At 46.5% G+C, this 284510-nt stretch overlaps 5 protein-coding genes across 31 annotated transcripts, besides 1 other annotated feature; 3 read left to right on the top strand and 2 right to left on the bottom strand.

Annotated features, from left to right (window-relative positions):
• Window positions 1-48421: 48421 nt before the first annotated feature.
• On the top strand, window positions 48422-149463 carry Stx18 (syntaxin 18). 6 transcript variants are annotated; one of them, NM_026959.3, is made up of 11 exons: window positions 50923-51192; window positions 104206-104273; window positions 116571-116686; window positions 118257-118334; window positions 118519-118585; window positions 127778-127890; window positions 132904-132992; window positions 138625-138683; window positions 139737-139806; window positions 146915-146995; window positions 147956-149463. In NM_026959.3, exons 1-11 carry the CDS (start codon window positions 51025-51027, stop codon window positions 148049-148051), a joined length of 1005 nt encoding a protein of 334 aa, NP_081235.2. In that variant the 5' UTR covers window positions 50923-51024; the 3' UTR covers window positions 148052-149463. The 6 variants fall into 6 exon arrangements, with proteins under 6 accessions (XP_030110667.1, NP_081235.2, NP_001276464.1 ...); NM_001289535.1 differs by having other exon boundaries at window positions 148048-149463; XM_006504112.4 differs by lacking the exon at window positions 50923-51192 and adding an exon at window positions 88220-88312 and having other exon boundaries at window positions 147956-148512.
• Window positions 97070-98363: an enhancer, noted in NCBI's record as "VISTA enhancer mm1165". NCBI's record gives its function as "enhancer in: branchial arch[5/7] | nose[6/7] | facial mesenchyme[6/7]" and the evidence as "EXISTENCE:transgenic organism evidence [ECO:0001131][PMID:17130149]".
• On the bottom strand, window positions 148886-171436 carry Nsg1 (neuron specific gene family member 1). 4 transcript variants are annotated; one of them, NM_010942.4, is made up of 5 exons: window positions 171084-171436; window positions 170570-170724; window positions 167301-167417; window positions 156402-156512; window positions 148886-150565 (listed from the first exon to the last, which is right to left on the bottom strand). In NM_010942.4, the coding sequence occupies exons 2-5, from the start codon at window positions 170696-170698 to the stop codon at window positions 150365-150367; spliced, it is 558 nt and encodes a 185-aa protein (NP_035072.2). In that variant the 5' UTR covers window positions 170699-170724; window positions 171084-171436; the 3' UTR covers window positions 148886-150364. The 4 variants fall into 4 exon arrangements, with proteins under 4 accessions (NP_035072.2, NP_001346021.1, NP_001346020.1 ...); NM_001359092.1 differs by having other exon boundaries at window positions 170992-171436; NM_001359091.1 differs by having other exon boundaries at window positions 170809-171436.
• A 29988-nt stretch (window positions 171437-201424) lies between these two features.
• Window positions 201425-232192, bottom strand: Zbtb49 (zinc finger and BTB domain containing 49). Of its 8 annotated transcripts, XM_030254864.1 has the most exons (9): window positions 232016-232125; window positions 228140-228306; window positions 225001-226076; window positions 223539-223781; window positions 222311-222357; window positions 217582-217655; window positions 215438-215520; window positions 215189-215350; window positions 211942-213006 (listed from the first exon to the last, which is right to left on the bottom strand). In XM_030254864.1, the coding sequence occupies exons 4-9, from the start codon at window positions 223588-223590 to the stop codon at window positions 212330-212332; spliced, it is 1095 nt and encodes a 364-aa protein (XP_030110724.1). In that variant the 5' UTR covers window positions 223591-223781; window positions 225001-226076; window positions 228140-228306; window positions 232016-232125; the 3' UTR covers window positions 211942-212329. The 8 variants fall into 8 exon arrangements, 7 of the variants coding, with proteins under 7 accessions (XP_006504226.1, NP_083438.1, NP_001346395.1 ...); XM_006504163.3 differs by lacking the exons at window positions 211942-213006; window positions 223539-223781 and adding an exon at window positions 201425-203830 and having other exon boundaries at window positions 232016-232192; NM_029162.3 differs by lacking the exon at window positions 223539-223781 and having other exon boundaries at window positions 211737-213006; window positions 232016-232147.
• Window positions 232164-245999, top strand: Lyar (Ly1 antibody reactive clone). Of its 11 annotated transcripts, none has more exons than XM_006503759.2 (11): window positions 232165-232328; window positions 234624-234747; window positions 234827-234924; window positions 236320-236490; window positions 237582-237696; window positions 239548-239655; window positions 239743-239826; window positions 242254-242683; window positions 242966-243052; window positions 244935-245020; window positions 245684-245999. In XM_006503759.2, exons 4-11 carry the CDS (start codon window positions 236369-236371, stop codon window positions 245816-245818), a joined length of 1167 nt encoding a protein of 388 aa, XP_006503822.1. In that variant the 5' UTR covers window positions 232165-232328; window positions 234624-234747; window positions 234827-234924; window positions 236320-236368; the 3' UTR covers window positions 245819-245999. The 11 variants fall into 11 exon arrangements, with proteins under 11 accessions (XP_006503829.1, XP_030110041.1, XP_030110042.1 ...); XM_006503761.2 differs by having other exon boundaries at window positions 234827-234920; XM_006503763.1 differs by lacking the exon at window positions 232165-232328 and adding an exon at window positions 232335-232482.
• A 25878-nt stretch (window positions 246000-271877) lies between these two features.
• Window positions 271878-281327, top strand: Tmem128 (transmembrane protein 128). Of its 2 annotated transcripts, none has more exons than NM_025480.4 (5): window positions 271878-272185; window positions 273690-273831; window positions 276505-276663; window positions 278872-278977; window positions 280752-281327. In NM_025480.4, the coding sequence occupies exons 1-4, from the start codon at window positions 272095-272097 to the stop codon at window positions 278969-278971; spliced, it is 492 nt and encodes a 163-aa protein (NP_079756.2). In that variant the 5' UTR covers window positions 271878-272094; the 3' UTR covers window positions 278972-278977; window positions 280752-281327. The 2 variants fall into 2 exon arrangements, with proteins under 2 accessions (NP_079756.2, NP_001343889.1); NM_001356960.1 differs by lacking the exon at window positions 280752-281327 and adding an exon at window positions 279391-279600.
• Window positions 281328-284510: the final 3183 nt, after the last annotated feature.

Raw genomic sequence — 284510 nt, forward strand, 5'->3', positions numbered from 1 at the left:
ATAAAAACAAAGGAGGAGGAGGAGGAAAAGAGGAGAAGGAGGAGGAGAAGATGAAGAAGAAGAAAAGAAGAGAGAAGAAAGAAGAAGTAATTAATACAAGAAAGAGTACTCCTCAGCGTGGCTACGAACTAGGAAAATGTAAATGGCTATTATCATTAAGACAGGTTGTTGAGGATGTAGAGAAGTGAGCTCGAATACACTCCTGCTAGGGTGTCTCCTTTGGGGCAGGTCCTTTGGGAAAGATTTGACATTTCTTCAAAGTTCAACATAACAGTAGTCACATGACCCACTACTCTTGGGTGTGGTGTGCACTGCCGGTTTTACTTGTGTAGTGTGCACTACACAAAACTGACAGCTTCGGGTCCTGCAAAAAGACATCTCTGTAAACACTCACTGCAGTGTCCTTCCTACTAGGTGTTGTGCTTTGGGTCTGACCTGTCCTCCACAGTCAATACCTGCTCCCAGCTGCTGGTTCTGTTTTGGGAGGCTGTGGAAATGCCAGGAAGTGATTTCTAGTAGGAAGCAATTGGGAATAGATGACTTTTGTGGGCATTTTGTCCATAGCTGCTTCCTGTCTCCTCCTTGGCTTCCTAAGCTACCAAAGTGTGAACAAGCACATCATGAGCTTCCACCACCATGGACAGAGCCATTCCAGCCACCATGCCTTCTCCCTCATGATGGGCCATACTACCTAAAACTGTGCTAGCAAAATAAAACCCCCTTCTTTATGGGAACATTTTTCAGATATTCTATCACAACAACAACAACAACAACAACAACAACAACAAAAGTAACTAATACACTTGACAAAGCATAGATGCAACTTAAATTCAATCAAAGGTAATAGAAGGACAGGGAAATACAGAATAGATGACAGGGAGATTCAGGAGAAGTGATGTATGTCTGACAGAGTAACAGACATAAAAAGGAATGGAATTCTAATACTTGTCCCTATTACATTAATTTTTTCAAAACCTACTTTTAATGGTGGTTCTTAAATATTTTAGCCTCCCTTTGATCCCACCACCCACCAGAGATAGTGGAAAAGAAAGGATATGGGGGAAGTGGACCTGTTTAGAAATGGTTCTCTGGAGCAACTCCCATCTGTGTTGTCTGAAAATCAGCAGTTCATTTCACAGGTTAGCAATGGCAGCTCGATGTACTTGCACAGAGTTCACAGATACATCAGTAGAGTTGGGATAGCAACCATGTAAGAATCAGCAGAGGTGGTACTACCTAGCAGAGACAGCCAGACCTCAGCCTCAGTACAAGTCAGCAGGAGGGACCAGGGCCAACAGGAACGCCAGGAAAAGTTCTCAGCTGTGGCTCTCAGCAAAGTGAAGGTCAGCGAAGATGCAAGACCATCGAATGTTTAGCTATGCAAGCAAGCCAAGCTCACCCTCCATTACTGTCAAGTCCTTTTTCATTCTCCCTTTAAACATCATGTATCCTCCACGGGTCTTGCCTCAGCACATGTCTTGTCTCAGCTTACATCACTCTGCCAATCAGCCTGAGTACGCAGAAGGAGCAAGAAACCACAGCACAGCACCAAAAGTTTTTTGTTACATTTCTCTTTATGGAATCCCAACAAATGTAGCTTAACTATGCAATGTAAGGTGGGAAAATGGCTAAATGTAGATGATACAGGGCCACTAACACCAATCACCAGGTCAGCTCTGTAAATGATTGTGCACTGTGCCTACAGGTATTGAAAGTTATATGAAGAATATGGGAAGATAGTTCCATAGTAGGAGAGCTTGCAGAGCAAGCATGAGGACCTGAATTCAAATCCCTAGCACCCATGTAAAAAGGCCAAGTATTAGGCATAGCTACACACATGCCTGTAACCCAGTATTAGCAGTTCAGGGTAACAAGAGCATTGCTAGGGCTTACTGGCTTGTAGTCCAGACCCACGTTCAATGAGAGATCCTGCCTCAAGCAAATAAGGTAGTTAGTGACACAGCAGGACACATGACATTCTCCTCTAGCCTACGTGTACACGGATGCACAGATCTGTACACATGTGCATAACACACACACACACACTCACACACACATCTTTTAAAATATTTTCCTTTAAAAAGTCAGGCTCAAACATTATTAGTAAGTTTTGGGTTAGCACCCCAGATAAATAAGACATAAAAATAAGTTTAAATTGTGTTTAAGGCTTTTAAAAATCCTTCTGTTTTGAGGAAGATTTAGAACACTCATAAACTGGTTCTACATAATGTAGCTATTATCCGTGCATAATTTTTAGACAAGCAAGCACGTGGCCTGCATACCACCTTGCTTTGTGGTGTAAACATCTTGTCGTGGGAGCCAACGGCAATGGGTGGAGGATGTATGGCAGATGAGCAGTCGGGGAGTCTAAGGTGCTGCTGAACGGCACATGGTCTGTGCTCACTGACTCCACCCTGATATTTCTCTCTGGACATCTGCATGCTTGCCAAGACTGTACATTCTACAGCCTCCTCTGCGGTGGCAGGTCACCATTTGACCCTTCTGAAGAGTGACCTACACACCTCCCCTTGTGTATACATTGCAGCAAGCAACTGAAACCAGGTGGCTCCGCAGAGCAGCCATTGCTCACGTCTGTTTACCATGGGAATGTGGGCAGGGGTGGTCTAGCCAGCTCTCCAGTAGCCCCTGAGGATATCTCAGAGGGAGCTAGCAACTCCACCTCCAGGATGATCCAGTTGCAGGCCAGAGGACTGGTGATGCACGTGATCTTCTGGCTTCCCATTCCTTTCTATGGGGAGACTCAGGCTTCCTCACCTTGGTGGATAAGTTCCAAGGACAAGAACCAAAAGACAGTAGAGGAAGCTGCCTCTTTCTTAAAGCTACAAGCCTCGGCTTGGTCCTAGGGTAGAGATATGGGAAGTTGCTGTGGGCTATTAAGAGGCAGAGCTAGGAGGAGGTCTTTGGGTCACTGGGCATATGCCTTCAAAGCAGGGCAGATCACATTATCTCTACCTCAGAGCTTCCTGGCTCTGAGCAGTTTGTTCCAATATATTCCCTGCCATTCCACCCAGAACCACACCCAATGCTTAATTCAATGTGGCTGCTTGATCTTAGGAAGCCTTTCTTCTTTATAAGTTAACTGCCTCTGGTGTTTTACTGCAGTAACATCAAGCCTACTTTAAGAACAGCACACACTTGGTTAAGGCTCTTGGGTGACATTTCTAATCAGTGCAGCCAGCCCGCATCTCCTAACTTCCCATCTGCACTCAAAATGCTCAAGATGGAAAGATTTCATGGAGGAGGGATGTTTGGGCTCAGTCATGAAAGAGGAGTGGTCAAAGTTCCCGCAGGGGGGGGGGGGGGGAGACTCTTCTCCCTGCCTGCCAGAGCACAGTCACCTGTCAGAGCACAGTTGCCTTCTAGAAACATAGTTTACACGTGTGAGAGTAAGAGCTGCTCTCAACACATCACATTCTGATACTCACACCTTGCCTGCCCCACTGTGCTGAGTCCTTGGCAGGGGCAGTGAGTATGTGTGAAGAAAGAACAGACATGCAAACAGAGAAGCCGGGACCAGGTCGGCCGTGCTGCTTTTGACGGAGCTGCACCAACTTTGCAACAGTCAGGAACTTCAACATGATTGTTATGTGTAGCCCAGGGGGAGGAGTTGGCTTATTTTGGCCGAGGGTCTTTGTAGGTGAGCATTTTCAGGTTGGAGTAGAAGAAGCCCTGAACATTGTTAATATTCACACTCAGGCCAGAGAGAGGCTTTGACATTCACCTCACCCTGCGGGTCAGGGGGATCTGGGAGGCTTTGCCATGATCGCGGGTCTGAGAAATTGGGTATTTGGCATGGCCTATGTCAACAATACACATTCCCTCAAGGCTTCCCCACTATTCTACACCACTGCTGCTGGGCCCTCCTCACTCTCTTCCTCAGCCCCCTCCTGACCTTTTTCACCCCAAGCTGATGTTAGCAGTGTATCCATGAGATAAAGCCTCAGGGATAGGGTATCTGGAGATGGGACTCAGGGAGTGACTTGGGCCAGCCTGGTCTACAGAGTGAGTTCCAGGACAGCCAGGGCTATACAGAGAAACCCTGTCTCGAAAAACCAAAAAAAAAAAAAAAAAAAAAAAAAAGAAAAAAGAGAAAAGCTCCCATAGCCTTAGGTCCCTATAAGAGGCCCCACCCTTCACTGCCTCACTCCTTCTGCCTTGTGTAAGACAAGGCTGTGAACCAGGAAGGAACCGCACTGAATCATTCTTCTGACTTCCTAGCCTCTAGCACAGCGAGAAATAACGGTTACTGTGTATTAGCTAGGCAGTCTGTGCAGTTTTTGTTACAGCAACCAGAATGTACTAAGACAGACACATTCGCAGAACCTGCCTGTGGGCTTCCTGTTTCACACTTGGGATTTGATTCTTAGAAGCACCCTGAGTGAGGCCTCTCAGCCAGGAGCAAGGAAACTGGAGGCTCAGCAATGTAACCCGGTCACACAATGGCCAGGGACAGAGCTTGGCATGGAAGACAAGCCTGCCTGCACCCTTGTAAGCATGCCTGGGTTCCAGCCCCCCACTGCTTCTTCCAGGAGCCTTGAGTTCAACTCCTGGCTCAGACACTCTGCTCTCTGTGTCTAATGAATCCATTTCACCTCCTTTTAACCACAATTTATAATCTCTAATATGGAGATTCTGACAGCCAAGTGGGAGCTTTCAAAGAAGGCTTCTCCCTTGCCTGCCTTTGGTGCCAGGCAAGTTCAGAGGGCATCAAGCCTTTTTTTAAAAAAAAAAAAAAAAAAAAAAAAAGACTAAAGTTCCAAGCAATGCAGGCTGGACCATGGCTGTAAAGCCACAGGATGTTAACTCCAAGTTGAATACTGTTCACAAGAATCTGGTTCAAACATCACTGGGTCGGAACAGTTGGAGCTTCCCAGTATTTACAAACACAGCTCACTCCATAAAGTCCCCTGTTCACGCCACACTGCATACACCCGGGAGGGCCCATTTTAAAACCATCCCATCTAATTTGATGTGGCTGAAGTGAGCTTTGCTGGAAATATGCTACTCATTTTGGACTTTTGTGTTTGGGAGGAAATGTGATTGAAGCTTAATCCAATTTTCTAACGCCCAAAAACAGCTACAAGGAAAACAGACAGGCATGAAGGAACAATGGCAGGAGTTGCCTCCCCCCAAAGGCTTGCCAGACTAGCTTGTCCTGCTGGAATGTTCCACTCCAATACAGCATTAGGCCTCAGGCACGAGAGAAAGTCCAGCCAGGACGGCTGCTCGTGGCCAGCCAGGGAATCCCAGACGCTGGACAGCTTAGCTTGTCTTGTGGGAAGACGGTTCCTCTCGGCCTGGCAGCCAGAGGCCTCTCAGTGCTTGTGAATGGGCACTTGCATTTAGTGCCAGGTAGCCATGATGGTAGCATGGGCCTGCAGTCTACAACTTCTTCCAAGGCTACTGCCACTCTGATCAACCCAGACCAGCCTCGAGAAGTCTAGTGTAAGTTTCCTAAGCAGTTAGCCTAAGAAAAAAAAATAGAAAACACACCCCGTTGTATACTTTCTTTAGGCAGTTCACACTTAGAGCAACTTTCAGTTGACAGCGTGATGGTGCAGAACACATTGATTCTTCGGCAGAAACTGTACAGGAATGGTGAACGCTGATCCTTTTCTACCAAGTAACACCTCTCAGGATACTTTCTTGAAGCACTGAGCAGATAATCACAAGTGTGAGCCTCAGTGTTATATACTGTACTATGCTGCTGCTGCTGCTGTGTTCAGCAGGTTTGTTTTTGTTTTGTTTTGTTTGGGGGTTTTGTTTGTTTTGGGTTGGTTTGTTTTTCAAAACAGGATTTCTCTGTGTAGCAGGCTGATCTCAAATTCATGGAGATCTACCTGTGTCTGCCTCCCCAGTGTGAGGATTATATATGTCCAGTTTTGACTTATATGGTTTCCACTTACTATGGCTTGATGGTTAGCTTTAACTGTCAACTTGACACAACCTAAAATCACTTAGGGAAAAAAGCTCAATAAGAGATTATCTACATTGAGTTGACCTATAAGAATGTTTATGGGGGCACTGTGTTAATTAAGTTAGTTGATTATTTAAGTTAATTGATGTTGGTAGACTCAGCCCACTATAGGAAGCATCATTCCCTAAGTTTAGTGAGTCTTAGACTTTACAGGAGTGGAGAACTTGGCTCAGCACAAGCAAGCAAGCAAGCACTCATGTGTTCACTTCTCTCTGCTCTTGACCCTGGATGTCATGTGACCAGCTGTCTCAGTTTCCTGCTGCTGTGACTTTCTGGCACTGATAGACTGTCACTGGACATGTGAGCTAAAACTTCTCTCTTAAGCTTCTTTTTTTTTTTTGTCAAAATAATCACAGTAATAGAGACAAAGCAGGATAATTAAGCTTATGAGAACTTGGCCTCATCATTTGTTGAGGTTCATCAAATACCTCAACAAATGTATGTAACTTTGACTTTGAATTTGGGTAGACTGGGTATATGGCAAAAGAATTCCTTAAAACTTCTGAAAGTGAGGTCATAAAAGAATACCTGGTTCTTTGGGAACACTCTGTATTAACACAGCCATCACACTGCAGAAAAGTTTACCTATCCCTCAGAACCTCAGAGAGATTCACACAGGAAGACCCAAGCCCTAGGCTCCCAGCTCTGGCCAAGCCCTGAGCCATGCGAATGAGTCATTTTGAAATGAGATTTTTTTTCCCCTAGCAGCTAGTTAACTCACCCATCTTATCATGGAGCAAAATAAACTTGTTTTGACTTATCCTTACCCAAAACATAGATTTACAAGCAAAATAAATGATAGTAGTGGTTACAAGTCACAGGATTTAAGGATGTCTTGTTATGGCTTGACAGCAGATACCCAGAACAACATGTGGTCTATTCTAATACAAAAAGCATGGGGAGAAGACTGACTGGGCCTCCACAGATTTTTTTTTCCTTTTCTTTCTCTTTAGAAGATGCACACAGAGAAAATTGTCGTCTGTCTGCCTTTGGACACAGACGTGAGAATCTGAGGCCTGGAGCTACAGTAGCCATTTCACAACTATGAGGACAGTTGGTCAGAGGAAGAGAAGGAAGCAAGACTGGAAGGCCTGAGCCTCTGTTGACAATGCTGAGCTTCTGGGTCAGCCAAACTCTACAGGTCTGTACCCTTCTTTTATGCCAGCTAACAATTGATCATGGCGGCCATGGAGAAGGAATATATTGTCCTTGTTGCCAAACACACCCTGATTCATTTGGCGGCTGCTATGCACCTATTTATTTGAAAAAACAACAACAATAACAACAACATTGAGAGATAATGGTACTTCTTTTTTTTTCTTCTTCCTTTTCTTTTTTTGAAGTGCTGGGGATTGAACCCAGGGCAAGTACCCTGTCACTGAACTACAGCCCCAGCCCCAATATCATAAAATTTTAACTGAAGGGGATGGGGGATGGAGTGGACCTAGTAAAGTTAAGCAAATTTCCAAGGTTATTTAGAAGTAGTGGGAGAAGCAGAATTCACCCCTAGGTCTGGCTCCAGTAATTCGCATCCTAAACACCACCCCTTGCCTCCTGGTCACCATGGAGGGAACCGCAAATTGACAGGGGAGTCAGGCCCCAGGGCTGACTTCAGACTGCTAGCTAATTCACTGTGTGACTTTGAAAAGTTACCTCGCCTCTGATTTTCAATCCTCTCAGGGTTCCTGGGAGCTCCCGGGCCCCTTTAATTTGCTCTAGCAGGAGTGATTTGGGGATATGTTATGCAGGCATGTTTTTTCTTGTGAGCCATCCTGCTTTCGAGCCCCAGAGCACAGGGGAACAAAAGAGCTTGACCTGGGAAGTCTTTGCCAGACAGGAAAGAGAGTTAAATAAAACTTACCAACTCTCCAAGGAGAGGGAGAAAGACCAGGCAAAGAGATGGCGTGAGCTCCCACCATGAGCCAGCACTAAGCCCGTGACCTTGTGGTGGAATTATCTAAGAATCTGGGGCCTGCAGAACATCAAGTTTATTATGATCTACTGTTATAGAAGATGCAGAGGAGGCCATGAGCCTCTAGGAGAAGATTGCACAGGGCATGTCCTATAGCATCCGATATGGGGCCTAGAAACACCAAGAAACATCTGGTGGGGAGAGAATCTTGCCTCTCAAATCATGGAGCAAACTCTTGGAATGGCTGTTTTTTGTTTTGGGTATGTGTACGTTTATGTATGTGCTAAAATGTATGTGCGTGTGTGTATGTATGCACAGGTCCATGTGTATACCTGCATATGGAGATCAAAGGTTAACAGATGTCATTCCTCAAGGACCATCCACCTTGTTTTCCAAGACGGGGTCTCTTCTAGGGATCTAGGGCTCACCAGTTAAGCTAGACCAGTTTGTAAGCAAGCTCTATGGCTCCTCCCATTTCTGACTCCTCAGTGATGCAATTATAAGCACATGCCACCAGATCTGGGTATTAAAAAAAAAAACAAAAAACAAAAAACAAAAAAACAAAAATAACATGGACAGTGAGGACTCAAACCCAGGTGCCTTAGACAATTTACCTACTAACCTGTCGCCCCAGCATCCATGGTTGCTGTTTTCTCTGTCAGAATAATTGCATCCTCCAAGGGACTCAGTTCATAAGCCAATCAGTTAAAGCAACTTTCAAATAAAGTCTCCAGGGCTAGAGAGGTGGCTCAGCGATTAAGAGCACTGACTGCTCTTCCAGAGGTCTTGAGTTCAATTCCCAGCAACCACATGGTGGCTCACAACCATCTGTAATGGGTTCTGATGCCCTCTTCTGTTGTGTCTAAAGACAGCTGCAGTGTACTCACATAGATAAAATAACTAAATCTTAAAAACAACAACAAAAAAGTCTCCAGTTTAAACAGACTCGGAGGTTTAGGCCTGAGATTCCAAGATACATGAGTCCAATAGATACATGTACTTACTTCCCTGGGATTCCACACTCATTAAATGTGGCTCTGATGAATAAAGCACATTGACAACTTTTCAACCCCTCTAAGTGATATAGCCAGGTCTTCTTTCCACCCCTCCCCCAAGACACAAACAAAAATACAGAGTGTGCACGTGCGTGCGCACACGCGCGCACACACACACACACACACACACACACACACACACAGATTCTCTTGTAAAAGGGAGGCACAAACTTTCATTATTGTCCAACTTGAGTAGCTGTATGCTTGTTTGTTTGTTCTATGTCAGGGTGTGTGTGTGCTCCGGATAATCACACAGAAAACTGGTTTGTAAAAGGCAGATAGATATTCTGTGAAGGCTCATGTAGCTCTCCCAGCCTTCCCTGCCTCTGCTGTTGTTCATATTGTTTCCAGGTTTCTTTTCACCACAAGCCTTGTCAGTAAACATCCTGTTTCTTCGTCCCTACCTTCTGGGGTTTTCACTTCCGAGGGATAGGTTCCCACAAGTGCAGCTTGCTGGATCAAAGACAATGTGTTTCTCTACATGTCAATAGAAACAGATTATATACCCAAGAGGCTGGGCAATCCAAATAGCCCCAGGGATTGAGTCTGGACCCCTCAAGCAAAACACAACCCGGAATAAGGCTCCTCTCCCCACCGTTCTCCAATCCAGGCTAGGCTGGCCTCAGGAGAGCATCCCTTCAGACAGCGTGGAAACAAGAAGATGAGGTTTGTGTCTCCAGTGAGGGTTGCAGGCAGGTCGCTTGACCTGGATCCTTCTCCATACAAGTACCGAAGTAGGTACAAGTCACTTCACTAACCCTTGGCTGGAGAAAACACAGAGACCAGATAAATGGCACTCCAAGTACTGGGGATGATTATCCTGTTTGGGAAATAAAACCTGGCCAGGATGCTGGGACATGGGGCAGGTCCAGTGCATCTGTCCTTAGCCTGAACTGTCACAATACATCCTGCCCTTTCCACAAGCCAGGTCTTCAGTCTTCCCAAAAACCATACCCTTTTCTTCTTTCTCCTCCCCCACTTCCCCATGCTATCCCTCCAAAGCCCGTGCTGGAGACCTGGGCACCACTATTTATCTCTTCCTTCTGGTGGCAGAGCTGGTGACCCAGCCTTAGGCTACCGAGATGATAGGAACAGTAGCCAGTGTCTGCCTGGCTGGGTCACCATCTGTGGTAGCCTGCCAGTGACCACTCACATCCCACTGCACAGGTAAGGAAGACAGCTTGGTAGCAGACACAGATTCCTTCAGTGCCTGTTCCTTTGTGAATGCCCTAAAGCCAAGTCTCTGTCCATGCAGGTGCCCTCAGGGAGAAGCTGGGTACACGCAGCCTGAGGGATGATGCCCTGGGTACGCATAGGGAAGCCATAGCAAGTTAAGGCCCAGAATTCTAAACAACTTTGGGGCTACCCTATCTGTCCATCCCTGCCTCCCAGGTTATTTCTCAGTGGTAGGTCTAGGCATTTAGTAAATCATCAGAAAAAAAAACCCACATGCTCTACCCATTTATTCCGCTCCTCTCTGGAGCCAACTGGGTGCTGGGTACTGGGTGCTGGGAAACAGCACTAAGCAGTGTCCACCTCAAAGACCATCTGGGAAGATGAGATACTGCCATGTGCCCAGCACTTCAGGTCAACCTTGGCCTATGCTGAGGCCCATGCTATATGAGGGAGGCAGTCTGAAGTCTCCTCTGGAGAAGACCTCATCTCAACAGCCATGCTCACAGTGTCAGGCACATTGCTGATGCCAAGAGATTTAAGAAATGTGCTTGATCCTCCCCAGGACCCTGGGCTCCCCACCCTGAGCTGAATTAGAATTATGGTCACGGCTGCATCTGACATCTGCCCAGACCAATTCGTTATCATTAGGAAATGAATCCCTAATGAATATCTGTAGCCATTAAGTCTGATTTACAGTAATGGTAATCACCCTTGGATGCATATGCTCTATCCCCTTAATTAATAAGCCTCACTTATCAGTTAGCTTAACAGTCAAGGCATTAAAAGCAGAAGGAAGTACCCCAGCACCAGCCTGGGCTCCCCACCTTATCTTGGGTGATGGTGAGAAGTGAATAGGATGTGTGGAGCAGAGTCAGGTCCCGGGCTGTCACGTGAGGACACTCATAAAGACACCTCTCCATGACACAGTCAAATCCAAACAGGCTGTTCTCTGCTGGTCTCTGCAGCAGTACAAGCTTGGTCTTTGGATAGAGCTCCAGCCATCTACACCCCATCCATCCCAAACTGCTCCTTCCTCTTTCCCTATCAGCATCCCTGCTCATCAGGTCTCCAAGTTCTCCCTGACATCAGCCTGGCAAGGTGCACAGCCTCTTATTATATAGACCTTCTGTTCTCCCTTTCCACGTTTATAGCCTTATCCAATCCTAGGCTGGAGCCCAAAGATATCTCTGCATCAGGCCAGCCAGCCAGCCATACAAACCCAAACAGGGAAGGGAAGGAGCCACTGTCATGTGTGAAGAACAGAGGAGACCAAGCAGGGAGCCAGACAAAGGGCCACCTGAGCTGTGGGCTGAAGTGAATATTTTATATTAATATGCAAATCCACCCAATACTCCCTTGATACCAGTCACACTTTCTAGAGAGTCTCACAGGAATTGTATATGCATGCTGAAAGCAGAGTCACATTACCGCCATTTTACAAGTGAGAAGATCTAGATGTGACAAAATTAAATAAGCTAATGACTTGGTCCTAAGGCAATGTCACACCTGTAGTAATCTAAAATCCATAGGTTTGACAAAGCCCTTTATTTTGAAGCAAAGCACTACAAGGCACTGCTTATGCCTTTTTCTCTCTCTCACACACAGCTGGTACCAAGTGGCTTACTGGGTCCCACCAAAGAGGCCCACGACATTAGCAATGTGGGTCTCTCTCTCTCTCTTTTTTTCCCCGGTTTTTTGAAACAGGGTTTCTCTGTGTAGCCCTGGCTGTCCTGGAACTCACTCTGTAGACCAGGCTGGCCTTGAACTCAGAATTCCACCTGCCTCTGCCTACCAAGTGTTGGAATTAAAGGCGTGCACCACCACTGCCCGGCAATGTGGGTCTCCACTGACCCTGACAGCTGCAGACACATCTATCTTAGTCTGCTTGCCCTTCCTGAACAGCCTGGGTGGCTAGAGCAGCAGAAACATTTCTCATGGTTCTGGAAGCCAGAAGTCCATAGTCAGAGGGTCAATGTGCTGAGGTCCTACTGGGTTTTCTTCCCACCTTGACAAATGGCCACCTTTATGCTGCATTTTCATATGGTGTAGAGAGAAAACAAACATGCTGTCTTCTTAAAGGGACATTAATCCCATCAAAAGGGACCCACCCTCTTCATGAATTCATTTAGCTTAATTGTCTCCCAGAGGCCCCAGCTGCAAATACCACCCCAGCGAAGGTGAAAATGTGGATTTGGGGGAATAGAGTTCCATCCATGGGACCCATGAAGACCACTGGTATGATGCCCCAAGATGATGTAGCTACCCTGGGAAGAGCAGAATAATGGTCGGGTGGGGTGTTAGGACCATTTATTAAATTCAAATCCTGGTAGATCAATTCCAGATCCACGATGCTGCTGGGGCGGGGCAGGGGGGGGACCTCTCTCTGACTTCAATTTTCCCTTCTGAAAATGGAGAGGCTTCTCATAGCAAAAGCTTGCCGTCTTACTCAGAGACTTGAAGAAGTTAACACAAAGAGCAGGGTAGCAAGGAGTGTATTCAAGAGCAATGTGAAAGCACAGCAGAGATAACTGCAAAAGAGCAACATGCTGAGACAGATTGCTCAAGAGTCCTGGGATTTCCTGAAGCTGGGTGATTGGGGTGAGCTATGGGTAGTTTTCTCGTTTTTGATTGACAAGCTTGAGTTCTGGAAGCCTTTGCTCTTTGAGCATGTCCTTTCCCATGATGCATTTTACTCTAATCATATCCACGTCCTGCTATGCAAAGGCATAAGATGGTAAACACAAGGTTTTCCTCAAAGCGCAGTCAGACGACACAGCCCACCCTTCTGCTCTTGCACTTAAACTCAGGCCAGGCTGCATCCATATATTGTCCCTAGCTCCAGGATATGCTCCAGTCTGTTTCCTCATGACAGATAGGATGCCAGGGGGTGCTAGGAGTTTGCAAAGAGGTGCTAGGGGTGTTTCTAAGAGTTGCTAGGGGATGGGAAGGGCTGCTGCAGGTTGCTAGGGAGCTTTTAGAACAATGACTAGTTGCTGTGTTGGAAGAGGGGTGTGGGTGCGTGCGTGCGTGCGTGTGCGTGTGTGTGTGTGTAAATTCATGTGTGGTTCCAGTTGCAGGCTACCTGTCTCAGAAAATGATTGAATGAGTTGATTGAGTTTAAATATGTAAACTCTACCCATAAGAGACATTCCAAAGTGTTTTTTTGTTTTTTTGTTTTTTGTTTTTTGTTTTTGATATACTAGCAAGAACATCTGCTCTCAGCCAAAACAAATAAACAAGCTATAAACAGAAGAGCTCAGGCCTTGGGATTGGAAGACGGAGAGACACTGTGCTTAATGAGAGGAAATGTCTTTTGAGATAATGATTGTGGGAAGGCAGAAGGATGTCTTTGGCTCAAAGCTTTGGAGACTGAAGTCTGTGGTTGGCTGGCTCCATCAGGCTTGTGGCGATGCAAGAACATCACGTATGGCAGAAGAAAGCTCTTCCCTCGAGGCAGTCAGGAAACAGGGAGACATACAGAAGAGTGCTTGGAGTGAGATGTATCTGCCCAGGGCAGATCCCCAATGGCATACCTCTGTCTAGGCTCACCTTCCACTCCCCGCCACCTCCCAAACACAGCATGTTAGGAATCCTTCAAGGGGCTTCTCCATTGGTGGAGGTAGAGCCCTCACCATCCAGTCATGGTCTGGAGACCAGTGCTTAACACATGAACTTTAGGGAGAGCTATACTTCATATCCAAAATAACAGAAGTCTGGTCTTTCTCCTCTCCCTTCCTTTCCTTTCCACATCTCTGCCAAGAAGCAGCGGGGAGCCTTCTTCCAACTACTTATGAGTATACTCCAGCTACAGCCATGAAACCAGCAGGCTCACATGCCACTTTAGTCCCCTGAGAATTCTGGGCTCTGGTGACTCCTGTGAGCAGTGTCTGTGTTGATGGGCCTCACTCCAGCGTCCTGCCTGCTTCTTTGGAGTCATCTCTCTACCCTCTTCTACCCATGCTACATAAATGCTGAACCAGGCGTGTACCCCTCAAGCCTGCACAAACGCCATGCTGTCCCAAAGCATGGCCGCATACTCACTCATTCCCTGTGTTACCTGTCCTGGTTACAACTCCCCCATGGAGTCACCCCACATCTGAAGCAACGATCTGTTTCTGGAACAGCTCTGCTGAGGCTGACTAGGATGCTGCAGAGGTCATGAACTCTGGACCCTGGCTGCTGGATTGGAACCTGGCTGTCTACTCTTTGGCTGCACAATGGTGGGTAGAGTTCTTTGACCTTTCTATGCCCCATCTGTAAATGGGGATGCAGACAGCAGGCTCCCTCCCCTGGGACCCCGTTAGGATTATACAGGTTCAAACATACAAAGGTTTTAGAACAGTGCTCAGCATGGGCCCATTCAAGAGCTCATTATTATTTACGAAGCTGTACCCCCCACCAATTCTTTCTTTATATCCCCACTCCCTAGTGTGGGCGATTGGGACTTAGTAGGCGCTCAATAAATATTTGTTGAGTTGAATTATCCCCAGAAAATGGAAACAAGACTTGGCTCACAAAGGGAGCGATCACTCATATTACATATTAGGCAGTTTTTCCAGAGTGCATCAGGCCAAATATTGTACATTCTTTATTGCAGCAAGGGTGGTGAGATTCATTAAAGGGTAGCACGGTTTCATTAGAAACCCTTATTTTCGGAATTTTATAACTCAGCCACAAAAATTCACTCCGGGCAAAATGCGAACCTATGTCTGGAAGTAAATGGGTTTATTTTATAAATTTTTATGCATTTTCCACACATAAACAAATGGCCAGATAAACCATCTTTAATGGAAGGACCGAGAGAGGAAAACTTGATATTGTGGCGTATGAGACATAAATACCCAGAAGTGGGGAGCAGGCTGGGGTGGGGTGGGGGGCTTGCTTGGCTGGGAGGTGTGTTTACTTTTTTTTCACACATAGTCTTTTCTCTGAGCCTTCTCTAAGGTCTCTAGTGTAAAAACCCGAGTGATCTGCACTCTTTTACAAAGTGTGAGTGTGGTTATGTGGGTGAACATGAGAGAGAAAGGCAGAGAAGGAAGAAAGGAGGGAAGGGGGAAAGAGAGAGGGAGGAACAGGGGGACAGAGGGAAAAGGCAGGAGGAAAAAAGAAAAGGAGGGAGGAAGGTGGGATGAAGAGAGGAAGGAGGGAGAGAAGTAAGTAAGGAGGAAAGAGGGAGGCAGGGAAGGAAGGGAGGGAGGAAGGGAGGGAGGAAGGGAGGGAGGAAGGGAGGAAGGGAGGGAGGAAGGGAGGGAGGGAGGGAGGGAGGGAGGGAGGGAGGAAGGGAGGGAGGGAGGGAGGGAGGAAGGAAGGAAAGAAGAATATCAGTTTAGATGTGGAGACACACAGAGGGAAGAAAGCCATAGGACACAGAGGCAGAAACTGTAGCGACACTGTGTGTGCCAAGGGAATTGAACGCCAGCAGTCAGATCTGGAAGAAGCAGGAATAACTCCTTTATGGAAGCCTCAAAGGGCCTGGCCTCTGCAGACCCTGTGACCTTCCTCCTCCAGAAACACAACCCTGTGTTGACTGTGTTAAGCTCAGTTTGAGCTCACCTGGGTCAGCAGCTGCATAGGAAACTGAGGCAAGCTGAGGCCTTATTCAGTGAGGTTGCTGAGCCCTGGGCATCTCCTGTCCTTATCTTTCCATTCCCATGGCTGGCTCTTCCTTTCCTCCACTCCCAGCCCGGCTTCCAGCTGCTCCTGTGGGTCTAACAGTTGGTTCTGCTCCCCTTGTGTGTGGCCCTGGGCCTTCCTAGTCAATTCCTATCTTTAGTTTCCTTCAACTTCAGGGTTGGTACTGAATGGCACCCTTTCTCACTTGGTAAGAATACACTGGGTTAATTCTCTATGACACACTCTAGCTCAGCCCAGTGTACCTTACGTGTGCTAGAGTCACTATTAGCCTAGAGATGCCCAAGTCACCTTTCACCATAATAGTCTTGACTGTTGCTGCAGATATCTGAATATATATACCAAAAGTGCTGGAGATACAAGACACTGGCGATCACTGGTTGTGTATTCTCTCTTACTGTGTGGTCAATAAGCTTGTCTGTCCAGCACTCAGAGAAAGGATACTGTGTGGTATCCCCAGTTCAGATAAAGATGCAAATCTAAAATTTAAAGTATGTTCTCTGTGCATCGGGAACCACTCTACACTTTCCTAAAGTGCGGACATTGTAAGGGGAGCCCCAGCAACTCGAGTGTTCTCCCATATATACTTCACAGCATGGCATGTGGGCTCACCAGAATCTGTACAGAGGGCGATGTGATCTCAGCTGCCCTCTCTGAGTCTTCACCATCTGGACCAGAAAGGTGGGTGCACACTCTCTTGAGGTTCCTTCAGCCCCAAATGTGAGCCTTTGTATTTCTTTTTATAAGGATGTATTTTTATATTTTACTTATTTGGTGTGTGTGTGTGTGTGTGTGTGTGTGTGTGTGTGTGTGTATGCTCTGTGCTTATATTCACACATGAGTGCCACAGAGCTTGGACTGAAGGTCATAGGACATCTTGCTGGAGTTAATTCTCACCTTCTACCACGTGGGTCTCAAGGATCGAACTCAAGCTGTCAGGCTCGGTGGCAACCATGGTACGCATGCCAGGCCATCTCCCCAGATGCCTTCTTAGATGTCTCCCCAAACATTTGCTTAACAACTCCTATGAGCTGTGGCCTTAGGCTGGGTGCGGGAGGAAGAAGAAAACTTCAGATCTTCTTCAGGCCGGATGAACACACCAAGGCCCAAGATTTTACAGTGTGGCACTTCTGACCCTTAAAGAGCTCCTCACTAATTCAACAAATAGTTCCACTGAGTCCAACTACCCAGTCCAGCACTGGTGCCCAGCCACAACATTTTTTAAAAAAAAACATCCTTTTAAAATGTATTACATCACACACACACACACACACACACACACACACACACACACACACACACACACATACACACACCCTCTTAAAGTGGGTGAGCCCAGCTTCTTTGCCATCTCAGTGGAGCTTCAAGGAATCCATCAGGAAGACTTTGTTCACTGATAGAAGTCAGACCTGGAAGGAAAGCAGGGCCTTTTGAAGAGCCTCAGACAAGAGTGACTTAGAATGCAAAGAGCCCCAAGGAAATAAAGCCCAGGCCCAAGCCAGCTCCCCTCCCTAGGAAACCCCTGGTTGCCGACCTTCAGAGTCCTGGATTTGGTCTAGTAAGACAGGAGGAGCAAACCTCCCAGAGGTTTGCAGGCTAAAAGTGACAGCAAAGTCCCACAAGGGGCAAGCTCAGTGAGCTAAAAGCAGAAAAAGTACTTCTACTGAGCAGAAACAGAGCCAGGGCTGGAGCCCTGGGGAGCCGTAGCAGGAAGGGAATCACTTTGAAAGTGAAACCAGGGAGAAGGTGAAGGAAAGCGGCTACAGAGAGCCATGTGAGGCACCAGGTCTGAAAGGCTAAGGGAAAGGGACATAAACCTGGGGCTAGGGAGAGACATCGATCCTTAAAGTGCTCATCTCTACAAGCACTAAGACCTGCACTCAACTCCAGAACACACACTAACAACCTGGATGTGGTGTCGCACACAAGTCCCAGCACTGCAAAGGCAACCCCCTGAGCTCATTGGCTGCCCAGCCTAGCCTAGTGGGTGTGTTCCAGGTATAAGTGAGAGACCCCACTTCAGAGAAACAGAAGAGATGGAGAACTGGAGAGATGAAAACAGGAGAGCTGGAGAGCTGGCTCAGCAGTTAGGAGTGCTTTCTGTTCCATCAGGAGACTGCTCTGTTCTGTTTCCAGCAGCCACATCAGGTGGCTGACAACTAGCTAAGTCTACTCTGGCCTCTGTAGACTTAGCCTCTCTCTCTCTCTCTCTCCCTCCCTCCCCCTCCCTTTTTCCCTCCCCCCCCACAGATAAATCTTTAAAAATAAGAAAAGGAGAAAGGAGAAAATAATTACACACTCTACATCATACATGTACCCATAGATATACATACAAATGTATACACAAGTGTGTGCCACTGAGTAGTGTACCAAACAGCCAAGAGGAAAGGAACTGGTTTGCTGGGGGAAAAAAAGGAACGTCTGAAAAACTAAGGAACAGAAAGACTAGCTCCACTCTCCCTGTTTACCCGTCTGGAACCACAATGCCCAGATGGCCACCACCAGCCGTCACGCAGCACACATCTCCCTGTCAGGAAGTCACGGCCATCTCCTCATCTGTCTCCTGTGTCCCAACAAGGCCCATGTCTAGATGTTACTGAATTTGAAGCCCCTGCAGAAAGATGGCTTCTGTCCTCAGCCTCATTTTCCCTTCCAAGCCTGATGCTGCCTTTTGTCTGTGCCACTTTGTCTGTGTGTGAACATTGAGTTCCCATTGAATGCTCCCCAAAGATGGACTGCACGGCGGATCGGCCCACTGTGCTGAGATGTCCCCAAGGAAATGCACAGTCATCCTGAGAGAGCAGAGGACAATGGGGAGGTGTCTTATTACATAACTGGAGAGACAATGTCTTTTATACTCTGTCTGGTTCACTTTTCACACTAAATTAATCTTAATAAGCATCTGCTTCGAGTAAAGGAAGTTTCGTGATAATTCAACCATGACCTCTGTCAAAACCCAGTGATTTCACTCAAGTCTCTCGGCCCCGGGTATCCAATTGAGACGGTCGTCTCTATTCCGTGGTCATCAGCATGTTAACATGAGCTGATTAATCCCATCAAGCTAACTACACAAATGGGACGCAGCCCAGGGCTATGACATCATTAGCTTTGGGACTCCAGCATGTAGGATCCCAGACTAGGCCAGTCAGCTGGTCCCATGGGCCATTTGATCGGTGTCCTTGTTTCTGACAATTAAAAGCAGACTGACTCTCCCCACCACCCCCAGCTTGTTGTCTGGCTAAAAGATCCAGGTTTAAAAAAAAAAATTGTTCCAACAGTGGTATCACTGGGACAATATGGTATGAAGTCCTGAGCCTGCACCCCTCCACAGGAGCCCCTGTGGCCTAGACGCTGCTCACTCCACCAGCACTTAGTACCCATCACCTCTTGGGACTACAGCCATCAGGGTCTCAGCCTTGTCAGCCTTCTCCTGGCCTTCTGTTAGCACTACTCCTCCTAGATGGAGTGTGCCTGTTTCCAGAGCAGAATTTCTAACTTCCTGGATACTGGTATCATTGGGCTGTCTGCAGCCCTTCTGTCCATCTCCCTCAGCTTGTGCATCCCAAAGCTGACTCAGCAGTGTTCTCTTCCTGTACAAACAGACAGGCAGACGAGCTATGGAAAAGCCAGTCGAGGAACTCTGCTTTATCTTAACTCAGTACTTCTTAAAATTAGGATTCCAGGGATTATTAAAAGGTTTACAAGCAACGGGAGTTCAAGTGCCCAGTACTGACATAAAAGCTGGAGGCAAGATGGCATAGAGAGTCAAAAGCACTGTGGCATAAGCCTGGCAAGCTGAGCTTGATCCCCAAAGGTCCACAGTGGAAGGAGAAGACTGACTCCCCAAAGTTGTCCTGTGGCTTTGTCACATGCGCTATGATGTGCACACACACTCCCATGTCATGTTACCACTACTACTAACTTCCCCGTGAAACAGATACAGCTTAAAAATTGGGCACAGCAGTGTGTAGTCCCAGTGATGGGAGGGGAAGACAGGCAGGTCCCTGGAGCTCTCTGGTCAGCTAGCTTAGCCAAATCCATGAGCTCTAGGTTCAGTGTCAGACAATGTCATAGATAGATAGATAGATAGATAGATAGATAGATAGATAGATAGATAGATAGATGATAGATAGGTAGGTAGATGAAAAAAATCAGATGGAAAGTGATTGGGAAATTGAGTACAGGTTGACCTCTGGCTTCTACCTGTACACAAACATGTCTATACACAAATACCATAGAGAAAGGGGGGGGGGGGAGGAGAGGGAGGGAGAGTGAAGGAGAGGGAGGGAGAGAAAGAGAGGAGGGGGGATTCCAGAGCAAGCATACGTACATCTGAATATTTAAGGAATGGGCTCAGGCCACTTGCTTCTCAGACCTTCTAGATTGACAGTCTTAACACAGGGCCCAGAAGCCTGTATTTGAATCTGCTTTCACTGATTTAAACCAAGCCCACTGCTGCTCATGGCCATGTTAACTAATATGTTCAGTAGCCACTGCAGCCTGAACAATAGTGACTCCCAAAGAGACTCCTATCCTCATCCCAGGAACGGGCAACAGGCAAGTACATTCAATCACACAAGAAGGCTTTGTAGATGTGGTGGTATGTAAGGGCCTGAGATCTCTCTCTCTCTCTCTCTCTCTCTCTCTCTCTCTCTCTCTCTCGTGTGTGTGTGTGCGTGTGTGTGTGTGTGCCTGTCGTTTGTACTCCACTTCCCAGCACATCCTCAGTGCTTGACAGAGAGGTCCAGAAGCAGGGAAAGAAGATTTGAGGAGAGAGGGGGAGAGTAGGTTAGAGAGGAGAGACTCTGTTAGCTTCAAAGATAGAGAAATGGAGCCATGGACCAAGAAGTGTGAGCAGCATCTGGTAGCTGGAGGGAGGAAGGAATGGCTTGTCACCCTGGTGCCTTTAGATGCCCATGCTTCTTCGATGATAGTTTGGGGGCCACTGTTAGCTTCTGCCCTTAGATTCTGTAAGATAAACATTGTAGGTAGGCTCTCTCTCTCTCTCTCTCTCTCTCTCTCTCTCTCTCTCTCTCTCTTCCTCCTCCCTCCCTTCTTTTCTGTTTTCTTCTTCCTTCCTTTAAAATTGTTTTGGATACGTTTTCATTATATTGCTCAATTTGGCTCTGAACTCCTAGACTCGAGCGATCTCTTGCCTCAGACTCCCTTGTAGCTGAGACTACAATGTAGGCCACAGGTCCAGCTCTGTGGCTTGAAGCCACTGGTTGTTTATAGGAGTATGCAGCCACAGCAAATTTATAGTCATACTCTCTGTCCTGGACTTCTGTCTCCAGAACAAGCGTGCATCTTTAAGGCAGGGTCTCATATAGCTCAGGCTAGCCTCAAACTCTCTCTAGAGCTGAGGATGAGCTTGAAGTCCTGACCCTCCTGTCTTTCCCAGCCAAGCACTGTAGTGAAAGGTGTGCACCAGCTTATGCTGTGCTGGGAAGCAAATCCAGTGCTTCACGCATGTGAGACAAGGGCTCCAATGACTCATTTATACAGAGCTGTGACCCCGTGACACATTGCTCTAAACTCTGTCCCCAAAACAAGTGCCTTCTTCTTAACATCTTCTTGTTTGTTTGTTTGCTTTTCCAGACAGGGTTTCCTCTGTGAGCCCTGGTTGTCTTGGAACTTGCTTTGTAGTCCACGCTGGCCTCAAACTCAGATATCAGCCTACCTCTGCCTCCCAAGTGCTGGAATTAAAGGCCTGTGCCACCACTGCCTGTCACATCTAAGAATATTGAAAAATATGTTACTTTCATGTTCACTTATGAAATGAAGGTGGGCTCATCGGGTCCTTATGGCATTGGGGAACTGTGATTGGAAAACTCGGTACTGGGGAACACACACGCACGCACACATCCGGGCACACACACATACACTATCACAAAATGAAGTTGGGTAGAAGGGATAGGGAAGTTGAGATGGCACAAAAACTCAGGTTTCCCAGTGTGAAGTCTGTCTAGTGGCCTCAGGACCATCACCTTCCCAGGCCTTTCAGATAGCTGTGAGCCCATTGCACAAGCTGGCTGGGATTTCTCGTCTCCATCCTGATACAGAGATTTAGACACAAATATCCTACAAAGGGTTAACCTGATACCCAGACTAGATCCTTACCTGGCTACAGCAAGCTGTGAGGGGAACCCAACCAGGAACCAGGGTGCCCAGGAGGTCACAGCGGACCATTTGTCTACCTGGGCCTCAGGAGTCCCAACTAAAGAAGGGAAATATATATATCACTAAGCAGGGACCCCAATAAGGAAACTCTCCAACATGCTCCCTGAGCACAAGCCCCAAAGCAGGTGGGTCAGTGGATCTTGTAATAAAGTCACCAAAACTATGAGCCACCGTCAACCTTTCCTCTTTTTAAGTTGACAGTCTCAGATATTTTGTTATAGTGAAGCTGACTAACACATTTTTAAATATAACAATACAGTTATCACATAAAATGCAACAGAGTTTTTACAGCATATACGATGGTAAGACAATGTTTATTAAGGGACCTATTTCATAATATTAAAACAACTTAATAAGATTATCTTTAACTGTCTAAATTCATATGCAGCTAAAAATGCAGCCTCAAAAATAAAACAACTGGGGCTGAAGAGATGGCTTAGCTGTTAAGAGCACTGGCTGCTCGTCTAGAGAACCCAGGTTCAGTTCCCAGCACCCACATGGCAGCTCACACCTGTCCATAACTCTAGTTCTGGGACTTCTGACCCCCTCATGCAGGCAACCTTCCAGCCAAAACACCGATACACATAAAATAAGATAAAATAAAATAAAATAAAATACAAAAAATTAAAGCAACCAGTGAAATCAAAGGGAAGCTCAGGGACCATGGGAGAGGAGTCAGGAAGATTGTAGACCCAGAGGTGGTAACATGAAGGTGACAGTGTGGTCACAACATGGCAGTTGCACATACAAGCTCACAGCAGCTGTGACAGCTTTCCCAGAGCCTGCATAAGCCCAGGCTAGACAAAATTCCAGCATATCCACCTAACTGAGGAGCTATTGGCCTTTGGTAGCTGCTGGAGGCAGGGAGGCAGCTTCCCTTACTGATGGGACCCCTGGTAAGTCCACCACACTCAGGGTAGGCCCCACTTCCCAGAGTGCTTCAGCAAGACTAAGTAGACCTCATGAGCACGAGAAGGGAGAAGAAAACTCAAAGTTGGGTGGGAAGGGGAGGGAGGGTGGAGAAGGTGGTCATGGGAAAAGATGGGGGAGGGGTAAACATGATCTGATACACTGTATGAAATTCTTTAAGAATAAATAAGACTCTTTTGTGGCAAGAGAGAGAGAAAGTGAGAAATAACAAAATCCCTGGTAATACTAGCAATTTAAGCATACCTCTTTGTTACTGGGAAAAAAAGAGAGAGAGAGAGAGACCAAACTTTGGCCAAGATACAGGATATTTGAGGATAATTAGTAAATTTGGACCAATAAAAACACACAAAGCACCAACTCCAGGATACATCTTCTTCCCAGGAGCACATGGACTGTTTACAGCGCTTGTGCCATAGAGGAGTCCTGACGTATGAGAAAGGGTTCTCATCTAGAGATGCATTCTGGCACTATGGTACCAGTAAGCTGAAAATAGTTAACACATAACCAGGAACCCTTGACTGTGTGGAGGTCCAGATGGAACCAGAATAATTTGTGAATTAAAAAAGAAGCCACAGTAGGCATTTAAAGATATTTTGAGTAAATAATAATAATAATAATAATAATAATAATAATAATAATACAACCATGACACAAAACAACTTGCTGAGTATAGGTGATGCGAGCTTACAGGAAAGCTTAGAACATAATTGTTTGAAGATTTACTTATTCTTAAATAGGTGCACTTGTGTGTTTATATGTGCACAGGAGTGCAGGTGCCCTCAGAGGCTAGAACAGGGCATTGGATCCCCTGGAGCTGGAAGTACAGGAGGTTGTGAGCTTCGTGATTTGAGTGGATCCCAGATTTGCTGTGAACAACCTGGATCCTCTGTGAGAGCAGCAGTGCTCTTAACTGCTGCTCCATCTCTCCAGTCCCACAATAACATACATTTAACTGTAAACATGAGAAGGGAAGAAAAGCTAAACATAAGCTATTTAAACCAGGAGGCAGCTAACGGCACCCGTCAGCCAAATCCAACCACCATCTGGTCTTATAAATAACCCTAAGTCGAGACAGAACCCCACCCATTCGTTTTCATGTTTATTGTCTGTCGGTAATTATACTGTAATACTTAAATTGGACAGGAGAAACAGATTATATAGTCTGAGAAAGAAAGTATTTACTGACTGACTCATTATTTGAGAAGTTTACCAAACTTTTATCAAAGTTTTCAGACCCCAAACTAGGAGTGGGGATGGGGATGGCAGAGTGCTGGCCTAGCAGGAGGGAGGCCTTCAGCTGGATCCTGGGGATAGCAGAACAAAGCAAACCAGCTAGGGGTTTTTGCTCTTGCTTTTGGTTTTCATGGAAATTGGCTAGTTCTAAACTTCCAAATAGAGACATAGACAGCCAATAACAGTGAGGACAACTTGAGAAATAAGTATAATATCTCACACCCACGGTACTAGGTAGCAAGCCTTTTTGATGAAACTAAAATTAGAATATCTTAGTAACTGTATGAAGATAGAAATAACAATGGAGGAAAAAATGAGAATTCAGAAAGAGACTCCTGTATATCGAATCTCTTGTTTTAAAACATAGTTCCCACACTGATTCAGTGGGGAAAGGAGATGCTTTCTCTAGCTGTCTTCGGCTTAACCAAAATGCCATACAGAAAGACCTGAGCTGTCTCACCCTTACCCTACACCATCCACAGAAATGGATTACAGAAAGATGGAGACCAAAATGAGAAAACTGAAACAGTGTTTCCTTCTAGAACTTTCTAGTTCTATGGATGACACTTTAGACCCATTGGAGAGTAACCCTCCAAAACAGACAGATATACATATCACCATCATCAGCCCCAAAGACCATTCTTCTTGCTGTTTTTCCAAGTTGACTGTAAATATTGCTTTTTTTTATAGACTACTCTGAGTTCAGTATGTATTGCCCATGTATTCATGGGTGTGGAGTCATCTACTGAGCATGGTCAACCTACCATGAGCCACACCCTTAAACAAGACTGATGCTCCCTCCCCCAGCACCCATCAGCTGTCAATCATTTTTTACTTAGGAATCAGGGCTCTTGGAATGATATTTTTTGAAGAGCAAGAAATGAATTTTAGGAACTAAGGGTAGGTGAGCATTTATCAATGGCCTCTTGAACATTTTTATCAGGAAAAATGAAAACTTCACACAACCACGAGTTTATGAATGTTTCTAGCATCACTATCCGCCATAAACAGCAATGAGAAATTCAGATGCCCTCTGTTGGATAGGATGTTATGTAATAGTATAATGGAGCTGTGATGCCTATTCTTGGTTGTCAACTTGACTATATTTGGAGCAAACTACATTCTAGAAGTGGAGGGCACACCTGTGAGAGATTTTCTGCTTGCTTTGAAGTGGACAAACCCACTTCTAGTTTGGATCTTTGAGTCAGAAAGAAAGACCCACACCTTTGATCTGGGTCTTATGGCTGAAAGATTTGGGGTTTTAACTTGGATCTTGAGGAGGGAAGGCACACTTTTAATATGGGCCATGCCTTCTGCTGGAAGTCTCTATAAGGACATAGAAGAAGGAAGTTTTTGTTCTTTGCCTGCTTGTCCCTGCCTTGATAGCACATCCATTCCTTCACAAGCCTTGGAGCCCTCTTCTTCGGGATGCCAACATACACAGAAGACCAGCAGAGACGTCTAGCCTTATAGGACTGAACAACTACTAGGTTCTTGGACTTTCTGTTCGCAGTTAGCCATTGTTGGATCTGCTGAACTGCAGCCTACAAGTTGTTCCAATAAATCCCCTTTTTATATTTAAGAGAATCGTTCCATAAGTTCTGTGACTCTAGAGAACCCTGACTAATACAGGAGCAAATGGTAGGCTCTTGGGATTAGTAAACTCACGGAATTTATGCTGAGTAAAAAAGTCACTCCCCAAAGCACACATACTTTTGCATGCTTCTGTTCATTGAACGTTCTTAAAATAACAAGATCATAGACATGTGGAATAGACATGTGGTTACAAGAAATGTGGAGGGAGAAGAGTAGATGGACAGGAAGGGCTGAGGGGTGACCCAGTTGCTCTGCATATTGACTAGAATTACATCAGTGTTACTTACAAACACTCATAGATACAGGCACACCTGTGGGAGCCTGAGTAAGAGAATGGGTTGTATCAGAAAACTGTTTCAGTTGCAATATTGAACTATAGCTTTTCAAGACGCCCTAATGAGCTAGGCATACATCTTTGATCCTAAAACTTGGGAGGCAGAGGCAGGCAAATCTCTGTGATTTTGAGGCCAGCCTGGTCTACAAAGCAAGTCCAGGACAGTCAGAGGTTGTTACACACACACATACACACACACACACACACACACACACACACACACACACACACACAAAACCAGCCCTGATGAGGAAAACTGGATGCATGGCATGAGCTTTCTGGGCTGCTTTTACAAGCGTGTAAACAGTGGGCTTTGGTGTGGGTCTACAGAGACCAGGTAGTGTCCTGACTCCAGCACCTACCCACAGGATGACCTTAGGCAGGCCATCACCCTAAAGCCACTCTCTTCATCACTGTTGAGCAGAGTTATGGGTCTTGCTCTGTAGGGTGGTGCCAAGGATGTTGTCACTGAGCACAATGCCCCAGAGAATGTAAAACTTCCACAAATGTCACCTCAGGCCAACTTGTCATCTTTACAAAAAAAGAAAAGATACAGTGACCCAAGCAGGTCACTCCAAACTGAGCCCAAATGCTGGTCCCTGAAGCCATCTTCTGTTTGGTCAGAGGAGTAAAGATCAAAAGTGAGAAACCTGGGGGTGGATACGCTGGCTTTTTCCTCCTGACCTGGTGTGTGTACTGGGGGAGGGTGGAGCCAAGAACAAGGAGGAGATATATTAGAGGACAAAAGAGAAGGAGTCAGGGGGCAGGCACCAAAAAAAAAAGAGTCTAAGGAAATCAAAGAGCCGCTAAGCAACAATGGTTCATGGGGCTATTGTACTCCAGCCTGGATCTTCTGATGGTACTGAATGGATTCTCAGCAATGTCCGTTTTACCCAGCAGGGTACCTGGAGGGGTCATCTGGGTTCAAGGATGTGACAGCTGCTCTGGACAGCAAAAATCTCTGCACACGCTTGTGACTGCTCACGCTGAATGCCAGGCTGGCTTGTAACTGGGGAGTCAAAGGAGCCCTCTGAAGCCTGGCCATATTTTGTTCATCTTACTTCCACTGGTCTAACCTGGGCAACTCTTGCTTTGTGCCTACAGCGCAGAGCCTAGCCCAGCTGCTCAAGCATGATCCAGAGAAGCAGGAAGAACTACCTCAGTTGGAACTTGCTACGACTGTGTGACTGCTGTCCCCAACAAGACCTCAGGAGCTACTGCATCTCATAAGATTGCCCCTGGATTTGCCCGAGGAACTTTGCTTTGGTTGTTTGTGTGGAGTCAGGATCTTCTGTAACCCAGGCTAACCCCCAATGTTCACAATATAGTGATGACCCCTCCTGGTTCTGCCTCTCAAGTGTTGTGATTATGGGTGTGCCACATGTTGGACTTTGCCACAAGACTCCATGCCCACTAGGCAAGCACTCTGCCCATAGAGCTAAACTTCCTAGCCTCAACCTTTGGGTTTCATAAGGAGAAAGCAAAGGCTTGGAGAGGGTGAGGGGCTGGCTTAGAGTCACCAGTCACATCTGCACCCCTAGCCAGAGCTAGCTCCCCATCTCCCAAACTCCCAGACTTCTGCCTTAATCCAGGGGCTTTGAGAAAATGGGTGAGAAGGGTGAGTCTGGATTTTCTAAGTCTTCAGTCTCCGTCCTCGAGAGTTCTGGCAAAACCACTAAAACAAAACAAAAAAAGATCCCAGCATCCCTGGGTTACCTACCACTGACAGCTCCTGGTTTGGCTGCAGGTAAGAAGATGGACATCCAACCCACAGACTGCAAATGTTCTCCTTGGGCCACCAAGATGGTTCCCTTGAGTTCATCTTGGGAATCCACATGGTGGAAGGACAGAACCAACACCTGAAAACTGTCTCTGAGCTCTACAACAAACTGCAGAATAGCTCCCAGTGAAATTAACAAGTTAATTCTATTTAGAAAATATAAATCTCTCCTCCTTGCTGTTCAGAACCTCACAGTATCTGGCTTCTGTTTGCAATGGGCCAGACCCCACCATGCCTCCATCTCCCTTCTGGAAAGGACATTCCCCACCTGATAATCATGCACTGAGTACCTACCTACCCTGGGCCAGGTGCTCTAGGATCACTTGGGTCTCAGTGGCTAAAGATTCAAGGGAAAGCAAAGGGGGTTGCTGAGACTTCAGCTGGAAAACCCACAATAACAAATTGCCTCTTCTGGGGTATCTTTTTGACCCATTTGCCAAAGCCTTTCGACATCCTTCCTTCTCAAAGTGCTCATCCCAAGAACCCACATCAGAGATCTGGTCCATCTTCAATATACTGAAGAGGAAGCTGAGGCCCAGGGATTTCCTCAAAGACTGCAGCATCAGAAGCACCACGATCATGTGGACTGAAGGTGTCTGCCTCCAAATTCCTATAGTCCTTTTAAATGTCTCCATGTGGTGGCATTTATAGGAGGGGCTTTTGAGGCAGTTAGGTTTCGATGTGTGTGTGGCATTCTGTGTCTAGGACCAGAGTCTTTACTAAAAGAACAGAGAAATGGCTCTCTCTCAGCAGGGTGAGGCCACAGCAAGAGAGCAGCTGAGGCAGGGTGACATGAGCCCTTCTAGATACAAGCCATTCCAAACACAGAATTGGCTGGGTCATTATTTCTATTCCTCAGCCTCCAGATCTATGAAACATGTCAGTTGCCACCAGGGAATAATATTTCATGTCAGCAGCCTGAGACAGGCATGCCAGGGCTCCATATCCTTTCTGGTGCATTTTGTGCCTAATCCCTCTACCCATGAGAAGGTACGCTGAACCTGTGCCAACCAGAATACTCACTCTGAGTCAGGCGAAGATCTAGTTAAGTTATGGTGTCTCTGGAGTGCTCAGCAGAGCAGTGCTAAGAAAGGAATTCAGATCACAGCTCAAGTTCAAGGACCAGAGGCACCTCACCCCATCCCCAGTGGGCCGGGATTGGCCATGGTGGGGAGTGGCCTGGATCCAGACAAAGTCTACCATTACCCAACAGCTAGCAGGGATCTCCAACAAAAATTTTGGAGAACTGGAAGAGTATTTTTTTTTTTTTTTGGTTCTACCAGGAGAAAAGAAATCTACAAAGTCAAACCTAATAAATGTTTAATTAAATGTCCACACAAGGTAGCACCATGCCAACATATTAAATTGTTCAACTAATTATGCCTAAAAACATATCATTACAGGTAAAAGATTTAGATTTTCTCACTCTGCAAGAATTTCCCAGTAAGCTCGTCACTCCTAAGAACTCACAGATATTGTAAATTAATGTACAGGCAAAATTACAGTATTTTTCTAAAAAATCTTTTCAGACATTTTGTAATGGAAAGGCTATCCATAATGTGGAGATGTTGCCATGTTTTTCAGGGCTTGTTGTGGCGGGTGGGGCTGGGGACTGGGCCCTCAAAACAAAGGTATCCAAGGCTGGCACCTATCAGCCTTCTGGATGTCTTCAGGCATGTTGCTCAGCATCTTTGAACTCTGGTTACGTCCCATCCTGAAATATGCAGGGGATCAATAACCTGACTGAGACAGCCACCCCACACTGTTTCATGTGTGTTTTGTACCTCAATCCTTTGCCTATGAAAAGGGGTGTTGAACCTGTGTCAAGAGCCCTTGCTCTACTAAGTCAGGCAAGGATCTGATTAAGATATTTGTTGGGGTTCAAAGCCAGGGAGGGAGATTTGAAAGTCAGGAGAGTCAGTGCAAGACTTAAGGGGGTACCAGTGACTGAAGAACCATTCAATTTTTAGTCACATAGCAACCAGTGTCTGTTCTGAGGAAGGCACTATTGGATGGTTTTGTCATAAGGACATCTTAGAACATACCCACAATCAACCTCAAGTTCTTCACTGGAGAGGATGCCTGCCCAGTGTAGAAATCAAGCCTAGCTGGCAATAGGACACAAGTATAAGCAAGCCAGGGTTCCTAGGCTACCATCAGAAAAGCAGACTGGATCAAGCCCAAGAGAAAATGAAGTTAATGAGAGATCATGAAAAAGGAGATGGGATTCATTGCTAATATAAAATGCAGCCCATTACAGAGAGCTCAGTTCTAAGAGAAGAAGGCTGTGAAATAACAGTAAGAAGTATATATAGTATTTCAGTTGGCTATGGGGCCATGGCTGGTATCATGTATGCCTAGGATGCAAAAGGCCATAGGGTTCGTGCCTAATTTATACAAGCTGGGCCTGGTGTAGTGCTCACCTATAATCCCAGTACTTGTGAGGTGGGGGCAGAAAGAATGAAGTTCAAAGTCGTCCACGATATGGAATTCAAGATCAGACTCAGGGGGACAGGGATATAGCAAGTTCATGATCAGCAAGGCTGCTTACTGCTCCCCAGTGTGCCGAAGGTCGGTCAGTGCACAGACTGGTTATGCATCCTTGCACAGGCTAGCTATGCATCTTGGGCAGCACAGACCTACTTACATCAGAATCCTACAAACAGTGGGTTTGGGACAGACACAGAAACGTCACTTGTTGTTGTGAATTTCTAGCTCCATTATACTTTAATGCAGTGTTTCTCAACCTGTGGGTTGTGACCCCTTTTGGGACCCGATGACCCTTTTACAGTGGTTGCATATCAGAGATCCTATATATCAGATATTTACATTACAATTCATACTAGTAGCAAAATTACAGTTATAAAGTAGCAATGAAAATAATTTTATGGTTGGGGGGGTCACCACAAGATGAGGAACTGTATTAAAGGGTCGCAGGATTAGGAAGGTTGAGAACCACTGTTCTACTGGAATCATCATACAAAATATCCTGAGTGGAGAAACCAGAATATTTTCTTACCCAGAAAAGTAAATGTTCAAAAATGGTGAGAACAAGGCAGAAAAGCAGATTAGCTATACCTGGACATTTCTGGGCAGTATAAACACACACAGAATGTTGTAAGTGATAAGTCATAGTATAAAATAGGAAACCAGGATGTGGGGTGATAAATAGCTGAAAAAATACAATCTGATGAGGAACAGAGTAGTTGCATAAAGATGATTATCAGTTTCAGACAGGAAGAGAGTAAAAAAACCTAACATACAGTGAATAACCTGGTGATCTATCCTGGCTCATCTGTGTAAGCATCGTTGTTAACAGGACACTGAAATAACATGCTGCCCAATTAGATACAAGGAGAGCAAACATTTCTGTGTGATATTTCTGCAACAGATGCATGCCCTAAATCCAACCAAGATGGAGTGGGAATGGCAGCCAGATGCAGATGGAAGGATGTATTAGTGCATTTTCTCATTGCTGTGACCAATACCTGACAAGAAGGAAACTTGAGGGAGCAAAGGGTTTCTGTGGCTCACAGTTTTCAAGGATACAGTCCATCAAAGTGGGAAACAGCATGGTGGAGGAACAGGAGACAGCTGGTTACATTGTATTTGCATAGCAGAAGCAGAGCAAGATGAACTCCAGTGCTCAGTACCCCATGCAGGATGCCTGTCCGTGGAATGGTGCCACCAACATTTATGGTGGGTCTTCTCTCCTCAATGAACCCAATCTAGAAACTCTCTTATAGAGGTGACCAGAGGTTTGCTTCTATGGTGATTCCAAATCCCGTGAGTTCTCATCAACTCCTGCAATTGCAAACCAGCCCACAAAGAGTCTCTTCTGGTTCCTCTCTTTCCATGTCACAGCTTGAATCTTTAACAGTGAGACACCTTTCTTCCCAGGGGAGAAAACTTAGGCCTCATCCCCCGCTCCCCCCAAGCCCTGTGTGACACTGGTACTCAAGGGATCCCATTCCCAGAGCCCATTATCCATCACAAGGGACACTATTTAAAGTGACATGCGATGGATGTTTTTAGAAAGGCCAAAGTCCTGAGCCACAAGGGCAGAGTGAGGAATTCCAGATCAAAGGACACTAGTGGGACCCGACTTGAAAGTCAAGGTGAGATTTCGAACAGGATCTTTCTATGACAAAGAACTTCACTAGGATATGTGAACATGTGATATGACATGATTTTGAGAGTTGATCTTTTATTTCTTAGATAAACATGCTAAATAAAGCATCTGGGGGCAGCAGGCAGCATGCTTAGCAAGTTACATTCAGGTAATTCAAGAAAAGAAAATTCTTTGCACAACATCTGCACTTTCTCTGTAGGTTTGAGATTATGTTGAGCACAGGTGCACATATGAATAGGTGCTTATTCCTCGGGGATTAGAACCACACTCCTCTGCCTTTGTTAGAGTAACCATGTCCAATACTGACTGGTCCATGAGAGCTGTGTGACCTGGTCCAGCTGCTTTGTACTTTCCTTTCTTGTAGCCGTTCTGGCATCCTGGATGTTTCTGCTTGTGCCCAGCCCTCTCCCACCTCTAAGTCAGTGGCTGCCCCTTTGCTTGGTGTACGGTACCTACATTTCTACCCATGGCTTTTCTCACTGCCTCGGGACTATCTCTGCCTTAATGTCCCCCATGAGACCTTCTAGGGCAGCTCCTCACCCAGGTCACGTGCTCAGCACCTGCTTTAACTTCCTTTCTTCATAGTTATGATCTAGGAAGCTAGTCCACTGATGTGACCAGTCCACAGGCTGCTGTTTCTACCCCTTGCGATTTTAATTCAGTTTCCCTCAGTGTGTGCTTCTTACAAGAATCTCAACTCCTATGGGCAAGGACTCTGCTTATTTTTTTCTTTCTGCTCCTAAGGTCTAAAACTCCTGTGAAAGGGTCATTCAACCTCGAAGGGGTCGAGACCCCTGGGTTGAGAAATACTGGTCTAGGGGTTCTGAGGTTCCCACAGCATTTTGTGCTAAGTGCTGTCCAGTGGACATTCAGAAGGATCAGAAGGTGTGAGGAGGCTCTGGGTATTTCCAGGTCACAGGGTGAGCTTACAGATCTCCTTCAGAGCTGGTTAAATGAGTCCATTCACAACAGGCCTCTGTGTATACCTAATACTGTCAATCACTAAGGAGTTTAAGAAGCGATCACCCTTGGGGCAGTTTAGGAGAGGGTAAACATACTCTATGATATGTTTGTCTGCCTCAATTTTCTTTGTGGTCTCTAGGTTTTGCTTGGCAATATTGGGTAAATGGTACAAAATGAATGAGTGTGTGTATGAATGAGCCCAGCTCATGAAGGAGCTAGTAATCCACTGGCAAGCTCTTTGGGGTGCATTCAAACACTCATGTATAACCTAATCTCCACTCCACTCCCCCTTCCTCCCTCCCTCAGCCCCTCCCTCTCTCCCTTGCCTCCCCCCTCCCCACAACTATCCCCGTCTCTGTTTCTTGTAGGGTATGTGGGACCTTGTAACAAGGCAGGCATGAGAAATGGAAGTCTGAGAAGTAAGACCAACAGGAGTGGAGCCATTCCCTGCCTGCCTCTATCTGCTCTGGAACATGTAACCAAGATGGATGCCCCACTGAGGACCTTGGGCACTGGGTCACATAGCATAAACCCCTGGAGTTCTCCATGTTAATGAGGCATCTAGATAGCATCCCTTCCTGGGCATCCCTTCCCACCAAAGGTATCTAATCCCTGGTTTACCGTATGGTATATGCATTCACATCCACCATCAGCCCCTCTGTACTCTTGGCACTCACTTAGATTTAGACTGGTTCTGCCCCTGTCTGGGGACTCAGCCTTCCCCTTCCTGCCTGAGTGTGGACGCATCAGGAACCCCTGTTCCCGACTCCCAGCAGTGGGCTGGTGGTTCCAGATACACAGGAGACTGGGAACCAAAGCACGCGTCCCAGACTCTGCTGTTTCCCACCTGGGAAAACACAGATTGAGGACTCCCCATTACAGACTGCATTCTGCCTCCCCCGATCTGCATGCCAGCTGTGGCCAGACATCCCAGCGGTGAGACTGGGCACAGTACAGCAGTTTCTGTCTTTGTCTATCACTTTCTCAGAGGAAAAATGAAGTTACTAGGCCTTCTTAAGCTATGTTAGCAAGAGTCAAAAGACCTGAGAGGCTAATATGGGCACTAATGTCATAGCTACTCCAACACAGTGCTCTGCCCGGTAGAATCTGGGGATGGGGGAGAACACCTTAAGAAACAAAGTTCTTGCCGGGCAGTGGTGGCACACACCTTTAATTTCAGTACTTGTGAGGCAGAGACAGGCGGATTTCTGAGTCTAAGGCCAGCCTGGTCTACAGAGTGAGTTCCAGGACAGCTAGGGCTACACAGAGAAACCCTGTCTTGAAAAACAAACAAGAAAGGAAGGAAGGAAGGAAGGAAGGGAGGGAGGGAGGGAGGGAGGGAGGGAGGGAGGGAAGGAAGGAAGGAAGGAAGGAAGGAAGGAAGGAAGGAAGGGAGGAAGGAAGGGAGGAAGGAAGAAAGGAAGAAAGAAAGGAAGAAAGGAAGAAAGAAAGTTAGTTTTTAGCCATGGTTCTTCCTTTCCCCCAAAACAATGTAAGAGGCTACGTATTGAACTAATAGCTTGAGGGCCTTGGGGTTCTGAGACCCAAGTGGCATTTTTTGAGCTGGTTAGCAAGGGCAGGTGATAGACTCTGAACATCATTGAAAGTTGTCCTACATGAGAGACAGAGAGAGGCGAGAATATGCTTGTTAAACAGATGTGTGAGAAGCCAGGTATAATGGCATCAGGTAGGCAGACTCATGCATCCCTTTAATCGTAGCACTCAGGAGGCAGAGGCAGAGGCAGAGGCAGAGGCAGAGGCAGAGGCAGAGGCAGAGGCAGAGGCAGAGGCAGAGGCAGAGGCAGAGGCAGAGGCAGAGGCAGAGGCAGAGGCAGAGGCAGAGGCAGAGGCAGAGGCAGAGGCAGAGGCAGAGGGAGAGGGAGAGGGAGAGGCAGAGGCAGAGGCAGAGGCAGAGGCAGAGGCAGAGGCAGAGGGAGAGGGAGAGGCAGAGGCAGAGGCAGAGGCAGAGGCAGAGGCAGAGGCAGAGGCAGAGGCAGAGGCAGAGGCAGAGGCAGAGGCAGAGGCAGAGGCAGAGGCAGAGGCAGAGGCAGAGGCAGAGGCAGAGGCAGAGGCAGAGGCAGAGGCAGAGGCAGAGGCAGAGGCAGAGGCAGAGGCAGAGGCAGAGGCAGAGGCAGAGGCAGAGGCAGAGGCAGAGGCAGAGGCAGGTGGATCTTTTGAGTTTGATGCCAGCCTGGTCTGCATAGCTAGTATTTCAGGACAGCAGGGCTACAGAGAAACCCTGTCTTGGGTGGGTTGGGGGAGCATGTGTGAAAGAATGGGAGGAGGATCTGTGGGTGTCCGCCCTGTGCCTCGCTCGGGAATGAGGCTGCCAAAACCATTAGCAGCTCCTGGAGCCTCATTACATGAACACAGTTCTTAATAACGGGCCCGCAGGGACAGGAGTCAGACCACACTTGAAGCCCGGGTTCAGCTCTGGAAAGACACGGTCCCCACCTGACTGGTGCTCCCACTGAGAACCGCTAGAGAAGAAAAGGCACAGCACAGAAACATGAGATGAGAGGTGGCCTCCAAGGAGAAGGGCCTCTGTCAGATTTGCCTGGGATTCATGATGTATGGATCTACTCACCACTATGTATAGGTTTGATGAGCCAAATAATTGGGGCATACAGATGTTTAAAAAGCTTTCTGTGAAGGAGTGAGTCCCTGCTAGGTCATGCCTATAATCCTAGCACCTGGCAAACTAAGGCAAGAAGGAAGATCTTGAGTTCTAGCCCAGCCAGGGGAAGTTTCCCATCTGTGGGTATTTAGATACCGCAGAAACTACCTCCTGCTCGTGTTCTAGAAGAAACCCTTGTGTCCAACTCGAGCTTGAGTTTTGTTCCATACTATCCTTTATTAGGTGTTTATTAGTTATTTCTAAAGGAAAAGGAGGCAAGAAGAATGAAAAGGAGAAAAGGAGGAGGAGGAGCAAAAGGTGAGGATGGTGCCAGGGCTCTTAGCCTTGAAGATGCTACCACCCTGCATCCCAAGTGAGAGGACCACTTCTTTAGGCATTCATTCATGACAGCATTCCTGGAGTCAAGTCTTCACCAGATGCTCGTCTTTTGCCATCTTGTTCCTAACACACAGCGTTTGCTGGACCTGTTAATGGGCAGTTGTTGAATAGACAGATGGGTGGGAGGGTGGATGGATAGATAGATAGCAGAAGGATGCTACCCTTTCTCAGGGTTTTTGTTTTTGTTGTTGTTGTTGTTGTTGTTTTGGTTTGGTTTGGTTTGGTTTTTGTTTTGTTGTTGCTTGGAGCCATGTTTTCCAGGCTGGCACATAGCTCATGAAATATTTTTTAGGTAGAGTTTGTGCATATAGTTTCATTGGAAAGCAGCCAGACAGTCAGGGAGGTAGAGCCACGCCGCAGAAGTGAAAAGCACCCTGTGGGTTTCACTGATGTCTGGGATCCTGTGCCTGGAGCTGAAACATCAGGTCACATTTACTTCTTTCTGTAAACAGCTTATGAGTTGCATACAAAATGAACCCTCCAAACAAGCACCGAAGCTTCTCTCTGTTTCTGTGTTGCCGCTTTCCGTGCTCAGGGTTGGGGTGTTGGGGGGGGGGGGAAGGGGCAATAAAATCATGTGAGTCCCTGTCCCTGAGATTCTGGCCTTCATGTATTTTCTTTTATTCAGTTTGACTCTCTACAGTTTAGACAAATTGTATAGTGCTCTTGTACCCACGTAAACGTCTTAGTGAAAGAAAGGGTTTTACTGATGCCAGACCCCTCCCTCCATTTTCTTCAAGCTTCTGCAGCCGGAACAGTGCCTACACATAGTAGGGGTTCAGAAACATCTTAGAATGAATGACATCTTGTCACGAGCATGTTGCTCAACCATTACTTGTCAATCCACCAACAACCCTGGCATCAAGTGTGATTCTGATCTCACAAAGAAGGAGCTAACCAGCAGTGACAACTAAATGAGCTGGAATTCAAACTCAGGGCTTAACCAGGACATGGCGCTGCGTGCGTAGGATCCCAGCACTTGGGAGGTGGAAGCAGAAGCTTCAGGAGTTTGACATCCTTCTTAGCTGCACAGGGAGTTCGAGCCTAGCCTGGTATAACGTGAGAGACTTTGTCTCAACAACAAAGAGACAAAAGCATTTGCTGCCTGACTCCGGAGCCAGGGCATGTTGGTCAGTGGCCTTTGGGCAGAGTCCTCTCACCCTGGACACATCCTGCTGTCAGCCAACCCTTTCTTCTCTTGGTCACTCTAGCTTTCAGACCTCTGACAACCTGCTTCCTCTGCCCCCCTAGGAACAAGGAATGGACAAGCAGCAAATAGATGGCTGGTAGATAACAGGGTACATAAAGGGCTGAGAATGATGTCCATCACAACTGATAGGGGACAATGATGGTTCACTCCTGCCCACACCCATACTCGCAGCCTGCCCACTTCTGTTTGCTACCACATTAAAAACCCAGATCAGGCCCAAGTTTTCTTCATCTGACTTGTCCCAGCCAGGATGGCAAGAGCCCTGAAGACTTGAATATGGTGCACATTCTGGGCTCCAGCCTCTGCCAGACCTCATTATTTCAGGAAGATGATACCCCAGTCAGTGGAAAGACACTGAGTGTGCAAAACTCCTTAATTGTGGGTTTCCTTTCCATGTCTGCTCCCTTAATAGGTTTGGAAACTATTTTATGCAAATTATATTCCTTGAGGGGGATGTTCCTAGAGCTGGGGAGGAAATAGGAAGGTCAGACCCAGGGAAGCCACTGCCTCTTGCTCAGGAGGCAGTCCTAGTACATACCTGATCAGTTTTCCTGTTCTGAATCAAATCCTAGGAGATCCCGGTGTGAGTGTGAGCGCCCAGGATGGTCCACAGGTGCACTATGGGAAGGAAGAAATCTTCCCACTGAAGGTAACTCTGGAGCAGGAAGTGTACACCAGGCCTGGAGGTGCCTGTGGGTGGAATAGGCGGTTTAATTAGGACATGAGAGAGAGGTATGACGGCAAGGGGGATCCTGACTGAGCAGCAAGTGTAGCTGGGCAAGCATCCTCCCTCACAGGGAGGTGTGTGCGCTCCAGTTGGGGGTTGTCTGGTTGGTCACATGGGAGTCTAGAGGAGAGATGTCAGAATCCCTCTAGCTCCTCTACATTTTTGCTGGGTGAGCTGCATGGACACTGTCTGTCCTGACATCTCCTCTCAAGGTGTCCTTTAGACCTTGGTACTGAGCTGCTCACTTTCTGTTTCTGATCTTTTACTTCCTAACTGTGTAACCTTAAGCAAGTATCTTAACCATCTACGTCTGAATTTCTCTAACCTATAAAATAGGAATGACAAGAAGGACTGCGTTACGGGGTTGGGCAATTTGCTTTCCCTCAAATGCTGAAGACTGTGTTTGTAACTTGGGAAGGGTTGCCTAAAGATTGGCTGCCATCCTCATTACCCTCTTTCAGCCCATTTTGCTGTAAGAAAAGAACTTTGTATTGTACCCTCTCCCTTCACTTCTTTAACTTCTCAAGACCAGGACAAGTAAATGACAAACTGGGAGGAAGGGAGCCCTGCTGTCACAGATGTAAAGGGATGGAGGCCCTGGCTGTGGCTGACTAGTGGCAGTTGGTAGTGGGACAGAGAAAAGTCCACTTGCATCCTTTCAGAAACCAAAGAAGTGGACAGGGATAACGAGGGAAGTTGGAGAGCCTCTAGGGGAGAGTAGACCAAGAAGAAGAGGTAGGAAGAAGGCTGCGGGAGGGCTCTCTCTGTAGGCTGACGTTCCTGCTGGCTTCTGAGTGCTGGAGGAGGTAGGTTTTAGGGCGTCTGCCCTTTGTTGGCCCAGTGCAGAAGTGATCCTAGAGAAGAGGAATGCTCTCACCTTTCCCTGACTGCTGGGTTTGAGAGCCATCACTTGCCAGTCACCCACCCCCACCCCCCAGGAACTATGGCGCACATTTGTGAGTGTGAGCATTTGAGAGGTGAGGGTAGGGGGTGGTCTACTGCTACCCAAACTCATCTGTGGTCAGCAAGTGTCCTGTGCATCTCCAGGAAACAACTGATGTGGGGAAATCTTTTAATGATGAAGGGGTGCTTCATAAATGCAATAATAAACAAGAGTCCTTGGGCAAAACAGCACAGGCACATTGGGAATGCAAATGCTATCAGCCAGCTCTTGGGCTCCTCCTTAAAAGCCTCCTTGGAGTGAAAGCTGTTCACTTTTAAACTGACTTTACAATAAACGCGCCCCCACCAAGACCTACTTGTTGGGTAGGTGGATAGAAAACCCTTCCTTAGAAAGCTCATAGCTACAGGAGTTGCCTGCCTTTTGGAAGAACAATTATGGAAATCAGTAGCTCACTTAAAAGAGTCCTAAATGAATGACTAGGAGAGGCCTGGGAGAAGCCCAGTAGGTAGGTGGTCAGGACCCGGTTGTCCAAAAACCTCTGTAGTCTCGCTGTGCTGACCTGCCCCGAGCTTACAAAGCAGAGTGAAGCCGAGCAATAACCCAGGCCTAAAAATATATCCACTAAATAAGTGTGTTGTGAGGAAATTCCAAGCTTTATTAAATGCACTTTTGGTGAAAGAGGCCCTACAGAGAATTTCTTAATAAATTTCAAAGAGAGATGTTGGTCACTGGAGGAGCCTACATAAGCAACCATGGCATCTATGGAATGCCAAGCTGGAGATAGCCTGAGGCAATGATCTGGCGCGCACCACAGTCAGTCTTCCTAGAGCCGATCAAGGCCTGGAATCATAGGGTTGACTCAAACAAGCACAAGCAGAGAGTTCTATGAGTATCTAGGATGCCCCAGTTTAAGAGGAGCATGAGAGCAAAGCCACCCCAAGGGCCCCCAGGCCGCAGCCAGAAGAAACACTGCCCTTATTTCAAACACCTTGCTAACTCATTCCAAAGCCCAACAACACCCACATTCAGGAAATTCTTCTTAATGTTTAGCCTAAATCCTTCATGCTTCGGCGTAAACTCATTACCTCTCATTGTGTTTAAAGCAGAAATGGGGAACAGCTGCTCTCTCCCACTGGCTCCAACACTCGAGCTCTTTCATTCCACCCATCCCCTGACTCTTCTGCTCTCCAGAATAACACTCCAAATCCCAGAACAGTCTCCATGGCTTATCCAGACCACAGAGGCTGAGCGTGTCCCAAGGGCTTCCTTTAACTCAAGACGTTGATCCAATGTGCCAGTCTTCTGTCTTGAGTGCCACCCTTTGGTTGGGGGACACGGAGGCCTGGAAGTAACACAAGCATCCTTCTGGAAATTGAAGGAGATGGCCACCACCAGTAGCTGGCCCCAGCAACACCCATCAAGCCTCTTCCATACACAGTTGCACAGTATCCTTTATTAGTAACTCTAGAGTAGAACCTGTGTTATCCTCTTTATATGTAGAGCATCTCATTTAACACAACAGCTCTATTGAATACTTTTGTGGGTTTTTGTTTGTTTGCTTGTTTGTTTTTGGGTTTTTTGGATTTTTTTGTTTTGTTTTTCAAGACAGGGCTTCTCTGTGCAGATTTTGCTGTCCTGAAATTCCCTCTGTAGACAAAGCTGGCCTTCAACTCTGCCTCCCAAGAGCTGGGATTAAAGGCATGCAACACCACGCTTGACAGTTTTATCTGGGTGAAGACATGGCTGAAAGAGTTCAGGACTAACAAATGAGTGACATTTGGATCTAGAGTCGTCTGACACAGAACTTCTGTGACTCAGAGCTCCTGCTCCAATAGGAGGCTAAGATCGGCTTCCCATGCTACCAAGTCCCACCAAGCCTGGGATGCCTGAGACAGCCGGAAAGAGACAGGGTGCCCTTTCCACAGTTCTACGGCAGGAGTGAAGCTTCTAAGGCCTGTGTATCTGCATGCACATGTATGTGTTCTTATGAGATCAGAGCATTGCCTCAGGGGTGTGTCTTACTGGAGACAGCTTATCTCTGCTGTTTATCCTGATTTATGCTGAAGTAGCTGGCCCTCAGTTTCCACGGATTCTCCTGTCCCCACCTCCCATCTTGCTGTAGGAACACTGGGATTATAAACACGGTACTACTCTGAGCTTTCCATGAGTTCTGGGGACTTAGACTCCACACTGAACTATCTTCCCGGCCCTCTTTCTAATTCCTTCTCACAGGTTTCCCCCCACCCCCTACGGAGCAGGCTAAGATTACAGAACTCTTAAATTTTTTTTCAATTTTAAGAGATGTCATTAAAAAACAACTCAAGCTGGGTATGGAGAGGTGCCCTTGTAATGCTAGCACTCTAAGGCATGATATCGGATGATTCTGACTTTGAGACAAACCTGGGGCACACGGACTGGGGGAGAGGGAAACAGAGTAAGTAGGGAGAGTGAGCTGCCTAAGATGGCAGCTTCTTGTAATCCAGGAGAACGTGTGGGCAGAGATGTGTAGAGGAAAGTGTCCCCCAGGGGCAGACAAACAGAGCCAAGGAGAAGGAGAAGATCCAGGGCTCTGGGGGCCACAGCCCACTTGGCAGACTCCCGGTTCTGGGGCCCTCCCTTCCTGAAGGGGAGGGCTGTTCTCTTGCTCCAGTCAAGCTGGTGCTTCATACGTACATCCTCTCCCTGCTCAGGTCTTCCTCCCTTCCTGACAGTCAGCTCTTCCCTCTATCGTAGAATAAACATGGCGAACCCCTAGACGAGCATCCAAAGACCTGCATCTCAAAACCAAAAAACAAAAACTCAAACAAGATTCAAAATATCCCAGTGAAAACCTATAGGCTTTGATCTTTCTCTCTCTCTCTTTTTCTTTCTGTCTTTCTGTCCTTCTTTTAAAGATTTATTTATTTATTATATGTAAGTACACTGTGGCTGTCTTCAGACACTCCAGAAGAGGGTGCCAAGTCTCATTATGGGTGGTTGTGAGCCACCATGTGGTTGCTGGGATTTGAACTCAGGACTTTCTGAAAAGCAGTCAGTGCTCTTAACTGCTGAGCCATCTCTCCAGCCTGGCTTTGATTTTTCGAAACTTACTTTTAATAAGGGTTTTTTTTTTTTTATGGGTTCAAGGATGGTGTTCTAGCCCATTTATTTTATTTTTATTTTTTTATTAGGTATTTTCCTCATTTACATTTCCAATGCTATCCCAAAAGTCCCCCATACTCTCCCCCACCCACTCCCCTACCCACCCACTCCTACCTTTTGGCCCTGGTGTTCCTAATAAGGGTTTTTAGATGCTTTAGCCTTCCTTCTAGCCCCCTGCCCCCACCAGGTATAGTGGAAAGGAAAGGTTAATAGAGCAAAGTAGGATGTAGACCTGTTTAGAAATAGTTCTTTGGAGCAAATCCAATCTGTATTGTCAGAATATCAGCAGTTCTGTTCACATGAATCATCATCAGCAGCAGCTCGATTCACAAATCAGCACGCATCAGCAATGGCTCATCAATCTAGAAGAAATAGAGAGGCTCTGCTCTATGCTGTTCAGAAGTAGTTCCTTGGGGTGATTCCAATCTCCATTTGTCAGGATACCAGCAATTCAGTTCAGCAGTCTTAGGAGAGCAAACACGAATCAGCAGCAGTAGCAGGATCCAGTAGAAACAACTAGGCCTCCATCGAATTTGCATGAGTTATCAGGAACAACCAAGACCAGCGGGGATACAAGAAGTTCTTTGCCATGCCTCTCTCAATGAAATGAAGATGAGCAAAGAGGAAGACATGAGACCAATGAAGCACTGCAAAAACTAGCTATGGAAGCACACACCACTCAAGAGTCCTATTTATACTCCCTCCAAATATCATGTGTCCTCCCATGGGTCTTGCCTCAGTGAAACACCACGTGAATCTGTCTTCTCAGACATATCCAAAAACTTCCACTTTGCCCTGCTAATCAGCCTCGGAAGCAACAAGAAGCTGCCAGAACACCAGAAGTTTTTGGTACATCTCTATGAAGTCACGGCAAATGATGACTATCAAAGAATGGTAAGGTATACCAATACCATCTAGCATCATCCACTGTCTGTCAGGTTTCATTTATTTCCTTCTAAACATCATCCATCCTTTCACCTGTGTGCCCCAGCAGAATACCATTTGACATGACTAACTTTCTGAAGAAACAAGAAGTTTCAATTTCAAAAAACAGTGTTAGATTTTAACATCCATTGTGAGGTATTAAGGAGTGGGAATAGGCATGGCCTTCAGGACAGGAGTGGGTCAGAAGGGCTCTGCTCTCATGCATGGGTTAGTTAGTCCATTACAGATTAATGGGTTACCTGTAGTAGGTGTGTTAAAAATGCCAGCAGAGCTTTTCCTTATACAAACTGTTCTCACAACTGACTCTGCACTGCCTCAGGATTCTGCGGACTCCTCTGCAGCAAGAAGACTATATCATCTAATGTGGCCCCTTGAACCTTGGACCTCCAAGCATCCAAAACTGTGAGAATTGTGATGGTTAGTTGTGTCCACTTGTTATAACCCAAAATCTCGAGGGCAAAGAATCTGAATGGGAATTACTTAGATCAAGCTGACCTATGGAGATTACCTTGATTGCTTTAATTGAGGTAGGAAGTGTCAGCCCATTGTAGGCAGTACCATTTCTAAGACTAGGCCTTGAACTGTATAAGAGTGAAAGGTGGCTAGCTGAACACATGCAGCAGGCAAGCAGGCACACGAGGACATTCTTTCCTCTCTTCTCTTGACTGTGAATGTGAAAATAGCTGCTGTTTTTGAGATCCTACCCTGAGTTCCCCTCAACAATGGATGGCGACCTAGAATTGAAAGCCAATCCTTCCCTCCCCAGAGTTGCTTTTTGTCAGGGTATTTTGTCACAGTGACAGAAATGAAACTGGGATAAGAACAAACCTTTATTCTTTATAAATTATTCAGTCTCAGACATTCTATTGTAGCAACAGAAAAAAAGGATCGAGAGATGCTACATGATCACATTTAATGGTAATTACCTTTGTATGCATTTTTCTGTTAGTTCTTGACCTGTTCTAATGCAGAAACTTAAGCTCTGTTTTATATTTTCTGGACTCTGTCGGGTGCTGTGTATTAGCTAGACAATGGAACCATATGAATGCATCACTAGCCAGATATAGGGGCAGACACACAACAAGCACACACACACACACACACACACAACACACACACACACACACACACACACACACACACACAAATCCACACTTACCAAGTATTCCAGTTCCCAAATTAAAAAGGTTTCGGAGATAAAAAGGTCTCTTTGTATAAAGGCTATGCTAGCCACCCCTTCCAGGTTATTCAATAGTCAGGCCACAAAGAATCACACTACCTTAATGTGTGACCTTGGACAAGTCACTTGTGTTCTCATCTGAGAAGGGAAGAGTGGTCTAGCTAATATTTAAGCCCTTTCCAGTCCCAAGTTTCCATAATTCTGTGGCTATCTATAGACTTATCTAAATAATCACAAAGACTACTTCATGCTAGAGAAACACAGTCATAATAAACTAAAGCAAAACCAAATGCCCTTCAGTATCCTGTTGTGAACTATAAAATGTCCCTAAAATCACATTTTCCCCTTGAAACAGGATGTAGGAAAAATATTTTCCTATTAAATCCTTTTAAAGTGCAAGGGAAAGCATTTATTCTGTGATTCGCCATCCAACTCAATAAAAACAAGAGGATTTGGCTGTCTTAATTACAGAAGACACCGTCAAAAGGCAGAGCGCAGAAACTCAAGCAGGAGACCCTGCTGCACACCGGCAGCACAGTTCTCGAGTTTTTCTGGGGGGACTCTTCAAGGGTGTCTTGAGCAGTTTACTCTGCTATTATGTCAGGGGAACCAGTAAATACGTCTTTATGAGGTGATTTATGAAGCTCCTGGGGTGGAGAAAGCAAGCATCGGAAAGAGGTCACATCAACTTCCAAGCTTGTGGGGGTAAGAAGAGGGGGACTTGAGTTTCAGTGACTTGATTACATCATCGTTGGGAGCTATGTCCTCTGACACGGAGGAAGCAAAGCAGGGTTAGCGTGTGAAATGAGGGAGAAAGGATCAGAAACTTCAGAATGCTCCTGTGTAGGTTAGGTATTTAAAGGTTTCTAGATTAAGCTTCTGGAGGACAGAGTTACTTATTTTTACCTTTCTGCAGACTCTAGAGTTTATGTACATTGGGGCTGGGTGGGGCAGATAGGGATGCTTTCAAATGATACTTTAAAGACACCATACTTCGCATTGTACAGAGGAAACAGCACAGGCATGTCTCAAAGGCTCAGCATGCACACACTTCCCAAGTTAGTTTGGTCTGGGTTAACCCCTTCCCAGCCCAGATGCCCCTAAAGGAGTGCAAGCCCAACATCAGCAGCAACGAACAGACTCAGCATTTCTGTCCATGCATGAGCCCAGACACCCACTGAGGCATGGGTGCAAGGGATCATAATGAGACTGAGACATAGAGATTATCAGTGTGGCTGATCATCCTACGGAAGGATGAGCCTGTGCTCTGGGGAGACTAGTGCCTTTGCCTCTTCCCAACTCTCCCTCATAACCTCCTAGCAGGGGATGAGAAGGGAAATGTTCGTAAGATGATAATCTACCAGCTCATTGCTGAATAAATATTTCTGTTGCAGCAGAGTAAGGTCACTTCCAAAAATGTCCTGAGCCCCAGTTTCCAACTATGTGTTGCATAACATTGAAGATACATATGGAATTAAGGCTGATGGTCAACAAGTATCTTAGCTTTCTGCGTCTATAACAAACATCTGATAAAATCATTTTGGAAAGAAATAAAAGGCTTATTTGGGTTCACATTTGGAAGTTTTAATCTATGATAAACTAGTATATAGTTTTGATGCTTTGTGCAAATGTATTTATTTGTGCAAATGTATTCATAGCAAAACTGTTCAACTCAACAGAGAGTAAAGAGAAAAAGAAGTGACTGGGGCTCCTTTTGAAGGCACATGCCCAATGACCTATACACTAGAACCTTTTGCTTAAAGATTCCATTACCTCCCAATAGTGCCAAAATGGAGGCTAAGCCCTTACTTTATGGGCCTCTAGAAGAAGTCTATAGAATGCACCCCTCTTAAGGCCAAGACAAAAAGCTCCAAGTTCAGTCGATTAGAAGTGGTAATCCAGATTCCACAGGTTTGAAAATAATAATCTGTATGTGTGGCCCAGCAACCAGATGACAGCTGCCAGAAAGAGTGAGGAACATTTAGGGGTGGTCCTTGCTCAGAGGAGTCACACTGGTAGGCATGTTCCTGGCTTTTCAGGGGGAGCTCAGAGAAATCTTTTGCCTGAAGTTAAACAGCTAATGACTCAGTAGGGATACAGATCTAAGTCTTTTTGTCTCTGATGTTTTGTGTGGCTTTCCTGGCATCCTCTGGCAATTGTTCCCTGGATGTCTGAAGTTGTTTAGATGTCCCAGAAAAGTTTGCTAGGTATTAAAATCCTTGAGGCTCTTGCTGTCCTGAAAGACAAAAAGCAAGCATGGAATTCTATGTCAGCTGGCTGGCTAAGCCTCGGTGTCTGGGTACCACAGACTCGGCAGAGGATACTAGCTACAGCAGTGCTTCTCTTGGGCTTTTCTGAAGCTTTTTTGTTCATCAGGATCCACACATGCATGACACCTAGAAATGGACTCCATCAGACATCGAGTGTTCAGCAGCCCTTGGACACTAGCTAGTGACCCCCCACTCAAGTTGTGACTCTCAGCATGAACATTTATTGACTCCAAGAACCAATTTGTCAGAACCACAGTGAAGACTTGTATAAGTACAAACTTCTGAGACGACTTCTGAAAGATGAACATCTTCAGGGCTGAATCAGGTTATGTGTGTGTACCACAACATCCTATCCTTGCTGGGTCTGTATTCCTGACACCTTACTTGTATAGGAGACTACAAGAGTCTTTCCCCAAGACCAATGCTGCCGAGTCTGTGGTACCCAGACACCGAGGCTTAGCCAGCCAGCTGACATAGAATTCCATGCTTGCTTTTTGTCTTTCAGGACAGCAAGAGCCTCAAGGATTTTAATACCTAGCAAACTTTTCTGGGACATCTAAACAACTTCAGACATCCAGGGAACAATTGCCAGAGGATGCCAGGAAAGCCACACAAAACATCAGAGACAGGAGCACCCTGCCAAGAACCAGTTAGTTGACCTGTGTCACCACATATATTCCTTATCTTCTTACGTGAAAATAATAGAGGACAAAGCTTAATTGGGGTAACTTTTCAGATAAGCCAAATCCCCATGGTGATTGCCTGAGATATGACTGGCAGAATTCAGATCACAATTAATGTCTATCACATTTACTGTTTGTAACTCTATCTTAAAACCTATCCACATAGCCCTGAGGTGACAAATGGAGTATGCCCAAGAACATAGATCCCCTTTTGTCCCTGTGATGAGACTCTTGTGGAGTGCTGCTCTGGTATTGGCTCACCTCCAATTCTGGGGAAAGCTTGTCACTGACTGACCTCTGGAGTGCTTGTGAATATGTAGCAAGCATTTCTTCTTTCTCTGAATGCTCATGGAACTTTTCAGAAGTGGAACACCTTTCCAGAGTGACAAGCCACACCCTAGATAATGCAGTCAGTTGAAGAACTTGTAAACATACCCTCCTCCATTCAAGAAATTCCTTAAAGGAGAAGCTGGGAGTGAGAGCTGTGACACATGTTGCCAGTAATACACAGGCCCTGTGCTGTTGGCCATTGGCTGTCCATTCACTGAGCACTGGATGAAAGGTGTCGTTGTTGGCACACTTTCTCACCAGATTAGGCTCATTCTTTCTCTATCCTCCCTTTGAGGATGGGAGTCATGGTCATCTGCAATTCACTGAGAATGGAGGATTGTAGGGAGATGAGAATTTAAAGTCAAGAAAGACACAGACCCAAGGCAGCTGGAGATGGGTTGTCTGCAGGAGATGTGAGCCTAAACAGGGACAGAGGAGTGAAAGAGTGTCTCAAACCAAGTGAGGCAGGCACAGGAGAGCCCAGAAAATGAAGTGGGGGATCAGGAGAAAGGTGGGAATTATGGTATGCATTTGTTTCCTGGAGTTGCAGTAAGAGGCAACAACAAATTTGGTGATTTAAGACAAGAGATATTTATCTCCCACAGTCTCGGAGGGAGATTAACTGTTTGAAGACGCACACATTCTTCTGAGGCTCTTAGGGAAGAATGAGTCCCTTGCTCTTCAGCTTCTAGGGACTGTCATCATTTCCAGGCATGTGGCTACATCTGCCTGTATCTTCCTATTCCCTTGTTGGCATATTAATATAGACACCACTACTGACTTTAGGTCCTATGTTGTCATCCACACATGTAACTGGAACTAGGATATATTTAAAGCTCTGCTTGCAAGTAAATTTTGGGTTCTAATAGCTACTAGATATAGGGTCTGAATATAAAGTCTAAGAAAAATCTAGATATGGACCTAGTTCTTGAACATATACCATTTAAGTCATTACAGGGTGGGAGAAATTCAAAAGAGAAGGAAATAAGCCATAAGGTGAGGGCAGGCGGCCTTTTCTTTGGAACTTGTCAAGTTCCATGTATTCATTTATTTGCCATTATTTGAGGCTGTACAACCATGGAGTTCACTTGGGTCTCATCTACACTGCAGCTTTCTCTGCATTTACAGATCTATACAGAAAACTTAGAGATTCATGCTCACCTTTCTACCCTCACCCAATTGCACTGAGTACATGGCTCACACAAGGCACCACCCACCACTACTGTATTTTATGGAGCTCAGCAATTCCTCCTACATAAAACCCTTTCCCACTTATCTACTTCCTAACTTCCTGGACCCCACCAAGGGTCTGGCTTGCTCTTTGTTTCCCTAATTCAACTCCTCCACTTTGTTATGCAAGGCAATTTAATTCTCCTTCCATTTACTCTGCCCCAGGCTTACCTTTGCATAGCCAAAGACTCATTAATGTCTGCATAAAACAAAATACAATTTATGCAAGATGCAAGTTAGAATTACTAGTATAGATTTTGTCCTCTTCTCTCTCTCTCTCTCTCTCTCTCTCTCTCTCTCTCTCTCTCTCTCTCTCTCCCTCTCCCTCTCTCTCCCTCTCCCTCTCCCTCTCTTCCTTCTCTACTCCAGTTGTATGGACTGTGTTCTTCAGGAATGATGAAATGTTATACTCTGGATGTCAAATCATTTACTTCTTTTCTGTTACATGAATATTTCCTTGACATGTATTTCTTTTAAATATGCCTTTAATACTGTGGTTCTCAAACATCAGAAAATTTTTACATTCCTACAAAATTATGTAGGTCCTTAAACAATTGTTGCTTGCTTGGATTTTATCTATTGATAGTTACTATATTAGAAATAAAATGAGAAGCTTAGAAATATTTATCTGCCTAAAGTAATCAGAGTACATCTATTAAATATTAACATAAACATCTTCATAGGGAAAATAGTTTTCAAAACAATAAAAGACTCGGTAAGAAGAACTGGCACTTGCATCTTTGCAATTCTCTTTTAAGTCTGGCTTAATGGAAGACAGCTGCTCTGCAATTAGCTTATTGTAAGATCAGTGTCTCTTGGAAAACTCAACCATACAGCTGATTAGAACATGCAAGTGTAAAGGCAAATGTGATCCTAGGATTATTATGAAACTAGCTTTTCATCTTGATGACTGTTAAAAGCCTAATTTTAGCACACATCTTAGTGTGCTTCCTTTTATAAGGAAAACAAAACCCAGAGAAATTGATATTGAACTAAAACTAAACCATGGGGGTCACACTCCTGGACAAGAAACTACAGGCAACTATGGCTGCTGAGAGAGGGAAGTTAGCCTATCCCATGGAAGAACCCTCTAATTGGTTGTCCAATACAACGTGATTATCCCTGAAGCCATAGACACATACACAATAACAACAGTTTCAGCAGATTGTGCTGGCATATCCATGGATACTTACACATATATGCAACAATAATAATTAAAGAAGAAGAAGCTATCAACTTGAGATTGAGTTGGGAGACATGGAAGAAATTGGAGGGAGAGGACTTGAGGAGGCTGGAGGGAGAAAAGGGAAGGAGAGAAAGTGGCATAATTGTATTTTTAATGAAAGGTGCACACAAAAATAAAATGAACCATGAACCAAGTGCTCAGAAAAATTTTACTAGCTGACTTTAGTCAAATTACGTAACTCTGTTCTCCATTTCATTCTTTCTCTTTGATAACTATGATTCAAGAGAGCGCTTTTCAAAAGTGCTTATTGAGGAGGAACCTAACATGATATCATGAAGTTCAGAATGCTTCACTTTCGTCTGGCTCTGATAAGTTCCTGCTCTCCACATCCCCGCTCAGGGATCTCTGCTCTAAGCCTCTTCTACATTATAAGTAAGAAGACTGAGGGCATGGTGGCGCGTGCCTTTAATCCCAGCACTTGGGAGGCAGGGGAAGGCGGATTTCTGAGTTTGAGGCCAGCCTGGTATACTGAGTGAGCTCCAGGACAGTCAAGGCTACACAGAGAAACCCTGTCTCGAAAAACAAAACAAAACAAAACAAAACAAAACAAAACGACTGAGGACAACCATATTATCAACAACGGCAACATCTACTAGCTGTATACTAAGAGTTAAACAGCACGAGGACGTTTTATACACACATTCTGTTTAATTCTCTGTGCATTCCAAGAAAGGCGCTGGCTTCACTTTACCGAACTGGCTGAAGGTTGAAGAAAAAAGGTCTCTGGCCCCTACCTCTGTACACGTACCCTTTCCTAGCTCCTGCAACTCAGATGGTCATAGTTCATTGTTACTCAAGGCGATCCCTTGATGACAAAAGTCAAAAGTGTGATACTCCCCACCTGTCAACCAAACCGCCCGCCCGTCTCCTAAAGAATCATAAGGGGAGCGATCTTTCTAGCTTCCCGATGCTTTCGTTCCTGAAGTCCAGACTGGGAAATCTCCGAGCGTCTGATCCCGCTGAGTTTTGCAGAGAGGAGAAAGGGGTGCCGATGCACTGCGGGTAGCTGTCTGGAACGGAGAATTCCGGCTCTGGGTTAAAGCCGGAACCTTTCTCCACTCTCCGCGTTACACGGGCGGAGTGCGGAACCTTTCTTCTATGCTCACAGTTCCCAGGCGGAGGAGTGCGAAATCGGAACGTCCCTCAGCAACCGAGTTCTTGCCGGGGTCGCTAGCTGCTGACGTGTGCCTGGCCGGCTTCAGGCCCTGGGTTGCGGGTCGCTATGGCGGTGGACATCACACTGCTCTTCCGGGCTAGCGTCAAGACAGTGAAGACGCGGAATAAGGCTCTGGGAGTGGCCGTGGGTGGCGGGGCCGATGGCAGCCGGGACGAGCTGTTCCGCAGAAGCCCTCGGCCCAAGGGAGACTTCTCCAGCCGGGCCCGTGAAGTGGTAAGCTGGTTGCTATGGGAACGGCGGGCGGGAGCTAGGGGCGCATACGCTCCGCGGCCCCTGGACCCCAAACTGGGCCTATCTCTTTAGCTCTCGGTGAAGACAGGGAGTCTCTAGCAAGACAGAGAGTCTGTCTCACCGACCTAACAGCTGGCTCAGGGTGGCGACAGGTTTATTCTCACGAAGGGACGCATATCTGGGCACTGAAGGAAGTAAGTTAGAGGTGCTTGGATATCCTTGAAATCAGGTTATAACCTTCTGAGGCAGTGAGTTCGCCAAGAGTTCCCACAGTCTGACACTTCCTGTCGCAAAGCTCACCACTATCTCCCCTCGCCCTTCCACGAATCTGTTTGGACCTCCTCTTGCTCGTAGGGTTTAATAAAATCCACGCTCAGCTGAACGCTCCTTGATCCTTGCCTCCAGGCATAGGTAGGACTCAGTACCTCCTGAGATTGGTTTAGGACATCACCAGTGTAGGGTAAAAGCTTTTCCCTTCAGAGCGGCAACACTTAAGCAACACTAGTGTTGTAACTGTCCTCTAAACTGCTTCCTGTTCTCTGGACACAACCGGCTTCTGTGTCCCCAACATAGAAATCTTTTCCATAAGGGTAGGAACATGTTGACAGTATTTCTGTATGTGCTACTGACAATATTGCTTAGTAAGTATTCTTTGAATGAATGAATGGTTGAACGAATGAACAATTATTGATTCCACTAAACAGGAAAAAAAAAGATTGTTTGCATTATATCCCTTTGTGTCTATGACACTAGGGTAAATGTTATTTTTGGAGTACCAGGGGGTCATATACAGTCTGCCTGTCTTTTTAAAGACACACACACACACACACACACAATGGCCCAAAGCATTGAAAGGTACAAATCTGGGGGATCTAAACTTTAAGTTTCATTGGTTTTCCAGTAAACTCACCTCTGCTTGGCACATAATCCATTGCTTGATATTTCTCTTTTTGAGGCAGGGTCTTTCCATGTAGACAAGGCTGGCCTTGATCTTACAGAAAGGTGACTGCTTCTGTCTCCCAAGTGCTGAGATTGAAGGCATGGGCCCTCAGACTAGATAATACTCAAATATTACACACACACACACACACACATATATATATGCACAAGTCAATGAATGGCTGTTTACAGATAATGTTGAAGCACAGGAGGTTGTATGAACCAGATAAATGCCCCTCCCTCCAACAGTAAACATCTACCTAGTACTTACTTTCTGACCAGCACTGTTTTAGAGTAATAGGGTTCCACTGTTGAGTTATAGTTACAGTGGTGGAGGAGATGCAAATATAAACAAACGCCCTGCCGTGAGCCGTGCTGGTGTTCTGTAGGGCACAAGGGAAACAGTGGTTAATCCCACCTGGGAGAAAGGCTTCATGGGACAATGATGTCAGAAACCCATTCTAAAAGAACAGTAGTTGGTTTCATTGCCAAGAAGGCTAGGAAGGGCATCACGTGCTGGCCGTGCTCCTGGGTGGCCACACAGTCAGGAGGACATGGACAGTGCAGTTAGACTTGATGGACTTTTAAAAAATGGGTGTGTGGTGGGGAGATGGGGACATGAAGGTAGGGGGGTATAGAGGTGAGAGTGGATTTGAAAGGAGTTAGAGGGGGACTGGATAAATATGATCCGAACACATATGCAATTCCCAATGAATTAAGAAAATATCTTTTTTGAAAAGAGACCAACATGCACAAAGGCATGAGATAGTAGCTTAAGTTGGGCTTGATTAAAATAAGAATGTGGGACACTCAGAAAAATAATGAGTGTTATGGTAGCCAGCGGGAAATCTAGAAGATCTTTGCAGATCACTCTGCAGCGTTTGAACCTTGCCTTCTAGACCAGTGGTTCTCAATTTTCCTAATGCTGTGGCCCTTTAATACAGTTCCTCATGCTGTGGTGACACACCCCCCCCCATCAATCATTATTTTCATTGAGACTGCATAAGTATAATTTTGCTACTGTTATGAATTATAATGTAAATATCTGATATTCGGGTTATCTGTGACCCATGTGAAAGGGTCATTTAACCTCCCCTCAAAGGGGTCACAATACACAGGTTGAGAACCACTGCTGTAGAAAGTCCAGTATTATGTAGACAGCGAAGAAGATCCAGGAGACCACAGTGTTGTCTTAACCATTTTAGCTATTAGCCAGACTCATGCTATTAGGCAGAACTTATTTACCTACAAAATGGTTCTTTTTATCCAAAACAGACTTTAAAACGCCAATGGATCCATCTTATATATCATATATAACATGTCTTATCATACAATTTATCATTTTTTTATGGTTTTAGAGCTTTATTGTAGAAAGGCAGAGAGAAAGAGAGAGGGTAAAAGAAAGGCCAGCCATGGCCACGTGGAGAGAAGCAGGGTGGGAGGGAGGGGAGAAGGAGAGCTAGAGATGAGAGTTAGAAAGTTGAGAGCTTAAGAGCACCATGTATCATGTTGAAGGAGGCATGTCTCAGGTTGAAGTAAGAGAATGGGAAAATAAGGTGTCATCATAGCTCTAGTCTGAGTCTGGCCAAGCTGTTGTCGCAGTGTGTGGACGGCACAGTTTTGGTGTGTGGAGGCTCTTCCTGGGTGGTTTATTAATGCTGCACAGATTATCAGTCCTCAGGGATAGGGGATTTGGGAACAGAAGAGTTAAGATGCACAATCCAGCTAGCAGCCCTGTGAGGAGAGAGCCCATGGTCAGTTGGACTGTTCCCTGAGTGCTGAAAATGCATTTTTGACAGTTTTCTTTTAATGGCCTCACAGATGAAGATCCTTGGAAGGTTCAGGCAGCCCCAGTAATGGAACGACAGTGGCACTTCTGAGTTCAAGGTGAAATATCATCAGTGGCAAACACGTGGGACCTGTTCTTCTCACATGCTGCCTCTGACCACAGAAGCCAGCACTCATTTCCCAGTGGATCCTGTAGCTCAGAACTCCTCAGCTCTGTCCCCTGAGAGCTATTACCAACTATTGGGCTTGACATTAAGTTGAAATCTGCTTGATAGTCTACTGGGCAATTGGTTCAAAATCAATTGTATACCTAAACAGAACCATAGACTTTTCAGGATGTACTTTTAAAGGTCCTGTAATTCATCTTATTCAGACTAATCATTTTAATAGATGGGAAGACTTAAAACTCAGACAAATGCAGTGACTGGCCCCATGTCTTTGCAGCTGAGGTCATGGGCTAGAGCCAGAGGCAGAAGTGTTTTTTATTTCTCTGTTATTGTTATCTTAAATATCCACCTAAATTTTTAAAAAGATTCCTTTTTATTTATGTATTTATGCCTGTGTGACTGTGTGCCGTGTATGTGGGGGTGCCCTCAGGAGGCCAGAAGAGGACATCAGATTCCCTGCACTAGTGTTCCAGGTGGCTGTAAGCTGACTGACATGGGTGCTGGGAACTGAACTCAGATGTCCAGTAACAGAAGAGCAGTAAGCACTTCTAATCACTGAGCCATTGCTCACTCCCACTCAATAATTTCTAACAAAGTTGTTGGACTTCCTGATGTTAAAGAGTTTTCTTCTTGAGTTCATAGTGCCTGGGACTTGGAGCAGAAAGGCTTGGGTTTGAACCTCTTTCTGGCTTTGTGAAGTCAGGAAGTTACTTAACCTCTGTTACCTTTATTTTCTAAGAACGATAGCCACTTTAAAATATCACATGACTGAGGAAATGAGAAATGGTGTGCAAGTGCCTTTGGTCTGAATTTTTTGGTTACAAGTAATAGTTATTTTTGAACCACCCACAACAAAATATGTGTAGTAGCTCACAAAATTAATGGCTTGATGTGTCTCTATGTAGCTCCCATCCATAAAACCCCAGGAATGGGCCTGATCCTTTTTGGACCTCAAAGCCTTTGTTGTGGTCTTAGGAATAAGGTTCTTTGGTTGGCTAGGTCACATGTCTGCTCCATTCTGTGGCCAGTGTGACCTTAGGAGGGGAGTGCTGTGTCCAGGAATTGGAGCAAAGGGTGATAGACAAATAATTTCTCATGGTTCCTGACATGCCTGATATCACCAAGCACGTTGAGTATCCATCCATTACTTATCAGAATAGATGCTTCCATCTTACCTGCTTGTTATCTTGAATGACTTTGAGAATGGGCTGGGCCTGGAGATGCCATATGGGGGCAGCTAGTCTTCCTTACTAATTTTTAGAGGTTTCAGAGACTAACAGAGCTACCACACAGGTCCCTGGAGCTCGGCTAGCAGCCGAGCTGCATGTCTAGAGCAGAAGGGGCTCCTGAGTAGCTTGGAACAGGAAACCAGGAAACCTTGACTAGTGCTAGGTCTGCCAGGAAGTCACTGCAACCTCTCAGGTCCAGTTACCACATTTACCAAGACTGAGAACTTCGACCAGATAGTCAGGGAACATAAATCACAGATGTTCTGATTCCACGTCAGGTTATAGTGATTCTGAGTTGGCAAACAATGATGGTTTGTTTTTTATTATCTTGATTTTGTGAAAGTTGAATTTATTTATTGGTAGTTCTTTTAAAAATATTTATTTTATTAAAAGTGTGTAGGGTGTGTGTGTGTGTATATCTATCTGTCTGTCTAAAGAGGCCAGACATTTGTGTCAGATCCCCAGCTCTGGAGTTAAAGGTGGTTGTGAGCTGTCTGATGTGGGTGCTGGGAACCAAACTCAGGTCCTCTGAAAGAACAGCAACAGCAAGTGCCTTTAACTGCAGAACCATCTCTTTGCCCCCTAAATTTCATAGAGTAGCCCTGTGCCAGGTGACAGCCCCACCTTTCTCTGTCCTCACTTCTCACATGTTCCCCTTGCACTCCTGGTGACATCCAGTTTTCACTGCTGTTCTCTCACATACCAGGCCCCTTCCTGCCTCTGCATCTTTGCATCTGTTGTTTCCTTTATGTGGAACACTTCTCCCAGAATCCACATGGGCTGATCTCTATTAACCTCATGTGGATCAGATGTTTTCTAAGTAAGGCCTTCCTTCCACAACTGTTTTGTATAATATAGCAACAACCTATTTCTCTTCCTTGTAACGTTTTGTTGTCATTGCTAATGAATTGTGTATAGTTCAGTTAGCGTCTCTACTTGACTTTGTGCTCCCTAGAAAAGAGATTGTGGTCTGTACTGAACCCATAGCATCTAGAACATTGCAGGCACATAGGTTCGCAGTGTCCATCTCTTGAATTAGTAAGTACTAATTGGCTGTATCTCTTTGCTTTCCCTTTTGGGCTATTCAGGCTTCCTTCTCATTCTAAAAATCTGAGTCCTAAAGGGACTCTTGACTGTTTCAGATGTTGATTTATACTTAGCCCAGCATCTGTTATAAATAGTAGCTTTAGTTTTATTAATGAAGTTCAGGCCTTCTCTTAAGGAGAAGCAGACACAGTGCTAGTTGGGGGTGACTGACAAGTGTAACTGCCCAGCATCAAATCCTCAGGTCCTCTTTGGTTTCCCTTTTAGGAGCTCTGATAGTACAGCCTAGTAAGTGAGTTGGAACCACCTGGATTATTATCTGGAGGGGCTGGAAATAGATTTTACCCGAAATTGGCTGTAATCCTAGTTGAACAGGATTTCAGTGAGGGAACACACTTCAGAAGCAGCATCTGGTAGCAGGTGCAAAGAGCCAGAGAGAAACGGAGGAGGCAGGAGATGGGGCCAGACTCCAGGAGCAGAGGAAAAACTGCAGCTTGTAGACAGCAGGAGCAGAGCAGGAGTGTGTTGAATCATACTGATGTAAAACATACAGGGCAGAAACTGTTTTGCAAACAAAGTGAGGAGTGGTTTGAGTAAAGCTGGGGTGGGAAGAGGCACAGGAAAGAGATAGTCATTAGCTAGGTTTCTTTTATGCCTTTCCCCCTTCTCCTTCAGAACCCCAAGGAACCAACAAGAGGGCCCAGGGACCCACTAACTGGCCTTTTAACTTCAGATTGCTGTGTCTTTGTGGTTTACAATAACTGATGTTTCCTGTATGTAGAACTCAGTGCCAGAGACATTCATGATGTCAGCTGTGAGCTCTTTCTGTGGATTACCCTTGTGGATTTTGCCCAGGACTTAGGAAGACTACAGCTTTTGAAGCTTTGTTTTTCAGTAATTGGTTTATTCCATTACCTGATTGAAATCTGATATGTGTCAGGCACTGTGTGGGCACAAAGGACAACAAAAACACAGATAAAGGATGCCTAAGTCTCCTGGGCCAAAATTAGTGGAAACCTCAGAGAGAAAGTAGTAATCTAATTGGGCCACCAAGGTTGAGAACCTTCATACCAAACTTAGGAAGGGAGACTATTGTGTGAGCTAAGACAGTGAGGCACAGAAGGGCCAGCAGAGCAGAAGCAAGACAGGGATGATAAGGGCCATGTACTGGGAGAGGCCTGAGTGATGGAATGAATGTCCCTAGACATGAGGATGTTCTGGATTGCATAGATGAGGGTACAGCCTTTGGTCTGTAGGCCAGACCCAGCCTGCTCTTTGTGGTTAGTGAAGTGATAGTGTTAATTTCGTTCACACAGGCTTAGAATGCCTTCATGCCACAGCAACAGCACTGTAGCCTGTGAAAGCCTGCAGAGCTGTGGGGCTGTGTTTGATGTCAGACCTTCCTGAGGAGTGTGCCTGCTCTAGCTCATACACAGGGCTTTTTAAGCCTGTAACTCTTTTCTTAAAATTGTGTATGTGTGTGTGCATGCACATGGACATACATACAGAGGCCAGAAGATGGTATAAGGTGTCTCTGTTATCATTGTCTGGTCCCTCGAGGCAGAGTGTCTCTCTCAACTTGGAGCTTACATTTTCTCAGCTAGTCTGAAAGGCAGAAAGGCCCAGGACCCTCTTCCCTCTGCCTTCCTTGGAGCCAGGGTTTTTTTTTTTTCCATTTTTTATTAGGTATTTAGCTCATTTACATTTCCAATGCTATACCAAAAGTCCCCCTTACCCACCCACCCCCACTCCCCTACCCACCCACTCCCCCCCTTTGGCCCTGGCGTTCCCCTGTACCGGGGCACACAAAGTCTGCGTGTCCAATGGGCCTCTCTTTCCAGTGATGGCCGACTAGGCCATCTTTTGATACATATGCAGCTAGAGTCAAGAGCTCAGGGGTACTGGTTAGTTCATAATGTTGTTCCACCTATAGGGTTGCAGATCCCTTTAGCTCCTTGGGTACTTTCTCTAGCTCCTCCATTGGGAGCCCTGTGATCCATCCATTAGCTGACTGTGAGCATCCACTTCTGTGTTTGCTAGGCCCCGGCATAGTCTCACAAGAGACAGCTACATCTGGGTCCTTTCGATAAAATCTTGCTAGTATATGCAATGGTGTCAGCGTTTGGATGCTGATTATGGGGTGGATCCCTGGATATGGCAGTCTCTACATGGTCCATCCTTTCATCTCAGCTCCAAACTTTGTTTCTGTAACTCCTTCCATGGGTGTTTTGTTCCCACTTCTAAGGAGGGGCATAGTGTCCACACTTCAGTCTTCATTTTTCTTGAGTTTCATGTGTTTAGGAAATTGTATCTTATATCGTGGGTATCCTAGGTTTTGGGCTAGTATCCACTTATCAGTGAGTACATATTGTGTGAGTTCCTTTGTGATTGTGTTACCTCACTCAGGATGATGCTCTCCAGGTCCATCCATTTGGCTAGGAATTTCATAAATTCATTCTTTTTAATAGCTGAGTAGTACTCCATTGTGTAGATGTACCACATTTTCTGTATCCATTCCTCTGTTGAGGGGCATCTGGGTTCTTTCCAGTTTCTGGGAGCCAGGGTTCTAGACATGCATTAGATACCGTGCTTGTTACAGAGGTGCTGTGATCCAAAGGTTGTTTCACAATTGTACAGCAAGTTTCTTAACCACTGAGCTACTTTTCTGCCCAGAAATCTCTACACAGCTTCAGGTATGTAGATTATAAATTAGACACACAAAGAAAATGTTCACTGATAATCATACATTTTGAAAAACAATTACTTGGAATACGTATAACTATCACTTACTGGGAATGAAAGCAAGTTTTCATACTAACATGAGTGTTTATTTTTGCATGAAGAGTGAACTCTTGGCTAAGTAATTGATACCGAAAGATCTTGAACATTTTCAGCATTTCTCAGAGTTAATTGATATTTTGAGTTTTAAATTGTCAATGCAGAAAATGCTGCTTTATATAAATATATAGTACAAAAATGGCAGAAAAAAGTATGCTTTGGACAATTTCAGAAATTGTTAGAAATTAAATTTTAACCTGAAGCCAAAATTCATTGAATGATTTTTTTTTAAATGAAACTTAATTTGGTAATTCAAACAGAATTTACCAAAAAAACCCAAACATTCTAACAAGATACACTAATCCAAAGATACACTAATCTAATATTTCCATGCTGAGCAGTGATGGTATTAGAAGTCTTTGTTTTCTGTATTAAAACCCTGGCTCCTGTAGAAGAAAAGTTTGTTCTGTAGAATCGCTGCAGTTCATAACATGCAGCAGTCTTGCCTCTTAGCCTAAAGGTGTTTCAGGCAGTGCTGGCTAGCATCAAGCGATGTGACAGCATACACAGTGCTGTGCCTTTAGAACCAAGGCTGCAGTGACATTACACACTGTTATGGGGTAGGGGTTGAATGCTGCCAGAGTACTTCATTATGGGTTAAAGTTTGAGTCCAGTTTTGTCCACTTTGCATTCAGAAACTGTTCATTGTTAGCACATTTTTGGTCTCCCCCGTTTCTAATGTGTTGATTAGGAATTGGTTTTTGTTTGGATGTGAAATGCTTCCTTCCTCCCAACAGTCTCATATTGGGGAAAACTTGGTCGACAGGTGGTGGTGCTCTTTGGAGATACTGCACAACCTTTAGGAAGTGAAGCTTAGTTGGAGGAAGTTGGCCACTGGAGGGCAGACCTTGTGGGTTTATCCCTGTCCTGTATGGCCTCAGTGTGTTGCTTCCTTATCCACCAAGATGTATGCAGACAGCTTTATGCTCCCACTGTCATAGACGGGAGCTGCCTTACCATCAAGCCTTCTTCACTGGTGGTCAGCAGCCTCTCAATCTATGAATTGAAATAAGCTTTTCTTCTCTAAGTTGCTGTTGTCAGTATTTTGTTCTCAGTGATAGGAATGTAATATAGGGGTACTCACCTGTGTTTAGTATGCTGTTGGATATCCCAGCACACTTTGTAATCAGTTCTCGAGAAAAGAAGGGAAGGAGACAGGGGAGGAGGTAAGGGAGAATGAGAGAATACCCTAGCTTTCTAGGTGGAAAATTAAGCAATGCTAGTTTACCTTAGCAATCCTTCAGATTTAAGAGAAGGTGCTGGTCACTCATGTCACAATTCCACACAGGAGAGAATAAATCCGAGACACGTGGTCTTTGGACTTAATTAAGACTACAAAGGATAGATGTCTCCTGATGGCAGTTTCCTGGTAAACCTTGATTGGACATTGCAGATGGGACCCAAAGGAGATCCTCCAACTTTGTTGTGCTCAGGTCTCAGAGACTAATGTGTACTAGACAGACAGATATTTCACACATCCAGCTAGCTGCACAGGTTAAGACCTGTCTTACAAATCCAGAACAAATACAAAAACAGAACTGGGCTGATCCTTATGGCCAATCAGCCTATCTGGGGTTAAAGCTTAGGAGCTCTGTTTGTCTCATTGTTTTGGTAGTGATGGTTGTGTTCCATGCTTCTATGGTCAGTGAGTTGATGAAACTCTTCAGCATGATAAGAACAGTGTGAGTGGAGACCCCTCTTTCCTCCTTTTTAGCTTGCAGAGTGCCAATAGTTCATCATGTCACCTACTAACTTAGACCTAAAATCTTTCCCTCCCCTATGACAATTTTAGTAAGATTTTTTTTTCCTGTCTAGCCTCTGGTTTCACCTTGAAGGATCAATAATCAGATTTGTTTGCACACTATAAATATAACCATGTCTTATGGAGCAGTTAATCAGCCAGCCTTGTGCCAAGTTGCTAAGTCAGAATACAGTTAGACTTCTACTTCGTGGGTTCTCGTACAGAAACTGTATTCATTCAACTGTGGATTGAAAATTTAAAAACTGCTTATGTACTAAACATGCACTGATATTTCTTCTTGTCACTCTTCTCTGAGCTATGCAACCTAACAGCTGTTTACTTAGCAGTGAGCTGTATTGTGTTATAAACATTGAAGTATGTAAAATGGCATATTTTGTGCCATGTAATGACTTAAACTTCTGTGAACTTTGTGTGCATAGGGACTCTAAAACCTGCCCCTTGTATCACTGAGAAGGTGACTGTGCCAGGTTGTTGATTTATTGCAAGCACTGTAACATACTTGGGAGAGCCCACATTTTCAAAAACTAGTCATTTTTGAGTGGCTTCTCTAGGCAGGAGGTCTTTGATTAATCTCAGTTAGTGTTTCACTTTTATGGGTTAGACCTATAATGCCAAATGTATAATGCTGATTATGTTGTGAATAATACAGTTTTAGGATTTGCGAACTTGATGCTTGAGGTTTCTTGTCATGTGGAAAATCCATATGGGCTCCCTCTGGTGGGTGAAAGATCAATGGGGTCTACAAATGTCTGTCATTCCTACATTAGGAACTCCTTTTAATTAAAACATAGATCAGGTGTGGTGGCACACATCTTTAATACCAGCCCTCAAATGGCAGAGGCAAGAGGATCTCTGAGGTCAAGGCCAGCCTGGTCTATATATTCTGTTCCAGGCCAGCCAGGACTTTGTAGTGAGACTCTGTCTCAAAAAACAAAACAGAATAATGAACAAACAACCTCCCGCCAAACCACAACATAAATAAGTAAAGTTATCCTAAAGAGAAACTCCTTGAAAAGTCCTCTTAGAGAGGTATAAACCCCAAGGGGTGAGAGGCAGACTTGTTGAATGAACCTTGCAACTTAACACACAGAAAACTTTCGAAATAGTTGACATGGTAAATGCTGAGAACTTTTTCTCTCCTGGCTTCTAGTTATCTAAGTCGGGAGATTCTTGCTTGTGTTTCTCCCTATATATTGTGGTCTAGCTTATGTCTGTTTGTCAAAATGTTCTCATCCTGGAACTGGCAACCCGGGCTCACCCAGTCAATTTTTCCTTCCCTTTTCAAGATGTTTCTACCTACTTAGAGTCAGTGATAAGAAGGCTACTAAAACAATCTGCTGCCTTTTAAGGGGCACTGTCTTCAGCTCTGATTTTGTAATCTAGGTAGAAGAGACAAGCAACAAGACATATGACTCATGAGAACTGAGAAAGGAATTAAAAGTGTATGTTTTGAGTTGGAAGTCCTTTTGGCCCTAGGCAGTAATTAGCTGTATGGTCCTGCAGACCCCTACTCTCTGTACTCATTGTTCTTAATGAGAGGTTGTGCGTACATGGTCCTTGGGAGCCTTTGCAGTAGGATAGTCCCATGGTTTGTTCAGTTTCTGACCTGAAATTCCTAGAGTATATTTTAACATTCTTCTGGATGGCAACTGTTCATTGCCTTGAGATATTTTCCCCAAGTCCCTCTATGCTTAGAAATTTTCATCCAGATTAAAAAAAAAAAAAAGATTATTTCAAACTTGGCATTTTGCAAGTTTTTTTTTAACAAATGAATTTAAATAATGGTATGTACTCTCACAATGAACTACTGTCATTAACATACATAATTGAAGCTGGTTGTTTTAAAATTTGATCATAAAGGTAGTATATGCTCATTAAGCAGAACGGACAAATAAGAATGGGCATTGTGTATAACTTTCTAGACTCTTTAACCTAAATGAACATAAGGCTTTCCTACAATACACCCCTGGTTTTGTTTTGCCTTTTCTGTACTCGTCTATTCCACTGTGTTGCCCATCATCTTTCTATGTCAGTATGCATTGCTATATTCCACTAGTTTATTTGGCTGCTTGCCTATTAGAAATGTCTCATAACTGATTGACCTGACTACCTGTTGAAATATTGAAACTAACTGCTTCCAGCTTGGCACTGTTTTAAACAAATGGAACATTTTTACTAAATTTGTTTCAGATTTATCTTAACTTCTTAAAATACAGCAACTAGAAATTTAGTTTGTTTTATGTTTAAGTTTTTTTCTCAAATAAAAAGTTTGTATGTCCTGATATTGATAAGAAGAAATCGATTACTGGATCATTTGATAGCATGAAGTTACATTAGAAGTTCCTGTGAGAGAATATGGAAAAGGTGGTAACTAGTAGGTAGGCCTGGTCACTCAAGCCCATAATTCCAACTCCTGGGCGGCTCTGGCAGGAGAACTGCCACAGGTTTGATGCTGCCTGGGCCATAGTAAGTTCTGTGGAGCCATAAAGAGCAAGTACAGGGGCAGGGGTGGAGGGAAGGGGGGTGGCCGGTATAACAGTGGGTGCTACCATGACAGGAAAGGACTCTGGCTCTCCTAGGCTTGAGGGCTCTTGTAGCCAGTGTTGTAAGGCAAGTAGGAGTGGGTGGGGTGAGGTTGATGGCCTGATCATAGAAGTGATCACACTGGAGGTGATCCTGAATCGATTTAACGGCCACTTAAAATAGAACAGAAGCATTTACAGTCATAGCAAAAAAGAACTTTTAGCAGTAACTTTGAAAAGAAATGTAAATGACCCAGTTCTGTAGTGAAATAGAAGACCTGGGTATATAGAAAGACACTGTGAACTTGGGAGGGAAAGCAAGTATTGTAGGGATTAGATAATCTAAATTAGCTTCTAAGTTTGAGTTCGTTCCCATCAGGATTCTAACAGAACTTTTCTGAGAAGAACATGGAAATAGTTGCAGAGTTCATCTAGGAAGGTAGCAGCGAGGACAGGTAACTGACCTTTTCAAAACAGCAGAAAGGTATGTGCTGGCAGAGCAGGGGTGCTGGCCTTCTCCTGCACAAAGCTTGCCACAGCTCTGCCTAACAGATACAAGCAGATGTGATGCATTCGTGAGGGTTTTAAGCCTGGGACTGTGTGCTTAAGAGTTATCATGATTTCAAAGGAGGCAGATAAATCATTCTTATATGTCTTAGTGTACATACAGTGTGAATGGACTAGAGATTTAGTTAGGAAAGGAAAATAGAAGAAAATGGGAAGCAAATGTTGGCAAAGCTTGCTTCTAGAGGGGGAGAGGTATTCTTGAGTCTGTGAGTTACCAGCACCTTAATGGCATTAATGATCCTGGTTCTGATGATAGAACGTAGGGGAATTATTAGTCAAACATGGCATACTAAAGAGTGTATTAGTGCCCAGGAAGAATTCTTTCATTGTCGGGTTAGGTTTAAAGGTCAGTGCCTAAAGTCCTACATTTAAAACTTTGGGGACAAAACTCCACACTTCAAGCATGGAGATACCCACTAGCTGGAGGAAACCATAGCAACTAGGCTGTTGCTACTTGGGTGATGAACTGTGTGTGACCTTGTTTCTGCTTCTGTCATTCAGAATTTCTTTAATGAACAAATACTACTTTTGTATTAAAAGCAGAACAGAAGTGAAGTGCCCAGAAGATGAGATTTTACTTGCAGTAGAGGAAGAATTAAAAGCTTTTGATTAGAAAAATGTTATGGTAAAAGAAATATGTATGTATGTATGTATGTATGTATGTATATATGTATGTATGTATATATTAAATATGCTGTGGGGGGCCTATTTAAAGGATGTCTGTGGTAAAGCCTTTTGTAAAGGGAGTAATTTTCCTGTAGCTCAGCTGCAGTTTCAGTTCAAATTCTCTTAACCTGCCCAAGAAAAATCACCCATAAATGTACTGACCTCTTAGCTTCCTGGCTGTCACTGTGAAAATAAGCCTTGATAATAGCCACTATACCTGAGTACCTACCCTATGTGGCCTTGTGTGGCAGCTGTCATTGACTGTCCTGAAAGCTAAGGGCCTATCCTGTGAAGAGGACGAGCTTTACCTCCCTGGCTCATGACTTAGCACTGGAGATGTGAAGGGTGGTGAGAGGGTACCTGTCCCTGGCTGGCCTGCTGTACCTGCAGGCCCTCGGGTATACATTTTCTCCTGAGGGAGCTGCACTCTATGGCCTCCCATGAGCTGGGTGAGCCTCTGGGCTCTGCTCCTTGATATATTGTCACATCATTTGTCCTTAGGAGCATAATTTGGCCCATAAATCACATAGATTTGAAAGTACTTGACTAGTTTGGGAGAAATAAAACTACTACTGCTGAACCAAGCTCTTTGGGGGTATCTTTAAATTCCTCCTTCCCTTTCCTGGTTCTGTTTTCCTTGCTGGCTCTTTTTTTGAAACAATTGTCTAGCAAGGGCTTATTTCTTGTAGATGATGTTGACAGTGATATATATGTGCTGGGAGAATAGGAAAAACGTTGCTAAGAGTATGTAGTAGTTGAGGCAAAGGATCCCTAGTCCTGAAGGCTCAGTTTCCACGCTAGCATTGTGTTCTAGGATAAGATTAAGAAAACCACCAATTTCCTGGCATCTGAAAGGAGACATTTATTTAGCTTATGATTGTGCCATGCTCGTTGAGAACATGCAAAGAGAAGAGTACCCAGCAAAGAGAAGAGGTGAATTCTCATGGACTTCTAGCCTAAGGGGAACTTAAAGTAAACAAATACCCACGAGACTCTGGCAGGAAATCAGAGTTGTCTCAGGTACTCCCAAGGCGCCTGTAAGTGATTAGGCAAAGTCACAGGGGGGAACTTTTGGGGTTCAGGGGACAAGAGATTACTTCTGGGTGAAATTGAAAGGCAATTTTGGGGAAGAGGTGATGAGTAGGTCTTAAAGGCTCATACATTCTCCATGTGTGCGAATGAAGAGAGGGGAGACCAGCTAGGAGTGAACAGCAGACTCCAAGGTGCACTCAGGATGGCAGTGCAGACTTAACTTAACCAGGACGAGGATGAGGAGGCTGTGGATGTGCTGTGTAGCCCATGGCCCCTGGGATCCACTCTGTCTGGGCCCCTTCCCTTTGTCCAGGATGCTTATTTTAATGGCTAGCATGCCAGCATACCCTTGCTTCTGTTGGGAGGCAACAGGAGGAAGTTCTATGGTAATGGTAGAAGGCTGAATGACAGGAGATGGCTTGGCACTTGGATACCAGCTTTGTGTTCACAGCACATGATTCCGTTTGGTATCTGCCAACCACCTAGAGCCTTTCTTATGTATATCAAACATCTTGTATATCAGGATGGGTTTAGCTAGTAGCGTGATAGCAGCCAGCCATGCTTAGGGCTGCATTACAGACCCATTCAAGGTGACCCTGGAAGACAGTGACAAGGGGGAAACCCCATGGTGACTAGCACTTTGGACAATTCATCTCTGTTTCTCTTTTTAAGGTGAGTTTTGTTTGATCTCTGTTTTGCTCCCTTCCTTTCTAACTCAGCATTGCAGAGGAAAAGTCAAGTCCTTTGAGCTTCAGTGTGCTTTTTCTCAGTGATAGGGCAGTTTATACTTTTCTTCCAAATCCGACCTGAAAGGTTAGAGGTGGTAAATGGCTCCATGGCACACTGACTATAAATCTGAGCTGAAGTGGAATCTGTAAGCCATTATCAGATTCCAAATCAAGCTCCTGTGGCCTTCTCCAGTTTTTGTTTCAGTGAAAGTGTGTTTTCATTCTGTCAGTGGACAGTTCACACACCTACTATTAAAGGAGCATTCACAGTGAATACTTGATGTGAAAGAGACTAGTTAAATACTTCAACTCCAAGGGATTTCATTAAAGTAATAAGGAAATTACATTTAATTTTGAATGGAAGAAAAAATTTTTAATGTCATTGCCATTAAGCATTTATCATCTACATGCCAGGTTGGTTTCTGTGAGTGAATTCCTGAAGCACAGTTGGTCTCTATATAGGTAGAAAGAAAATATTCCTGCCGAATGCATAGTTTGATGTCGCCTTCTTAACTGTGGAGAAAAGCATACTTCTTCAAAGAATAGAATGTGATGGTTGATTGGAAACTTTTGGAGCTGCAGTTTTTAGTTCTACCTCCTGAAATAAGAAAAAAAATATATAAATGAGTCCCCAGATGAAGGCGTGGTGGGGTACTTCACAACCCTAATTGACTCCAGACACAGGCCTCGATTTGTAAGCAAGCTGTGACAAGAGGAAGTAAAACTAAATTAAGAGTAGGAAGGGGAGAAAGATATGGAGGAGAGGTGATGAAGTTTTTGGAAGCTTCTAAATGAGTGTCTGTAAGTGATGGGAAGGCTGCAGCCATGTATCAGTTATGTCAGAAGGGGAAACCTGGAAACATCTCAGTCCAAAAACAGACCCTCTCTCTTGTTTAAGGATCTGTCTTGATGCCCATTGCTTGGTACGGTCTAGAGAGTTCAGGTGCTTGCTTCTGGACCATTTCACTGACTAGCAGCGTAGCATCATCTGTTGGGAAGCAGAGGACAAGGTATCTTGGAGGACAGCCTTTTCTGCTTACACTTTGACATTGTGACATTGTTGTAGATCATGTAAATGAATGTCCAGATGTCAGCTGTCCTCAGTGACCACAGCTGTCCTCAGTGACCCACATCTGTTGTTTTCTCAATTATTTTCCCCTTTCCTGGTCATCCCTGTTGGCTTAGTGACCTGAGCCCAGGGGACAGGCAGGCTCTTTGTCCCACTTCTGTTATAGCATAGAGCACATGGTTTGGTGTTTATCTAGAAGCAAAAGAAGTTAATGAGCTGCAGCTTTTCCCCCTCATGTCCATTTCACTGTGGCTATATGAGTTCAGGCCCTGGACCTACAGCTTGAGCTTGTGGGAAGCATCAGGCCTTTCATGTCTCTGTAGCCAGTCCACTGTGCAGAGAATGTAATCATCATCTTTCTTTTAACTCAAACCCCTCCATTATTGCCTATTTCCCACAGGACAAGCTCTCATTTACTTAGCTGGCATCTAGAAGGCTTTATAAAACTACCTATGTCCTTCCAGGGTGAGTTCCATGCTTCTCTGATGGTCCTATCAGCTTCAACCAAGCTTCCTGTTCATAATCCCATCTGCCTTCCTGTCTTCCTTCTTGACTGCTGCTCTTTCTCCTGTCTGGACCACTCCTCTCCTTTGCTTTCTCAAATTTGACTTACCTGTAAGACTAGTCATACTCTAGCCTACACTGAAGTGGAGCCCATTGTTGTCTGCTTTGTTTATTAAGTGAGGGACTCTTTCTGGCCTGTAACATCCTTTTTATTATTGCTATATGTAATTTGTTGATCACACAAAAGTTAACTTTCAAGATGAAACTGGACAAGTACTGTTGTATGAATTCTGCATGGCAGTTGTTACTCGGGGTAATGGAGATGCAAGGAGAAGTCAGGACTCTGCCTTCATGTTTCTCTTTCCTTTCAGAGGATGTAAACGTCGAATGGTCCTTATACCTCCTTGTACAGCCACAGCCTAGCAGAGTCTGGTCTATAGTATTGTCTCATTACATGATTATGATTATTGATGAATCAAAGGCTCTCCCTGGATATTTGTTTATTGTTTGACCAACAGGGATAAGCTCCCCTCTTCAAAGCCATGCAAGCCCCTTTTCATTTTGCCTTTCCATCCTCAGCAGTTCTTCCTGCAGCATGGCCCCATCGCCTGCCTTGGGTTCAGACTGAATTTTAAACCAGTTTTCTGTCCTCCTCCTCTCTGGGAGACTGTCGAGCAGCTCAGTCCTGTCCTCACTAGAAGCTCTCCAGCCTACCAGACTGCCTCCAGGAGGAGCTTCTCAGATTAAGTTAGCCCAAAGCCTCTCCTGGTCTTCATAAAACCATTTTGTTGTTGATAAAGAAGCAAGCATTTATGTTTGTTTTTAACTTCCTCTTCCAACTCTTCATAAAACTTAGTTCTTTTCATAATACCGCTAAAGGGTAACTCTACAGGGGGCTGATAGACACTGTCAGGAATGGAAGGCATTCTTTTGAAATCTCTTCTAGTATGCTATTAGCTGCCTGCCTCTAATCTTGTCAGGTGTAATAACCTGGGATCTACTCTCACCACTCAATGTTTGTTGTTATCCCCTCACCTCCCACTTCAGTGTAGGTTAGAATATGGCTGGCCTTACAGGTAAGTCAAATTTGAGAAAGCTGAGGAGAGGGAGTGGTCTAAGCAGGAGAAAGAGCAGCAGCCAAGCAGGGGGACAGGAAGGCAGGTAGATTATGATGTTCTTTAATATGTACCTTGATTCTTTTCTCACAAACTCGCTTACATTATCAGGAGTCCTATGGTTACATATTACAAAGATCTCAACACAAATCAAATTGGCTTAGGTGATCAAAAGATTTTATGAATTGATACTACCAGCTGGCTGGGTACAGTTGACCTAACAATGTCAGTACATGGTGAGTTTCCTTTGTTCCCTCTTGTCAGCCTTTCAGTGTTGATACTTCTCCATAACAGTTTTGTTTGTTTCTGTACTCCTTTTTCAGGTCACATGAGCCTTTTGTTTGTTTTGTGTTTTTTTGAGACGGGGTCTTTTTATGTAGTCCTAGTTGTTCTGGAACTCACTATGTAGACCAGTCTAGCTTTAAATTCACAGAGATCTGCCTCCTAGCACTAGGATTAAAGGCATACTCCATGCCTGGCACCATGGGTCTTTTTTATTCTACCATAAAAACACAAACGTTAGCTTTGGTACCCTCTTAAAGACCCCCCCCCCCATAAGCCCTTGCTTTGTGGTAGCCAAACAAGAGCCACTCTGTCCTTGTAGCACCCACACAGATGCTAGGGGCTCAGCTAGTTGAATCAAAAGCCTGTCTTAAAGTACAGGCCTCCCTAGGAAATGGATAATCTGTGCATGTGGGCCATTTAGCTCCCAGATCTTCACCTGTAGTCTGTCACTGCAGAGGAGATGGGGGGAACTCCTCAGAAGGAGCCGTGTGTGCATAATGGTGGCAAAAAAGCTGTGCTACATTCAAAGGTGTGCCTCCTCACTCCATGGCAGATACATTGTTAGTTCCTCTAAACTGAGAGTTAGCTCTGAGAACTAGGTCTTCCATTTCTCACTCCTGCACTCTTGTGTTTGAGCATCCACTCTGTCTAGCAGGCTAACACTAAGCAGTATCATTTCTGCTCTTGAGCATAGTCTAGTGAAGGGACAGACAGGGCATGAAGGTCTATAAGGAAAGCCTGTTGTGGTAAGTGCTGTCACACAGTGGCAGGCAGCAGAGGGGAAGGGAAGTACTCACACAGAGGAGCTGCCTTCTCAGCTGGACCTTACAGAGTACAAAGGGATTACCCTAACTGTGAAAGGAACAGCTTTCTCCTGAAGGCTCATGGGAACTATCAACCATTTCTGGCAGGGGACTGACACAGGCAGATATATAGTTGAGAGCTCATTCTGTTGCCTTTTGTGGGTCAGGTTACTGCAAGGTTGATGATCTGGTCAGCCACCACAGTAACAAATTTAGGTAAACCTCTTTTTTCAAGACAGGGTTTCTCTGTATAGCCCTGACTGTCCTGGAACTCACTTTGTAGACCAGGATGGCCTCGAACTCAGAAATCCGCCTGCTTCTGCCTCCCAAGTGCTGGGATTAAAGGTGTGCACCACCACACCTGGCTAGGTAAATCTCTTAAAGGCCTGAATTAAGTCAATAATTTTAGGGACAGAAGATTGAGTCAGGACATGTATGACAGGAAGTAAGCTCCGTTGGATAGAAGAGGTGACATTAAAGATGCCATTGAGGTTTGGTTGCAGTTGGAAGTGACTCAGTGGGTGCTATTACATTTTGTGCTATTATCTGAGGTACATGGCCAACAATCAGGTGACACATTGGTCAGGTAGCTGCCAAGACAAATGTGTACTTCAAGATTGGTTTCTATGCTGGGGACAAAGACCCAGGTGACATGAATAAAAATGGTGACTAGACTTTGGAGAGTGAAGAAGAAAGGGCTTGGGGTAAATTGTAGGGAAAGACATTTGAAAGGTCATCAGAGCATAGGATACCCACAGCATTGGCTCTGGAGTAGGAAGGCATGCCACACGCTCCAAATAACACACAAGTTAGTTCCTGATGAATGTGGTGTCACCTAAGGTGGCTTACAGCATGAGGATAATGGCAGGGACCCTGGAGTCCTCTGTTCCTGGAGAGTGATTTGTGGCCAAGTTACTTATTAGCCCTGCTTTCCTCCTTGGTGTAGGTGAAGAAAGTAGTTTTTAATTGAGGGAATTAAAATGAGTAAAGGTTTTGAAAGTGCTCAGCCTAGACAACAGATGTGTGGGCCACTCTGCATATGTAACTCCTGTCTCTGCATTGGACTACCAATCTAAGTATGGAAATAGCTTATTTGGATGTAAATGTATTTGTTGTTCTGAAAACTGGGTTTCCTGTGCAACTATGCATCTGGTACCTTGAAGTCTTCTCAGATCATGCATTGGTGTTTTTGTTTTTGTTTTTCCTGCTTGTTATCAGTTTGACCATGGATGTAGATGTGATCATCTTTTGTTTCTTCTACATTTTATGTATATTTTTATTGTTCCTAATGCTTCATAGTATACAGTTTCCTGTCTTTCCTTCCTGTCCTCCTTTCTCTCCCACCCTTTTCAATTTCTTTCCTTAGCATCTTTCCTAAAACTGGCATGCTCCATTAGTTGCCCACATTGGGCCATGTGTGGTGTATTACTTCAGTCAGGCTACTTTCCTCATCCATTTGTAGACATTGGCAATAGTTTTGAGTCTTCTCCATCAGGGAGAATCCAGAGTCTGAACTTGCCATCTTTTCTTCCTCTTCCGTTTCACAAGTCGATGTCTTAAACCATGTCTGGATCTGTGTGCCCATAATAACCTAAGCAGCATGAAACTGGAATCCAGTTTAAAGGAGAATATCGCACCAAGTCCATTAAGTTTTGGTCTTTTTTTGATCCTAGATTCAAATAGAATGGTATTCAGAGTGTGAATATGTTGCTGAATCCCTAATACTCATTGAGCCTGGCATCGTGTGTGTTCATTTTTCAGTAACTGGGTGGGTCACTTTTTTTTATTTATTATGAACACAAACACTGATGCTAACAGCTGACATGTGAAAGGAAAGAAGGCGCTGGTGATGAAAACCATTTAATGATTAGTGAGGAAACAAATATTGTTTAATGAAAATAAAAACCATGTCGAAAGGGCCTAATGCTGACTTTTGGAAATATAAGCATGTTGCGGTCTTTTGTGTACCCTCTGTCCTGTACAGTAGATATTGTTTAAAATTGCTTGGGAACTGGAGCTTGCAATTGTGAGCCTGGAATGTCCTGCAGATAATTAAGTTGTGGTCAGGCTTTGGAAAAATAAAAAGTTCTCGAACTATGATTTTATAAACATGCTACAATAACATTTCTTTATATTTAACAGTTTCTTATAGAAAGTTGATACTCTCATGAGGCATTGATTAAAGGTAAAACATCAAGAAAGAAAAAATATTAAATTAAAACTTCACTTAGGATGTTGACAGTTGGCTTGTAATATTAAACAGATGTGTATGTTCCTGGGGATAGTCTTCTTTCTGAACTGAATTGCTAAGTTGTACTTTTTTTAATGACAACTACAAATTTTTGATCAGTTAATAATTTTAAATACCCGTTCTACAATCTTCAGTATCTAACTTCATCTGTAGTTTGAGCCTCTCAATGATATAATGACTGGTGAGACCTTTGAGCCTCTTCTAAAGCCTTTCATTTTCTCCACCCCACCCCCAATCCTGAAGCTTAGCCCGGCTCTTCTGATTTCATGATGCAGTCTTGGAGATTGATTCCTTGAAATAATTTTAGGATCATTGGGTGGAATTCTACCCTGGCAGATTTATGTCTGTAGTTTCCTCCCATGTAAGCTTTGCTTTGGCATTTGAGCACACAAACTGACCTACATTGTGGTATTGTGTTTGTGTGGCCAATTGTAAAGGCTTCATAATATGTCTGTAGAGCCAGCCATGCAGATCAGCCCGTACCCCACACTGTGGGGCCAGAGAAATGCCAGTGAGGGGACCTAGAGGAAGGGGACCTAAAGGAGACCTGGCCAGGAGTATAAGAGTTGCAGTGACCTGGCTTAGGAGGGCTTTGCCCTTGTACTCTCTAAGGCCAGAGTCTAGTAAGGACAGTGGGCTTGGAAGGAAAAAATGTGGGTTACATGGGTGGGGGAGTCTCCTTCAATGGCATGAGGTGAAAATATACTTGGTGACATCACAGTCTTCAGATCTTTTTGTATGACTAGAAAAACTCTGTATTATTGTGTTTAGGCTAATGCAAAAATTTAAATGTATACATTTTTGTTGTGTAGTTTTTAATATGCAAGCATCTTAAGTTTTCTGAAAGGTGTCTGGTTACACTGGACAGAACTTTGGGGCCTTGGATACACTTATTTATCTTGGAACCATATATTGTTTGTATAGTCTTCTTTGGGGATCAGAGTTTTGTTGTTTTTCTCTATAGATTGCATTTGGACAGCTCTGATTTGGAGCCTTAAGTATATGGGAGACATTTTCAGTAAACAAAGGCTTGCTAGATTATCTAAAAAAAAAAATCTGTTTTATAATACAAAAGTGTATTTTGCTCCAAGAATAATGGATTCTCCTTAATAGCTTGCTTCTTCAGTGTGACTGTTCTTTGTTTATATGAGTGTGTATATGTATGTGATGTATGTGTTGTCTGTATGTGTGTATCCATGTATAAAAATACATATGTATATAAGTATGCATAAGGATATGTATGAAGAATGAATTTTGGTGTTTGTTCTTTTCACAATTCAATCTGCCAATTCTCCTCAAAGTAAGACTCGCTGGTTAGCTGCACCCTTTTGGAAAGATGTGGAACTTTGAGCTATGTACAAAAATAAATTCAGTATAATTCGTTGCTCTAGAATGAGCCACCCTGTATTAACTTAAGACTCTGAAAGGCAATAAAAGATATCATTAGGGAGTTGTATGTATTGGTTTTTTCCCTAGTCTTTATACTGCTGCATTCCAATTCTCTTCCAATGTTTTGCTATTAAGGACTAATGCAAATATTTTGGATAGTTCTCTCTAACCAGAATTCATAATTATTAACAGATTTAAGTAGAAAATTCTGTTTCACTTTGCTATTCTTACTGCATCACAAGATAACTCTGTAAATGATATTCACTTATAGATATTTTGGCTAGCTCACAGATCCTAATTCTAGTATTACGCTTGACTGAGCACAAGCTGCTGTGATCAGCTAAGGGAATTGTATTAGGCAGGCTTTATTTTCTGTCTATAGTTTGCAGTGTCTTCCATTCCACAGAGAAGCACAGCTTTAAGAGTTGGATTTTCTGTTTTCAAATTTAATAAGGGCAGGGGAAAGCAAGGAGTTTCTTGGAGCAGGTGATGACACTGTGAGATTCACACACTGCCATCCCTCAAACACCTCATTTGGTCCTCACTTTTCTTCCTATAGTATTTGCACTTAGCTGCTGTTCAGATAGTGAAGTCGGTATGTTAAGGAAAGGGGGATACAATGTTCCTTCCTCAGGATATGAGTTCTTGGGTCTCTTCACCTCTCAGTTACAACTTGAGAAGGTGTTTATTGGTCCCTAGTGGTCTGAAATGGAAATGCGTCTCTAGAATTTTTCCTTAGAACCCTCCAGGAGTTTGATTGGAAAGAACGATGTTAATAATAGTAGCCAGGTTATCTTATTTAAGAATGCTCTTTGGGACCCAGCATTGTTACTTTTCCTGCTCGGGCTTAGGTGCGATTCATCTGAGGGCATGGGTGCTAGCTTTGCACCTGTACTTTCAGCCACTTAGGACTCGGGGGTGGGGAGGGACGGCCTGAATATGCATGTGTGCTAAGAAGATAGAAGAGCTCTGTCTGGGACTTGCTTTTGTCATCTTTTTGTCAGGTTTATCTTACTTAATTTTCATGAAAATGATGTGTTTGTTACTGTGGTCACACTATGATTAAGCTTTGGCTGATGTAGGATATTTTATTGTCCCTGTCCTGGAAAATTATAGCAGTTTTTATGAGGAGTGGTTTGTGGGTTCACACAGCCCACTCGGAGTGCCACTTACTATAATTCTCTTCTAAAAGAACCATAAAACTCATGTAAATTGTTTAGAAAGGGAAAGGTCTTTTCTGAGAAAGACAAGACATCTTTCCAAGCTTCATGGCTTAGCGTTTATCTGGGGCAGGAGAGTTAGCACTCAGCTGAGGCCAGAGAGGCTGTGAGCTGCAGCTGCTTAGTTCTAAACTAGGCGTTGATGGAGTGTAAAGATCCGCATTCTGTGACTTTGGATGAAGTTAAGAAAAGGGGGAAAGCAGAAGTTAGAAAGGAATTAAAAACATTTATTTTACAAGTCCTCAGCACTCGTGTAAGGAAGCTGTGTGCTCATAATCTGTATTAAGACATGATTTTTGGTAGCCAGTCTTGTGAAGCTTGTATTGAAATTCACATGTAGACTGACCTAAAGAAGCTCTCTTCCCTTTGCAGTTTCTCCATGCCAGTTGGCTTGCTATGTTCAGTTTATGTGCAGCACATGAAGAAAACATAAAACGGCACAATCACAAGGCCAAAGTTCTGTCATGGTTTTGTACAAATGCCTTATTCTGATCCTATCTTGGTTTAAGCATGAGCCTTACAGAGAGCAAGGGCGGAAATTGGGAATGATTTTCTACAGCACTTACATGCTACTCTGCTTCTAGTCATTCAATACAGGTCAATCTTAAGCTGAGCAAATCGGTATAAGAAAATCTGTACACATGTGAAGTGGGAAATCGGGGTAGTTGTTCATTTTCCGTGAAGATATAACTTATGGAAGATTTAATTTTAGAGACACTTCCTGGGTCCTATAACTTAAAGTAGGCTTAATTTTAGAGCTACTTCTTGGGTCTGTGCAAGATCATTATACTTGCAGTGACTTCTTTTAGAGGCAGGAATGAGCCATCTGTAGTGACAGAAACAGTTGCTTCTGCAAAATGTGCCTCAGTTCAAATCAGTGCTGTTAAAACACACCATTATCTTTGTGCCTTAGAAACTGTCTGATTTTGTGACAAGAAGAGGTGATATTGATCATGTTTGTGTGTCTTACCAGGAGTGTTGGTGAAACTGCCAACTGTGACTGTGAAAACCTGTTTTAGGCCTACACACATGTGATTTCAAGAAGAACAGCAACTTAGGATTTATTCTGTGGCCATAAAATCCTCTTTGCTGTAAAACCCGAACACTCACAGCAGCTTCTGAAAATGGAACCTTGAGACTATTCTGTATCCTGTACTTTCTGTTTTCACTTTTCTGGAGTTAGGACATTTCTACTCTATCAGTATGGCAACAAAAGTGAGTTTAGGGAATAGAAAATGAAGCTTTAATTGGAATGGAGATTGAAAAAAAATGTTCCTAATGTCATGATGTGGGTGGGAAATCCACGAGGAATGCACAGACTGGCTACAAGGCAGCCCTCCATCTCAAGCTGTTTTCCCCAGGGTCGTCTGACAGGGTTGGGGCCTGAGAAGTGTCTGCCTGTGTATTCAGCACACCAAGCAAAGGCAATGGCGTTTCAGCCAGGGCTGGGAGTCCGTGCACAGGGATCTGGAGCCTATGCATCAGGGAGCGGGCTCTGGGGATTTATGTGGTGCTGTGTGGTGACTTCATGCTTGTCCTGCTGGATAAAGAGTGCTGTGTTTATAGTAGGGAGGGCCTCTTTTTTTTAGATTAGGAAGTAGTTTTGCTTGTTTTGTTTTAGCACAGACAAAATTCCTGGTCATTTGCAATTCTTAAAAAGCCATATGCAAGGGTTTAGTCAAGAATATGCTTTGCTTTATAAGTTACCCGGCTGGAAGATAACCATATCAATGTTGCTAACGACTTGTGTCCAGAAGAATGTTTGCTTTTTCTGTTTTTCACTTGAGCCCTTTAGGAAGTATTTTTCATGGACTTCAAGTGATACAAACTCATTCATCAAACAGTAACATTTATATGTGAAAATCTTCATCATAAGGCAGTTTCTGCTAGAAGAGAGGCAGGGTCTTTGAATTTCCCCCCAAAACTGCAACTTCAGAAAATATGTAAGAGATGTAGCAATTAACCTACATGCAGGTTTCTAATACTAGAAAATGGGCAGCTAGTTACATTCAAAGACAGGATCTGATGGGCCCAAATTGCTTAAAACAGCACAGTTACTGAAGATCTTCCCTAGGGAGCTTGAGAAACCATTTAACAGATGAAAGTACATTCTGAAAAGTCTGACCTTACAGGCAATCATAAAATGAATCAAAACAGTGCTTTTTCCCCCTGAAATGTACAGAGCCCATCTGTGTCTAATCCAGTAATTATAGACTGTGTTCAATTACCTTTTCAAACTTGGAGCAGACTGGAGACTAGGCAGTGAACAAACATAGGGTTTTGTCTAGACCTCAATTGACCACAGTCTAAAACGTGAATTTATATCTAATTTTATTTTTTGTTTGGTTTGATAGTTCTTAGAGGATTCATTTTTGCTACTTGGTATTTCAGCCTCTTGATCTCAGACACCGCCTTCTCTCATCACAAAAGCTTTTGTATCTGCTGTGGCTTAAGCTGTAACAAGAGGTTTAGTTTTGTGAGTAGTCACTGTTGCTTGCAAATCAATAATTTGTGCTAGAGAAAAGGCTACACTGGGCTGGGGGAGGGGGTTTCGCCAGTGAGTAGCATTTTTTAAAATAGCCCTTTAAATGTGTTGCTGCTGACTGTAACTCTTTGTTGTATGGTTAGGAAAAATAAATTATTTTCCTTAAATGTAAAAAACTCTTATAATTTTCAGTTGCTATGTTCATTTACCATTTTAAAAAATACTTGGAGATGGCCAAAAGAAATCTGTCTTTCCCTATTCTCTCAGTGGTACAGGTTCAGTGCACATTCATTTTTATTGTGTCTGCTGACTTTGTTATAAGATGTATTTTCAACCCTTAAATAAGTCAGTTTATGCTTTGATGAATCAGATTGTTATATTTTGTCCAAAAACCTTGTCAGTTCAAGTTTTTTTTGTTTTTTGTTTTCCAAATGCAAAACAGAAGATTACCATAACTTTGCAGTGGGATAGCCTTTTTGTTGTTGATGGAGTTTAGTACCACTTATCTCATGACAGCCGGGTTGCAAACACATGTTTTGGTGAAGTATCATTGCCTACCAGCCAAGAATTTTTCAGAAACTTTAGGACCATTTTTAGTATGTGATTTTTTTAGGTAGCTGTGTTCTTTAGATTGCTCTCCCCTTTGGAAGGCTTAAGACTGACACAAGGGATGGACTAATTATACTTGGTCATATAGATGCTTTTCTGGGAGTCACCTGAAGAAATGATACAACAGGTCATGTATACCTTCTCTGCAGAGTAGGGTGAGCTCTATGCTAAGAACATATGGCCCTGAGCTTCCTCTGTCTCCTTCATGGACCCCATTCTGTGACACTGTTGGCACAGTGTACTGTAGGCTTCCCTGTAGGAGCTGGAGAGACACTTTGGATCTTCTGCCACCTATCCCTCTTTGCTTAGAGAGCGGTTTCTCTGCCCATCTGTTTACTGGGGCAGCTCCTTCCTAGCTCCTGCTCACTGCCCAATGTGGGAACTCCTGTAGTTGTGTGGGTTTCATATTAGCTGATTAACCCCACTCACATATAAGTGCCTTCAGATCAAGGCTGGGTGGGTGTATGTTCTCCCATTGTATCCCAGCCTCAACACAATGCCTGGCTTGTGCAGGCAGTCTGCTCTTGTTGTCTGAGTAAGGAAAAAATGGATCTCCCATCGAATCTTTAGTATTGAAAGGTCAAAGGGAAGGATCCTTAAAGTGAATAGAAATTATATCTGAGTGATACTTAAGTACACACTCTTTCTATGTAGCTCTGTTTTACACTCTTAATTTTTAACTGATAGTCATAAAGTGAGTTTTGTCTGTGGAATCTCAGTTTCTCCTTGAAGCTTCCCTGCCTGTTGCTTTGCTGACTTTCTGATGGCTGATAGCAGGTTTTATGCAACTGCTTACCTCACCTGCAGTGAGAAAATTGAGAAACCATTCTCTGGTTTGCACATCTGCAGGTCTTCATGATTCCTATGGAAACTTTACAGGGATAATCACCTAATAGAATTGAGTACTTACTACTTGAAAGATGCTGCTAAATGTGGTGCATTTTGAAGTGTGAGACGAGTGGTGATGTCTCCTTTATGACTAGCTCACAGCTATCCCCCACCCTCGGTTCACAGTGTCCTGACACTTCTACTCTCAGGTTGAAAGGGAATGAAAGCATGTTCATATATAGGCAGTGATGTTTAGTTTAAACAGTTCACGGTTCTCCAGATAGATCTCAGACCACTCCTTTTCTCCATGCTTTTCTGTTTGGTATCAATTTAAAATATAGAGTGTGATTTTTTTTTTGGACCAACTTTGGAGTTTAGAGACGTACAGTGTGTGCCACATTTAAATAATCCATTTAAATATTGAAAATACTACTTTTTGTGATCTGCATACTGGTGAGAGTGGCCCCTAAAACCAACTAATACACCTTTAGACCCAAAGGTAGAGAGGACCATAATCATTAGATGGATGGGGAGAGGCAGGAAGGTGGGTCTGCAGATGACAAGGAAGGTTGGACTCTTCAGCTGGTGGCTTCCTGCTTTGAGCTTGACTCTCCTCTGACTAGAGGAAGAAGAGCTGTTTCTGTGATAAGGGGTTCTATTGAAAATTAGAGACTCAGCCTGCCTGGGGCAAAGCTGAGAGTAGCCTGCCCTTGGTCTAATCCACAGAACATAGTTCCCAGGTTTGTTGGTCAGAGTTTTGGATTTCCTGTCTCTCAGCTACAGCCTTTACAGAGTCTTAAGCTTTTTTTTTTTAAACTTTGCTTCTCTTAGCATTCTGAATTGGGTGCTCTCATGTTCATTTGATATGTATATTATCATATTCTTGAATTTTATTCTTGAACCAAATTGGAAAGTTTCAAGGCAAATATTTGGTTTTCTGTTAGCCCACAAATTGGGCCATGGTTGTTCAATGATGGCTTTTGTTAACTGAGGCAGTATCACATGTTAAGTGTATTTTGTTAGGAGGTCACAGAGCACACCAAATGTCAGCCTTTTGTCATGTCTGACTGTGAGCAATATTCACCAAGTTTTATCTTCAGGTACCTAATGTGTCATCTAGAAATGTAGAGTCTTGTTGAGAAGTCCTGAAACTGTAGCTGTAATATGCCCTGCTGGCCCCATGTCCCAGAGGTTTTCCAGTGGTCTTGAGTGCGCCTTACGGGACTCTACCTGTAAGCTTAGCTCAAATGTGGAAGCTGTTCTGAGTGTTGTGAGCTCTTGGAGTGCAGGCTGCTTGCTGTATGTGGTAAGTGTTGGTCAGTAGCAATGAGGAGATGTATGTGGTGGGTACTCGAGTCTCCTTGCTGTCAAAGCACCCTCTGCCAACCGCAGGGCTACCCTCCTTTTGGAAGCTCACTCTACCTTTGACCTTAGCCAGGAGCCTGCTGCAGATCTGCTCTGTTCCCAAGTGACTTGTGTGCCTATCAGGTCACAGACCCAAGGGTAGGAACCAGACTTGAATCAGGTTGTTTAGAAGCCTCCTTAGGATCTTGTTTTCTAATTGGAATTGGGAAAGACTGTTTTTTTTGTGTGTGTGTGTGTGTGTAAGTCTGCGTCTTACACACAGAGCTCAGGTGCTAGAGGATGAGTCTCACTGCAGCCCTGCGGTGAGAGACTGACAGCTGAAATGCAGAGAAAACATGGATTGGGAGTCGGCAGTTCTGGAGATTTTGGTATTTGGCTGCAGTTGCTTCAGAGGCCCAGGCGAATCGGCATCTTTCCTGTGGTTGGATCATGTAAGCCAGTGATGCTAACTGGAGAAAGGCTGCTTCCACAGAGCTTTTGCCAGTGTCTGGAGATGTCTCTGCTTGCCTTAAGGGCTGATACTGGATCTTGTAGGTAGCAGTCAGGGATGCTGTTAAATATATTCTGCTATGTAAATTTCTCCCATAAACACAACCTCCTCCCAACTCCAGGCAAATTATAATGAAACCCCAAATTTTAGCAGAAATGAGGTTGATAAACCTGATTATTAACCCACTCTTCATTTGTGACATTCATGGTGTATACTAATATCTTCCTCCGCTTTTCAGAAGCTAATTACAATTAATGTCTGTTCAGGGAACTTAGCTTAACCTAGGGATATACATAAACTTGTAAGTTGCTTAGTGAGTGGTACACACTCTAGTCTCAGATTTCTGATCTTCTAACGTTTAGCTACTGCTTTGGAAAGGTGGATTCCTATTCTCTCTGGGTCAAACTTGCAGGCTGTCTTAAAATCAAAAGCATTGGAGTGGTGCCTGTTCATAACTTGACACTAACACTGCTTCAGAGTTATGCCACTCACCCCAGATTTTCTCTGAGAGTGATAGTCAACCTACATAGGAAGGAGACACCCAACATTTAAAGAACAATTGTCATTTTAAAAAACCAAATATTGTACTACATGAAACAACAACAAAAATAACCCTCAGGGTCTGCTAAGTCTGGGCTGGCAGACAGTGGGCCTCCATGAGAGCACACAGCGCTTGTGATTCGCCTGGCAGCTCCCCTTCAGACATGGAGTGGGTTTCCCTAGTAGACTTGGTAAACTGAAAGCTTGTACATGATTGGAGGAGAACTGGGGCAGGAGCAAGGGGCTGCTATTCCTCACTTAGATGAAGAGATACCCCCAAATAACCACATCTTATAGAAAAAGCTTGAGGTTTTTTTTTTTTTTTTTTTAGATTTTTTTTTCCTAACAGTTTTTATTTTTAAACCAAAAATCTCTGATTTTTTTTCTCCCTTCTGTAATTCCCTCGTTTTTCTGAGTAATCTAGACTTAAACTATGGGATTTTGTGAGGATGCGTGAGGAGTCCTCTCCTCCTTGGCACAGTTGATATTTAGTACTCATCCCTTATTGGAACAGTGAACAGTGATTTCCTCCAACTCTGGAGATCTAAATATTGTCTCTAGCCCAGAAACTCTCAAGTTTGTAATTTTTTCTCAGACTCCTCTGATTAGAGGCATCTGTAGCTATCTATATATGTGGATGTCTGGAAAACAGTAGGTCTGCATGATGTCTGTCACACACACTAGGCACATGTCTGTCTCAAGGAGCATGCACTGGTTGTCCTTCTGCTTGGAATGCTTTCCCGAGGTGTCTACACAGAGACAGCATGTAGCCACATGCTCTGCTTCAAACCTGCCCTCATTCTCAGAGGTCCTCATGACCATGGTGTTTTACGTGTAACTCGGCTCTTCCTCCAGGCTCCCTCAGTCCCCCTGCCTTGCCTGGCACGTGCTCCCTCTGTGCCTGTCCTCATGCAGAACTTTATTGACCAGTTTCTTCATTGCTGTCATTCTGTTTCCCCAAGAATTGGGTAAATGTGACTGTAAAGTATGTAACTCTTTGAAACCATTCTACTTAGTCTGACTAAAGGAGTGTGCTTTTGGGAGTTACTCAGGGATGAACCTATGGGTGTTTCCTTCCTGCCTTATCACAGAACAGTCTCTTGTTCTATGGAGCTCTATAGTTACCCGTCACCTATGGAGTGGGCCACGTCTGCTTTTTGGCAATTTTGAATTGAGCTGCCATAAATATTTATGTGTAGGTGTTAGTGTCAGCATAAAGTTTTCATTTTTCTAGGGTAATAGGTAAATACTTAGAGTGGGCTTGTTAGTTCACATGGTATTTGTTAACTTTCTAGGAAACTGCCTATAAACAAACATCTAAAGCAACATCATTTATGGTGACAAAATATCCATGGTCCATTAGCACTGACTGCTTTGATTCAATTTTGGTTTTTAGACTGTGATGGGAGTTCTCTTTCCGTTTTTCCTTCCCATTCCCTCTCGTATTGCTCTGGTTAAACTAGGCTTAGAGGACTTTGGGAAGATACAAAGATACACAGTTACAATACATACATACATACATACATACATACATACATTATGTAGCAGTAGAAGGGAATGAAGAATTGATACCTGCTACACCCTGGCTGTACCTTGAAAACATGGCAAGTCCTAGATGTCAGTCACTAAGGACCACACAGCATGAGAATCCATCTATATGGACTGCCTAGAAGGGAAATACATAGGGAATCAGAAGTTAGAAAGATGTGTGGAGATCATGAACATGGGGCTTTGAATAAATTGTGTAAAATAAATCTCGATTTTGTAAAAGTTGACTTGCTTTTCAATATGACTGTCTCATTCTGTATTTCCATCAGCAGTGAATTTAAATTATGTTTGTGAAACATCACGTTGGCACTTGCTATTATTGTCAGTTCTTTTTTTTTTTAATTGTTAGAGCCGTGAGTAGCCTCTTATTAGAAATGGATAGATCCAATGGGTAGAAGTTCCAAACTGAAAAGGATTGAACTGAACATCACCACCAATCAACTTGATCTAGTTGAAGTTTACAGAATAGTTTAACTCAATGGCTTGTCTCCAATGGGTAAAGTCAATTCTCTGGCTTTCAAGATATTTTCAAGAGTTCGGGATATTCTTATGTTTGACTTGAGTTACTTTGTGATGATTGTCAGTTCTTTTTATCTGTTTGTCTGTCTGTCTGTCTAGCTCTGTGTTTAGGATTAAGCATATCAGGCTCCCCATGACTCTGTGTCAGTGGTCTGTTGGGAAGTAGGTGCCGTCTTTGGTAATAGCACTTCCACAGTTGCCAGTGATGCTGACACCTTTCACGTACCTCTTTGCCATCTTTGTAAGCAGTCTGTCCCAGTCTTTTGCTCACTTTTAAATCAAACTGTTTTCCTTGGCTTGAATGAAAGTCTTTCATATATTCTGAATATAGGCACCTTGTCATATATATGATATGACATACTTTCATAGTCTCAGAATGTGCTTGCCTTCTTGGCTCTTAAAGATACTTGTTGATCACCTTCAGGGTTCATCTGTTGACTGAATGCCTAAGTGGGGTGCCTGGTACAGAAAGGGAGAAGCTCGGTGTTTAGTGACTGGATGGATGGGCTCCTCCTTTTACCATGTAGCAGTAGATTTGTTTTGTTCCTGACAGGCAGTATGCTGGACAATTAGAAAAAGCGATTAGGTTATTTTCTGATTGCAATATTCCTTTCTTCTTACTACCTCAGAAGGATTAGCAATCTGGAGATTACAGAACTTGTGTGACGCTGGCTGACTTGGATTCTTCCTCTTCTGTCTCCTAATTTCCTGTTCTCCCTCTTAACCCACCTTCCCTAACCAACTGTCTTTGCTAGGCCAGCTTCATCTTAACTTCATGTTTTAGCTCAAGAATCAGATTTGTTCTGCATTTGTTCTGAATCTTGAGTATGCACGAAGAGGCAGCTGTGGTCCTAACCTCTTGAGCTTCGCATCAGTGCTACAAACTCTGTCCTCTTCCCCAAACCAAGTTGATGCCTCCATTTTATGTTCTTTTACCTGTGGTTTTGCTTCAGAGGATTTCATTTATTTGTAAATATCTTTAGTGATTTTTCTCTTTGCCTCACTGTAAGCCAGTGACTTTATTTTGTTCATATATTTCCCAAAAGAATTTTGAAACAACTAGGTAACCTCTCTCATTTGCAAAGGATATAATTTCCAACATGCTTTAAAACTTATATATATATATATATATATATATATATATATATATGTGTGTGTGTGTGTGTGTGTGTGTATATATATATATATATATATAGTTTGTTTTGTTTTTGTTTTTGTTTTTTGTTTTTTGAGACAGGGTTTCTCTGTGTAGCCTTGACTGTCCTGGAACTCACTCTGTAGACCAGGCTGGCCTCGAACTCAGAAATTCGCCTGCCTCTGCCTCCCAAGTGCTGAGAAACCCTGTCTCAAAACAAAAACAAAAACTTAATATATTATAATGCAAGTTACTCACCTGTCTTTAACGATGCACTTGGTCGCCTCTGCCTTGTATCAAGTCCAGCTTTGATAGCCTTTACCAGTTCCAGGGGCCACAGCCTTGCTTTTGCCTGATGAACTCAAACTTCTGCCTCATATCCCATTTGTGTTTGTGCCTGGTTTTGTATTGACCATGCTGTCAGGAGGTTCTGTCAAGCAAAGATGAACATGAGAGTTGAAATGAAAGTCTGACAGTCCATTTATTTGGTCAGTGTTGGGATCAAAACTAGCGCCCCGTCGATGCATGCTGGTGAATGTGAGATTTAAAGTGTTCCAGAGGTGACCAGCAGTCTTTCAGTGCTCTCTGTTGTTTCCTTTGTGGTTTTAATTGGCATATGGATTAGGAAAACGTGCAGGTTTCACTGGAGGGGCCTGTCAAGGTCTGGGATGGGCCCCTTTGTCTTTCTAAGTGTCTATGCACAAGCTATTGGCATGTCAGTGTTCAGGACCTGTTCATTCTTAGTTTCCATGACTTGTAGACAGGAAAAGAAGACAGTGGAACTTCATGGAATTAGGAACCCAAACTGTCATTAAAAAAAGAAAAAAATCTGTCAGATAACAACTCATTTTCCATTCATTTTGTTGGGGGGGGTGTCCCTAAATTGTGCAAGTGTGGTTGGTCAGTCATTAGGGCCATTTCTTCCTCAGCTTTAACCTGATGCTGGGTGTCTCTTAGATGATACCAATTTGATCCAGTGTTGTCTGAAACTGGTATGATCTGCCCTTGTCTCCATGGGAGACCAGCCAGTGTCCAGCCTGTGGGGATGGAGCCCAGTGGTGTGTTGGGAAGAGGGTAGAGGAAATGTGGGAACAACTGTGGATCCTGTGTCAAAAACATCCAGCAGCCACCGTCTCCTCCCAGGGATGCCCAGCCTCTCCCATGGGAAATGCAGCCAAAAGCCGTGCCAGGCGAAGCTGGGGACAGTTGGTTTTGCTTTGCTATGTTTTTATACCAGTTTCTACAACTGGTATAAAGGCATGGAGTAAGACCTTAGTTTAAAAAAAAATTGTTGATACTGAATATAGGGAAATTTTTGCTGTAAAATTGAATTTCAAAGTTACAATATTTTTAGTTTTCTTTGAAAATATTTAAAAGAGACAGTACTTTTATTCCTGAATAGTCTTTATGTTCTGAATTAATTTTGTGGAATAGAGGGACAGAAAAGAACTCCCTGAATTGTGCCAGTCTGGTTGGTCAGTCATTTGGGCCATTCCTTCCTCAGCTTTAACCTGCTGCTGGGTGTCTCTTAGATGGGAGAAAAATACTCCTTACAGCGGTTCTTTTATTGATGCGGTGGCTTCCGCCCACTAACTGTCTTAGTGTTGCTTCAGATAGCCTTTATTGCTTTTAAGTAACAAAACTCTTTGTAAATGCTCTGTTCTGACCACATTTAGGCATCTTTGATGCTAAAACATCAGTTTATACTAATATGGTATCCACACAATTAGTAATGTTGGCATTTCTTCTCTCACCTGTGGTGTTTTAGAGGCACCTGATAGATAAATCGTTTGTGGGTATTTCATACCATGAGGGCTCTCGGGGTGTACAGATTAAGTATATGGTACTATGGTAAGAAATCTGACTGCAGATGGCAGCTTCCCCTTCTGCAAATGTGTGGACTCTGGTGCTGAGTAATCTCCTGCATGTCTCTGTTTTGCTGCAGAAAATCTATCACAGATTTTTGATTGCCTTTTAAAACTATGCTTCTCAAGGAAACTTATCTTTACTTTGGCATCTGGTTTTCTGTGAAGTCATAATTTTGGATCAGAATTTCCAGCTGTGGCATCCAGTTTTATGGAGTCCGAACTGAGAATTAAAAACTACGCTATGTGTTTCAATATGTGAAATGAATGTTATCTCTGTGTGAAACAGTGTACGCTGTGTTTAAGGATTTTAGTTTGCAGTATTATGCTAAGAGAAGCAGCTTGCACAGCAGTGAACAGCTCAGAGGAATGGGCTGGGTTTGCCCTTCCTCCAGTGTCCCATGAGATAATATGATGTGCCCCTCACCTAAAGGGGGACAAGCGTAAGTCTGCCAGCAGCTAAGGTGACTGCCTCCCTTCCCAGATGAGGAAACTGAGATCTTCACGTTGCTGTCACTCTGCGTGAGTGAGACAATGCTCACTGATTGGAGGTGAAAAGAGTTAGGGTTAATCTTGTTAGGGGAAATCACATGGCCTGCTGTTTGACAATGCAGGGGTCCTTTGCAGAGAAAGAGCCCCCCTCCCATGGCAGTGTTGCTCAGAGGTTGCCTGTGCCTAGGACTAGCAGGGCTAGGAGGCTAGTGAAACAGGAGACAGGTTGGCAAAACTTTGCAGTATTCAAAATGTTTTCATTCTCTACTCTCTAAATCTGTTCTTCAATCCTTATCCAAATGAATTACAAAAATCAATGGTTTGGAATACAAGAATGCTTTCGTGTAGCAAATTGGTGCTTGTTATAGGAAGATTTGTCTTGCTGAATTAGACCCCTGGTTGTCCAGCTATGGAGACATGACTCCATCGTGATCAGTGTAGCAGATGGATGTTATGTTGCTATTAGAAGTTTTTGTGCCAAGTGAAATAAGTAGGCTATAGCATATGATTTCATTTGTGTGGAGGATGTAGATATACAAAGAACAGTATATAGTGTATTTGGTATATAGTGTATTTCAGAGTGCTGGCAGTGTGACTTGATTCTGCTTTCTAACTCTGCATAGTTCATAAACTGTCTATCATAAGCAGAAAATAAGGCCACAAGATTTTAATGCAACAAAATAGACAATTATTTTTATAATATAAAGTTATAAAGTTATAGAGTCTCACTGAAAGTAGGCTCGTAGATACAGCAAACATGAAGATGGTACTTGACTAAACTCTCACACAGCTGCCCTGTCTCTACGCCATGCTGTGGACCCCACTGGTAAGGGGATAGCACCCATCCAAAACAGAGGCAGTGAGGTGAGGCCCACAAGGAACAGTCTGTCAGAGAAGTCATTGTATTTGACCCAGAACAAAAGAGCACATACATTAGAAAAGCTATTCTCCTGTACTGAAAGAACATTGCTTTGTTCTTTGAGAGTGCCTTCCTACTAGTTAGCTCCACTGACTGGAAGGTGATATTCTGCCACTTGTAATGCTTTGGTTGGTGACTGGAAATTTTCACAAATCTGCTTCCCAGAACATTCTATTATATGGGTAACTTGACCCAATTCCTCTTCTTACCTGGTTCTGGTTTAATAATTAAATTGAGTTAGCCACTAAGTAACGAATGGTTGTGTAGAGGCCAGTAGTGAATAGCTGGGAGTCTGCAAACATCCCTTTCATCAGGCCAGGCAGAGTACTGTGTTCTCGGAGTGCAGCACTGGCCAAGCAGCTGTGCAAATGAAGCTGTTTTTCTGAAAGGTAAGCCTTCCCCGAGCGTACTATGCTTTTCTTTACTCTAAGAATTCTTTGAAGGAAAAAAAACCTAAAAATATTTTGAAGCCCTCAATTCCACTTTATAATTTTGAATTAATAACTTCTTACTACTGTAATTTCATACGTTTTATACTACCCCCAGGAAAAAAAGTATTTACTTACTTCACATTTCTTATATTGATTTCAGTTGGTCTCATTTTGCATTACAATTATGGCTTTCCATTCCATGAAGTATGGCTTAGAGTTGTGTTTCAAATTTGAAATGGCTCATGCATTAATAAAGCTACTGTTTTTAATTTGAAAGAAATGTTCTCTTAAGGAAAGTTGTTAGGCCCTGGGATGCAGTTTTAAAATGTTTGTCTTGTGATAGTCTTAAGTCATTATTACCCCAAGTGGCATCTTTAGCCCCTCACTTGCCTGTTAGGCCAACTACATTGATTTTTTTTTTCCAGTCTCCAAGGGGACACAGAACAAGAGAGACAGTGCTGTGTAGATGAGCCTTCTCTATAAGGCCTTGGGACAAAGGTGATATGTTACAGAGTAAAGGAACTTTCAAGTGGATCCAGTGCCCTAGCAGTCGCCTCGAGGTTTCCACAATCCCCCCCTCTGCATCTGATGGAAAACCTAGACGGTTCCTTAAAACTCAAGCTGCTTCTACTTGCCTAATTTGGGGCTTGTGAATGTATGCCCATGTGGATATAAACTGGTTTTATGGTACTTGTTAAACATCATGACTTCCTGTATTTGCTGATAATTTTGTTCTGACAGTGAATTGATTTTTTTTTTGGGGGGGGGGAGTTGTTTTGTTTTTCCTGACAAACAGAACTGTTTTTTTTTTTTTTAAACTTACAAAATCTTGTATTTTGAATCGGAGCAATAGTGTAGACAGTCCAAACTCATGCTTTATTATCTACTTAATGAATATTCATGAAACCAGTCTTCACTGGTGATTGAAGGTACAATGGAGACATTACCAATATTGGCCTAATGACACAGTACTCTTTTTGCAAGAAGTAAAACATCCAATATGGAAAATTTTGCTTCTTTTTGTTGGGAGTGCACCCCATGGGTGGTGGTGGGGAACAATAACAAACACTTTCAAATTTAGGAAAGACATAAATTAGTTACAAATTTCTGGTTACAGTATGTACCAAGAATTCTCCTTTATACAAAAGAATTAGTCTCTTTATTTCTTTATTAGTATTTGTGAGATTCATCTGAGCTTGTGTGTGTGTGTGTGTGTGTGTGTGTGTGTGTGTGTGTAAGCACATTTATGGGTAGTAATTAGTGATGTTCTCTTTGACAGAGCTGGCGACTTTCATATGTAAACACTTGCGAGTACATCCATCTGGCCCAAAGCCTGTCATCTTATGTTTTTATGCTTAGATGATAAAGTTGGTATTAGTAAAAAATAGCAGTACATACCTCATCCCAGGCACCCTTGATGCATCTCAAGACAAGGCAAAGGTGATGGAGGCCCTGTGAGCACACTTGAATTTTATTTGTTTGGGCTGGTGCAGCATGATAGGCAGTACCAGCAAAGTAGGGCAAAGGCTGTGCAGCCACATCAGCTCGATTTGAATCCAGTTCTGGGACTTAGTAGCTGAGTGCATCAAATTGCACTGTGCTTTCTTAAGCCTCGGTTTCCTGTGTGTGAACAGGGATAATGAATCTCCTTGTGTGCAATAACAATATCTAAGGTCACTAATCAGGATCAAGATGAAACTGCACCCAGTTTACAATGTTCTATGAGTGTGAGGGATATATTTGCTATTAATCATAGAATATTAAAGTCGTTGTTATGCCTATCTTCTAGGCTTGGTCAGTCAATGCCAATTAAGTTGAATGATTATTTTTTTTCTCCTAGTTCTCCCCACCCCCAGAGGCATGTTATAAATACATTAGCAACTGGAATATGTTTTTCCCTCTTGGTGGGTTTACAGTGTTCCTAGGAATTTAGCATGAGCTCCGAGAAGGAAACTGGGTCCAAATGGGCAGAGTGGAGGTGTTCATTATCTCTGCATGCCTAGCTCTGAGTCAGGCCATGTCCTCTCTAATGCCAATCCAGTACCTACATTCCAAACCTTTGTCCCCAGAAACTGCTCTAATTGAGATGCTGACTCTGTGGAATTTGATTCTGTGAAAAACATAAAGGAGCCTGTGATCTTGTGCCGGGTACACTGGGGGAGTCCTACCTAGTACAGGTTATTTGGCAGTCTGAAGAGTTCTGCTTCCTCAATGGCTGCAAAATCACTCTTAATCCAGCTACTTGAGACATTTATGCTTTTCTGCATCTTAAGTTCTTACGACTTTGGCCTCTTTACATGACACTGTAGCAAAATATGACTGTTAGTAATTTCTGTTAGACCTGCACCCAGGCTCTAGTGCAGTGTTCGTTAGCAAGGGCAGAGTTGGGGATAACCTGTATCTTTCTACCCACAGGTAAGTAGGCAACCTTCTGAGTCAGCTTGAGAAGGGTATGCAAAAGCCATTGGTTTAAAACGTGTTAACCTAAGTATCCTAGACCTCACCTCTCCTTTTCTAACAGGAAGGTCTGAGCAAGCCACTGGGACTGGAGGAGTGTGGACATTGTCCTGGAAGGGGAGTGACAGATGAGACTGGAGAGTCTCTTAGGCAGGGGCACAAGTAAGGATCAGAGCCTGAGGCTAGCAAATGAGCCAGGAAGATGATGGAGGAACTGTAGAACTGAGTGAGCAACTGGCTGTCGCTGTTCAGGAGGAGACAGTGATCAGCTATGAGGCCTAAACCTGAGCAGGCAGCAATAACTTCACAGCCTCACAAGCTGACATGGGAACTCTAGAGGCAAGGTTGCCCTGGATGCAAGATAGAGATGAAGATGTGAGAGTCCAGAGAGATGGGGATGAAGGATGAGGATGGAGGGTCCCAGCAAGATGTCTGGATGGGGCAGGCAGGAGACCCCGGGTAGTTGGGTGAGGGCTGATTTTGCATGTGTACCTTTTCCCTCTCTTGCCTCATTTGCTACTCATGTTGCTGCTTAAGTCAGAGCATTTTTATGTTCATGGGGCAACTCTCTGGCTCGTAGTGTTTTCCAGTTTCAGTGGAAGGTAATAGACTGTTCTACCTTTCTCTAAGGAATGTAGAGAAAAGGTGAAGGGGAAAACAATCCTGATTTTGCAATTGTATATAGTTAAAAACTTTAGAGGAAGGTTCCTTGTGTAAGAAATGCGATATGGCCCCAAGAGCCTTGTTCTGTGCTATCTAATCATCAGTTGCTCTTGTTCATGGTCCCAGCACACTGCATGCACAGTGCGTGTAGTGCAAACCCTGGCTGGAGACGGAGCACCACAGGGCTCTGCTGTCCACCTTGAAGTCTCATGTGCACTTTGACTTGTACTTCTTTGTGAGAGTCATGTGACACTCTTAGAGAGAAAATAATATCCTTGCATTATTCCCAAGTTTCACTATACTTACCTTGTGCCAGGCACTTTTCTAGTTCCTTTGCATCTCACCCTCTGAAGTACATGCTGATATTGCTCCATTATACAAATGAGGAAACTGAGGCAAAAGTAGGCTAAGTATTTTGGAATAGCCACGTACTTTATGAGTATAAGCACCATCTTAGAGGCAGTATCTGGCCCCAAACTATTCCTCAGCCTTGTTCTTGTGCCACCTGTGGTTCTCAGCTCTGGTGAAGCCATTACCCAGGAGCTTGTGGGCACCAGCCATCTTCCTTCTCCTGCTTCAAGGTCAGTGCCTCCTTATTTACTAGTCCACTAGTATGGCTTCTTCCTCTGATCTTATGGCACATGTGAGGCTCCTAATGGCTTTTTGCAATTCAGGACCTAGTGGCTTTAGCCCTGTAAGATAGGCACTGTGGACACAGGAACATGCCTCCTACCTACACACCCAGCATGGTGTGTGCTTGTTGGCATCTCTGAAGGATTCCATGTGTTGCTGTTAGTTTGCATTTTTGATGCTTCCAGAGGTCTGAAGTAGTATGGAGGGTTAATTGGTTGGGTCTCTGTTTGAATACCAGCTCTAGTCTCTCTGAGCCAGCAGTAGGCACTGTGGATAATGTTCACTGAAAAGGTTATGTGCTCCATGGTGGACAGGCATGAGGGCTGGGTCCTTCACCTGTAAACAGGCATCGTACTCATTAGAATGGCTGTGAAGAACCACCTGAAGATGCTGTAATTTTCAGTCAAATGAAAAAGCTGTGGGCTCTTTGGAGCTGGGCTAGACCTTAGGAATCAGGGAGTGTAATCCCTGAGTTCATGGCTCTTTGTTGCCTCTGCCTGTGAGCTTTAGAATTGAGCAAGTTGATTTAAGCTCAGCAGTGATATGTCTAGATGTATTCCGTAAAGTATTTACTCTGTACCATATGCAAATAGGAAGTTAACTACTTTCTTAACTAGCACCAGCCTATAGTCCCAGAACTTGAAGCTGAGGCAGGAGGCTTGTTTGAGACTAGCATAGACCTGTCTCAAAAACCAAAAACAAGCAAAAGACCATCCTTGCTCCTGCACTGATAGCTGCTTTTGCCTACATGGTGTTGGTCACCCAGGGCATATTCTCTGTGTTGTGATCCTCAGAAGAACCTCCCCTGAGCCACGTATAAAGTTTTACTGCTTTGTAACAGTGGCCACTATGTTTGATAGGGGCTTAGGAGAGGCTAGGGAGGAAGCATATAGACCCTACTGTCTGCATGAGAGGAAGAAATAAAAACACATTAGGGTCAAAGCCAAGGAAGCTCTCCTATTCTTGTTTCCCATGGAAATGGGGGCATTGGCTCTTTGCTGCCTCGCTGCCTGTGAAGGTTAGGAGTGGTGGGCAAGTTGAACAGCACCAGCTCTGCTGCCACGACACTGACACTGGGCTGTACTGAACTTATACTGGGAAACTATAATGTGCATTAGGCTTAGAGATGATTTCTAGATTGTTAAAGTGCTATTTTTATCAACATTCAATAGTAGATTTTTACATTACTACCATTTGTAACTATTACAATTTGTATGAAAAGTGAAATCTCATTGGCACACAGTGAGCATTGTTTATCTGGAGAGCATCTGCTGTGGAAGGCTCAGACTGCAGTGGAGATGGGAGGAAGCAGCCCTTCCGAGAACCTCACTGCTGTCTCCCCATTCCAGTTAAAAAGATCCTTTCTCTTTTTACTACCACAGAGGATTAACGTTTATCACAGCAGCGGTGAGCATGGTGTGGTGTTGGCTGAATCCCAGGGGGACTGCCTGCTCTTAGTATTTAGAATGCCTCAGTATATTCTGTCTCTTGTTATACAGATCAACTCATTACAGACACATAGTGGACTTTTCTCCCCTTGCAGGATTCGAGGAGCGGGAAGCAAATGCCCTCTGCCTGCAGTGAGGCTGCTTACAAAAGCAGTTCACAGGCTTAAGCAAAGAAACATCTTTCTGACTTCCTCAATTTTCATGATGGAAAAGCTCAAGGATTGGTAGCCTGCAGGTTCTGGTGTTTACACTCTACTGTGTGGCCACTTCACATATATTTAATATCTAATTTATGACACGATCAGCAATATCTTTGTTTCCAAATGGCAAGTTTAAAAGTAGTAATGAGAATCAGAATGTGGCTGACTTTCAAAATTATGCATTATACAGAGAAAAACTTGAAACTACAAATTTTAAATCTCATAAAAGCTAATCAAATTTAGTAGTATACATACTCCCTCTGCATCTGAGTTTCATAAGCCCTAGGAGCGCTGACAGTGCCCGAGGAGTCTGTTTCCCACCCTCAAGCAGACATTCCTTCACCCACTCGGGAAGAGACTTCCAGAGGAGCCTAGAGATTGACCCAGACATACATCCCCAGCTTCCCAGTCAATAACCTGCTTGTCTTACTCTCAGGTGACCGAAGAGTCCACAGCATGTCTCATTGTCCTGTGTGTGAAATAGAAATGGCAGAGTGAAAGCTGACTGGTAACACGTGGATGGGCCTTGTGTTAAGAAAAAGTGAATGGTGTTTTCCCAAGAGAAACAAAGTGACCTACTCCAGGAGGGATAGATACCCTTCCCCCACACCCCATCCCATTAGTGCTGAGTTAGCTTGAGTTACTTCTTCTGTCTCTGTTTCTTTTCCTGCTGCCTATTCTCAAGGGTTTTTTGGATGTTACGTGTTTCACTTTCTCTTCTGCAGCCATGGTCCCGTCCTGGTCCCTGGCAGAGCCTTCCAACACAGTTTGACTCATGGTGCACACAAGTTCAAGAGTTAATGAAATGTGTTTGATTAATTTATTACAGAGCGCTGCCTCAAGTTAAAACAGTTTGCTCTGTGGAAAATTCTTTCTGTTCAAAAGAAGGTCCTTATTTCTAAGAGCAGAGCTCTGATTTTAATTAAATAAAGAGCATTTTCTGCAATTTTTTTCTAAAAGCTTAAGACTAATTTCTATGGTTACTAGGGATATAAATCTCTAGATTGCTTTAAAACAAAGATTTGTGTTCAGGAGAGAGTTGACAGCTCCCTTTAAGAGAAGCTATTACTTAATTTTACTTTCCTAAGTTTAAACACATAAAAATATTTGTAATGATACCCCAAAGGCATCATAAAAATGTAAAATAATTGTACTCTAAAATATCTAAAATTACAGGAAATAGACCTCATTTTAAAAAATGAACTAGAATTCATGGCTAGGGAGCTAGGGTGTGACACACTTCAAAATCAGAGTCTCTTGTTAGAAGGCTTTTTAAAAAATATTAAAAATATTTTGTTAATTGTACAGACTTTAAAATATGTCCGTTCAGTTAGGGAATAATTCTTTTTAGTTTTGTTACTTTTAATTTGTTGTACTGTGTGGATGCCTCAGTCTTCTGTGAGAGAAGTCATCTGTGTGTAGAATTATGTAGGAGCCCTGGGCTTGTGTCTGACTCCGAATTAGCCTATTCTAAGTATTGTTCACAAAGAGCCCATGCTACAGGGCACCAACGCTGTTGCCGCCTTACTCTTCCAAGGCGTCCTTTCTCTCTCAGTGCATAGTGGGAGCTGGTAAATGTTTCAGCTTAGAGTGTGTTATATTTTAATAAGCACACTATGAAATGTTTGGTAGAAAGACTGCAAAAGCATTTTCCACTTTTTAATAAATAAGGCTAATCCTTCCCTCCTTCCCATGTGATATTGTGGGTTTTCTTTTGCTGTTTTTGTTTACCAAAATGTTAGCTGGGCCATATATAATAAAACACTCCCAGTTCATGAAGACAGCAACATATGACTTGTACAGTGCTTATGCTAAAGACCGGATATTCTATGCAGGACACTCGTGGGCCGGGAGTGCTCTGCATTAGTTCCCATTTATATTTTCACAGCAAAATGGGGGAGAGAAACGCCGTACCCTCTTTTTTTTTTTTTTTTTTAAAGAGACAAGAAAGTGCAGTTGGCTGTGGGTATTGAAATGCTGTGAGCTGCGTATTTGAACCAATGTAAACATTGATCTTTGCAAATGTACAGGAATCAGCTTTTATCTTTCAAGCAAAGCATTTCCCATAATTTTTGTGGGTTTTTATTTAAGTTGGGAAAACTTTGGAAGTTTGTGTGAAAGTATAAATAAATTTAGGAAAGTCATGATTAGAGTTTGATAGTAAACACTCAGCAGCAAATTGGGAAAGTCTATTAAAGTCAGATGTAGCTTTTAATAATGTTTGCTTAAAAACTTACTCTAAATAAGAGAGAAACAGTGACTTATGTGGGTTTGGAACAAAGGCTTGGCCATGATTCAGAATAAAAGCTGAATTGGAATTTTCTACATGAGGTTTCTGTGACACAATCATTAAGAGCCTTAGTGATTGTTACAGGATCTCCACAATGCCCTTTCTTAGTAAGTGCAGAAGTCGCTTGTATATCCATATGTGTGTGTGTTCCAATTTAAAGGCAAAACAATTTCCAATAAAATTTAACATTTTTTTCCTTGAAATAAACCTATGTGGAGATTCACAATTCTGCAATGAGAGAAGAAAGTAACTTTGTTTTGCTTAGTTATTGAAATATACTAAAATACAGATATATAGATATAGATAAAAATAAAATTTAAAACTTCAAATCTGTTTCAAATTCCAGATTTGTTGTGAGTTTGACCTGGAAGGCAGTCCATGCTTCAGCCCCTCTGTTCTCTCGGGCTAGGGAAGCTGCTGCAGCCCCCGAGGCTAATTCCAAAAGAGCGGAGGCTGCAGCTCGCCAGCTGTTACCCGGGGCTTGGAATAGTGATGGGGCTAGCATCTGACTGAGCCGGCTGAAGGCTCCTAAAAACCGTTTGACTCTTCTTTCTCCAAAACAGGCCTCCGTGGTCCTTAAAGTGGGTGTGCTTATTGTTGGGGCACTGTGCTACATTTTGATAAGTATCATTGCTGACAAATTGAGACATGATTTTAAAGTAAAATTCTTTGTTATGATAAGAACAGAAATGTTTATATTTGTATTTTTAAACATTTTAGTCATCTGAAAAAAAAATTGCTCAAGAAAGTCCACACTTGTCTTTACTCAGTTGACTGTGAGACCTCTCGCACATGAGTTTTAAATATGAACTCTAAGTAGAGACTTGAAAATACTTTGTGTCCCAGTGAAATCATTTTTGAAAGTATGGGATTTGAGTCTCTTAGTTAAGGTCTAGTGTCTATCTTTATTTTCCTAACTGTTCTATTCCACCCTAGAATGCTATGTCAGGAGCCAAGTAGTCTATCCTGTTTGAATGTTTAAGTAAACTCATTTTTATCACGCAAGTCTTCACTTTGTAACATTTAGCAGTTGTCAGTTTGCTGCAGTTACTTAAGTTCTAGAAACCTGGGTTTGTTTGTTTGTTTGTTTTTTAACATTTCCACTTTTTTAAAGAACATGTATTAGAACATTTTGTAACTTATCCCTTGAAACAGAACTTTCTGCAGTGTGTGTGAGAGAGAGACCATAATGAGGGAAAGGAATCTCTATTTTTTGAGGACAGAGAATGATTAGGCGAGGCCCTGGATTTCCTTGGAATGCCGGCTTCGGTGCTGTTGGCAGAGGCCAGCATACTCGGCCTTTCATTCCCATTCACTCAGCTGAATGAGGACCGTGGAGCCAGGCTGTGGATCTTGTTACCAAACCCTCTCTCCAAAGAGAAAGAGTGCTTGCTCGGTCCTTTGCTTGCATTTTGCTAAAGAAGTAGGCTAGTGCAGAGCAGAGCTCTTCTGTTATCAGAGCAGGTTTTCTGTTGAGTGTGAATGATTGACATCTATCAGGCAGCAGAGACAGTGCATGCCTGGCTCCCTCTGTACCGCTCACAGTTGCTTTTGCTGGTCCCTTGCTGATGTGAAGCAGAAACTGAACAAGGTAACAGTTTTGATGGTGAGATTAGAGGTAGCCAGGCAGACTGTCTCCTGCCTTTTAGAGACCCTCATAAGCTCAGGCCACCCCCTCCCCTTGTTTAGATATTATTTGCTCTTTTGAGTTTCGGATTACAGGAGCAATTGATCTGCATGACCTATCTTGAGAACTTTAACTTTGCAGTGGAAACTTAAACCAAATGTGTATCCTCAAGAGACAAATCATCTTAGGACCAGGCTGCTGTCACTTTGATGTACTGTGCTGCTTGCAGGGGACCCATGCGGTAGAGAGCGCCACCTAGTGAATGCAACTTGTAGTTGCTACTGTGGGTGATGAAAGGCTAGAAAATTGGTCTAATGCTTGTTCTTGGATCACAAAGAAATGAGTTTTTATGTTGTTCCTAGCAAGTAATGTGGCCAGGATTCTAAGAGGATGAGATGGAGAGTATTTGACTCTTATCTGTGGTTTTCCCACTTGGATTTTAATTTATGTTTATTATTGCTGTCTTTACACATAGTTCCTCCCCTACTGTTGTGATCAATGTTGGGGGGGGGGTGTCTGTGTGTGTGTGTGTGTGTGTGTGTGTGTGTTGTGTAGCAGTCTTTAGTCTTCAGGGACTTCATGGACCAGATAAACCCATTCTGTTGCCGCAGATTCCATTCGTCCCAAGGATGAGGATGAGGATGAAGATGAGCTACTGATCACAAGTTGGCTCTGAGGTCATGTGCCTCTGGTATATACAAATATGTTTACAGTATCCATGAAAAACCCATTTATACATTGTAACTGCCAATTAACTCTTTAATGCTTTTTTTTAAAATGGCAAGTTCTTGATAAAATAGCTCTCTCTTTGGTTTGTTGAATGATTGTAGACATTTGTTGGGATGGAAAGTATGCCAGGCCTTCAGAATCCAAAGTGAACAAGACACTGTTCTGAGCTTTGTAATCCTTGTCCATAGAAGGGAGTGGACACCATGTAGGATGCGCTGTAATGGATATCAGATGCTACTCTGCTAAGTATTTTCTGCTATGGATGGGGAAAAAAATCCTTTAGCAAATGTTTTTGAAGAAGCCAGTAAGTAAAACCAATGGCTCATTTTATGAACGCCTTGGTGCAGGGCAGTAGTAGAAGGCAGCATAACAGCGTCTTTCTGCTTTGTCTATTGGGCTCAAGTTTATTTCACAGAGTCCAAGTTTTGGAAGTGCATGGCAAAGAATTCAAAACAACAGGATGTTCACTCTGGGGTTGACCATGGATTTTGGATCCTGGCTTTCTCATTCATTAGCTGTGTGACTTTGACAGGTCTCCTCATTAGTGTAAATGTGATCAGCAGTGCAGGGCCTCTTTCACAAGAGCAGGGCATATGATGACTGTGCATGGAGGTCACTGTGAGCAATGGGCCTCGGGAAAAGTGTGGAGGGAGTCTGAAGGGGATATGGTAGGAAGAGAGAGGCCTTGAGGGCCGAGGAAAGATTCTCAGGAGATTGTACTGGGCAGGACCGACTGGTTGGTAGGTGTAGCCCATAGAAACTTGCCTGGCAAAAGCCTGTTGCTACTTGCTGTGGAAGACCTTGAACTATGAACCAGGGGGTGGGTGAATCCCCACCCCTCTCATTGGTTTGGTTTCTCAGGGCCTCATCAGGATGAGTATTTCATCTCACCAGCTGCAACACTGTGCATGGCTGCCCTTAACATGACTCCCAAGGCTACTAACCAGGGCCTCTGGTCCATACCCGAAGGAGCCAGTCTCTGCCTTTAGTTAGAAAGGCTAAGCTGCTCCGAGGTTCATGTCATTGTAGTTGTGTGTTCTGGTCATCTTATACTCTGTTCAGTAGAATTACAAGAGGCCACCATAATTTTCACTGAACTCCTGCATTTAGCCCAAATGACAGACCAAACCAAAATGGAGTCATTCATGCTAAATGTGGCTGAATCATTTTTTTGGGGGGTGCAGGAGATCCTAGTTTATTAGTGTGACAAGGAGACTCCAAAAGCAGTGCCAAGAAGTTGGCTCAGTGTTGGCTGGGCCCGACCTACAGCTCAGGCTTCTGTTGCTGCCCTGCGAAAGCCCAGTGTCTTGCTGAAGGAGAGTAGAGGCCAGCTCTTCATGAATGGCAGGCCAAGCCAGTGTAATCTGGGGCATGCACATGTGTTTTGTGCATGCATGCTAGAACAGTTGCCTTTTCCCTTTTCCAGTCCTGGGCACTGAAGCCATGGTCTTGTACTTGTGAGGCAGGTGCTTTACCACGGAACTAAATTGCTGCCTGGATCTCTGGAGTGCCAGGATCACAGGTGTGTGAGGCCTTGCTGAGCCCCTAAGTTCTTTGCTTATTTCTTTTTGTTAAAATATGTTACAACATTGATACTTTTTAATTATAGTTGTTTTCAATGGCAAAGTGGTCAGAGAACTACAAATGACAAGAGGCCAGAAAAAAAGCATGACCATAATGAAGACAGGGTTTATCAGTAGCACTCTTGAGAAAGTCATCTTAGCTGATATAAAGCCAGCCTGACTCAGTGACTCAGGTGTGGGTGTTCCAAAGTGGCATCAGTAGAAGCACTAAGCCCAGAGATGAGAGGCAGAAGGTCCTGTCAACACAAGGTTTCCAGTCTATTCTGGATGGTATAGTGACTTGTGAGGCTCCTGATGTATATATTTAAGGTAACAAATGTGGCCAGATCCACATGTGTTATTTCAGGTAAATAATTCATGAGAATTCTGAGAATGTGTAGCCTAGAGAAAGGGAACACAATACCTAATATTTTTCTTTTCCAGCCCTGAGCATTGAATGGGGGAACCTAACATATGCTAGATATCTACCGCTTAGCTGTGCTTCAGCTCGTTGAACTTGATTCAGAGGGAAAATAGTGTTTTACTGTTTGAAGTGGAATAACTTCCCAAGAGGAAGTGGACTCCCTATGTGCTGTTCTTCACAATTATGTGTCTCCCAGAGCTTTCTAGGTCTGAGAATCCAGGCAGGAGGCAGTCAGTTTCTTCTTTATTCTTTGGTACTTTGCAGCTTCTGCTAAGCAAATAGGAAGGTGTAGCAGAGTAGCAGTGTCTGAGCTTTGGAGACCCAGAGTACACTACCCATCACCAGAGAGATGCGGTGCAGTGTGCTTGGAAAGGGCTCTGTTCAGTTAGCAACAGGAAGAAGTTGGGCCCTGAAAGAGTGTGAGTGTGTGCTGCTTCAGACTGGTGCTGTTGATGCTGTCCGGGCTGCTCAGCCTCTGCTGTACATCAATCAGTGAGTCCTTTTGGTTTGCATTCACACTAAGAACACAGCATGTTTGTTTTCTGGGGGCTATTTGTTTTGTTTGGGGGCTAGGAGCTTACTAATAGGAAGGAAGCCATACCTTTCAAGTTGTTAAGTCAGCTGCTAGTTCCCTGAGCTCTAGGTCACTGTGCCCTCCCACAGAACACACTACTCATCTTTGTTCAGTGTTCAGCCAGCCCTACTGTCTGCCATTCAAGACTATGGGAAGTTACATTACAAGGGTGAGACTAGAAAAAGTAATGTCTGGTGTACATGGTTCCTGTGTGTTTCGTAGAAGATGCATTGAATTCTGGGAGCCATTCTGTAGTAGAACAAGCTGGTTCTCAGTTGGAGTCCAGAACAGACCCAGACTGGCAGCACTTTACATACACAGCCGATGAGGATCAGATTCAGTCAGCTGGCCTCAGGACGATTTTCGAAGACACAGAGAGAGGAGAATCATGGTGCCACAGGTAGAGCCTCTGTGGACCCAGTAACTGAGTGGTCAGTGATGGGAAAGACAAGGGTATGATCAGGAGCCTGCTAAGAGCCAGGCACTGAGGTGCAGGAAGGGGCCAGCTTCTATAGCAGATACTTAGCAAGGTGAGTAGGCAGAACTCACAGGTATGGTTTAACTGGTGGGCATAATGGAGGCCTGTGATTTTCTGGCTTGGGACTTGAGAGAGAGGAAGTGAGAGAGAATATCAAGTCTTTAGGGTGATGGGACAACTGTGAGTGAGCTAGAGTAGAGTAGAGTGGTTGCTCTAGTGTCCTTCCAGGACATACTTCCTTTGATGCACCAGTGAAGTGTCCAGAAGACAACTGGAACGTAGAGAGAGTGGGCCTGGGTGGATATTTTATAGGCTTGTGAATAAAGTTGTGATTGGAATGAGTCTACCCAAAATGGAAAGTGTCCAGCCAAGGGCTGAACTCTGGAAGCAGGTTATACAGCTTAGTGCAAGCAGAGGGCAGTCCTCAATGGTAGCCATGCTGCGAAAGCTCAGGAGACGGCCTGGGGGAAGGAGAGGTGCTGTGAGGATTGTAAAGGAACCACCCAGAAGCCTCTAGTGCAGTGGTTCTCAACCTTCTTAATTTTTGTGACTTCAGTGGGGTCCATGCACTCCAGATGCGTGCTAGTCTGTGATTTCTCAGGCATTTGTGGTCATTTCCTTTTCTGTTAAGACTGAAGTTAGTAGTTCCCAGGTTAAGCCTGGGAACCAATCCTTGTGAAAACTCACTCTGGTTTATCAGAAGCTGGCAAGCTCTCATACCACAGCACCAGCCCTTCTGGTCATGCTGTACCCTAACTGACAGGGCAAGCTGTGTTCACTGACTGAATGAAAAATAAATAATGCTTTTGTGTTAAGAGAACTTTTTACAGTATGCCAGGGGATCCTACTGGAGTCTCTTTAATCTTGAACAATGCTTGCTTCTTTCAGAGGCAAATTATGCAGATCGGTACTTAGTGTTCTGAACTTTATCAAGTCTTTGTTGGTAGTATTGTGTGTGCCTGCAGAACACAGTTCCTACCATCTTGAGCAGGGGAGAAGGCTACAAGTCAGACCACTGCTGTGATCAGAAAAAGACACTGTCTACTGCTTTGAACTGCCCAGCATCAATAGAGCAGCCATTCTGACGAGTCTCACAATTTGGCACAGGGCTTTACTTTTAGTTTATCTTGCTTTGGATAATTTGCAAAGTACACACAGAGGAGCAGATAGCCAAGCTGTTGAGTAGATGACACATAAACAAAGCTGGAGCTGCCGCCACACTGTCAGATGGCAGCCACGTTCCTCTAAACACCTTTTGTGCCCAATACCATATTGTAAAAACTTTCCAAATTCATCCAGAGTACACATGTAGGTGTAAAACAATGTCCTTTAAATTTCAGCCAGTGCATAAAAATTAACTTGAAGGAATCCTTTGATTCCAACTAAAAGAAAGAACCAGAAAAGTTTAAAAGCCCGTGGGGGGAAATGGCAGTCTTGGATGAACTGGTATTGCTTCTGCTTTAAGGTTCATGCTGCCATCTAGTGGACAGGGGAAAGGTGTGCAGCTAACTCACTGAGAATTTTCATACTCACTATACTTCTTGAATAGGAAAAAACAACAACACCAAAAAACAAACAAACAAACAAAAAACCAAAAACAAGTCAGTGTGAAGGACTAAATTGAAGAGGTAGGAGTGGTGGCCACACCTTTAATCCTTCATTTTTGGAGGAAAGACAAGCATGTTCCTGTGGGTGAGGCCATCCTGGTCCACAGTGCATGTCATAGGCCAATCAGAAGAATCGCTTTACCAAATCTTGCATGAGGTGTGATAGACCATGCCTGTGCAGCTCATACTTTTCCCCATCAGACTTAATAGTGAGATTTGACAACGCAGCTTGCACAGGAAAGAGGCAGACCATGAGGAAGCAGCTGTGGTAACGAGAAACCGTGCCCAGTACGGACTCAGGGCTGAGCTTGAGCTTGAGATCTGTATACTCAGTATGTGACCAGAGATGTGTTAGTTTTCTTCTACAAAGGTCGTGTTCCCAACTGGCTATGGGAACAGTGGTGATCAGTGCAAATGGCAGGGCCCTTGGAACAAGAAAGAAAATGTGTTTGAGAGTGGTTGGACAAACCACTCAGGGTTGGACAAACTCCATCAGTGCTTGTTAAACAAGTGAGCAGTCTAACCATACTTGAGTTGATCTTTGTGCTTTTCAAGTGCCCTAGAGCACCTTTCTGACTTGCATTTGTCGTACTAGTCAGGACTGTGTGGGAAGCTGAACTAACCTTTCCACACATCTCCAGACAGATGGACATGTTGTCAGTGAGAGTCTTTAGTGCTTCCTGGGCAGAGGAATGTGAGGACCACTGTGCAGGCCTCCAGGGCAGCTCGTGATGAATCTGAAAAGAGAAGTGTGTATAAAAGCTAAGTCAGCATTTACCAGCATGCCACATGGGAGGTGTGCAGAGCAAAGTGAAAATCCTCCTGAGTTGGCCTTTACAGAAAACCATACAGAGAAGTGAAAGCTCAGCAAATCTGTCAGTAGGAGCACAAAGGCAAGAGTCGAGGTCTAAGTGAGCAGTAATCACAGACCACAGGCAGGCCACTGCTGGCTAGTCAATCTCTTCCTCTCAGGACACTCGTCCCAAAGGACTGAATCACTAACACACACACACAGCAAAATTTCTGGGTTTTCAGAAGCAAAGTTTTGAGTTTACAGCTTCAGAAACTCCTTGAAGCTATGCTCTGTTGTGTGGAAAATAGTGTCCTCGCTCAGTGTCCGTCTGTCTATATGAAATGTTTGGTGTCTTTTCAATTGTAGATTTCTCACATTGGGAAGCTGAGAGATTTTCTCCTGGAGCACAGGAAGGAGTATATTAATGCCTACAGGTAAGCAGGCTCTTATGCCCATGGCATTGGTGGCGGCATTGCTTTCTGTTGGACAGTCCGCTCCTTTTTTTGTCCTCATTTTTTTTTACTAACTCAGACTTATAATGGGAAAGGTCAGTGTCCTTGTTTGCTTTCTGTGGCTGTGATAACACCATGACCAAAAACAACTTGTGAAGGAAAGGCTTTATTTCATCTTACACGTCCATATCAAGGTCTGTGATCAAGGGAAGTCAGGACAACCCTAAGCAGGATCCTGGAGGTAGGAAATGATGCATAGGCTACAGAGAAACACAGCTTACTGGCTTGTTTCTGTCCATCCTGCTCTCTTACACACCCTGGGCTACCTACCAGAGGAGACACCACATCAGTCATTAATGAAGAAAATGCCCTACAGACTTTCCTACAGACAGTCTGATGGTGGCATCTTCTCAGTTAAAGTTCTCTTTCCAAGTGACTCCAACTTCTGTCACATTGATAAACACTCACTAGCACTTCAACTAGGCACTGGGAGGATATCTGCAGAGTGAAGCAGAACACCATGGCGGGCGGGTTTGTACCAACACACTAGTCACATGGCACTAGCCAACTCTTCTAGTCTGTGTCTAGTCTAGTCTCTGGGTTTTCTGCTTTGGAGCGTTCTTGAGAACCTATTTCCAGCCCTTGTTCTTGTGTCTGTCCCTGGGTCATGCTCGCTCTTTCTTTCTTTCTTTCTTTCTTTCTTTCTTTCTTTCTTTCTTTCTTTCTTTCTTTCTTTCTTCCCTTTCTCCCCTTTCTCCCCTTTCTTTCCCTTCCTTCCTTCCTTCCTTCCTTCCTTCCTTCCTTCCTTCCTTCCTCTCTCTCTCTCTCTCTCTCTCTCTCTCTCTCTCTCTCTTTCTTTCTTCCAGTTCTCTTCTCCTTTTGACACTTAGAGACAGAAACAAATGTCCTTGGCTTGGCCTTTGTTTCTTATGGCCCATCTCATGAGTGCTTTACTCAGCCCCTCACACACTTATGGTTGCATTCCTCCTGGTGGTGAAGTTTCTAGTCAGTACCATTTGCTTACATCACCATCTGAGTAGATCCACTGTGAAGATCCACTGCGCTGCACTGGTACTGGCTCACCTTCTCCTTTCAAATCAAGCCTCCTAGATCCCTTTTACCGTGGTGCTCCAGCCTTGCCAGCCTTCCTGGAAGACTCCAGGCTCATCCTTGCTGCTGGGCATGGCCAGATGATATGCTTCTATTTCCACACATCCCCCTTTTAGCTTCGCTCCTCAACTTTTTATACCATATAGTATATGGGGGCAGAGAAGAGTCCAGACATGCTGAGGCTTTAAACTGTGTCTTCCCATATCCTATTAGTGTTTATTTCTCCATCATGAATCTTTATAACCTGAATCACAATATGTAATAATCAATTAATAGGTTTTTGTCACATTGTAAATTTTGTGAGGTTAGAGACCATATCAACCTCTCATTTATATTTCTTCTTTTTCAGATTTATTTATTTTATATATATGAGTACACTGTAACTGTACATATTGTTGTAAGCCTTCATATGGTTATTGGGAATTGAATTTAGGACCTCAGCTCACTCCAGCTGGCCTAGCTCACTTCGGCCCAAAGATTTATTATTATAAATAAGTACACTGTTGCTGTCTTAAGAAACACCAGAAGAGGGTGTCAGATTGCATTATGGGTGGTTGTGAGCCACCATGTGGTTGCTGGGATTTGAACTCAGGACCTTTGGAAGAGCAGTCAGTGCTCTTATCCACTTAGCCAACCTTCATTTATGTTTCTAAATGTTTCAGCTATGTATTGCACTCATCATTTCTCAGATAATACACAAGTTTTCCCCTCATGTCCCTGAGGCCCTTGACTAACTACCTGGGGTTTTGGCAACATCTTAAGAGATTTTGTTGCAACAATAGGAAGAATTCTACTAGCGCCTGGCGGATGTGGGACAAAGGCATACCAAGCACCCTTCAGTACACAACATAGCCTTCTATAACCACAGGGCAGCTGGCACCAACCCTGAAAAGGCTGCCTCATCCTGACTTGTTGATTGTCCACACATATGAGGATCTGTGAGCACCTGCCCAGGGTCTTCTGAGATTCTAGATGCTTAGAGCACATCAGGGAGTAAGGTAGAAATCTGTCTCTTTCTCAATAAAGCCTGCAAGCTAGAGGGTTGGCAAAGACTTTCTGGTGATAAACCAAGGCAGAGCAAGCCATGGGGTGGGTGTGCTGGGGATATTACCCATTTTTATGTAGTGTGGTTAGGGCAGGCCCCTTGAGGCATCCTCCTAGTAGACTCCTCTGAAGCCTAAAATCCCTGGCAAGATCATGTCCGTCCTGCCTGTCCTCATTGTCCTTCCTATCCATCAGCTGCAGAGAACTTGACAGTCCCACTTGTGCCCTGTACCACCCCCCTCTTCCCCCATCCCCATCCTGTCCCCAATGCTTCTGAAATGCAGCTACACACAAGACTCCCAGTGGTTTTAATGATTTCACTGTCTCCTTCCTTTCCACTTACATACTTACCTGCTTCCTCCCTAAGCCACAGTTTGATGTCACTGCCAAACATCAGAGTCCGCTTACTCTGGAATGAGGGCTAACACCTCAGACTTTGTGGGCCATGTGTGCTTTCTGTCACATGTATTATTTGTGTGTTTTGCTTATTACCTTTGAAACACAGAAAACATCCTTAGCTTCCAGATCACCCGAAACTGGACCTGAGGGCTGGCTCCGGCTGTAGCTTGCTGACCACTGGCGCATGCCCGTCGTCCTCACCATTCACTGTGCTACAATCCTCCAAGAAGAGCTCTATTGCCTCTCTCTTCTCTCAGGCTCCATTGCCTCTCTCTTCTCTCAGGCTTACTCTGACTTGCTCATCATCAAATCCAGTGGCTTCTCTCAAACCATGTGTAAATGGAGTAACACAGAGCACACCTTTCCAGTAAACAAAACACTCATTTATTCTCATTTCTTTTTTTATATTCTATTATGCTGAATTATCATAATTTTGTTATCTATTTGCATAAGAAATAGATGTTTCCAGGAGCTGCTGTGACTGAGCACTTCTGAAGTCCTTATAAACATAAATGTCCATAAATAGCTAGGAGAGAGATGTCTAAGTACTTCACATGGCAGATGTGTGTTTAACCTTAAAACAAACTCCCAAGCCCAGGGCCTAACAGCTCAGTGGGCAAAAGTTCTGACTATGGATTGGAATATTCAAAATCACCTATGAAGCAGTTTTGCAAGGTGGTTCACACAGCCTGCCATAACAGAGTTGCCAGTGGTCTACAGCCACACCAATATCTGGTATGGACAGTCTTTCATTACAACCATTATTAGTATGAAATAGCATCTCATCTAGCTTTAAATTAGCTCCTAAAATGTCTTACACCCTCCAGTTCTTCACAGTGGGGTTGTCCCCAGGGCACTGGATCCTCCATCATAGAGGTTATGGCATACTGTTTGCATGCTTGTGTGTGCTTACTAGAATCACCTTAGATGGCGGATGACATCCAGCATGGGGTCAGTGCTCAAAAAATACTTCCTGCTGTAGCATATAGGAGGACAGAGCCAGTGTACTGTCAGTGAGGACACAGTCGTCTTGCTCTAAGTTCCGGTACAGTCTGTGGAACTGCCCGTTAGAATGCACTGCAAACGCATAGGACTAACTGTATTTTCACTTCCTCTGACTATTCCAAAATTTGCTTCTTTATCCTTAACTTGCACCAAAGAACTTTGCATGGTTTTTTTTTTTTTTTGGTCTCTTTTGTCTTATTTGTGTCTACTTTGCATTTGAAAAGTACCACAAATATTATGTTAATCTGATTTTCATCCCTGGGACAAATACCCAAGAAAGCAACTTAACCATAGAGATAATTTGTTTTGTTTCTTGATTCAAGGTTTCAGATCAGGGTCAGTTTGGTTTATTACTATAGGCCTGGTAAGGTGGAAAGTCATGATTTGGGCCAAAGTTGCACACCTCTCAGCAGCCAAGAACTGAGAGAAATGGGATAGCTAACCCCTTCAAAGGCATATCTACTGACATGCTCCTCCAGACAGGTGCCACTTGCCAGTATAGCTCCTCGAAGCTGCTCGTGGACTGACTCATGACTCAGTAGTAGTCAGCTGGGCACCAGGCCTCCAATAGAGACCCTTGAGGGCCGCTTCATAGTCAGTTCTCTCCCCACGCTCAGCCCTCATTTGTCCATGTGTGAGGCACACTCTGCTCCTAAGTACTAATGTGTATTTTGTCTCCTTTAGTCCTTGAATTCCCTCTCCCCATTTTTACTGAGTGCCTGCCATGCAAGGCCAAAGACAGACATTATGCTCCTTGTCACACAGGCAGGCAGGTAAATAGGAGGGGCACTATAAAAAAAAAATGGAGTTCAGGGATTTGGAAGACCCTGGTCTTATGAAATGTCCTTTGAGAGGTGACATTTGAGCTGAGGTGTAAAGGAGGAAAGGAGTTACCTAGTGACCAAAAGAAGCTAAGGAATTGGTTTGCATGGGCCTGTACCAGCTGGCCCCTGGGAATAGTGTCTGTCCTGCTGTGAAAGAGTAGCTGTGCTGAGAGGAGCCTCCACTCATACTGACCCCACAGCTGAAGAGGCACTGTGCCATCTGGAAAGTGAAGAAAGCTTTTGGCCAGAACGTTCAAAATGGCTTCTGGCCTGGAGTGTCATCATCAGCACACAGGCGCACCGTGGTGCAGACATTTGGACCTGCCCTGGCCACAGTATGCTTCACTGTGGAACTCACTAAATCATCAGAATTTGGCCATGACATCACCAGGAGCCTCTTTCTCAGGCTGGGGCTCTGTCTCTGAAACAAGTGTCTGCACTTCAGTACTCTACTTAAAAAACAGTCCTCTATGCAAAATGGCAATAGTTTGCATACATTCCTCAACAAAGAAACTCACGTCCCAGGTGATATAAGCAGTCCCTAACACTGTCCCCAAATTTAACAAGCAATTTTATGCTTTTAAACGTCTTTCGTTTTGGTGTTTAGAAATACCCTGAGATTTCATCCTGATGCAAAGCACTGTTTGCAAGTCTGCTGTTAACTGGCTGTGATCACTAGGTGGCAGTGTAAATTTTATTTCTGAAGGTGTGCCCCTGTCTGAATCAGGTACTAATTCAATAGGTTGCTCTCACAACTGAGGCTGCAGTCACAATTTTATAGACCTTTCATGAAAGTCTGTTGTCCTGCCATTGTCACTCACACAGGCATGATGATCATTCCTGAGGCCCTCCAGGCTTCCTAGATGTGCATGGAGCACTGTGATTGTGTTGTCAGCTGACTGGACTCTGAATCACCTAGGACATAAGCCTCTGGGTAGCTGTGGGGAACTATCTGGATTAGGTTAACTGCTGTGGGGACATGAAGCTTAGCTGTAGGCAGGGACCGGGAACTGAGAGCCAGCTTTCACTGCTCTCTGCTTTCTGATTGTGGATGCCAGTGTGGTCATCTGCGTCAGGCTTTTGCTGCCTTCCCTTCCCTTTCATAATGGAACCTTGAACTGAGACTTTACTCTTGCGTTGCTTTTGTCACAGCAACAGGAAAGAACTGAAGACAGGCTCCCCCATAAAGCATCCTAGTACAAGAAGGGCAGGGATGTTTATATGCCCAGAGTAAGCTGACTTTCCAGAAAAAAACTAAAACTATAAAGAGCATTGTCCTGAGGCTTGGGTGTGTTGAATGTAACTGCAAATTCGAGAAAGTGTTGGCTGTTAATGCAAGATTTTGAATGAGTAAAAAGAAGGGAAAGGGAGGAGAGGTCCAGTTCCAAGCTGGTTTTGTTAAAAAGACAATGAAATCCTGAGGTTTCATTCACATCAAAGCATAAAAAGGCTTCTTGCTAATATTCCTATTGCCTTGGAAAGTGTCTGGCCAGCTAGATGATGAGTGCTATGGAAGGTGTCTGGCTCAAGCCACCCTTAGCAACTGTTAAGAGTCTACAAAAGCCATCTTATCTCGAAACTTCAGTGTCTCACTCCAGGCTGGGTTCTGCCCACTGCCTGTTTCTAAAAAGGCTGTTAGCTAAGGTCAGTTTCAGGTGTTTAAATGGTTGGAGATGAGATAAAAGAAAATAACGTTTGCCACATTTGAAGTGATGTGAAATTCCAATTTTAGTGCTGCTGGGAGAATAGTTCCATTATAGGGGAGTTAGAAGTTGATCATGGCAGAGGGAGGGGCATAGCAAGTTTCCAGGGTTCCCAGAATTACACAGCTGACTGGCAACTCAGTTCAGCCAACCACAATGGACAGAGCTCAAGACTATAGGTGAGCTGGTTTGTGATATTATGGTCCTAAGCTAGACTCAGTCAGGTTAGTGCCACGGATCATAGTGTTCCCAGCTAGCACAACCTGGTCCCTTTGCTAGGAGAGAGTGGAATAGAGGGATCCTCTGATGTCTGTGGGCAGCCAGTCTAGGGATGAGGGTGAGATGGGATTGGGACTCGGTACATGCCCAGTTCCTTTGGCTAAAGTACCCACTCATCAGGGAAATTCCTGTTCCTCTCTCGGGATGGAGGAGGGGTAAGCCAGGGTTCACTCTGGGGAAGCTAATACACAGAGAAATGCCAGGACAGGGGAATAGGTGTCACCATACTGTGCTGTCCATGAAGTCCCTCATCAGCTCCCACCAAGTTCTCCTTCCCTGAGGTTGTAGACCATTGCCAGCCTTTCAGCTTTACAGCCCCCCTCCCAGTGCAACGTGCTAGCCTTGGCCCGCTTCTAGGAACATTTTATAAGCAGTGTAATCACAGAATTGAAAGAGTATGGGTTGAAATACTGCCTTCAGACCATGAGGCTTTGTTAGGTTGACATAATTAGGAAGCTATAATTTTTTCCAGAATGTAGAGCTCAGACTTTATTGACCCATTTAATTTTTTTAATAATGGCATTTTACTAGAGCAGAACAGCATGCAGCCTAGGCAGCCTCTGGCTGGATCTTAGAATGACCTTAATTAAAATAATTTCTCTACTCTGTACCTTTTTCATAATACCCTGGCAACAAAACAATGCCACTTGGGAAAACAACTTTGTTGGTTTCTTCTGTTGTTACTAAAAGAATAATACCACTGTCAGTTTCCAGTATCCAAGGTCAAGAGGGTCTGCATAATGTATCTGAGAACTCCCCTCCTCCCTGAGTAATCAGTATTCTCAGATTAGCCTTTAGACCTTCACTCTTACTGAGCTGGGCTCCTTAACTGGGAATATGGAGCTAGAGGATTCAGTTAAGTCGGTGTTTCTGGGACCAGTGTTGTACAGGTCCACCCTGGTGGCTGGTTGCATATTCCTTCAGAAGCCAGCACCTTTCTAACTTGGGAACGGGAACGTGTGACCCTTTCACTTCACTACTCCCAGAAGAGCCATTCAGACTGCAGAAGAAGGGCCATGTAACAGAGCTTGCTCTCTCATCTCCTGGAAATAAGGAGTCATTTATTCAGACACCTGGGAAAGAACATTCCAGAAGGAGAACCAGGACTTGTAAGTCCATATGCAGCATGTATGGGAAGTGAAGGAGCAGAAGGCTGACGAGCCTGAGTCAAGGGCTGGGGTAGTTGAGCCCAGAGAGTTCCTCAAGAACAGCCTTGTTTATCCTAACAGCCTTTGTTCTTAGAAGCCTTTGGAAGGCTTGGCAGGATCCAGATCTGGGAGAGCATCCATGTGGCTGGTATGCCAGGGCAGAGGAGAAGAGGATGGGCAGAAACAGCAGACCCTGGAGTCAGCCTCAGCTGCAGACTGGGTGGGAGATGGTGGTGGATAGATTCTGGGTAATGTTCTGAAGGTAATACCTACAGGATATGTAGACAGATCTGCATAAACTAAGAGAGGCAATGGGAGCTAGGGATGATGTCAGGGTTTGGAGTCGGAGCAGCAGGAAGGAATGGAATCACTACCAGCCAGCCTGGGGAAAGCTGCTGGAGAGAAGTCAGGGCTTCCGTTTTAGACCCAAGCGCAATACAAGTAAGATGGGAGTGGGTCATTAGATGTCTCTGTCCAAGTTCAGTGACTGTCTCCTTTCACTGACTTGTAGCACTTGAGAGACTACCCATCATTCCTTAAATCTCCTCATGTTCTTCAGAATCTTAACTGCATAGTGAAGAGCCTTTGCCCTGGTCAGTCCTTCAGAGCACCGTGATGATGCCAAGGACCCTGTCTTGACAGCATTGCTTCTTTTCTGCTGACGTTGCTTCCCTAAAATCCCAGGGCTTCCTGTGTTCCTTTTGTGTTCTGTGTCTTCTTGAGCACACAGGCCCAGATCTCAGGGTTTAAATTTTACCTACTGTAATAGCTGTTCTGTTCCAGGCAGTTCTGCATCCCTGGTTCTTCCTTTTCAAACTTCCTGCCATCACCTAAACCTTGCCATTCTTCTCCCTCCTTTATGTCTGCCTCATTAAAGCAGGGGCCTTTCTATGTAGCCCGGGCTAGCCTTGAGCTCTCAGTCCTCCTACCTCCCCGGTCTTGGGTTCCAGAGGGTGCTCTGCCATACCCAGCAGCTCCTTTCTGCAATTTAAGATCTACAAAATTTTATCAACCCTCTGCCCTTTATAAGTGCTAGAAACAGAGAGGTGAGAGAGGCTGGGCATGCAGCTAGCTCAGTGGTAAACACTTGCTTGTCGTGCATGACGCCCTGCCTGGGTTCAGTCCCAGCATTAACTGTGGGGAGAGGTGGTAACAAACAATCAAACAAATGATACAGACAAATGAATGTGGAGATGAATAAGGCAGGCTTCTTAGCTCAAGGTCAGTAGCCCCAGGCCCGAGTTTCTACCACCGTTCCATGTGACATGCCACCTCATCTCCCCTTTATGACACTTAGCCTTTCCATTGGCTGCAGAGTCCCTGATCAGCTCTGGTAGTCACTAAGGGCAGCATTCCTACTGTCCTGTGCTCCAGCCAGTTTGAAGTCTTCACCTTTCTCTTCTCCTTCCACTGTTACCTGCTTCCATTGTTATTCTTGCTGCCTTCAGCCATGCCTTCCTCTCAAGAATCAGTTTGTAGATTCCTCCGTCCCCATCCACAATACACACGCATGCACACACATGTACACACCTTAGTCTAAACTCTCTAGCCTCACTGGCCATGGTGACACACACCTATAACCCCAGCACTTGAGAGGTCAACCAGGAGGTTCAGAATTCCAAGGCTGTCTTCAGCTACCTAGTGAGATTGAAGCAAAGTTGACATACATGAGAGAGACCTGATTCCAAAAATTAAAAAACAAAAAAGTGTTCTAGAGATTAATGAAGTCTGAGACTCCAGAGCAGGCAGCCTTGCTCAGACCCCATCTCTGCTAATGACTGGCTATGTGACCTTGGCAAGTTAGAGAGCCACTCTGTGCCTCAGTTGCTTCATTTGTAAAATGGGAATAAAATAGCACCTACCTGGAAGCCGCCTAGATTAGAACAGTGGACAGTGTCAGTGCGTGGAAAGTATTGCTAACCATTACATTAGCCTGTGCTGAGTGATAGAACACATCTATATGCACAGGCCTGTCATTGTCTCCTGCTTGGGAGTTTATTGGAAGCTGGATCTATATTCAGCTCCTGTGTGTAGTCTGGGCGTTAACAATTTAATTTCATAGTGTATATTCACCATGCATATTATATGCCCAGTATATGCTCTAAAACTGCTGTGAATCTAACATTCCTAGCAAAACCAAGGTTATAGTCTTTAACTTTCCACATCCTTCAGCACATGACACAGTAAAGCATTTGCTGGTTTTTGCTTCTTCTTCACCCTCAGTTTGTGGCTGCTTCTATATAAAACTATAGTCAAGACAAGGTAAGTGATGTTTTGACCCTGAACTAGCTATTTCTTAATGAACCAGGCAACCAAGTCAGAAGGAGAAACATATTCCTTTAAATTTCTGAGCCAGTAAATAACTGTTTTTTTCACTTTCTCCCTTTCTCCTGAAGTAAATTGACCAGTTTAAACTTATACCTCATGTAGTCTCCTCTAACTGAATCTACTATTTAGATGTAGTGACATCCCATAACACAATTATTTCTTTACATAGTCAAGGAACTAATACTTGATGTTTATATATGCAGATCCCATGAGAATAGTTTGGAATTATTTACAAAATGTTTAATCTTTTCAGAATAGTAGTGATGTTGTTACTGTAACGTGAGTTGTGGCCTTGATAACTTAAGCCTGCTCTGTTTCAGATGTACACTGTGTATCTCATGCTCTTAAAACACAGTGGAGCAACAGGGTGGGGAACCCTCTTGTAAGCACTCCAGCTCCCTACATGTAAGGCCCTAACTTTGGCCTGGCAGCATTGGCTCAGTAGCATCATCTCCTTCCCTCCAGCCTGGGCCTTCTATCCTGGGTGAGATGTCTGTTTGTACATCATACCTGCGTCCCAGATGTTTCCATTGCCTCCATACCCAGACAGTCTGTATTGCCTGTCAAAACCTCTCACATCTGTCACCTTCAACCTCCCCCCCCACCTTCCCCTGGACATTGTCTGTACCTGACCTTTCTAATTCTCTTAGACAATGGCAGTGGTCTCCCCGCTGTGATTAGAATACCTAAGGTTAGGATTCTTAAGTCTTGAGGCATGCTGCTGTGGAGAAACCATGAAAAGCACAAATGGCTCTGCTTATAATCCTTCAGGGGTCATCCTGCTGGTAGAGCCAGCACTGGGAGTGGAGGGTGGAGTGTCTGTGTTTGAGTTTTAAGTAAGTGCCTACTGTAACACTATCTTAGGAGCAATGGTGGACCATGTGCCAGGCACATCAGTGTGGAGACACAGTGAGTGCATGCCATGTGCTGCCCTCCCTAGGGTGCCTGGTTGACATAGGACCAACCTTGCTGTTCCTTTCCTTATTTCACTCGCATGTGCCCAGGTGTGGAGTAGATGTTATGTGTTCATTCATACCATCACCCACAGGGTGGGGGATTGTATCTGGCCTCTGTCTCCATCCTCTGTCAGGACATGCCTTATATTCTGCCTGTCCTCATCCCACACAAGCTGACCATGCTTCACTTTGAGCCCTATTGTCCACTTCTGCTTCTTTGCTGATCTCTCCTATAGCTGAATGCCTTTTGTGGAGATCAGAAACAAGCCTTGCTCGGTTTTGAACCCCAGCCTAGTACTTATCGTAAGAGGGAATGAGTGACTTGTGAGGGTTACAGAAAGGAATCAGGAACACATAAAGCCCTGAGCATTGGCCTGGCATATGTACAGGGTTAGTCAGGCACTCGACTCTGCTACATGCTTTTACACAGGCACACACTCCTTACTTCCATAAAGCTTCAGAGGAGAAAAACGGACTTTTTGTTGTTATTTGGGGGAACAATAAGTGCAGTGGAGAAAAGCAAAGCAGGGTCAGAAGCAGAAGCAGCACAGCAGAGGGGAGGATCAGAAGTGGTCCCAGCTCTGTTCCAAAGCAGAGAAATGGGGCAGCTTTGGAGTGAAGTGCAGGCACAATAGTCTCCTGACCAGCACAGCATGAAAAGGTAATGTTGACTGAGTACCATGGAGGCCATTGTTTCTGGAGTGAAGTCAGAGTCACTTACCATAACAGAGTGGAAACCCTGTGACGTGGGTCACAAGTGGAAATGGGATGGTTAGGACTTTGTCTTCTGTCCTCATGGCTAGATGACTAGGTAAGTGAAGATGGGGTGGTTTGTCTCTGCATTACCCAAGTGCCCCTGCAGGCTGCAGCATGTGAGCCTGCAGTTCAGCTGTAACGTACAGAGTGTTGAACTAGGCTGAGGGGTGTCACTGCCACTGATTACGCTACACTCCCTCCCGCTCTCTTGCAGGGGAGCCAGGTGCTCTGTACTGTACTACATAGTGCTGTGTTACTGAAAAGGGATGCCCTTCCCAGCCTGGGCACTGCAGGAGGTTTAACTTAACATCGGGGACATAGAGTTTGTTTCTGCAGGCTTTTTATTGTGAAGTTTGAAAACTGCTTTCCTGTGTTAAAAACAAACAAACAAACAAACAAAAAACAGCGCACACAAGTTTCTCATGTTTCAAGATCATGTAGGGTGAGTGGCTTGCCCTGCAATGGAGTGATGTACTCCTCAGTCAGAGCCTCTGTTCCTAGCAAAGCTGTGCACTGCTCCTGCTTCTGTGGAAGTGATGTCGAAGACTGTACCTCATGGCCTTCTGCTCCACTCTCCAAACCATTCTCACACCTGTTGGTCTGGCCACTCCTCTCCAAGCCTTAGCATTAATGTCACTTGTTCAGGGAAACCTTTCTTCTTGACAGTTACCCAGGCTGCAGTATGTTCTCACTGACACCACTCTCATGCTTTCTTCCTCTTTTTTAGCCACACCATGTCTGACTATGGGAGGATGACAGACACAGAGCGAGACCAGATAGACCAGGATGCTCAGATATTCATAAGGACCTGTTCAGAAGCAATCCATCAACTCAGAACAGAAGGTGAAGTGCTCTAAAAGATGCCAACAGATCCCATGACTGTGCCAACCAGTTCAACAACTCATTGTGCAGCCACGTAGCATTCCTTCTTTCTTTCCGAATGACATTTAAGACTTAAAATTTTATAATCCTTCTGAGATAAGGTGATCAAAGCCCAAAAAAGATCATCACTCAAGTTTTAAAAAATGGAAGGCAGGAATGGGAAGGACTTTTCTAAATAGAATCCATAACCTACCAAAGCCCAAGGTCAGAGGGACCAGATTGTGTCTATGAAGACATGCATGTATGGCTATGTTCTGAGTGGCAGGATGGATGCATGTGGCTAAGGGTGGAACGGTATTCCCTGAGATCTACCTGTCCTGTTAAAGTCAGCTTCCATACAAGACATCACGGTTAAGAGAAGGCTCCGCAGCTATTACTTAAAAGCTATGCACTGGAGCTCTGCCACATGCTAGCTCTGTGACCTCGGGCAAATCATTTCATCTCCCTGGGCTCAACTTTTACAACAAAACAGTACAGATGATAATTAGGCATATCTCTTAAGGTTCACTCAAATTCTTACAGTGTGCTTAGAACTGTGCCTGACACTAGGAACCTGGTATTATTCCCACCCCACCCCCCTTCATTGGGTTTCATCCTTGTTGAGGAGCTAGATGGGTTTCCAGTCTTATGTCTTCCTTGATTCATAAGCATATACATTAATACTACAGAGGTCAAAGTTGACAGGTGCTGTTGGGCCCATGGCAGAGACTTCTGCTGGAGAAACTTCTGAAAGAACACTATCAGCCACCAGGGAAGTCTGCTTGTCAGAAAAATATGCAACATACAAAATTCAGTTTTCTGTGTCCAGCATTGCAAAGCCCCTAGATCATTATGTGAGTAGTCCCAGGTTATAGTCCTCTGGTAAAAACATAACCTGTACCCCATACTCTTAAGGACATTAGTTAGGCATTTATGTGACTTTAGACTACATACTGCCTCTGAACCCCAGTGGTCACCTGAGGTAGCTCTGTGATGTCCTATCATCATGCCCGCACCCGGGGCACCCAGCCCCTCCACCAACAGCGGTATCTTACTATAGGAGCTGCCACAGCCTTCTGGGTGGTAGCGCGTCCTTGTAGCTCATCAATGGGAAAGGTTCTCAGAGAGCAGCATAGTATGGATAGTGCCACTCAGTGTCTACGGGGAGAAAGCAGCCACTGTAAGCTGAAAAGCAACTCAGGCGGAAGGCGTCTGGGTTTCTAGCACGTGTGATTTAAGCATGTCACTTGAAGGTGAGCCTGGGCATTGGATGCTGTTAATACAGCCAGGTCAGCATTCCGGAAGGCGCTGGATCAGCTCTGCTCCCCCGGGGCTGTAATAAGCTATAAATTATTTGACTGCAGTTTCTATGGGTTTAATCTCTCACCTGGTGAACCCAATAAATCTTACTCTTAAAAATGTAGTCTCACTTGACATGAGGCTGTTTTATAGCTGTGCTTTTGAACATGCTTTCACTGAAGCGCTCTGGGGAAGCTGACTGTTCTGTCGGGTCCTTGAGCACAGACCTGAGTGCTGTCCTTTTCTCTTACAGCCCACAAGGAGATACATTCCCAGCAAGTGAAGGAACACAGGACTGCCGTTTTGGATTTCGTTGACGATTACTTAAAAAGTATTTCATTTTCTTCTAAAGGTCAAATGTGGTATTTCATAAGAGATGCAATTTAGAATGGAGCTTTGCTAGCTGAAGACCATAGTGTCTCATTAGTTTTAATGATACCTTTGCCTACGAAGCCATTTTAAATGGTCTCTGTTCTTCTTTTTTTTTTTTTTTTTTTTTTTTTCTGCTTCGACAGGAGTGTGTAAGCTTTACTCTGAACAAAGAGCCATCCGAGTGAAGCGCGTGGTGGACAAGAAAAGACTGTGAGTATTGCTGCCTTTGCTCTTCCTCAGCAATGGCAACCAGAGCTCGTAAAGCTCCAGCCCTATTGGCTGCTCTGTGCCGTTCTCACCCGTGCTGCCATACACTGAGGAGCACGAGTGAGCTGAGCATACACTGTCTACTAGGTGGTGCTAGTCAACTCTGTTAGCCCACAGCAGCCCATGAGCAGGTCCTCTCTTTCATTTTCTGAGGATGCTGAGGTTCAGCGGGTTAGCAAGCCCCATAGTCTCATGGCAGCTGAACCGGTATTGAGCCTTCACCAATTCCTCTTTCTTTTTTTGTTGGGAGTAGTAAGGAGACAATCTGGTTCTATAGTCCACACTGGCTTTAAACTGCCATTGAACCCATTGTTTCTGTGCTTCCACATTCAGAGTGCAGGGGTTACAGGTGTGTGCCATCTACCCAGCTTCCCACCCTGTTCCTTAATATCCCTATGAAGTGGGACACTTGGCGCTGTTTGACCTTGGTCTCTGCCCCCATAACTCCATCTTTGAAAGTTTTTCCAAAAAAAGGGTTTTCACAGTGACCAGTGCTCCCCTGTATGACAGTATGACAGAATGTATTCAGGATTCTGTGTGTATTGAACCCACCCCTCCCTCTACTCCAAAACCCTTTTTGGCATGGTTGGCGGCCAGTTTGCCAAGGCAGGACCCAGGGGAGCAGGCCTGACTCTGGTGATGTATGTCTGTCATCTGTCAGTATGGTAAGGTGACCAGTCACTGGCTGTCACAGTCCCCAGGGAGGAGAGGCATGTCTGCCGAGCTGTTGCAGGTAGAGACAAAAGGAGGCTGAGGCTCATTCGGCCTTAGTCTTGCTTTTAAGGAGAAGTTTCCTCTGAAGTCCACACTGATGTCAGTCAGATGAGAAATGTACAGCATTACCCTAAGCAGAAGACCTTGGGGGAGCAGCCCTCTGCTCTTTAGCTTTTTGAGGCAGTCTCTGTACTTCTCAGGTAGGCCCTGAACTCAGGTCATACCACCTCAGCCTCCCAGATGTGGGTACTGGCATTTCTCACCACTCTGACTTCTTTCTTGTTCTTTTCTCATCTTTAGACACAAGACATCTGCTTAAAACATACATGTAGTTGTAATTTTATGCCCCCTTGTGCCCAGGTCTCATAAAGGTGAAATATGGCAGATTGAAGGCTATAGTGTTTCTATCATAGCTTTTGTTTCTGAATCAGCCCCCAGCTCCTCTGCTCTGCAAGCCTTGTGCGACTTTGTTCTAAAGGGGCTTTGCTTTTCCTTCCTGTGAACACAATTCTGTCATCCTTCTAGCCCCAACTCAAATGTCACCTGTCCCCTGTAGTGTTCCAGCTGCTGCCAGGAGTATTGTGCCTCCCTTCTTAGTAGGCTCCCATTTTGTTGTTTACAGTCAGGTACAACACACACACATACACACACACACACACACACACACACACACACACACACACACACGGCAGCGGGGCTCAGCCACCGTTGTGTTTCAGCTCATGGCACCATCCCAGTCCTTTGAGGAGGCCAATGAGCAGAGTGTTCGCCATTGTCACGAGGTGGTTCTCACTACTGTTCTGTTTGGGTTGCTAATGACTGTCGTTAAGAAGTTGATTAAGGAGTCTAGCTGCTCATATTCTGTAGTCTCATTTGTATGGTGAAGGAAAACATACCTGTCGAGGTACAGCTTGATTGCCCACTGTAATGTCTTAAGAGTGCAGATGATATTATGTGGTAGCTTTTGTTCTCACAGAGTAGAGATCTTTCTATCATACCAAAGGGCTCTTATTTCACATTGCTGAAAGTACTTTGCTCATTAAGCCAGAAGTATTCCCAGCAGACCACTCTGCACTTCTCTACAGTGACTATATTGTCTGTAAGTGATAGCACTGTTATTAGAGGTACCTGTTTTCATCTACCCTGATGGCATTTGTCATTCTGAGCTGACAATGGTACCTGTTCCATGTTGCCTCTAGCTAGAGAGGGATAACTACCCTTGATAATCCCACCTCCCCACTTTTTTTCCTGCAAGAATATAAATTTTTTGGAGGTGGAGACCACTCTTTTTTGTCAATGCATTGATCAGAGCCTGCTACAAAGTCCATTCTCAGCCATTGGTACCTGAGTGAAGGAGACATCCAAAGGGGCATGGCTGCTCACTCCTGGCTCATTGATTTTACAGAGTAAAAGCTATGTGCAACAATATTGGATGTAGCATTGGCACAAGTGGCTCCGTCATCCATCCCCAGTGAGTTTTAAATCCACCTCTTTTCCTCTTGATCTCCTTAAATCTCTGGTATTTTGGGTGATTGAAGCTGAAATGGCCATCTCATGCTTTGGTGGCATGCACTCTCATGAAACATCTGAGCTATCAGAACCATGTTCTCTCCAGAAAAACAGCTTGTGTATCATGAGAATCAGGACTAGGCTGAGACCCTTGTCTGCTGGTGCAGAGGTGCCTTTCATATGTCCAGTGAATGTCAGGTGCTGTTTGTGCTTTCCAGCTGACCTGGCTCTGAGGTTTGCAGGGTCCAGGCCATTTAGTCAAACCCTTCACTTTTCTGGGACAGTGTTTGTATGAGCAGAAACTTTTAGGGGCATTCTCTGTCTCAAGGGAGATCTAAGAATGGAAGCTATTTGTTGAAGGTTGTAGCTTCTTCAAATACTGAGCCCATTACAAAACAAGGTCAAGAGTGAATAACTCCGTAGACCCTGCTTAAATTCATAACTCTAGCATGAAGCTATGGTATTAACATGTCTCACCACCACAGTTGCTGAAGATGACTTTCTAAGGTATTCAGAAGACGTGTTGGTGGCCCAAGTACAGCTTACTTGGACAGTGTAGTCTATTGTTGGACTGGAGGGATGCTCTTTTTCCAGATTTCTGTTTACATGGGCTGTGTGCCCTGATGATGCCTTCGTACAGGGAGCAGCAGGCCCTTCCTCAGTCCAGACCAACACACACCAAAAAGCACTGCCATGATCTGCAGCCACACAGGCCCCTCACATCCTCTGTATGTGTTGCCTGCTGTCAGTACAGAGGAGGAAGATCAGGCTACCTTTCTTACCTTTTATAGAAGATAGCAGGTCTCATGTGATGCACCTCTTCATGTACTGACCTCAGATTTAAAGAGTGTCATGTATGACTCCACCCTCTCTCCTCAGCAGGATTGTCAGCCTGTTGCCAGCCCCTGCCTTAGATCCTGCACATAGTAAGAGTTCTGGGGATGCTGCCAGTGTTTGGAATGCTGGTGGTGACCGAAAGGGAGATGAGGAAAGGCAGAGACGCTATGTGATACGAGGACCACAGTGGTGATTTTGCCTCATCTACTGTCTACGATGGGGACCGTGTTTGTTGCCAAGGAGAAGTTGTGGACTGGCCTATGGGCCAAGTCTAGACTTTAAACTATTTTTGTATGGCCTTTCAACTAAGCATGGTTTATTGTATTTTAAGAGCTCTGTAAACCAAACAAGAAGGATGTGAGTTAGAGCCTAAAATATTCACCATCTGTCTTTTCACTGTGCTAACCCTGGCTTAGACCAACCCCCCTAATGTGAAGGGCCACATTTTTGTAGTCTTTGCAGTCCACCAGGGACTGATGTATAGTCTCCTGTTCATGACACAGTCACAGCTGTGTCCCAGGTGGCCTGTCACAGTAGTCAAATGACACGAAGCTACTCTATACCATGTTCAGTGAGACAAAGGCACTGTCGGAGTTCTGTGCATGCTTGCTCCGTGTTTTGTACTTAGCCCTGTGGCAGACCAGCAGTAAGCATCGTGAAAACTGGCACTAATCTGTGGACCACACTTTAGGAACACTTACTTAATAAAGAAATTCCCTAGTATGTGGTAGATACCCAATAAATACCTGTCAGGTGAGTGTGGAGGTGCGTTAGGTAGAGTGGACTGACTCTACCCTCCCCGTCACACAGAGGTCTCTGTCACTCAGGTGCCACTTTGGACTAGGGCACTGGGATGTTTGTAGCGAGTTCTCTGCCCTCTGTGTTGGTTTGTAAAAGACAGCAGCCCTTCTGGGTGATTTTTATGTTTGCTTTCATACTTTTTTTTTTTTTTTTTTTGCTTCAAAACCAATAAAATCTATCTGTTTCTTTTTTGTTCTTTTACAATTTCAAATATAATTCCAAGACTTTTCAAAGCCAGGGACCTGTGTTGATCACAGCTAGATAATATATGGCCTTTAGTTTGAAAAGTACACTGAAGTGAATCAGGGGAATAAACGGATCTCTGTGGTGACTTTTTTTTAAAATTGCTCCCCCTCCCAGGTTGCCATTAGCTAGCTAGTTTGTAATTTCCCTGAGGATTTCAGTAGACATTCTGGGTATAATTAGAATCTGTTTTTATCACCTTCAAAAAGTGTTCAATTTTGTCTCTGTCTGCTTCTCTGCAGCCCTTTATTTATTTTACATTGAAAACTGGCACTGCTAGACTCCAGGGTGATGGGCATTAAATGAAACGTTCAGTCAAGAGACAGTGCAGCCCATCCCCTTCCTGAACCAAGCAGTTGTGAAACCAGGAGATGTGTAGGGGTAAAGGTGAGTGTCTGTGGTGGTGAGGAGCCCTGCTGCCCAGGGTAGGGTATCAGGGAGGGCATGCAGTCAGAGAGACAGTGAGAGGCCTGCAAAGATGAGTATATCCTCTCCAGGAGGAGGAGTGCTACTAGAACTGAGCTGATACAGAAAGTGTAGAAAGCCAGCTTTCTCATTGTATTGAAAAGAGAAAAGGCCAGGATGCTTAGACCTTGTAATAGGGGTTAGAATAGTTACAGTTCCCACAGTTCAGTCTGGAAGTCAGTGTGGTGTGTGTCTGTGTGACCATGCACAATGTGGGTTTTCTAGATCTGTCCACTGGGAAGGCCTGTTAGCAATAATACCATAGTAGCAACACATACATGCACAAGCACGTGCGCGCGCACACACACACACACACACACACACACGTGTTGGTTTCAAAGTACCACTTCTAGTTTGAGGGACCAGGCTTTCTGGAGAAATAGCCTATTCTTAGGCTGGATTAAGGAAACTGAAATGAGCCAAGGACATTTCTGTACTGTATCAGGAAACAAGGGAAGGATTGCAGAATGGCAGGCTGTGTCTGAAGAGAACAGCAGCTGCTCTGAAGGGGTTTCTACTGGCCTCATTGAAGACAGCTGGAGTGAAAGCCAGAGGAGGGAAGCAGGCTGTAGCCTAGTGAGTGGTGATAGCTGCTACTGTTGTTTAATCTTTGCAACAAAGTCTGAGTGGTAGGAGTGAGGCTCTTAGGACCCAGGTTGCTCACTGTCCCAAAAGCTGAAGGAAGAAAAGCCAGAATGGGCCCTGGGTTGGGGATTGGGGTGAAAAACATCGAAAGTAGCTTTATCGATAAGGAACCAGGTGGAGCTGGGTCCTAGGCACTTCCTATTGGGTGATCTCATTTCATCTTTATAAGTACCTTAAAGACAGAGTTTTCCCCATTTTCTAGATGCTGAGAATGAAATATATCCACAGTCACTGCACACAGCAAGTAAGGTGCAGTCTAGAATCAAACCCATGGTTGTATCCACACCTCATTATCGAATGTCTTTTTCATGGTGGCTACTCAGCTCGTGACTTCAGGACCCAGACTCTTAAAGTAGGATTTGTGGTATGTGTTTCAGATTGCCATGTCCAGCGATCCATGGAGTCAGCGTCTGCTTAGCAATTAGTAAAACTAATTTGACACAAAATGTTAAGCAGTATTTCATTTTATAATTATACTAATACACGTAATGTTTAAAAGGTCTCTTTTGAGTTGGTTTTACAGTACTGAGATCAAACCCAGGGCCATAGGCACTCAGTGAGCACTGTGCCCTGAGCCCTTCTTCCTGCCCTTAGTCGTTTTTATGTGGCCCTTCCTCTTTCTAAACATGTCTTACAAACTTAACTGTGCTCAGTGGTTGTGGTTTGCCCTCTGCTGCTGAGGACGTTGCCCTGTGTGCACACACCATTGCTTTCCCTACTGCGTTGGTCTATGTGGGTTGTCCCGAGTGTTTTCTGTAGAGAAAGGCTGCTGTGACTGCTGGCAGTTCCATGTGGACATAGCTTTCCCTTTCTCTCTGGGAAGCACCTCAAAGTGGGTTTGCTTCGTTACAGTGAAGACACTCTTGGATTCAGTGAGAAATGGTGCCAAGCTTTCGGTGGCAGCAGCTTTGACATCCCACCCAGCTCTGCCAGGTTGTGGTTCATTCTCATCTCCCAGGATTTGGTGTGGATCAAACATACTTTAACTCTGCCTGTGGGCATGCAGGACCACCTCACTGTGGCTTTGCTTTGCGTTAATCACCTGTTCATGTGTGCTTAGAGGTGATTTCTATATTTTCTTCAGAATATTCAAGTCTTTCCCACACTTTGTTTTTCAGTCATTTGCTGTTTGCTAATTTGTGTAGGAGTTCCTTCTGTGCCCTGACACAGGTCCTTTGTAAGGTTTCTGCTGCTGACAATTGTCTCCTTCCTTGTGCATTGTCTAGTCAGGCTCTGGAGTGCATTAATAAGCATCTGTTCTATATAAATATCCACTCGTTCTGTCAATGTTGGTTAAAGAGACTTTCTTCATGGAATTGACAAAACATGGACTCTGGAGCTGGGACCCTGATGTCTTGTTTCAGCCTAGCTACCATGTGACCTCAGTTACCTTCTTTATAGAAAAGGTCATTGAATACTAGTACCTTTTAGAAAGAGGTTTAAAGCTGAGTAAGTTTGTCTACATTTACCCTCAATAAGATGCTTAAAGAAGAACGTAGTACATCCTAGGTGCTCGGCAAACACTAAGTGGTGTGTAAGCCAGGTCCAGGCAGTGGGCATTGACTTTATGCTTTTACTCACAGGCCACTTGGCCTATAGGTGGAGACTATCAGAGATCTTTTCAGCACCTGCCTATAATTTGTATATTTTCATATAAGTTTGGGTAAAGCTGTTATGATGTCTGTTGTTTTATTTTGGTGATTGAGTGATTTTTTTTGAGGAGGGCTGCACACTGTAACCCAGGTTGACATATAACTCCTACCTACAATCCTCCTGCATCCGTTTGCTGAGTGTTTGGACTATAGTCATGCGGTGCTTTGCTTGGCTCTAGAGCACCTTATTTTATAATCAATTTTCTCCTCTGTTAGCGTTTTACTCATATTTATAAAGTATTCATTCAACATGTGTTTATTGAACTGTGTTAGTTAGATTCCCATCTCTCTAACAAAATTCCCATGACAGTCAACTTAAAAGGAGGACAGTCGTGGTGGTGCCTGCCATTAATCTAGCACTCAGATGGCAGGAACAGGCAGGTCTCTTGAGTTCAAGGCTACCCTAGTCCCATAGCAAGTTCTAGGCTAGCCAGGATTACCCTGGCTCCAGAAAATAAACTAAAATAAAAAATAGAAGTCAGAAGGGGAAGGTCTGTTGGGGTCAAAGTTTCAGAAGTTTCTGCTTATACTTTGCTTGGCCCTGGTGATACAGTACATTACAAACGAAGCCTGTTTTCCTCATGGCAACACAGTTGGAGAACAAAGAGAAGGGAAGGACCAAGGTCCCCATGGCCATTTCAAGGGCCTTTCTTACACTAGCCCTACCACAAAGGTTCACTCATTGAAGCCATACACTCAGTAAATGCATGGTCCCTTTAGGGGCCTCTTTGCAGATCTCAGCTAGCACTGCATGCAGACACTAATCTGGCTGAGCAGCACACAACTCACACAGACAGACCTACTCCAAAGAGGAACAAGTGCATGCAGAGGAACAGGGGAGTGCTTGTTGTGTATGCTGGGGCCTGGACAGATGGCTTGGGGGTAAAGTGCTTGCTGTGCAAGTGTAAGGACAGAGTTCAGTTACCTAACTCTCATGTATGGCCTGGGCATGCTGGTACTCACTCACCTGTAATCTCAGCACTGGGGTTCACTGGCCAGCCAGGAAACAGTGAACGCAAATAATAAATGGAAGTCAGGTATGGCGGCACACACCTTTAATCCCAGGACTCAGGGAGCAGGGGCAAGCAGATCAACAAAGTGAGTCCAAGACAGCCAGAGCAACATAATGAAAACAAACTAACAACAATAAAAATAAGGCAGGGAATTCTAAGGGAAATTTCCTAACATTAATCTCTGGCCTCTAGACATGAACATATGGGTGACTAAACCTGTGTGCAACACACACGCACAGAGGAACGGGGCATGGCAGCAAGATGGTTGAGTAGATAAAAGCACTTTCTGCATCAGCCTAAGAGTTTGATCCTCAGAATCCATGTTTTATAAAAGGAAAAGAAAAAGAAGATTCTGTAGCACACATGTGTGGTCTCAGTTCTCCTACAGTGAGATGGGAGGTGTGGTTCAGTGCTCCTACTGTGAGATGGGAGGTGTGGTCTCAGTGCTCCTGCAGTGAGATGGGTGGTATGGTCTCAGTGCTCCTGCTGTGAGATGGGAGGTGTGGTCTCAGTGCTCCTGCTGTGAGATGGGAGGGGGAGACAGGAAACCACCTGGAAGTTCCCAGAGAAATGAGAGGGACCTACCTCAGCAAAGTAGAAAGAGAAGACATATAGACAAAGGTTGTCTTCTGAGCTCCGTACCTGCACTGCATGCCTGCAGGCACACATGTGCACCTACTAGTGATAAAAAAGAAGTAATACTTAAGTTCACATTTTTAAAACTTGAAGAAAGCTTGTGAAGATCTCTTAAGTAGCAGACATGACTGTGTACCCTATGGTGGGAAAGGAGACCACATTGTGGGCAGAGGTGTATAGGAAGAGGTGAGAAGGAAGCTTAACACAGAGCTTCCTGGCTCAACTGGCTGTTAAAGACTTGTACTTTCATAGTTAAACTATTTCAAGATACTGCACGTGTTCACGTACGTGCAGCACGTGTGTATGTGAGTGTCTTTGGCAGTATTTTTGAATTAGTATAGAAGTACTGCTTACTGTACACCCACTTCCTGGTATGTTGTCCTTTTCCAGGGCAACCTCGGTGTATGCAGATACTAAGCACTGGGCTGTGGCTCGAATGCAGAAGGCCATGTACTGTCAACATGGTACCTTCCCACGAAGCTGGGATGTGTCCGTGTGACTCTTAGAACCCAGTAGAGGGGCCAGAGCAAAAGTGCACAAGTCACACGTGACCCTCTCTGTTGTCAGAAAGGGATCCTGTTTGGGAAGTAAAATAAATAACTTCCAAGTCTTGTCTTTAGATCTAAGCTGGAACCTGAGCCACATACCAAGAGGAAAGACTCCACATCTGAGAAAGCCCCTCAGAACGCTTCCCAGGACTCTGAAGGAAAGCCTGCTGCTGAGGAGCTGCCAGGTATGACTCAGGATAAAAGTCTTGCGTTGCGCGTCTTCCTTCTGACCTGTCCGCAGGAATACGAAGCAGAGAGGCAGCAGCGGTTCCTGACCCGGGGTGGTGAGCATAGACGCCTAAAGCAGAAGCAGCTGAGAGGCAGCAGTGCTCAGTCTGAGGGCCACACATTCACGTGGACTCTGAAGAAGGGCTGCTGTCCTGTGTTCCTGCTGGGTGGAGACCGAGGAGGCGCCATTGAGCCTTCCTGCTAAAGACAGGTGTAAGCCTCCACAATGGAAGTCTGCACTGGTGGCAGGCAGCTACACTACCCCAGCATGGAGCGTGCTTTCTCAGGGGTCTCCACAGCCAGGCAGCTCCTGGGATAAGATGCAAGGATGGATTTGTATTGCTTGTCATCACAGACAGTGATGTTCCTGACAATCCATGCCAAAGAAATGCCTAGTCTGCATCAAATCAGAATGTCACGGACTGCTTCATTATGTGTACAGTCCATGCACCTCTGGCTAGGGATGCACTGCATCCCTGCATACGGTGTAGCAAGCAAGCAGGTTTCGTGTGGCACCGCTCACTGCCTAGCAGCTCACTGAAGCTGTGAGGCCTGCCTGAATGTTTTCTCTGCTGTGTCTGACCACTGGAGGGTCATAGCCTCTTTTCTTTAGAAGACCCAGAAAGGCTCAGAGCCCAGGCTACTTTTCCAGGGTGAAAGCTCTTAAATACTCTCTGGTCCAAGACTCACTGGTGTGTGGCCTGGCTCTCAAGCCCACCTCTCTCTCATGATTCCCTGCATTTCATACGTGTTCCACATGCACGCATCATGGCTCACCACCCTGGAGGATGCCAGAGGCCCCCTGTGCAGTGGGAACAGCACTTTTGGAGCCTTTCATTGTTCCACACATCCTGACTGAGTGACAGGCCTGACTTGCATTGGATCTTTGGGGGTGTGTGCTTTTGTGAGTATTTTAATAGGCGAGGAAGCTAAGAGTCAGAGAAGTTATATAACAGCTCAAAGTCCAGCACTGAAGAAGCACAGCAGCCTTCCATGTGGGTGGTTCTGTTTGCACAGCCTCAGCCTATTCCTGGCTCAGAGCTGCTGAGGTGCAGTATGCAGGGGCTCTGTTTACTTCTGTGCCTGCCCAGGGCTTTCCCACAGTCCCATGGGCACAGCTCCCCAGAGGACAAGATGGGCATCCTAACTCCATTTACTGAAGCTGGATGCAGCAGCCACAGTCAGTCTTTCACCTACTCAGGCTGGTGACAGCAGGAAAAGCCAGTGCTGCCTGAGGGCCTAGAGACAGTGCATCTCATGGAAAGATACCCAATTATACTGCTGACCTCAAACCTACACTGCATGTGGTGCCAGGCCTTGGAACTTCATAGTTAGTGGAAATGGCTCTTCTTTGGGCTCATAGGGAAACAAGTGAGGGAGGTCCATATGCCAGCGCCCTTCCACTGTGGTGCCTGTGAAGGTGAGGAGAGTGGTGGTGTTCCTATGCTCAGCCTTGGACTCCACATGATCAGAAAGTTGTCTTCTGACTGGTTGAGCTGTGAGCAGTTGTGAGCAGCGTACAGGAAACAGAGCACATGTGGACAAGAGCCCCTGGGCCCTACGCTCATGGTGCTCACTGAGCATCACTGTGGCTGTTAAACATGGGAGCACGGAGATCAGCACTAGTCATGGGGCTTGCATTCAAAGGAGACCAAGAGAATGCAAAGACAGCCCACAGAATCTGATGATGCACTTCCATCCACATGGGTGGACACACAGGCTTTTCAACTGAAAGCTAAAAACACACCCAGCTGGAAATGGCAAAGGATCTGAATGGTGGTTTCTTTATTAATTGAAAAAAATTCTAATACAGTATATTCTGATCATGTCTCCCCTCCTCTGACTCCTCTAAGCTCCTGCTCACCTACCCAACACCACATCCTTCCTCTCTGTGTGTCTTTAGAAAACAAACAAACAAACAAACAAACAAACCAAAGTTGATTGTTAAAAGTTAAGAAAACACACACAATCAAATGCAAAATCCCTAAAACCAGAGGGGATGGCAGTTTCTTAAGAACATCTGTGTGACAAATAAGCATCCTAAAGGGCCTAGCATCACCAGTGACCAGGGGCCTCAGAGGGGCCAGTGTGGGAAAGGCCACATGCACGGCGCTGGGGAGGCGCTGGGGAGGCATCCTCATGAAGTTTGCAGCTGAATTCAAGTTTGCCTTTGGAGCTCAGCATGGTAGGACTCCACTGGGCATTCCAAAGCTGGAGTGGGCCATGGTATGGATGATATCCAAAAAGCTCTGACACTGCCAAGAGGTGGCATGGAAGCTGACAGGCTGGACAGTAATCTCTTGCCACAACCCAGACACAAGACCCCTGCCACTGGGGACCGCCTCCAACCCCCATGGAGTGACGAGTGTTCCCGTCACATTTTGGACTCTGCAGCCATTTGGGTGTGTGGGATGGGAGCTTGGTAAAACTTACAGCCTTGAGGCTGAAGAGCTGGTGGAAGGCATTGCTGCCTGAGGTGAGTGCAGCTCCATGTACACTCTGACAGCAAGGTGGGGGAAGCGAGTCCACATACCTAAATGTGTTGGGCCTTTGGGGCCTGCCTGCTGGGTGTTCAGGTGGAAACAGGGTATTGATGGGGTGAGCAGGGAGACTTAGGACTAGGAGCTCGGGGGATCTTGGGAAATAGGCAGTGTGGTGCCCTAGCCTGGGTGCACCTCTGAAGGAAGTGGAGAGGAGGGGAGAAGCAGGCCAGACAGGCCAGGGAAAGACCTGCACCCAGCTTTCATGTGCTGTCTGTTTCCTGGCTATGCTCTTTTTTGTACCTCAGGCTTGATCCTGACAGGGAAAATCCTCCCCTACAGCCAGCTCTCCTTCACATGGCTGTGTCTGCCCTTTCCAGCGTGCCAGTAGAAAGTGTTTCTTCCTGTGTGTGGACATCTGCTAAGTATGCTGCGAGTGACAGTTTTCAAGCCCAGCCTGTGGGGATGTGTCTTTTACTTAGCCTTTCAGTATTTATTTCCTTTTGAAACCTGAGTTGTCACTCACATGAGCATGTTCTGGTACCAAAAAAGATGGTATGGATCTAGGCAAGGGATGATCTACTGTCTGTCATACTCCCTCTGCCACTTGGCACTTGTCATTTAGTCAGCAAGTTCACACTTCTGCTCCTGGTTGGCCTACCTCCTCCAGCATTAAGGCCTTTTCCTTAAACCTTCTGCCTGGCAAGGCTGCATTCTTCATGTCTGTGGTCAATTGTTTTCCCATCTTGGTTTCTGGGTATTCAGATGTGTTTCTCTAGTGAGTCATGGTTGCTGCCCCTGAGGAGCTCGATGTTGCCGGGGAAGATAGGGTTTTAGCTCCTACACGAAAGTAGCGTCCTGGGAAAAACAAAAGTGGGGACAGAGTTCAGCAGAGTGTCCTGGGACCTCAGGAAGAGGTAGCCCTGAGCAACGTAGACAGCAACTAAGAAAGAAGCTTAGACAGCCATAGGCAGAAGAGATAGAACAAGAACACTGAAGGGCAGAGTGATGGAGGCCTCGTGGGTGTAGTCACTGAGCCCTTGAGTGATGGAGGCCCTCGTGGGTGTAGTCACTGAGCCCTTGAGTGATGGAGGCCCTCGTGGATGTAGTCACTGAGCCCTTGAGTGATGGAGGCCCTCGTGGATGTAGTCACTGAGCCCTTGAGTGATGGAGGCCCTCGTGGGTGTAGTCACTGAGCCCTTGAGTGATGGAGGCCCACGTGGATGTAGTCACTGAGCCCTTGAGTGATGGAGGCCCTCGTGGGTGTAGTCACTGAGCCCTTGAGTGATGGAGGCCCTCGTGGGTGTAGTCACTGAGCCCTTAGGGTTAGTGAGTAGCACAAGATATAAGAAATAAGGTTGCAGAGGCTGGCTGCAGCAAGACTACAGAAGGCCTGGGATGCAGGTAGGGCATCAGGATCTGACTGGTTGGCTCAGTATGCTGTGAGCACTGTGTTTTAGGCGAGTCCTGAGGCCCAGATCAGAAGGGCTTCAGGTGACACACAGTCGAACCACCTGGAGAGCACAGAACTTCTCCATGCTGATGTAGCTAATTCATGCTTGGATCTGCTATGGTGGGCTTTATGTTTCTGATTTTGTGTTTGTATTCAAAGGAGAAGGGAAGAGAAGTCTGAAATGAGGACCATACTGAAGCCAAGTAGGGGTCTGACGTCATAGGGGTGTGAGTGTGATGGGTTCACACCTAGAGAGTTACTCAGAACAGTGCCACTCTGCCTGAGCATGCTCTGAGATCTCGATGTTTTCTCTTGTCTGTAGCTCCGGCTCACCTGCACTGAGGTATAGATCACTGTTGATAAAGATGTGTTTCTAATAGTAGCCATGACTTTGATGCAGAATGGGCCTAGTCTACCTCCTCTCCACTCTGCTGTGCTGATGTGCTTTCCCGGCCAAAACCCCTTGAACTCTGACCACCCCACAGGGCTAAGCTTAATAGGAAATTGATTGAGGCTAAGGAAAAGAAAAGGATGTAGCATTTGCCTTTGAGACCCTGGCAAAACAGTGATGGAGCCCAGGGACACTACTACACACAGAAACCTAGAATCCCCTTTGGGATCAGGCTTGTAATAGTCCCCACTGAGCAGCCTTTACCTTCCCCCAGACAGCCCTCCTTCCATGTACCTCCCCCTAGACAGCCCTCCTTCCATGTAGACTATGCCCATCATCCTGGGCAGAAGTTCTTTCAAGGCACCTGTGCTATTGAAGAGGCATTGTGTGCTTGTCTTGTCATGAACAGATTTTCTAGATTAAAATGTTCATGTTTTAGTCTATAGCTATCCTAGAAAAAGACTTAGTAGTACATGGATGGGTCATGGAGCTGCTGCTGCTGCACACTAGCTAACTCTCCAGTATGGACCACACTGCAGAATTCTACTCCTTTTGATGTCTTCATATGCCTGCTTCTTCAGCTGCCTGTTCTGACTAAATAGTGGCTTCCTATTTTTGTCCACTTTACTGTTTCCTTTCTTAACAGAAAAGCCTTTGGCTGAATCACAGCCCGAACTGGGAACCTGGGGCGATGGCAAGGGTGAAGATGAGCTGTCTCCAGAAGAGATACAGATGGTAATCCTAACTGCTTCCCTTTAACTGCCTGTCCTAAGACTTTGAATAAGTGGGAGGTTGTGCAAATGTCCTTTTCCTAATTTGATACTGAGCTTTAAAAGTATAAACACATTTTAGATACACTTACCCACTTAATATCCTACTTCCTGTTAGGCTTTTCATGATGTCAATTCACGGTAGCATAATTTCAACAGAAGTTAGCTTGGATGGTCTTGCTAAGCGTCTTCACCAGCAGGATGCTAGGCATCCATTTTAAATGTGTCTCTTATGTTTGCAAAGATGGTGCATATACTCAGTTGAGTCTCTGGAGTCATAGAAATAGAAAGAAACATGGTGATGGCTGAAGGATGACAGGAACAACCATCAGGACAATGATGACCTCCTGGTGACCTGTCCCTTGTGCTAAGTGCTATTATTTGTCTTTTCTGAGTGGTTTCCGGGGACAAAGTTTTGGTGATAGCTTCCCAAACGGCAGCCTCCTGGCTGTGCAGCATTGACGATGAGCATTTTAGGCTCGTCTCCCTGGATGATCTTCAGTCCTGCAGTATTTGTCATCTCCTCCTGTCCTTGGCAAAGAGCCAGCAAGCCCCTGCTGATAAGAGTGGAGCTGGGTTCCCAGCCTCTGGAGACTGGAGGATCTGCGGTGAACAGAAGCCCTCCTGTCTAGTAAGAATGGGCTCTGGCCTTGGCCTAGCCTTCTCCCTTTCAGAAAGCTGTTTGTGCCGCTGGCTATTTCCCTGGAAAGGGCTCTTCTCGCCACTCCTATCTGACTCCTATCATGTCTCCAGTGTGACCTCTTGTATTCTGTACCCTCTACTATGCTAGGACCATGTGAGCAGAATCGCTGCTCACCATCATTGCCCTAGCCTCAGGTCAGTGATTGCGGATGGCTGCTAAATAGGTCAGTGACTGATGAGTGTAGTGTAAATGCTTGAGGTTCTTGTCAATGGTATGGAAGGCCTGTTCACATGCCTGCTTCCTCAGAGTTAGCTGTGCAGCCCAGGTGACATGCTCAGAGTCTCTTACTCAACTTCCTTTTTCACCTTGCTTGAAACAAATGGCTGAAACAGAAAGCAATTAGCATAAACAGGTGAAAACATTTGGGAAGCTTAAGGAGCTGCTACCTCAAGGCCAAGGAAAGGGCTCTGGACTCAGCCCACATCTGCCTTCATCTGGAACCTCTGTGTACTCTTACTGCTCTCAAGGGCAATAAGGATGCCACCTAGGGCTGATGATGGAGAGCTATCCCTTGAAGGACAGATGTGAGAGGACCAGAGACTTCAGAGGTTTCTAACTGGGACAGTCAGGAAAAGGGCAAGCATGGATCTGGGAATTGGGGCACAGGGAGCAGGAGTTGATAATTCCATTTTAGACATCTTGGAAGTGCTGTGAACATGATGGAAGATATAGACTGCCATAGGGCATCCTCTAGAAACACTGTAGACAGGGAGGAGACAGGGCCATGAGTGTTACCTGGAAATGCTACATTAGAGGCAGAAAATAACAAATGAGTTTCAATACAGCTGGATTGTATTCTCTCTGACAACTAATAATGACAGGAGTGTGCTAAAATCATGCTATTTGTCACCACTGGCACTGTGGAAGGTAGGCCTAAGGAAGCAGACAGCAAGGTGTCTGCCATCCCATGGCATAGTCCTTCTGAGATGGCAGAGAACCAGAGCTGGGGGACCAGGCAGTCAGCTGTGAGTCCTCCTCTCACTACTTGTCCATGTAAGTCGGGAAGCAAACGAGCCTCGGTGGACATCAAGCTCATCAGAGTGGATGCCCTGCAGAGCTATGGAGAGTCATGATTGAGAGAGAGCCACTCAACACAGCCTGCCACACAGCTGAAGACAAGTATCAGGATGAGTTCCTCTCCCAAGTCTGTGGTGTCATCTTTCATGTCCTGCTGTCCCAACCAGACCATTCACCAAAAGGCTGGTGGTGAAGCCTGCAGTGTTGGTGCCATATAACCAGTGTCTGCAGTGCTTCCTAGTTTTTGTTCTGTTGCTGCAGGTGGGTGGGACAGAAGGATGTCTCAAACTTTTTATAACAGTCTACTTAATGTTCACCTAATGACGTTCTTGTTGGGGAGTAATTGCTGAGAGTCATATTGTAAAGTCTGACTAGCCCAATTCAAAGGCCCAATCCTAAAAATGATAGGCAGGAATACTATATTATTGGTTTTATGATGAAAGTAGTTTAGCAAATTGTGGTTATAATTCATAATGAGTTTTGGAACTTTCCCTTAGGATGAAATTAAGCCCTATACTGGCGATTTAGTTCATTCTTTTAAACAAAGAAGCTGTTTCTAGGTGGTGCAGAATGGCTACGGGATGTTGTTTGCATGTGCAATCGCTGTCCAGGTGTAAGTCATGGTACAGGTGGATGGGACCTTAAGTCGGCAGAGGTTTTTGGCAGGCTCCGTGAAGCCCAGTTGTTTCCTAATGTCAGACGTCAAGATTGCTGTCCTTTAGAACCCACATTACTCTTATGTGCCCCATTCATTTACTCAAGCAGAGTCACCTTTATTTATTGATGTGTTCATTGAGGTAACTTTGAAGACACTACTATGGCCTTTCTTAAGCCTGTATACAGTGAGTCTGTAGCAGGTGTCCCCAGAGGTAGCTCATGGCACCCAGGCAGCCAGCTGGCACGCTTTCATCCTGAGGCCCAGCACAATTCATATATCAAGAACTTAGGTGTTGGGAGAGTCTGAGTCCTCACTTTTCTTCTCTGGACAACTTGAAATAGGAACACTTCATCCTGCCTTATTTTTTACTGAAAGGCCTTGACAATAGTGTCTTTCTTTGTAAAACTTAGCAAAGAGGGGTAAATTGAAAACAGGATTTCTATAGAAAGATATTACTAATGGACTTGTGTCTTTTAAACTAGAAGCCCTTTTTAGACTAGAAGCCCTTCACAGAGGGAAAGTCTAGTTGACCACTAAGAGGCAGATAGTAAAGGGAGCTATTGCTTAGCATACTGTGCTTGCACCATGGCTGCCTTGAGTACTTCCACTTGGGTTATGTTACTTAGCCTCATCCAGGAGGGAGTATTGCAGCCTCCACTATGTGGTGAGCCATAGACACCTACCTGTTCAGGGACACCTGAATCTCAAGTTGTATCTCTGGGCATGTAGACATCCTGCTGTGGTGTTGATGACAGAGACCAAGGCTTTGGTTCAGCCCTGTGCCTGGCCTGGCCAAGTCCCTACTTATGTGAGGAGGCAACATGGCTGCACAGTCAGACTGACCCTAGAAGGGACTGCCTGTACATATTCCAGAGCCTGACAGAGTGAGACAGCAACGGGCTACAGCTGCTCCATTGAATCTGAGGTGAAAGGGACCTCCATGCATCTCCCCCCTTACCTTAACAACCTGTCTGGAGTTTGTCTCCCAGAGAGTACTCAAGTAGACAACATACGTGTCTTAACGACCTCACTGCCTAAGTCCTACTCTTCCCATTTTGGTGACAAAGGCAGAAGGACAGAAGGGTTGGATTACTCACCAAAGACATACAGATTCAAAGGTGAAGGGGATGGGATTCCAACTGCAACTTCATACCTCAGGGTCAAGGAAGGGCAAGGTTCACAGCTGTCTACAAAGAAACTGATAGCCATCAAAAGGTTGCCGACAGCCGGGCGTGGTGGCACACACCTTTAATCCCAGCACTCAGGAGGCAGAGGCAGGCGGATTTCTGAGTTCGAGGACAGCCAGGGCTATACAGAGAAACCCTGTCTCGAAAAACCAAAAAGAAAAAAGAAAAAGGTTGCCGACCAGCTAGGACCACCTAACCATTTTCATGAGCTCTCATACCTGGCTTCCATACCATGAGGTATGTGGCCAACATGGCAACCCCTGCTACCCAAACTTCGGGGCAGGTTTGCCAGTGAATGTCCATCAGAAAACACAGGCATTTACATTACAGTTCTTAACAGTAGCAACATTTGCTATGAAGTAGCACCCCTTACCACATGGGATGGTGTGTGGCATCAGTCCCTTGAAAGGCTGGGTATTTCTGAGATGACATACAGAACTCCAGGGTCAGGGAAGCCTGTGCCTTTGCCTGACTGCTGGAGCCACTGTGATACTTTCTGAAGTGTCAGTTGCTAGGGCTTAGAAAGGCCCCGCAGCCCCGGATCTCATGCCTGGGCTGGAGGAAGCCAGAGGGCTTTGTTTGCAGGCAGCATCCAGTAGTAAGTCACCTAGACTGATAGTTAATCGTTTGTAAGGACAGTTTCAAAGCATCGAAAGACAAGATTTAAAAGGGCAGGTCCATATTTTATCATTAGGGGAAAAAGAAAGAAAGGAAATGCTTCGCTGGAAAACAAACTTGAGCATACCTGAGGGAGTTGGTGCATGTAAATCAGCACCTACAACTGAAGTAATTACACATGCGCAAGGAATACTGGCCTCCTAAGTCACTGCTGAGCAGACAGTTAACAGCTGAAGCCTTCAGACTCAAAGTGAAGGTTTTATTCTCTTACCTGGTCTCTGTGATGCCTAATGGAAAGAGCCATTAGCAATACTGTCTCCACAGTCTGCAAGGCAGCTGCTATGACTCAAGTGGTGCTAGGAACCACCCATCCTCCTCCTCCCATTTTCTGATCTGATGAGTCTAGGGTAGAATGAAGCCTCTGTTCTGATGGCCGGGTAGCAGGGTTTGTGCAGGGCTTAAGGACTAAAGATGGCTCTGCCTCTCAAGAGAAGCTGGTCCCTGAACAAGTTAAGAAATATCACAGTGAAGCTGCATGCAGGGAAGACCCAGAGAAAGTGCCTCCATCTGCTCTAGGGCCAGGCCTTAACATGGCACCTGTGCTGGAGTCCCCAGCCAGGCAGAAGAGATGGGGGAATGTGGCATACACCTGTGTCCTGTGGAAGTGGCTGAGGCTGCCGTCAGAGGTGAACATTGGCTGGATCACAGATGATAATATGTACCTGAGGCCTCTTCTGCTGGGCCAGGTAGCTCCAACAGGGAAGCAGTGCACTGTTGTCATAGGCAGTGGGGTACTGAGCCCAACACGAGGAGCCATGTATTACCTGAGTTCTTTTCAGAGCATTCTGCTCAGGATCTAGACTGTACTCCACAGAAGGAAAACTAGGACAAGCCAGTATGAAGCAGGTGTGGAGCTTACTCTAAAAGGGCAGTGGGGCTACCTCTAGGCAGTGGGCAGCCCTGGTGCTGTCACACAAGGCCCTGGGAGGTCAAAGGTCTGTCCCTGTCACAGGCCAAGGAGCCTGCCAGCCTCTGCCCCTCAGTCTTCCCCACACCAAGTTCTCTGTCTAAAATGCTGCACCTGGAGATAGGCGGCAGCCGTGGAATCAAAGCGGAGTGTGTCTGAAGCCGCAGAGGCAGCTTCCTCTGCTCAGCAGTTAGTCTGAGTGTCAGCTGCTCCTGAGTTCAGACCCAGGAGGACTCTGAAGTCAGCGTAGCACAGTTGGTCTTTGGACTGGCAAGCATTTTCCTCCCAGAGTACAGTATTTTTCAGACAATCTGCTGGCAATACCCTGTGCTGGCCGACGGGACTGGGCAGGGATCCTTAGAAGGTGGGTGGAAGGTCAAAGGTTCCTTGTTGCCCCTTTCTTGAGTCCCATCTGATATCATTCTGAGTGTGTGTGCTTCTTTGCAGTTTGAACAAGAAAATCAGCGACTCATTGGTGAAATGAACAGCTTGTTTGACGAAGTGAGGTATGTATGTAGCTAGTAGCTTGATGACAGTTTTCCCAGATACTGGGGGCTCTTTCCAATTGCTTTGGCATCCAGGCACCCACGTGTAACAGGGCAGGGCCGGCTGAGCCTGTGGGAGGAGCCTGGCTGCTACAGTAAGCTTGTGGGTGCTGCAGCATGCAGAAAGCACACACTAAAGACAGTCTGTCCCAAACGCAGAACCATAGCACTAGCACGGGGCTGCTTGGGTGGAGTGGCTGTAAATGCAGTGGGGGCCTTGTGAAGGAGTCCTGCTTCCAGGTGACCAGGCTCACACCCACTTGCCAGTGAACTGCAAGCGCCCGTGTTCCACAGGAGCGTGGCAGTGCTGTGGAAGCAACAGCTGAGTCTTTGCAGGACCCCATTCCATTCAGAGTGTGGCCCTTCCCGGCCTGGGACTTACTCAGGGTAGGGGTACTCCCTGGGACAGCCCCAGGGTTATTTTGTCCCAGAGGTGGCTCTCTCGGGCCTCTTCTGCCCATCCACTTGCTGTTCTTCTCCATGCCCTGGTACTGCTCCTTCCATGTCTCCTGTCTGCCCTTCCCATATTTTCTAGAGGGAATCCCTCGCCACTCACACCTTTCTCCTGCCCCTGACCCAGCTGTGCTGGAGTAGGGAAGGTCAGTCTGAGCCAGCTTCCACTCTCAGCCCCTCAGCCCCAGCCTGCCCCATGGTGGAAAGGCTCAGCCAGTGTTTCAGGTTGGGCAAGCACATGATTGCTAAACCAGACGTGGTGATCACAGACTGTACTGCAGCATTGTCTTGCCATAGGGAGCTGGCTTGAGAGAGAAATAATACTTTTTTTTAAAGATGGGCTTTCAAAGTAACCATGCCTTTGCTTCTCCAGCATGTATCACAAGGTAACTAGGCTATGCAGAGGACCTACCATGCCTGCCCAGCTCCTCCTCCTGTCTGGCATGGCTGCCCTTCCTCTTTTGCTATCACTTTAATGTTTCCTTCAGAAAAGTGTACCATTCATCTTAGATTACCAGGAGCTAACAGCTAACATGTCACCTGTCCATTCTTTTTTTGAAGGCAAATCGAAGGGAAAGTCGTTGAAATTTCCAGACTCCAAGAGATATTCACCGAAAAGGTTTTGCAACAGGTAAAAGGATCCAGAGCCCAGCAGTTTTGAGTCTTGACTTAGGACTGACAGAGAGCTTGGAGCCCTCTTCCAGAAGCCTCTGAGTGATGCCGACTAGACAGCACCATGTTCTGTTAGCTAGTCACATCACTCAGAGCACCCTGACCTAGCTTCCATCAGCCCGCAGCAACCCTCTGGGGCACAGCTGAGGAGCAGAGTGGCCCCTGTGAGCTAGAGCATCCAGTGGTACTAGGAAGGTGCAATCCCTCCACACCATCCCCCACCCCCATCTGTAGAAAGGGATGAGACCACAGGGCTGCTGTTGTGTTCACAGGTGAGCACAGAAGCACTCTGCACGGTGCAGAATGGAGAGCTGCTTTTCAACCCACTGTGCTCCAGAAATTAGGGACAGCCTCTCAGCCAGCCCCTGCTGCTCCTGGAGCACAGCTGAGAGGGGGAAGATTGCTCCCCGGTGAGCTTAGGACTAAAACATACCTTCCTCTTCTCTCCGGGACGTTGGCTCACTCACAGCTGCCTGAACCTCACAGCAGAGTTGAGTCAGCATGGATGAGGTAGAAGCTAACAACATTTGGGAGTACACGGTCATAAGAATAAGATTCACAGGTATCTTTTTTAAAAGAAAAAAAAAAAGATTTATTTATTTTATTTATATGGGTACACTGTAGCTGACTTCAGAAACAACAGAAGAGGGCACCAGATCCCATTACAGATGGTTGTGAGCCACCATGTGGTTGCTGGGAATTGAACTCAGAACCTCTGGAAGAAAAGTCAGTGCTCTTAACTGCCAAGCCATTTCTCCAGCCCTCTTCATAAGTATCTTAAAGATCTACCCAAGCCACGTGTGTGAAGGCCATGAACCCTGGAGACAGACTTTGTGCAGACCCTTGGCCTAATGGCCATGTCAGCTGCATGACAGAGGAAGCCATCAAAGCAAGTGAGCTGGCACCGCAGCTCACTTTGGGGAGAGTCACTTTGTCTAAAGCATAAAGCTTTCAGGGTGACCAGGTTGCACTGTGGATACTCCACCCTGTGCACTGTGGCCAGTACTTCTCCTCAGCCCCATTATCTGAAGTACAGCTAGTGCTCCAGGCCTCTCTCTCAGAGCCAGCAAGTAGTACCACTGACCTATCTGGCCCATGGCAGGCCTTTCGGTGGGACTCTGACCAAGCCAGGTAGTGCCCTGCTGTAGTAACACCACATATGCCACCATGAATATGTTCTCTACATGGTAATCCAGTGACATACCCTGGCTAGCCATACAGCAAAGGGAATCACAGTCTTTTAGGCTCCAAGGTCTAGAGGCTGCACCCACACAGCCTGGGAATCGTCACCAGAGAGGTGGGCATCACCCAACACAAAGAGAGGGAAATTTATGGCTCAGAGATATCTACTAGCTTACAGAGGGTCACATACTGTCTGAGTGGCAGGACTAGGATAAGGCTCTTGTCAGGTTGTACAGCTCACACTATCTCCTATCTCTCCTGTGTCACTCACCAAGTGACAAGGACAAATATGAACTGCTGATACTGGCCTCTCCTCTAGCATTGTTTATTCTTTATAAGGTCTAGAAGCCAGCTTCATGATGTTACAGGCTTTGAAACACATTAGCCATACAAGCAGCGTGGTTTTTTTAAATTTATTTTTTATTAGATATTTTCTTTATATACATTTCAAATGCTATCCTGAAAGTTCCCTATACCCTCCCTCCATCCTGCTCCCCTACCCACCCACTCCTGCTTCTTGGCCCTGGCATTCCCCTGTACCGGGGCATATAAAGTTCAAGCAGCATGTTTTAACACATTGCTAAATGGGTAAGAGTTAGAACAAGACTTGAATTGCTGGCCACAAATGCCCTGTGTAGATGCTGAGAACTTGGAAGTAGCGGGTGCTGGTCTCCATTCATGAGACAATGCTATTGGAGACCCTACCATACCAGCCATGTGGTACTGTTTTTAGTCTTCCTGTCGGGGGTGGAGAGAGGGGGACATGCTCTAATGTGCCCACATTTAGGGAGCCCGTCCTGGTATAATGCTATAGAATGGAAGGCAGGCTTCAGTCATTCAGTTCCCAGTGGAGACATCACTGGAGTGCACATGGCACATGGGCCAGGGCATGTGGGTAGTGACACACTGCAGAGATCATCAGAGCAGGAGCTGAGGAGTTTGCCATAAACAGCCTGCAGCACTGACATAAGCCTGATTCTCAAGGCCTCACAGTTCAAGGGGCCCATTGTTATTAGACGCGTTCTCACGACCGGCCAGGAAGAACACCACAGACCAGAATCTTCTGCGGCAAAGCTTTATTTCTTACATCTTCAGGAGCAAGAGTGTAAGAAGCAAGAGAGCAAGAAGCAAGAGAGAGAGAAAACGAAACCCCGTCCCTCTTAAGGAGAATTCTCCTTCGCCTAGGACGTGTCACTCCCTGATTGGCTGCAGCCCATCGGCCGAGTTGACGTCACGGGGAAGGCAGAGCACATGGAGTGAAGAACCACCCTCGGCACATGCGCAGATTATTTGTTTACCACTTAGAACACAGCTGTCAGCGCCATCTTGTAACGGCGAATGTGGGCGCGGCTCCCAACATCTCCCCCTTTCCTTTTAATAAGAGCAAATAGGCCACCCATATTAATGAGAGTGGAGATAGAGGTCAAATCCCCAGTGTGTAGGTAAAGGAGCCATGTACAGGATTAGCTCTTAGGCTCACAGGCTTTTACCCAGAGCAACCCTGACCTGCTCCCGTGTCGTTTTGCCTGGGGGAAGGGAACTAGGACACTGAACCTTCATGAAAGATGACATGTCTCCCTAGAATAGGCTCATATATGCCGCAGAGCCTTTCCATTGCAGTGCTTAGCCGTGCAACTCTCTCGGGCTGCTGAAGCACACTCACTCTATCCCGTGCAATGAGTCTAGCCTCGTGAGATGTAAGAGCTGAGTGGCCAGCGACCTATTGCCTAGGCATAGATAACCATATATCAGGGGGAGCTCCATGTTCTAGTCCTGCAAGCGCCTGGGCAATAACCACCTTGTCTCTCCTAGTTTGGGCCTTAAGCTTACAGACCAATCAAAGAAGCAACACTAATCCACAGCAAAGTGTATCTCCAAATAATATTAATCCCACCCATTTTTTAAAGAAAGAAAATGCTGAGGAGATCCAATTGGGTAATCCTTTGGTCAGGGACAGGTCCAAGCGCGTGGAGTTGACCTGAAGTCTCAATTCCCGAAGGATCTGTTCAAATTCAGCCATCCAATTCTGTAACATATACTGAAAAAGACTTTTTGACAAATTAGCTGCCCTAGTAAATTTAACATACTGAATGGAAATAACACACAATCCCGGAAACTTTTGTTCACAACCCTGCTGAGTTATTTGTCATAATACATCTAGTTGTATCTGGACAAGATCTATGAGTTGATTAACCAGCATGAGACCTCTCTGTATCTTGACATTAGCTGAGGCCTGTTTATCTATGACTGTAGTCACTGAGGCTGACAAAGTGTTAATGGTGTCAGTCGTCTGGACCTGTCCAGACAGAGCCAAGGCTGTCTGAATTAAGGCCAAACCCAGTTCCCAGTTAGTGGTAAAAAAGCAAGAGAATACTTGAGCATTATACATCACCGTCATTGGGAGTGGAAATATCGACATTATCCCCCAACGCTGCTCTCTCATTGGACAAAATAAGGCCCAAATGCTGCATAATATCCCTTCCCCAGAGGTTAACCGGGAGTGGGAGCACATAAGGTATGAATTTCCCTTGCTGCCCTTCAGAGGATTCCCACGTCAAGGCAATGGAGCTTATAGTGGGACATGATTGATAACCTAGGCCCTGTAATGAATGAGATGACTCTGTGGTGGGCCATGCTTTGGGCCACCAATGTGTAGAAATTATACTTTTATCTGCTCCGGTATCAAGGATGCCTTCAAACTCTTTTCCGTTGATCTTAAGGCGGAGCTTAGGTCTATCATTTAAAGATACAACCAAATAGGCAGAATCATTTCCTGAGGAGCCCATTTTCTTTATCTCAGGTCCTGCAGATTTCTCCCTGGTATTATCAGGGAGGAGCAGCAGCTGAGCTATCCTATCTCCTTTACTAATAGAAAAAACGCCCTTAGGGCTTGAGCACAGGACCTGTATTTCAGGGGAATGTTGACAATCCATAACTCCAGGGTGGACTACTAAGCCCTGCAAGGTGAGTGAACCCCGGCCGAGAATAAGGCCCATGGTTCCCGGGGGCAAGGATGGTATAGGCTCCACTGGCACCGGCTGAATACTCATTTGAGGCATTAATAGGAAGTCGGAGGCGGCACGCAGGTCCACCCTTGTGGGTCTTCCTGGGTCGCCTCTCTGACTGCTTCCTGGGTCCTGACAAACCGGTTCCCATATCTTTGAGGGCCCTGGGACCGAGGGCCCGATGACCCGTTTTTTGGCACATAAGCTGATTGACTATCAGGTGGGGGAAGAATTCTGCCCTTTATATCCCTCACAGAGCGACACTGGTCAGCTCTATGATAACCCTTGCCACACTTAGAGCAAAGAGTGAGAGTCCCTCCCTGTTTATCTGGAGCTCTGCAATCTTTCTTAAAATGCCCAGGCTTTCCGCAATTAAAACATGTCCTCTGATCATTTCTGCTCATGGAGCGGTTCTGAGATTGGAGGATGGCGGCCGCTAAGCCTGCATTGGTGAGAGGTCCCCCAAGCTCTCGACAGACCCTGAGCCAGTCTTGTAAGCCTTTGTTCTTTCTTGGGGCTATGGCCGCTCGGCACTCCTTTGTGGCTTGCTCATAGATTAGCTGTTCTATCAGAGGCGCAGCTTGCTCTGACTCTCCAAAAATACGCTCTGCTGCCTCTGTCATTCTGGCCACAAAATCTGAGAAGGATTCCTGAGGTCCCTGGATTATCTTTGTTAACTGACCAGTGGTTTCACCTGCTCGAGAGAGCGCCTTCCAGGCCCTAATAGCCGTGGAAGAAATCTGGGCATAAGCTCCCCAATGGTAGTTTGTCTGATCAGCAGAATAAGCTCCCTGACCCGTTAACAAGTCAAAAGTCCAATCTCTCTGCTCTGGAGTCAAAGCAGCTGCGTTTGCTCGGGCCTGCGCTTGTGCAGCTTCGTGCCAAAGCGCTCTCCATTCCATATATTTGCCCATACTAGGGAGAGCGGCTTTTACAACCGTTTGCCAGTCAGCAGGAGTTAGTGCCATGCCGGCGAGCCTGTCTAACTGCACCAAGGTAAAATTAGCATTGGTTCCGTATTTACGAACCGACTTGGCAATTTCTTTAATTTGTAAGTATTCTACCGGAGCGTGGACACGCCCACCCTCGGCTCCTTCAAAGACCGGAAATGCCTGTTGTATTTTCCTTTGTTCCTCTCTGGGAATGAATGAGTCTGCGCACTGCCTCTCTGCGCAGGGCTGACGCACTATGCAGGGCGGGGACTCCGCATAGGGCGGACCTTGAAGCCGACTGCCCTGAGGCCAATCAGCAAACTGGCCTTCGCCAGCCGCTTTTGGCTTCCTTAACTGATTAGCTAGCACTTTACCTGGCTGGTACCCTTTTTTCTCATAATGAGCTGCTTCTTCCTCCCAGTCTGTTTCTTCAGAGGAGAATTCTTCATCTGCTTCAGAGCTACTAAGAGCTGGCTCCCCGAGCCCATCCAGCGATGAGCACAGGCTCCTTTTCCTAGAGACCTCCGCTAATTGATCTTTCTTCTTTTCCCTTTTTCCTCTTTTTCTTCTAATCTCTCTCCAGGTATTCCTACCTAACCTTAACTTTTCCTCGGGTTCAAGACCCTTGGAAAGGCCTGTATACTTATTTTGTGTACCATATTTTCTCTTTGCTCCTACTCTCTCTCCCCGCTTTACTTCTGATAGCTTGTCCTGAATTTCATCTAGAATCCGCCCTGCCTTAACCACTTGATAACATGTGAAAAGGAACAAAAGGGCTTCTAACACTAGAAAAAATTCAAGGCCAAACATATTCCACTTTACTTCTGATAGACTGTCTTGAATTTCCTTAGAAAGTTCAAGATCAGACTTACCTCGTAAAGCTGTACTCACTGGTACTCTCGTTCCCCAGCTGAAAAGTTCTGAATTCATACAGTTGAATCCTTCTTAACAGTCTGCTTTACGGGAACCTTTATTACCGCGACCCGCAGTTCTGGTTCTGGAATGAGGGATCTTCCTTGCGCCAGTCCCGAGTTTTTTCTCGTCCCGGAATTCGGCACCAATTGTTATTAGACGCGTTCTCACGACCGGCCAGGAAGAACACCACAGACCAGAATCTTCTGCGGCAAAGCTTTATTTCTTACATCTTCAGGAGCAAGAGTGTAAGAAGCAAGAGAGCAAGAAGCAAGAGAGAGAGAAAACGAAACCCCGTCCCTCTTAAGGAGAATTCTCCTTCGCCTAGGACGTGTCACTCCCTGATTGGCTGCAGCCCATCGGCCGAGTTGACGTCACGGGGAAGGCAGAGCACATGGAGTGAAGAACCACCCTCGGCACATGCGCAGATTATTTGTTTACCACTTAGAACACAGCTGTCAGCGCCATCTTGTAACGGCGAATGTGGGCGCGGCTCCCAACAGCCCATGGTGGACTCCAGAGGGATACCATCCTCATAACCTACTATACTTCCCATAGGGCAGCTCTCTTCTTTCTCAGGGGGGCTTTTTGCTTAGGCCTCTGGGGCAGTCACTGCAGTGGCAGCTGATGTCCCTAGGTAGAAGGCTGAGTCCTGGAGCCTTTGATTCCCTTTGCTGTATGGCTAGCCAGGGTATGTCACTGGATTACCATGTAGAGAACATATTCATGGTGGCATATGTGGTGTTACTACAGCAGGGCACTACCTGGCTTGGTCAGAGTCCCACTGAAAGGCCTGCCATGGGCCAGATAGGTCAGTGGTACTACTTGCTGGCTCTGAGAGAGAGGCCTGGAGCACTAGCTGTACTTCAGATAATGGGGCTGAGGAGAAGTACTGGCCACAGTGCACAGGGTGGAGTGTCCACACTGCAGCCTGGTCACCCTGAAAGCTTTATGCTTCAGACAAGTACTTGTAGAAGAATGTCTTCTTGGTGGAGAAAAGAATGCTTGTCTTCCCTGATATTCTTCTCTTCCACAGGAAACTGAGATCGACAGCATTCACCAGTTAGTCGTGGGGGCAACTGAAAATATTAAGGAAGGCAACGAAGACATCCGAGAGGTGGGTACCTTGTGCTTTCTAGTCTGATGTGGCCCAGCACTGCATCCCAGCAGCCTGAATCCCATTAGTGAGGTTGTCCAAGAATACTGTGTAGTGTTTAGGGTCCACCTTGCAGCTGTAGCCATGGGTTTACTGTCAGGGCCAGCCTCAGAGCATGTGTTCATAACACCTGCGGATTCTCAAGAGAAAGTAGCTTCCATCCCTGCAAGGACAGTGGGTGGGAGAGCACCCAGGTAGGGTCAGGATAATCTGAAACCACGGATGAGTCCACAGAGAGGAGGAGCCCAGAAACTAACTGTGAAGGGCACCTAGCCTTATGAGCCAGCTGTCTCTAAATCCCAGACCTCCTAGTTTTTCCTGTGTCACCACAGACCGGCATCACTGGAACACCCAAGCCCTGGTTCAAATGGGATTGGTCCCTGGGGAATTGAGTCCTGGGAGGTTAGGCTTTGCCCAACAGAAGAGGTTAAGGACAGAGCAAGCAAAATGGCTCAGTGGATAAAAGTGCTTGTTGCCAGGCAAGACTATCTGATTTTAATTTCTGAAGTCCACAGGGTAGAAGCAGAGAATTAATTCTACATTTTCCTCTGACCCTATCCCACATACACGGTGGCATGTATTCCCACCTACCCACCATTGAGATAAATGTAATTTTAAAAATGTCTTGGGAGGCAGAGGCAGGCAGATTTCTGAGTTTGAGGCTAGCCTGGTCTACAGAGTGAGTTCCAGGACAGCCAAGGCTACACAGAGAAACTCTGTCTCGAAAAACCAAAAAAAAAAAAAAAAAAAAAGAAAGAAAAGAAAAAGAAATATAAGGGCTTTGCTCTCTGTCAGTGTCCATGCACAGTGGCTTTTGTGCCTATCTAATGAGAGCATGGGATTCATAGAGGTGTGCTCAGGGCACCTAGGGCTTCTAAACCCAGTCCAGGCTGGTGCTAACGCCTGTGCTCCTCCTGCCAGGCCATCAAAAACAATGCAGGTTTCCGAGTGTGGATCCTCTTCTTCCTCGTGATGTGTTCCTTTTCCTTGCTCTTCCTCGACTGGTATGACAGCTAGCCCACCAGGGCTGAGCCTGCGCCTGCGCCTGTGCCTTGGACGCACCACGTGCCAGCATGTGTCTCATCGGCTGTGGAGCTGTGTAAGGTCCAAGGGCTGGGAAAACACCGCCCCCAAGCCAACCTTTGGAACCTCTCAGGACCTGGAAATACATGGATTGCAAGTGCCCTTCAGGGTGGAAAATAAAAGGCCATCAGGAGCAGCACCTTCAGGACAGGCCACAAGCATGGTGGGGACTGAGCAGAGCAAGGAAATGGCAGGCCTCCTATCTCCATTACAGGCTTGGGGCCCATCTCCTGCCCTTCCCACGCCCGTAGCTTCAGGGGAGAACATGCCTAATGTTGCTAAAGTCATCAGTTCTTATTTCCTTGTGGCATCTAATGTGTGCTGATACATGGCCATTTTGTCATAGACAATAATTCACATCTGCCTTGTCGAGCTAATAAATGCAATTACAGCCACTTATTGCAGTCAGTGAGTCTCCACTGAGCCCCTCTGGCCACCACCTGGCTGGACAGGCAGGCTCTGGGGCCCTCCACTAAGCCTCTCTCCTGACCTGGCTCCCTGTCTTGTTAACATCAAAGCTAGGGCCTAGAGGCACACGAAGCCTCATTTCCTGCCACTGAGTCCCAGATATTTGTGTTCCAAGAAGGGTGTGGACCTCAGAAGAGTGGGCCTTCTGCTCTTGCTCCTGCATACTCGCCCCTCTAGAAGAGGCCACAGGGTTGCCTGTTGAGAACTAGAAGTGTATAGCACATGGCCTACATCTGTGTACAGATGTATCCTGGGTTACACAATTCCTGCGGAAGCACATGAGTACAGACAGTCCAGTGTGCGGCTTAAGTACCCACGAGCTCTTTATTTGTAGAGTAAAAATGAGAAATTACATTGGGAGAGTTCACAGTGGGTAAAGGGCTACGTTAGAAAACACAGAGGGCCTGCCTACTGCACGCACACGGCCCATGAGTCGGATCCCTCTACAGACAAGTTTTGGCACATGTGTATTGCTCTTTGCGCATTCCTCGCAGCTTTCCAATGCACTTCAAGCTCGTGACTGTGTGGCCCCTCCCCCTGTGCTGAGCTCATGCCCTTTGTTTTAGAACACCTCAACAATACATGATGTTGTCTCAGTAGCACACCTCAGGAAGCAGCAGTGGAGCTGATGGTGGCCACCATGCTTGTTCACAAAGGTCTCAGACTATTTGCCATTTATTTCTGACCTACTAAAGGACGCCGAGACTTCTGACATGCCCACCAGAAACAACACATTCTGAGAACATGGAAGAAAACAATCAGGAATAGCTTTTTCTATTTAATTGTCTTACACATTTAGTTTACCTACTGGTGATTTTGTAAACATATACTTTAATGTCAAGATTCAGATTGAAACATAAACATACTTTTCTTACAAAGATTGTGGACTTAGATATTCTATTTGCAAGGTGCCACATCAGCCCCCCCCACCAGCCGTCCTGCCCCTTCCCACAGCACAGGAGTCACATCTGTTCACAGAAGAAAAGCTAAAGTAGCCCTGGCTTACCCAAAATTACATTTCACTTTGCCCACTGGCTAATAAAACAAAACAAAACAAAACAAAAAACCCAAACTGCACCTGCATTCAGGGCTGTACGTGCAAATATATTCATAACAGGAAAGAAAAGAACCAGTGGGCTTTCTTCCTACCTAGCACATTACCAGCAGACAGCCCACCCACAGAGAAACAGGCTCGGCGACCCCCTAGCCCAGAGCCAGCTCTTCCCCACCCCATCCTTGTGCTCTGCTCAGGGGACATACCAAAGAGAACCTCCCAGAATTGCCTGGCAGGGCTGCGTCGTGGTGCCCACGTCCCCTTCTCTGCGCCGCTCAACAGTGCATGTTGACAGTCAGCACTGCCACCAGCAAAAGCACGGGATCACTCTAGATATGGCTATGGAGTAAGGTCTGCAGATAGCAAAGGGGCAGAAAAGAAAACAGGAAACCAGCAGCTGTGCTGTTCTGACGGCCAGACCCCTGGCATAGCCAGTGTAGATTACCTTTTGACAGTATCCAGTGAATCCCAGGGAAGGAGCTAAATGAAGACTCCTCAGCGTGGACAGTGGCATCCAGCTCTCTAAGCAATGCTGAGATGCTCTTGTTCTTACGCCTGTGGGTGGTCCGCAGCAAGTTTAATTTGCAAAGCAGCATTAGCAAACAGAAGCAATTGCACCGTAAATGAGTAATCTCTAAATTATCGGTAATTATATTTAATGAAATGTCCCTCAAAGTCCCCTTGTTGCCTTCAAGTGACACATCGTAAGGAACCTGCCCTGCTCGCTAAGCTGACTTCTCTGCAGCTTCGGTCTCCTGTTCCGACAGCTTCTCTTCTGACAGAACTGACATCCATGGCGACACGGAGCGGGTGATGCTCTGCTTGGCCACGTTGTAGTGGTTTATGACAGTGTAAAATTTCTCCCGGGCACTGGAGTCTTGCTCCGTGTAGTAGCTCTCCAAGCCTTCTGGGATGCACTGGGTGTTCTGTAAGACAAGAGGCCGTGGAGATGGCAGTAGTTACAAAGGCATGCCAGCGTGTTCCTGCAGTTACTGTCCCCCAGTAGCTCCTCAGCCTCTCCCCTGAGCTTGCAAGAAGAGACACTAGCATGGACAGAGGGATGGGGCCTGCCCTCAGAGGGACAGCTGTGTAGAAGATGGGCTCCCAGGATAGGGGGAGCAGGCGGTGTGCCTCCCTTCACACTCATCTATTCGAAGCAAGGACACTTTGGACACACCTACAGACAATCTAACTAAAGTAAGAGGAAGAACACTGAGGAAGGCTTGCTTGAGTGAGATGGCCCAGTGGCTAACGGTGCTTGCTGTCAAATCTGACAACCCTGGTTTAATCCTTAGGATCTCCCTGGTAGGACAGAACCAGCTGCTTCCTGCCTTATAGCCCTATAAGGCCATGTGACTAACACCAAGCCAAGAGAATCTGAATGGTTGTAACAAGCAGAGTTGGGGCTGGCTCCCAAAGAATAGCTATCCCCACCAGTGTTCACATCTCCCCTTCTTAGCCATCTCTGTCCAGAGGACAAAACCCCAAAAGCCACAGGGCAGGGAAAGATGGACCCAGAACTCCAGATGACTGACTCCCTGTTCTGCCTTCCATTTGGACTTCTGATACCAGTAATAGGTATCTGGTCCTGTTGAAGACCTTGTTCATGTCTAGCCATCCAAAGCTTGTCACACCAGGCCTGCACAGATGGGAGTCCAAGACCCCACAGTTGAGTTAGAGATGGAAGCCTCGGCTACCACCTGTCATTGTCATTTGAGAGTTTTAGACCCAGACACTCATCCTTTTTAAGCCTACGGTAGCTTAGCAGATCTGTGCTGAGGCCATCTATATTCCAAGTGTCTCCCTGTGGAGTCTGAGTCCAGCATCTCAGCCAAGGCCACAGCCCAAGTAGAAGAAAGCCCTTCTGGTTTTCACCCATGACACTCAATGCTGAGTTGCTCTCTCCTCTCGGATGACCTAGTTCCTCCAGCTTCAAACCCAGGTTAGCTCACCAGTGTAGTGGGCAGGTAGCCCAAGATATCAGCCAGTAGTTCCTAGGAACTTTCTGTTGCCTGAGTCTGAAAGCCAAGGGCAGGTTCATGGGCCAACCCAATTGGATGCCCTGCCCTAGAGAATGTCCTGCGGACCTCAAGCCTCTCCTTCCTCTTGCAGTGAAGGAAGGGACTGCGGTGCGCACCCACACACAGCCTTCTATTTTGCTACACCTAGGTCTTTAGAGTAATTCAGGCCAATTCTCTCACTGCGGGGTTTATGCCACTTAGTCCGTTTTATAGGTAGAAAAGTGGAGCCAGGAGAAGTGGAGAGGCTTCATGAAGCAGATAGGAGAACCACACAAGCTGATATTGGAACACAGCTCCATCTGGGGTCTCCTGTCATCATTGCCCACCACTACAGATGGGTCACTCATCCAGGGTGTTGATCCTCGATTCCCCACCCAACTCAAGGCCATAAAGAAGGGGAAACAGACCTTTCCATCGTCTCTACCCATAATGGGGCCAAACTGTTCTAGAACCTGCCACCAGCATCTTCAGTCCAGCCAGCACTTTGAGTTCCTGCCTTGATACACATGACCTCCTGTGTGCAGACCACCTATACTTCCTGGTGCAGCAGCTCCTCACAACCCTTAAAGGTGGAGATACAGCACTCAGGGTGGCTCAGACTGCACAGTGGGAACATGAGATGGCCCACCTCTAATCCCTGGCTGCCAGGTTCAGTGAGACTCCCCATCCTAAAAGAGGACAGGGAAAGCTAATTGAGACATAAGGCACAAGACTTTTTGGCTTTGGCCTCAAGTGTGTGTGCATGCACTCATGCATGTGTGCCACGTGTGGATGTGAATGGAACCAGGATGCAGGGCGCTGTCCGCAGCGGGATCCTTATTCAGCCAGAGGCCACTAGAGCTGGGATGCAATATCACCGTCTGAATCCAGATCTACTTGACATCACCCTGCTACTGCTTGTGCCACAGGGCTGAGCCTGAAGGACGTCGGTGGAGAAAGGAGGCGATGGTCATGGAGAGCAGCCATCTGGGCAGATCTGGAAGCGACTTGTGGAGGGTCCTGTTCTTTCAGAGTGAGCCTTCTCTCCTAAGATCTTCCACACAGAGCCTGCTATGGTGTAGGGTCTGGGACTGTGGGGAGTGGTCAGCAGGTTGCTAAGAACTTGGCACAGCCTAATCCACAGGCAATGATTAACTTAGCCCTGCTGGTCACTCACCAAGGTCTGACTGGCCGCCTCCTCAGGAGGGGTAGAGAGGGGAATGTAACGAAACCTGGTAGAGCTGCCACCATGCAGGGCTTGCGGGTTATCAGTGTGGGGTCTGGAAAGGTTATGAGGGTAATAGTGCAGGGCCCAGTTTGCACTCAGGATCCTCTAAAGTGCCTTAAGGCCACACCCCTAACAGCTCAGACTGTGCCCTGGGTGTCCTTTCTGGGCTGTCATCCCGAAAGCCTCTCCTCAGAAGTGTTTTCCCCCCTGGTGAGGTAGATGATGATATAAAGGATCAGCCCCTGCCTGTGGAGAGGGGTCTCAGCAGCTCACTAGACCCTAAAGTATAAAGATTAGAAATGCCTGCAGGGTCCTGGGAGCGCTGAGAGCTAGTTCAGAAGAGATCATAAAGCAATAGAGGGTACATCACCCCAAGGGCTAGCACTGCCTGAAGCCTAATGCTACAGACAAAACCTAGCTTTGGGCTCAGACCATAGTCCCAGCTGAGATCTCAAGTGGGGTTTCAGAGCCCCGGTCCCCTCATCTTTAAAATAGAGCCAATGGGCCACACAGCCTGGCTGCTTTTGCTGTAAGGACGAAAGTCAGGGTGGGAAAGCTCAGAAAGAAGCCAGGGTGTGGCCGAAGATGATAAACAGAAAAGATCACTCCAAGCGCCCTCCAGAGTAGTCTAGAGTGCCCTGACCCTAGCCCGGCATAAGGAAGCCCCTACGCTGCAGAAGAAAATGGCTCTGTAGGCCAGCTAGGACTCTACCACTGACCAAGACCCTCTAGTCTGCAGCGCCACCTTCACTCTGTCCTGACACATCCCCCTTTCCAGTCCTTGAAGAAGTGGGAGAGAGGCTGCAGGAAGGACTCCTGTCCAGTCTGGCACTCTCACAGCACAAGTCCCTGTTAAAGCTTTGTATGCATCCAGGACCTAAGGAACAAGATGTCAGGACGGGCATGGGGGGCGGGGGGAGGGGGGATATCCAGGAAATGGCCCTGCCATCCGGGTGCCTGGCTGAGAGGACAGCAGGTATTTTCTGACACCTCTCACATAATGTGGCCACCAGAAGATGCTGAGAGGCCCTCTGAGGGGCTGATGGTGTCAAGAACCTCAGAAGGAGCTGGGGGCACAATTCAGTCATGTGGAGAAAGGTTCTCACACACCCTTTTGATAAAAGAAATCAAATGCAAAGCTTCAGGTACCCGTGTGGGTGTCTTAGAAGGGACATAACTGTCACATGGCCTGGGCGGGGATTACTGTGGCGTATGGACAGGGTCTCACTATGGCCCAGGCTGCTTCCATCTGAGTGCTAGGATCGAAGGTGCACACACATCACGACCCTGGCTCTGTCTGCCTTGTAGCTGCCGCTGCACTTCTCAGCTTGAGCCATTTGGCTACTTGGTTAGGACTCGGGCTTCTGGGGTTCTCTTCCCCCCAAGCATCCTGTCTAAGCAGATTCCCAGGGCTCAGCTAGTACCCTTACAGAGGCCCCTAGAGAATACACTAAGAGCATGGCCTTGGGCATGACAAAGAGCCTCTGAACCCTGGTTCCCATTGGTAAAAGAGGCACCCCTGCCCCTTAGGGTCCCTAGGTGGCCATCCAGGGTGAGTGTGGCTCACACACCTTGTTACCAGCTTGTCTCCACCCCGGGTAGATGTGGAAAGTATGTGTACCTGAATGCAGGGAAGGAGGAAAGCCTCCCCCACCCACCTAACTGTATCATCCAGACCACCACCTGCCGCCATTAAAACACTGATGGAAAATATACACGCCCACAGCAATGCACTTCCAGAACTGCCTGTGGTGTTCTGGATTCCCAAGGGTGTGTGGACAGCAATCCTTGTAGGGCCTTTTATACATGCAGATCCGCAGTCTCCTCCCACACTGCTAGGGATCCGATCTGAAGTCAGCGTGGTACCAGGCCTCCGGCTTCTTCATTGTCACTCTTCTGCACCGGCTTCTCCCACAGAACTTGGATTTGCTGAGTGGAACTAATGGTCTTACCTTCACTGTGCTGGGGAAGGAGCCTGCCCCAGACCAGAGACAACGGGCCAGGCAGAAAACCCAGGACAGCTCTGTGCTTGGCAGAGTGCTGGCCCTCCATCTCTGACAGAGACTACAGTAAGGAGCTATCTCCTACCCATCCTGTTTCCCACAGAGGCGCCACTGCCCCCTGTGATGTCAGCCTGAGTCACCCAGCATCAGGCCAGGTGGTCCTCCCGGCCTCCCTAATTCAGTCTTCCTGTCTATCCACTGTCACACTGGTCTGCCTCTCCATCCCCATTGTGCCAGCCATCCAGACGCTCTCTTCCCTGCCTGACTGCAGCAGCCTCTTCTGTCAGCATACATTCTGCCTCTCCCAATGTCCAGGCGACCCAAGGCATCATCATCATCACCCCCTTTTCTGGGGCCTTTGCTAGGAACTCAGGGTGCTGAGCAATGTACAATCTCGCTGTACTTTGGTCACTCTCCCAAATGCCACCAAGTATACCCCAGTCCACCTGCTACTCTATCCATCTCCTACTTTGCCCTATGTTCCAGAAGCTGCCCCAGTGGCCCACCTTCTAGAAAGGGCATCCTCCCATACTCCATGCCAAGTCCTCACTCAGTATACACATGCCTGCCCACCTGCCCAACTCATGTTTCTTGAACCTGAAGGTGTCGGGAAAGTGGGAATCTTTGCTCCTGGGTGTAGTTTAGCACCCTGAGCAACCAGCGTTCAAATGTGGCAGGTATCGTACAATCGCTGCAGGAGGAAGGAAGGGCTGAAAGGCAGAAGCCCTGAAGGACCTTGTAGTGTGTAAGAGGCAGAGGAGGTCCTTCCTGTCTGCGGTAAGTGAGCTTTCAGCTCTTCTAACTTGCTCTGCCAGAGCACTGCAGTTTCATCAGCAAAACCCAGACCCATCCATCCAGCAAGGATCCACAAGCGGTGCAGGCTAGCACACACTCTCAGTGCCTCCTCCATTCACATCTCAGCAGTGCCAAAGCCTGCACAGGACCATTTCCCATCAGCTCTGGAAAGCTCAGATCCAGAGTGAGTGAGACATGGAAGCCTCTAGCAAGTGGGCCACCCCTTCACTCTGCTCCATCTCCTACCACGGCCCTAGCTTCCCTCCCTTTAGTTTTGCTTCCTTAGTCCTCTGTGCAAATGCATCTGTGCCAACATCAGGCTCATGGGAAGGAGTCATAGAAGCAGAGAGAACATTTCCATGTGTGCAGGTGCCAACATGGCCCCTGCAGCGGAACCACAGGAGAACCCAAGAGCAACCTGTAGGCAGGTAGTCCCCTTTGTGTGGTTTGGGGCAGGATTTTCCTCTTGGTCATTGCACCCTACTCTTGCCAGGTACTGAATGGAAGTGTCAGCTTGGCACTTTCTGCCCCCCTGCCCTAGGGGGAGGACCTCTTCCCTAGGGACAAGCCAGGGGTTTCCTTTGCCCCCTTGCCTAGATGCCCAGGGAGGGTCTTCATCGAGGACCCTTCTCCCACTTAAGGTACACAGCCTGCCGCTATATGACCCTAGGATGGGGAGGAAAGAGTTCGAAGGCATCCTGGGGGCCGGGGGTGGAGTGGACATGCAAGGCCTTACCTTCAAGACAAACCCATCAGGGCAGGCGCGGTCATACTTGTACACTTTGTAGACAACCAGGAAGACGACACAGGTGAGGAAGGCCAGGGCAAAGAGGACCAGCACGGAGACCTGTGGGAAGAGGCAGGGAACGCCTTGGGACCAGGAAGACAGTTGACTGACAGGTGCAAGCAGTCGCACACACAGAGGTTTGTGCACCTGCACAGAGAGCCTGGGGCACCACCTTTGACTGGTCATTCTGTATGGCTCTGTCTTTTCAACACATCCACATGTCACCATGTGTTCCGAGCATCCCAGGCTGCGTGGAAAGCCCTTGATCGAGAAGTGAGGCTGGAGCAGGATCTCAACCCAGGCCACCTCACCCAGAAACACTGCCTGGCAGGAACCCACCCTGCCAGCTGCCTGCCTCTCCTCTCACTGTCCCTGCCCACAGGGCTGAGTCCTGGAGGAGGTGCTACACACCTGTAACCCAGGCACTCTGGAGGATCCGAAGTTCAAGGTCATTCCCAACTACATAGTAAATTCAAGGCCAGTCGGAACTATTTGAGATCCTGCCTTAAAATAAAACAAAATTCTAAAAATTATAGCAGGCCTGGTGGCCACTGTGGGTAAGGCCACCAAGCCTAATGGCCTGAGTTCAATCCCAAGGACCTATTTAGTAGGAGAAAACTGACTCCTTCTAAAAGCTGACATTCTCTCTCTCTCTCTCTCTCTCTCTCTCTCTCTCTCTCTCACACACACACACACACACACACACACACACAGAGACACATACACACGTAATTAATATTGTACTAATTTTTCATTTTTAATACTCTTAATGTTTTTTAATATTAAAAAACCATAAAGCCAGGGCATGATGGAAATGAGCTCTTACACGTGGGTTGTGTTCAGATGAGGTCATTAGCTTGTCATGTCTGACCAGTGTCCTTATAGGAAAGGAACTGAGGCAGAGACACACACTCGAGGGAAGATCATGTGTAGATGGAGGCTAGAGTAATGCATCTCTACCTTGCAGCAGCCCCAGAGATGGTGGTAACTCCACAGCGGGACTCTGAGACAGCATGTCTGTCCCACAGACACTTAACTTCAGACTTCTCTTGCCTCCAGAAACCTGAGAACATCTGGGGTTCCCCCACCTTGTAGTGGTTTGTTCGGGCAGCCACAGGATTTGTGCTAAGGAGCACAGGCCTGGGTCACCTTCCTTGAAGACAATACCCATACAACACATATTTCTCCTGCAGATACCCCAACCTTTTTCAAAACTCATTTTGTGTCTTCTCATTTCCCTACCCTTCAAAGCCCTGGCCAGTCTTCGGACCCCAGGGAGGGTTTGGAACGCCCCAGCCTTGTTCTGAGCATCAGTTATATGGGCAGGCACCAAGTAACAAGTCATAAGCTCCTGTCTGACCCCAGGGAATAACGTGTGTCCCAGTTAGGAGACCTTCATGACCTCCTCCCCTCCCCCACATACACACACCCATGAGACAACCGGTAATATTCTAGAACACAGAACAAAATGTCTGAGTCAGACATCTACAATCCCTCCAGTTTTGGGGAGTCTCCCTGAGGCTTTCTCTACAAGGATGAACAGACAGTCCACCTCCAGGAGAGTTAGACCACCAACCATTCATCCTTCAATCAACTGTAGGATAGAGGAACCAAAAGGCACGGGAGAGCCAGCCCTTCGAAGCAGGGGCTGGAAGGAAGATGACCAAGGAAGGGCACCCCTTGTCATCCTCAGCCTCTCATCTAGGAAACAGAGGTTCCAGCCCTAAGCTGATGTTTATGCTGAGGTCTGCAAGAGATCACAGGCAGGCACACAGTGGGCACACCAAGCCCTTTTAACCTAGTGTTACGACCTCCACGCAGAAGCTGAAAAACCATGATGTCACACTTGGCTCATGGCAGAGGCCTAGATATCAAAGAGGAAACACCTTCATCTGGGACATCTGGACACCAGGGGAGCTAGGAGCCAGGGAGGGGCCATGAAGGAAGATAAACGGAAGCTGTTCACAATGGCCCAGGCCTGGCACAAACCAGACTCAACCATGGCTGTGTGTTAACGTCATAGGAGCCCCACCCAAAGCAGTGACAGCGACTATCGGGAATGAGAAATGGACATTGCTGAATGGTGCCCAAGTATTCCTTGTGGTTGACCTGAGTGGAAGCCATTGGCACAAACAGAGTGTCCAGCTTACAGGCAGAATGCCTGTAACCTGTGGCCTACTGAGCTACCATTTAGGTTTGAATATTAAAGTGTTCTCCTAAAAGGCTTATTATTGAAGACTTGGTCAGCAGCCGGTAGAGCTACTGAGGTGAGCAGGTAACTGTATGGGTGCCAGCTTTATCAGTGAGTTACTCCATGGACAAGTTCATTGCTGAATAGACTCTCAGGAGGTGGGGCCTGGTTAGAACAAATGAGCACTTGGGAGCAAAGGGGGGCTTTGAAGGGGCAGCTTGTCCCTGGCCCCATGCCTCACCCCAACTTCCTCGTCTGACCCTCTCCATTACAATGCTTTGCCTCTACACACAATAAAGGTTTTCCACATTCAAACAAACAAACAAAACCATGTGCTTGTTATCCCGGCACTGAGAAGACAGAGACAGGAGGATACGGCCACTCAACCTAGCATAACCGGTGATTTTCCAAGACAGAGAGAAACCTGCTCTCAATCAAAGGGTGGCCAGGGCCTGAGGAATGACACACGAGGTTGCCCTCCTGCCTCCACACATACACAAGAAACAAACAACAACAAGATCCCCAGTGTTGGGGTCTGCAACCTATAGGAGGATCAACAATACGAACTAACCAGTACTCACCCCCCCCACAGCTGTGTCTCTAGTTGCATATGTAGCAGAGGATGGCCTGGTCGGCCATCAATGGGAGGAGAGGTCCTTGGTATTTCGAAGATCATATGCCCCAGTACAAGGGAATGCCAGGGCCAGGAAGTGGGAGTGGGTGGGTTGGGGAGCAGGGCGGGGGAGGGTATAGGGGGCCTTGGGGATAGCATTTAAAATGTAAATGAAGAAAATATCTTTTAAAAAAAAGAGAGAGAAAAGAAAGGGAAAAAAAAGATCCCCAGAATTGTTTCAGTAGCACTGAGAACCTTGGAACCTACCAAGGATCTTGGGATGGGAAGAAAACCTGGGTTATCCAGGTGGACCTTCATCGCCTCATCGGTGTCTTCCTAAGAGTGTTAGGGTAATTCAGGGACAGAGTAGAGACGGGGACATGGGGGAGAGTGGAGTAAAGGAACAGATCCCCGGAGCCCCACCATAGCCTAGGCTGGCACACAGCCCACCTCTCAATGAGTACTTCCTAGGCAGGCCTCTGGCACCTAGAACCAACCCAAGAATTGTCCACTCAGCAGACACAGCATGAACATGGCTTGCAGGGGTCCAGGTATTAATTAAATTTATATTTAATTAAATAAATATTCTCACACACAGGATGGGGCCATACCAAGTATAGCTTTTTCCTTCACATCCTGAGGAGACCTAGAGAGCCACAGGTTTCCAGGCCAGGCTGACCCCTACCCTTCTTAGCCAGGGACTAAGAGATTCCCTTGACAAGAAAGAAGTTGATTCACAGAGAGCTACCCACTGGGCCACTTCTCTCCCAGGTGCAGGGGATATAGTGCCTGGGTCCACTTTTGATTTTGAGACAAGGCCTTATTAAGTTGCCCATGCCCGGGCCTCACAATTGACTAGAATTTCAGGCCTTTCCATGAAGCCCACCTACCGCCATATTTCCAAATCAGACAAATGTGTGTCAAACCAGAAGGAAAAAATTAATACAGCAAGGAGTACATAACAGAGTGACTAGACATGTCTCTAGACCAAGCCTGCAACCATTTACTTTTCTCTTTATGAAGAGGCCTGTGAGACCAGCGTGCCTTCAGCCCAGAAGGTCCTACCTCCTCCCAACTTAGGAAGCCCCAAGTAATCCGGGAACCGTCTCAGGTGATCTGACATGAGCTAGCCAAAGTGTCCACCTCAAGAGTTGTCTGAGCAGCCTGCAGGTTCCACTGCATCACCCTCCTGTCAACTCAGTACAGGCAAATAAGAAGTGTCACAAGAGAGGCAGGACACAGAGGCAGCTCTGACTACTCTGGAGACCTCCTGGAGGAGCATCGGCCTCAGGGGATGAAGAGTTCATTGGGAGGTGAGAGAAAGGGGAGGTGAAGATCAGAGTGGCTTGCAGTATCAAAAACATGGTGACTAGTTGCATCAGGGCCCGCCAGGCGTGGGGACATAAGCGAGCTGACTGAACTGCCCATTGACTGAGCTGGAGTCTAGACAAGTCCTCAGTGTGACAAGACCCCAGGAAGCAGGTCGATGTAGCTAGGCATCAGGGAAATGCAAATCACACCACAAGAAGATGCCACACCACACCCATTGTAATGGCTGTACCAAGAGCTGTCCATGTCCAAAGGAGACCCTGGAACCCTGATAGCAAAGAAAAATGATGACCCTGGTACAAGAAACAGTGGCAGTTCCACAACACACAAACTACAAAAATTACCGGGGCAACCAGCAATCCTACTCGTCGGTACTATTCCCCTACAAGACTAAAAACCAGACCTTCAAGCAAAAGTTTATACAAAAAAAAAAAAAAACAAAAAAAAAAAAACAAAAAACAAAAAAAACCAGTATGGCTGAGTGGATAAATAAAATGTGGTATGTCCACACAACAGAATATTACTTGGCCTTCAAAAGGAATGAAGTTCTGATTCATGCTACAACAAATGAACCTTGACCATGTGATGCTGAGCAAAAGTCAGACATGAAAGCTTTGCACAGTGTTTGGTCCCACAAAGGACACTGTGGGAGCAGAAAACTGATCAGTGGCTGTTAGGGGGCTGTAGGGAGGTGGGGCTCACTGCTTCATATGTCTGGGTCAGCTTCTGAGATAATGAAATGCTCTGGAACTTGACCGTATGATAGTTGGCAACTGTTCGATGTCACTAAACTGTACTTTGAAATGGTGAGTTCTATATCTGTATTCTACCACTATTTTTAATGGACCAGAGGAAGAAGGCAAGAGTCTGAGTGGGTGGGTCCCTGGATGCTGGTATCCCCAAGTCAGAGCAGCCCTGTGCTGGAGGCCAACAGGACCTGAGGAGCGTTTCCTGGAAGGGAACAGTGAGGAACAGACTGTGTCCCTTGGTGAGACTAAGGAGGAGATGGGGCTCAGGGTGTGACCCAGTAAGGAGGAGGAGAGAGAGTTCAGGTGTGACCCCAGTAAGGATGATGAGAAGAGGAGGTTCAGGGTGATCGCAGTCAAACAGGGAAAGGTGCTTATTATATCCAGCGTGCTAGCCAAGTACTGCTCAGCATCTCCCCTCACTTAGCCTTCTGCCTTTCACCAAAGTATCGCAGTCTATGCGAGGGTTACGGTCATCCAACTGCCAAGCCACTGACTTTGGAAGCACTTACCACCAGGCACAAACCAGCAGAATCCCAGCCAGGAACGGCGGGAGAGACACTCATAACCGCACTGATACCGGGTGGGTATCCTAAGATGTGGGTCTGAGTCCTGTGTCCATCCCTGATACAGCTGACCTTGGGCCTACTCCTTAACGAGAAGATCAAGGGCAAGAAAAACAAGGCTCACGAAGGGCCCAGGCTGAGCAGGTCGATAGTGCTATGTCACTTACAGTCTCTGTCCTCCATCCCTCAGGGGGAAGGGAAAGGAAAGAAACCCTTTGCTGACTAATGCAGTACAGGAAAGGAAAGAAAAAACAATCTCTCGGGGAATGAATCTTGAAACCTCCAAGTGTTTACAGAACTAAATATTTTAGGTATCATAGAGAAGAGAACACAGACACATACCCCAAGGTGATGCTAAAGTTGGGAAGAAGCCCCTCACTCCATAGCTAGACCCAGAATCTATGGAATCTGCAGCTGCAGGTCTGGGTGGTCCCAGCTGCGGGTCATCAGGACATTTAAACAAGTTTCTAAGGTCTCTCTTACTACCATGAATGAAGACCCTTCACCCCCATACTCTACTGGATGTAGAACAATTACATCACCATTTATAAACAGTTAACAAGTTAAACCTGCCATGGGGATTATTAGAGTGTGCGGAGCAGGCACACAGGAAGCTCAAGGTCATTAAGGACGAGGGAGAAAGAAACAAACCACCCACAGAATCCTTTGCAATGGCATGCCAAGGGACACCTGCACTGCAGCATCGGCTGCCAGCTCTGAGGACCATCCTTAAGTGGCCTCTCCTAAGATATCCTCCCAGCTCTTCACTGCCCTTGAAAGGTGGCCGTGTGCAGGGCTGGCCTTAGAATTTCTCAAGGCGGTGCCAGGGAGGGCTGTGGCTCCATCCCCAAACCCTTAACTGGATGGGAAAGGAAGAGGATGTGGACCTCAGGAGACTCAGCCCTCTTCAACCAGACAGCCACAAAGCACAGGGAACAGAAGAGAACCTGGCAGAATCTTCCCTGAGTCTGCCTCATTGTGGAGCATCCGTCTTCCAGACATTAAGAAGCAGCCCAACAGCCCATTACACACTACCTGCACACGTGAGAAAGCACAGTTTTGTTTTGTTTGTTTTTTTAATGTTTAGGTTTAGCTCATTTGAGCAACATCCTAGCCTACATTTCCTCTCAGTGTAAAAACACCTCTGATTAATTAAATGGCTGTTCTCCCCGTTGACTCAAGCCTCATTGGAAGCCTGGGCTTTTGGCTGCCACAGGGTGATTCATCCTGCTATCCCTGTGTAGCAATCTTAGGAAGCCTACCCCCATCCCCTGCACCAGCTGTTACCTAGCAACCAACCCAGCAACCTTGCAGCCAAGAGATTAACCCTCCAGTGATAACCACAAGGTAATATGCAAAAAGACATTTGGTTTCAAGGGTGTCCTCTGAAGTTGAGATGGGCACACCTTAACAATACAAGTAAAGGACAAAGAGGCTCACACGTGCACACGACTTATCTGCTGCTTCAAGATCTAAACTACAGGATCTCCTTCCATGGACTCACACATAAGAAGAAAAGATCCAAACTACCACCGTCAGAATGGTATGCTGTTCCTACCATCACCGTGAATAATCAACCCCTGGTGGAAGGCTCAGAGGGCATTCCCTGATTCCAGATATCCTGTTCCTTCCCCAAACCCCCATGTTCAGAAAAGACCCCCCCCAACCTTTAGCCAGTTATTATGCACAGCAGGCACGGGGCCTATTGTATGTGTGCACTCAGGGACATGGAAAAGATTACTAAGTCTTAAAGGCCAAGAGAACTTTCCAGAAGGGTGGACAATCTTAGCATCTCTAAAGGGCTCCAGCCCTCCAAATGTCTCTACCGCTGTGCCAGGCGATGCCCTCCATTAAGAAAAGCACAGAACCTCGGGAGACACTAATCCAACTGTAGAGCTGGCTAAAATGTATGTTCCTGGGTGGAACCTTACAGAACTCCCAAGGTCCTTATGGACCTTACATGGTCCGTGTAAGGAACTAGCTTTCTAGTTTTGAAGCATCTCAGAGCTGACAAAAGCAAGAGATGCCCTAAGAACATGGGTCAGTCCTCTAAGTCAGCCTCCCGTGCCCTCAGAACACTGCCCACCTCAGTGTGCTCAGAGGAACCAGCCCTTGCAGCTGAGTTGCGGGGATCCTACCCTGCATCTGCCATTTCCTGACTAAGGCTGATCATCTGCTGGCCCTGTGGCAGCTATAGTGTCCAAGTGTCCCCTATAGAGAGCACATTCCATCTGTGGCCCAGTAATGAGGCTAGATCGGGAGAGAGCTACCTAGCTGTTAAGGAGCCTACAGGGACACCCTAGAAATCACGCCAAACCCTTCCACAGGAGTCTACCAGGATGATGGATGAGTCAATCACTTGCTTAGCCAGCTCTTACTGAGAGTGCGGTAAGCGCCAGAGAGATGGTATCGAGGGCTCTGACAGTGTTGGCACAGGCTACACGTAAGTGCTGTCTGCACACACAGGCCCTACACCTTCATTTTTGGCCAATATTCCTATCTCAGGAGACTGCTAGGGCCTGGCTTCTTTTTTTTTCAAGGTCGTGAGCCAGGTCAAGAGGCCTCTGCTTCATGAGACCAATTCTTCAGTGCCTGCTTGGGATATCAGATCACAGGGTCCATGCCCAGAGAGAGGTATAGACTAGTCCAGCTTCTTAAAAGAGCACAGCTAGAGGGGGTGGGGCTGGGAGTTGTGACACAGAAACAAGACATCAGAGGAAAAAAAGACACTTGTCAGGGGTGCCATCTGGCTCTGCTGACAAGCTAGAGCAGGAAGGAGACCCAGGTTGGGGGGGGGGGGCAAAGCAGCAGTGCGTAGTTGTAGGACAGGGTCTAAGTCAGCAGAGGAAAGGGGTGTGGTGAATGACACCCTTGCAAACCTGTGCCCTCTAATGCCACAACCCAAGAGTGAGGTTCCTGAACTCAAGTTCTGTTTCAGTCCCCACCTGATTAACATGGAGAGGGGGATGGCATCGTACTTCCTGAATCATTTGCGGCATCAACAAGTAAAAGAGCTTGCTTTGGAAGCACCACCTCCTGACAGAGGGCAGCAGGAACTGGGGATATGCTCATCTCTGCAAGCCTCAGTGTGAAAGGAGAGAGAGGGGGACAGATTCCTGCCTGGGGCTGGAGCTCAGAATCCTGGGCATTCATAATGGAAGTGCCAGTTTTAGAACCCAAGATGAGGGGAGTCCCAGCCATCCTGGGGGTGAGTCATAAAGAAGGCACAGAAGCTAGGCTTAGGGAAACACTGATGGCCGTGTGTGAGACCAGGCAACACTGCAGCACAGAGCAATCCTTTAGTGAGTCCCCACTGTATCCAGTATCTTCCCAGACACCCGGGAGAAAGCAAGAGAGGTGAGGTAGGCCTCCTGAGACCAGCAGCCTGCCAGTGGGATGGCAGAGGCTGTCTAAGGCCTTCCTGGGTCTTCTGAGCCCTAAGGTTCTGGGCAACAGAAACCAGGTAACCATGCAGAGGCCCAGCCATGACTGCCTAGAGCCCTGGGGCCAAATTTGCGTCACTTGTGCCTTAGGCAAGGGACCTAGGGACCCGTCTCAGGTGAGCATGTGAGAAAAACACAAACCAAGAACGCCAAAGGGGACAGAGCCTGGCACACGGAGACACTCAACAGATGGAGAGGATATTTGGCTACCACACGACTGTGATGGGGACAAAAAATCCAATCAGACACAAGAAACCAGGACATGTTCAGGCAAGATGACATTCAGACAGTGTGGCTTTGACATTCAAGTCTGCTCCTGTACCTGATCCCAAGTACCCATGATGCTGATGGGCAAAAAAATGTCAACAGATGGCAACCATGCTGATCCTATAGTAGAACAGAGATGTTGGCCTCAAGTCAATCCATCTTAATACTGGTCATGAACCTCAAACATGTTAAGAGCCACCCCTTGATCCAGGAAGAGCAGCTCAGCATACCTGACACCCTTCCATACCCACAGGGACGCAGACATAGACCTCTGCACTTCTGCCCCTCAGGCCCCTATTGGAAAGCATATCTGTTACCAGCAGGGAAGAGGAAGGAGGCTGGAAAAGTCAGATGCATCGCCTGTGCCTTAGGCAAGGGGCCTAGGGACCTGCCTCAGGTAAGCATATGAGAAAAACACAAACCAAGAACACCAGAGGGACCAGCCTGGCACACAGACACTCAACCGATGGAGTGAATACCTGGATACCACACCACTCACTGACCAGCATCACCAGGGACATAGAGGATAGTGACACTCATGGAACCCACTGTTCCAGGAAGACCTAGACAGAAGTGAGAGGCAACAGAAAGCAGAAGGGAGTTTGTATTACAAACTCCATGAAACTACTCTGCTTTGCTGGATTCCCTTGCAGCTATGAACTAGGGTTGGTTCCCAATCCTGTCTTCTGTAGTTCCCACGATGACCCAAGAACTAAAGAAGAGATAACATAGATGCTCTATAATGTGCCAAGAGTATGGATCTGCACTGGGACACCCATGAATAGATTGCTTATACATCCTAGTGGATGACCGTCCATTCATCCAAGACCACTTATTAAGGTCTGAGGATGGCTTCCAACTAACCCCATTGAAACTGGGCCTCGGGCACCATTTTTATTTTCTCTTACATCTTTCCTGAAGAGTGAGGTTGCCAGGTTACCAACATCCCAACTTGTTCCTCAGCAGTTTAGAGGACATGCACGCTTGTGGTGAGGAAGGCTCCTCCCACCAGAGCTCACTGACACTTCAGCCCTTTCAGCAGCCATTGAACACATGGGTTCTACAGCCAGGCAGACTCTGGTCATGGCTCTGCCATAGAGAGCTGGAACCAATGAGCCTGCAGTCCCCGCCCCATGAGGTGGGATGCAGAAGAGCCTAGCACCCAAGAACTACAGAAGACAGGTTTAGAGACCAACCCTAGTTCATATGGGAGACCAACCCAAGGAGCAGTATCTGCCCCACCCCCATGAGGTGGAATGTAGGAGAGAACCCTGTTCATGTGACAGCCCTTGGAGGAGCTTGCATAAGTACAAAGCCCTGCCTGGGTAAGTAGGTATAAGTGTCTTGGGCTGTCTGCTTCCATCCTACAACTGTCAGGCAAATATTTCCATGCTTGGCAAATGCCTGTTCACATTTATTGCCTTTGCCTAAAGGTAGGTTCATGGGTAGGTTTTCACTGTTATAAAAATAAATAATATCTGATTATTTTGGAGGACGAGGAAAAAGGAAAAACTTAAAAAAAAACAAACGAACAAAAGCCATGGAGAGCCACCAGGTTGGGACTGGAAACTCTTGGATCTGCAGAGCCTGGATAAGTAGAGTCACATCCTGTTCCTGCTCCCTTAAAAGACCTCTCTGCAGCCTGGCAGATGCCTCCTGGCCTCAGGGCAGCAGCTCAGCCTGGACCACTCACCTTAAACCTCTCGGTGACACCCTCGGTGATGCTGACGGTGAACTCGGCTATCTTGGGAGGACGTGCTTTTCCTTTTTTGCGATCAGGTTCATATTCAGTCTTAGTTTTCACCACGACCTTAGCCAGGAAACAGAGAGGTATATGGTCAGTGGTAAGCCAGATGTGTTCAGACACATCTGCCCTGAGCAGGTGGGTCTCTTGAACTGTCAAGTTCAGAGATACCCACCGTTCCTCCAGGCAGTGAGAACAACTTTCACTGAGAACTCTCCATGCAGGTGCTTTCAGAGACATTGCCTATTCATGGTTCTATTAGCAGCCCCAGGAAAAATACAGAACTGGGGGACAGAAAGGTGATGCTCACTGGCCAAGGCCACAGGAATAATGCCTGGCAGACAGAGTGCCCACTGGAGAAGAGCCCTGGCCCAGAGTATGGAGAAGACACCGCTATTCTCCTACTGGTGCTTCTGTGCTACCCAGCTGCTGGACACGCCTGTCACTGGGAGGGATGTGAACACAACCACCTAGCATCTAAGAACTGGGGCCAGGAAATAAACTGCTCTGGGAGCCTCTTGGACTGCAGAGCACTGAAGGGTCTCTCTTTTCTTTCTACCCCGACCACTCTTTCCTGGGAACCCATTCATCTGCCCTTCACAAACTTCCCTGCAGCCCTGCCAACTTGACACCAACCTGGGAACCCATGCTACATGCTACAGGGACATTCCCATCTTGGTCTCCCCAGCTCTACCTCTGTTGGGAGACCCATTGCCTTTCTGTTTCCCTTAGACAGGGAGAGTGAGGCCAAGGGGTTACTAACCTCTAATCCCCAAACTCACTCCGAAGAGCAGGTGCCCAGGAGTGGCTCCGGGCTAGGAGAGAACCAACCACCTGCTACACTTCCCCTGTAGGGAGAATGTCCTTCATTGTTCCATGGTTTAGGAGACACCCACTTGTTCTGACAATAGGACAAGGGGAACTGAGTGATTCGGGATAGGCCCCAGACTCTGCATTCCAGCCATGACCTGTGGAACCAGCCTCAAGAATGGTCTTAGTGAAAGCAGCCTATAGCTGCCATTGAGCCAGAGAGCCCTGCGCTTCAGTGCATACTATCAAGTTTTACTTCCGGCATGCCAGTCTCCTGAAGGAGACAGAGGGGTATTCACCCCTTCAAGGTATTATATTCCAAGACAACACTGAGTGCTATCCTCACTGAGGCCTGCCATCCTCACATGCCAGCGGCACCCATGTAGCCTTGTGACCTTGAGCACATTGTTGGATCTACTTCACTTGACCGTGAGTACAGAAGGCTTCTTCATGTCTTATTCACACCTGGAGGCTATAAAGCCCATGTCATCCGGAACTGTAAGAGTAAGGACATCTGTGGTCACTTAGCCCACCTAAATTCAAACCGTGTCTACCCCAAACTGTCAGGTGACCTTGGACAGGTCTGTTAAACTCTCTGGTCTAGCCCTTCACTGTTGTGTCTGTCAAATGAGGGAGGGCAGTGGTAGTGGCTGCCTCCCAGCGATGTGGGCATGTTGAAGTTTAACCTGTGAAGTGCACAGGACCGAGCCTGGTATGGCAAGTGTACCTAACTGATGTCAGGCAAGGCTGTGTTCCTGATGTGAATGGCAGCCCTCAGCACCGGTGCATATTCTCAGGTGGGTGCAACCTGGCTCTCAGAAGTCACATCCCTCACCTCCCTAAATCGTGTCAATTGTGTGAGAGGTGTCCAGTTATAAGCAGAATGGACTCAGCAGCAAGGCTAGAAACTTCTGGGAGGCCGGTGACCTTCAGCACGATGACCTTGGGTGCATTTGGTGAACTCTGAGAATCTGTCTCCTCTTTGGTGACTTTGGAAGCCTTCTAGCCCATGGACCAGTTCCCACAGGGATACCCTTCTCTGGAGCATCCCCATCAGTTACCTCAAAAGAGGAGAGACTCAGTAGCTTACAGAGCCACCTAGCCTACTCCTGAGCAACAGGACTGGCTGGCAGCATGTGAGGGCTGTCTGAAGCTCTCCTCCCTGGAGCCGACCATGCCAGGCAGTTCTGGAACGGATCACACTGAGGGTAAAAGAGGATGCTGAGGCCGAGCAGAGGGATCGCCTGATAGAGGTGCTGCTTCAGGACACAGAGATCCTGGCACAGGCTTCTAGTGCTCCTTGGCTGCATGTATTAAGGCAGGAGGGTTCGGGAGATAGGGACCATAGGGTGGAGGTCAAAGACTCAACAGCCCCGTTCCTCCTATGACGGCCAGTCTGGACCAACAGCTGTGGCACAGGGTACACAAGTTCATGTCACTCCGTGTATGAACAGCTGATTTTCCTTTCCCAAAGGGAAACACCTGCTGGCAGCCCCTTCTCTGCTCCCATGTTGCCATCTCCCCACCCCACCCTCGGGGGGGAAAAAAAACCAGACAATAAAATTAGGGGGATGAAATCACCTTGGGAAGAACCCAAATTTGGGGTTTTGTGAAAGAAGCCCCTGAGAGCCACCACTGAAGACCCACAGCAGGTCCCTTCTATACCCCATTCTACTGCTGCCCAGTGAACACAGAGCCTGGAGCCAGAGCCTCGTTATCGGGAAAGAAATGAAGACAATAAATGTAAAGCATTCAGGAATAGTGTCCAAGCTCCTTTGTGTGTTGGGACTGTCGATAAAGGGCGTGTAGCTTTACATGAGCGTGCGGTAATGCTGTCATCTACTTTAAGGGTAGAATTTGCTTTTAAACGTTATGGCTTGAAAACGATGCCCCGCTGGATGTAGTGTTTAAGAGAGGAGTCTTTAAGTCAGGGGAAAAAAATACCATCAGGATAAAGATGGTCCTGGTTACACTAGCATTGCCAAGCTCGAGCTCAGATCTGGAGATGTCACAAAAGGAACAAAGAGGAATCAGCACACACCCAGTGAGGCAAGTGGAGCTGAAACCCCCGCACAAGGAAAGCATAAGGACCAGCTAGCTCCCTAAGATCACTCCTGACCCCCCATACCAACAAGCAACGCTCTCACAAGACTCCCCCAAATCAAGAGGGGGACTTCCACTGAGGAGTCTTGCCGAGACAAAGGTGTCATCTAAGGCGGGGGAGGGGGGTCTCCAGCATCACCAAACCCATAATCACGAGGGTACATTGTGCTCTCCCTGCCTTCCTCCTCCTGGCTGAGCCCGCCTCCACCTCTCCACGCGCACAAGGCGTTTCTTTTGTTTCAGTTGCAGCCGAAGATTTAGGGGTGCACACTCAGCAGCGCGGGAATGTCGCGGGGGGCTCATACCTTATCTGGGGGTGGGAACTGCAGCTGGTTGACATCGAGGGGCGTCATCAAAGGAATGGTGTCGAAGCCATCCTCCAGCAGTGGCTGCTTGGTGCCCTTCTCTGCGAAATTATTCCCCAACTTCACCATGGTTGCGAAAGACACGAGGCTGCGGCCTGCGGAGGGAGGGCCGCGCGGGGGTCAGGGCGAGCCGTGGCCCGACCGGGCGGGGCACAGCCAGAAGGACTCCGCACACCCACCCGCTGTCTCCGCGGTCGCTGTCCCCGCCTTATCTCCCCAGAGAGGTAGCAGGGACGCGGCGATCTAGCCAGATCAGAGTCTCAGGCTGTGTATTGACTAACATTTCTAGACTCCCATCCCGCAGGGCGCATCACGGCCGGGTAAGGGGACGCTACCCGTGCCCAGCCTTTCTGGACGCGTACCCTGTCGGGTGGCACTGGCCTCCTGCAGGTCTCCCGCGGCCCTCTGCTTGAGAGATGCTCCTCTGCCCTCCCCGTTCGCCACCCGCACTCACCCCACGCCTGGCTCCGGAAGATCTGGGCTCCAAGCGCGCTCCGAGGCTCAGTGTCGCCCGCTCCCGCGCACAGCAATGGCGGAGGCGGCGCCGCGGCCGGGGGATCGGCGATTGGGTTCTGTGCCTCCCGCCTCCGCGCGCCGCCTCCTTCCTGCCGTTCCCGGGGGCCGCGCGCGGGAGTGCGCGTGGGGCCGCGCGGATGCGCCTCCGCCTTGACGCAGCGCCGCCCGCGCGCGGATCGGTCGCACAAAGGAGCACGCGACTGCAGTGGGGGTCCCCCGGGGACCCCGCGCGCTCCCCGACCGGAGGAAGGAGAACCTGAGACTCCCAATGCCCGACTAAGGGAATACCCGAGCGGGCTGCGCAACCCTGGGGCGGCGGCCGAGCGCGGGGAGATTGGGGGGAAGGAAGGGAAGGAGGGAGGAGGAGATAATGGGAAGCCAGGGAGCCCCAAAGGTGGATGAAGGCAAGGTGCCGGCCCACTGTCAATCAGATCTGAAGGATGACAAAGATTTTCGGAGGACAGTGTAGGTGATACACCTCGGTGGCTCTTAGTGTGAGGCTAAGTGGGAGAGGGAAGGAAAATGAGGGCGGGTCCCTATAAAAAGAGGGAGATTGCAGGATGTGAGGTAGTGCTGTCCCACTAGGGATGCATGCCTAGAGTGTGGGAACAAGAGGCCAGGTGTTCAGAGCTCAAAGTTCTGCTCAAGAGGCAGACTAGCCAAAGCTGTCAGTGGTCAAGGCGGAAGGGGAGGTGGGAATCTCCCGACCGCAGCTGCAGTCCGCATGGATAGCATAGAGACCCAAAAGGAAGAATGAGGTTCTAGGCTGACCGGTGCCCCAGGCGGCCACCCTAATGAAGGCCACTGCACTTTACAGACCTCTAGTCGGCCTTGTTTGCAGGATGCAGGATAGGGAAGACTACTTGGATGTGAAAGCGAAGCTACAAAAGGAGTAGGGCTGAGGGCCGGCGCGGGAGGAGCAGCGCCTCATCATCTGCGGCCATCATTCTGTTCCCCAGAGAAACCTGGAGAATAACAGAAACCTTCAACAGCAGCCTATATAGGTCCAAATTCCAGACTCTCCAGGAGGGCCCCTTCTTTAAAGGGGTGGGGGGAGGTTTGCCCGGGTTTCTCTGCCCAGGCCTTGACAAGGTCCCGGATGCCATTGAGTCAAGTCAGGTCAGCCTGACTAGGGCCCAGAGTCTCATCTCGGGTGCCTTTCTGGGCTTCTCCAGGCTGAGGGAAGGGCTTGAAGACACCTGTCTGACATCAGGTTGTCCTCTTGGCAGCTGAGAAAGGAGTTTGAAACCACCCAGGCACTAGCCTGCAGGCATCACGGGGCCTACCAGTCAGACTGTCTAGTTTGTGTAAGAGAAAGGCTTTATCTCTATCTCAGTCTCCAGCCTTTTCACGGCACTAGCCTACTCTGCAGTCAGAATCCTCACAAGAGCAATAGGATCACACCCTCTCCCTCCAAGACAGCCCAGGATCAGGCTATCCCCTAGACAGCCAGGGTTATGCCGCGACTTGCTGGCCTGGGGATTGCACATTACTTCTGTGTGGTTTTCTTTGCTTGTATCTGAACCCCATGAAGGGCATCAGAAACACAAAGTGCGCAAGACACACTGCCACCTTTCAAGGACAAAGCCTCAGCTCCTACCCGGAGATGTGACAGAGAGTCAGAGAAGGGAGCATGCTCAAGGAGAGGATGTATGTCCAAGTAGGAAGAATGCAGAGACAGCATATTCACTCTGTCACTCCTGGAACACATGACCCACAAACTAGCAACTCTAAAAGAATGGAAATGTATCCTAAGCACTGGAGGCCAGAGGTCCACAGTCAAGATGTGGACAGGGCCCTACCCCCTCTGGAGGCTCCCCAGAAGAACCTCTTCCTTTTCTGGCTTTGGTGAAACCGGCAGTGCTTGGCGTATGGCCACATCACTCCAATCTATGTTCATGTCACTCCCAGCATAGCCCTTCCCTCTACCTTGTATGTCTCACCTCATTGCTGAGTTGGGGACTGCTCACTCTGGTGTATTAAGTGAGTCACATCAGTGGCTGCGTGTGGTAACAACTGAGCCGTATAAAGTCAGGCTCACAGATTCCCAGGATCAGGACTGGGGCAGATCTTTAGGGGACCATTATTCAACTCACTCCAGACATCAAGGATGCAGTGGTTTGGGCGCCCAAGAAATTTCCAAAGGAGATGAAGATATCTCTGGGGAAATCAAGGATTCGGTGAAGTACTATATTTAAAAAGTCAGCGTCAGAAGTGCCACGTATGGGACCAGCCAACATAGATGACATCGGCTCCATTCTTAGCACCCACAATCTGATTCCCAGAGCCACAAAGGGTTGTTAACAGAATGTGGTTTATCCAGATAAGTCTTGGAAGTATACATCAGCATCTGTGACCCCACCGGTCATTACCTAGACAAAGCCACCCCGCCCCTAGCAGCAGATACTCTTCCTCTGTCCTTGGACTCAACCTGCTGTTGCTAAGCCCAAGGTTTTCTGTATCTTCCCCTGAATAACTGGTTGAAGTCCAGGCTGTCACAGCTATGCCTATTTATGAGCTGCATTTTCTGTTACAGAGGCTGAGTAGTACTATATACAGAAAAGTTCATGAAGCTCACAGGTCTGTGGTTCAAAGGCATGGCGTAAGTTAGCCCTGGTGAAGGGGTCCCGGGGAGCTGGTTCATACTGATTGTCCGTTTGACAGGATCTAGAATTGCTGAGAAGACACGCATCTGGGCAGGTCAATAAGGGAGTCTCTAGACTGTTGATTGAGGTGGAAAGCCCCACCCTGACCGTGTGAGCCGAGTGACCAGTTGCACCTGACAAGGGCAATTTAAGGAGGGAGGGAGGGTTGTTCTGGCTAACTGTGATGCAGCCCATTGCAGTGGGAAGGAGATTCGGCAATGCCCCTGGTCACGTGGCATCTGCAATCAGAAAACAGAGAGACAGACATGCATGCTGCTGTCCCGCCTTCTCCTTTCTGTTCAGTCTGGACCCCTAGACGTGGGAGGGTGCTGGCACAGCAGGGTGTGACCTCTGGGGACAAACCACACCTAATCCATAGAACCGTGGCCTGGTTTGAACCATGTCTCTCTTTCAGGATGTTGGGCGAGTAGGCTAACTTCTCTGTGCCTCAGTATCCCCCATCTATAAGATGGAAGCTGTGATAAAACCTCTGTGGTGGTATTCTGAGACTCAGGAGTGCCATCATTTTATAGTTTCTGTTGTGGCTGCTACTCATGCTTTGGCTTCTAACCTGTGCCCTTGGGATTGCTAGTTTTACCTGCCCCTGCTGGACAAGCTGGGTGAAGGATGCTTTTTATGGTCGTATTGCTAGCCCTTACACTGGCTAAGGGAACCCATCCCTTGGAGTACTGTGTGCATCTGCAACTTAGAGAAGCCCAGTTCCTGGGATGGGCTTCAGACTCTGAACAACTTCCAGAAGTCTGTGCCCTCTCGGATGGGCGCATGGGAGGAGGCTTCATGGCAGCTTTGATGGCTAGCAAAGCCTTCCACTGCTTGGCCACTTCAAACTGGAGATCCTTCATCTTTGTCTATTTGTTTAGAAATGATATTAACAGTTACCTGGTGCTCTCCTCTCTCAGCTCCTGGCACATCCTACTCTACTTGATGTGATTTCCCTACTTGGTACCCACCTTCACTGCTGGAGGTGCTCTGCATGCAGCCTCACTAATGATGTTTTCCAGCTCACCTGTCAACTGTCAGTCAGCACACAGATGTGGTGTAGAGAGGCAGCTTTTGTCGAGTGAGGAACCAGGTGTTCCCCAGCCCCATCCCAACCCCACATCACTTTCCCAGATGAACACAAGTAAATGCTGGCAGAACAACTTCCTTTTTTCCACGCCCCCTGTGTCTAGAATGGGGATGATGTGCTCCTGCAACCCACCCCCACCCCCACCAGCAGGCTCCACCTCTTAAAGGTCCCAGTACCTCAAAATGTCACACTGGGGACCAAGTCCCAAAACCTGAACTATACTCTGAGCATCCATTCGATGGGCATCTGCTTACCGTACACTCAGCCTCTAGCCAATCAGAAATCGTGAAAGCCACATTCCAAGGCACAGCAAGGAAATTCAAGTCCAGTGTACAGCTGGAGGCAGGGTTGCCCATGACACCATTGTGACATTCCGTCTTCTAGGTGTGTCCTTTCTCCAAAAACACCCATTCATGGGAAGAGGCCAAGCATCACCAAAGCACATAACATGTACACAAAACTTCAAACTCAGTTTGCAGTGACCCCTAGCATTGTATTTGCCTCTATGCTCCCCAGCACTTAGCCACATGGAGCAGCCGGGAATGGTCAGGAAACAAAACAGCTGTCTCTGTTTCTTAGATTATGCTCATAGGAATGAATGGAGTAAATGTTACTGTGGGGCTCAGGGGCATGTGCATGTGTTTAGTGTTGCGTTGAGGGGGAGATGGTTTTAAAGATCTAATTAACATCCCGACAATTGCTAATTTTTCCTAAATTTCTTTTAAGATCCATTTCGCTTCGGCATGTGAGCCTCTTGACATTCTGGAAAGGCTGTGGTAAGGGTCCCCTCTGGGCCCCAGCTTCCTCTTCTGTGGATGGGTAGAAATGGCCACAAAGGCTCTCCTTTTCAGTTTCAGTCCCTAATGTGAGACTTGTGAAGTGCTCCCTACTTGGTGTTCCATTTGGGATTTCAGGGCCCAGCACTTCAGGTTTTTATGGACTCTTTAGCAGGACAGACAGAGGTAGCAGGGTTGGAATAGATCAACATGGCGGGGGGGGGCACTTATTAATGGAATTGACAGTGGCTATGGAAACAGAGTAATCCACTGACCAGCCAGCTGCAGGATGGAGCCTCCAGGATGCTGGTAGTGTAGCTCAGGCCAAGTCCACAGGCCTCCGACCCAGGAAGCCAATGGGATGAGTCTCAGTCAGAGTCCAAGGCCCTAAGAACCTGTATGGGGCACCAGTTTGAGTCCAGGGGCCACAGACAGACATCTCTGAGCTCTGATGGCCAAAACCAATCGGGGATAGTGTCTGGCTCCAGCACAGATAGAGCTCTTTGTCATGCTCTTTGTCTGAGCTAGCTGATGGTCCCCGCTAGGTCAAGAACAGACCCTACCCACACTGTCTACCAATCCACATGCCAGCCTCCCCAGATCACCCAGAAACAGGGCTTCACCAGTCTGTGTACTGCTAAAGCACCAGACTGACCCTAGAGTCACCTGTCACACACAAACTTCAGGCACTGCATTGTGGTTGGCCTGGCAGGGCTATGCAGATGACAGGTCCCCAGACCCTCCCAGAAACAGGAGCTCCCTGGTAGAACCATGCCTTCTTCAGTGGACTTGAGGCTGGCCATGCTCCTCCAAAACAAGCTTCATTCTTCCAGGTGCCCACACTCCCATCCCTTCCCTGCTGGCCCAAGGATAATGGTTCACATACTTGTGCCTCAGCTGAGATCCCTCCAGAGGCCCCTCAGACCCCACACCATGCTGAAACTTTGCACACTACCCTGTAAAGCAGGGAGGACTCCTCAACTATTGAACCCTGCTTAGAGTGCAGACCCTTCTTGGAATCCTGGCTGGTACAGATGCCATGCCCACCTGGAAACTTCCTAAAGCAGCGGTCTTCAACCTGTCAGTCGCTAACCCCTGAGTGGGGCGTTGAACGACCCTCTCACAGGGGGGTGTCTTTTTAGGCCATTAGAAAGCACAGATATTTACATTATGATTCATAACAGTAGCAAAATTACAGTTATGAGTTAGCAATGAAATAATGTTATGGTTGGGGTCACCACAACATGAGGAGTTGTATTAAAGGGTCACGGCATTAGGAAGGTTGAGGACCGCTGTCCTAGAGCCTTAAGGGAGAAGAGGCCCCACTGTCTACTACAGGTCAAGAGTTCAGTAGCAATGGGTGATGACATCATGGACGAGAAGAAACCCCTTTGCCTCTATTCTTCATTTCTTTTCTCTTCTTTTTTTCTTACATTTATAGTTTCAGATTTACAAAACTTGAGCAGCGAGGGGGCTAGATATGCTTGTACCCATTTTGCAGATGAAGGAGAAGCAACAACCGTTTGAAATGACTATGGTGATGACTGCCACACTGCAATGAGCACCAATGCCACCAATGTACTCTCTGGGTGTTCCTCCAGCCATACTCCAGGGGATGGGGGGAGGTGACCAACCAGGCAGGTGATATCCTGGTGTGGTGATTGACACTGCTTGTCAACTCGACAGCATCTAGAGTCACTTGGAAGACACACCTGTGGACATGCCTGTGAGATCGTCTTTAGAGTGGGTCCTTTGAGGTGGGATGGCCCAAGATGAATGCAAATGGCACCATTTCATGGGCTGGGGTCCTGGACTGAACACAAAGGAGAGATGGAACATATCAAGATCATTCGTCTCCCCAGCTGCGGATGGGATGCGACCGGCTGCCTCAAATTCCTGCCGCCATGACTTCTGAGCCTCGGATCCTGAGCTGAACCGTTTCATGCCTGAACGAGAAATAATTAGGATTTATGGGGAAGGTGTCAGCCAAAGAAGGGAACAAGGTAGACACCAGAAGAGCGCCTTCTGCCTGCCTGAACCACAGCCCCTCCATGCCCCCTGCACCTTCCCATCCTTTTGCTCAGGCTGCTCAATCCCAGCTCTGGAGTCCACTAGGAATGGCCAGTCTCTGTGCCTGATATCACCCCTGCACCAGCTGTGTCAGTCACACCCCGAAACCTCTGCTCCACGGGAGTAGCAGAGTCATGAGCTGTGAGGGGTCAAGCAAAGCATGCTCTCCCAGGCCTCAGTTCCCCCTTCCGTAAAGTCAGGAGGTGAGGGAAGGTCGGAATTCACCCCTTCCAGCTTAACATGCTCCCATGTTGCTGGCTGTCGCCATGTTGAGAATTGGCCAGGCATAAATCAGAACCCAACTGAGGGCAGCTGAGGTTGAGCAAGCCAGTGCGTGAACCCAGAGAATAATGACCAGCTCATGTAATCTCATTTGGCTCCTTATGCTTCTCACTCCCAGCACTCCAGGATGGGCCAGCTCCAGCCAGGCCTCTAGCTCGTAGAAACAGCTCGTATTAAATTATTTAGCCAGCAAATGACTATCAAAGCACCATGCCAGAGTCAATGCCACAGAGAGGCTGGATTCGAATAACAACAGCACTGTCTGCTTCAATTAATTATTGAATTTTTTTAAGGGCCCACAAATAGATACACACAATTCATTGCTTGCTCTGGGGAGCCAGGGTCCTCGGGAGCTTTCACAAAGTACATGATCTCCCTGGAGCGGAGCAGAGTGTGCTAGAGATGGGAGTCAAGTGGTAGGCTGCACTGCAGTCAGCCTTCTGGGGCTCAGTGGGCCTCTGTGGGAAATTAAACACTTGTCCCGCTGGCCAGTTCTGGCCTGCAAGCCCTAAGCTGCCCTTGAACATCTGACCTCTGCTTGACTTCTCTTGTTTTCCTTTTTATCAGCCATAGCTTACAATGGCTCTCGGTTGTACACTTTCCCCTTGTTTCTCTGACCCACTGCAGAGGTCGGGTGGAAATATTTGTGTGCAGATTCCCTGGCAATTGAATTTTGATCCATTTAACTCGGCCTGCTTCCTCCTGGACCGGAACCCTTCTAACATGCAAAATGCGTCATTCAGTTCTGAGACAGGACCTTGAAAAGAATGTAATGCTTCTAGAAGAACGAAGTCGGCTTCGTGAGCACACGGCTATGACGCGGAAGATGTGTAGGTATCCGTGCACTGGGCTCCTTACCCAGCACGGAATGTCCCTGGGCTGTTGTCACTTATGCCCTCCACGCTCGCAGGGGTCACCAGCAGGACAATCTTCACCACACACACACACACACACACACACACACACACACACACACACACCACTGCCCTTTGCCAGTGTGCTGCTTCTATGGTACTGGGTAGAAACCAAACTCCCAAACATAAAGAGGCACTTACTAGGAGCTAAGGAGCTGCAGCAGGTGCTGTTCTCCCAAAATTAATGTGGCCTGCAAGCCTAGAAATACGACCACCTTTGCAATTAGGGTCATCTTTGCAATTAGATGGTGAGACTCTTAAGATGAGGTCACCCTGGGTTTAGGGGTTCTTGTGGGAAGAAGAAATAGCCACATGGAGTGTAAAATGAGGCAGAGATGGACTGACATGGCCCCAAGCCAGAGTGCTGAGGGTTGCCAGCAAAGGTGGCAGCAGGTCCCGTCCAGAACCTTCCTTGGAGGATCTGGGACAACTGTGGGCCTGCGGACATCTTAACTGGCACTGGAGCTCTGAGGTTTTGTGCCATGGTCCATGTTGACACTTGGGACGTTTCTAAATAACTACTGCAGAGGTACTGTATCCAAGGAGTGCTCACCCTCGAATGTTTTCACACGTTCCATGCTAATTCTCATTGGCTGTTTGCCTACCTGAGGGCATGTGGAGATCAGAAGGAGACTTGTGGGAGACAGTTCTCTTCTCCCACCCTGTAAGTCCCAGGGATTGGACTCAAGTCCTCAGGCCTGGTGACAAGCACCCTTTCCCTCTAAGCTATCTCCTCAGACCCTTAAATAGCTCCTTGTCAGACAGAGCGACTCATGCAGTGGCAAAGGGGGAAGTGAGTGGAGCTGTGATTGCCAAGGGAGACATGACCAGGGTTGAACTTCCGGCCACTGCGCCTGTATGGCCAGGTGTCTCCAGAGTCTGCCTTAACTAATCCTGGAGACAAGAAAGCCCTGTTCCTGTCTGTGTGGTGACAGGCTCAGGAGAAAATGTACACCTCTGAAAGGGTGTCTCTGAGAGCTCTGGAATGGTGGACAAGGAACTTGTTCACTGCACATTCTGGGGTCTCCTGTGTGTGTGTGGACGGGGTGTCCACCACACACCAGCACCCATCAGACTGAAGCAACTTGAGATATGCTGGAAATAAAGGGAACGGAACAGCGCTGTTTAGTTCTTTCCCTGCATCCTCTGGCTTCCAAGGGCAGATTTTAAACCTCCAACAATGAGCGTTGAATGTGAATGGAAAACGTTTGCCCAGCAAAAGACTCATCCATTTCCCTTGAAACCTGGAGGCAGCGCCGAAGACTGGGCTTGTCGCGTTCCCTGCTTCACCCCGCGTGGACAGAGACGAGATGTAGAGACGATACTGCTAATTATGTTTTTCGAGGAGATTAATTTTACTGCATCAGTATCTATCTGCTCCTCCAGAGTCCGCTCAGGGGTGGGTCATGCCTTGGCTTTCGTCTCTGCAGTGCTTGTTAATAATTAGGTCACCTTTTACCCAGGCACTCCGCCTGCCACAGGCCAGAAGCTTCCAAGTGTAGCAGCCCTGAAGAAGCCAGGCAGCACCTCCCTGCTGCAGTCGAATCCCTGAGCTAGTGAGTGCTTTGCCATAGCTGATATCAGCAGGGGGAGAACCAGATTTGCCTGGTGTTCCACAAACCCTGGGATATACTGGGGTATACTGGGTATACTGGGGTATACTGGGGTATACTGGGGTATACTGGATATACTGGGGTATACTGTGAGCTCTCACCATACCCTATAATGTGGGGACCATGGCCCCCGTTTCACAGCTGCAGAGGCTGCTTTCACCTGAGCACAATCATAAGGCATTGTTACCACCTTATCCCAAAGCTGGGCTCAGGGCAGTTTTCCCCAAAGCCAGTGCTTCTTAGGCAAGCTCCATACCACCGAACCTCGTTATTGACCAAGCTGTTTACAATTGTACTGAATATACCAACACTGGCAAGTTTTCCTGTCTGGTGGGAGACAGGACAGGTGGAGGTAGGCTGGAGGCTCAGGTACACTATCAGCACCAGCATTCCAGCCATAGCATCCCCTAAGATCATCCCAGCCACAGCATCCCCTAAGATCATCCCAGCCACAGCATCCCCTAAGATCATCCCACCCATGGCATCCCCTAAGATCATCCCAGCCACAGCATCCCCTAAGATCATCCCACCCATGGCATCCCCTAAGATCATCCCAGCCATAGCATCCCCTAAGATCATCCCAGCCACAGCATCCCCTAAGGGCATCCCAGCCACAGAATCCCCTAAGGGCATCCCAGCCACAGCATTCCTAACAGCCAGGAAGGATCACATCCTCTGTGGTGTTCACATCCCTCTATAGGGCCAGCTATGTGGCCAGATTCTCCAGCCAGATGAAGTTGCTGAGCTGCTGGGACAAGACACAGAGCAGCAGCCTATAGCTTGGGCCATGGTCCACACTGTTGACAATACAAGGTGTTTTTGCCTGTCACAAGAGTAAGCCAGTCATGTGAGTGTCTATGTGACAGCAAACACACAGCAATTCCTAGAAATCCATGGTTCATATAGGTGACAAGTGGCAGATGTGCTGTATATCTCATTCTCCCGTGAAATTGAAGTGTTTTTTAAGCCTGCATCCATCAAGAGTAAAAGCTCCACTGTAGTGAACCAGGGGGAAGCTCAGCATGTGCTGGTCAGGCTAAGGACCTGAAGTCAATCCCAGGGACACATATGATGGAAGAAAAGCAACTTCAAGTTGTCCTGTGACCTGTACATGAATGCTATGTCACTCGTGCCTATAAGCATAAACACACACACACACACACACACACATACACTCTCTCTCTCTCTCTCTCTCTCTCTCTCTCACACACACACACACACACACACACCATGAATATAATACATATATTTCTAATTGTCTCACTTCTCCAGCAGCAATTAAGTCCTGGCAAGAAGATATGAACAGAAGTCAGTGGCTAACACCTAGTACCAGGTCTCGTACTCGCAGCCTGTGTTTTATCAACATGCCACATCTACAGTGGGAAGGAGCCTGAAGGGGCAGAGCATGGAGTGTCCCCATCCAGAACTCTGAACCACGTCCCTCCACACTGATCACTCTCCTAGTGAAGCCACTGTTATTCTGGATTTGCTGATACCAGAGCCAAACCTAATTGAAGCTGTATTTACTTCCTGTGGCTCATTCTCTAAGGGTCGCACTGAGTGGCTCCCATATAACTCAGGTTCAGGTTTGGGGTCAGGAGCTGGAAACTAACATCCTGGGCTGGGATCATGGGATCACTCTCCTCTTTCACTTTCCAAGGGCCATTGTGTTCCTCAATTTGCCTTCTACACTGACAAAAAGTGTCTATGTGGCCTGTTTACCTCTCATAGTGTCCTTCCTCTGTCCTTGTCTCCACTTGTGATGGCATTGGGCTGTGTAGATAATCAGAAATCCCCACATCTGGGATCTTTCCCTTCTCCATATTTCCAAAACCCCTTCTCCTATGGTGAGGGCTGTCATGGACTCAGGTCATATGCCTAGCTGGCTGAATATCATCCAACCTAAATGGCCTCCACCTTTGGTTGTCCCCACATGGGAGTATTCACTAAAAACTCATATTTGAAAGCCCTTGCTCCATTTGGAGATAGAACCTCTGAGGGTGCCTTAAGAGTGACAGGATCCTAAAGCCTTCATCTGTGCCATTCTTAAAGGAAGGGCCACCACCATGAGAGAACATGGGGGAGAAGATGCCATTGGCTTCACCTTGACTGACTTGATCTGCAGCCTCAGGTACCAGGGATAATTTTCTGCTGTATAAGCCTGTGGCTCTTGGTCAGGGACATCAGGTCAAACTATATACTGTCCTTCAAAAGTACCATGAAGTGGAAACTTCTAGTTCTATGGAAAGTTAGTTATGCCAAACGATGTCTTGCTGGGGCACACAGGTAAAAGGATGTCTTGCTAAAGCAGACACATGAAAGGCTGTTTTCCTGAAGCAGACACAGGTATAGGATGTTTGGATATAGCAGACATGCGAAAGGGCTCTTGATGAAGGAGTATAAATATGACCCCACAGACAGTGGGAGGTGAGCAATGAGCTTTAGTTGGTTTGCCCTGCCTTGCTATTCTTCACTAAAGGCACACATGTATTGGTTCGCCTTACATAGTCTTGTTGAGCTCACCTTGTGGTGACACTGCCATTGAGAGAAGCTTGCCTAAGAACTGCTCCTGAGGTCCCTGCGGCAGCTTGCTGCTTCTGAGGCCTCATATTAGGCTGGTTGGTGATCCTTCCAGTTTCTTCAGGATTGAACTACAGCTGTCTGGTGTCTGTTTGCTTGAAGGACTGGACTGTAGCTGCTGGTTCGTGCCTGGTGTTTGCCTGCCTAGAGGATTGGTCTGCAGCCTACCCACTGAATCATATTTGGTGTTTGCCCAAGAAGATAGTGCTTGCCCCCAAAGAACCTATTGCTGAACAGGTCCATATTCCCTATATCTGAATAACTTTTCTCTTCCACTACCACTGCTGGGTGGTGGGCTAGAGGAGAGGTTGAGCCCTTATTAAAAGTAGGTTTCATGAAATGTATGCCTACAGTACTAGCCATTGTAGTTTGGGTAAAAGCACAGACCCTTTGTCCTATGGTTGTCAGCTGCAATGCTGCAGTCTAGACCTCAGATCTTCTGCTGGCATGTATGCTGCTGGTATCTATTTCATGGGTATGACAGGCCTATGCTCCACCCACAGGGGGTAGGGGGGAGGCAATGCTCTCTGTCTGCCTTTCTGGTGGTGAGCAGAACAGGCTGTTAACCTTTGTGGATGCAGGTTCTCTCATCTGTGTGAGAACCCCAGTGGTGACATTAGGTAGGCCAGCTCAATGTGGGTCAGAACCTGGCACTCAACATGCTCAGAGCAAAGATTTATAAGGGTCAGCATTTGGGAGTTCAGAGGCAGGAGACACTACATTCCAGAAAAGTGTTCCCTTAGACTTTTAGGGATGTCATCTCAGGCTGAATGTGGATTCACAGCTTTGGGGCAAAAATGAACTTCAGGACTAAGCAGTTTATGAAGCAGACGTGGGATCTAATAAAGATTTAATACTATCTTTATTAGTATAAGGAAACAGCATACCTGAGAGCATGGGTATGGGCTTCTCAAAGAGACCAGCTCATCTCACTATTGTTTTTGTTTTGTTTTGTTTTGTTTCAACAATAACCATATACAAGATTTTGGTAGGCTTTGTTACTATATTTAAAGGGTTGCTAAGACAACTAAATGGGACACACACACAGACACACACACACACACACACACACACACACACACACAGTGTTCCCAAAGTAAGCCTGACATGATTACAATTGAAAGTGTAAAAGTTCAGGCTGAAAAGATGTCTGTGCAGTTCAGAGTACATATTGACTGCAGAGGACCTGGGTTTGGATGCCAGCACCCACATGGTGGCTCACAACTGTCTCAAACTCCAGGAGGCCTTTTCTGGCCTCCTCAGGTGCTGAACTTATGTGTACTCCAGCATACACATAATTAAAGCTATAATAAATAAATCCCTGGAGGCTGGAAAGATGGCTCAGCAGTTAGCAAGCACCCACCTCTAACTCCACTTCTGAAGGATCCAATACCATCTCTGATCTCTGCAAGTACCAGGCATGTGTGTAGATGCATACAGGCAAATACTCAGTTATGTGTTTTTAATTTTAAAAGTCTCATCCACAGGGGTGTAGGCTATGTCTTCTGTAAATATAGTTCTTGATTTTCTTGGAGATGTAGAGAAAGGGATGAGAATATATATATAAGCTTTAAGCCTTCTGTTACTTTAAGTGGAAGGAGGAGACAGGAGAATCCCTGGATTTCTGGGCTACAGCAGCAAACAGCAAAGGGACCATGTCTCAAATAAAGTGTAACAAAAGAAGTTGTCCTCTGACTTCTCTATGTGTGCTCTAGTGCACACACACACACATCATATATGTGTATATAAAAATAAATGCGTTAAATACATCACACCTAAGAGAAAAAATATTTATTATGAACCTGAGAGGCTTGTAGATATACGCAAAATCTCCCAAGAAATTATTCATACAGCTTCGACTTGCCCTCAGCATCTTTTCCTGTCGAAAATATATTATTGAATCACTGTTCCTTTAACATAAAATATCTGTATAGGAAAGGAGTAGCGACCCCACGTGCCAGGGCTCCTGCCTCTCCGCTGGCGGCTGCACGGTGCTCCGGGGGGAGGGCTCCTTGCCCTCTCTGTGTTGCTGTAGTTCTGTTTTTCTGTCTTGTCCCCAAAAGTGGCCATCTCCAGTTTGTCAGGTGCCTCTGACTTAGCCCCTTTATGTAGCCCTCATTTACCCACCCCGACACACACACACACACACACACACACACACACACACACACTTCTCATTCAGCCGTGTGGAGGGTCTATCTTAGGAGCCGGGCTGGGTACATAGTGTGAGGAGCACAAGGAAGCAGACACAGCTCTGCTCCCCACAGCCTGACTCAGGAGTACTCCGACCCTCTGCTTTGAGGGGCCAGCCAATCTCTCTCCGAAAGGTCGGGGGATATCTCAGGCTTTCAAGCCAGAGCCTTGCTCGACACTCTTGCTGCTGGAGCCTAGAGCTGTGCTCCTCCTGCAGGAGTGAGAAGCCCCGCTGCTCCTTGGCCAACCATCACAGGTCACTGATAGTCCTGTCAGATACTTTTTTCCTGCAATGAGATGGGTAACTCAGGCAACTTGTGACCCTGAATGCGGAGGACCTGGTGCTGTCCATGGTGCCTGTTTATATTCTCATCATCTCCTGCAAGGCAAGGCTGTTATTAGTACCGCCAATCTATAGATGAGCATTTCTTCGTGGAAAGTAGTGGTATTGGTCCCATCTTAGGGGAGAAGAAATTGGTTCAGAGAGGCTTAGTAACTTGGCCATGGTCCCACAAAAGGAAATGATGACAATGAATTTGAATGACACACCTCTGTCCTGTCATGCTGGGGGCTGGGAGGAGAGGGGACAGAGATGTGGAAGACAGTGGAGAAGGTTCCAACTCTCTAGAGGGCCAAGCAAGGTTCAGGCTGCAGCACCGGCAAAGCTAAAGGGTGTGGATCAGTCCTAGCTCTAGACATGGGCTCCAGGCTCTTTAGGCAAGGCCTGTCCCTTTTCCTGCTGTGAGTCCAGTGCCGCTCGCCCCAGCAGGTCCGCCCTATGTCCGCAGCATCCTGCAGCACGCCTGCATTGCGCACAATAAATTAAGATCTTCAAGCAAGCTATAAAATCGACATTTGGACTCGAGTCACGTGCAAAGGGCTCAGCCTGCCTGTGTGAACTGTGAAACAAAGCAACTTTGGGCAGAGATGGCCACTCTCCTTCCCCGGCAGGCAGCTGAGAGACAGGTACACCCCTCTGTGTGGGTGCGACAGGGGTGTCAGTGATGACCATTGTGGGGCACAGCGTCGCCTGGGTACAGTGACCTGCCAGCACATTTACTGGATAACACCCAGCCAGGGCTGCTTCCAGTCTCATGGCTCTGTACCGTCTAACACAGGAGTGGCTGTGGCACTCTGCCACTCAAGAAGGCACAGTCACCCCACACTCCTGAAGCACAGCATGGTGAGGGGAACTAGGCAGCTCTGAGCCCCTCTCTCCTCGATGCCCAGCAGTTGTGACTGCCCTCCAGGGCCAGCATTTGGTGGCCCCACAAGATGCTACAGTATGGAGAGAGGCCATTGCCTACTGCGTCTGGCTCAGTTGCAGAATGATAAAGATAAGCCATGGGCCCATCTCCCCGATAAATGGAGGGATTTAAACAGTCTCTCCCCTTGGGGGTGTAGAGATTGCTCAGCGGTTAAAATCACTTGCTCTTGTAAAGGACCCAGATTTGAAGACCCAGCACCCGCATGGCACTTACAACCTCCTATGACTCAAGTTTCAAGGGATCCAATGCCCTCTCCAGACCATTTTCTAAGCTCTTCTGGCACAAGGCACACACATGGTTCACAGACATACATGCAGGCAAAACACTCATACACATCAAATAAGACAAATCTAAAAAAAAAAAAAAAAAAGCAGTTGGCAGGCAGCCCCATGCCCCTGGCTCAGCCCCACACTTACTGCTAACGAGTGCCTAGTGTTTCAAGGCACTGTTTTCAGTGAGACACAGGAATGGTGGCCAAGAGCAAGCCCTACACTCCAGGAACTAAGAGTCAGGGTCAGAAGCACACAGCCCCACTCCAGAGGGCATGGCAGGCTGGTAGAGATTAGAATAGAACCTGCCCCCACAGGACTCAAAGGACAGTGTGATGGCCATTTTGTCATTCCCAAGGGTGGAGAGATGCCAGGGCTCCAGGACTCAGGAGTGCCGAAGCAGCACAGCTGAAAGGACAACAATAGCCACATGCCAGAGGACCCCCAGCCATGCTCTCCTGAATTCAGGGCTGGCCTTGACATAGATACAGGGGACTCCCTTATGGGCTTAGGCAAGCATGCAGTCTCCCTTCTATGTCTCAGAACCCCCGAATGTCTCAGTAACAGCCAGCCTAGTTTCCAGCAGGGCTATTTCTGGGCTGCTTCAGGACAGCGAGCTCTGGGCTAAAAATGATTAGTACCTGAAGTGCTTCTAAGGGCACCTTGCAAGTGCTTACTTACAAGGTAGACTGCTCGGTGACCAGGCAAATCATAGAACTGACAGAAGTCTCCTTGTTGCCTCCCAGCAAGATGGCCCTGGCTGCCGGGTCTGCAGGGATAAGCCAACTCTACCAGCCCCAGAGGCCTGGAAAGTGGGGAGGAGAGGTTTACTTTGGTTCATCATGGCAGGAAGGCATTGCAGCGGTAGTTTGGGGCAGCTGGTCACATGGCATCCACAGTCAGGAAGCCGAGAGAGATGAACACGGATGCTCAACCCGCTCTCTTCTTGGTCAGCTCACAGCCTGTGGAACTGTGCCTCCCACATTCAGGGTAGGTCTTCCCACCCAATCTAGAAAGTCCCTCACAGACATGGTCAGAGGTGCGGCTCCTAGTTAATTCCAGTGCCTGTCAAGTGGACAGTCAAGATTAGCCATTACAGAAGGCCTTCTTCTGCAAATGACCAGGGGACAGCCAGCTGCTCACAACTGCACTGCAGGTGACTTGAAGCTCACATACCTCCAGTGAGGAGTCCAGTCCTCCCCAGTACCATCCTCCTGTCTGCAACCTTCCCAGTCTCACACTCTCCCTCCAATGTAGGCAATGCCTGCCATCCCCATGTTTTCATGATCAAACTGTCCCTCACTCTAAGCCCGGGGTTAAGAATGTGCCCCGGGTCCTTTTCCTAGGCAGTCTCTGTCTTGGCTCAGTCAGTCCTTTCTTCACATGATCTCAAGGACTCTTGCTCAATACCACCAACCCAATAAGACCCTGTGGGCCAGATGAAGTGGGGCAGCCACCATGTTAACGTCTTAGAAGCTTTTCAATGGTTAAACCCAATTAAACTCAGCAGCGGCCACCCTCTGAGGCATGTGCTCAGAGTAACTGAAAACAGGACTGACTCAGTGGACACGGGCACTCCTCCGAGTGAAGCAGATTTGACACTGCTCTAGCAAAGCACACCACATAAACAGCATAGAGGAGGAAAGAGGGAACGTGGCTGGTGGTCTCAGAGGGGTCAGCCCGTAATCCTTGGTTCTGCTGACTCTGAGCCAACTGCTGATTCTGGGGAAAGCAGGAGAGTCTGTAGAGGAGAAGGAGGCTGTTCCCTTCATGTCAGACAGATCGGAGAGGGAGGGCAATCCAGGAAGGACCCTGGGCAAATGTAGCCCAAGGCCTCGCTTCCTCCAACTAGATGCTCCTCCTAGATTCATCCCTTTTCCAGTGATGTCACCATGTTAGGGATTCATCAATGGATTCATCGATGGACTGATGAGATCAGAGCCCTCATTCACTTTGCTACAGCCATTTGCTGGCACAAAGCTTCTGGGGACATCTTGGATCCAACCCAGAGCATGGGTGTTATACTGAAAGGTGACAGTTGTCTCATGCCCATTGACAGTGAGTAGGTAAAGTGGTCTTTCTACATGCTGGTGTCATATGCAGCCCTAAGAGCAGGGTGTTCTGAGTGCTGAGACAAAGATGAACCTTGAGGATGTAATACTGAGTGACAGAAAGCACTATGGGGGGCCAGGGGGCAGATGAGGGCCTGGTTCAAAGTTCTGAAATAGAGTAGAGCTCATGGAACTTGGCAGACAACAGCACCTGCTTCTGACAGCACAGCGTCCCTGCTTCGTCATCGGGAGATTTTGGATTGGATAGAAAGATGGTTTCACAGCTTCAGGCCAAGCTGTCAGTACATTAGACCCTTCAAATGGTTACATGCAAATTTCACAAGAGGCACATAAATTATGTATTATTTACATATATTAATATGGGCAGCTATAGGTACTAGCTTTCTTCAGTGTTTAAAACCCTGTGCTCCTGGGGTGATAGCTCAGTGAATGGAGTAAATACTTGCTGTGCAAGCATGAGGAGCTGAGTTGGGAACCCCAGGACGCACACAAAACTGCATGTGGTAGCCGATGTCCCCAATGTCCCTACAGTGAGATGGGATGTGGAGACCAGAGAATCCCTTGGAGTCCTGGGAGCCAGCTATCCTGGTGCGCATAGCAGTGAATGGCACGAACCTTTGTTTCAAAGTAGAAAAAAGAGTCAACACATGAGGTTGTCCTGTGACCTCAACACACACACACACACACACACACACACACACTATAGCACACATATTCCTGCGCTCATACACACACATGAACATGCAGAAAAGCACACATGTTAAATAAGATTAAATAAACAACCCCATGGGGCAAAATTAATTATTCTGTTCAGTTTACAGATGCACCCAGGGAGGGTGGATGGTGAGAGCTACCTAGGACCTATGACATCCTGCAGAACACACCATCTCCCTTAGAGAGGTTTTTGCAACACTTGAGGTTCAGAGGTCCTGGACCTGGGGATGAGGGGACTGAGCAGGGGAAGCTAGAGTCTGAGAGAGAGCAGGATACAGGCAAATGTGGAGAGCCGCTCGCGTGCGTGCCGTGAGCTATCACCATTATAAGATGGTGCTGGCTTCCACTGCGCCTAACTAGTAAACAAGCCTTATGCGCAAGTGCAAGAGTGAACTCACGCCTAGTCACTGCCCATCTCATGGTGTAGTAATGGGGTGATGGGCGAGCAACGAATCAGGAGCTGTCACGCCACATCAGGTGCTGAAACGTCACGCTGCGGGCTATATAAACAGCGCCATTTTCCCTGTTCGGGGTCTTCCCTCCTGATAAGTAAGCAATAAAAGCTTTGCCGCAGAAGATTCCGGTTGTCCTGAGTGTGTTCTTGCCGGCGGGAACAAAAGCTCGCCATAGGCAAAGGTTCTGGAATGTCCAGGAGGCTCATTTCCATGCCAGCGGTGTCCCACCAGGCTCCAGCCCAACAAGGCATGGCATGAGGAGGCATAGTCTGGCTGGCACGGGGTGACTGATCTGGACTTTGAGAATGTCTCGGAAGGTTGAGATCTCCTGGAAAGACGGGAAGAGGTTCTAATGCCCTGGCCTCATCTGTGTGGCTGAGCCTTTCCTGATGCTCAAGGGCTGTGGGAGGGAAGGGCACAGTAGGATGGATGGCTATAACCTTGGAAAGTTTTCAAGAAAGCCATGTACAGCCACATTCAAGCCCACCCTTAACTCCCTTGCTGTGGGACTGAGTCTCAGCAGCCACTTTCCTCCCATCTAAAGATAGAGCCCAGCCTTGGCCCAGTGTCACAGCCTAGGGGTAGTTGTCACCAAGGAACCACTTCACAGAGGTGAGCTCCCAGCAGTTCCCCCGTCTCTCCTGGCACATCTCCTAGCGTTCTTTGGGGCAGGCGGGCCATAGTGCTGTGCTGCCGAAGGGCAGCCCAGTCCTAACAGCAGCCTCTTCCTCACCCACCAGCTACACTGTGACAAGTTTTCATAGAAGGCACAGAGGTCCACAGGAAGAGGTACTCCACGCATCACCTCACTAAAACAAAATTCTTTGAAGCAGAAACCATGCCCATCACCCCTGGGACCTTATCAGGCCTGGAATGTAGCAAGTGTAAAGTCAATATTGATCAAGTGAATTGGATTAAGAGAAAACACGCTGGGAAATGAAATGAATTGAGAAAAATCAAACAGAGTCCAAGCGTCTGGAACAAGCTGAAAGGTGACTTCAAAATGAGATGTCCACGTGGTGACCACTGAGACCATGAAGGTGACCTTACTTGAAATGTACACCCTCATGGTATGTGTGTGTGTGTGTGTGTGTGTGTGTGTGTGTGTGTGTTCACGCGCATGTGCGTGCATGCGTGCGTGAGAGAGAGAGAGAGAGAGAGAGAGAGAGCGTTACAGACCAATCTCAGGTGTCTTCACCTTGGTTTTTGAGGCAGGGTCTCTCATTTTATCTGACTCCACTAGATTGCCTGGCCAGCATATCCCAGGGTTTCTTCTGCCTCTGCCTCTCCCGTGTTGGAATTATAATCTCATGCCTTTTAAAATGTGGGTTCTGGGGATCAAACTGAGCTTCTTCTGCCAGCATGGCCACTTTACCAACTGAGCCGTCTGCTCAGCCAGGCATGTGAGTGCCGTGTGTGTGTGTGTGTGTGTGTGTGTGTGTGTGTGTGTGTGTGTGTGTGTGTGTGTAATAACTTGAGTGAGCCAATTCTGTCCTTTCCATCATTTGAGGTCCAGGAATAAAACTCAGATCATCAGGTGTGGCAGCAAGTTTCTTCACCCACTGAGCCAGTTCACCTATCCAAGTTAAGAGTCTTGAGGCCAGAACATCCTTGGATTGTGCACTGGGACCCCACATCCATGACAGTGTCCTTAAAGAATTGCACATGAGACCCACAGATAGAGAAGGCCTCGTGCAGTGGAGGCAGGAGTGGGGATGTTAGAGACACAAGGTCCGCATGCACACCTTGCTTTCTGCCTTCTGGCCTCTAACAAGGTGAGAGGGATGATTTCTGCGGCTTTAGCTACAAAGGTTGCGATAATGCTACATAGTTGCAACCGACCAGCAACAAAAGCACTGGTGCTTGGATGCAGTGCCAGCCCTGATTCTTGCTGGGGTGACTGGGCCCCTAAACCTACTTTCTCAGGGGTTGCATAGGGGAATCTGGTTGCTACCTCTAACAGTCACTGTGATATGATGAGAAAAAAAATTTCTTGAGTCAAGACCTGTAATTGCTAATCAGCAGATACCTGAATAGATCTGTCACAGGCTGCCTCCCACCTGGGCTCTGGAAATTCACAGTGAAGAAATGATGCACCACACGCTCTACATGGGTCCTGTAATCTGGAGAAAGTGAGTCGTTTCTAAGCAAGAGATGAGAATTAGGGTAGGAGGCTGAAAGGGTTAGAGGCCAAGCAAAAAACCATTGCAGAGAGTAAATGGCTCACTGAGAAGGTAGCGGCCCAGCTGGGTTTTAAAGGACGCATAAGAGTTCCCTATTATAAAATGCAAAGGAAGTGCATCTGAGGCAGAGGAAGAATACCAGCAGATGCACAGAGAGCAGAAGTATGGTTTGTGGCTAGGGAAATGTGAGCCCGGGAGTCAGGTTGCCACCTGACAACCTGGCTGGGAAGGGCCATAGACTCTAATAGGCTCTACTGGATAACCTGTCAGGGGTGTTCATTTGCCCATGTTTACTGGTTTATCATAAAGAAAGTTACAAAGGAGACACGAATAACAAGCAAAATGAGATTCATCAGACAAAGTTGAGTTAACTGGGAATGAATAGGGATTGAGGCCACATGCTAGGCAGATGGTGCATCTTAGGAGCCGAGCAAGAGGTCTCTGTAGGACCTTTGAGACAAAACCATTGGTCATCAAAGCTCAGTATGGGGGCTGTGTTTATTCACCAGTGGTGTCCCCAACTGGTGGTAGTGATAGTTTAGTCTATCCTGTGCTCCCTGGCTCTCTGTTTACTGCTGCGGATGTTTTCCCACATGTGTCTCCACCTCATGTGTAGCCAAGGGGTCCTAAACCAAGCTAAGATGATTGGTACCAGCGCCTTGTCCTTGAACCCGCAAAACTATTTGCTAAGTAAACCTCTTTTCTTTAAAGTTAGCCTGTCTCAGGTATTTCATTACAGTCATTCAAAATAGACACATGAAGAAAATTGGTACCAAGGAGTGGATTTTTTACTATGCTTGAAAATATGGAGGCAGCCTAAAAATGATTAAGGGAAAGAGAAAAGCAGACTTTGGAAGCTAAAATAAGCCTTTAGTGTTGTGAATAGAGCATCTGGAGTGATCCTAACAAAGGCTCAGACAAGGAGACCGAGAAGGCACTGGGACACTAAGACACCCCGATGCCAGTAGATGTCTGGACAGTAAACAGCACCTGAGGAGGACATAAGAAATGAGAATTCCTGAAAACTGGTTTAGAGTCCATCCTCACAACACCATGGCAAAGAGCTAGGCTGCATTTCGTTCCTGGCTAATTCGCTAGAGAAAACCTCACAGTATGGAGCGTTCCATCCCATTGCATGACTATCAGTGGCTGTTCTGGGTCAGAGTTATAGTGAGATGTGTGAGCATAGATTTTATAGATATAAAGAATATTTAATATAGATAGAATGAGTATAAAGATTTGCAGAATTCTGGCCAGGGAAAGAGGAAATCAAAAGGGAAGTTGGGTCAGGAGGTTATGTGACCTGTTAAAGAGGTGACCAGACATGCTAATGGGACAACTGAAAAAGGACCTAAGGACATTGGGACTTTCAGAGGTTGATTCTCTTTTTTGGGATGAGAGCATCTTTTTTTCCATGATGAAAGATGGATGTGTCCTCTAAAGGCCCCCTGCTCAGGGCCACCTCAGGATGGTAGGTAGATTTAGAAATATGTTTCACGACCACTGTGACCATGGTTGGGACAGGCCAAGCACAGCTTCTGTGACAACAGATCTCCGCAGCATGCACAGAGCCTGCTTCTGAAGGTGTGCAGGAGGCCAGAGCTGCGGGATCATGGCAGCTTTCACACAATGCCAATGGCAAGCCAAGGAGGCCAGGAAAATGATGCTGAACATGGAATCCCCTGGGGATGGCTGGCAAGGTGACATTAAATGAGACTGTGAAAGAAGAGTTACAAGGAGGAGTCCAGAAAGATGTGAAACCAGCATCCTGTCACTGCTGCCCAGGAAACCTGTACCAGCATGTGACCCACAGCCAGCCCACATAAGGCTGAGGGTGAGTATCCAGGGCTCAAGTTGTTGCACTGTGTTGGGCTGCTAGACTAGATCTGAGATCGAGAGCTGCCTCAAGGCTTAGTTTGGCTTTGGTTAGTCATTCCTTCTCCTTGCCTGCTTCTCCCTTTAGGCATTGCAAAGTGTCTTTGCACCTGTACTACCTGTGAACCTTGGCGATATGCAACCTAAAGTTTTAAATTAGCTTTATATTTTGAGATTATGATATGATTACATTATTCCCTGTTCCCTTCCCTCACTCCAAATCTTCCCATATACCCTGTTCTCTATCAGGTTCACGACATCTTTTTTCACTAATTGTTGATGGGCATATACATACTCCTAATACATAAATGCAACACACTCAGCCTGTGTGTATAATGTCATTTGTATGTGTGTATAGTGTTACTTGTATGTGTGTGTGTGTGTAATGTCACTTGTATGTATGTTTTCCTGGGTGACTAGTTGGTATTAGATAACCAATGTATTGTGCTCTTCCCTGGGGAAGACTCTCCTACTGGCATTCCCTAGTTGCCTGTAGTTCCTTGTGTAGGGTTGAGGCCTTGTGGGCTTTCTCCCATCCCCTTTGGTATGTCTACTGTAGTGTCCAATAGTCATGTTGGGGAGACTGGATGGGTGTAGCTTCTGACACTACTAGGCAATACAGTCTCAAAGCAAACTTCCTGTTCTTTTGGCCCTCAGACTCTTTCTGTCCCCTCTTTGGCAAGGACCCTTAAGCCTTAGGTGTGTGAGTTTTATTTCAGACACACCCATTTGCACTGGGCTCCTACAACTTCACGTTTTGATAGGTTGTGGTTTTCTGTAGTACAGTCTCAGCCCCTTGCAAAGAGAAGTTCCCTTGGTGAGAGGTGAAGACTATCCTTAGTTGTGGGTATAAGGACAAATATTCTAATGCGGTTAGGCATTGTGCTGGTTTGGTAAAGTGGTAGTTGTAGGTTCTTCTCCAAGAGTCATGCGGGGCATGGTGGCACACGCCTTTAATCCCAGCACTCGGGAGGCAGAGGCAGGCAGATTTCTGAGTTCGAGGCCAGCCTGGTCTACAAAGTGAGTTCCAGGACAGCCAGGGCTACAGAGAAACCCTGCCTCAAAATAAACAAAACAAAACAAAACAAAAACAAAAACAAGATTCATGGCTTCACTAGCCCTGGATAGTTGGTTAGGCGGTGCTAGGTATGATTTTCTTTTGGTTGAGCAGGTCTTAAGCTCAAGAGAGCTGTTGTTTACCTCCAAGATATGTAAGTCACTCCTGCACCCTCAGGGTTGTTGGACCATGGTGGTCCTTGCTGCGGTTCACAGACTTCGTAGCTGGGTGAGACTGTTAGCCCATTCCCTCCTTTGGAAGCTTGCATGACACCTTCTGGTACCATGAAATCTTATCCTCAGAGAGGAAGCCTTTTGGTCAGTTTCAGCTCAGGGGCCTTTGGGCTCTGAAACCTTTTTTTTTTTGGCTGGGGGTGAGGGGGATCTTTGAGGCCGAGTGGTTCTGCTTGGTTTTTATTGTATTTTTTTGTTTGTTTGTTTGTTTGTTTGTTGTTGTTTGGGAATAGGGGAGAATTCAAGACTGGGCTCTATGTAGCCCATTGCTGTCCTAGAACTTTCTGTGTAGACCAGGCTAGCCTCAAACTCATAGAGTTCCACCTGCCTCTGCCTCCTTAGTGCTGGTATTAAAGGTGTACACCGCCACTGTATGGTGAAACACATTTTTATGTTATTTTTTTTAATTTTGTGTGCATGTGCATGGATGAGTGTGTGTAAATGCCAGTATGTGTGTGCATGTGTGCATGCATGCATTCACGCATACATGTGTGAGTGTGAGCATGTAAGTGTAAGCATGTGTGAGTGTGTATATGTGTGCATGTGTGTGTGCATGCGTGCATGTGTGAGTGTGAGCATGTGAGTGTAAGAGTATGTTATCATATCCATCCACAGAAAGCAAACTAGAACAGCTACTAATATCTCAGACTTCCTGCACACTCACTCCATCCCAAGTCCATGAACCTTGAACCAACTCATTAGGCGAACGCAGACTGACTTGGGGCTCTATGTGAAGAACCAATGGTGCCCATTGCTCAGGAAATTCCAAGGTTTTTAAGCAGCTCCAGGAGACACCAGTGCCAAAGAGGCGGCACAGCTTACATTTGAACAGTGCCCACATCTGTCCCAGAGAGTCTCTCTGTCATCCTAGGAGATGACACATCCTTTGATGAGGTTCATTCTAATGAGCAGCTCAAATTCTTTCTTCTTTGCCTAGTTTTGTGCATTTGTGGTCCTGCTGGGCATTCAATTCTGTATCCTTTTTCACAGCATAAGCATTCTTCCAAGTTATTAGGAACCCTTTGAGCATGTTCCTGCCCTGCCGATATGCCATTGTTTATTTAAGCAATCACTTATGGTTAGTCATCTAAGCTATCTCTAATTTGTTTTTAACCACTATTTTTTAGATGCTGCAATAACATCATTATGTGGAAACCTTGGCCATGTCTCTGATTATTTCCTTTGGAGAGATTTTATAAGTGAATCACAGAATCAAATAGGAGCAGCCTTTTGGAAGCAGTTGGGAAATGTGATCAAATTACTTCCCCACAAAATGGAAAAGGATGGCTATTTGTTTATATTTTGGGTTTTGAGTCAGGGTTCATCTGTGTGGCTCAGGTTTTCCTGGAACTTGTGATCCTCCTGCCTCAGACTCTTGACTGCTTAGATGGTTCAAGGGAGCGCTTCCAACATTGACGTGACCACCGCTTTACTGGAAATAGTAAATTTCTGAGCTAGAGAGATGACTCAGCTATTAAGAGCGCATACTTTTCTTGTAGAGGACCCCAGTTCAATCCTCGGTACCCATATCAGATGACCCACAAGTGCCTAAGACTCCAGCATCAGCAGATCTCACTGTCTGGCTTCCAAAGATACCTGCACATAACCCTAAACACATAATTAAAAACAATAAAAGTAAATCTTAAAAATAGTACCTTCCACTCATTTGAAGGTCAGGAAATGACTTTTAGTTTGTTTGTTTGTTTGTTTGTTTGACCATGTGCCCATATTCATGGGTGGTGACACACACCTGTGTGGTGGCCAAAAGTTAAACTCAAGCATCATTCCTTAGAGGTACCATCCACCTAAATTCTTCGGGGACAAAATCTCTCATCGGGGCCTGAAGACAGCTGATGAGCCCAGATATCCTCCTGTCTCTGCCTCCCCAGCACTAGGACACACATATGTCACCAGGACTGGCTTTGTGTGTAGAGTCTGCAGATGGAACTCAGACCCTTGCAGTTACACAGCACGCACTTCACCAGCCGAGCCGTCTCTCAGTCCTAAGAGGTATTGGCTGTATCAGCTGATATTGGCAGGATGTTGAAACTGCTGCAGTCTGTACAAGCAGTAGCATATCTGCCTGTGGGCCATGTCCACAGCCTGCTCGCCACCTCCTAAAAGCACTGCTTCAGCTTGGGGGGCCCTGACACCAACAGGTTAGAGTGCTCACTGGAGGAAGAACAACGAACCAATCAAGAGCACACATCTCTACTTCGCTGAGATCACAGCCTACACTACAGGAGACAGAGTGACAGGCACCATAGGGCCTCCAGTCCTCCCCTATCTGCTTCTTTGGTGCTAAGAGCATATGGTGGAGAATAGGGCGCCCATGCAGCTGTAACCCAATGACTGCCAGGAGCCCCATGTGGCAGCAGATGGGGAAGAGACCTCTCTAGAGCCATTAGCAGGAGCATAGTCACATTGACACCTTGATTTCTGACTTCTGGACTTATAGAACTAATTGTTGTTTTAGGTTACCTGTTGGTGGTGATTTGGTCTGACTGCACAGGCTCGTTGCTCTGGCAGGGAGAATTGGCTACTGGTGTAAAGGCCCTGGGATGCTCCAGCCGTGTGCATTTGAAGGGGTCGGGGTGCACAGGCTTCATCTGAGCTCTGCTGCTCTGTGCTGATGAGCTGAGCCAATTACGTCACCTCTAGGTGCCTCAGTTTTCCCTTCTAATAAGTTAATGATAGTATCAAGTGCCCCAGAGGACTTCAGACTGGCACATATTCGTCACCCAATACTGATTGTTTTAGTTTCCTGTTGCTGGGATAAAATGCCTGGACAAAAGCAGCTCTAAGGAAGAATGGGCTTATTTGTTTAAAATTCCAGATTACAATTTATCACTATGCGAACTCAGGCAGGAACTTGAAACAACTTGAAGTTATAGCCAGTCAAGAGCAGAAGAATGAATGTCAGCATGCTCGTTGGTGCTCAGCTCTGTCGCTTTGCTCTCTACACTTAGACAGTTCAGGAACCCTAGGGAATGGTGCCGCCCACAGTGAGCTACGTCTTCTCACATCAATAAATACAATCAAGACAGCTCCTCAAGACATGCCTCTAGGCCAACCTGATATAGGCAAGTTCTCGTTGAGACTCTCTTCCTAGGTGACTCTAGATCTCCTGAGACTGGTGTGCTGGCTGGCAGTGGCAGTGTCCTCACATCTCTCTGCTTCCATCCCTGTGACACCTTTGATAGAAACAGAGTGTGTCTCTGCAGATGCATCCACTTGACAAAGATCATTTTGTTCTCAAGGCAATGAAAGATGATCAAGAAAAGAGAGGTCTTCAGGCCTCCCTCCCTCTCCTCCAGACCGGATGGATATCCACCCTCCTCCTTGCAGTCTACAAAGAAGCTGGCTGGGAGTCCAACTGACTCCTGGGTGTGTCCTTCTGGAAGGCTGTGCCTCTAGAAGTTGCAGCTTCTCTTTGCCTGATTCATTCTTTAAAGTGTATTTCTTGTTTTTTGCTAAGAAGCCAGAAACCCAGGCCACGCCCCTACTTAGTTGCACTTTCTCCTGTGATCATGTGAAGCCTACAGCATGGCTAGTAAGTTGCTTTCTTCTTGTTAATCTTGTTTTGCTACAAAGTGTCTAAACTTTGGGATTTGAGGGGAAATGGCTTTTTTGTTCTCTCTGTGACAAACCTCCCCTTCTGCTGCTTATTTAAAAGGACATTCTCATCAGCATCACTTTGAGGTCCCTGTTGCTCTGGAAAGCCTGGGCCTGGAAAGCTGTGAACCCAATGGCTTCTAGGAGCTCCCAGAGGCTTCTGGGTGCCTGAGAAGCCTGCTGGAGGAGATGTGAAGGGAGACCCTCAAAACTTGCACGGTGGGGACAAAGTTGGCTGCCCATGCCCGTGGAAGGATGGAGAATGGGGGTAGGCTGTGGCCAGGGGCACTTTACAGGAGAGAACAAATGTGAGCCCTGGCAGCTATGGAGGACTATTCTTTCCCCTTTACAGCAAAGCCCACCCCCTCAGCCCCACCCCTTGTACAGGATGGGACAGACACACAGACAAGGCATGGGACAGGATGCAGAAATGGAAGAGGAAGAAAGAACCCATCCAGGTTCTTCTGCGGGCTCGGAGGTGATCACTGATGCGGAAGCAACGGCTTAATAACAGGTTAGACCAGAATTTCACACCAGGATACCAGTGACATGTGGTTTGAGCACAAGTGGCAAGGCTAGCCAACAGGGTCTACAAAGGTCTCACCCAGGCTCTGTTCAAGAAGCAGAAGTGAGGGTTGTGGAGGTGGTTCAGTGGATAAAATAGCTTGCTATAAAACTCCTGAGTTCAAATCCCTAGCAACCACATAAAAGTTAGATATGGCCACAGGCAACAGCCAGCTTTGAAGGGTACGGATGGGTAGATCCTAAGAGTTAGTGGGCAGGGCAGCCTGGCTAGTCCAAACCACAAGCTTCCATTTCAGTAGAAGATGCTGCCTCAAAAATGAGATTATAGGTGTCTTAGTTAGGATTTGATTGTTGTGAAGAGACACTATGACCAGGGCAACTCTTATAAAGAAAAACATTTAATTAGGGCTGGCTTACAGTTTTGGAAGGTTACTCCAGTATCATCGTGCTGGAAACATGGCAGTGTCCAAGGCAGAGATGGTGCTGGAGAAGGATCTGAGATCTTCAGGCAGCAGAAGGGGATTGTGTGTCACACTGGACACAGCTTGAGCATAGGAAACTTCAAAGACTACCCCCACAGTGACACGCTCCCTCCAACAAGGCCATGCATACTCTAACAAGGCCACACCTTCTAATAGTGCCACTTCCTATGGGCCAAGCATTCAAACACGTGAGTGGGTGATAAGGAACAGTACCTGATGTGTGTTCCAGCTGTATATGCATATGGGTACATGTATATACACGTCTTTGTCTGAAATGCCCCAGGACTGGTAGTTCTACATGTTCATATCTATTTGCCATGAGGGCATGCCTTCATCCCCAGAGCTCCAGGGAGTGAGCATACCACTGAATACATACATATGGTCCAGTAGTGAGATAAGAGAGGCCAGAGAACCCAGGTCACCAATGAAAGGACACATTCAAGGAGGCATTAAAGGACCGTAGTGTACAGCTGGTGTTTTTGAACAGACCCTGGGTAAACCTGTGAGTGACCATAGCACCTTGGTCTTTCCTATATCACTCCCATAGGGTAAGAGTATGACTGCATCCTCCTGTGGAAGAGGACAGACAGCCTGTCCCCAACTACCATCCGAGGAAGGGGACAAAGAGGAAGAGCAAGGCAGCTCCTAGCTACATGCATGACTATGGTGTGCCTTCCCAGAATTGCTGTGCTGGATGTCCTAGGGCTAGGGACTGTCATTTGAAATGACCAAGGAAACGAGTGATGTTCACACTGGCACCTGCAGCCGAGAGAGACACAGAGAGAGAGAGACAGAGACAGACAGACAGACAGAGAGAGACAGAGAGACACAGACAGACACAGACACAGAGACATATAGAGAGAAACTTAAAGATCTGCCAACTGGAAATAGCTCAGTTGGTAACATGCTTGTTTGTCCAACTTTCTGAGTTCAACCCCAGGCACAAGGATCTGAGTTCAATTCCAAGAACCTACATTAGGAGGAGGAGGGGGGGAGAGGAGGAAGAGGAGGGAGAGGAGAAGGAGGGAGAGGAGGAAGAGGAGGAGGAGGAGGGAGAGGAGGAGGAGGGAGAGGAGGAGGAAGAGGAGGAGGAAGAGGAGGAGAAGGAGGGAGAGGAAGAGGAGGAAGAGGAGGAGGAGGAGGAGGAAGAGGAGGAGAAGGAGGAAAAAAGGAAGGGAGGGAGGGAGGAGCAGCAGCAGCTGAGCAAGGCAGTATGAAGGTGTCATCAAGTACTAAGGAGGCAGAGAGAGCTGAATCCTGAGACTCCCTGGTCAACCAGCCTGGCCTACCTGGCAAGTTCCAAACCAGTGAGAGACCCTGTCTGTCTTAGACTTTTATTGCTGTGATAAAGCACCATGACCAAGTAAATTTATAAAATGAAGGGTTTATTTGAGGTTTATAGTTCCAGAGGGTTAGGGCCCATCACCATAAGAGTGAGGAGCATGGTAGCAGGCAGGCATGGTGCTGGAGCAGCAGCAGGGAGCTCACAAATGGCAAGCAGAGAGCACATTGGGAATAGCATTGGCTTTCGAAACCTCAAAGCCCACCCCAGTGGCATACCTCCAATGAAGCCACACCTCCTAATCCTTCCCAAACAGTTCCACCAACTAGGGACCAATTATTCAAACATATGAGCCTATGGAGGCTGCTCTCATTCAAACCATCACACTGCCAAAAAGAACAATGGAGGCCAGCACCTGAAGAATGACACCTGGGGCTGTCCTTGGGCCTCTACATAAACCCACATACATATACATTGGGACCTGTACACACAGATACATGCACACACATATATGTAGACATGTATGCACACACACCAAGAAATGATAAATAGTTCTGCTTTTTGCCTGAGAAAATATACAAGTTGATGTGAGAACCAAAGGCTGGAGGCCTGTCACATGATAGGTATTCTAGCATATTCTATTTAGTATGGAGATGTCCAGGCCCTCCTCTGGTGCAGTCAGTCAGGCTGGAAAAAGCTACCAAGTAGAATGGGGGCTCAGAAAGGTCCCTGAAACCCACCACAGCTCAGTGGGGAACACTGCAACTAAATCAACAGATCTATTTGCGACACCAGTTATATGAGCCCAGCACACCTTCACAAAGGAAGCCAGCCAGGATTAGAGATGACAGTAGGCACTTTCCCAGGACTCCCATTACATGATGGAGGAAAATGAATGCTATTGCTGCTGGTGATGGTGGTGGTGACGGTGGTGGTGGTGTGTGTGTGTGTTGGGGATGGAGGGGTTCCTCTTAGCCAGGGGGAGGGTCAACCCACAGAAAAGACTGGCTTCTCCCTGGTCTGTGGCCAGCATCGGGGATAGTTCCCACAGTACATGCCTGGGAAACAGGGCTGCCTGGCCTGTGGCTTGGCTGCAGCCCACAGCCCATCCATTCCCCTATTAATGATTTCTCTACCATGAAAGTGGACACCAGCTTCTGGAAGAAGGCTGTAAGAGTCTAAAACCACAGGGCTGGAGCGGCAGATATCTCTTGCCTACTGGTTTCCAAGATGATGGTTTAATGGAGGGAAAAATCACAGTTGTGAAAGTTAACAAAGAAAACTGCCAGGTGATGTGATTTTAAAGCACCGCCCGGATCTCCATCACTGTGCTAAACACATGAGTCTGTCAATTCTGTGGAAATGGCTGGCTTAGCCTGCCTGAAATATGGAGCCTACTAACAGATTCCCTTGTTGCTTTGGCCACCAGGAATCTCCCAGCTGAAGACAGAGCTCCTGTGTGTGAGTGGCAGGACCATCTGTGTATTAGTTTGCTAAGGATGTCATAGCATCATTCCACAAACCAAGGACACCAGACAACAGTAATTGGCTGTCCCATAGTGCTGGAGGCTAGAAGTTAGATCCGGGTGTCAGCAGGGCTGTGTTCCCTCTGAGGGCCTAGGGAAAGATCTGCTCCAGGTCTTTATCCTCACTTCTAGCATTAGAACTCCAGTCTTTCTAAGTCTTATAGGCTGTCCCCTTCCCCACTGCAGATTTCCAAGTGCCTCTGTTTTCTCCTTGTCTCAACCCAGTGGCTATTTTACAGATACATAAATTTGTGTATGTAGATACATCTGAGTGCCCAGTCTTCTTAGAGTGAAGCAATCTTTATAAATAACCAAGCAGGGGCCCAGGGAGATGCTTCAGTTGTGCTGCTGCGCAAGCGTGAAGACCCAAGTTCAGATCCCCACCTCTCAAGAAGAAAGCTAGGTATAGCTGTGTAAGTGTGTTATCCTTGCGTTGAGCAGGCTGACACAGAAGAATCATGGAAGCTTACAGGCTGCCTAGTCTGGCTGGATTGATGAGCTCCAGGTTCACTCAGAGACCCTGTCTCAATTAATGTGAAGAGTAGTTGAAGAAGACACCTGAGGTTGGCCTCTGCCCCCACCATGCATCTGCAAGTGCACACACACACACACACACACACACACACACACACAATCACACACACACACAATTATACACAATCACACAGAAACTTCTTTGGTTGCAGCCCTAGAGTCTGTGTGGCAGACATGATTAGCCAGTCATTTCTAGCATTCTCTTCTTCCACAGCTCAGGGGTCTTCACTGGAGCTATTCAGGGTCTTAGGGGCAGGTCTCATGGAGACCCTGGGTGTGCAAGGCTGGAGCCAGGAATCTCATCAAGTGCACACCCTGGGACTCAAGGCTGCTGTTTTCCTGGCAACAAGGGTCTCATCATGTCTTTGGCTTGGTTGTCGATCAGGTTTCCATGCAATCCATTGAGACACCACAGTTAAGCCCGTGGGACACCTGCAAGAAAGAAGCCACAGCAGCTCATCAATACTGACCTCTCTGAGGCTGGTCAGGGTTCACAACAGGGTGCCTTGGTAAGAAAATCTGCTGCACTGAGAGTCCCAGGAACAAAATAAAACGACCCTTTTCTTCTGCTATTGACCTTGCCCTCCATATACTACAGGAGTTTGAAATTATTGGCAGTCACAAGTATGTGGTGCCTAGCACACACTACTTATACATGCTAAGCACTCTACACAGGCCAACCCTCAGGGTCCTGGCACCCCTCTTCCTGGCTACGGTACACCAAGTCTCTCCACACCATAGACTCTGGCACTTCCTTCTTCTTGTTCCATCTTGGGGACCAATTTGTACCCCTCACCAGAATGAGGTCTTCATTTCCAGAACCTCAGGATGCAGCTATGTGTGGAGACTGAGCCCTGAAGAGATAATTAAAGTAAAACAAGGTCACACAGTTGGGTCTGAATCAATCTTAACAGCAGAGAAAATGGGGACACAGACACACAGAGGAAGAGCTTGTGGGACACAGGAAGCAGGCACCTTCTGCAAGCTAAGGAGAGAAGCCCCAGGAAGGACCAGTCCTGTCCCTCCTTCATCTGGGCCATCAGCCTTCAATGTTGTAAGGTAGTACATACCTGCTGTCTATGTACCCAGCCTCCGGGCCTTGTTCGGTCAGGCAAGTAGACACTTTCTATTTGAGAAGCCACCAAACTCAGGCATAAATTAAATAGAAAACAAAAGAAAAAAATATGCCAAAATATAGGCAAAACTTCACCTTCAGAAGTCAGCTAAGAATTATTTTCCTAACAGGTGAACCCATGGTTTTCATGTGTAGCAAGAAGATTGTGTGGTGAAGGTTTGTGTTCTGCTCATTGCTCGGGAGGAGAGGGGGAAGATACAGAGTCCATGACTGGAATGCACAAGGAAGCAGAGAGGTGGAGGCAAGCCCAGCTCTTGACCACCAAGGGCCTTGGTAGCACCTCTCCTGGACAGCTCCATTGGCGGGTCTACAGCAACAGGTTTGCTGTGTTGTAGGTTGCCCACTGTGGCTACTATGGCAATGGCTCAAAGAAGCTGATAGGTTTCAGCCTGGGAAGAGCTTGGTACTGTGTGTGGACACATGGCAGGGGGATCTCCCCAGAAGATGGGCTCCCTGGAAGGCCCGTGTAGAGAAGAGGGGTGTGTTCAAGGACAGCACCTGGAGCGAGACTGATGGGAAAGGTGCTCTACTGCTAACTCCCTTCTGGCCTCCAGTGGGTTCCTCTGTCTGGTCACCAGCAGGAGGAGTTCCCTCCCCCTCCCCCTCCCTCCCAGCTCCAATGGGCTGATCTCTACCATGTATCTTTTGAATCATTTCTGCTCCTCTGTAGACTTCTTCTCCCTCCTTCCCTCTTCCCCTTCCCCTCACCCCACCCCACCCTCTTCCTTCTTTCTTCACAAGGTCTCACTGTGTAGTCCAGGCTGGCCTGCCTCAGCCTCTGTGCCATTTAGGTTTTTGCTTTGTTTGTTTGTTTGTTTGTTTTTTGCCAACTAGACACAAGCTAGAGTCATCTGGGAAGAGTGAACATCATTGTGGAATTGTCTCCATCAGACTGGCCTATAGGCAAGGCTTCGGGGGCATTTTCTTGATTTCTGATTGATGTGACATCATTGTGGGTGCCACCCTGGCCTGGTGGTCCTGAGTTGTATAAGAAGGCACACTGAGCAAGCCATGAGGAGCAAGGCAGGGAAGCAGCTCACCTCCATGGCCTCTGCAGCAGTTCCTGCCTCTGGGTTCCTGCTTGAGTTTCCACTCTGACTTCACACAGTGAGACTGACCGAGAAGTGTAAGCCAAATAAACCCTTTTCTCCCCAAGATATTTTTGGTCATAGTATTTATCACAGCAGTAGAAACCAACCTGGAACAGCCTATCGGCAGGCTAAGGTTGAAGTTGTGCGCCACAGTGCCCAGCTCCCAGCAGGTTCTTTCTAGAAGTAAGGTTGGTGGTGCTTGCTAATAGTCATACCTGGTTGTCATAAGCCAGATGCAGGCCAGGCAGTTCCTAGCCTCCGACACAGCTCATTGTCAATTTGTATCTAGATGCAACTTTATTCACATGTATAAACAATGAGATGGAAGTGACATGAAGCCACAGACTACTATGAAGGTGCACGGTGCACATCTTGAAATGTCTCCTATCCCTTTCCTGTCATGTGCATGGGAGGAAACAGAGGAGAGGAAATGGCAACAGCTGGTTTACACGGATCACCTACATCAGCCAGCATTGCGACCCTCTTACAGAGGAGGAGCTGAGGCAGGCTCAAGGCACAAGGTCAGTGTCAAGGTCCCAGCACGGAGGAGGCTCACATACGCATCAGCACTGACAAATGTGAAGGACGTTCCTTTGTAAGCGATCAGTTCTGTTTTCCCGTGGCTGCTGAGGTCAGAGTCTTTCTAGGGGCCACTCAAAGCATCCCTCCGCCTCAGACAGGTGCAGGTGAAGTCAGACCATCGGTGGTGTGCAGACACGGAGCAACGCCCCAGGCCTGCTTTGACCTGGGAGATGCCTCTTGCCGAAGTCGGGATGCTCAAGAGGCGTAGTTTGGTTCAGGGGAAGGGATTTTCAAAACTTCCTTTATTTTGTTCTTTTGTACCTCACTGGTCAGGCTCTGGTAGAAGGTGTAGCTCCAGCACGTGGGTCAGGATGACAGGACTTGGGACAGGAAAGGATGGGCTGAAACCCCGAGGGTGCCGTGGCTCACACATGCTCCTGTCCTTCCTCAACTCCTGTCTTGTTGCCATGACAGAATGCCCAAGAAAACGCTAAAGAAGGAAGAGCCTTTGCTTTGGCTGGTGGTCTCAGGGCTTGCTGTCCTTGACGGCAGAGGAGGCAGGGCAACAGGAGCAGAAGGCGGCTGATCAAGTTGCATCCAGTCAGGAAGCAGAGATAACTGCTGGTGCTCAGCCTGCTCCCTCCTTATCCACTCTGGGACTCCAGCCATGGTATTATTGTTTGTATTTACAATGGGCTGCTACCATTTCAATTAGCCCTTACTGGATAATCCCCTATTCCTGGAGGTCTGTTTCCATGGTGATTCTAAATCCCATCAAGTTGACAGCTAAGATGAACTGCCACACTCCCTGACTTTCATGGGACTGGACAGGGAGGCTTCAGTAGCCTCTCCAGGTGGGGATAGACCAGGAATCATTCAAGATGCAGCAAAGTCAGGCCCACAGAGGATACTTTGGCCTCCCTGCCTGTCTTAGGTTAAGGCCCTGGAGGGGTCCAAATGACCGTAGGTTGCACACAGTGCATATGTATTCAGGGTCACCATAGACAAAGGGTTGACCAATATGGTAGCTCCAGGAGCTACAGGTGGTAGTGGGAGGGTTGAGGGGCAGCCCTGTATTCCTCAGCAAGGGTCCCCAGTTGAAGACATAGGGTAGCAGCTTCCCGGGGTTCAGGCATATTCCAGGTACATGATTCCTCCCCACATCATGGGTGAGGCCAGGTATCCTCAGACCTCCAAGTTCATGTTAGGGCAACAGCCAAGAACCGGGGATCCTGGGAGAGCAAGTAATTCCTAAAGACTCTCCTGAGCCTAAAACTGGGCCAGATACTGTTTACTTTTTCTGCACATCCCTGACTCCGAAAGAATTAAGCAATTAACCTGCACACCCATGTGTGGTGTGAATAGTGTGAGACTCTAACACTTTGGTGTTTGAATCTCTGGAACACCAGGAACTTAATTAGTTTGCTGCAACCAAGAGGCACAGATTTGGTGGTTTAAACAACAGGAAAGCCCAATTGATCGCCAGCCTGAGGCTGGAGACCTGGCCATGGCCAGGGCTGGCTGGTTCCTTCTGAGGACTGTGATGGCCAAGTGGCTGTCAGGCTTATGGAGGCATCTTGCCCATCCTCAGATGAAGTTCTTGCTGTGTGCATGTCCCTATGTCCAAATGTCCTTCTAAGACACCAGCCACTGGAGCCTGTCCTTCCTCCAGCATGGCCTCATTTTTTACTAATGACATCTGCAGTGGCCCAGTTTCCAAACAAGGTCACATCCTGATGTGCTGGGGGGTTAGGACTTCAGTGTAGCAATGGCACTCTGTGTGTGTGTGTGTGTGTGTGTGTCCAACCCATGTTAGTAACTGATTTTTTACTTAGATTTCTTGTCAAAATACCCCTGGCCATTTGAACAACTGTCATGGAGGGAATGTTGTTTACCACAAACCCCATCTCTACTCTCCATTTCCCATGACTGTGCCATACATATTATGGGCTGGGTACCATTGAAGGGTGAAGGAGGACATTAATGAACAGAGGTGAGAGTGCCACTCTCCTGCCACCCTCACAGAAACGCAACGGCAAGGAGCACCTTAGCCTTCCATGTGCCCTGCAGGCTCTACTCTGGCCTCCTGGGTCACTACTTCTAGCATGGCAGCAAAGCCTGTGAGGTGAGCACAGTCACCCCATTGGCACCGTGCAGAGGAGGAAAGCGAGGCAAGGTGGCAGCAACAGCCGGACAGTGTCTGACCTCAACTAGGTCAGTTCGCTGTAAGGCCTGTACTGCACAATGCAAACCCAGGGCAGCAGGAGAGAGGGGCAAGAAGGGAGAGGTGTGGGCATGGACACTACGGGTGTCTCTGACTAGGACACCAAACACATCGGGCCTACCCGTATGACCAGTTTAAACCTACTTTCCTTGGTAAAGGGCCTTGTCTCCAGTTTGTAGCAGGAGGGTCATAAATTAGTGCATCAGCACAACTCAGTCCTAAATAAACACTAGCTAGTGCCAGAATGTTTTAACCGCCCTAAAGAGAACCCTGGGCCCATTAAGCATTCACATGTCCATTCTCCTCCCCTGTGCCTGGCAGCTGGCTATCTGCTTTCTGTCTTTCGGGACCTGTCCAGTCTAGATGACTCACACAGAATCGTACAGTCATGTAATACATGCACTACATGGCCTTTTCTGTCTGCTATTGTTCACACAGCTCAAGGTTCACAGAGCCATCTGTTTTCCTCCATACTGGAGATTGAACCCAGGACTCTGGGTATACTAGAAAGCTAGGGCCATACTCTCTCAGTAGCCAGAGTCACAAATAACCAGGACCCTTGGGACTTTGCACCAGGTCAGACTGCTACTGTTGTGTGGCTGCTCCCATGTGCACCCCCCTGGCCAAGTAAGTACAGAGCACCTGAAGTGCCAGGAACTGCTAGGAATATTCCTCAGTCTGACTTGTCCATAAGGGAAATCTCAGTGTGGATACTGAACCCAGAGTTGTAGACGATACCCAGTAAGCTTGCTAAGTAACCAAGCAAATTGGGGTGGGGACAGAACCGTTCTCTCCACACAGACTTGCAAGAGGGCTTGAGGAGGCTAAGGTGCAAAAGTGCCTGGTTCTCTGGCAGGGAAACTCCAAGGATTCCCAAGCGCCCAGGCAGAGCAGCCACAGGCCCTTGCCACCAGGCCAGACCATGTTTCTGAGCTTGTGAATGGTGATGCTGCCATCTGCTGGCGAATCGGAAACTTGCAAGAAAAGCAGCCAAGGCAGAAGAGCACCAGCTAGCTCGCAGTCAGAGACACCATCAAGCTGAAAGAACGCATGCTGGACCAGACATTTACACAGGCATTCAGAACGCTGGTACCGACAGCAATTTTTGGTTCATTTTTCATAGTTTATTTTTTTCAGCATCACTTACACATCATAAAACTTACATATGGCAAGTACACAACTAGTGATTTTTTAAAAAAATAAACTTATTTTGCAGTGATGGCAAAGGGAGTTATATGGTGGACCCTAAGAGTCTCACCCCTGGCACACATGTCCTTCTATAGAGGTTTTGACAGGGAACTATGTCAGTGACAATTTATGACAGAATAAGGTCACTCGGAAAGATGTGACTAAATACACATCTGAGGAAAGTATTTGTGAGGAGCTAAACCCACTAAGAAAACAGTGCTACCTTGTTGGGGTGCTGATACAATACAGCGCAGGGCAGGGGGTCTCACCAAGCCCTAGCTATTGGACTTCTTTAACCTTCTCTGTATGTGTACGGCTGAGTGTTGTGCCTGTGGAGGCCAGAGGAGGGCGTTAGATACCTTGGAGCTAGAGTTAAAGGTGGTTTTGAACATCCCAATGCAGAGCTGAACTGAACTGGGGTCATATAACTCCAGAGAGTTCTGAGAGGTCCAGGAAAAGGGGTCATGGTCTAATAGACGTGTAGTTAGTAGTCCCGGGATATAGGGAGTAGACGAAGAAGAAGGGGAGAGATCCAGGGCCTGGACTCTGGGACATTTAATGTTCAGATGTAGACTGGAATCAGCAAGGATGAATTCTGAGTCTGAGCCAGTCACTGGAGAAAGGAATAGACCTAGAGAGAAAGGGGGCAATACTTACGCTCAGAGTTGCCCAAATTGGGGATTAAGAATCTGTGGATGCAATAGAGAGGTCACTGAAGAAAAACATTTGAGTGAAGTCCTGGGACTAAGCTCTGAATGATGGGCTCGAAGGAAAAATCAGAGGCTCCATCTAGGGGGCCATATTCCAGTGAAAAAGCCTCACAAAGCACCCACTGGCCAAGTAAGTACTGAGTGTCTGCCAGAGCCTTCGTGGAACATTCCCCAGGATTACACCCCTGCAAGGAGACCAAAGGCCTGCACAGTGGCTTTCTGCATTCTATAGCAATGACACCGGGGGAAGTGAGCAGGGGAGGGGGCTGCAGTTGAACTGGGCAGTCACCAGGTGTAGACATGGGAGCGGGAGTTGGAGGAAAGTTCCTGTTTGCTTCTGTGTTCTCAGAACCACAGCAAGACCACAGGTGGGGTGAGGGGAGAGTTGCGAGAGCCCAAGGAGCTGGAAGAGAGTGGCATGAAGGGCAGCACATGGTGGCTGTGAGAGGGGTGAGGGCTCAGTGGAAGTGTGGTCTGGAGACCGAAGGGCCACTTGTTACCAGCCGGGTACACAGAGGGCAGAGATGGATTGTCCATCAGTGTGATGGATGACCTGGTGGGGGAGTTGTGATACTCAGACTATGGGATGTAGCCTAGCTAACAGTAACAGATGTTAGGATGAGGTGAGGGACCAAGGGCAGATATGACCCATGAAGGTGAGGAGCTACTGGAACGAGAAACAGTTGAGCCAGTGGGAGATGGGAGAAGTGGGAAGGGGCTAACATCCACTGGCAACCATCACATCCCAAGTTCAATCCAGGCACCGGTTATTCAAGGTACCCACACTTTGGCACACCCTTGGACGGGATGTTCAACCCTCATGAAGGTCTGGTTTTGCCTGCTGTGCCAGCCTTGGGGGATGGACTATGGTGTACTGAGTGGCTAGGAAACTGGGAGGGGAACCTGATGTCACTCAGTCGACAGTTCTCTGGTCCTGGCGGTTGTGTGGAATCCTCCTGTCCTTGGCAGGTTCTCTCATCAGGTACTCTGCTTTTCTGAGCTAGAGTTGCTGGAGGTTGTTCTCAAATATTCCCATAGGTAATCTACAGTGTGCTACAAGGTAGCCATTCTCATGTTTGCTTAGACATTCTAGAGACAGTACTATGGACATCATAGGAGCCCCCAGGCCTGAGGGACTGAGCAAACTCAGCCAGGGAGCTCTATAAGGGCAGAAGGTGACCGGGACTTCCCAGTGGGTGCTAGACTACTTCAGGCCTGTAAGGGCTCATCTTATTCTCAGCCAGCCAGTCTAGAGAAAATCCTGGGTGGCCAAGAAGTTGGCTAAGGCCTACCCAGAAGTGGCTGCCAGGTCAGGCTGTTCAGAAGACTCCGAGGCCTCCACTGCAGGCTGGTAACATGACTGGACTCCAGGCTTACAGCCAGGTCAGTGACACATTTCATTTTTGGGTGGTGCTGAGGCTCAAACCCAGGTTCTTCTGCATTGATATGTGATTTTATAGTATTAAGGTCTTAAGATTAATAATGCTTAGAAACTGAGCATGGTGGCACATGCTTTTAATCCCAGCACTCGATAGGCAGACACAGGTGGATCTCTGTGAGTTCAAGGTCAGCCTGGTTTCCTTAGACAGTTCAAGGCTAGCTAGGGCTACATGATGAGACCCTGAAAAAAAAAAAGTATAATATTGGAAAAATTTACAAAATATAAAACATTATATGAAAAAGCTAGCTCATTTATTCAAATTAAATTATACGTTTAATATACAAATAGAATCTGTATAAATATTTTAAAATATAAGATACTAAAATCTTCTATCATATAAAAATGTAAATCTATCTATATTTTGTGTATACATATGTCATAACAGGACAAATGTACAGTAGCTGACGTTAGGTGCGCTGTTGCACTGATGTGAATCAGCTGTCCTCACCCTAGACTGCTTCTCTGAGTTGTTGACTGCTGCGTAGCAGCCCTATGCGGTTGGCCGACCTCCCTGGGACCAGCAGGGGCGAGCAGGCCTTCCTCCCACTCCCTGGGTTGTGCAGAGCCGACAGGGAGCCGGGTTGGGCAGGAGGGACGGTTCTCTCTAGTGTTACGAGACCTCACTGCTCCAGCTCATGTTCATTCTGCAGTGTCTTCATTGCCAGCCCCCAGAGAGTCATACTGGAGAAAAACTGTCCCTCAGAGTTCCTGTAGGTCACCGAAGGTGCCCGGCTGCCCAGTGGCTCAGTGCAGTGGTTGTCCAGAGTGGCCAGGGAAGAGCGGGACACAGCCATGCCATCGGCCTGTGGCTGCTCCACACCTGCTGAGGGCTCCACATCTGAGTACGCGTAGGCCTGTGGCTGGCTCTGCAGCTCCGGTGGCTTGGCCAGCTTAGAAGGTTCCAGGCTCAGTCTGTCCTGGTCACTCATGCCAGGAGGGCGAAGCATGGAGCGTAACTTACAGTAGGAGCCACTACAGTGGCCATCGAATCCTGCCACAGAACTTTCCACAGGCTGCACAGGGAGCTTGACAGACACAGGCATCAGTGTGACAGACACATCCTGGGAGAAGGAGTCCGAGCTCTGAGACCTGTCCAGGTCAGAGGGCTCAATGGGCCGGCTCAGCTCACCCAGCACAACGGGGCTCCTGGCATCAGCTCTGCCGTGCATCCTCTTGTGCCGCCGCAACACAGCCGAGCGTGTGAAACACTTGCTGCAGACCTCACAGCTATAGGGCTTCTCCCCAGTGTGAGTGCGCACGTGCCTGCGCAGGTCTCCTGAGCCCCCAAAGCACTTCCCTGCAGAGAAGGGCTAGTTTAGAAGTGGAAGGATCCCCTCCTTCTGAACAACCAATCTAAGGGAAGCTGAGGGGGATGGCACCCTCACTTTGAATGAGATCCCTCTCCAATGGGCCCTTGCAGCTGGAGACTCAGCACAAGCCCTCTGGGCCTCAGTGCTAGGGCCTGCCCAGGCAGCCAGCAGCTGCTCCGTATCAGACTGAAACACAGCCCCCTCAACGACGGTACTCCTGTGCAATGCTGCTGTCAGCTAGCCCGTGATGGTCCCCGATGCTCCTCAGCTGAGGACGGTATTGAGTGAGGATGTGGAACCTTTAGGAGAGAGGGCCCAGCTAGTGAGAGTGAGTCACTAGGGCTAGACCTCTGATGGAAACCATAAGCCCAGAACAAACCTTTCCCCTCTAGCTTCTGTCTAGAACGGTGGGGTGTAGGCAGTGGTAGTGCGCATGGTCAGGTAGCCTAGAAAGCCTACCACCCCTTTCCTGACGTCTGTGCAGGAAGCTTGTACCAAAGACGTGCACATACTTGTCTGTCCTTCAGCCTGCTTCCTTGTGAGGAGCAGAACTCAGGAGATAACTGCAAAGGCCTTCCGGTGAGAGCTCTCTGAAAGGAAACACCCCTTGCATACTGGACACACGGACAGCTTCTCCCTGACTGAATGCCGCATACCACCGCTTTGATTCTGCAGCCATGGGGGCCGTGTAAAGCAACAGGAGCAGGTGGGATGGGGGCACAAAGAAGAATGCCACTGAACCAACAGCTAGGGCTCTCCAAGAAAGCTCTGAATACCTCCATATAAACCCTGAGCCAGCACCCACTAACAGCTCGTGTCAGCCCAGTGTCAGGGTCAGCGTTTTCATATAACACCAGTCAGGCATCTTCACAGCTTTACGTGCCATCTTAGTAATGTGTCTGTGGGAGTCTACGGCTTTAGTGTTCCAGCTCCTCGTTTACTACTGTGCGACCTAGCTGCCTTCTGCTCCCGACCATCCATCTCTGGGCATAAGTAGATCCTCTGCCTTCCACTGTACCACTAACTCTCAGCTGGGACTTGTGGGCAGCTGCCACCCCCATCTGTAGGGTCCCTAGTGCACACATACTTTAGCCATATGGAGTCACCATGGAAAGAGAGTGAGACCTGACCTCACAGTTATCAGGCTGTGTGCCGTTGGCTAGTCTGTCAGAAAAGAGATGGGAGGGAAGTCCTGAGCTGTCAGATGCCAACTGCAGCCCCAGCCCTCAGTAGAAGCTAACCCAGGTGCACTCTGAACAGACCGCCATAAAGACAGTTCACCCAGTCATCACAGCTCCGCCAGCACACACAATGGGCACATGGGCAAATGCCTTCCTCAGGTTCCTGGGGGTGTATGACTCTTGATTCCATGTAGTCACAAGCTACAGCTGCTCAATTCCTGGTCTTCACATGTGCACTTGGTTTTGTGTGCCAACTTGACACAGCTGGAGTTATCACAGAGAAAGGAGCTTTAGTTGGGGAAATGCCTCCATGAGATCCAGCTGTGGGGCATTTTCACAATTAGTGATCAAGAGGGGAGGTCCCCTGTGGGTGGTGCCATCCCTAGGCTGGTAGTCTTGGTTCTATAAGAGAGCAGGCTGAGCAAGACAGAAGAAGCAAGCCAGTAAGCAGTACTCCTCCATGGCTTCTGTATCCGCTCCTGCCTCCAGGTTCCTACCCTCAGTTCCAGTCCTGACTTCCTTTGGTGATGAACAGCAGTGTGGAAGTGTAAGCTGAATAAAGCCTTTCCTCCCTATCTTGCCTCTTGGTCATGATGTTTGTGCAGGAATAGAAAGCCATGCACCAAGGTACCCGAGGTGGAGAGCTGCCTGCTCTTCCTTTACCATCCGTGGCCTCGCTGAGGCCTACCCAGGCCAGCTGCTTTCTGACCTGTGACTGATGCATGCCCTTAGTTCCCAAAGTGTGCTCCCACACTCTCCCCCTCCCACGGGGCTGCCAGCTCTGGGTGATGGGGCTTGGAGTCACTTTGTGTCTGGGCATCAGGATCAGTTCCTGATGCCTACAGACGCAGAGTCTGGTATGTGGCATTATTCCCACGAGGAAGCAAAGGAACTACCACTTTGGCCGGCCCCGTGAGAGAACAGTGACTTCTGGCGGCCAGCAGCAGGGTGGGCACGTCCACCTCACACAGGACGAGGCCAGACTCACCACAGGCAGGGCAGCTGTATGGCCGCTCCCCCGTGTGCCGCACGCGGTGCTTCACCAGCTTCCTCTGCATGTTAAAGGACTTCCCACACTCGTCACAGGTAAACACCTTGTCAGCCGTGTGTGTCTTTTTGTGCTCTTTCAAATTGCTGAAATTGCTGAACCCTAGACAGAGCACAGCAGGGGTTAGGCAGGCACACAGGAGCTGTAGCAGTGGCCCTGAGAACAGAGGAAGCTCTCACACAGCAGTACCTCGGCCGCACGTGTCACACAAGTGTGGCTTCTCTCCAGAGTGAATGATGATGTGGCGCTGGACGTCACCAGAGGCCGCAAACCTGAAAGGAAGTGTAAAGTCCTGTCAGGAACCTGGTGACACTGACAGCTGGCGTCACTTGCTTTGACTAGTTGGATGTGGCTGCTTTATGTGTAAACGCATTTCCATTTCTTTGTTTCAGGGAAAGCAGAAAATGATGCCAGCATTTGGTTTTAAGGCACTTGCTGCTTGCTTCCTCAAACTCTTTAGTTTCCAACAGCACAAGACCAAAAAGCCAACAATTCAGTGAGACAGACTCTTTCATTAAAAAAATGAATTCATTAATTGGTGCATGTGTATGTACACTGCAGCATGCAAGTGGAGATCAGAGGACAACCTGGGGAATTCGTTCCCTCCTTCCACTGTATGGGGCTCAGGAACTAACTCAGTCACCAGGCTTGGCTACCAACTGCCTTTACACTGAGCCTCCCGCGGGCAAGCTCACAGTCCAGAGGAATGTAAGCCCTGTGGTGCTGACGTCCTGCTGATTAGTGGGTTGGTGGGAAAACACCCCAAGTGGTATGCCAGCTCAAGGCACACATTGAAGAGCACAGGGTGAGCTCTGCACATCCTAGGGTGAAATACATAGGCTTCAGGTTCCCCCTGCATCCATCTGAGAAAATGAGCTGCTCCCTTTGACTGAGGACTTAGACACATCCATCCTAAGAAGAGGGACAGAGATGGGGATGAAAAAGGAACCAGTGTTCACTGAGCAGCTACCCGTCACCTTCCATAATTGTCACCAGCTACCAGGAAACCCCTTCCCCCTGTCGCCTCTGTTTCTGGATGGGAAACACAGTGAAGAGATTGTCATGATCAGGATGGCAGGCAGCAAGCACCTCTTCACCCATGATGAAAGTCTACTCTTTCCTGGTTGCCCCGCCCCCACCCCGTGATGGCTGGTGGGTTGTTCCAAGGCAGGCAAGGCACAGAAAAGATTTTACATGGAATCCCCAGGTCTCAATTTTAAACACTGCAAACTACACTCAGGAGCCCATGGGAAGCAACAGTATGTGGGGCCATTGTCTGTGCTGCTGGGCCCTTGCCATGACCAGATGACTACCACCCAGAGCTTGGCTTTATGGCCAGGTAGCTGCAACACAAGGGAGCCGTGGTCAGCACGGCAGCCTTTGATGTGTTCCATTTTCCTTCAATGCAGAGGCAGGCCATGCTCCCCAAACCTGTTTGAGGCTTGTTTCCCACTCTGCTATGCTCACAGCATGTGCTGAGGGATGTGTTTGAAGACTCCGACTTCTAAATACTCCTGTGTCCATCTCTAACCTCCAGGCATTGCAAGGGGGACTTGTGGAGGGTAGAGAATCTGAGCGACTGACGTTTCTGTTCCCCTCACAGCAGTGAGATAGCTGATGCTGGGTGAATGAATAACTAAAAGGTGGAAGCCAGACCTGGAGCAATGGATATGCCTACAGCTTGTGAGGCCTCTGGTCAAGGCCTGCAATGCTAGTACAGTGGCAGGATGGTGGAGGAAGAAGCTCCTGGCCTTTCATCAAGCAAGGGGATAGAGGGCTGAGGCTGCAGTCGTCACACAGGAGGGATGGACAAGCTCCTTGCCTACCCAATGCCCTGTGAAGGAGTCATTGCACAGGCGTCTGCCTACCCAAAGAGGCTGATTCTCTGTTGCCATGACAACATTCAGTTTTCAGGTCAAAACTCACCCAGTAAGGCTGAGTGTCACCGATTCTGTCCTGAAGTCAACAGCCTGGTGTGTTAACACAGCTTAGGTACCTTCTGTCGCCTTCTCTCTAGAGGTCTAGTTCCTCAGGCTGCAGGCACGGTTTCCCCTGACTAGACGGTCTCCTCCTTGGAGATGCTTTCAGAATGAACACTTGGCATAGGCTAATCTGTTTCCTGTAAAGTCGCTTTCCTTCCTGGGGCCTTGGCCTAGATTTTCATGCTTGCAGTTAAATTTTCTTCCTACTCTCATCCTGTTCCAGAGTGAACACACTTGTGCTCCGCCATGGCTGCGTGAGCCCTGGTGGCCAATGTCATGACACTGGACAAAGACACTTGGACCACCCACAGTCCTCACACATGCCCCCCCCCCCCCCAGCTCAGCACTGACCTCTTTCCACAGATTTCACAGATGTATGGCTTCTCCCCAGAGTGCCGGCGTAAGTGAGTCTGAAGGTTGCCTGCCTACGAGAGGGCAAGAAACACATCAGTAATGAAGGACCGAAAAACTGCTCAAAGGAGCAGTGACAGGCTTAGTAGGTTGCACCCGCCATAAAGGGCAGGCCAGGAAGCTGTGTCCAAGGTCAAGGGTAGCCACCTGCTGTACAAGGAGCCCAGCTGTGGCCTCACACTTTGTGATGCCTCCCTTGTAAAGGGCAGGCTACTCTGGGAAGGCACTTGGGTTCCCAGGCCCAATCTTCAGCAGACCTTGATATAGTTAATTAGGGCCATCTGGAGAATCTAGCACTTAGGGGGCTTATCTCATTACTTCTTTCAACAACATATGCATTTGTATAAAAGAAGCAAAAGATGTTTCCAGAAAGTGTATCCTCTCACAGTAAGACTGGCTCTGCCTGGCCAGCTTTTCATTTTTTACCTCTGTGCAAGAGTGCATCTCAGGAGAACCACAGTAGCACTGCAGGGTCTTTGCATCCTAGTCTGTTAAGCTAGCAGGGTTCTGCCTATAGATTTCCATACACTTATAAGTATGAAGTCAGAAAATTACCTAGAACAGTGAAATCAGAGCTGCAAACGCTTCCCATGTTACAAACGCCACTTGGAAATGTTCCGAACTAGGGTTGAGAGGCAAAGCCTTCCCTCACTATACCCAAACAGCTCAAGTTGTTGGTGTCCTCCTGCCAAACAAGCCCTCAGTGACAGACAAAGATGAACAAGGGCCATACTGCAGTGCACAACAGAGTCAGAAGCTAGCTGGTAAACTCTCTTTATCTCTGTAAGCAGCCTTAAGAAAAATGCAGACACAGTTCTGGTTATAGTCTATCTGTGAATAAAAGCTCACAAATACAAAAGACTCTGCTTGTGGACTCTGATTCTGGGGAGCCTCAGCTGCACACTATCTTCAGAACTGTGATAAACACAGCTGAGAGAAAACTGGGACTTTCAATAATCAGACGGATTTTGGCAGACACTAGTAAACAGCCTGCTTTTAATATAGAAACCTTTAATAACAAGATCACGGCAAATATCAACAGCAAAATCCACATGCTAAAATTCTAACTAGGCCCTAATACCCAGTGACAATTGGTATTCTATTTTTCCATCTGAAAAGCCGAGATCTGGCCACCAGAGCAGCTGCCGGGGCCATAGCTGGGCTGGATATGAGTGAGTGAAAGTTTTCTCTGCTTTTGCAAATCACAAGAAACTGTCCTGAACGTCAGTCAACACAAAACTCGCTTTGCCACCTGGGACACCGCTCCTTGGAGAGCAGGATTTCAAATACTAAGTGCTTCGTCAGCAACATCCACATTTCAGAAAAACCAATGTCATACACCAACACAACACTCAGCACGCCACCTGCTCTCTCGAGAGTAGCTCAACAGAGGTGGGCTGTGATGAAACACAGTCTGAGCCGCGTATAAGTAGAACCCTGCCACACACATTCATGTCCCGTGCTCAATGTATTATTTATTTCAAAGCAAATCGAACCCAACGCTTCTCTGACGTACTGTGTGACAAACAGTACTATATGAACGTGGTAGGACAGGCCTGAAGACAACCATGAGTGTGACGTAAGCCAGCGATACTGGCAAGTACCAGGGCAGCCAGAACCACATAGGGAGACTGTCATATAAAATAAAATAAAATAAAATAAAATAAACAACAAAAGAAAGCAACAGCAACAAAAACGTTAACATGTCTTTACCAACTAGCATAAAAATATAAACTGAAATAAGCATCTTTTCCCAGGTACAGGAGCACATACTGAGGTGACAAACTCTTCAACGTAAATAAAACCGATGGAATGATTTGAACAACAACAAAAACAAACAAAACCCCAAACTGTTTGCATTTAAGTAATTTGTACAGATGACCCAGGAGACTGGGCCCCGAGGTGTCGATCCATACTTTTTATTTTTAATAGACTGTAGCCACACTATTGGAATCCAAAATGAATGCACAGATCACATCTTAAAAAAAATTAGAAATATGCAATTTCGTTTACAGAAACCATGCCAAGCAGTGATGATAACGTTATGAACAGAGCTCTGTGCACTGGCTGCACACAGTGCTTAACCCAAGGCTTACAGAGCTGGACTGCATTTTACAGAGAAGTCAGCTGAAGCTCTGAGAGCCTGGGAGAGTGGATTCACCTGGTGCTGGTGCTGCTGTTTGTTTCCTGAGACTTGGTCTCACTATGTTGCCCTGGTTGTCCTGAAACTTACTCTGTAGACAAGACTGGCCTTAAATTCACAGAGATATGCCTGCCTCGGCCTTGGTCTCCTGAGTGCTGGGATTAAAGACATGCATCACCATGCTTGCCTAATTCAGGTTTGTCTGCTGAGACTTCAAGGCCTGTGTTAATAAAACTCTGCTAAAGGTATTAGCAAAAAAGAATTTTGTTTCTCATCAATTTTAAGTTAAATCAGATTTTTAACAGAAAAATCTCACCAGAAAAAGTAACAAAATCTGGGGCCTAGCCTCAGCAGTTAAAGGCACTTGTCTCCAATGCAATGCCTACATTCATGGTGGAAGGCGAGAACTGACTCCCCGGAGGTGTCTTCTGATCCCCACACACAGGCTGAGGTCCCCAGTAGATAAATACATAAAGTATGTCTTAGAGTACCATCTGAGTTTAATTCCTCTTACAATAAACTTTCTGATGTGGCCTCAAACCTCAGTTCTTAACCATATAGAAACCTGGCCTCCCTTGTGGGTCCAGGGCAGCTGAGTAAGAGCCAGGGTCTTGCAAACTCCGAGACAGAAAGGCATCTCAGATATCACTCATCTCATTGAGTTCCAAGTCTTTAGAATTTCAGACAATAGCAAAATGAAAAGACACTAAAGACAAGCACACACGCTTTCCTGTTAATGTTATGAAATGATGTGACGGGACCCACCGAAGCCTGGGCCCCCATGTTAGCACTTTAGGACATGGTCGTGACAGTGTCCCCTATTTCCTGCACTTTCACCAAGGATTCGGTGAGTAGGTGCTCTGCCATTAGCCTGGCACCCAGGGCCCTGCTTCTGAACTGCCCCAGAGGGCTTCCTTAACATACAGCCACAAGAGAAGCCACTCCCATCTAGACAGCACTACTGGAAAACAGGGTCTCTTACCCAAGACGGCCCTCTGCCTCTTGGAATGTGGTACCATCTGATTAAAGGTTTGCTTCCTGTTTCCACCCCAACCTCCCAGGGGCGGGGGAGGAAAAAGCAGCTTTGCTCCTCTCCAGAGACAGCCGAGTCACCGGGCTTTCCCTGCCCCACTGCCGTGGATGTATTGGTGCTCGTGCCCCACACAGGCAACACAGAACACAAGCCATGACCACTCTCTTAGAGAATGTAACGCTATGAACAGCTGAGCATATCATCACCACAGTCCCAGATGATGCTGGCTGACTGCTACAGAGTCATCTGGCTCGTTAGTAAAGCTGTGGCTAGGACAGACAGGCTAACCCTTCTACATCCTTAGGAAATAGGATCAGAGATTCCTACTGGGAGACTTTTTCAGACTTTCAAATTCTCCAAAGAAAAAGCCCTTAGGAACTTAGTAGTCCAGTGTACTCTGGAAGATCAGGAAGGACATCACAATCCACTGTGAACACCACCATTCGCTCCAGTCATTCCCAGAAGTAGGAGGGTGGGCTACTAGCTCCTAGGTAACCCCATGCAACAGACAGACTGACAGATGTACACTCGGCTGGGGGCTCCTGTTAGTATTGTGACAGACAAGAGACTGTCCCAAAGTCATCATCCAGGGAAGAAGGGGCCACCCACAAGAAGATGCAGGAAGTGATGGAGAAGTAAGAGTGAATGAGTAAACTAGATAGTGGGGGTGGGTGCACCAGAAGAGGGAACTGACACCCTCACTGGACCCTGGAAGAGCCGGGAAGGGTGTGTAACAAAATGGCACTCACTGCTTCCATGCTCCGTGGGACTTCCTTCCTAATCCCCGCCTCATCAGCCCCTGCACTATGATGGACCAGCCCAAAGCCATGTCCTGTCTGAGCAGAATCTCACAGTGCACCACTATGGAGCTACTGCTCTGAGTAGGAGAGCAGTGTTGGCTGGTTCCCCTGAAGAGTCCCACCCCTGAACGTGACCGTGAACAGAGGGATACGCTAGTCCTATTTTAGAGGAAACAGCAACTGCTCAGAGCCAGATTATGATGCTGGGCACCTTCTGTGGAGGGGACGTCTCCAAGTGCCAACAAAGTACTTGCTACGGCAAGGCACAATAAATATGAGCTAACTCCATATGCCCAAAAGTCAGCTCAAAGGATGTCGTCAAAGTGGACAACAACAATGGTTTGGTCTTCTCTTGCCTAATAACCTGCCTATAGGCACAAAGAGAGCAAATATTTGGCTTGAACCGAGCCCAGCAAACAGTGCGGCTGCAGGCAAGCTCACTGTGGACCACTAGGAACGTCAAGACCCAGTATGAGTGGAGAAAAGAGAACGTGCTGTGAGATCTCCCACTCACAATAGCAGCGCCTTCTAATGCACTGGGGATGTGTGTGCTGACCCAGCCCCAACTCTTTAAACTGCAGCTACCACCACAGCTTTCCCTTCTGAGGACTAAAGCGAGTCTAATCATTGGTAATAAAGTAAGCAATGAGGTTCAGGCTTCCAATTATCAACAGTAAATAAGAGAATTCCCACCTGAGAGAAGTGTTTCCCACAAATGTTACATTCAAAAGGTTTCTCACCTGAAACAAAGCAAAACACAGCAAGCTGTCGTCAGTACACGAATTTGCACGGTCATTTCTGTTAAAAATACTTGGGCTCCTGCATCTTCCCTTATCAAGCAATCATTCCACTCTTCAGTCTCCCTCTGTAGCCCCGGCTGTCCTGGGACTCTCGGCACTTCCTGCCTCAGCCTCCTGAGTGCTGGGATTACAGGTGAGAGCCACCACACCCAGCCCGTGACATTGTTTACCTCCAAAGTGGGGCACAGGCACCTCTACTTCCACACACTTATCACCCGCCTGAAAGATGATAAGAATCAAATCTTTATACCTTCATCTTATTGTCAAACTGTTCTCTAAATACAAACCTATGGTGAATTAAAGACTGCCCAGTTTCCTTTCATCACAAACCAAATGAGTTTTCTTGCTGCATGACTCTACTTGACCTTTGACTCCTACCAGAGTGGACAATTCCTTCACACCATGGGAGCTATGGACATTGGAACCCAAAGGATAGGCACAAACAGCCGGAGGAATAGCCCTGTGCACTCCCTCCCTGCCTTAGCTGGGACACAGAAGTGAACTTCACAACATAGAGGAGAGGTATGGCCTGCTGTGGTCTCCACACTGAGTGCAGTAACTCAATTACTGCAGTCTGGTACAGGACAGACTGAAGGACATAGAATGCTCCAAGAAGCTGCAGCCGGATGGGGATCTGCTGGAAGGTACACTTTAAGGTGCCACTTTTTGTCTGGATGAGCCTAATAAACACACGTTGACGCCCAAGAATTGTCATTTTCCCACTCTCCCCAATTCAAGTGCTACATTAAGATCCCCTTAAAAATAACACTGTTGTGCATACCAAGTTGCAGCTTTCTGATTTTGCACTAAGCTAGTCTTTAGCCCTAGATAGTCATGACCATGTAAGCCTGTATTCTGCTTTCTTTCTGTAATTACTGGGGTTCAAGGTCCCACAAGAGAGATGAGCTTAAAAGAAAGAGAAGTCATGGATCACAAGAGAGCAAGGGTTTAACAAGAATATTCCAATGGGAGCCCTTCTCACTGTTAATATTGAGACTCGACAGAGCTTTTGTCCTATCGGCTGTGCCTATCAACATATGCATATTAGAAATGAAACAGAAGGCATTCTGAAGACAGAGAAACACACGTCTCATTGGCTACGGGGGGACATCATCACACACCATGTGGCCACTGGCAGCTTCCACAGCACGCCGAGGAGGAAGGAAGTGGCATCTGCACCAGTCTGAGACAGCTCTGGCCTCTCTCACAGGTCCCTGGTGTCCAGGCCACGCTCTGCTGCCATCTCAATGCAGCACTTACATCCGAGGAAGTGTCTCTGCCCTATGACTGTATCTGTCACTCACAGATGGTCTCCAGAATTAGCAATTTAATTTTGCTCCTTTAAAGCTACAACAGGTAAGTTTCTAAAAGAAAAATGAAATAAAACTGATAGTATTCCTCAGGCTGTAGGAAATTAAGCAAACAGAATGATTTAAAGCAAGTTGTTTTCATAGCAAGACTGAATGAGGACTGTCTTTACCTGGTCTCATTTTGAACTACTACTACTAATAGTTGTATGAGTGTGTTATATAAAAATAATGACAGCCTTTCCACTTGAATACACTGACAACTATAAAGGACTTTTTACATGAGCAAACCAGAAGTCCAAAGAGGCAAGAGAACAGCCTGTCAAGAAAGAAACTGGCAGCTTACAAGCAGGCCATCTGAAGCATGCTGCTGGATGACACTGCTCATGCCTATGTCTTCTGGGGTGGGGTGAGGTATTTAAGACAGAGCCTCACTCTGTAGCTTGTTCTGGAATTCACTATGTAGACCAGGCTGTCCTCAGACTCACGAGAGATCTGCCTACCTCTGCTTCCCAAGTAGTGGGATTAAAGGTGTGTGCACCTGGCTCATGGCTATGCCTTAACTGTTAATAACTCATGATGCACTAATAATTCTACCTCAGCCAGGGGAGAGTGAGCTTAGTGTGGTGTATACATAGTGTGGTGTGTATCATATTATACCTTTAAAAACTATTTGGGAAGACAATAGTATGAATTAAGATAAATGTTTGGAAGTTCAGTGTCTAAGGTGGAAGAATTTTCATTGAAATATCAGGTGGAGAGTAGGGCTAGGGATGGACATAGCTCAGTGGCAGAGTTGTCCAGCATCTTTGTACCATAAAAACAAAAATAAACAAACAAACAAAAAAATCAAGTAATTGATTCCTATGTAGTTAACTTCCTGCCTCCAATATCCTAACTTCTCAAATTAAAATTACTTCTAAGAGAAGTTTCAGAATGGCTCGAATTTAACTGTTACAGTTCACTATCCGTCACCATTCTGCTGAGAAGCTAAGCTCAGGGGCCCTACAGAGGCAACGAACACAGTGTGTCTGTTTTAGAGTTAGCAGGCTGAGAGCATCTCAGCAGCTGACAGTGCACAGACAGATGGAACTCATTACAGCAGCTTGATGATGCTCCCTGCACAGAACATATGCATACATCACCAAGAGGTGCAACAGAGGGCAGCTAGCCCCTGGAAACACGGCACAGGAGTCAAGTGTCTTCCAGACAAGCCCGGCCGGGGGACCAGCACCCCTGCTTCCTCCTCTGTGCCTGCGGGCTCCTGGCAGTGTACCTGTATGAGACCGTTTGTGCAGCTCCAGATTGCTTGGGTGTTTAAAAGGCTTCCCACACAATTCACATGCATACTGTTTCTGGGGCTGGAGAGCCTGGGACGGGTCTTCCCAGGAAGCTGGGGCTCCTGGCAGCTCCTCCTCACGGCTGCTCTCTGGACCCAGTTCTCCCCTCCCTTTTTCTTCAGCAGTCTGGCTTCCAGCTCTCTCCACTGCATCTTCCTTAGCAGCAGACTCCTCCCTCCTGGCCAACCCATTATCTGGCTCAGGGTGTGAAGTGCACTCTGCCGACTGCTGTGACTTTAGAAAGTTTAGTTTCTTCAGGTGCATGGCCTTCTTCAGTCTCATCTGCTTGGCAGGGGGCTCAGAAAGGGGGTCTGCCTCAGAGTCATTGCCAGAGTTCCTGACAGGTGGAGCCACAAAGGTGGAAGGCAAGTGCTCTGGAGTCTCCAGGACAGCTGGACGGCCCTCCACAGGAGGCTGCGAGTCTGCTGCAGCGAGGTCTGTGGAGGCACTGCGAGTGAGCGGCTGTTGTGTGGCAGGCACCTGGCTGGGGCAGGCAGTTTGCTTGTAATACTGCTTGCTGTACAATGTTCTGAGTTTGTAATAGTGGTTGGGCTGCTTGCAGGGCAGCTCTGGGCAGCTGCCGCCTGCAGCATCTGGTTTTGACACTTCCGTGGGACGACTGAAATTTGCCGATGGAGCACGAGCGTTCACTTCAGCCGGGACTTTAGCCTGCGGGCCTTCCACAGGGCACTCCTGCAGTGAGGGAGGAGGGTAGTGCTCACTAACGGCGCAGGTGCCATCCAGAGCCACACTCTGCAGGGAGAAGCCACCAGCACAAGGCAAGCCTGGCAGCTGTGCTGCAGGGGCCGACTTCAGAAATGTGTGGCACAGATTCAGAACATTCTGCACTTGCAGACACTGCGCTGTGTCCAGCATCACCTGAATGTTGTCCTGGTTGAGGTCGAGGCGCGATGTGTACATGAAGTCCAGGATCTGCCCTATGCCACTGACATTTGTAACGTCCAGGTGGAAAACGTCGTTCTTCTGGCTGGAAGAGTTCTGAAAGAGGCTCCTGACAAAGAGAGAATGCTTTAGCTACTTTCACATTCTGCTAACTTTTTCTTTTGAAGTTCACAAATGAATCTTCAAAAGATTATGTCCATGAACACTAAGGCTTTTGTCACGAGTATTTTTAATGTTTTATTTCTAAAGCTATTTCACTTTTACTGATTTTATTTTAGTTTTTTTGGATTTGTGTGTGTGTTCAAGTGTACTGTGTGTGTGTGAGTGTATGTGTGTTATGTGCACATGAGCACATATGTGGAGGTTAGAGGAAAGCGTTGGGCGCTGCTCCTCAGGCACCAGCACTCTGTTTTAAGAAAATGAAATCTCTAACTGGCCCAGAGCTCGCAGAGCAGGGGAGGCTGGCTGGCTGCTGAGCCCGAGGGATCCATGTGTCTCCATCTCCCAGCTTTGGAATTTAAGCAGGTACCACCATGCCTGGATTTCTGAGACTCTGGTCTTCATGCAGGAACTCTACAGAACACGATCTGTATATATATTGAAATATAACCAACCACATGCATCAATTATACACTAACATAGTACAGCAGAAAAAAAAGGACAGTACATACTTCAGTGTTTCAGGTTTAGTCTGGCATGATCCATTTCACATCATAGAACATAAAAATATTTATATACCTAGGTGCCTTAAAAACTTCTAAAGGTGAAGACAGACACATTAATCAAATTATGTATATATCCACTATGTAGCTGTAATTTGGCTGCTAAGGTTTTTTATTTTGGTTTGGTTTCTGTTTTTTGACTTATAGACTTAGCTGGCCTACAACTTGCTATATAGAACGTGCTGGCCTAGAACTCACAGAGATTCACCTGCCTCTGCTTCACCAGTGTTTAGAGTACTACCATGCCCTTCTGGCTGCTTAGTTTTGCAGAGACTCAAAGGTCCATAAAGCAACAGGAAGAATTAATGAAGAATTGACTTAATGAAGAGAAAGGCACATGTGGCCCAAGCTCCTTGATGCAGTGTGGGTCGAGTGCATAGGTGAGGGAACTGGTACCAAATACAAGTTAAGAAGATGATGTGGGTAAACTGTCTCACAAACCTGCTGCAGGTATTTTGCCAACAGTCACCTGTTCTCCCCATAGCCTTTGGGGTTTATGCCAGCTCAGCAATGCCAATATTACCATACCTAGGAAGAGAACTAACTGTCCAGGGACAGCAAAGCCCAAGAGTCTAGGATTGTTCTGCACAGGGACAAAAACTACCACCCACGCTAGTGAACTGAGTTGTTCTAAGTGTGTGGAACAGTGCACACAGGAGCTTAATGCCGTGATATAGTGTTATCAGGGCAAGACCAGGCCACTTCCCACACTCTGCTGACCACAGCAGGTAAATGTGCACCAAGGAGAGACTTATTGACCAGAGAACTAACTTCTAAAGAACAGGCAATTGTATGAAGCTTTAGCTACACTGCAGCACAACTGCCTGCTGTTATCCAGTATGTATAAATAACTCACATGAGCCAACATAATGGCAGAGTAACTAAGATGAGGTTAAACCAAAGATTTTCTTACAACATTCAAATGAAAGACAAAAAACTGAGCCACATTCATTTAGAAAGAAGGGGAAGTGGGTAAGGAGGGAGGGCGGGAAGGAGTGGGGAAGCATACAGAACACTTTCCCCACGCAGATTTCTTTCTCGTTCCACACAGAATCATCCCTCTGCCCTGCCTGGCCTGGAACTCTGAAGCCTGTTGCTCTGGCCTCCCATATGCTGGGATGAAAGGTGTGCACAATGACAGCCAGCATCCTCCACTCTATGTCTAATGACAGTGAAATTCCTACCTCAGATCCAATTCCTCAATCATTTTATCTGGAAAGGAATTGAAATACAGAAAGAATACTGAAATTCTTTTCAGTCATCCCTAATATACGTTGGCTAAGAGTCTCTTCTCTTTCGAGTTACTCTGAACACAAAGTGATTCTAATTAAAGAAAAAAAGAAAACCCATAAGCTGTCATTTTGTTAAACTTCAAAGTTAAGACAGAGCAGCCGCCCCCGAGGAAGCAGGCTCTCCTCAGCAGCAGAGGAGGGCAGTGTGAGGTGCTCACCTGAAATACTGGCTGAAGGCTGCCAGGACATTCTTGTGTGCTTTGAAGCAGACGCCCCTCACCACCAGCATGCAGTCACAAAGCAGGCCCTGGATCCGCTGCTCTCGCAGCTGCTGCAGGAGGTGGCAGCTGTGAACAGCAACAGGGTCCATACTAGACCATGAGACCTACAGTGGAAAATACAAGAGAGTCTCAAGGACACCATTGGCACAAAGGGGACCCAAATGCAAACTGCCCTTGGTTCTCACCTTGTGCATCACCTAGCCCAGAGCTGTCCAGCTCAAACCTCTGTAAATATGGAAATGTCTCCCCTTAGTGAGCCATTATGGAAGCCATTAGCTATGTGAAACCCAAAGTGTGTGAGTGTGCTAATGTAGACTGCAGCGGTGATAATACTGTATGCATTCTTTTCTGGCCAGCTATGAATAAACCAAAATGAAAATCAATACATATACACAAACACGCATAGAAAAAAAGGCAACCAGCTGAGATCAAGCCTGTATTTTATTAAACACTTTGTGGCGCTTAATCTTGACCTTCAACTTGGGGGAACTGTGAACCCTGAGGATACACTCCTGTCAGTGTCTGAGGGCACTTTCAGGAAGACCCACAATGAATGTGGGTGACACTATCCACGGGCTGGGGCCCCAGAATGAATAAAAAGCAGGGAGTGGCTGAGCAGCAGCACGCATCCTGCTGACTCCTGGCTGCAGATGTAATATGACCACCTGTTTCTCACTCCTCCCACCAAACCTCCCTTGCAATAATGGACTGCACCCTTTGACTACGAGCCCAAATAAACTCTTCCTTAGTTTGCTAGTATCAGATATTTTGTTATAGCAGCAATGGAAGTAACAAATACACACCTATATAGGTCAGTGAATTCAAAACTAGAGAAAATTAAAAGCCTATTTGGGCAGATAAGGTACAAACTAAGATAACTACCATCACCAAGCAGAGAGCAAAGCGATTAGACCTGCACCACGTCTGTTTAGGTATGCCTATATGCTTCTCACAGACAGAGGAAGCAAGAGAATGGAGAGTGCAGGATCCTGGGGTCTATGACCTGGAGGTGTGGGGGACCTCCAGGGCAGGAGTTCCAGAGTATGGCTGAGTAGCAGGTGGCATACCATGGAGGCAAAGGACAGGTCACCCTGAGTTTCACACCATCTGACAACCCTGGCTCTAACTGGGAAGGAGACAAGAAGCTCCTGTGTGGATACAGAAGACCTGGTCATTCCTCATCCACCTCCTGAGTCACTACTGTGGGCTGCCCTCCAGGGCAGCAACAGTGAGTGCAGGTGTCCAGGAGGCTTCAGTCCCAGGGAGCGCAGCATACCCAAATGGAACAATTGCAATAGACATGGGGGTAGAGGGTGGCGTGGGAGGCACACAGCTGAGTCAGATGTGACCTCTGGCATCCAAACACAGTGGAAGAGGAACGGGAGGAAGCTGAGGATCTTAACAGCAATCTGGGGCAATAATCTGTAGACGGCAAAAAGAAGGCCTCTCACAGTTAAGACTGGAGACTACAGGAAAGTTAAACACACAGCTTCTCTCTTCAATGGAATGAGGCGCTTAGCTGCTTTCCTGGAATGCTGGGAAATGAGGTTTGCAACCTGGTGATCCTTGGCTACCTGTTGAGCAGGCCCTGCCCATACCTTCCAGACTTGATGGTTAACTTCTGCCAGACCCTTTCCCCTTAAAGCCTTGAGCATTACTTGTAGGCCATAGAGCTCATCTTTGTGAGAGATGTCATTTGTACAAAAACAACAGCCTAGTGACTTCTAGGTCATCTTAGGGCCAGGCCAATCCTGACTCCTACAGACATTATGTTTACCTCATTATGTTTCAATCTCCCTAGATCCTAGACACTGGGCACTATTTCTAAATTAACAGTACCCATTCTTGTGAAAGAAGCCAGATATACTTTGTAAAGAATCTCAATGTAAACATGTCTTAAAATTGTTGTGCACTTGGGATTGATGTAACTGTTATCAGAACCCCCCCACCCCCAAATTGTGCTGTGCATAAATATGAGTAAAGTAAAATGATCTGGGTCAGACGCTGGAAGTCCTGGCCTGGCCCAGCTCTGGTTACAAAACTGAGCTGATCGGATTTTATTCTTACCGCACTGTGACTGTTTCCCCCTACTTGCTGTAACTCCTGTGGGGACCCTCCCACACTAAATTATAGTTTGGATATGAAGTATTTCCAAAAAGATGATAAGAGTTCAAGACTTAGTCCTCAGTGCAGGAGGAGAGTTCAAATGCGAGGCTCACAAGGGCGTGATTTTCCTCACTAGGATGAACCACTGACAAGTTCACAGCTGACTGAACTATTAGGGGGCTCAGCCTAGCCGGCAAACGCAACCGTCTTTACATGGTAAAGACATGGCTCACATCTCCTTCGCTGATTGCTATAGCTCTGACACCTGCAAGTGTCTGGCGCCTCACAGGTGCTCAGCATGTAGTTTGAGAATAGAGCGACCCTGTGGAACTAGAGAACTGTACGGTTCCTTCTAGTTCTGTAAGCTAAAATTGAAACCAAGAATATGATAGCAGAAAGATCACTGTGAAAGACATCAAACAATGCAAATACCATGGTGAGAAAGGCAAGGAGAAGTGGGGGGTGGGGAAAAGCTTGGATGAGGTAAATGAAGGGAAGAGGAGCCCACACCAGAATTTTAACCAAAAGGCTCCCACGGCAGAGTTTGGTGGGGTAATTCTGTCAGGCAGTTAACACTGGTGGATGATTTGTGGGAGGTTTGCCCTGAAGCTGTTTATATCAAGCTTTACAGGGGTCCTTAGGCGTTGTTAACTACTGTGCCTATCTTTATGCCTTTTTCTGAATGTATGTGCAGATATATGTGCATGTTTTGTGTAGACAAGGGTGCATATGTGTGGAGGCCAGAAGCCAGCCTCAGGCATTGTTCCTCAGGAGTCGTCCACCTTGTTTTTTTTTGAGAAAGGGTCTCTTACTGAGGTGTGAGGCTCACTGATTTCAGGAATCCACCTATCGCCACCTCCCCAGTGCTGGTGTTACAAGGGCATACCACCTAATGGGCTCTTTATGCATTCCGTTGCGTTCTCCAGAACCTCAGAATTTGAATACCTGTAGCAATTACACCCTTAAGAAGGCAACTGTATTTTAAAAATTAAAAAGAGCCTCTTCGGATGGGTTCTGTGGCAGAAATGCCTGAGCTGCGATGGCACAGAGGGAAGACTGTGTGGGGATACAGCAAGAGTGACCACCAGTAAGCCAGGACAGTCCTCTAAAGCAAGCAAACCCGATGACACCACATTCATGGCCCGCCGTCCTCTAGAAGTGTGAGAAACTAAAGCTCTCTCATCTGAACCACCTCATCTGTTGTCCCTTGCTTTAGGAGCCACAGCAAACAGGAGACGTCTCTGTCACCAACAAACGCCCACGCCTGGGTTGAGGTTTCTCACAATACTGTTCATAGCCTGCTGGACGTTCATTCAGTCATTTAAGCAACAGTGCCCACTAACGTATACCAGATGCTGTCTTTCCCACAGAGGCGCGCCCAGCACCTGCCGTGGTCCCGAGGAGTAGGCGCTGCAGTAATAGCATCCTACAGATGGAACACCATGGCACCTAGGATCACGCGGTGAGTGAGGCAGGGGGCGGCTTAGGGGCCCGGGGAAATAAGCGCCTCTCCTATCTCGGGGCGACGCAGACACCAAGAGCGGCGCAGACCGCAGCAAGGGTGACTGCAGGAAGGAGGAGGCCCGGCTCCGGTGCCCGGAGCTTAGCTTTGTGCTCCGCCGAGCCCCATCACACAGCGCTGCGAGTAAGCCGCGCGCACCCTACCCGCGCCAACCCACGGGAGTCGAGTGTCCCGGGCCGCCTTACCCGCGGAGGCCGCTCTCGCCCGGCCGCCTCCCTGACACCCTTTCTCGTCGCACTCTCGGTGTCAACTGCAGGACTCCAACCGCCTCGGAACCATTCCGACAACGCCCCCTCGGCAGCTCATCGGCAACTTCCGCCGCCGTCACTTCCGTCTGGGAGGGGCGTGGCCTCTGCGCGCACGCGCGTTGGCGCGCGCCGCCGGGATTGAGTTCTGCGCGGGGTGGCTGGGCGAGCCGGTGGCGGTGCTACGCTGGGTGGCTGCCGCTCCACGTGCTCCCGGCGGCCGGTTGAGACCGTTGGCGGGGTCGGCTGACAGGTGAGAACTGCTTGGAGCCCCGGGACATGGAGGAAGGGCGATGGTGGCATGGCTGCCTTCCTTGAGGACTCGCTCGCGGGCAAAACCTAGCCTTTTGAGTTCCTGGAGATATTGCATCCCGGTTTTTAGTCCGGCACTCGGGGCCGGCCAGATGGTACGGTTAGTCCTCAGCGCACAGGGCTTATAGACCTGCTGGCTGATGGGGAGAGGGCTTTTCTCTGAGGCTCGAGAACTAGGTCCGGAGGAAGGACCTTATGGCTCCTGGAGCTCAGAGGACCAAAGACCTAAGTGCCCGCGAACCCCCAAATATCGATCTAGATACAAGCTACTTAACCTAGTGGTGCCCAGCTCCACGTCTGTCCAAAAGGGATACCAGAGAATCTAATTTAGGGTGTGTGTGAAGTTTACAGGGGTAAAAGGCTTGGCGTATAGTGGTTGCTCAGCATGTGTCAGGATTTTTCCTGCAGCAGCTACCTCCTAGGAGATAGAGGTAAGAGAGATGATAGGGGTCTATGTGCCCGAAAGCCTAGCTTCTGCCCAGCGAAGCCCAGGGATATGAAGCCTGCTCAAATTGTGTCAAGAGTTTAGTGTCTACCGTAGTGCCTAACACCTGCAAGTTATTCATATGAAGCTGTGGTGAGGAGACTTGAACTGCCTCTACCGAAGCAGGGGCATGGCTTGGATTCTTTGAGCTTCAGTGGAAACATGTGGCCCACTCATAGTCTTCCCCTGGGGTCCCAAGAGGGTGGAGATATGTGCTGTTTTTTTATCTTTTAGTGTACCTGTGATTTCTAGGAATTCTGGAAGGAGCTTGTGCCTAGTTATAGTGGGCCGACTCCCTATTTCAGAGATGGGGAGAAATTGAAGTTTAAAGGGAGCAGTTGCCTGCCTGGCCTTTAAGATGGCCTGGTTTTAGGGCAAATATTGTCTCTGTGTGTACATGAGTTAAACAAGTGATAGTCCAGTCTGTAAAGTGCTTGACACACAAGCATGAGGACATGAATTTCCATGCCCAGAACCCAGGTTAAAAAGCAAGATGTGGTGACAGAACCCTGTGGCTCTCTATCCAGCTCGCTTAATAAACTCCCAGTGAGAGAGAGAGAGAGAGAGAGAGAGAGAGAGAGAGACAAGGTAGGGGGCTGGAGGCATGGCTCAGGGATTAAGAGTATTTGCTGTTCTTCCAGGGGACCTGAGTTCAGTTCTCAGCACCCAGAATCTAAGAGATCTATATTAGTCGGGGTTCTCTAGAATCACAGAACTTGTGGGATATCTACATATTAGGGGAATTTATTGTAATGACTTTTATAGTCTATAATCCAACTAACCTAACAATGTTAGCTATGAATGGGAAGCCCAAGAATCTAGAAGTTTCTCGGTCCCACAAGGCTGGGTGTTTTAGGTGGTCTTCTGTATATGCTGGAATCCTGAAGAAGTAGGTTCCAAGAGATGTGCTGGCAAGTAAGTGCAAGCAGGAGAAGAAGAGTGAGTCTTCCTTCTTCCAGTGTCCTTATGTGGGCCTCCAGCAGACGGAGTGCCCCAGATTAAAGGTGTGTACCACCGTGCCTGGATTTGGAACTTGCTCTGTCTGTCCCAGACTGGCCTTGAACTCAGAGATCTGCTTGCCTCAGTCTTCCTGGGTTTAAAGGTGTGCTACCTTGCCTGGGCCACTGTGCCTCAAGATGTCCATGTCAAAATCCAGGTCAGAAGCCTGTTTCTTCTGGATCATAGGTGTGCCCTCCATTTCTGTATTGTAGTTCATTCCAGATGTAGTCAAGTTGACAACCAGGACTAATCATCACAAGATCTGACGCTGCCTTCTGACCTCTAGGAGTATGGGCACACACTTAGAGGCTCAACGCTTATAATAAAATAAGTCTTTAGAAAAGGGAAGGTGGGCAACTCCTGAATTAGACCTCTGGCCTCCCCAAGTTGCTCTTGGTTTTAGTGTTTAATGGGAACCTAACAGGGCATTGCTGTCTTCGCTTAGCCCAGGATTCTGTCTCGTAGTCTGTGGCCTTTACACTTCTGATGCTCATAAGCCTGGCCTGAGACTTGAACCTCGCTGCATGGCCAGTTGTGCTGGCTTTCTGGTTCTGAGCCTTGCTGTCCTTTGTAGTATGTACTGCATACTTCTCATAAATGAACAGTGTTCTCTCCGAGCTGGAGATGCTGCACAGCCAAGGTGACCCTGGGCTTTCTCCCTCCCTCCCCCCATCTGAATAATCTCCTTACAAATCTTATCTCATTAGCCCTGCAGGTGGACACACTGATTCTCGTTTCTTGTCCAATAAATAGGTAGAAAACCAGTTGAGCATGACTCCAGAGTGGTGATCAGTTGAACATATGACCTGATTCCAGCCTTCTCCTGAGTTGGTGTTCACACTGTGCCATGGGGAGCTGTTTTTCATAGTTGCTGCAGGCATGTCTTTTGCCATATCGCTTTGTTGATTGCTGTATCTTGTTTCTTGGGCTTTAATTCTGGTCTTTCCCAACGACAGACCCGTGGATTCCCAAGGTTTACTCAAGCCTGCCCTCTCCTCTCAAGCTTGACCAGAAACAGCAGTCGTCAGCCGCAGAGGTTGAAAGCTCTAAGTTAGTAGGTGTTTTCTTCATTGTCCTCCTTGCAGAAGCGATTCCTGATTTTTCAGTGGATCCTTTAGCTAATCACAGCAACTGTTCCCTGTGCTATGATGGCAGTCCGTTTCTTGATATCCAATTAGCTGACTTTTTTCTTGTTCTTACGTAAATGTATAAGGATGTCCAGACTAGGTGGCAGTAGGCTCTTGTTCTTGCTTGTGCGGTGGAACTGCTGCCCTTGCTGCCTAGCATTTATTTACCTCCATCCGCCTTGTGCAAAATGATAGTAAATATTTTAGAAGCCAGGCTGTGGTAAACATTAAGCATGGTTCCAGATCCAGAAGTGTGACACATGTCTTTAAAAAACAGGCTAGACAACAGTACTTGGATAGCCTAGAGTGGTCCTATCTACCCCAGTTTGCCTTTGGTGCCAGGCTGTAGCTGCCCACATGCCTGCCCTTGCTAATCAGCTCTGTTCACAAGCTGAGGAGGAGGGCACAGGACATCAGTGTCGAGGACCTGTGATTTGTATCTAAGGTGAACCAGTTGTGCCCTAAAGGACAGGAGGCCTTTGTACACAAGGATGGACATTTCCATTCAGGACTCAATGGAAGAAAACCATCCTGCTCTTGCTTTGGTTTGGCGTGACCTCACTGGCTTGTGTCAGAGGGGCGATGGTGATTTATGCTTGAAATCACTGTAAACAAAGTGCAGCCCGTTGGTGCTGAGTTCTTACATGAAGTAGAGAAGCAAGTCCTATGTGTTTACTTAATCCTCAACCTTCATTTCATACTGAGGAAAAGAGTTCTGCGCTAAGTGGCTGTATTTGGGCTGAATGAAGCCCATTTTATAAGAACAGGACTGCTCTCTTAGAGTCTGATGACTAGAAGGCTATGTAAGCATGGAAAGTTACCATGATATTCGTAACACTTTAGGAATCTGATAGAGTATGGTAGCATGCATGCAGTGTGTGTGTGTTGGGGGGGGGTGCCTGTGCAGATGCCCTCCATGCTGGGTGCACTTGGTGAGGCTGGCACACCTGGGTATGGAGCTCCTGCGATGGGTTCCTTTTCTTCCTCCCTGACATGCATGAGCCCTAATGAAACATGTTTGTTGGACCTTGTCCACTGAGGCCAAGGGGCTGTCTTTCACCTGTGACCCATTGTGCATGTAGGAATCGTTTCTACAAGGCCATGACATCATTTCCCAAGTAAGTTGTTGTGAGGGCTTAGTTGGTTAGTGCCAGTACATATTCCTGTTTCACGCTGAGAACTTGGCTGGTTTTTCTGCCATTGATAGAAGTATGTTACTTCTCGGAGATCACTGGTAAACTTTGAGCTTGCCCTTTTGTTGTGAAATTCACTTATTGGGAGGAGTTTAGGCTTATTATAATCATCTTTATCTTCTTTTTTAGGGCAAGAGTTCAAACCTATATCAGAAAATTTCTAATTATTTAACCAAAAATGGTATTTTTTACATGCAATGCATGTGGTGAATCCGTGAAGAAAATACAAGTGGAAAAGCATGTGTCTAACTGCAGAAACTGTGAATGTCTTTCCTGCATTGACTGTGGGAAAGATTTCTGGTAAGTTCTGATAATTCCTGAAGATCTGGGTATAGAAATCCAGACCCCACAAAGCTTAGGGGAATACTGGAGCAAAATGAAGGCAGACACTGAGTAGGTTGAAAATAATTTAAATCCAGCCAGGTGATGGTGGCTCACACCTTTAATCCCAGCCCTTGGGAGGCAGAGGCAGGCAGATTTCTGAGTTTGAGGACAGCCTGGTCTATAGAGTGAGTTCCAGGACAGCCAGGGCTATACAGAGAAACCCTGTCTCGAAAAAAACAAAATAAATAAATAAATAAATCCGCTTTTCTTTCCCAGCTCTGACTCCCAGATTTGTGACTCAGAGACTAATTATTTATTATTAAATGCCTAGGCCATAAGCTTTGGCTCACTCCCAGACTAGCTGATAACTTATTTAACCCATTCAAACTATTCCGTGTCTATCATTTGGTTAGTTACCTCTCCTTCAGGAAACCTTATGGTTTGTTGACAAAGCTTGGTGTGATTCTTCTCGGAGTACCCTTTAGTTTTAAGGACTTGTTAAAGAGAAGACCAAAGGGACAGTATCCTATTGGTTAGAGAATTGTGGGCTAGCAAGGTGGCACAGTGGGTTTTAAAGCCCGTGCCCTACTAACTTGACCACCTAAGTTCCATCCTCAGGACCCAAGGTGGAAGAGAGCTGAGTCCCCAAATTGTTCTCTCACTTCTGTGTGTACTCTGTGGCACTTAGAACACACACACTTTTGAGGGCCTGTAGCAGAAGGGAATAAGGTTCAGTGGCAGAGCTCTTGCCTGGTGAGCATGAGGCCCTAGATTCATTCCCAGCACCATTAAAAACAAACCATGTTTTTAGAGCTAATGTGGCCATTGTGCTTCCTAGCTGGTGTATACTTCCACTGTTACCCAGTGTGAGGCAGTGAGCACTCAGGAGAAGGGGAGGGTGGAGCTTTGATGTTTTGTCAGCCCATTGCTCTGAAAAAAGAAGCAAATAAGCTGGAAAACAAATAGGCTAAGAGTTAGGCTGTCTGTGCAGTTGGCCAGGTGTGGAAAGTCTTTGAGAGCCACTAGCATGCTGTCAGCCTAGTGACCAGCCCTGGGTCCCTCTGCAGGGGTGATGACTACAAAAGCCATGTGAAGTGCATCAGTGAAGGTCAGAAGTACGGAGGCAAAGGCTATGAAGCCAAGACACACAAAGGTGATGCAAAACAGCAGGCATGGATTCAGGTAAGGGTCCCTCCCATCCTACTGCTCATCCCTACCTGCTTCCTCCTGGGGGCTCAGCAGATGGGAGTCCCTGAGACAGCACGTCTTAGAGTGCAGCAGAAGTGTCAGAACATCAGGAAAGATAAAATTGTGCTGCATTTATATCTGGTTCGTGTTTGCTCTCAAGATATCTGAGGGTTCCTGCTAACTTCCTTTTGGCTGTAAACAAAATCAAAGTGTACAGGTACACTTGGCAGTGGTAGAGGTCCTATAGCTTAGCCGTGTCAGCCTGTCACAGCTGAACAAAGTAAACATTTTTACAAATTTAAGGAATTTTCCAGTGAAAATATGTACAAAAGCAGCAAGCCCTGGTTTGCAGCAAGAGAAGATGGGTGGGCAGATGTCACCTTTGTACAGACTGCATTCTCCTGGAAATCAGATTAGTTGTTCCCCCACTGAATGGCTCAGAGTGAGTGTGAACTTGGGGTGGTGGCTCTCTCTGAAGGTGTATACTGCTGGCCTGACCCTCATGAGGGACTTGAAGGAGGAGCTGCCTGGTTGAGTACCACTTGGGAAGCTGCTGAAACCTTTAGGATGTGTGTAGTGCTGGCGAGATGGTTGAGCTCGGACCCTTTCCCACTGAGCTGTCCTGCTGACCTTTACTTAATACTGTAGTCTGCCATGTGTAAGAACCCATTATCAGGTCAGAAGGCGCCTCCTCTGCCAAGGGTTTTTGTGTTGTTTTGGTTTGGTTTTGTTTGTTTGTTTATTGGTTTTTCGAGACAGGGTTTCTCTGTGTAGCCCTGGCTGTCCTAGAACTCACTTTGTAGACCAGGCTGGCCTTGAACTCAGAAATCCACCTGCCTCTGCCTCCTGAATACTGGGATTAAAGGCGTGTGCCACCACGCCCGGCTTGCAAAGGTTTGTATAGTTTCACTTTTTAAAATGTAGATCCTTGATTCATTTTGAGGTGTTTTTTGTATAACATAAGGTAAGCATCTAATTTCCCTGTGGGGATCCACTATTTCTGTCATCATTTGTTGAAAAGGGGATCTGTTCTCCCATAGACTCTTCTTGACATCCTTGTTGAAAAGCCCCTTGACCATATCCTCAGGGGTTTATTCCTGCATTTTCTGTTCTTTTCCAGTGGTCTTTGTGGCAGTACCACACTCTTTAGTTTATTGTAGCTTTGTAGTAAGTTTTGAAATTTAAAAAAAAAAACATTTTTCAAAATTGTTTTGTTGTTTGGAGTCCATCAGGGTTCCATGAATTAGAGCACACATATGCTAGTCTTTACCAGGGCTTTCAGGTTAACATCTAAATGTTGTCAGTGCATGAATGCCGTTTTTATTCTTGTAACTAACTGTCCAGTGCCCAGTTCCTTCACCGAGTTGGTTATGGTTCTTTATGTTGTGCTGCAGATGGAATTCTCCTAATGTTCACGTCTGAATTGGTTTTTTTGTTGTTTGGTTGGTTGGTTGGTTTTTGTTTTTGTTTTTTGGTGTATAAAAAAGCAGCTTGTTCTTTAAGAGGTGAGTGTGTGTCCTGCAGCTCTGCTGAATGCGTTGTTAATTCTAACTGGCTGTGTCCTGTAGCACTTTCTACATGCAAGACCACATTCCCTCAAATACTGCCTGTACACGTGTGACCTGATTTTGTTCTTTCTGTTAGGGGGGCTTTGGCTTCTTTTTCTTGCTTAACCACTTTGGCCAGGACTCCAGTGCTGTGCTGAATAGGAGAATGTTTGTCACTATGCATAGATGTAAATATAGAGTCTTAGTTTAAAATGTGAGAGCCCTTTGGCCATGCCAAGGACTTGAGTTTGGCTTCATGTAATTATGTCACGTGTTTATTTTCTTCTATCTTAAATAGAAAATTAATGAGTTAATAAAGAAACCCAACGTCAGCCCCAAGGTGCGAGAACTTTTGCAGCAAATCAGTGCTTTTGATAATGTTCCCAGAAAAAAGGCGAAGTTTCAGGTATGGATTTAAATGACTTTCCTAAACCATGGTGTGACCCATCTGTGGCCTGCAGAGGAACAGTGGCTCTTTGTCTTGTGTCCACAGAACTGGATGAAAAACAGCCTGAAAGTGCACAGCGACTCCGTTCTAGAGCAGGTGTGGGATATCTTCTCCGAAGCATCCAGCAGTGTGAGTCAACTCCACTTTGCCACTGCAATATGGCAGAGAACTGGGAATAAGGAAATGGGGTGCCATGTGTGGGGATCAAGATGGCATTTCCAGGGAAGCTCTGTGCTCTCTCCCTGATGGGCAGGAATGATCTGGGAGCGCCTGTGGTGCAGAGACAGCCATTCACCCTACATGCTTGGCAATGGGGCCTGTGTTTGTGGAATGATTGGCACAGCAGTCAGGCTGAATGCAGGGGAGTGGTCCAGGATTCCATGGCTGGCTGACCTGTTTCTGGCCCCTGTGTGTTAGGTCATGGTCACATCATTTAGCCTCTGAGCCTCAGCTTCCCGATCTGAAACACGAAGGCTACATTGCACTTTTTATTTATTCCTCACTTATTGCAGACCTTAAGTATCTTAGGAGTGGCTTGGTGCTATGAAAGAAATTTAAACAGGCTGAGGACATCATACCTGAGTGGTCTTTCAGCCTAAACTCAAGCCGACTCCCTGCATGTTGTAGCGTTGTGGTTGGTCAGTCTTGAGTCTGCTTCTGTTACAGGAAGAACACTTGAACCGTTAACCTTCTGTTGATAAAAGCAATTAGAGATCCGGTGTAGACTACAGGAACAGGACTTGACTTTTCCTTCTTTACCCAATTTGTTGGTTCCATTGTTAGTTTACAGCTGAACTTGGTTCAGCTGTTTGAGAGGGAGGATTGCAGTCATCAGGATTTTAGAACTTGTCATACCAGCATGAGGAACCTGAGTTTGGGTTCTCATACAAGCTTGGCATGGCAGTGCTTGTCTGTAGCCCCAGCAATGAGGAGCAGAGGCAGGTGGATCCCAAGGACTTGTTAGCCTAAATAAACAGCTCTGGGTTCTGTGTCTCAAAATGTAAGGTGGAAAGGGACTAAGAAGATACCCGATGTTGGCCTTTGGCTCCAGTGCACTGTAGCCATGCACACACAAAACAGGAAAGTTAGTCTGAGCCGCAAAGTGAAATCAGAAGGGAACTTACCTTTGTGGTATATCTTGTATTTGTCTCTCCACAATACACAGACTGGACCATGGACATCTTAAAACAATGTATCATTTAATTGACATGCGCATTTTATGTATTTATATATAATTTACATATATAATTATATAATTTAAAAGGTTATTTCTATTTTCACAAAAAATTCAAAGATTTTTAAATTGCTTAGTTCACTGGCAGGGTTTTGATTTTTTCTAGTTCTTTTGAATTTATGAACTCATTAAAACAACAGAGGACAATGAGCAGTCAGCTTCTGCTGTGCTCTGACAATTAGAACATAGCTGCAGTGAGTAAGACATAAATAAAAAGTGGATAGTAGCAGACCCTGTACCTCTGCCCAGTGACCATCTACAGAACAAAAGGTCTCAGGCTCCGTTAAGCCTTGGCTAGGGATGTAACTGCAGATGTGGCAGGGGTGCAGTTTTTTATTTCTGATATCCAACTTCTCCTCATGTCAGAGTTAGCAGGGGCCATGGTTGCAGTCATCATTAGGTGATGTGCCTGCCTTAGTGCAGCTGAGTGGTGGAAACAGACAAGAGCGGATGAGGGGTTACATAAGACCAGGTCTGAGAGGAGCAGAAGGCAGAGGGCAAAGAGGATAGGCATGGGGTGTTCTCTGGGGAGTGGTCGGGTGAGGTACTGCTCAGGAGCAGAGAGCGGAGGAGGAGGGAAGTAGAAAGAACCAAGTCTCTAGGAGCTGCTGGGTGCCTTCCTCCTGCAGCCATGAGCTGCATGGACACCAGTCGGAGACCGAGTCTAAGCTTAGTAGAAGGGAAGTTGAAGCTCTGGCACTCAGTGCTCATGTCCTACTACTGGGGCACTGAACGCCTCCAAAGGCCCATGTGCTAAAGGCTGATCATTAGCCTCTGGCACTATTGGGAGGTGTGGAGCTTTTAGCCAGTGGGTCCCGATCAGATGAAGTGAGAATATTGGGGACATGCCTTTAAGGGGGAGACCTCAGTCTCTACCTTGTTCTCTGTGTCTGATTCGTTAGCTGTGTGTCGCTGTGCTTGGAGGTTACACATGCTCTGTCTTGGCAGGTGACTCAGTCACACACAGTAGTCACACATACTGTTCTCCAGCTGAAGCAGTTCCTTCTAGCCCTGGACCTGGACCTGAGCCCAGCACTGCAGACGCATAGCTCCCTGACTTAGCCCATACCTGACTGCTCTCCCCTCATTCAGATAAAGGGTGACAGTGAGCCACATCACAGGCTGGCTTCATTCTACCCTTTTATACCATAAATACAGGTTCCAGAAGGGGGCATGAACTTGGGCGAGGGGTGTGTGGTGTTCATTTTGTGTTTGTATTGCTAAATTTTAGCTGTTGGATATTATAGTTATAAACAGTGTAGTGTGGACAGTAGGCCTGGCCAGACTAGGTACTTAGATGATTCCTGTTTTTATTTCATAAGGAGCAAGATCAGCAGCAGCCACCCAGCCACACGGCCAAGCCACATGCAGAGATGCCGATCACTAAAGTTCCATCTGCAAAAACAAATGGCACCACAGAAGAGCAAACCGAGGCGAAGAAGAATAAAAGAGAAAGGAAGGAGGAACGGCAGAAAAACAGGAAGAAAGAGAAGAAAGAGCTGAAGCTAGAAAACCACCAGGAAAACCTGAGGGGCCAGAAGCCAAAGAAGCGCAAGAAGAACCAGGAGGCCGGACATGAGGCTGCTGGGGAGGAGGCCGCCGAGGCCAGCGGCCCACCGGAGAAGAAGAAAGCCCAGGGAGGACAGGCTTCTGAAGAGGGAGCAGACAGAAATGGGGGCCCTGGGGAGGATGCTGCCGAGGGGCAGACCAAGACAGCAGCAGGGAAACGGAAGCGGCCAAAGCACTCAGGAGGTGTGTGCCAGCCTGCGTGCGCATGGGGTTCTCAGTGGGGCTGAGCCCAGGTACAGGGAAATGTGTTAGGCCTCGTGTTGTGGGCCAAGTAAGAAGAGCAGAAGCTCTAGGGGGTCCAGCTGACCTCACTTCTCCGCCTTTTGTTGTTCCTCATTAGCAAGCATGATATCAGAGCCTGCAGAGTGAGGTGCTGGGGGGTGGGGGGAAGTAGACAACTGCTGATGGTGCTGAGCTGGGCTTTTGGGAGTGCTAGCCGCTAACCTCACTTTTGCTCTGTAACAGCTGAGTCTGGTTACAAGAAAAAAAAGATGAAGTTACCAGAGCAGCCTGAAGAGGGAGAGGCCAAGGACCACGAGGCTCCATCGAAAGGTACCACTGCCTATGTTGACTCCAAGTGGGGAGGGAGGGGTGCTCCGTGCCAGAGGTAGGCAGCACTTCCTTGCAGGGTCACACCCATCAGAGGCCCAGCAAAGACTTTTGAAGTTAATCCAGTATTCCAGGCCTTTATGTTGGTGCCACAGAGTCTCAATCCTCTCTTAAGGAAGGGTGGGGGGGGGTCTTGATTGAAAATACATAGAGATGTTGGCTAGTGTTTCACTACTGTGACCAATATCTGAGATGATCAAACTATAAAATCAATTACTTTTGGCTCATGGTCACTAAGCCCTGTTGATTTGGGGGTCTGTGGTAGGGCTCTGCTCTTCAAAAGGCCAGGAAGGAAAAGAAGAGGCTCAGGTCCCACAGCCTCTTAAAGGTCACATCTACTAGTGTCCGACCTTGACAAGGTTTCTATACTTGTCGTGGCACTGAGCTGGGTCTCAGCCTCTAGGGAATTCCAGATCCAGACCGTAGCGATGTATTTATTGCCCTTGGAATTGGCAGTGAATTCAGTGAGGTTTTCCAAGGTACTTCCCTTCCCACCTTCCCCATCTGTCTTGTCTGATCCTCGTCCTGTAGAGATGTCCCCTCTCTGTCTCTTGGTCTCTTCCTAGTATCTCCTTACATGCAGCTCCATAGACACCTCCCCATCCCTTAAACCTTCCATATATACGCCATCAGAATGCCAGGCCTTGACTTCTCTAAACACCACCTCTCACACGGAGCTCCTGTGTCGTGAAGCTGGAAGGTCTTTTGTAAAGTGACAGTTCACACTCTGTGGACCCCCACCCTCTCATCCTGCCAGTGGGAATAAGCCAAGATGGGAGTTATAGCCGTGGGTGAAGGCTCAGTGACTGCCCAAGCCCAGTCAGATCTCTTGAAGCCTCTCTCCAACTTTGTAGACCAAAGGCATTTAAAGATTAAATTGTGCCAGGTGGTGGCGCACGCCTTTAATCCCAGCACTTGGGAGGCAGAGGTAGGCGGAGTTTGAGGCCAGCCTGGTCTACAGAGTGAGTTCCAGGACAGCCAGGGCTACACAGAGAAACCCTGTCTCAAAAAACAAACAAACAAACAAAGATTAAATTGTTGCTTTTCTTGGCCTTTTGTCCATTTTCTGGTTGGATTTGAGGTTTTTGTTTTCTCACTGTTGTGATTTGAGGCTTGTTTATGTATCATGTTTGTGTGTTATACATCCTATTTGCTTTGTTTTGCTTTCAAGACATGGTTTCTCAGTATCCCTGGCTGTCCTGGGCTCTGTAGACCAGGCTGACTTTGCACTCTGCCATCTGCCTACCTATGCCTCTCAAGTACTGGGATTAAAGATGTGCACCACTACACCCAGCCACTCTCTCTCCCCACCCCCACCCCTTCTCCCCGAGTAAAGCTTGACCTGGGCCTTGCCTATGCTAAACAGTCTATTACTAAGCTTCATCCATAGCCTTTTTTATTATTTTGGGACAGAAACATCACTAAGGTTGTCTGGGCTGGCCTTGACCCTATTTTATACACAGAATCCACAAGTAACCTCCAGGTAGCTGGGATTACAGGCCTTTGCCTCACAGCCGACTTCTGCTTACCCGGCTTTCTCTCCAGACCTAAGGTAGTGGAGTTCCTGTTGCCAGGTAGTTGTGAAGGAAGTCCTAGGAGACTGTCCCAACTGTGAGGCTTATGAGGCCCTTCTGTCCTCTAATCACTGTGGAGGACCTTGGTGCCTGGAAGCTCCTGTTACTGGGCTAGGGAAGGACTTGGGATCTTGTTCATGGGGAAGTCGTGTCATTTCCTAGGAAGCAAAAAACTATGCAGACACTTTTTCTTTGCCTTTGGAATGACAAGACAAGTCACACAGCCTTGTGCATCATTCTTTGTATTGTAGGTAAATTCAACTGGAAGGGGACCATTAAGGCTGTTTTGAAACAGGCTCCAGACAACGAGATATCAGTCAAGAAGTTAAAGAAAAAGGTACATCCCATAACAGAAGCAGGCATGGAACAGCTGGGGAGGGGGGTGGTTTTCATGTATGTATGTATGTGAGAGAGAGAGAGAGATTTCCAGAACTCCTCACATGGCCCCTTAGGGACGTGCAACTCGGACAGGCCCATCCTGTTAGCAAGCCGGGTGGCTTTCTGACTTTGGACCTGAGTGAAGACTGCATTGCCTACAATTGGCTGTACTGGAAATGATGGAAAGTGATCTTTCCATGCACCTTGCTCTCCTGCTGATGTCAATGACTGCTGATGCTTTTTCCAGAAAAGTTTTATTGCATTTATTTACGTGTGTGTGTGTTCTGTACACACACATGGACACATAGAGGTCAGAGAACAGCTTGTATGAGTCTGTTCTTTCTTCTAGTATGTAGCCCTAGGGAATGAACTTGAGTCTTCAGCCTTGCAAGGCAAGTCCCTTCACAACTGAGCCATCTTGCCAGCCCTTTTCTCTTTGAGGCTGTAGCTCTGTGTGGCATACAGTTGTGTGCACACTGAGGCAGCTGCTTATCTTCATGAGCATTAGCAGAGCTCACTTGTGTGACTGGCATCTGAATGTCTTTTATTTTGTAATGTTGGTCCACATCTGGGCCTTTCCCCATGTACTTCATCCCCTTGACGTGTGTTTCTTTTTGTCAAGGTTATAGCTCAGTACCATGCGGTGATGAACGACCATCACACATCGGAGGAGGAGCTCCTGGCCATCTTCAACAGGAAGATCAGCAGGAACCCCACCTTTAAGGTGCTGAAGGACAGAGTAAAGCTTCTGAAGTGAGGCTCTGTGGCTTCACACTCTGTCATCCTATTGGCTGCTTCCCTCTACTATTTGTAAAATGTGTAGTGAATTATAACAACCTGAAGATTGCTTTCTGAAACTGTTTTTAAGTTAAGGGAAAAAGTATATTTTTGTTAAAACTTTCATGAAAAAATAAAATATATCCTTGTCGAATTCTGTATCTATGATAACAAATTCTTGTACTTTAAGAAAATACTGCAGGGAAACTTTACACAGTATTGTAATGATAAATGAAAATAGATTTCCATTTGATGAGGTTGGGGTGTTGTTTAGGCCTCTGGCCAGATGCTGCCTGCTGGAGATCCAGTGCAGATCCCTGAATGGTGGTGGCTGGGATTTTACCTGTGGTGATCCTTGATTAGGCAGGGGTGACAACCTGTAGAGGAGGCCTTACTGTGACAGGATGCAGATGCAGCCAAGTTGTCAGGACGACAGAGAGAAGGGTGACTATAAGCACAAGAAAGCTGGTCTGCGTGTCTACTGACACCCTGTGCCACCTCGTACTGACAGTTGACATTTTACCCACAAATCCCTTACCTTCAGCAAGAATTATCCCTTGGCCAGTGTCATTATTCACTCATCCCTGGGATAGAAGCAAGATGGCAACCAAAACAAGTGTTGGAAGGACAGCCTGTGGCCAGGCAGATAGGGAGAAGGCCAGGCAGGGTGACTATGTAGGCTTCCACCTAGCTGCTGGGCTTGTGGTTAGGGGCATGCTACTTTGTGGGGATGAGTTGAGTGGCTCTATGTCCTGGCTTGGTCCCTTACCAATAACTCCTGGACCTCACCTCCCTCATCTGGACAGTTGAGATGTAAAGATCCCTTTAGGGTTGGAAGGAATGTACTGTCATTACCTCATGCTAGGCATACAGCCCATTTGGTGGCTACTTTGTTTTTGGAGTCAGCTATCGAGCTGGGGAAATCAACCCTTAGACATTCTGCAAACAAAGAATAAAGTGGAGACTGCCCCAGACTATACCTAATGAGGGACAAAAGCCTTATGCCTGCTAAGGTCATCCTGAGACAGCTCTCTTCAAGTGCCCAGGGAGCAGAAGTGGACCCCATTGTGCAACCCTAGGGGAGTTTCAAAAAATGTCCAGATACTACGGTGTTTGACAATGTGCAATCTCATGAACTGTTCCATTTTACTCTGATGCCTTTAAGGTAGTTGTCGAATATGACAAAATTAAACTAAGTGCCAGCGGACTTACAGGTGGAACAGTTATCCCAGGGCCCAGAGGGTGTGAACTCCACAAGGCTGCTGCTGTCATTTCGACAGTTGACATCATGGTGGGTATATGCTGGTCACTGCAGCTGGTGCAGAAGGGCTGGCCATGCAGGTACCTCTGGGGTCTGGCATTACCACACATCCTCCCCTGGTCCTTGCACAGAAGCTGTCCCCAGCTTGGCGGTTGCCTGCCTGATTTTGCAGGGGCTTGGAAGCTGGACCCCCCTTCCTCTAAGGGCTCCAGCCTCCTGTCCGTGTTCAGTGTCACACTCAGTGCTGCCCCCTGCTGTCCATGCTCAGGTTCATCTGCAGGGTCTGGCAACCAGGTCTCCCCTAACCTGACCAGGACCTATTTGGACAAATGATGTATTAGTTTGATGCTTTATGATTTGTTGTTTATGTTTATTTTATGCGTATGGGTGTTCCGCTTGCATTAAGTCTGCATCCTGCATGTATGTCTGGTTCCTGGAAAGGTTAGAGGATTTTGGATCTTCCAGAACTAGAATCAGAGATGGTTATAAATTGCCAAAATGTATGGAACTTAAACCTGGAGGAATAGCCAGTGAATTTTTCTTTTTGTTTGTTTGTTTGGTTTAGTTTTTAAGACAGGGTTTCTCTATATCTATCCCTGGCGTTCTTGGAACTCAATCTGTAGACCAGGCTGGCTTCAAACTCAAAGATAACCTGCCTCTGCCTTCCAAGTGTGGGAGTAACCAGTGCTGGTGACGACTGAGCTGTTTCTCCAGTCTGCCTGGTGAATTTTATATCCCTGGAATCGGTCAACTGCATACTCGGAATTTTCCATGATGGAAATTACCCGCAGGAGATAAAGATGTATGGCTATTCCATGCTCGGCCCTCTTTAGGATTGAGTACATTGTGAACTCTAGGGACAAACAGGCTCAAAAACGACTGGAGACAGCTGAGGGTTAAGCTGCCTTCACCTCTACGGCCAGACTACAGTAGTCAGGCTCAGGCTGATGCAGAAGTCAGAACATGAGCAGTCGACAGCCATGTGTATGGGGGAAGCTGAGAATTACACAAAATTGCTTAACAGGCTTGGTGGAAACTTGAGACAGCTTTCCCAGAGTCCTGCCCCTCACTCCATTTAAATTCACCCTCCAGGAAGTGACTAGAACAAGCTCCTAACTGTACACACACACACACTTTCTTATTTTATTTGTAAGTGTGAATATGTTTGGGTATGTGCAGTGAGTGCAGTACTCATGGAGGACAGAAAAAGTATTAGATCTGCCTGTGAGCTGCCCAATGTGGGTACTGGGAATCGAACTTACATCCTCTGAAGCAGCAGCCAGTGATCTTAACCACAGATCCATCTCTTCAGCAACTATATATCTTCTTTTTAAAATGTATTTTATTTTATGTGTATGGGTGCTTTTTCCTACCTGTGTGTCTGTGCACCACCTGCATGCAATGCCCACAGAGACCAGAAGAGGGCAACAGATCCCCTGGAACTGGAGTTAACAGCTAGATGGTTGTGAACTGCCAAGTGGGTGCTAGGAATTGAACCTTGGTCCTCTGGAAGAGCAGCCAGTATTACCACTGATCGAGCAATCTCTCTAGCCCCATCTCTTTAAAGCTTTTGTTTATTTATTTATTTGTTTGTTTGTTTGTTTGTTTTAATTTTGTGTATGTGTGTGGGTGTTGCACAGGGAATACATGTGCCTGCGGAGCCCAGAAGAAAGCATCAGCTCCTGCAGCCGAGGTATGGGCAGTTGTGAGGCACTGAACATGGGAGCTGGGAACCGAATTTCGGTCCCCTGCAAGGGCAGCTGGCGCTCTTAGGCACTGAGCCGCCCTTCCTGCTCACAAACAAGTATTCTATATGTTGAAGCAAACACTTGGACAGCCTAATAAAGAGAGTTGTAAAAGACCAGTGTTGTATTTGATTCACTTCCATAGAGACGGCGGTGGACAGTGTGCCTTGGTTAAAGCCCGCCCTCCTCACTGGCTTTATACTCTTGTGTCCATGATGAATATGGACTCCAGCATAGATAATTACATGTTGCTGACTAATACCTGGGTGCAGCCATGACAATGGCAGAACCCACTGTGGCGCCTTCCCTTGCAGAAGGAAACTGGAGAGGAATTACTACCTTCCGTAAGGTAAGAGGGAAGGCTTGTTCTGGGCATCTCCATCGCTTTGTGATGACCAGACCAGAAGCTTAAGCCTTTAGCCCTTCTTCTGATTTGCTTTTAAGAAGTGCCTGGAGTAAGCCTTCTACTGAAGTGCTTGCTGCACCAAGAAGAGTATATTATACCTTTCTATTATACACTAGAAAGAGTAGGAAGGGTTAATTTTGCAGTGGTTTCTGAATTACATATGTCAAGGGATTGGTGGTACAGTTAGTCCTTGGAGTTTGGCAAAAGACTCTGTGTGAGAATACTCACTTTCTCCATTTTAGAGCTACTGACCATGATCCAGCCCCTGCTATCATGTGCTCTGAGCTTGTTAGTGCTGAGCCCTTGGGTACCCTTTGGAGAAGCCTCTTGCCATTGAGAATGCCCTAAGTCACATGGCTAACTGCAGCATTCCAGATTGTTTACCCTGGGCAGAACTGTGTGCAGGGTACCAGGGCATGGAGGTTTTAGGAAGGGGAGAGAAAGGGCAAGTCTACCTCACGTGTGTTATGATGCGGTTCTGCCAGGTCAGGGTGGATGGATGGAGCTAGTTTAGTGGAGCTCCTGAGATTCCCCCAGCCCCTGCTCTTTCTTACATGCTAGGGATGAAACTCAGGGCCTTTGTAGTCTAGACAACTGTCCTCCACTGAGCCACATCCTCCGCATCCACTACATTCTTCAGTAGTGTGTCGTCATCTTGGTTGGGTTTTTATTGCTGTGATAGAATGACCATGACCAAAAAGCAAGTTGGGGAGGAAAGGGATATTTGACTTACGCTTCTACAGGACTGTCGATCATCAAAAAAAGTAAGGACAGGAACTCAAACTGGGCAGAAATCCTGGAGGCAGGGACTGGTGAAGAGGCCATGGAGGGATTCTGAGTATTGGCTTACTTCCTCTGGCTTGCTTTTATAGAACCCAGGACCACCAATTCAGGGATGGCACCACCCACAATGGGCTGGGTTCTCTCCCATTAATCACTAATCAAGAAAATGTCCCACAACTGGATATTATGGAGGCATTTTCTCAACTGAGGTTCCCTCCTTTCCGATAGCACTAGTTTGTGTGCCAAGTTGACATAAAACTAACCAGCACAGTACTTATTTACTCCCTGATAAGTGAGGCTGTCTTTGTTGCACCCCTGCCTCTTCATCTGCTCCTGTGTGCAGGATGCAGCAACAGTCTCTACACAGATGGGACTAGAGTCTGAGTCTTGGGTCTTTCTGGCCAATAGCTTCATTGGAGCAGGTTGATAAGCATCTCTGAACCCCAGATTCTTGTCTGTCATCCTGATTCCTGGAGCAGATAAAGTGAACACTGTGCATGCAGTGCCTGGCACACATTAGGTATCTGAAAGCAATCTAAAATGGACTGGGAAAAAGGCTCAGCCATTATTCAAGGAGGACCGAGGTTCAGACCCCTGGAACCCATGTAAATACCAAGTAGGTATGATGGCATCCTTGTAATTCCAGCCTGGGAAGGCAGAGATGGGAGTCTCCCGAGTGACCGAGAGAAACCCTACCTCAAAGAATAAGGTGGAAGAGATGATTCCCAGCATCAGCCTTGGGCATGCACCTGCCTGAGCATAGCATACACACACACACACACACACACACACACACAGAGAGAGAGAGAGAGAGAGAGAGAGAGAGAGAGAGAGAGAGAGAGAGAGAGAGAGAGAGAGAAATGGGAGGAATATCCTAACAGATATGCTATGCTTCCTGGGCAGGGTCTGCCACTGATCCAGGAAGGCCCTGGCTCAAGGCAGAGTCCCCAACACCTGGCTTCTCCCTGCATGAAGCCCTGCTAATGTCATTAACTTCAGCAGAGAGGACCAAGTAGCAGTGTGAGCATTGTTACTGAATGACAATCGCAGGAGTTTGAAATGACACTCTACTTTACAGACAAGGGACAGCCATTTCTTAGGATAAGCAGGTGCCAGGCAGATCTACCCAGTGTACCATTTTAATATAAACCTCCATTTGAGGTATTTGCATGGAAACAGAACAGTGCTAGGATCAGGGGTTGCCCAGTGAGCTTTGCACAATGCACACGTCTGTGTCATAAATTATGAAAGAACCTGGTCCTGTATCCCGAGTGCACCCACAGCTTTCCTTATATCCACCTGGTTTGGCCTTGCCTGGCTTTGAGTTTGATGTAAATGGTATCACCTAGCAGGCATGCACAGTTGTCTTGAGTGATGTTAAAAATAAAGACAGCAAGGAGCTGGGGTTGGTCATGTGCTGGCCTTGCAATCACGCAGAGCCAGGATCCAGCCCCGGGAACTATCGCTTCTGTCTATGGGTCTGGATTGGGTTTGTTTTCCCTGCCAGTTAAAGAATTCAAAAGCAAGAAAACTCAAGCACAACAAGAGAAACCTCAGAATCAGCTGGTGAAGAAAGGCTTGGAGGTGAGGAGGCACACACACAAACACACACACATACACACACACACACACAGCAAGCACACAGAGAAAGACCCTCTGCAGTAGTGGTGGGGAGGGTTGGAAGCTGAAGCTGAGGGTTTTAAGATTCTTTGAGGGGGTCTTCATCCCTCAAATTAGAGTTGATCAGTTTGAACAAAGACAGAGAGGCTAACAGGCCAATAACTTTAGTGTAAATATGTCCTGAGCCTCTGTCTCTGCTCAAGAATATGAGGAAGGAGCTAGCCATCTTTACTCACCCAATCATGGCTCCTGTCCCTACCCGTCTTGCCTAACAAGGATGTGCTCAACTCCTAGTTCCTCCCCATCACCATGGTAATGAAAAACAAAAGTTGAACCTGGTGATGTAGCTTGTGATCACAGTGCTGAGGAGGCAGAGGCAAATCTCTGAGTTCCAGGCCAGTAAGAGACCCTGTCTCGAAAGAAAGAGAGACAGAAAGGAAGGAAGGAAGGAAGGAGGAGGGAGGGAGGGAGGGAGGGAGGGAGGGAGGGAGGGAGGAAGGAAGGAAGGAAGGAAGGAAGGAAGGAAGGAAGGAAGGAAGGAAGGAAGGAAGAAAGAAAGAAAGAAAGAAAGAAAGAAAGAAAGAAAGAAAGAAAGAAAGAAAGAAAGAAAGAAAGAAAGAAAGAAAGAAAGAAAGAAAAAGAGGAGAGAAGAAGCAAGGACCGGGTGGTGACTGATTGACAGCACTCAAGCTTGTTCTTTGCCCCTCTGTATGTGCACTGAACACACGTGCATGGACATGGGCACACACAACACGCAGTCATAAGTGATGCCTTGCTTATAGAATGACATTAGTCACATCACCTTAGTCTTTCTCATTAGATAACCTCGGATCTCACCCAGGCCTGCAGACTTCAGCTTCTGCTGTATGGGGTTGAGCCTGACCTTTGTCCATCTTAGTCACAAACCAGGCAGGGTTTCTGAGGGAAAGCATGCACGGGGAAGAGACCCCTGTGTTTTCTTAGGAGTGCCAGTGTTGTTCTGCCCTCCTTTGTTACGGGATCCTTGCAAGCTTTAATTTATTCCTTGGATACAAGGGTTTACACAGCCCCTTTGGTGGTTTGAATGGTAATTGCTGAGCAAATACATATGTTTGTGGGAGTTTAAAGGTCAGACATCACTCAGAAGGGCAGGCCTTTGTTGGCCCACAGAGTGGCCATTGTGAACTGCTCCAATAGCTTACTGCTCCTCTCTACCCTTCCCAGTGCCCTCAGGCTGACTTCTGTCTGAGGCCCCCAGTCACCCACATATTAGATTTCTCTACTGCAGATCAAAGGGAGGTAAGATACAGTTTTAACAGCATTGCTCTGGGGACTTGCCAATGAACTTGAATCGGGAGACTAATAGTCCTGTCACGGGACCTCCTCTCTCAGGCTCCTTGCATGGGGTGGTGTTAGGCAGCTGAACCTGAATCAGCAGTCTCTTGAAGGATGCAGGAAAATGTGAAGGTCCTAAGACTTTCACAGCCTCTCTCTCTCTCTCTCTCTCTCTCTCTCTCTCTCTCTGCCTCTAAGTCTCTCTGCACACATGTGCATGCATGCATGCTTGCGTGTGTGCCTCTGTGTGTGTGTGTGTGTGTGTGTACATAGAAGGAGGCACATTCATGTGGGTGCATGGTGTGTATGTACACATGTGTGTGTGCGCACAGAGGCCTCACATGATCTGTAGGAGCCACCTGCCTTGTTTTATGAGACAGGGTCTCCCACTGGGATCTGGGGCTCACCCCACCAGAAAGGCTGAGCTAATTGGCAGCAAGCCCGGTCATCCTCTGTGTCCTCCTCTACAATGCCAAAATTACCAATTGTCACCACATCCAGCTTATTTATATGGACTCTAGGGACTGAATTTGAGTCCTCAAGCCTATGCAGAAAGTATTTTACTGACTGAGCTATGTCCCCTGTCCGGGAGGCTTTATTTTACTAATTATTGTTTGTTTGTTTTTGTTTTTCCGAGACAGGGTTTCTCTGTATAGCCCTGGCTGTCCTGGAACTCACTCTGTAAACCAGGCTGGCCTCGAACTCAGAAATCCGCCTGCCTCTGCCTCCTGAGTGCTGGGATTAAAGGCGTGCGCCACCACTGCCGGCTTATTTTATTAGTTTTTAAGGTTAGGACATGTGGTGGTTTAAATGTCTTTGATGTTCTCAGATACTGAAATACTTGGGTCCCAGTTGGTGGCACTCTTTGGGGAAGTTTAAGAGGTGTGGCCTTGCTAGAAGTACAATGCTGGGGGTGGGGCTTCAGAGTTTAAGGGCTTTGACCCTTCCCTTTGTGCTCCCTCTGCTTCCTGTTTAGGGTTTAAGATGTGAACTCGCAGCTTCCATTTCCATCCCCCAAGCCTGCTGCTGTCCTGCTTCCCTGCAGTGATGGTGTTGGATTCTAATCCCTCCAGAATCCTAAACCAAAATAAACCCTCTCTTCCATAAGGAAGTCACTGTAGCCAGGGTGTTTTATCACAATATTGTAAACTAAGGTGGGCGTGGTGACACACATCTTTAGTTCCAACACTTGGGTGGGCCCTAGTGACAGAGGCAGGTAAATCTGTCAGTTCAAGGCCAGCCTGCCTACAAAGTGAGTTCCAGGAAAGCCAGGGCTATATAGAGAAACCCTGTCTCAAAAAATAAAACAAAGCAGAAAGAAAGAAAGAAAGAAAGAAAGAAAGAAAGAAAGAAAGAAAGAAAGAAAGAAAGAAAGAAAGAAAGAAAGGAGAGAGGGAGGGAGGGAGGGAGGGAGGGAGGGAGGGAGGGAGGGAGGGAGGGAGGGAGGGAGGGAGGGGGAGGGAGGGAGGGAGAGGGAGGGAGGGAGGGAGAGGGAGGGAGGGAGGGAGAGGGAGGGAGGGAGAGGGAGAGGAAGAGAGAGAGAGAAGGAAGTAAACTTAAGACAGAATACAAAATTGTTTTATTTCATTGAGATTCAGGGGTCTTATTACAGGTTTACATTGTTGTGATGATAAAGACCGAGAGCAACAACTTATACAAGGAAGGTTTGTGTGATGAGCTTGTGGTTACAGAGGGTCTCAGTCCATCACGGCTGGGGAGCACGCTAAGCCCTTGTTTTCAAAGGCCCTTCCCTAATGATATACTATGCCAAGTAAGCCCCCTTCCCATGGCTCAAGGTCCTGCCACCTATTGGAGAGCAGGCACTTCAGCATGCACTTTGTGGGAACCAACCTGGATCCAACCTAGAACAGGGAGAATCAGAACCCAGTTGACTTTTGTGTGTGGGGTGGGAGGAGAGGACTCCTCCTTCAGTGCCAACTCAGACCACGTGGGTTTCCTAAGCTTGGTGGGAGATTTTCCTTTTAAAACACATCTATGTATTCAAGCCCTGTGGGTTTTGGTACATGAGAAAGGCAGGTGTCAAGCGTCTTAGGGAATGATGCTCCGATTCTCATTGTGGCAGAAGCAACCTGGTGTGAATCTCTGAGCTCTGGACCCTCGGGTCAGTGAAGCAAACCAATTCCCTCTGACTTACTGATGCCCACCAGGTTGGAATGATGATCAGTGCTTTGCACAGCTCCAAGGCCCCGACTGGGCTCCAGAAAGGAAATGCTGTGACTGGTGTGTGTCCATTGCCATGTGCATGAGGGAGGAAGTAGTGGGGCTGGCGAGATGGCTCAGTGGGTAAGAGCACTGATTGCTCTTCCTGAGTTCAAATCCCAGCAACCACATGGTGGCTCACAACCATCTGTAATGAGATCTGATGCCCTCTTCTGGTGTGTCTGAAGACAGTTATGGTATACTTAGTTATAATAATAAATAAATCTTTGGACCTGAGTGAGCAGGGCTAACCAGAGCAAGCAGAGATCCTAAATTCAATTCCCAACAACCACATGAAGGCTCACAACCATCTGTACAGCAACAGTGTACTCATATACATAAAATAAATAAGTAAATATTTTTTAAAAGAAAGAGAGAGAGAAAGTAGTGACCAGGCTGCCACACTCAGTTGGTCCTTAGTATCTGCCAGCTTTCAATATGGGATTAAAAACATTGCTTTAAATGTGCAACATATGAGAATGTGCAAACAGTTTCCTGTTCTAGGTTCCTTGATCAATCCAGTTGAACAGTCATGCACAGAGTTTACACTGCAAGGGATCCAGAAGTAATCCAGAGAGGAGAGAGCTGACCAGATGGTGTAGTGGGTAAATCACTTACTCTGCAAGCAGGAAGATCTGAGTTCGATCCCTAGAACCTACCTGAAGACAGAAGGTAAAACTCAACTCCACATAGCTGTCCTTTCACCTCTGTCCTCCACATACAATGGCATAGACCCTACACACACACACCATATGCACTGGCATAATAATAACAACAACAACAATAATAATAGCTTTAAAGTTTACAGGAGAATGCACCCAGACTGTGTGCAAACACTGTTCTGTGTTGTGTCAGCAGGGGATTTAAACTTTTAAGGTTTCTCTGTGGCTCTGGCTGTCCTGGAACTCAACCTATAGATCAGGCTAGCCTTGAACTCAGAGATCAGCCTTCAGGGCTCTGCCTCCTGAGAGCTGTGATTAAAGGCTTGTGCCATCAAGGCCTGAAACTTGAGAATTCGGATGCCCCAGGGTCCCCATCATGGCATTCATGAGCCCCTGGAATAACTGCCCAGTGGATCTCAGCTGAACCCCCTTGGTGTTTTCTAATCTGACACTGCTAGCCCAGCCTTTATGGTGCTGGCATGGGGCTAATGTTCAGCAAGATGCACCCAGCCTTTGTAGCTTTCTTGAAACTCGTGCCCTGAGACACCTAAGAGGCAGTGTAGCCTGGTAGCTGAGTGCTCAGGCTCAGGTCTTAGCTGTACCTCTTCACCCCCAGGAAGACTGTGGCCCAAAGACCTTTAAACTCTGGCCTACACTGTGCTCAATCAGTAGTTACAACTAGATCCCAAAAGAAGTGGTCCCTTGGGTCAGGGGAGCAAGTGAAAACCTCCACATCTCATGACAACACATGCTGTTTCTTAGTTTCCTCTCACAGACAATGAGTATCCTAACAGTAGAGAAATTGTAGGGCCACCGTGAGGATTCACCACCACTCTTCCGTCTCTGCCTCTCTGCACACACAGCAGCTTCAGCCCTGTAAAGGCTGCCCTGTCTCTCTCTGTTGAACCATGGAATTGACAATCTGCTATTCCCTGGATGCCTTTTATCATGGCTTGGATTTTACCTTAGCTACAGTCATAGCTGCTCCCTATTATGGGATATCTTCTGCATGCCCTGGATGAGTTTCAAGAAGTTTTATTTGTTTGTTTGGTTTAAGCTTCTCCCAGGGAGGGTAATGGGTCCCATGAAACAGATGAGGGTCTGCAGAGAGCTTGAAAGCCCTCTCTGGGGTCATACAGCAAATACAGCAGGATCTGGAGTGATCAGGATTTTTCTCTGTTCCAAATTGTCCCTGGGTCTCTCCTCACTTGACTTGTCTTAGCACAGAAGGCTTATGTTTTTATCATAAGGATTTTCTAGGTAGAAGCTCTTGGTCCTGTGAAGGCTCAATGCCCCAGTGTAGGGAGGTAGGAGTGGGTGGATGGTGGAACACCTTCATAGAAGCAGGGGGAGGGGAGATGGGATGGGGACTCCCCCCCCCCCGGGGGGGCAGAGAACCTGGAAAGGGAATAACATTTGAAATATAAACAAAGAAAATATCCCTCCCCACAAAAAAGTCTAAAACAAACAAACAAACAAAAGATGTTCTAGGTGGATAGCTTTGTTTGTTTGTTTGTTTGTTTGTTTGAGACAGGGTCTCACTATGTAGCCTTGGCTGGCCAGGAGCTTGCTACATAGACCAGGATGATGGCCTCAAACTCACAAAGATCTGTTTAACTCTGCCTCCTGAATGCTGGGATTGATGGTGAGTACCACCATGTCCTATATGAGTTCTTTTTGTTTGTGTTTTCAATAGACAACCAACCTGGGGATATTTGGGTTACAAGACCAGAAAGCTGTTTTATTTTGTTTTTCAGTAGTGACCTGGGATGCGACTCAGGGCCTTGAACACTTACCTATTCCCTACCACAATACTTTCGTGGATGACAGTCATTCAAAATTATGGAGGTGTATGTTGCATTGAGTGTGTTGCTTTGTGCCTGTTACACCGTGTGTGCGATGTACTTGTTAGTATATTAGCATGGGTGTGTGCATGCATGAGGAGCCCAGCCTAGAGTTGGTATTAGGTAGCTTTACTCAGTGGTTCTCCACCTTTACTTAATTTACCTTTTACATCACATTTTAAAATTACCTTTTCAAGTAGTTGTAATCCATAAAGATTGTTCGTGTCTGTCCTGTTTAATTTTGTCCACTTGTATTTTTATTTTTGAGACAGGGTGGCTCACTGAACTGGAAGCTCACTGATTTAGCAAGGCTAGCTAGCCAGTGAGCTTCAGGCATCGATCAGCTTACACACATACCCTCCCCTTGGTGTTGGTTTACAGGCTGGGCTCTGGGGACCTAAATATAGGCCTTACACTTGCATGGCAGCAATGTTATCAACTGAGTGATTTTTCTAGCCCTGAGAATCTCTTTTTCTGAAAGGGAAAATGGTTTGGTCCCATGTATACAAGTGATAAAAGCTGGCACCAACGGTCTAATTCTAGGTATTTGGGGAGGGCACCTCCATCTCCTCAGGCTTTGCCAGCATGATGGTGGCTTATAACTCAAACAGGGGGATTTAACTGCAGACACTGTCTTTTCACAGACCCACACTCCCAGATTGGGCCAGAAATCCCCAGGAGCACTTGGGGACACTGTACTGGCTAGTTTTGTGTCAACTTGACACAAGCTGGAGTTCCACAGAGAAAGGAGCTTCAGTTGGGGAAATGCCTCCATGAGATCCAACTGTAAGGCATTTTCTCAATTAGTGATCAAGGGGGAAAGGCCCCCTGTGGGTGGGACCATCTCTGGGCTGGTAGTTTTGGTTCTATAAGAGAGCAGGCTGAGCAAGCCAGGGGAAGCAAGCCAGTAAGGAACATCCCTCCATGGCCTCTGCATCAGCTCCTGCTTCCTGACCTGCTTGAGGTCCAGTCCTGACTTCCTTTGATGATGAACAGCAGTATGGAAGTGTAAGCCAAATAAACCCTTTCCTCCCCAACTTGTTTCTTGGTCATGATGTTTGTGCAGGAATAGAAACCCTGACTAAGACAGACACATACCATTAAGGGTGCCTGCCTACCAGGTGACTCAGTCCCCAGCCAGCTCCCTGATTCTCTAGGCCACTTCTCTTACAGTCTTTGGAATAGCACTTTCCCTGCCCCGGTAGGTTAGCCGAGACCAACGCCTGTCACCTTCTTGAAACAGCCAACTGGTGTGTGTGTGTGTGTGTGTGTGTGTGTGTGTGTGTGCCCTGTGGGATGTATGACCTTGGGAGTTAATGAGGCTGATTATACACTTGGTGCCCACCAGGCTCATGGAGACTCTCTAATCCACCATTGAAGTCAGGCTCACCCAGAGACTCCCCTCCCACTCTTGCCTCAAATCAGAAGCAAGGCTATTGAGGACTGAGATGAGTACCAGAGGAAGAAGACGATGGCCACAAACAAAACACCTTCTCAGGATGATCTTTCTGTCTCCCCATGGCAGGCATAAGGGCTGGTGTGCACACCAGCCTGATCGAAGCTATTTTTTTCCTTCTAACCTTAAGAAACTCTCCAGAGAAACTCCAGTGTTTCTTTCTAAAGTCACACATGGGTTTTGTGATTGCGATGTTTATTTTGGCCGTGAATTTTACTATTTTGATGATTGGGGTCTATTTTATTTGTTAGTCAAAGAATTTCTTCCAGGATAGTTAGGTGCCCATTTGTAAGTAATAATGAGGCTCACAGATGTCCTCAAGTGGTATTTACGATGTTCTCTGGGGGACAGGTCTGATCTGGGGCTGATGTTCTACTAACTCAGCAATCCCTGAAGCTACAGTGACTTTGAAGCCCACAGTCATTCTGTTTTCCAATAAATATGTGGCCATGTTAACATTCAATTTATGTTAGGCCAAGTAAGGCATTAACAATAATGACTAGGAGTAAAACAGAACAGTCATAATGAGTGTATTGTAATGAAAGTTGTATAAATCTCTGTCTCTCTGTGTGCCCCTGGCTGGCTGGCTGGCTGCCCCCTCCCCATAGGGTAACTAGTGCATACAAGGCAGATATTCTAGACAAAGGGGGTGATTCATGTGTCCCATGCAGGAGAAAGTGGGATGGTGCCACTCAAAAGGACAATTCAAACATGAATTATTTACTATTGGAAATTTCCATTAATACGGTCGGGTTGCTGCTGGCAATGGTAAAAGTCGCATCTCAGACAGCATGGCCCTTTGCATCACCCTTATCCGGGCAGACGCTTCTGGTGGGCAAAGCCCTTAAAAAGATGCTTGTTACAGCTATAAGAAGTGAAGCATGAGCCAGGCAGTGCGGGCACACACCTTTAATCCCAGCACTTGGAAAGCAGAGGCAGGTGGATTTCTGAGTTCGAGGCCAGCCTGGTCTACAGAGTGAGTTTCAGACAGTGAGGGCTACACAGAGAAACCCTGTGTCAAAAAAACAAAAAAAACAAAACAAAACAAAACAAAAAAACCCAAAGAAAGAAAGAAAAGACAAACTAGAAAAGTAGATCTGAGAGGTTACACACATGTGTATAAACAATTAACATGTGAAAAACATGTAGACAAAGAGAAGCATATTAAAATTACAATTTCCGGGCTGGAGAGATGGCTCAGTGGTTAAGAGCACCGACTGCTCTTCCGAAGGTCCTGAGTTCAAATCCCAGCAACCACATGGTGGCTCACAACCATCTGTAATGAGATCTGACACCCTCTTCTGTAGTGTGGGAAGACAGCTACAGTGTACTTACATATAATAATAAATAAATCTTTTTAAAAAATTACAATTTCCCCCTTCCAGTCAGCGCCAGCACCGGGTCACTTGGGCACAGAATCGGCGGACACCCCCAAGGTCCCTAGAGGACTCTCCACACAATCTTAGGACCTCTGGTGAGTGGAACACAACTTCTGTTCCAATCCAATCTCACAGGACCTGAGACAACATTAGGGAAGCAGAAAACTGGCCTGACCAGGGGCACAAGTCCCTTCTGGTAGCGCCAACACTGGGTCCCCTTGGGTGCAGAGTCGGCGGAGGACTCTCCCTAGAGAGACTCTCCCTAGAGGACTCTCCATGTGATCTTAGGACCACTGACCAGACAGCTCCACGATCCTCAAAGGAGACACCACTTCCATGCACTATAACATGCCCAGGATCTTAGGACAACAGGATCCCAGGATAACAGGAGCTGGGTCACACCAGTATTTCAGGGTCTCAGAAGAACTTGACTGCCAAGATCTCTGACACATCCAGAACTCAGGTTGACAGGAGCCCACAATCAAAGGATCACAGAGAAAGCTGGACTCTGAGGAGTCCTGAATTAACTGGCATTATGGAAGGGCAGGCTCCAATCAGATATATTGAGGACAGCAAGTACTTGAGATAATCAGATGGCAGGAGGCAAGCATAAGAGCAGAAGTAACAGAAATCAAGGTTACTTGGCATCATCAGAACCAAACTCTCCCACCATAGCAAGTCCCATATACCATCACACCAGAAAAGTAAGACATGAATCTAAAGTCACTTCTTATGATGATGGTGGAGGACTTTAAGAAGGAAATACAGGAAAACACAGGTAAACAGCTAGAAGCCTTTAAAGAGGAAACACAAAAATCCCTTAGAGAATTACAGGAAAATACTACCAAACAGGTGATGCGATTGAACAAAACCATCCAGGATCTAAAAATGGAAATAGAAACAATAAAGAAAACCCAAAGGGAGACAACTCTGGAGATAGAAACCCTAGGAAAGAAATCAGGAACCATAGATTCGAGTATCAGCAACAGAATACAAGAGATGGAAGAGAGAATCTCTGGTGCAGAAGATTCCATAGGGAACATGAACACAACAATCAAAGAAAATGCAAATGCAAAAAGATCCTAACTCAAAACATCTAGGAAATCCAGGACACAATGAGAAGACCAAACCTATGGATAATAGGCATAGATGAGAATGAAGATTTTCAACTTAAAGGACCAGCAAATATCTTCAACAAAATTATAGAAGAAAACTTCCCATACTTAAAGAAAGAAATGCCCATGAACATACAAGAAGCCTACAGAACTCCAAATAGACTGGACCAGAAAAGAAATTCCTCGTGACACATAACAATCAGAACAACAAATGCTCTAAAAAAAAAAAAAAAGAAAAAAAAAAAAAGAAAAAGAAAACATTAAAAGCAGTAAGGGAAAAAGCTCAAGTAACATATAAAGGCAGGCCTATTAGAATTACTCCAGACTTCTCACCAGAGACTATGAAAGCCAGAAGATCCTGGACAGATGTTATACAGACACTAAGAGAACACAAATGCCAGCCCAGGCTACTATACCCAGCCAAACTCTCAATTACCATAGATGGAGAAACCAAAGTATTCCATGACAAAACCAAATTCACACAATATCTTTCCACAAATCCAGCCTTTCAAAGGATAATAACAGAAAAAAACCAATATAAGGACAGAAACTATGCCCTAGAAAAAGCAAGAAAGTAATCCTTCAACAAAACCAAAAAAGAAGACAGCCACAAGAACAGAATCCCAACTCTAACAACAGAAATAACAGGAAGCAACAATTACTTTTCCTTAATATCTCTTAATATCAATGGACTCAATTCCCCAATAAAAAGACATAGACTAACAGACTGCCTACACAAACAGGACCCAACATTTTGCTGCTTACAGGAAACCCATCTCAGGGAAAAAGACATACACTAACTCAGAGTGAAAGGCTGGAAAACAATTTTCCAAGCAAACAGTCTAAAGAAACAAGCTGGAGTAGCCATTCTAATATCGAATAAAATCAATTTCCAACCCAAAGTTATCAAAAAAGACAAGGAGGGGCACTTCATACTCATCAAAGGTAAAATCTTCCAAGAGGAACTCTCAATTCTGAATATCTATGCTCCAAATGCAAGGGCAGCCACATTCATTAAAGAAACTTTAGTAAAGCTCAAAGCACACATTGCACCTCACACAATAATTGTGGGCGACTTCAACACCCCACACTCATCAATGGACAGATCGTGGAAACAGAAACTAAACAGAGACAAAGTGAAACTAACAGAAGTTATGAAACAAATGGATTTAACAGATAGCTACAGAACATTTTATCCTAAAACAAAAAGATATACCTTCTTCTCAGCAACTCAAGGTACCTTCTCCAAAACTGACCATAATTGGTCACAAAACAAGCCTCAACAGATACAAAAATATTGAAATTGTCCCATGCATTCTATCAGATCACCATGGACTAAGGCTGATCTTCAATAACAACATAAATAATACAAAGCCGACATTCATGTGGAAACTGAACAACACTCTCCTCAATGATACCTTGGTCAAGGAAGAAATAAAGAAAGAAATTAAAGACTTTTTAGAGTTTAATGAAAATGAAGCCACAACATACTCAAACTTATGTGACACAATGAAAGCATTCCTAAGAGGAAAACTCATAGCTCTGAGTGCCTCCAAAAAGAAACTAGAGAAAGAATACACTAGCAGCTTGACAACACACCGAAAAGCTCTAGAACAAAAGGAAGCAAATTCATCCAAGAGGAGTAGAAGGCAGGAAATAATCAAACTCAAGGGCGAAATCAATCAAGTGGAAACAAGAAGAACTATTCAAAGAATAAACCAAAGGAGGAGCTGGTTCTTTGAAAAAATCAACAAGATAGATAAACCCTTAGCCAGATTCACTAGAGGGCACAGGGACAGCATCCTAAATAACAAAATCAGAAATGAAAAGGGAGACATAACGACAGATCCTGAGGAAATCCAAAACACCATCAGATCCTTCTACAAAAGGTTATACTCAACAAAACTGGAAAACCTGGATGAAATGGACAAATTTCTAGACAGATATGAGGTACCAAAGTTAAATCAGGATCAGATTAATGACCTAAACAGTCCTATATCCCCTAAAGAAATAGAAGCAGTCAGTAATAGTATCCCAACCAAAAAAAGCCCATGACCAGATGGGTTTAGTGCAGAGTGCTATCAGACCTTCAAAGAAGATCTACTTCCAGTTCTTCTCAAACTATTCCACAAAATAGAAACAGAAGGTACTCTACCCAATTCATTCTACGAAGCCACAATTACTGTGATACCTAAACCACATAAAGACCCAACAAAGATAGAGAACTTCAGACCAATTTCCCTTATGAATATTGATGCAAAAATACTCAATGAAATTCCCCCTAACCGAATCCAAGAACAAATCAAAACAATCATCCATCATGACCAAGTAGGCTTCATCCCAGGGATTCAGGGATGTTTAATATACGGAACTCCATCAGTGTAATCCACTATATATTCAAACTCAAAGACAAAAACCACATGATCATCTCACTAGATGCAGAGAAAGCATTTGACAAAATCCATCACCCATTCATGATAAAAGTCTTGGAAAGATCAGGAATTTAAGGCCCATACCTAAACATAATAAAAGCAATCTACAGCAAACCAGTAGCCAACATCAAAGTAAATGGAGAAAAGCTGGAAGCAATCCCATTAAAATCAGGGACTAGACAAGGCTGCCCACTTTCTCCCTACCTATTTAATATAGTACTTGAAATCCTAGCCAGAGCAATTCGACAACAAAAGGAGATCAAGGGGATACAAATTGGAAAAGAGGAAGTCAAAATATCACTTTTTGCAGATGATATGATAGTATATATAAGTGACCCTAAAAATTCCACCAGAGAACTCCTAAACCTGATAAACAGCTTCAGTGAAGTAGCTGCATATAAAATGAACTCAAACAAATCAATGGCCTTTCTCTACACAAAGGATAAACAGGCTGAGAAAGAAATTAGGGAAACAAGACCCTTCACAATAGCCACAAATAATATAAAATACCTCAGTGTAACTCTAACTAAGGAAGTGAAAGATCTGTATGATAAGAACTTCAAGTCTCTGAAGAAAGAAATCAAAGATCTCAGAGGATGGAAAGATCTCCCATGCTCATGGATTGGCAGGATCAATATAGTGAAAATGGTTATCTTGCCGAAAGCAATCTACAGATTCAATGCAATCCCCATCAAAATTCCAACTCAATTCTTTTTTTTTATAGATTTATTTATTTATTATATGTAAGTACACTGTAGCTATCTTCAGACATCCCAGAAAAGGGCATCAGATCTCATTACGGATGGTTGTGAGCCACCATGTGGTTGCTGGGAATTGAACTCAGGACCTCTGGAAGAGCAGTCAGTGCTCTTAACCACTGAGCCATCTCTCCAGTCCCCAACTCAATTCTTCAACAAATTGGAAAGGGCAATTTGCAAATTCATCTGGAATAACAAAAAACCTAGGATAGCAAAAACTCATCTCAATGATAAAGATAAAAGAACCTCTGGTAGAATCACCATGCCTGACCTAAAGCTGTACTACAGAGAAATTGTGATAAAAACTGCATGGTACTGGTATAGTGACAGACAGGTAGACCAATGTAACAGAATTGAAGACCCAGAAATGAACCCACACACCTATGGTCACTTGACCTTTGATATGGGAGCTAAAACCATCCAGTGGAAAAAAGACAGCATTTTCAACAAATGGTGCTGGCACAACTGGCAGTTATCATGTAGAAGAATTAGAATTGATCCATTCCTATCTCCTTGTACTAAGGTCAAACCTAAGTGGATCAAGGAACTCCACATAAAACCAGAGACAGTGAAACTTATATTGGAGAAAGTGGGGAAAAGCCTCAAAGATATGGGCACAGAGGAGGGATTCCTGAATAGAACAGCAATGGCTTGTGCTGTAAGATGAAGAATTGACAAATGGGACCTCATAAAATTGCAAAGCTTCCTGTAAGGCAAAAGACACCATCAATAAGGCAAAAAGGCCACCAACAGATTGGGAAAGGATGTTTACCAATCCTAAATCATATAGGGGACTAATATCCAATATATATAAAGAACTCAAGAAGGTGGACTCCAAAATATCAAATAACCCCATTAAAAATGGGGTACAGAGCTAAACAAAGAACCCTCAATTGAGGAATACCAAATGGCTGAGAAGCACTTTAAAAAAATGTTCAACATCCTTAATCATCAGGGAAATGCAAATCAAAACAACCCTGAGATTCTACCTTACACTAGTCAGAATGGCTAAGATCAAAAATTCAGGTGACAGCAGATGCTGGCGAGGATGTGGAGAAAGAGGAACATTCCTCCATTGTTGGTGGGATTGCAAGCTTGTACAACCACTCTGGAAATCAGTCTGGCGGTTCCTCAGAAATTTGGACATAGTACTACCGGGGGATCCCATAATACCTCTCCTGGGCATATATCCAGAAGATGTTCCAACTGGTAAGAAGGACACATGCTCCACTATGTTCATAGCAGCCTTATTTATAATAGCCAGAAGCTAGAAAGAACCCAGATGTCCCCCAACAGAGGAATGGATACAGAAAATGTGGTACATTTACACAATCGAGTACTACTCAGCTATTAAAAACAATGAATTTATGAAATTCATAAGCAAATGGATGAATCTGGATGGTATCATCCTGAGTGAGGTAACCCAATCACAAAAGAACTCACATGATATGTACTCACTGATATGTGGATATTAGCCCAGAAACTTAGAATACCCAAGATACAATTTGCAAAACACATGAAACTCAAGAAGAATGAAGACCAACGTGTGGACACTATGCCCCTTCTTAGAATTGGGAACAAAAGACCCATGGAAGGAGTTACAGAGACAAAGTTTGGAGCTGAGAGGAAAGGATGGACCATCCAGAGACTGCTGCACCAGGGGATCCATCCCATAATCAGCCACCAAATGCAGACACCATTGCATATGCCAGCAAGATTTTGCTGAAAGGACCCTGATATAGCTGTCTCTTATGAGGCTATGCCAGTGCCTGGCAAACACAGAAGTGGATGCTCACAGTCAGCTATTGGATGGAACACAGGGCCCCCAATGGAGGAGCTAGAGAAAGTACCCTAGGGGCTAAAGGGGTCTGCAACCCTATAGGTGGAACAACAATATGAACTAACCAGTACCCCCAGAGCCGTTGTCTCTAGCTGCATATGTATCAGAAGATGGCCTATTCAGCCATCATTGGGAAGAGAGGCCCCTTGGTCTTGCAAACTTTATATGCCCCAGTACAGGGTAAACACCAGGGCCAAGAACTGGAAGTGGGTGGGTAGGGAAGGGGGGGTGCGGGGAAAGTATTGGGGACTTTTGGGATAGCATTTGAAATGTAAATGAAGCAAATACCTAATAAAAATTGGAAAAAAAAATCACAATTTCCCCCAACTATCTATTGGGAAACACCAAATTGATCACGTTCACTGTTGGTGAAAATGTTGAAGATAGATGGCTTCGTCTGCCCCCTGCTGGTGGGAATGTAAAGTAAGCCCCCCCCTTTTTTTGATAACTTTAGAAAATACTACATGATATTAATATTTGATCTTGCTATACCACGTTAACACTGTAGCTCTTGTGGAAATAGCCAGACATACATGTGAAGAGCTACATATTTCATTAACTTTTTATGAATGATTATTTTTATGATGATTTTCATCAAGGTTTCTTCTTAAAATGAAAGGCTTTAAAATGATATACGTTGACACTTATTGGGTGCCTTCCAGGTGACAAGCACTTTCTTCACTAAGAGCTGTGTGTGTATTCATTTTCCTGGAGGTTCTCATGGGCTATTTGCTGATTTACAGGCACAAAGCAAAAGAGAGGGCTGTATCAGCCTGGTCACAGGGTTGTAGGAACAGGAAACCACTTATCTTAGTTCGTCTTCCCCTTACTGTGACAGAATGGCTAATGGAAACTTAAGGGAAGACAACTTGTTTTTGGCTGGCAGCTGCGGTCCATCCTAGCAGGGAAGGCGTGGTGAAGTTCCCAGCAGTGAGACTATACAACAGGGCTCCTCACATCAGGGCAGTGAAAGGAAGCAGGGAAGGGGACCAGACATAAAGCAGGGCAAGGCCATAATCCTCAAAGGCTCTGCCCCTTGGTGAGACACATCCATTGGTCACACCTCTCACCACCGAGGTTGTCTGACCTCCCCACCAGTATCATCCCGGGGACCCAGTGTTCAGATTCATGAGCCTGTTGGGGAACACTTTATATCCAAATCATGTTACTCAAAACAGCATTGGTGTGGGGGAGCTGACTCAGTTGGTGGAGGGCTTGCCTCACAAGCCTGAGGCCCTGAACTCGATGCCCAGAACCCACAGGGAAATGGCAGGCAGAGTGGTCCATGGCTGTAGTCCCAGCCCTGGGGAAAGGGACACAGGTGATCTCTCAGATTCACTGGCCCGTCAGCCTATTCTACTTGGTGAGTTCCAGACCAATGACAGACCCTGTCTCAAAGAAGTGGCCAGTGTTCTTAAGGATGACATGTGAGGTTTTCCTCTGCCTCCTCCATCTGTGCCTGTAAACAGATGTGCACCCCCCCAACATACAAATACATGCATATCCATACAGTCACAAACTTAACACATGTGCGTTGGAGGCAGATTAAGAAAAAAATGTATAAACTCTTTGTAAAGGATAACAACAGCCACACATAGCCAATAAGGACACACCTCCTTGTCCTTCTAATCCTTCTCAAATAGTGCCACTCCCTGGTGACTAAGCATTCAAATATGACTCTATAGGGGCCATTCTTATTCAAACTACCACAGGCAGTAATGAAGGCCAGTGAGTCCACCAGCTCCAGAGCTCATACTGAGATCTTTGGTTTTAGTTATGTGTTTGTGGGGGTTGAATGAGGGTAGGGTTGTTGTTCATATGTGTACCCCTGTTGAAGCCAGAGGCATCAGATACCTTGGAGTTTGAGTTACAGGTGGTTGGTAGGGGGCTGCCTGGTACGGGGAATAGAACTTGGGTCTCCTTCAAGAATAGCAAGTGTCCTTAACCATTGAGCTATCTCTATAGTCTCCTGGGATTCACATTATAGACTGGGCTACCTAGGGCTCAGGAAGATCCATGAGTGGGAATGATGCTCTTAGTCTTTCAGAGCTCCCTTTCTAGATGGTCCTTTCATGTTTCCACTCCACGTTGACCTCACAGGCCACCATTCCAAAGCAACACAGAAGATCATCTCAATAGCTCAGCATCAGTTCCAAGCTTCCAGAGGTCTGGTCTGGGTCATGTTCCTCTGAGACAGGGTAGTAAGTCTCCTGTAAACAACTAGGACCACAGCAGAGAGGGAGAAAGGTGGGGGAGTTGACTGTGATTAGGTTATGGGAGTCCCAGATATGTGCTCCATATTTGCCAGACAATGAAAACATGACCGCCTCCACTCCAGTCCAACCGAGGAGAATATTGATAAGCGAAGAATGACAATCAAGTTTGATAAATGGAGAGGTTGACATGAACAGTGAGGATCTAAACTCCAAGGACAAGAAAACTGATGAATGAGCAAGTGAATCAAGGCTGGCCATATAGTTCAGTGGTTAGAACACTTCCCTGGCAAATGCACATCCATGGGTATACATAACCCTCAGCATATATATGTATACACACACACACACACACACACGCACGCACACACACACACACAGAGAGAGAGAGAGAGAGAGAAAGAGAGAGAGAGAGAGAGGAAGGCAAGGAGATGGAGAAAGGTCACAAAAAGTAAGTGTCAGATGTCAGATCTTTGGGCTGGCAAGCCTAGAGAATGACAGGTCCCACTGTCTGAATGCATAGGCCACAAAAGGCATGGAGTGGTGCTATCAGGATGGAATATTCTCCCCTTGAGTATATGCAACTTCATGGATGAATAGACTGGTATTTATCACATTGAAATCACTTGCCCAAGAGCCCACAGAAATGAAGCAGGGTTCAATAGTGTATAAACATGTGGACTTAACTAGACAGCTAAAGGGGCAAAGGTCACAGTCAAATTCATTTTCTCCCACAGGTAATCAACATTGAAAATGAAAATTTCTTTGTTGGTTGTAGCCTGTATCGCATATCTGTAATTAAGGTGTCACAATGAATACACTGAAGAACCCAGGAGATGGGCCTCAGCAAAGAAGATGTCATTAAATATTGGACTGGTTCCAATCAGCTTTTAAGTATCATCAATATGGTGTAAAGGCAGTACCGTTAAAAATACCAGGGGAAATACCTGGAAGGATTTCAGATCTAAACACAAAGTCTTCGGAAACACCACAGGGGAAACTTGACCTGACCCAAATATACCACATATGGAAACTCCAGAACGGCTGTGACTCTCTTGGGAATATCCAGTTTCAAGGGAGACCCAGCAGTGACCCTTCTTAGCTGATGGGACAAACTGACTTTTCTGTTAACAAGACTTTCTAACTTTGTACAGGGGGGAAAAGAGGAGGACAGAGAAGAGCTGAATCTGGTTCTTTAGGATCCTGGAAAGAAAAGGAAACCAGGAAAAGGGAGTTATTGTTTAGAAAGGCCATCCGAGCTGCTCAGCCATTACTCTTTGCCTCAAGGGATGCAGGAAAGCTAAAGTAACAACAGAAACAAATTCAGAGAAACTCAACCCCTTTCCTATTTCTTCATCAGCCCCCACACCATATGGAAGAGCGCTCAGATTTTCCTGCCGGGATGTGATGCTGTATTCAGCCCACCTCTCTGCCTTCCTTACATCCCCTGGCAGAACACACCAGTTCTCTTCCATACTCCCCACATCCCACAGGCAGATTTCCATTATGGCACCAGACTGACATTATCTCCGCCATTACATCCCTACCTCGTCCTCAGCATTTACTCTAAGTAGCTAGTCAGAAAATGTTGCTCTGCTCGAATTAATGAAACACGCCTCGACATTTCAAGCAGCACTGTCTTCTCTTCTATATCTGAGGTCAGGTTTGAACCAGGAGCACTTCAAGAGCAGGGTCAGTTCTTACTCATCTTGTCTCCATTGTCCGGCCTCAGGCATGGCAGTTCATAGTGAATAGCAGGTGCAATACACGCTTGACTGGTTAAGCACAAACTTTCTCAGCTCATGACTCACTAGGGAAAGAGTAGGAGAATAAACAATAGGACTCTTGATAGAAGAATAAGTTGTGATCCAGTGAAATGCAGATTATGGGCACTGGGTGGTGGGAACAATTGGCTGGAAAAGAAGGCTGGTTCCCACAGTCCAGAGAGGGCTATTTTTCACAAGCCGAGAGAAGAGGGCTCACAGGATCCCTAAACCATTGGTTTTCCCTCAAGCCCAACAAACCAGATATAGAGATGGATATAATGTCTATTAGGCAGAAAAGCAAATAGTCTTGGGTTCCTTCCTTGCCCAAAGCCATGCAACCTGTAAGTATTACCAGAGACAAAATGAACAGAATACCAAAGTAGTGATCACAGAAAAATAAAACAAATCAAAACAAACAACAACAACAACAACAACAAACAAACAAAAACCTTATTTACAGCAAATTGGAACAAGGGGGAATTGCTTCCAAAATGAATTCCCAGAAACTGGGGAAAGCTGCAGTTTATAAGAGGAATGCAGACTCTGGAGGCAAAAGGTGTCATCACATCTGGGAGGGAGTTTCCTGCAGAGTTAGTCAGATTGCATGCTCTTTCACTCATCCAAGCTATGAAAGTGAAAAATTGAGGACCTTGAGGCAGTATCATCTGCCTCAGAGTTATACTTCTGAACAACCTTAAAAGTGAGGAAAAACAAGCCGGGTATGGTGGCTCACGCCTTTAATCCCAGCACTCGGGAGGCAGAGGCAGGTGGATTTCTGAGTTCGAGGCCAGCCTGGTCTACAAAGTGAGTTCCAGGACAGCCAGGACTATACAGAGAAACCCTGTCTCGAAAAACCAAAAATAAATAAATAAATAAATAAATAAAAATGAGGAAGAACAGCTCATTATTGGGGCTCAGAATGCTGAATATGAACCCTGTCACTTTCCTGCTTTCTGGTAAACTGACAGGGATGTTGGGGGAGTGCAATTTCTTTTAATCTCAGAGGTCGTTTCCCCCTAATCTGGCGGTTCTTTGCTGTCCCTGGGACTGCCTACAACTCATCCCAGACTAGCGGTGGAACCCCTACAGAGCTGGAGTAACCGGGAGACTGGGGCTTGGAAGTTTAGCCTTGGATAGAAGGTTATTTTCTACGTTTAGGCGCTGGAAACTGGATGTTCTCAGGACCGCGCAGCCAGAGGCAACGCTAACCTTGGTCCTTTAGAGCTTCCATAGATAGTAATAATACAGGGACCCACTGCTCCTGAGACCAGAGATCCGTATTTTAAAGTTCAAGTGCTTCTTGGTGATTTAGTGCGGTTTCTTCGCCCACTAAAACCGCCAAGGTAATACAGTTTTATTCCGAGCGTCCGGAGATTCCGCCCTTGGACCTGGCGCCGGAAGTGCTGCGTGCGGTCACTTCCGTCGCACTGGCGGGCGCCAAGATGGACGCTCCGTGGGCTCGGGAGCAGCTACGGCGGCGTTACCTGTTTCCTTCCGAAGTAGAGCTGGACTGCGAGGACGAGGCCAAGCCGGGTGAGGCTCCCCAGACTCTGGGGCCCAGAGTGGGGCCGCGAGTCGGTGTCCAGGGTCCTGACAGGTCTTTCAACCATCCCATCCTCCCCTGAGCCGTATTTCCGCATTCCGTGGAGAGTCGACTTAATGCCGGCTTGGAAACCCCCTTTAAAACTAAAACCAAAACCGACCACTTCAGCTTTGCCCCAATGTAATACGGTACGGATGTATGTACTTAGCTGCCTGTCAGCAGAAAGCTAGCAAAAATCAGTTTGGATTAGATGTATCTCTGCCTGGACATCAGATAGACTTTTCTGTATCCCTGTGGGCCGTTTTCAGAAGGTATCTCAGAACAATATTTATGACATGTCACCATTTGGGTACGAACTACACTCCATTATGTGTTTTTGCCTGTAGATGCACAGAATAAAAAGCAATTTCATAGGAACGAATCATGCTAGCTTCCTATAGGCTAGAGAACGGTAAGGATGAGATACACTTTATTTTAGAGCTGTTTGACCTGGATATTGTAAGAACTTTATTTGTTAGCTTTTCAAAATAAACACTGGCAGTTTGTGTGCATTTTGAGAATATCTTCAAGAATTTGTGTTAGTAGTAACCTCTCTACAGACTGATAGTCTAGAGACCTCACTTGGAAACCAGTAGTCCTCATACAGAGATGGCATGTCGGAATCCCTTCATTTTGTTTGCAGGGAGAGCAGTGACTCGCCTGTCAACTGTGCAGTCTATGCTGTCTTCCGGGGCTACAGCTCTGGTGTGTTACTCCATGTTGGAGCTACCCCAAAAGCTGATGTCTGTTTAAAATATTTTGGTATAAATTTTATTGTATTTGGCGTTTTCCTTTTATTAGTGTATGCGCACTCATTAATTGGTACACGTGCTTTTGGAGGCCAGAGATTGCGCATCTTGCTCTTTTGGTCTCCACATTTTTTTTGAGACTAGATGTCCCTTGGCCCCTGGATCCACCTGTCTCTGTGGATGCTGGGGATGAACTCAGGTTCTCATGTTTGTGCAGCAACCATGTTACCTGCTGAACCCTCTCATTCCCCTGCTTTTGACATTTTACTTAGTTAACATAATTAATTACTTCCCTAGAGGAAATGTGAAATAAAGTGTGTGCTATACCATACTTCTGGATGGCATTGCTGTAGCTAGAAGATTATGAAATGCGATTCCAAGATTCATTTTTCAGCAATAACCAGTAATATTGAGCATATTTTCTAGTGAGTACCTATTAACTATTTCAGCAAATGTAAATCTACCATTTTTGTTATTTGTTTGGTAGGTTCTTGGCATAGAACTCAAGACTTCATGCATACTCAAGATATATTCTACCACTGGGTGACGCCTCTGCCCCTATATATACACGTATCCTGATGCTCTGACAGAAGGAGCTCCCACCTTAGTGGGAGGGATTCTGGTTACTGGAAAGTTCTAGGAGATGACTTCATCTGGTGTAAAAAACTGGGCGAGTTCATAACTCAAAATCTCCCCTATTTTATAGAAACACCCACAGCTGTTGAGAAAAAGGAGCGACCTCTTCCAAGACTTAACATTCATTCTGGATTCTGGATTTTGGCATCCATCGTTGTGACCTATTATGTTGACTTCTTTAAAACCTTTAAAGAAAATTTTCACACCAATAGGTAAGAAAATGTTGTTTCTCCAGGCATAGTGACACAATGATCTTAATTCCAGAACTTGGGAAACAGAGGCAGGTGGATCTCTTGAGTTTAAAGCTACACATTGAGTTCCAGGACAGCCTATATTAGTGAGATGAAAAAAAGAAAGAACAAAAAAAAAAAAAAAAAAAAACCCAAACAAAAAAAAACAAACCCAGTTGCTTCATGTTTTGCGTGTTATAGTTTGTCAGTTGAATTCACTAAACAGTTAAGAGATCGTGAGATGATTTATTTGGTAAAGTGCTTGCTATTATATTATAAGCATGTTGATCAGTGTTTGATCCCCAGAACCTACATTAGAAAACAGACAAATGAACAGAGAAAAAAAAAGGAAACAAGGCAGTTTGGTGCTTCTAATCCCAGCTCTGAGTAGGTGGGGGCGGGGTCCCCGGGCTTATTGACTGGTTAGTCTGCATGAGTCGGTGAGCTCCAGGTCTGTGAGAGACCCTGTCTTAAAAACAAGGTGGAGAGTGATCAAGAAAGACACCCAGCGCTGACCTCTAGCCTACACACCCACACCCACACCCACCCACACACACACACACACACACACACACGCAGGGTTGACCTCTGACCTACATGCCCCCCTATATGTACAATATACACTTATATACACATATACACTTATACCTATATACACATATACATATATACATGTGCATGCACACTATTGACCTCTATCAGACATGATGTTGAAGCAGCTACTGATGATACAGAAAACAGCAAGACACCCTTTAGTCAAAGGGTGCAGGTTTTCACACATAGCCTAGTAAGTTTTGGGGGAACAGTGTATGTGAGATCTTATCATCTTCCTATCTTATGTGGTCCTCTCGTGACCCCTCCCATTACCCTTCTATATACAGTGTTAGCTATTTGATGCGTTGAATGTGTCCGTAAGCTGATTCTAGTAGTCATTTTACTATGTTGCATACAGTAGATTACATCATTGTACCTTGTATGTGTGCAATTTAAAACTGTTACCTGTGCCCCTAGAAGACTAGAGAGGAAAGGCCTGAGAAGCAGAGGTGGAGTGGGAACTGTGGCTGAGAAAGGTGTGTTTCAGAGTAGCTAGGGCAGAGTAGTTAGGAAGGGGGTGGTTAGAGGGTGTGACTCAGAGTTAGCTGCCTTGAAGGTCACGGGAGGAGTCGGGAGCTTAGGTCTGAGTCCTAGTGTCAAATGGCCCTTCCTATCCAGGGGCAGATCCTGTTCTCTCTCATCCCAGGAGGTGACCATGGAACAGAAATTATGCATCGTGTGTGAATAATGTGGAGCTATCAGGTATCAGAAAAGGGGGAGATGTAGGCGATGTCTGAGCTGGCATATGAGGACTGTGTTTCATGCCAAGAACAGTGACTAGACATAACAGTAGAGCCATAAAAGATGCAGGCAGGAGTTTGGTCTTGCTGAATCATGGGAAATGCAGTCTTCAAAGTCTTGAGGTGGAAGGGTGTAAGACGTGAAGTAGTTCCTTTAAATCCTGAGGAAGAGGCTGCTCCATCTTTCACAAGGAAGCATCTTTGTTTAAAATACCACCTCCCGCCCCACCACTTCTTCGTCTGTTTGTGCTTTGGTAGGTCATGTGACTTGTCTAAGTGAGTTTTAGATGGCGAACTGGAACCCAGCACCGTTCTCTCGGGCGGGTGTCTGCTCCCTGAAGGAGGCTCACTCTGCTCACTTTGCAGGCTTCTGTTTCCACACTCACACAGGCCACACTGACAAAGTGGAAGTTCGTGGTCTAGAACCAAGGAATAAGTCTGTGTGGGACTGAGTATCTTTTTTGTTTGATTGTTTCGAGACAGGGTTTCTCTGTGTAGACCTGGCTGTCCTGGAACTCACTCTGTAGACCAGGCTGGCCTCGAACTCAGAAATCTGCCTGCCTCTGCTGGGATTAAAGGCGTGTGCCACCACTGCCCGGCGGGACTGAGTATCAACAAAAGCTCTGATCCCACTCCCCACAGCCATGTTCTTCCCTCAGCTCCATCAGTGACAAAGCTGACACTCAGTTTTCATCAGCCTGCAAACTTCCTCTCTCAGCGGGTTTAGAATCTGCTGGGAGAGAGCCGAGGACCTCAAGTGGCACCCCAGCAGCTGCTTTTTTTTTTTTTATGAACTAGAACTTGGGTCGAGCCCAGGATGGGTCTGACATGGTGGCAGGGGCACTTCTAATTTCAGGAGGTTATTTTCTGCTGTGGCAGACAGACTCATTACCAGGTGTCATGGTGCCTGCTTGGCAGGTGATGGGCAGGATGCCGGGAGGGCCTGGGACTGTTGTGTGGTGAGGCCGTGCTGGGAAGGCCGACTTTTCAGGGCTTTAGTGTGTGTCCTTTCCTTAGCTTTCCTAGGACTTTAATGTGAGAGAAGTAGCATTAGGAATGGTCCCCCACAAATGATGTATGGGATCAACCACAGAAAGAAGTGGGGGGCTTGGGACCACATGCCCTCCAGTGGCAGAGACAGCATAGACACTGGGCCAGGGCTGTGGCGATGGGAGAAAGTTGAAAGCACAGGCCTGGCCTTAACATGGTGTGTTCTTAGAGGCAAAAAGGCATGGCCCCCTACCAAGCCAAGGCTACTGAAATCTCTGCTTCTCCCAGCACGGTCGGTCGACACTGACTTTCTTCCTCTTTGTCTCCACAGTTGGTTTCTCTTTGGCGGAGCCTTGTTATTTGTCAGCCTGTCAATTGCATTTTACTGCATAGTCTATCTGGAATGGTACCGTGGGATTGAAGAATATGATGTCAAATACCCAACACTGGTGCCCATCACAACTGCAACTTTCATTGCGGCAGGGATTTGGTGAGTGGATGTTGAATGTGAATGAAAAGCAATTACAATCACTTTGTGTTTGTGATGAACGTGACCCAGAACCTAAATCAAGCAGCATGGTGCCCCAGGGGGAAGGGGATCCCAGGCACTCTGTTCTTTGGGGGTCTCCTTTCAGCATCTTTCTCTCTTAATCTGCCTCAGTTATTCACAGAGAAGGTGACATCTGCACGAGCCCTGTGTTCTGTTTTGTTTATTAAGTGTCTTTCAGTGTGCACCGAGTGAACTCATCACGGGGCGAGTGCTGCCGCCCTCGGCTGGGGAGGCCTGGTGATCGATCCCTGCTGACCCTTCCCTTTGCTTCACGCTGCCTTCCTGCTGCCTGCAAACACTGCCCCGTCTCTGTTGCCATTTTTGTGCATCCCATAAACACGGTTCTGTTCATCTGTGTTTTGAACACAAGACTGTAGAGAAGTTGGTTGTACGATCACCAGTCTTTAAGATTTAACTGTATGCATGCAGTGTATGCTGTTCTTGTGTAGTTTTCCCCCAGCGGTTATTCATTGCCAGTTGTCAATCCACTGCGTCACTGAGTCCTAGTGTACCTGTTGCGCGGCCACCCAGTCAGGCTGTTTATAGTTGGTGCTGTTTGGAAGGGTGCCATTGAGACCCCCTCCCCCCCACTCTGTTGGGCTTACATGTGTATACATATACCCAGAAAGGTGTGCTTCATTCCATAGTATCAGGCTCTTCCAAAGTGGTTGAGCTGTCTCACCAGCCACTGTTCCCCAAAGTGAATGTCATCTGTGTTAAGCATGTGCAGTCCCTTTCTCTCTGTTGCTCCCTAAACAACAGAGTAGTAGTGCCTTAGGCAGCAGTTCACAGTGTGTGGCACTGTAAGGACCCTAGGGATATGACATAAGGACGTGGGGAAAGGTGCAGGCGATCTGCAGGTGCAGGGCTCCCTGGAAGGCCCTGAGCATTTCGAGACTTGGTGTTGCTGCAAGATTTTAGAGCTAATGATCCTTAGGTAGGAAGGGACAGCTGTCATGCCTTCCCAGTGTGTCTAGTGGCACAGTGTAGCTTGTAGTTCTTCCACAGTGGGAGCAGCTGTGCCTTTTAAAGGTTACGTGTCTTTCACAGTGTGCGCATGCTAAGACTGCTCAACCCGTTCGTTCCCTGTTGCCAGCGTGAACCCACCTTTGTAAATTCACATATGCTCAGAGAAGAAGAGAGGCTATTTTAAAGAGAGAGAGAGAGAAAAAAAGGTAGTACTTGCTCACTGAAGAAAAACTTGTAAATATCAGAAAATGTAGAGAAAGTTAAGCTTCCTCTCTGAGGGTTTTCTTTTTTCTTTTTTCTTTTAATTTCTTTTGGTTTTTTGAGACAGGGTTTCTCTGTATAGCCCTGGCTGGCCTCAAACTCAGAAATCCATCTGCCTCTGCCTCCCGAGTGCTGGGATTAAAGGTGTGCGCCACCACGCCTGGCTGAGGGTTTCTTAATGTAAACTGGGTTCTGCTTTTTGGGAAAGTCTTAAAGCTTTATGTATATTCTGCTTAAATGCTCTTTCTTTGACCCAGTTTCGCCTGCAGCTGGACACTTGCCACTGTGAGGTCAGTATTCTGTGGCGAGGGTAGACCAAGGATGCTGTTTTACTTTGCCTTCTATAGCAGGAACATCCCAAGAAACATCAAATTAATTTTAGGCCTGTGGCTTGTGATTATTTGACATCTATTTATCCAGGATTACATATTAAAACCCATAGCTGTCTAGATAGCTTATTTAATTTTTTTATGGTTTCCCTGGTAGCTTCTGCTTCTATCAGTTCAATCATTAAAACTCACTTGATTTTAGGAAGTGTTTGATTTGATTTGGTGACAAGAAGACTGTTTTTTGCAATGAAGAGTTTATAGCATCATGTATAGCATTGCTTTTTCATGCTATTTTAAGAGTCCTTTCGTCTTTTTCCCATGATAATGCCTGAGATGATAAAGCAGGCTGCAGCCATTTGAGTTTGTGGTCCATCCCACATGCTAACGTCCAGAGACCCATGTCACCCCAGGTCATGGTGCAGCTTCTGTCAGCACAGGCAGAAATCTCCTTCCCATCAGTCATGGTGCCGGGGCTAACGACCCGCATAGGTGGATGTCCTCAAGCCGAGCTCCAACTCCAGACTCTGGAGTGGGGTGTTTGTGTCATCCCACTTGCTGCTGTCAGCTGTTTGGTTTTGGTTTCTTTCAGCTTCAACCTGGCTCTGTGGAATGTGTGGTCATTTTTCACTCCCTTGCTGCTGTTCACCCAGTTTATGGGGGTCGTGATGTTCATCTCACTCCTCGGATAAGCTCTGGTAAGATGCTTGTTTCTAACAGTGAGCCGTGGAAAGGTCTTGCAGTCACTTCCTGAGGGCACTCTTGACAGGACTGCCTGGGAATCACTTCCTGCTGTGTTTGTGCTGACGTGTGTCACCACTGAACACAGCTGCAAGGCCTGAGGCTATCTTCCCAATGTGGAGTTTTAAGTGCTCATTTTTCAGAGACAGCATCATGCCTTTCAAAGAACTCATAAAGACAGCATGTGTGTCTTAATGTAGAGAAGTGCACGTGAGGCCACTTTATACTGTGGGCATGACTGTTGGCTGAATGGTTCTTAGAAGTAGTATGGGAAATAATGGTGATCTTACCCTACTTGGGACAGATTCTGCCATTTTCTATAAATATTGGATGAATGGTACCCTAGCCCTTTTAAAAAATTCTTTCCCAGGGGATGAAGAGATGGCTCACTGGTGAAGATCACTGGCTCCTCTTGCGGAGGACCTGCATTCCATTCCTAGCATCTGCATTGCAGCTCACCTAGGTCCAGGAGATCTAACACCTCGGCCTCCACAGATGATGTCAGGCACATATGTGCTATACATACATATACACAGGCAAAACACTCGTGTATAAAATAAAAATAAATCTTCAAAAATTCTGCCCTTTTTATACTATTTAGAGAATTTATGTGTCCCTGTGGACCAGCTCCTGTCTGGTTGGGAGTACTGATAGACATCTATTAAATAAGTGTATAGAGTGTGAAGAATGCTCATGCTGTGATTGGGGGAAAAAAAGACAATATAGTCCCTCCCCTTGTGCCACGTACATCTGACTTGGAGAAAATCAACTTGACAGGGCCATTTGCAAACAGGGCAAGTAAGACTCGGGGATGTGTGAGTGGGGCTTAGGACCAGGGTGCTCCAGCTGATGGAGTGTGTGCACCCTTAGTGTGACCAGAAAGAAGAGGTACACATGAGCCTGCTGTTGCTAGTCACAGGCAAGTTGCTGGCCATCACCACGCTGTCACAAACAATTGTCTTCTAATATTGCACTGTCCAGAGACTGATGAGACCCATGGGGCCCCTTGTTCCTGTGCATGCCTCACTTTAAGAGGTTTAGTCCCGCCGGGTATGGTGGCGCATGCCTTTAATCCCAGCACTCGGGAGGCAGAGGCAGGCGGATTTCTGAGTTTGAGGCCAGCCTGGTCTACAAAGTTAGTTCCAGGACAGCCAGGGCTACACAGAGAAACCCTGTCTCGAAAAACCAAAAAAAAAAAAAAAAAAAAAAAAAAAAAAAAAGAGGTTTAGTCCCTGTATCACCCTATTCCCACAGCTTTGGCTGACCCTGATTCCCAACTTTCTCCCCCCTCCCCCTTCCCTGTGGCTGGCGATCTTGGGTTCTGACTGTTTGGCTGTTTCTAGGTGTTTGGGTGCCTTGGACTTCCATGAGCCTGGTGTGTGGCTGGCGGTGAGAGCAGCATGGTGCTGGGAGCCAAGCATGTCCTCTTTTCCTTTTGAAATACATATCTGTGTGCATGAGTGTTTGCTTGTATATATGCTTGTTTGTATATGTATATATAGATATAGATATGCATCACAGAGGTCAGAAGAAGCCATAGCATCCCTTAGAACTAGGTTAAAGAGGTTGTGAGCTTTCATGTGAGTGCAGGGAATTGAATCCCAGCCCCCTGCAAGAACAGCCAGTGCCCTTCACCACTACACCATCTCTCCAGGCACACCACTTTGTTTTTAATGGGAATCCATGAGCCTAAGGTGTTTCACTTGGCACATAAATGCTGTTTTCTTCCAGACTTCAGAACATGACCATTTAAAGTGAACAAAGCGTCCAGCTTGTCGGCTGACGTGAAGGAGAAGCTCAGTGTGCACTGCTGTCTCCGCAGTGAGTTGTTCCATGGAGAAACTGTGACTCTCTAGATCTGCTGTCGAAATCAGAATAAATGATCTTTCTCTCTGCTGTTCAAAACAAGTGATTGCTTCTCAGCAGTTTGTGTTAGAACTAGCGAGTGTTAACCTGTCAGCTTTTAGAGACAGTAGTAGCTCATCACAGGAGCACAGTGCCAACAGTTTTACAGATTCTGGCCTGTTCTACTTGAAGGCTAGCTGCCCTTGTATAGGTGACTGGACACAAGCATGACAGAATCGTGTTGTCACCGTTAGTAGTCACTGGATAGCTCGTATTTGTCATAGTTTTTTAAGAAGAGGACCAAACGGAAGTATCTTATGGTTTCTTGTTACTCTGGGTTTTATCATTATATAAGTTATTGGGTTTTTAACATTTTTCAACTTATGTTCTTTTAATAATGTTTAAGTATATATAATTTTTTTCTGTAACATCAATAAAATATTTTTATAATTTTCTTGTGCATTTGGTTAATGCAAATTTGGGGCTTGTTTCTGTTTTTTGCTGTTCATATTTAGTTAACCAGAAATAATGTAGCCTCTTTTTAGGTAGGTTAACTCTGTTCTTAAGTGGCTTAGTAGCAACTGCTGTTTGTGCCCTGTAGGCTCCCATGATGCCTGTCATAAACACTGTGACTCAGAGATACCTGTGCATTTGTTTACCTGTGAAGTGACTGACATAGTCACCACTGGGATTTGGCCACACAATGCCCTTATCTGAGGGACTGCCAATTTTTAAACTGCAAATGGAGACTAATACTTGTCTGTGGGTTTAGAGAAATAGAAATACTGTTGTCAGGCACCCATTCTGGTGTCTGGCACACAGGAGAGATGTGATCAGTGAACACGAGTAATGAGGGAAAGAGAAACTGAGGTGGATGAGGGCTCAGACATAATTGGTAGAGTCAAGCCAGTTGGTAGTTGTGTGTGGAGACTCATTTAGAATAGAGAGTGATCCAGGCTGAGGCCAGAGTCAGTTAGACAAGGATGTCAGCAGTGAGGGCCCGGGACAGGCTGGCGGCTGCTGACCTACCAGGTAGGCTGTCTGGCCGTAGTGAACATGGGTTCTGATAGTTACTCACATAAACTGTCCTGGCTTGAATTTTTATAATTTAATCTATGTTTTAAAACCCAGGTGCCCAATAGATAAATACTGTGGCCTTTGTTACTCAGGATCCCTTTAAATGCTTTCATGTGAGCCAGGCCTGGTGGCACTACCTGAAGCTACTGAGGAGGCTGACTTGAGAGAATCTCAAGTATTCAAGACTAGCCTGGGGCAACGTAGAGAGTCCCAGTCTCAGAAAACAGAAAGATTGGGCCTTTAGAGTATTTGCCTGGCATGCATGAAGCCCTAGTTTCAATCTCTAGTATATTAACTAAGCAGATATACTTATACATATAAATACACACACACGATCATACCTGGTACTTGCCATGCTAAACTCCTATGAATATAATTTCTGGCGCTTTAAAAAAATGCTTATTTTTATTTGTAATTATGTGTATGGTGTGTGAGTATCGAGGGGTTATATATAGATGCCCACAGTTTCTGGCATTTGTGAACTGCTCTATGTGGGAGCTGAAACTGAACTCTGGTATTCTGCAAGATCAGTATATACTCTTAACTGATGGGCAATCTCTCCAACCCCCAACCTTTTTTTTATTGTAACAACTAAAGAAATGAGTGATGTCATGATATCTCACCACGTCTAAACAAGCCAATGGGAGGGGCACCCCCTTGTGAGTGATGAATGTTGAAATTAACAGTTGTAAGTTCTGGTCATCAAGGTTACGACTGTGACAGAATCAAGCCCTGCTCTGACTTTGACAAACACTGTGAAGACCAAGTTGACATTTGCTCCTGGCACTCAGGCTCTGGTTCAAGCCTGGTTGTCTTGCTTGAAACACCCGTGGATGGTTCTAGCGAGCAACTTGGGTAGAGACAGCCCTGGAGAAGCCAGGGTGTAGGATGGGTGGGAACATATCCAGATAGCAGTGTCACTTAGTTGGCAAGGATGGAAACCAGATGAGGACTTCCCCAAGTCTTCTGGGACCTGGCTTGGGAGGCATTGGTTTTTCTAAGAAACCAGGAGCAAGATTTAATGTTCCTGACTGAATCTGCTTTATAAAGAAAAAAGAAAGTCCTGTGTGGCTAGAGAGAAGCACTTGCTGTGCAGATGTGAGGGCTGCAGTGTGGATTAACCAGAGCCTACACAAGAGCCAGAGGTAGGTGGAAGTCCACCTGTGGTCCCAGTGCTCAGGACTCGGGCAAAATCCCTGGAACAAGCTGCCTAGCCAGACTACCTTAAAGGTAAGCGGTAGGTTCAGTAGAGAGACCCTCCCTGTCTTAACATATAAGGCATAGTGGAAGTTAACCTCAGCCCGTCACACATATACACACACATGTTACACATACATATGCTTCCACACATGTGAGCACGTGTGCACACACATGTATACTACACATAACTGCACTCCCCAAAATAATAGAAACCTGGCTGTCCTTAAGCAGACCTTGTTAAGGGTGGCAAGTAGGATCATTTTGGGGGAGAGGCTGGGGACTAGGCTTCTGTGGTTAAGGCTAGGGTAAATTCTCTTGAAAGTTTGGCTCTGTAGGCCAGGCTGGCCTCAAACTCAGAGATCCACCAGCATCTGCCTCTGCCTCTGGAGTGCTGTGATTTAAAGCATGCACCACTACTACCTGGCCAGATGACCCAGCACTTAAGAACACTAGCTACTCTTCGAAAGGACCCAGGTTCAAGTCTCAGCCACACATGGTGGCTTACAACTGTTTACAACTTCAGCTCCAAGGGGTCTGACATCCTCACACTGACAAACATGCAGCAAAGCACCAATGCACATAGATGAATACGTTAAATTAATAAGTAAAATGAATGAATAAATAAGTTTATTCTAAAAACTCTGACACCCTCACACTGATATACATGCAGGCAAAACACCAATGCACATAGATGAATAAGTTAAATTAATAAATAAGTAAAATGAATGAATAAATAAAATATTTAAAAAAAAAAAAACCTCTGACACCTTCACACTGACATACATGCAGGCAAAATACCAATGCACATAAATAAATGAAAAAAGGAAAACAAAGTTTGGCAGTGCTGGGAGTCTTAGCATTCCTTGAAGTGGGAAGAGTTAAATGATCTAGCCAGTTGTCTCCAGACACTTTAGAACTGAGACTGTAGTCTGTTGTTCACACAAGGGAAGTGGCATTAGAGAGGAGCAGCAGAGCCATCCCAGGTCAGGGACAGCTGAGACAATGGGCAAGTCCAACAGCAGAGTACTGTTATTCCACAGAGGACAGGAATCCACAAAAGACTTGCGGGTCTGCAGCTGAGGAGCACTCTCCCTAGACCCTTGGAGTGTGATTCACTTCCAAGCAATCTGAGCCTTAAGGATAGCTGTAGTTTTTCTTTCTTCCCTCGTTCAGTAGTTTTGAGACTTGTTACAGCTCAGGCTGGCCCTGAACTAGCTACATAGCTCAGGCTGGCCTTGAGCTTGTAGACTTCCCATCTCAGCTTTAATGCTGGGATTACAAGCCTTTGCCTCCATGGCCAGTTTACAAGTCTTCGCATCCTTTACTTGGAGTTCAGCCCTCATGGCATTGACAGTCATTCCTCTGTGC

The sequence above is a fragment of the Mus musculus genome, chromosome 5 (assembly GCF_000001635.26).
Source record: "Mus musculus strain C57BL/6J chromosome 5, GRCm38.p6 C57BL/6J".
Classification (NCBI taxonomy): domain Eukaryota; kingdom Metazoa; phylum Chordata; class Mammalia; order Rodentia; family Muridae; genus Mus; species Mus musculus.

What these genes read in the sequence shown, in the direction of transcription:
- Stx18 (NM_026959.3), top strand. Translation starts at nt 51,025, where the DNA reads ATGGCGGTGGACATCACACTGCTCTTCCGGGCTAGCGTCAAGACAGTG. An exon ending in CCAGCCGGGCCCGTGAAGTG is followed by an intron (nt 51,193 to 104,205) that starts GTAAGCTGGTTG and finishes TTTCAATTGTAG; the next exon opens with ATTTCTCACATTGGGAAGCT. An exon ending in TGCTGCTGAGGAGCTGCCAG is followed by an intron (nt 127,891 to 132,903) that starts GTATGACTCAGG and finishes CTTTCTTAACAG; the next exon opens with AAAAGCCTTTGGCTGAATCA.
- Nsg1 (NM_010942.4), bottom strand. Translation starts at nt 170,698, where the DNA reads ATGGTGAAGTTGGGGAATAATTTCGCAGAGAAGGGCACCAAGCAGCCA. An exon ending in AGTTCCCACCCCCAGATAAG is followed by an intron (nt 167,418 to 170,569) that starts GTATGAGCCCCC and finishes TTCCTGGCTAAG; the next exon opens with GTCGTGGTGAAAACTAAGAC. An exon ending in CTGATGGGTTTGTCTTGAAG is followed by an intron (nt 150,566 to 156,401) that starts GTAAGGCCTTGC and finishes CTTGTCTTACAG; the next exon opens with AACACCCAGTGCATCCCAGA.
- Zbtb49 (NM_029162.3), bottom strand. Translation starts at nt 228,291, where the DNA reads ATGGACCCTGTTGCTGTTCACAGCTGCCACCTCCTGCAGCAGCTGCGA. An exon ending in GCACAAACGGTCTCATACAG is followed by an intron (nt 222,358 to 225,000) that starts GTACACTGCCAG and finishes GCTTTGTTTCAG; the next exon opens with GTGAGAAACCTTTTGAATGT. An exon ending in GTGGGAAACACTTCTCTCAG is followed by an intron (nt 217,656 to 222,310) that starts GTGGGAATTCTC and finishes GCCCTCTCGTAG; the next exon opens with GCAGGCAACCTTCAGACTCA.
- Lyar (XM_006503764.2), top strand. Translation starts at nt 236,369, where the DNA reads ATGGTATTTTTTACATGCAATGCATGTGGTGAATCCGTGAAGAAAATA. An exon ending in GACTGTGGGAAAGATTTCTG is followed by an intron (nt 236,491 to 237,581) that starts GTAAGTTCTGAT and finishes GTCCCTCTGCAG; the next exon opens with GGGTGATGACTACAAAAGCC. An exon ending in CCACGAGGCTCCATCGAAAG is followed by an intron (nt 243,053 to 244,934) that starts GTACCACTGCCT and finishes TTTGTATTGTAG; the next exon opens with GTAAATTCAACTGGAAGGGG.
- Tmem128 (NM_025480.4), top strand. Translation starts at nt 272,095, where the DNA reads ATGGACGCTCCGTGGGCTCGGGAGCAGCTACGGCGGCGTTACCTGTTT. An exon ending in CGAGGACGAGGCCAAGCCGG is followed by an intron (nt 272,186 to 273,689) that starts GTGAGGCTCCCC and finishes CCTATTTTATAG; the next exon opens with AAACACCCACAGCTGTTGAG. An exon ending in GAAAATTTTCACACCAATAG is followed by an intron (nt 273,832 to 276,504) that starts GTAAGAAAATGT and finishes TTGTCTCCACAG; the next exon opens with TTGGTTTCTCTTTGGCGGAG.